General features: G+C 40.8%; 2 protein-coding genes and 2 long non-coding RNA genes across 15 annotated transcripts; 1 reads left to right on the top strand and 3 right to left on the bottom strand.

The window, feature by feature from the left end:
* Positions 1–15,990: 15,990 nt before the first annotated feature.
* On the bottom strand, positions 15,991–21,636 carry LOC136856569 (uncharacterized). Its single transcript, XR_010858405.1, has 2 exons — positions 21,318–21,636; positions 15,991–18,522 (listed from the first exon to the last, which is right to left on the bottom strand). It is a non-coding gene; the product is annotated as an uncharacterized lncRNA (long non-coding RNA).
* A 34,345-nt stretch (positions 21,637–55,981) lies between these two features.
* Positions 55,982–177,813, bottom strand: LOC136856568 (uncharacterized). The gene is made up of 5 exons (XM_067134435.1): positions 177,661–177,813; positions 149,703–150,159; positions 112,002–112,131; positions 84,277–84,464; positions 55,982–61,419 (listed from the first exon to the last, which is right to left on the bottom strand). Exons 2-5 carry the CDS (start codon positions 150,154–150,156, stop codon positions 58,643–58,645), a joined length of 3,549 nt encoding a protein of 1,182 aa, XP_066990536.1. The 5' UTR covers positions 150,157–150,159; positions 177,661–177,813; the 3' UTR covers positions 55,982–58,642.
* Positions 177,814–222,202: 44,389 nt separating this feature from the next.
* LOC136856566 (uncharacterized) lies at positions 222,203–266,362 on the top strand. 12 transcript variants are annotated; one of them, XM_067134426.1, is made up of 6 exons: positions 222,203–222,327; positions 222,495–222,941; positions 223,517–224,188; positions 237,539–237,770; positions 244,170–244,354; positions 263,499–266,362. In XM_067134426.1, the coding sequence occupies exon 6, from the start codon at positions 263,754–263,756 to the stop codon at positions 265,608–265,610; it is 1,857 nt and encodes a 618-aa protein (XP_066990527.1). In that variant the 5' UTR covers positions 222,203–222,327; positions 222,495–222,941; positions 223,517–224,188; positions 237,539–237,770; positions 244,170–244,354; positions 263,499–263,753; the 3' UTR covers positions 265,611–266,362. The 12 variants fall into 12 exon arrangements, with proteins under 12 accessions (XP_066990527.1, XP_066990533.1, XP_066990525.1 ...); XM_067134425.1 differs by having other exon boundaries at positions 222,239–222,354; XM_067134432.1 differs by lacking the exon at positions 223,517–224,188.
* On the bottom strand, positions 225,754–227,020 carry LOC136856567 (uncharacterized). Its single transcript, XR_010858404.1, has 2 exons — positions 226,890–227,020; positions 225,754–225,908 (listed from the first exon to the last, which is right to left on the bottom strand). It is a non-coding gene; the product is annotated as an uncharacterized lncRNA (long non-coding RNA).
* Positions 266,363–288,358: the final 21,996 nt, after the last annotated feature.

The following is a 288,358-nucleotide window of genomic DNA, read 5'->3' as shown; positions in this document are numbered from 1 at the left end:
GCATCCTGACGCCGAGCGAGCAAACAGATGTTCTGTTCAAGTTGGCACATGCGCGAACGTTTCCAGTGTCGTAACAATGAAAAATTCAAGCGTAGTTATTTAACAACCCTCCCAGCGTATATTCAGTAAAGTAAAGTAAAGATATTGCTGATGTTTAACGTTAAACCATTCACTTTTTCATTCAAAACCCACATTTAGTGAAGAACGAGTTTTTTTTTGTTTTCTCTCCCACACTTCCCATTCTCTGTTGGCGTGACAAAGCGAGTCGACCTGCTTAGCTGTTCTCACACACGTGACTCGATCCCACATCTTTCGTTCACGCTGAACGAAGTTTCATCACTTTTCAACCTTAACGTAAACCTTCATGAAGACTTGAATATCTTTGAAATAATCGAAATCTTACTTGCTATCACTTGTCATGGCAAGAGTGAATCAGTGAAATTACATAAATACAAGATTCCATTTTCGAAAATCACTTAGCGTAATTTTACAATTGTACTTTGTCTTAAAATAAAGGTAGAGTAACTTAATTCATAACAAGTACGTTCCCTTACACTACGCTCTCCAAGAGGGAGAGAGAGAGAGATTTTCCTTTGATGTTTTGTTTTCCTTCCTTTTAGCCTAACAAGGGGAATTACACAAATTTATCCACGAGTTGGAAAAACAACCCACGAATCATAACAGCCAATTACAAAGAATTTTCTTTAGTTTAACTAATCTTCGAACTTCGAAGATCCAACTCCATTATCACTTTATTATACCCAGTGCACGAAACTTCATAAGCGCTCTTACCCATGAATAATATCGCATACCTGCTCTCCCATTTCGTGCTTCAGCCAATATAAATTCTTGTACACCACCGAGCGCATGGACAACTAATTACTTACATGTTTATCAACTGCCGTGCACAAGTGGGTATGGGTACCTCATTCAAGACTTGCTTATGCCGCAAGCGCCAAATTGCATATTGACTGCAACCCCCATATCCTCCCTCTCTTCATGTCAGGGAGAAGGCTTCCTTTCCCCATGTCAGGAAGCGATCTCAAGTTCTTAGAACTAGCCACCCACAAGTGATACGCCCTAGGGTTCCCTTCCCACAATGCCACTAACCTGAGGCACTGCCAACCAAGCCAATTACTGAAACACTTATCTTTCTTCTTTCCCTTTCCTTTCTCACTTACTTTCTGCCAGAGTCTCTCCTTTCCCTCTTACTCCTTGATTACCTTCTGCCTCAGGCAGAGTGCCATTTCCTTCAGTGCCGTTCCATGCACTGACATTTTGTATTGCTCCACGGAGCGCACTGGCACCATAGTGCCACCAAACCCAAGTACTTAACCATAAGCCACTGCACCTGTACCTAAGAAACAGAGTGCCATACAACCAGTGTATCCACCCATAAGGACCGTAGTGCCTTCAGGATCACTCCCATTTCCTAAATGCTTCCGCCCATAAGGAATATTATACCTTCAGGAGCACCCCAGTCTACTAGCGTATCCGTTCATAAGGACTCAGACTTCCTTCAGGAACGCTCCTTCAGTGTGACCTACACACGGCACACTCAACCACAGTGCCACCTCATTGAAAAGGTGCCACCAGATTACGGGACACTTCCCATAATCGTCATAAACCTTTCCTCTAAGAATGCCCATTCAACCCACTTAGCCGACCTTCCCCACCAGCAACATGGCAACCGAGGAGTACAAAGCATTCATGGCTCTAGGGAAGGAGGCCGGTGTCCTGGGACCCACACTCACCAAGTGGCTCAAAGAACAGCCAGCTGAACGAAGGCAGCACAAAGAAGAACAGAGACAGCGAGACAAGGAAAGAGAAGAGAGGAAAAGACAGCGAGAAGCCGAGCAGAGGAGAGAAGAAGCCGAACAGAGGCGGCTGGAAGAAGAAAGAGAAGAGAGGAGGAGACAGCACAAAAGGGAAGAAGAAGAACACAGAAGACAGTACGAACTAGCCCTCAAGGACAAGGAGCTCAAGCTGGAGAGAGCAAGGAAAGAAAGCGCAGAAGCTCTAGCATCCCAACAAGCCTCTAGCCCCACACCAGCTGCCTCAAATGCTCCACTATCAAGCCTTAATGCTCTAGTCCCCAAGTGGACTGAGGACGAGCCGGAAGCATGGCTAGAAGAGGTCAAGGCGCTCTTTGATAATTTCAACACCACTGAGGCCAAGAGGGCCTTAGTGCTGACCAAACACCTGGAAGGTAAAGCGAAGGCAGCCCTCTGCTCGCTGAAGCAGAATCAACGAGGAGACATGGCCACAGTCTGTGAGGTAATAGCCAAGGCATACGAAATAACCCCTGAGAAGTGGAGACAACGGTTCTGAGGTCTGGCCAAGGAAGCCGACTGGTCCTGGACAGAATGGGCCTGTCACAAGACTCAAGCTGGAACCCACTGGGTGGACTCCTTGAAATATATATATATATATATATATATATATATATATATATATATATATATATATATATATATATATATATATATATATAATATTCTTATGATATTCTGGCCAGCTTATGATTTGACAACAAATCAACAAATACCAAATGACTTTTCAGTGTGTTTACCATCATTGTATTGATCTTCGTCCTGTTCACTATCGGTACGGTAGTTAAATTGCTGCCTCACACCATTCTGCTCAGCCTGTGATTGGCCGAGGCCTCACGCCATTCTGCTTGGCCTGTGATTGGCTGAGGCTTCTCGTCACGTCTAAATCGAAGGTTACATGGATCTTTAAAATGCACCTTATCATTAGTTCTGTCATTACTGTAATCAGACAAAGGACCCATTCCTTACCTTGTAAAACTTGAATACCCACAGCACCTGCTGCATGAGTATATTGTATTTATTTTATACATTTATTTTGAGTGTTGGGTTTATTTATGATTTTTGTATGTAATATTTCATTTGATGGGATTTACTTGCCTTCTTACTTTAATTGCTATTTGTTATGTCTTGTTATTTAAGTTGGGTATAAGTTTAGGTATTAGTTTTTATATTATTAGGATTGATTAGTACATTTTATTTCATTCCAGTTATATATAAATTGCTTATATATAATAAACCTTGTTCTTTGTTTATGAGTCTTTTGTTATTTCACTCCCTTATTACTGGATTTTGAGAATTTTTCTGTTGCACATTTTTGGGACTTCCCTTAATTCTAAGACACCAGGTCACATCAGTAACAAGGACTTGTAACATTTGTGGGGTTGACTGGGATCTGTAACTGTGCACCATATGTAGGTAGATTTGTCTTTCATTCGTGATATTGTAACTTAGATAACTTGTGCATAGAGTATGTACATATGAACACTCATTTGATGTCATCTGTGAACTTGCTACAGCCTGTTTGGTGTTGGCTTGCCTACATATGTAATTTGCATTTAAATATTTTTATGGTGATTAGATATGAAATATCAACAATGATAAAATATTCTCTTGTATACTGTTATATGTGAGATAATCATACTTAGATTCAACTAAACTTGTAATGAAATAAAATACAGTAAATCAAGCAAGGCAAAAAAAAAAAAAAAAAAAAAAAAAAATTGCAACACATACACAAGCCACATTCTGTGGTATGGGTGAACTTGCTACAGCCTGTTTGGGTTGTCTTGCCTACATATGAAATTCGCATGTTAAATGATAATTTTCATGATAAGATTAATTATTTGGATACTTACCTACTGTTACAGTTAGCTTACATCTTCGCGCCATCAGGTGCGATCGGCATTTTAAAAAATTCAAATTACGCTTGGCTAACCTATTAAGACTGTCTCTGCAGTCACCTGTTTTCCCAGCAGGTGGTCAGAATGTATACGTTCAGGTCAGAATTCATGGGGGAGGCTGGGTGGGTTTCCACTTTAACAGTAGGTAAGTATCCAAATAATTCTATCAAGAAAATTATCATTATATGGAATGAATCTTACCTACTGTTAAAGTTAGCACACTATCAACTGAATGAGGATGATGGGTTAGTGCAGCCAGAGAAACAACATTCAGCCAAGCAAACTAGAAGCTTTTAACAGGGAGGAAAAGCTTCTCAATGTTCCTGCCTGTTGTGTGATCCTTACTGGCAAGTACTGTAGCCAGACGTTGGAACCACAACAGGGTGTAAGGCTCTCATAGCGAGACTTGTCAGGGGATCCTTACTGGGGGGAAAAAAGGAATCTATCTTGTAGAGTATTAGTGACTCCTGTGCCTGAGTCGAAAGCCCATAACCGACAGTCCAAAACTGAAGACACTACTACCTTCACATATGAAGGTATGCTCCTACACCAGTGTGTACTTTCATGCTCCCAAAATTCAAAAACAGGATTTCCTAACAACTAACGATAAGGTAGAAAGCAAGGTTGCTGTCATATCTGGTTCAGGAGAAAGCGTCCCCGCCGCAACTAAAGGACTAAGGGCGTTGTACCCCATGTGCAAAACAGTTGTGAGCAAACTACACTGTTCGTGTTAAGAACCAAGCTATTAAGCACTAAACAGTTTCCTAGCCTGCCCTTACGAATGTTCATCGTTCCCAAAGGATTCTGTAATAATGCACCTTACCATAATCCGAGTTAACTTCTTATTCGTTTTAACAAAAGCCGAGGTAGAAGTAAACTAAAGAGTGCCGGTTAATGGATTGATCTTCTGCAAAAAGGAAGTGAAAACGGAACCACGTGAGCTATGCACCACTTAAATACTAAAGGGGAATTATCCAAAAACACTGCTGGAACTCAATATATTCTAAATGGAAGAACTGAGACGGAAGAGGTGACAACTCCGGAACAGCAGCATGATGCCAAGGAATGCCAGGAGACAGTACCAGATGGAGTGAACAGGTATTTGGGTGGAGAAGGAGAGGATTTTTGTATGATATCACCATGTAACCTTGACAGCAGTGGGTGTCATCTGCACGGATGGGGAATTTAGAGGTTTCTTGCATAACATCACCATGTAATAGTGATGACAGACGTTGTCATCTGCACAGCTCTTAAGAGGAAATTGCTGAGAAGCAAGAAATGTTCTATCTGCTGGCTAATTCCCTCTAGAAAGGAAGCAGTTGAAGAGGAAAAGCTGTCATTACGAAAAGGAATAATTGCTACACGATGACAAATATGAGATGATACAGAGGAAAACTGAGAAGGGGGGGATATCATCCGCACTGGGACAATATCGGGAAAGCAAATGAAAAATGGACTGACCGGCGACTCAGAACTACCGAGATAAACGTAATACACTCGAACCTCTTAAAACCGGCATTCTGTGGTCGAGGAACTCCCATGGTTCCGCTTGATACTGAACCAGCCGCCATTAGTTTGTTGGGCAGCCACAAGAACGGTGCCACATATTGTTAACAAATTCCCAACAGCAAAAATTATGCCATATCTCGTTTGATTTTATGAAAATAATTGTTAGTAATGAAAATATGTGACATCAAATATATTTTAGATATTAACTTGAAATGAATAAATATATTTTTAAAAAATTCCACTTGAGAAGGCTCTACTAAGTCAGAACTTATAATCAAAACAATGAGACACTTGGCACGCACGAATCCTTACTCTTAGAGTGCTTGAAAGACATGGGTTTTGATCAATTCTTTTATATAGCTGTATGTTTACCCACTCGATATGCCACCCATGAGATCAGATGATGCTAGAGGTAAGAAGAGCAAGTATAAATCTTTATCTATACAAGAAAATGTTTCTATCCTTCCCTTCCTGTTAGCAAATGTCTAGTGTTAATTTTCCTAGATAGCGGTGTGCTTTGTTTAGTTTTTGACAGCAAAGTGTCAAATGCGCTGAGCTATCGCCAAAATTCATTCTTTATTTTTGTCATTTTATTGCCCTCTACAATCAAAATAAATGTGGAAGATACTAATAGCAATAATTATGAAGATAGTAAATTTAGGAGATGAAAGTCACATAATATTCTGCAGATTCTGAGAAAGGTTAAGTAGGCGAACTACGGTTAGATTAACTTGGGGCTGTTGACTAAATATGTTAAATAAAGTACACTATTTTAAACAAAATTATACAGTATGAAGTCATAAAATGATAAGTGAAAATATATGGGTAATAAAATGATGAAAAGTGGTGTCAGAACTGAGCCATGTAGTAGGTTAAGTTGGCAACTAGGCTATTTGTGTGGGGAATTAACTAGGCCTGGCCCCAATGTTCCCAGACTTAAGAGGTTGGAATGTACTAGGTTAAGTGAGAACATTTTAAGAAATATCCTATTATTAGCCTAAGGGGTAGTTTAGACCAAATAACCTAAGGTTAGACATAAACAGTAACTTAGGCTAGATTAAATGTAACCTAGTTTTTACAGCTCAGTAGCCTATTTATAAAGCTACATATTAGTGGAGTCTTATGTAGCCTTTATCCTTAAAGGTGATATAAACCTAGACCAGGCAGTGGCCTAACTAGATGAACCCACAAGGTGCTGCACATCGCTATAATCGATCCTTTATATGTTGTGTTAGGACGATGACTATGTTATCGACACTTTAGTTTCAAATATCGCGGTAAATTTAGTCCCTCCCCATAGCTCTGTTTGAGTGACGTCAGCAGTCTCACAAGCCATTCAGCTCACTCTTGAACATAAAAGATGGCAGATTTCTCTTCATCATAGGTATCAAAATAGTAAAATTGTACACCTTTTGTCAGCCCGGGGGGGCGGGACCAGGGAGGCTTTTGTATCCTGAAGTTGAGCAACTGTCAAAGATTTTTGATAAATCTTTCTTTATTTTGTAAATTTTGGAGATAATGGCCTTTGATGATGATGCTTATTCATTTTCATCAAATAGTGATATCGAGATAGATAATTACAATGACAGTGATGATAATAATATTGGTTTTAAAGTTAGTCTGCATATGACAGTTAACATATGCACACATATACATCCATTCAACCAGTTAATAACTGTTGTATATTTTTGTACTTTTATAGGTGTTTCTTGAATATCTAAGGAGTAATATTGTCATGAAAAAATTTGAAACTGTCTCAGATATACTTAATGAAGCATTCCAAAAGTAAAAAGTGAGTTTTGAAATAATGTTTACTTTCCAAAAAATTTCTTTTTTAATATCAGTTTTTAAAAGTATCTTATATTTTATTTTTTACTATTAATCTGCAACACAAGGCAATTATAACCATGTATAACATTAGGTGATAAGTTACAAAATGAGCAAGAAAATATTGGTTCCATCACTGAAGTTGCAAATACATAATATTGCCGTCATCCTTAAGTAGCATCCCCCTAGCGTCTCTTGGGTTAAATAGGAATCCCTTTACGGAATATCCCATTATTAGCCTAAACCAAAGCCAATATATACAAGCCATGTCACTTCCAGGACGCCATGTTTGTTTACATTTAGGGCAAGGTGCACAGCGCTCCAAATGGCCTCGGGGCATAACTATCAGCTTGGTGGGTGATGGCAAAGCCTATAAATACTTTTTTGGTGAGGTAGGCTCTGACACAGCTTAATTTTCCCAAATTAGTGCAACTTGCTTGACAATGCCAGCTTACTATTCAGCCTATGGCTGTGACGAAAAGGTGTTTGAAAAGCAGGTCCCCAGTTTGTTTGTCAGCAGCAACATCCTGTCTCAACTGCTGGACAAAGTTGAGAAGCAGGTACAGTACCTTCCAGACAGGTTGTGTCCTGTCCAGCTCATCAAGATGGAAGTCTCCTGAATTCCATCACCAGCTCTATCTTCGCTGCAGGCTCTACTACTATTTCAAATTCGAGACCAGAAAAATGCTTACTCAAAGCAACAAAATGAACAGAAAAGCAAAGATACTTCAACATTTATAGTGTGCCCATGTACTTGTGACTGTTTATATTGTACATAATGTATTTTTTTTAATTACCATAGTTACGTGGGTTTATTTATGTATGATCATAATTTCAGTCAACACTGGATGTATACATTAATTAATTATAAATTTATTGAGATCTGTCCATTCTATTTCATAATCTCCAGGTAGCCTTCAGGTGTAAATTTCAACAGGCCTTCCTAATATGGTTCATAGTATGTCCTACATATTGCATTATATTTACATGTGTCATCAGTGTCTGTGTTATAGTAGATAATGCCATAGTGCATCTGCCTTGCAATAGACCTTTATTTTTTTAAATATTTGTATCTACTGGGCAAGTCATTGTATTATTTTCTATGTAATTGTAAATAATTGATTGTACAAAAATGGCAAAAGAATAACTATTGTATGTAATTATATGAAACAATGTTGGATGTGGTGTAAGTAATAGTGTACAGTATTCTACATTATTGTTGTATATATATAATATATAATTTAATGAAATACTGCAGTTTTTCAGTAATAGTTAAAAAAGCCAAGAATGCTGAATTTATCTTAGAAAGTAATGATATAAAATTGTATTTAAGTAAGGGTTGAAGGTCTGACCCATTTCTGTGGACATAATTTTGACAGGAGCAAGCTGTCAGCTGAGGAGGTTGACTGCCACAACATGATGTCATATGAACTGCCTACATAGCTGTTTAAATAAATGTCACTGATATTGCACACGTGCATATTTTCATTAATATTGCAGTGTGTGTGTGTTGAAAGAGCAACAGTACTTTGACTGTGAATGCTCTAGGCCAGGAAAATGCAGTACGGGTGATGGTGAGGCTGCCAAACTGTCCCTGTCATGCATTCAAGTATCGTCTGTTCCACACTAAAGTACAGTAAAGTAATGTATGGTTGTCCTTTCAGGCCATCTTAACATCAAAAATATGTATACTGTATCAGTTAACTCTGCTGTCCACAGTGCTCTAAGCAGAGCCTGTATATATTGGCTTTGTTCTAAGCTAATATTTGTGCCCCATGTTTGGAGCACTGTGCACCTTGCATTAAATGTAAACAAACATGGCATCCTATTATAATCCATTGGGAAGCCTAGAGGTGACGTGGCTCATATATAAAAGCTCTGCCTAAACAGTAGTTTAGATTAAATAAAGCAGTGGCCAAATATTAGATAAAAGTGTAATCTCGGCCAGATAAAACAGTAAACTAGATTATAACAGGATTTTTTCCAGTGTAGTTTTTATCCTTTTGCATGATTTAAATAAGCCTAAACTAAGCAGTGGCCTAGAATAGGTATAGCAAGAACCTTCTAAGAAATCCTCTATTCTTAGCCTAACGTAGATTATGCTAAAAACATTAACCTAAACCATATAAAACAATAGCCTGGGTTAGATAAACAAATTAGTTTATAGCAGCTAGTCTGAATGGCATGACATTCAAAAAATAAAATTTCACATAGCCCTTGCAAAAGGCCTAACAGTGTATAGTAATACTGGACAGCTATATATTGTGCCAAAATTAACCTAAATCTTAGTCTAATATAAATATTCAACACATATAACAATTTGGTACAGTATATAAAATATTACAGCTACACACTTGTAATCAAATGTACTATCTATATATGGATTACAGACAATTAGTACTAACTATAATAAAAACTTCTTTTATATCACTACAGGGCCACCATTATGCAGGACCCTCAGCTCAAGTGTTCCACAACAAACTGCTCAGTTCATTTTTTGCCAGTGGGCACAGCCCATACCACCTGCCATGAGCAAAGTCCTTGCAAAAACTAGGAAAATTTGGTTAGTCACCAGATGTGTGCAAAATTTGTAGTATGCTCTTGTCTTGATGGGTCCTAGGGTTCAGTAGGGGTGAGGAAGGGGAAGACTATATCTTTCCAGCAGATATTTAACCCTTTTTTCAGAACAAGATCTATGTTTGGGCCAAAACCCAGTAACATCAATCCCCAGTACCTCCCAGGTTAACCACGCGGAGGACGTAGAGGAATCTTTAGGTGGGGGGTGACATCCCTACTAATGAACATGAAGTGGACACAGACACTGAAATGGCCCTGCTTAACCCAGAAGGATCAGGGACACAAATTTCAGCTAATGATGGGAGAAACTTTCCTGAAGGAAACCCCATGCAGCTATCAGATGCTGAAGAGGACCTTTCCCCCAAAAAGGGAAACTACGATCCACCTAACTCCAACTGAAATGACCACATTCTCAGAGGGGGTATACTGTACAGGCAGTCCCCGCTTGCCAGCGGCATTGGTCAATGGCGATCCGATTTATGGCTGATCCCCGGTTAGCGGCACCAATCTCCACTTATCGGTGGCATCAATCTCCGGTTAGCGGCGCCGATATCCGATTAATGGTGCCGTTTAGCAGGTTATTAAGTGTTGTTATCGCCGATTTTTGGTTAGTGGCACTCAGCCGGGAACAGAACCCCCACCATTAACCGGGGACTGCCTGTAGTAGCTCACCCAGGACTTCTGCCCCTTGGTTGACAGGCAGTTACAGTTCAGTTGTTTTAGCTCAGTAAGATTGTGCAAGCTCCCCCAAAAAGGGTACACAGTTTGCGTCATTTGATCAATTCCGTAAGGAAATTATGAGTAACATCAAAGATGTCCTTGCCACAGAACAGCAATATATAAAGGACATGATTACATAATTCCAAAAAGAAAAGTAGGTCAGTCCTGTACTACCAAGGCTATCAGTACAGCATCCTGTAACCGAAAAGTGAGAGTGGATATAGACTCTGCCCAAACAAGGTCTGATGCTAGAATTCTGACTGGAAACAACAAAATGACCAGTTTGGACTTCAAAACTTCGGATCAAAAGATAATAGGAGCTCCAGTATTCACCCCTGATGATACTGATACTCCTTGGTGAGATGCCTTAATGTGCATTTTCTCTCCTGATGGTAAGTATCTAATTAATGAGAGAAAAAACAATATTTAAGTTGTACATGTAGAATTTAGAGACAGAGCAGCATTCCCTAATACAGAATGGCATCTGGTACCACCTTCAGCAGACACTGAGAAACCACTAAAAGAAAGACCCAAATTGCTCACCGAGTAGCCTCCCAGCCTTCTGTCCCTTCACTTTTAAAATAATTAATCATTTGAAGGGAGATTTTCAAAATTTTGTAGTGATTAGAAAATGAGAGGCAATGGCAGAATTAAAGCCATTTTCCACGGTCATCCCAGTTTCAAATAATTCCACCAAGAATGGGGAACGCTTCAACTCCCTTTTGAAAGGAAAAAGCTCCCTCTGGATATAGTTACTCAGCAGTTTGGGACCCCACTGAGAAGAATCTCAGAGGGGACAGAATTTCATGCTAGGATCCGCCTCCTTAGTATTATAACCTTTACCACCTTGCTGGAAGTTGCCACCAAAAGGTCTCCTAGGAGATTTCAGAATAATTTTTGCTGTTGTGGCCAAAACTCTTATGAGAACCCTGTGGGAAGCACTCTCAAGATTTTCCAGAATGGTACATAAAAGCACAAACGGAAACGTTGGAGGGCTCCAATAAGTTACTCCCCAATGTGACTTCAATTTGACATTCTAACCCTTTCTTTAAGGACCTGTTTGAGGAGTGTGTTGTGGCTCAATGAGCAAACCCGCCGTTTTCAGAATTGTAGTGTAGGCTCTCCTGAGAAAAGGGGAATTCTGGAAACAAACAATCTGAAACTTCCCTTTACCCAACCTAAAAATGGCTTGCTATGACCAAAAATCATATGAGCCTTCAGTCACCCCCAAAAGCTTTCCTTAAAAACAAGTAGGTCGTCAGAAGGGACAACTCCCTACAAAGGGACAACAGCAAGGACATCCTTCTCACAAGGTCCAAAGACACTCGAACAAGGGAAAGGGAAAAGCAAAGCCTGGAATACCTACCAAGGGCAAAGGCAGAATAAAAGCTGGATTCCAATAGGAATTGTATGGTCATGGGGTCAGCTTCAATGACACCACAGGCAATGGATGTCTTCCCCTTGAGGACATAGCATTATTTTCAACAGGTTGGGGTGGAAATGGTCTTATTCCCGCCTCCTTTAAAGGGGTTCCTCTGAAAACCAGATCCCTCTCTGGAAGATTACATGGAGAAAGCCCTGTTATAAAGGGAGCCACAGAGAACCATACGTATATTCACCACCAAGCACATCTCTTCATTGTCCCCAAAAAGGATTCTTCCGAACGACAAGTGGTCCTCGACCTATCAACAATGAACAAGCACATTGTTTGCCAAAAGTTTTGGATGACTACCATTGCCCAACTATACTCAATTGTTCCACAAAGGACCTGGACAGTTTCTATAGATCTGAAAGATGCATCTTGGCACGTCCCTATCACCGTTCCCTTCCGCCCCTTCCTAGGGTTCCAGATAGGGAAGGATACGCACAGGTTCAAAGTCATACCCTTTGGGCTAAACATTGCCTCAAGGATTTTTACAAAATTAGCAACAGTAGTTGTTCAAAAACTCAGACGAAGGAATACAACTAACAGCCTACCTAGACGATTGGTTAATCTGGGGACCCACAAGAAAATTGTTTGAGAATTCTAAGAGCAGTGGTCAACAGGCTCCGGTTGAAAAGTTTTCTAAAAAATTGGAAAAAATCCCGCCTCACACCCAGCAGATGTTTTCAGTGGCTGGGACTGAATACTCAAAACAGGATACGGAAAGACCTCAAAAGGTTCCTTGTACAGCCCAGTTTCCAGACGGCAATTAGAATGTAAGGTGGGCCTGCTGCAGTTCGCATCAGTAATAGATCCAATACTCACATTGCAACTAAAAAATGTGAACAAAGTCTGGCTATTGCATGCAATAAAAAAGATGAGAGACTGATCTCATCAAAAGAATAAGAAAGTTGAGAAGATACTTTGGCCTTGGACCCAGATGGAATCTCTGGCAAAACAGGTCACCCTGACTCCTCTGTGTGTACGGATGATGATATGTACAGATGCCTCGTTGATAGGTTGGGGAGGACATTGGGAGGATCATCAGGTGGCAGGGAGGTGGTCAGTTACTCTGTGGAATTGTCCTATCAATTCCTGGAGCTGATGGCTGTCTTTTTCTCTCAAAAAACTCAAACCTTCAAAAGACACATATTTTGTTGGTTCTAGACAACATGACTGTAATGTGTACAGAAATGGCCTGCATCAAGAGGTCAGGATCACGTTTACTCCTCTCAAGATGGTAATGTTATCCATCCTTTAGATGGCGCAAGCAAGGAAGTGGCACTTGTCTGCAATTCACCTCACAGGGTCTCTCAAAGTAACGGCAGACTCTCTATCAAGGAAAAAGACAGCCTCAACAGAGTGGATGTTGGACAACCACTTTTTCAGACAACAGCCAACATGCTTCCACTACTGGAAGTGGACCTGTTTGCCACATACAAGAATCACAAACTTCCAGTGTATGTGTCTCCAAACTTGGACAACCAAGCAACTGCAAGAGATGCCTTCCTCCATGACTAGAAGAAATGGGAGACAATACTGCATACCTTTTTCTTCCATTGTCCCAAATTTTGAAGATTTTTAGCAAGCTTCTAACCTTCAAAGGAACAGCTTATTTAATATCCCAAACTGGCCTAACAGGCATTGGTTACTATTACTCCCACAATGGTAGAAGAGATCAATTTCACTACTGTCAGCTGTTCTATCCCAGACAGTAGGAGGGAAAGTCGTCTACACATCCTCCTTTCTGAGCTGAGACCTCTATGGAAACACTTTTAAATTTTCTCATATACTTTTGTGAAGATAAAGTCTTGTTGTTACAACAGTCTTGGCATTCAAGGTAGCATTAATGGAACCCTTGCTTTACAGATTCAGTGTTGAATCTAGTACAGAAATTGTCACTTCCCTTCTCCGGTCTATTGCATTACAAAGACCCACTCCCAATTACTTGGTCCTTGAATAAGGTGCTTAGACTTCTGTCAACCCCTAAATTCAGCAGACCAATACAATCACAAATCACATGCTGCAAAAGGCAGTCTTCTTGATTGCTTTAGCATCAGGAGCTTGCATTAGTGAACTGGGCTTTCTTAGACAGGGACAATAATCATGCAAACAGCTGACCATCAGTTATTATTGTCCCCTGGCCCATCATTCCTGGCCAAGAATGAGAAGTCTTTAAGAAGGAAACCTCCTATTTTGATAAGAAAACTCAATTTAACAGACAAAACATTATTCCCGGTTGAAGCACTTAAGGTTTACCTAGAGGTCACAGCAAACATCCCAGAAGGTCCAATTTTCTTACACCCTAGCTCAAACAAACCACTCTCTCTACAAGGGCTGAGAATAATTTTAGTGTCCCTCACTAAAAAGGCAAATCCACACTTTCTTTCCTAGGTCACATGATATTAGTAAAGTAAGTACGTCATTGGGCTTCTTTAGAAATGTTTCCTTCGAGGAAGTCTCCAAATGTACAGAGTGGTCATCAGAGACAGTATTCTTAAAACGTCATTGGCATGAGCTCGAACAAATTCGACTACACTGTGTATCAGTAGGTGGTATGGTTCGTCCTGACCCCATAGGCGCTACATGGGAAAAGCAGGGGTCTTCCTAACTGTCGCTGGGGGAGGTGTGACAATACCGCAACCAAACCCAGCATGCTTGGGTAAGTCACTGTAGAACTATATCCTAAAACATAAGCTCATGTTTAGTTTTTGTTCTTTGTTACCAAAACCAAAGGGGTATTTGGAATAAATAATGGGGCTTGAAACTTGTGGTTTGACCTGGGATCAGAAAAATTTTTTCTTTGAGTTGTTGGGATTAAAATTTGAGAGCTTAAGCATTTTTGTCACATGTCAATTTCTTTTTAATGCTTCTTGAGGACGAAACAAGCAACTACACTATCAAAAAACAGCTTTTGACGTAGGAAAAACCTACTTTTGGTAGTCGCTGTTAGTCATCAAAACCCTCCCACTTCCCTGATGAAAAGGCATGGGATTTGGGTGAGGGATCATCCTGCATTGACTAACATAAAATAATGGTTTCTTGGTCTCCGTGCCAGTCTGTTGTCGACAATATGGTGGACTGCTCATGCACATTTATCACTTCCTCTTTTTGCAGGTTTGGCAAAGAAAGAACCTGGGTACAGCTTCGCTGTAAGGCAGCCCTGTAATGTTTCATTGGGGCCCTTTCTCCTAAAAATAAATAAGCTCTAGAGCCCTCAGCAGGAAAGATTTTATCTTTCAATAATTACAAGTAAAAAAGCTCAGATGTTGTATGTTAATGATCCCAGTTAACCAATAATAAGTAATTATTTATGTTTGTACATTATAATAATAAGACATTTGCATCTATACCTACTTTTGTTTTGAACCATTCTTATTTTGAGACCAATTTAAATAAAATCAGAATCTTTCTATCTTTATCAGATAATCTAGTATTGGTCACCATGAAATAGGTTAGGTGGCCCTCCACCAACATGGAAAATAGGTTGCACACCCCTAACTCCCTCTTATCTTTCAGTCCATTACATACTCACATGTTGTAGTGTTTATCATTACAACAATACCAAGACCAACTAAAAGAGAATCTTTGATATTAGTTTGGTCACCATGTCAAAAGCCTGTTTTTACCAAAGATTGGTTTTTCCTATGTCAAAGCCTGTTTTTTTCTTTTCCCTTAATGACAATGTGGAATACATTTTGCTATATTCATCACAGTACATTCCTGTCATGACTATGCACTCAAGATTCTTGATCCTTCTTTTGCTAAAACTCTTTCTACCTACCGTAAGAAATTTAATTCTTTTTAGGATCTTCATATCACTGTCAAAACAGTAACCCACCTTTCAACTCCCCCAGCGCAAATGCAAACTGTAGGTATTTATGATTTCTCAGCAAGCTGACATGCAAGTTTTGCTTCTTCTTAAGTTTTCCATGGGGAATAGTTGCTTTTGTGGTCAAAACCCAGACCTTGAAGCTTTCAATATAAACTGCGTCTTAATCTTGAATACTGAGGTATTTGTCCCTTCATATGTAACTTTTCAAACCACTAGTCTGACCACTCCTCCTCCTCTGGCATCTAGATATCATCTGCCATCTAGTCAATATCTACTGTCTCTCTGGTGTAACTCATATGTAAGGGACTACTATTTTCATTCACAAAAAACATATGTAACACTGAAAAGAGGACTTCAAAAATACTATTTTATGGTCAAAGGAGATTTATTAAAAATCTAACAAGTTTGTAAATCTGCAATAAAATCAGGATAAGGAAAAAATATAAAAATTATTTTCTCTACGACCAGAAGGAATAACTGGATATTACTGTATATAAAATATTAGGCATCCTTTAATACAATGTATCACATTTTCATCCAAGTATATCACTCCCTATTGTTTTCACCATTAAGATGTTTCCTAGATCAAGGGTTGGCTTTAGAGGAAGAACAACACAGTCACTACAATTGATACTTTAACAGCTAAAACACTTCAACATCAGCAGTGCTTTGAACCACCTAAAATTCACTGTACCATTTAAGTCTATCTCGCATGCACTCTGGTGCTGCTTGGATTAGGGCCCTTCCTGTCCATTACCTACTCTTTCATGCCAACTATCCAATACACTGTACTTATTAGGTCTTCCTTTCCTTCTCCCTCTTAACATTTTTGACTGATACACTTCACCAACCTATCATCCCCCATTCTTTCCACATGATCAAACTATCTCAAAACACTATGAAACACCCTGTCACAATTGCTAACCTTTTTACCATTTCTTCCATGTACCTTTCTCAGTCTTTCAAATCTTCTTACATTGCAGTTAATTAGCAAACAGATCATCTCAACAGAGTCAACATTTTTTTATATGCATTCAATATCCAGACTTCACTTCCATAAAAGGGGAGCTAGCCTAACAATCACTTCAAACATTTCCACCTAAGGCCTCAAAAACATATATACTGCCACCTTTCTTGTTTCATCTGCTTTATTTTTCTCTTTGTTTCATAATATGAGTGCAATGTACGAAGCAGCACCCATTCTCCCAACAATGATTTTCACACACTGCAGAATGACAAAGATGACAGAAGAGGTGAATCAATGAATAGATGAAGTAAGGAAGGCAGCAAGATGTATGCAAAAATTTACGAAAATACCTACAACATCTATGGAAGCCAAAATGGGAAAGTATGAAGGAATTGCTAAGCCAACTTTCCTTTACAGAGGTGAAAAGAGGCTGTTAAATGTAAAAAGCAAAAAAAAAAAAAGGTAAAAATTAACATGAGCAGTCCATGTAGTATATGTGACATAAGAAAAAATAAAGAAGATGAGGTACTGTGCATGGAGATTACATTTGAAAATGGTAAAAAAAAAAGTTTATGCATTTGAAACGATGGATCAGTTAACAGTATTCTGAGGTGGCTAGGTCCACAGAAATACATGGATTATGAGAGGCAGGAGATAACTGTGTACAGTTTTTCAGAAGTGTCAGGAAGGAAAAGGGAAAGAAAAAGGTACTGAAGAGGAAGAGCATTAATATTCAGGAAGTTCAACAATGTATACAAGACGAGGGGAATGGCAGTGTTGGATGGTTTGATGATCTGTTGAGCCTTCTGTGTAGGTGTATGAAATCGCTTATGTTGTGGGTTTTTAAACAGGCAGTTCATCCACAATTTAGCAGTTATGTATGTGACAGACATGTTTTTTTCTGGAGCCACCACTGTTAGTGAAAATGGTTTAATGCTAAAAAAAAAGAAAAAAATATATACAGTATATTTCACATTTTGAAAAATGTTTACAAACAAAGCCCTCTTGCTTTGATACTCCTTAATTATAGTAATATTAATCAATACAATACACCTGTACTATATATCACAAAGTAGGAGTCCAATACACAGTTCCCCACGAAAAACTTAGCAGACTATTCCTGTCACACAACACAGCTTATGATAACATTATGCACAGTATATATATTTACACAACAATACTCAAATAAAATGTACTGCAAGCTACATCTTATCTCAAAAATTTTTTGTGCGTAACTTAAATGAAAAAATAATATCCATGCTAAAAAAATAAATACATATCTTTTACAACAAATACTACTTATCTATTATAATACATTACAGGAGTTAAAACTATTTTCTGATACATCTTAGCTCTTTACCATGTTTTACAGTAATTTACATGACTAGGTAGTTGGATCAAGTTCTAAATTATAAAGATGTTCCTCTTCTTCTCAGATGTGCTTGTAAAACTCTTAGTCTTACAATGGTGGAACAGATAGAAATCTGCAGGATGGACAAGGTTCTCTCAACGATACACAAAGAAGTCTTGGTAGTCAAGTTAAACTGTCCAACAAAACCAAAAGAGCAGCCTTCATAAATGTCTGGGATTTCAGCTCATAAGCTTGAGCCTTCAGAGGATCAGACTTAGTTCAATGGTAGGATTTTAGTTGGTTATAAAAAGTAGTTTAACCAGTCAAGTGAACTGCAAATCTTAGCTTTTAAAGGGCAGGCATAAAGGGTATGTTCTTGAGTTCACTAATTAGAGCAGTGACAAAACAAGCTAAAAATGATGAATGGCAATGGCATGATGTCATGTTCTGTACATCTGGAGAAGATGGTAGAACGTTTTTTGGGTGAAAGTAGTAACAGTTAAATATAAAGAAACTTGATTATGGGCTGGTTATATTAAAATAGGTAAAGCTGATCAAATTCAAACTTATAAACTTAACCCTCCAGTGGTGAAATCCCCAGGTGATGTTTGTATATGTGTATCTTACGCCTGGCAGCAGTGATAGTGCTATCCATCCATGTAATTTCTCAGCACACTCCACTGAGCTAATGCACAACTCCACTCAGTTACTTGCTGACCAGTGAGGAGTGTAGACACATGTTATTTGTGTCTGGGGTACACCCCACCACACCATTCACTGTGCCATTTATTGCAGGTATATTATTCTTATTATTTTTATTTTACTTATTTATCAATATATCTGAAAGGTTGATTATTTCTCACATAAAACTGTATAATATTGTCAATTGATCAAACATTTTTTTTGTTAGTCTATGGTTTTGAGTGACATAAAAGTGAGAAAATTATGTTCTTTCATTTCAGATTCAAATGGACAGACAAATGGAAAAATTGAGAGAAATGGTTGAGAGAGCTAGATTTAGAAGATACAGGATTATTTCTTGATGAAGAACCAGATGAAGAGGAATCTGTAAAGGAAGAAGAGGGTGGCTCAGGAAGAAGCAGTAGATGAAGAAGAAATAACAGATGAAGAGGGAAGAGCTGAAGCAGATGATGTGTTGCAGATTTCACCTGATGAAGATACAGATGAGTCTAATGATGAAGATGAGCAGCAGCCAACCAGGTATACAGAAAAACAGTTTATTGGCAAAAACAAAACTCTCTGGAAAGAAGTTCCTCCACACCGTCAACGCGTACACGTGCACATAACATATACCAGGGTTCACCAGGACCGAAAACCAAGACATGCTGCTGTAAAGGACTGCTGGTCTTTGTTTGTCACACAAGAACTTCTGAATGAATTAGTAGCTTGCACTAATATATCCATTGACAGTAAACAAGGAAAATATAAAGATCAGTCAAAAGAGAAACGTACTGATGAAAGGGAGATCTGCAATAGGACTGATTTATCTGTTAGGAGTTTTTAGAGCTAACCGAATGAATATTGAAGATGCTTGGGCAAGATGGTACAGGAATTGAGATTTTTCCGACAACTATGTCTCTGCAGCGATTTCGTTTCCTGCTGAGGTCTATGAGGTTTGATGACATCATCACTCGGCTGAAAGAAGGCTAGAAGATAAGTTTGCAGCTTTAGGAAGTTCTTTGAGAAATTTGTTGATAATTGTATCTCCAATTATAATATCTCAGAGTATGATGAAATGTTGGCTGCCTTTAGAGGAAAGTGTCCATTTAGGGTGTACATGCCAAGCAAGCCAGCAAAATATGGCATAAAAATATTTATTTTGGCAGATGCTAAAACTTTCTATGTGTCACGTATGGAGGTCTACTTGGGGAAGCAACCAGAAGGCCCTTTTGTAATAGATAATTCAGGAGCAGCAGTGGTAAAACGGTTGGTGTCTCATATAAATGGGTCTGGAAGAAATATTACGATGGATAATTGGTTTACCAGTTACGGACTTGCAGTTGATCTCGTGAAGAATTATAGATTAACATTAGTTGGCACTCTGAGGAAGAATAAGGCAGAACTTCCCCCTCAGTTTATTGCCACAAGAGCTGAATACACAAGCTTGTTTGGTTTCCAGAAGGATGTTACACTGACCTCATATGTTCCCAAGAAAGGTAAAAATGTTGTCCTACTGAGCACAATGCATCATGATGCTGCAATTGATGAAAGCACAAAAGAAAAAAGGAAGCCAGAGATTATAACCTTTATAACAGTACTAAAGGAGGGTAGATACTGTGGATCAGTTGTGTTCCATCTACAATGTTTCCAGAAATACTTTCGAGTTGGCCAGTTACAGTTTTCTACACCATACTCAATGTTGCAGGAATAAATGCATACAATATATTCATGGCTAACTCTCAAACAGCTATCAGGCGCCGAAAGTTTCTGAAGGAATTGGGACTCAAGTTGGTGGAGGACCACATTCAGCATCGTAAGACAAACCCACATTTGAGGAAAGACTTGAAAAGGAAGATCCAACATTTCTCGGCATCTGGGAATTACCTCCAAAACGTCATCGTTAAGACTTCATTCAAAGATGCTCATTGTGCCCAAGGTCAAAAGATCGTAAGACAAGAAATTGCTGCCAGAAGTGTTATAAGCCTATCTGCTTGGAACATGCTATACACATTTGTGTTGACTGCTCTGCTCAGAGTGATGAGGATGATAGTGTAAACAATGAGGATGAGTAAACAGTAAATAGGAAACAAGCACTCCCCCCCCAAAAAAAAAGTTTTATTTTGTGTGACCTTCGTTTTCAAAGAATACTTGTTTGCTTTTGTTTTCATGGCAATGAATACATTAAAATATGTTGGTTTGTGTTATAAATGCATGGAAATACATTTATTAGAGCTGTAGAGTTACTGAATTATAACATGCTTCTCTGTGAGATTATCTTTAATTGTAATAAAAATTCATTACAATGTTATGTAACTAGCACTAATCATTATTGTGTTTATGACTGAATTTAATACCAAAGCAAAATGTATTAAATCATATTCACTTAATTTAAAACATTAAAAAGTTTAATCTGAAATACATTTATATTTGAGATGAGTAAATACATGGCAAAAGAAAATTGTAGGATAACTTTTATGCAAGCACATTTTCTACTTATGTTCTAATAAAATACATTGTACAAGGTGTTGTTCTTGAATAAATATATCAGAATATATTTTTTGTTAAATTTACTACCTCAGAACATACATAAAGTAATAAAAAGTAATAAAAATGGCTAAAACTTTGAGTGGGGTTCACCATACCCCACCGCACCAACCGTGAAAAATACTGAACCGCACTACTGGAGGGTTAAACTGAAATCATGCTGTCATGTTCACCACTGTTTCAAGCATATCTGTGTTCTATAAGCACTGGTACTGCATAGTTACTGACACTCTACCCATTGTACTTACTAATAACTACATTTTCCTGCCATATAAGACACACCTACAGTTTGTCAAGATTTCACAAAAATTACAAACCAACATTTTCCCTGAACGTCATAGACCTCCCCTCAATCAGACTTTGGCCGAAGACTGTACATATATACATATTGTAAATATGTATATATTTACAATATCCTCCTGGCAGGTTCATATAGTTGGTTTGATTGATAATAGCAGATTCCAGCATCTTCCTTTTGTATGGACAGCTACTTTTTAAAACCAGCTCTGCCGCACTCCAGTTTATGGTATGGCCTTTATCCCTAATATTTAGGAAAATTCCTGAACTCTCTGAAGCATATCACACTGATCTTTTGTGGTCTGTTAATTTTTAAGAGACAGACCTACCTGTTTCCCACACGTAAATCTCATTACAATTGGTGCATGGTATCTTGTAAATCCGGCTTCTGCCACTTTTTTATCTTGTAAACTCTGGCTTCTGCCACTCTTTTATTTAAGTATACATTAGTGAGCAAGCTCCCGATGGATTTGGAAAATAAAAAGTATTAGACCTGAAGGGTTCTGCGGCTTTTTGAAATATGCTCACTGGACTCGTCACCAAACGGGAGTTAATGAGACCCAAAACACCTGGGAATAGCTTAATTTCCATCTTTCCTAGGTCAGTGGTCATAGGCACACCAACAGCGACTTACTGCCCCACCTACAAATGCTTTTATATATATACTCCAGTGACACATCATCTGTCCATACTCTACCAGTAAACAAGGGCACAGAAGGAAGTGCCTAAAATATATGGTTGCAATCTTCAAATAGTGTTTTATGGGCCTTTTATCTTCATATATATATATATATATATATATATATATATATATATATATATATATATATATATATATATATATATATATATATATATATATATATATATATATATATATATAAATAAAATCACGAAGAAACGAAACATGGAGTGCTGCGAGGCCTTTCTCAACACTTCCTTTACTTTAGCAGACTAGTGTCGAAGGTCTCGCAGCACTCCAGTGTTTCCACCTTTATATATTATATTTTATCTTTATTTATATATTCATCACGTTCCATATTTTCATGATTCAGTTATACATATATATATATATATATATATATATATATATATATATAACATATATACATTATTTATATATATATATATATATATATATATATATATATATATATATATATATATATATATATATATATATATATATATATATATATATATATATATATAACTAAATTATTTACTTATTTATATATATATATATATATATATATATATATATATATATATATATATATATAGAGGGGTTTAAGTTATATATATATTCTCACGAGTTTAACTCACCACCTATTCGCAGATTCTCTGTGGAATGTATATACACATTACTCATGGAAAATTCACCCATTTTTCACTAAGAAATATTCACTAATTACTGTATTTTCATATAATTTTCATGACTAAATGCACTTTTTGTGATAAAACTATTAAAATACTCAGGTATAAGCATTTTTAGAGGGGTTTTAAGTATTTGCAGAGTTTAGCTATTCAGGGGGGGTATGCATCCCCTGTGAATACAGGGGTTTACTGTACATATAATTATATATATACATTATATATATATATATATATATATATATATATATATATATATATATATATATATATATATATATATATATATATACTGTATAATTATATATGTAATATATATATTATTACATTCTGAGGCCGGCTGGAAGAATGAAAATGGATTTTTAATTGAAGGACAACACCAAGCGCTCAGAATGTAAGTGATAAATGCAATGAATAAACTGACTTACCTTGATATCACATCTAGGTAAACAGATAAGGGGAGGTTGCCTTGGTAAATTATAATCAGTGAATGCTTTAAACTAAATTTATTTACAAATGAAGCAATCAGGAAATTAATATTTAAGGGCTTACTGAGTAGCAAGCAAGCACATACAAGGTGCAATAAAAGCTAGGCATTGCATAGCAAATCACTGAATCTGAAAAGGCTACTGCCCTGAAATGGTTCGATGCTCTAATGACTTTAATGTGGACTGGTTAAAAGAGTTTTGGTTGTTAACGCAACTGGATTCCTAAGGGGGGAACTGTCTAGTGACCCGGGACTGCGTAATCAGACAACTCTTGCACATGGCAGAATGGCAGTTAACGTCTCAGCTATTTTGGTTCACAAGGCAGGGGCAGACTACTCAAAGAGTAGATAACAGGATTCTGGAAGAGAATTCCAAGTTGGCATTCAAATCCAATGATTTTCTCTCACATGAAATTACTTATGCACGATGGAGGAATTGATCAATTAGATTTAACTAACACGTGGTAACACTATGGTGGGAATGATCTAATTATCACTGAACCAATTTAATTTGAGCTTGGGACAAGTCATGAGGGGCAAATGGGCTTGCTAGGTCTGATTGGACAAAGGGGCTTTGTTTAGGAGAATGAAAAGTTGGAAATACTGAAAATGGAGAGAAATCCATGAGGAGAGACAGATACTGGCATTAGACTGAGTGCTTCCAGACGTACCTTATTCCTTCTGTGAATTGAGATCATTGCAAAAGATGAATTTCAGCCGCAGGAGTCTCACGATCCATGCCAACTTAAAGAGAAGAAAGGCCGCACCAACTTGATGCTTTGGCGGTCTGTGACAGAGTGCGTGTCAGCAGACAGGGTGCCATGCGTCTCATTTGATTTCTTTTTGGGGTTGGGCACAGGACACAGGTTGATCTGAAAGCAGTCAACAGCCAGCCAAAGGTCGTAGGGAGATAGGTCTTATAGCTAAGTCTTGTAAGGGTCAGCATAGCAGCCCACTTTTGGCCCTAAATGGTCCTTTTGTCCCTAATGGCTTTCTAACCCCCCAAACGTCGTACGATGCTTGGGCTAAGAGGTTGGTATGTTTTTCCCCAAATGAGGTGATATGGCCTACATAAGTTCACCCCCCTTTAATGGCATTTCCTCCAGCCGCCATTAAATTTGATTGCCTAGCTAATGGGCTGAAGGAACGAATGGAATGGATATATATATATATATATATATATATATATATATATATATATATATATATATATATATATATATATATATATATATAATTTATATATAATATATATAATTATATATATAAATATATACAGTACACATGGAAAGTTAAGCCACACCCCTGAAAAAATGCAATTTTTAGGATTAGTCATTGAAAAAGTATGATTTGGAGCTCTTATCCCCTCACTAATACTTGTTTGTGTTGTCCTGGTGCTTGATGACTTCTCTAAGCTGCTTGGGAACACTGTCTGCAAGATTTTGGAGGGTCTCTGGCTCCAATGACTCCCAAACCTCCCTGATGGCTACTTCGAGCTTTGGGAGAGAAGAGGTATCCCGGGTCGGGAGTTGCCTCTTAATGATGCTCCAAAAGTTCTCAATGTGATTTAAATCAGGCGAGGACCCTGGCCAGTCACTAAAAAAGGCCATGTCACAGTCTTTTAACCAATTGACCACTAGTTTAGCGGTGTGGCACGGTGCTCCATCCTGCATGAAAAAACTGGTGCCACTGTTTTCAAAAGATTCCTCTAAGTGATCCCCAAAAGCTGGAAGTAGTTAAACCTGTTCATATACTCATTCTTGGGGAGGAACACTAACTTCCCAACACCATCATACCCAAAAGAAGCCCATACCATCAGGGTAGGTGGGTGCTTTACCGTCTTGGAGGTGTACTGGGGGAGGTGGGGATCGGAGCCATACGGATGGTATACCCTCTTAGCACCACTACCTGTCACACTGAACGTAGCTTCATCTGTCCACAACACCTCTCACCACTTAGTAGGCTCCCAGACCAAGTACTTTTTTGCAAAAGCAACCCTTCGTTGCTTTTGCTGAGCGGTCAGGAGCGTCTTCTTCATGAGCTTGTAGGACCGCAGCACGAGGTCGTCGTGGATACGTTCTTGCACCATCCTTATGGCCACATTTCCCAGCACGTGAGGGTTCTTATCCTTGATCTCAGGTGCTGTGAGAGAAGGATTCTTCTTTAGCTGACGGTGTATAAGCCTTAAGGTAGCAGGTTTGATCTTGTGGGGCCTCCCAGACCGGGATTTTGGGGTAGGAAGGGTGTTGGCGTCTCCCTCCTCGTACTGATGGATCCATTGATACACAGTACGCTTCGATAACCCCTTCTGCACATAAATTTCACGAACAGGGATACCTGATTTGTGAAGGTCAATGATTGAGGATATCTCTCTTCCGACAACCTTCCTGGACATCGGAGACAGACAACACAGCACAAAATGTGGAAAAAACCTTAAGGAACAGAGCGTGAAATAATGGCGGAAACAAAAAACAAATCAGTCACCAGCCACAGAACCACAGATGACTAATGGTTTTTTTATTGTTTGAAACGAGGGTTGCCAACTCATAGATTATCTCAAATGCAGTAGCTTAACTTTTAGCTGCCTTTCCTTTGGGGTTTATGGGTAAAAATGGCTGTCAAAATTATATATATAAAATTATAGCCACTCACTAAAAATGGCTTATTTTTCCATGTGTATATATATATATTATATATATATATATATATATATATATATATATATATATATATATATATATATATATATATATATATATATATATTCTTCTTTTTAACGTGCTTTTTTCCCATTAGTATGAGGTAAGCACGATGCCTTCTTTTGAAGGACTTTGATTTGGCTTTGGGGTAGACTGTAGTCTCGATCAGCTGCCCTGCCTGTCATCGCTTAGACCCCGGTAGCGTATGTACATGTATTGCACCAGTCACCAGCGCCCTTTCTCCCAGCAGCGAGTTGTTGCACAGTTAGGTCGACAGTCGAGACATGTGAGGTGTCTGTTATATTTTCAGGATATGTTGGAGTGGCTTTGTTTGTGTGTGTATTAGTCTGTAACACCCATTTGTTTTTTAAGCAAACCTATCCGTTGATTACATACATAATCCCAGGGTGTCTACACAGATAGCAAAGTGTCCGCCACGCTGACCGGTTGGCTGCGGATTTGAACCAGCGCCACAGACCTCTATGAAGTCCGAAGCTGCTGCTCTAGCTGACTTGGCCATCGAGGCTCTTAATTATATATATAGATATATATATAATTATATATAAATATATATAATTATATATATAAATATAATTATAAATACAGGCAGTCCCCGGTTATCAGCAGCCTCGGTTACTGGCGATCCGGTTTTACGGCGTTTGTCTAGCGACAATGATAACCAGGTTTTCGTCGCCGATAACCGGTTATCGGCGCTGACCACCTCTTATCGGCAGCGCTGATCACTGGTTATCGGCAACACTAACCAGTTATTGGCACCACTAACTGGTTATCGGCGCCACTAACCGGGGATCAGTGCTATTGTCGCCGATTTTCGGTTAGCGGCGATTATCGGTTGTCATCACGCCGTCGGGAATGGAACCCCGCCGATAACCAGGGACTGCCTGTACATATACAGTATATAATTATATATAATATATATACATACATACATATATATATATATATATATATATATATATATATATATATATATATATATATATATATATATATATATATATGTATATGTAGAATCTACTGGTCACTTTTCACCAGATACATATGTAATTGTATAGCCACAATGCCCTCTTAACTTTCTCGAATTCTTCGCAATTTTTTGGATATGCTTGTCACTACAAAGCCTTAAGACAAGTGCAAGAAATATGAAGAAATTCTGGTGTCTGGTAGTGGGAAACGAACCTGGGTCCCCTAATCAGAATGAGTACCATTGTTGACCATGGCCAATCTGCCACTGGTACCTCGTTCTGATTAGGGGACCCTGGTTCGTTTCCCTACTGACATCAGAATTTCTTCATATTTCTTGCATTTGGATTCAAGAGTTGCATTTGGATCTTAAGGTTTTGTAGTGACAAGAGTATCAAAAATCATATAAGAATTTGAGAATATATTAAGATATATATATTGTATATATATTATATATATATATATATATATATATATATATATATATATATATATATATATATATATATATATACAGTGAACCCCTGTGTTCGCGGGGATGGGTACCACACCCCCCCATGAATAGCTAAATTCTGCGAATACATAAAACCTATCTAAAAACACTTAGAACTGCCCATTTTGATAGTTTAAACACAAGAAAAACCCTGTACAAATGCTTATACCCGAGTATTTTAATAGTTTTATCACAAAAAGTGCATCTATTCATGAAAATGATCTGAAAATACAGTAATTAGTGAATATTTCTCAGTGAAAAATACCACAAATGGGCGAATTTTCCGCAAATAATGGGTAGATATGTTCCACAGAGAAACCACGCAGATGCATGAGTCCGTGAATCGTGGAGAACGCTGAATACGGGGGTTTACTGTATATATGTATATATATATATATATATATATATATATTATATATATATATATATATACACAGTGAACCCCCGTATTCGCGGGGGATGCGTCCCACACACCCCCGCGAATAGGTCAAATCTGCGAATGCTTAGAACCCCTCTAAAAACACTTAGAACTGCCCATTTTGATAGTTTAAACCAAGTAAACACATGTAAAAATGCTTATACCTGAGTATTTTAATAGTTTTATAACAAAAAGTGCATTTATTCATGAAAATTATATGAAAATACAGTAATTAGTGAATATTTCTCAGTGAAAAATACCGCGAATGGGCGAATTTTCCGCGAATGATGGCTAGAAATGTTCCACAGAGAAACCCGCGAATGCGCGAGTCCGCGAACCATGAGAACACGAATACGAGGGGTTTACTGTATAATATATATAATGTATATATGTATTTATACAGGCAGTCCCTGGGTAATGTTGGACTCCGCTTATGATGTTCCGACTTCACAATGCTCTTCAGATACATTCATGAAAAATTATTTCCCAGGTTACAACGCATGTTCCAGGTTGACGACGCTGACAACACCGATCCAACGTAAGAAATATGGCTCCAAAATGGTAGAATGATAAAAATTTGGAGGTTTTTTTATGAAAAACTCAATAAAAATGCAGATACGTTTTTTTCAAGACACCCAAAGGATTAAAAAGTAAGGTTTTCTCAAGATTTTTGACATTATTTTGGATGACGCCGATCCTAACGTAAGAAATATGCATCCAAAACAGCAGAATGGTCAAAATTTGGAATTTTTCATGAAAAACTCAATAAAAATGCAGGATACGTTGTTTTCAAGACACCCAAAGGAATAAAAGTAAGGTTTTCTTATGATTTTCAACGGTATTTCAGACAACACCAGTCCGACGCCAATCCAAACGGAAGACTATGGATCCAAAACGGCAGAATTGTCAAAATTTGGAGGTTTTTGATGAAAAACTCAATAAATAGGCAGGATACGTTGTTTTCAAGACATCCAAAGGATTAAAAGTATGTTTTCTTATGATTTTCGACGGTATTTTGGATGACGCCAGTCCGAATGGAAAAATATGGATCCAAAACAGCAGAATGGTAAAAATTTGAAGGTTTTTTGATGAAAAACTCAATAAATATCCAGGATACGTTGTTTTCAAGACAGTCAAAGGATTAAAAGTAAGGTTTCTTACAATTTTTGAGGGTATTTTGGACAAAGCCAGTCGAACACTGATCCGAACTAAAGAAATATGCATCCAAACCGGCATAATGGTTAAAATTTGGAGTTTTTTTTTTTTAAACTCAATAAAATTGCAGGATACGTTGTTTTCAAGACACCCAAAGGATTAAAAGTATGTTTTTCTTATGATTTTCGATGAAATTTCGGACGACGCAGATCTGAATGGAAGAAATAAAATTTACATTTCTAGAACTATATTCACTAATTACCGATTTTGATTTTATTGTCATGACTAAATAAATTATTTAGGTAAAAAAATTGACTTACTAATTTTAAAAAATTAATATTAAGGTAACCACAGCAAAGTATCAATAAATTTTATATTAAAATCCTGCAAAATCACACAACAGCTTACCAATGTGAACAATTCAGTTCAACCTCTCTCTCTCATGGAGCAATATTCACTAATTACTGATTTTTATTTTATTTCCATGACCAAATACATTTTTTCATAGTAAAAAAAATATTTAGTAATTTTCAAATATTAATATTAATGTATTCTCTCTTTCTCCGTAATAATTTATGAATATCACTCTTGATATTTAAGTAAGGCCAACTGCCCATATCTCTCTCTCTGTACTGTGCATCAAGGGCTTTGCATACACTACCAGGAGGGTGAGTAGTATTTGGTTTCTCTCTCTCTCTCAGATAAGGGAGAGAGAGAGGCAGTGGTGCAGCTTGCATTCCATCAGTAGGTGGGACCAAGATATTTTTTTGGGGGGGCCAAACAAAATTACACAAAACTAATGTACCCATTCTGTAATTAGCAAAATATACTTTTCTCAAATGTATATATCCATGTGAATGAAGGAAAATAATAGTATTAGTAATTAGTAAACCTATATTTGAAATTATAGAGCTCAATTTTCAACTCTTACTATATGCAAATGTATCAAATAGTGTAATGTAAATTTCCTCACAACCTTATATTCACCACTAGCCTAACTTCTATTATCAAGTTTTAATTTTTAACTATGGTATAATACCCTTGCCATGTAAATACAGTATATCAAAATAGTGCATATAATCAATAACACAAAAGACTAATGACCCTCCAAAATTTCTTCAAAATTTCAATCTACCACATTCCCTGTTCTTCATCTCGTCTGCCTGGAAATTAACTCTAAAGCAACAGTAGCAAATTGCACTCATTCAAAACTGTAACTATAGTTTCAATCACTTCATACATTAGTTGATAACATTAAGTTGGATCAAAATATCATGAACAAACATGTCATTTGTATTAAAAACCTCTGACTATATCCATTCATTTCTCAGCCCTATATAAGTTGTAAAGGTAACAAGAACCAAAATAATGTCATTAGAAATGTACACTACAATTTTGTTGGTGTGCTTGCTCGTTGAGTTGAGTTACAACAGAATCCTCAAACAGGTCCTTACAGAGGGGTTAGACTGTGATAAAGCAGTCACATTGGGAAGTGACTTGTTGGAGCCTTCAAATGTTTCCATTCACGCTTTTTGGCGCCAGTCTAAAAAGCCACAGAGTGCTTCCCATAGGGTTCTCATGAGACTTTCGGCTACAACAGCAAAAATTGTCCTGGAATCTTCTGGAAGCCTTTTGGTGGCAACTTCTAGCTAGGTGGAAGAGGTTAAGATACTAAGGGGATCAGTCCTAGCAAAGAATTCTGACGAAGCTGTCTCATCTGAGATTCTTCTCATAGGGATCCCAAATTGCTGAGTAGCCACATGTAAGGGGATTTTTCCTTTTAAAAGGGAGTTGAAGCATTGACCTATTCCTTGGTGGAATTTTTCTAAACCGGGAGGACTGTGGAAAATGGTTTTAGTTCTCCCACTGGCTCCCATTTTCTAGTTACTGCATAATTCTGAAAGTCTGCCTTCACATGGTTAATTATTTTAAAAGTGAAGGGACAGAAGGCTGGGGGTACACGGTAAACAAGTTGGGTTTTATTCATAATGGGAATATAGATCCACCTTCCACTGACCTGGTAAAGGGCATCATCTAAAGCTTTCAATGCTGTATTCCCACATATGAGAACTGTTTCTTCTGAGGTTTCTTCCCGTCTGGCAAAGGTGGTATCAGGTGCCATTCTGTACTAGGCAACGCTGTCCTATCTCTGGACTCCACATGTACAACTTCGATCATGGTTTTTCTCTCATTAATTAGATACTTACCGTCAGGAGAGAAAATCCACATTGAAGCACCTCGCCAAGAATTATCATTATCATCAAGGGAGAATACTGGAGGCCCTGTTATGTTCTGATCTGAAGTTTTGTAGTCCGAACTTGCCATTCGGTTGGTTCCAGTTGGAATTCTAACCTCGGACCTTGTTTGGTCAGAATTTGTTTCCATTCTCCCTTTTTGGTTGCAGGATGCAGTACTTTTAAACTTTGGAGTGTGCATCACTGACTTGATTTCTTTAATTCCATGTTTGGAATCATGCAATATGTCCATTATATATTGCTGTTTTGTGGCAAGGGCATCTTTGATGTTACTCATAATTTCCTTACAGAACTAATCAAACGCCACAAACAGTGTACTGTATCCCTTTTGGGGGAGCTTGCATAATCTGACTGAGCATCCACAGCTGAACTGTGACTGCCTGTTACCCAGGGGGCAGAGGTTCCAGGTGAATTACTATACCCTCTCTGAAAATGTAGTCACTTCAATTGGGGTTAAGTGGATCCTTGTACCCCTTTTGAGGGAAGGATCCTGGTCAGCTTCTGAAAGCTACATGGGGGATTGAATTCCTTCTGGAAATTTTCTCCCATGGTTAGCTGAAGGTTGTGTCCCTGATCCTTCTGGGTTCAGCAAGGTCATTTCGGTAGCAATATCAACTTCACTTGTAAGAAAACCACCTCCAAGTGGAACTTCCTCCATTTCCTCTGCAGGGTTAACCTGGGAGGTACTGGGGACTGATGTTAGGGGTTTTGGCATAAACATAGATCTTCTGAGAAGGGGTTTGATATCTACTGCTGGAGTTCTGCTGGAAAGATATAATCTCCCCCTTCCTCACCCTTGCTGAACTCTAGGACCCATTGTGACAGCTCAAAATGAGCTGTTTCATCCTTAAAACCTGCTGCCAAGGGCCCACTACAATTTTTGCACATATCTGGAGACCAAACAAATTTGTCTTGTTTTTTTAAAAGGACTACGCTCATGGCAGGTGGTATGGGCCGTACCCACTGGCAAAAAGTGAACCGAGCAATTTGCTAAGGAACACTTGAGCTGAGGGTCCTGCATAATGGTGGCCCTGTAGTGAAAAAAACAAATTTGTTATTAGAAACTAATTAGTATAAACTGCTTTTAATAAGGGACACTTTTGTTAATCCCTGTATCATTAGCATATTCCACCTTACAGGTCAACTTGATTACAAGTGTGCATTTATAGTACATTTTATAAAATATCTATGTTAACTTAAACCCTTTGGGGTTTTGGTTAGTTCTGAGACCTGTACATGACTGGATTACTTAAACTGTTAGTCCTTTTGCAATGGCTATGTGAAATTTTAATTCTAACTTGTCATGCCATTCAGACTAAACTTCTATAAACTAATTTAACTACATCAAGCTACTGTTTTATATGGCTGAGGTTAATGCTTTTAGTATAACCTGTGTTAAGCTAAGCATCGAGGATTTCTTAGAATGATCAATTCTTCAAATTTATTAGCTTTTCGCAATATCAAAGAGATCATGAGAGAGCACTGACCATGCGCTTGCATAACAAAAGTCAGGTTTACAACTTCCTTACACAAACTAAACAACTGTTCCATAGTTTACTCTAACAATTTTTAACTGGAGCTTATAAATAAACACTTAACTTTCAAGTTTAGATGTTTCCATGATCCTCGCTGATAAAAAAATTTAGAATGGAAGCGATTTTGTAAGGAGCACTGACTTGCTGTACGCACTTTGTTGGCTAGACGAGGGTAATAGATTCTGATCTTCTGCCTGTCCAGTTGAAAACAAGACGACAGAAGCACATGCGCAATAGTCACTTCTTACAGGTTTTGAGAGAAAACTGGGCTCAGCTTCGCTGAAGATAAGGAAAAATGCCCCCTTATCTTTGAGTCCAATATACTCTATCACGTATAGTGTTTTCATTATGACAAAATACCTGGCTACAAGACCAGGCTAAAAGATATTTCTTTGATATTAGTCTAGTCACCATGGAGTGTTGGCACACAATGGGGGTAAATCCCTGACGATGAAACAAGCGACAACGCTTATTAAAAAATATATATATATATATTATATATATATATATATATATATATATATATATATATATATATATATATATATATATATATATATATATATATATATATGTATATATAGGCAGTACGGTTATCGTATATATATGTTACCTGTGATCAGTTTTACAGTGCTTGTCTAGCAACAAAATTGGCAATTTTCAGTGCTGAAAATCGTCAATTTCCGCTTATTGGCGCTGATACTCACATAACAGAGGCGCCGATAACCGAAAATCGCCAAAGAGCGCCAAAAATCGCCGATTTTCGGTTATCATCATACCATCAGAACAGAATCCCCACTGATAACCGGGACTGCCTCTGTGTGTGTGTGTGTGTGTGTATATATATATGTATATATATATATATATATATATATATATATATATATATATATATATATATATATATATATATATATATATATATATATATATATATATATATATATATATATATATATATATATATATATATTTATATATATATATATATATATATATATATATATATATTTCTGAGCTCGGCCCCGTGTCACCCGGTGAAATTCCATACTAACACGAATTTCTAGGTATAAATATTGCTAAGTATACCAGAGAAAAAGCTTTGCCAGCTCAAGAGGACCCCCTGTACACGGAGGTTTCGGAGGACGTACTTATGTAGACTTAGACCTGGAGCGATGAACCGCGGGCCGGACTTGGGGGTAGGTAGAGAGGTAAGTGAGGCAGCGGGGCGTGCAGCCATACGATTCCCCATCATCCTCTGCTCTCTTTTTCAGTTTGGGAAGTCTTCTCTCTTGAGGGACAGGGCTCCATCTGCTGTCCCCAAGTTGAAATTGAAGACGTCGTGGAAGGCGAAGGGCTATAAGTCCTCGTCTTCTCGTAAGGCATCTCCCTTCCCCCCGTCGAAGGCCAAGGTTGTGGAACCTGTGGCCTCCGGGAGCAAACCGAGCACCTCGGGCAAAGGAGCGAGTAAGAGGGCGCCCAAACCCAGCCCTCCTCGCCAGCCTGCCTTTGACCCTGAGGCGTTGCAGGGATATTTTCAAGCATCTCTTCAGAGGTGGAAGCGGCTTTCCCAGATTACGGAAAGACTTCATAATCAGGAGACTCTGCTGGCGGATATGGCTCGCTCCGGCGGAGCCGCTCCGCAGTATGAGATCCCTGATACTGCTGACCTCCCTCCTTTCGATGTAGGGAACCCGTGGCGTTTTGCTCTTCGTGCTATTCGTCACGAAGACACCCTGACCATCGAGGGTCTGGGCACGAGGCATCTGTAGGAATTGGAGTTCTTCCCTCCTGATCTCTTGCCCCCCTACCCAGGCTTCGTTAGGCTGATGGAAGAAGCCTGGATACGCTCAGACAAGGTCCCTAAGGAAGCGGTCTTCCCTATAGGGAACAAAAGCAATCATCTGCTCTGTTAAGCACTCTTGCAGTGTGGGCAGAAAACACTAATTGACTCCTTCAAGGGCAACTACAGCATGTTTCTTTGGGTGATAAGTTGCCCTCCTGCCTGAACAAAGTTGCTGGCAACGGCTCAGAGACTTGCTTAAACAACCAAACCCTTGCCTCAGCTGAGGGAGACGGACTCCACATCTCTGGTATTCCCGGGAGGTGAGGAGTTCTGGAAGGATGCCCCGTCCACATTTACAGTGGGTAAATTGGACGCTGACTGCGCGTCCTCTCAATTCAGTGAGCAGCTTCCTAAGCTCCCGGAAGCTCTCCTGAAGGCGGAGTTTGAGGCACGGTGTAGGTTAAGCCGGTCTTTAAACTCCCTGTGCTTAACAAAAGCGACCGCCGTCTCCTGTGCAGAGGGCCTCTGTTTCGGAGTTCTGGCCTACAAATCCCTGTTGGCAGGGTTTCCAGTCGGACCTGCCTTGACTTTATGGTGCTTGAAAGTTAGGTGCCGCCAAATTCATCTTCGCGGATGCCACCATTAGTCTTGAGCCTAACAAGCTCATGAAGAGTTCCATCTGGGGGGTTAATCTCTTCCCAGAGGACGAAGTCTTCAGCGTCCTGAGCGAGGCTACCAGGGTCAACCAAAGCCTACGCTCCCGTTGGGGTATCTCTGCCTTCAAGCGGAAGACCCCCGAATCTGGCAGCTCCCAGAGTAAGTCTGGCAAGCGTTTTAGGCGGCACAGGAGGCCTCAACACCAGACGGTGGTTCAGGCTGTCCCAGTCTACGATTGGGCCAACCCTCCACCTCCAGGCTCAACCCCAGCAGTGCAGTGCTGGTTCAACCAGCCCAATCCCGCTGCTGCACCACTTCATCGTCTCCTCTCCGGTGTACAATCCTACCTATGAGGGCCGTGGGGTCTTTCACGGCCTTAATAGGAGCGCAAGGGGGGGTAGAGGTCGAGCCCCATACAGAGGCAAAGCTGGATCTGCCTCCCGGGGAAAATCAGGCCGTGGTAGAGGAAACAAACCCGCTTCCTCCCACTGAGACCAGTCAGGTAGGTGGTCGCCTTTACTGGTTCAGAGACCAGTGGTCCTTCAGTCCTTGGGCACACAGCATTGTGTCAGGGTCTGGAGTTGGAGCTGGATCAGGATCCCCCTCCCTGACCAGATTTACCAACCCCTCCAAAGCCCTACAGGACTTTGTGACGGAGCTTCTCAACAAGAGAGCAATAAAGTAAGGCACCTCAAATTTCAAGGCAGGTTGTTCACTGTTCCAAAGAAAGATTCCGATCAGCAAAGAGTGATTCTAGATCTGTCGCGTCTAAATCGTTACATAAGATGCGACAAGTTTCGCATGCTTACGGTGGCTCAAGTACGGACTCTACTGCCGCGTGGAGCCGTCACCGCCTCTATCGATCTTTCAGGCAACACTATCACTGCGTCGGTTCTTGTGAAACTTCTCTCCCTTCCTGGGTTTTCAGACTGAGAAACAAGCCTGCCTCCTTCAGGATCATGCCTTCCGGACTCAATATATGGCCCCAGGATTTTTGAGCGCTGGCGGAAACAGTCGTTCAGCAGCTACAGTCCCTGGGGATCTCCCTGGCGGCTTACCTGGACGATTGGATAATCTGGGCTCCAACAGTACAGGAGTGCCGGAAGGCTACAGCCATAGTGATCAGGTTCTGGGTCGTGAGGCTTTCGGTTGAACAGGGAGAGTCGCCTGACTCCGGAGTCGGTTTCAGTAGTTGGGTCTCCAGTGGGACCTGTCCTCGTGCAAACTATCCCTCCCACCGTCCAAGCAGAAGGGAGTGCTTGCGCTTCTCAGAAATTTTGAGACAGCAACGCATCGCCAGTCTCAAGAGAGAATTCTCGGAAGCCGCCCCGGTTAGCCTCGGTGGCGGAGGACGCCATCTTAGCGGCAAGAACCTCAGCGGAGGCGCGGCGAGCAGAGCCAATGTCTGAAACTGGGACGGAATATATTCGTCCGAATCTTGCGAGGGCGGCGCGAGAGCCCGACCGCGGATACAACCGAAGTGACGCAGCCGTCAGTCCCCCTCCAATTTCCCCCTCCGGCACAGTAATCCACACCACGCTTCATTAAAGCGGCTGGGGAGAATACTCACCAAACCAAAAGTTCAAGGGACGCATGGTCTACAATGTTTCAACAGTTTCATATAAACACCTTGGAAGCTATGGCAGTGTTTCTAACTCTCGAAACTCCGCCCGCCAGCCGAATTCACATCAGGCTGGTGTTGGACAACGCCGTGGTGGTTCATTGCATCAACAGGGTGGCTCAAATCAGGTCAAGTAAACCGGGTGATGGTGGCTATCTTCTCCCTGGCGAACAAACACGGCTGGCATCTGTCGGCCACCCACCTAAGCCGGTCTGCGGGCGTGGTGGCGGACTCCTGTCAGGATTACTCGTTGGAGGCGGAGTGGTCTCTGGACGAGGAATCGTTCAATTGGATTTGCCCGGGTTCCGGGACTCCAAGTGGATCTGTTGCATCTGGAGGCAATGCACAAGCTTCCCTGTTATGTGGCTCCCAACCTGGACCCCAGGCCTTTGCCCGCAGTCACGATGACCATAGACTGGAACAATTGGGAGAGGATCTACTTGTTTCCCCCCAATGACATGTTAGCCAGTACTGCACAAACTCAGGTCATTCAAGGGCCAACCGCTCTGGTAGCTCCTATTGGCCGAAGAGCAACTAGTTCCCTCTGCTCAGAACTCAAGTTGCCCATGTCATCAGATACCAAACCCAGACTGACCCAAGTGGTACAAACCAAGACTGTGTCAGCTTCCTTAAGAATTCAGAATGCCCTAGTTTTATGGACTTTATAAGGTTGCTGCAAAAGGGAGCAAACATTGACACGTCAACACTCTGTTTACAGAATCTGATAAGAGGATTCTGCTCTCCAGACAGTATGGATTCAGCAGTCAAAAAATTGCTATCCTTTTTGAGGCATCTGAAGCTCAAACTATGACTACTAACCTGAGTGGTTGCTCCTTTAGATCATTGTTTGAAAAGGCCTTGCCCGGCCACTATTACTACAGCTAAATCAGCCACTTAAAGAAGGTATTTTTGTATGGTTTCAAATTGACTACAGATTCATGCTATCCATCCCTAGAGCATCGCCCGTTTGAGGCGGTAACATACATTCTGTTGCACAGTTGCTCAATGATGTTCTAAAATTAGCCTCTGATACCGTAACTCACAAAGCTCTTATCTGGATCTGTTAAGAAAACCTTGTTTCTGATTAGCTTGGCTTCAGGTGCCAAATTTCAAGCTATGGAAACAAGCTGCGTGTGATGATCATGTTGATTTCCTCCCGTCCGGAGAAGTCCTCCTTTCCCCTGATCATAGGTTCCTAGCTAAATAGAAGACCCTCAGGACAGGTGGTCCCCTGGAAGTGGTGCCTCTCTTCCTCAGGACCAGTCCTTATGTCCAGTATATACCTTAAAAGTCTTATCTACAAAGACTCCACAGTGTAAAGTCGGGTCACTACTTTTTTATCAGGAAAAGGGTGGAATTCTTTAGTTGAAACCTCAAGACAGCAAATTCTGTATTTTATTAAACAAGCCAACCCGGATTCAGTCCCTAAGGTTCATGATATCCGTGCGGTAGCTACCTCTACTAATTATTTTCATAATATGGATTTTGCTGAACTTACCAAGTATACGGGATGGAAATCACCTCTAGTGTTTAAACGCCACTATTTAAAATCACTTGAAGCCCTGAAATTTTCTACAGTGGCTGTGGGGAGTGTCATTCCCCCACCTTAATTATCCTTAATCCTTTTCCTTCCCCCCCGCCTGCCTGCCTCATTTATTTCTCTGCCTGCTTTTCTGGATCAATCATGCCTCACTGCCTTGCTCCTCATGAATTGATGCTAGTATTGCCTAGTTATTGTTTGTCTTAGTGATTGGATTTTTGATATGCTGCGAACTGATTAACATAGAGTACTGGAGCGGTTTTATTTTTGCTTCATGTACCTCAATTCCTGTTTTGTATATCTCTCATTGTTCTTAGATTTAAGTTTGTATTTACCTGTTTATACCATTATATTGTGGGTGTGTTTTATTCCACCCGTAATTATATTGTATATCTGTCATTGTGCATTACTCTTAGACTTAAGTTTACATATTCTTCATTGTGTCTTTATATTGTTGGGTGTGTTTTGTTCCACCCGTACTTACCTGTTATTAAATCTATTTTTCCTTGATGAGATATCATAATTAAATCTATTTTTTCATAGCGTGTGTTTTTGTTCAAATCACCTTTTGTTTTCTTTTGTAGCTTTGCAGTCTTGGCATGATTCTCTGTCACTATTTCACCGGGTGACACGGGGCCGAGCTCAGAAAGGGACTTTGATAGGAAAATCTATTTCCTGAGGGGCCCGTGTCACTCGATGTTCCCTCAGAAGCTGCTTTCCCCTACTTGCATGCCAAGCCTGGGGGTGGTGCTAGTCTGGAATGAGTGTAGGTGGGCGCTGGAGTGCCGCGCTTAGGGTGAGTGTGGAGCTAAGTGAAACCGCTCTTTCGGTTTGACATAGAATGCTATCAGTGTAGCTCTGTGGTTGTGATTCTTCCTCACCCTTGAAGTATGCTGACGTCTTCCATATAGGAATGTTCGATCTGAATTAGTAACTCAGCATTCCTGAAAACTTTTCCTACTCAGGTATACTTACTTAAATATTGCCTAGAAATTACGTGTTAGTATATGGAATTTCACAGGCGACAGGGGCCTCCCTCAGAAATAGATTTTCCTTTGTCAAATCCCTTCTATATATACTGTATATATATATATATATATATATATATATATATATATATATATATATATATATATATATATTGCTCCTCCAACATCTGTTGTTTACTTGTATTTTATATATATATATATATATATATATATATATATATATATATATATATATATATATATATATATATATATATATATATATATATATATATATATATATATATATATATATATATGAGGATTTTGACAAAGGAAAGAATCTAACAGGAAGACCTGTGTCACGGTGAAATTACCATTTAGCACATATTTCTAGGTAAATTTATTGCTAAACATACCAGAAAGCTAAATGCAATGCTGGGGTTACTACCCCAGTGCGAGCTCCATAAATGGGTATAGGAAAAGAGTGAAGTGTTGCCCTACTACGGCCTCTGCCTATGAGATTTCCAATCTCCAAAAAATCCCCAAAAGCGATGCCGTTACAAAGCCGCACAGCTCCCGATTACTTAACAACTCAGCACTTCATATTGGCATTCAGTTAGCACCTCAAGCGGTATCATTGTTACTCCAGGAAGAATAGCGGTGGGTCACCCCGGGTGACACAGGTCTTCCCAAGTAGATTTTCCTTTGTCCAAGTACTTTCTGAACTTGACCTAATAATGCAGTCAAACTAACAGAAGAATTAAACATACCAACTTTGTGAAGCCCTTGAAAACTTCTGTGATGGAGAGAAATAAAACCATGAGTAAAACTGGTTTAATTACCCAAGTAGAAAAATCTCTATTAAAAAACATGAGAACAACAAGTCAGGATCCATACCCCAAAGCAGCATGTTATGATAATTTCCCAAGAGACATGATTAGAAATGACTTAATCACCCAGCAAAGGGACAACAGACAATATGTAACATGGTCAGGAGTCAGGCTGAAGCATACTGACCCAGAAAAAATGACAGGGGAGTGCAGGCTGGGTAGGCGAGAGAGGGAGAGTGACAGAATGAACAGAATGCATAGTCATGACCACCCAAGAGGAAGGGACAATGCTTCCTGCCTTACAGTGGAAAATTTTAGGGCCTCTAGAGATTTGAGGTAGTAGTTTGAACACTAAGTGATTTCAGCCGTATATTTTTTGAGATCGTCCAAATTCATATAATGGAAATAATTAGTGGAGAGTGGCCACTGCCCACAATCATGAACCTTTGAGACTGAATCTGGGTTGGCTGTTTGTAAATACAAGATTTGTTGTCTGATGGCCTTCAATGAAATAGTTCCTCCACCTTCCCCTAACAAAAGAGGGCCTGATGTTATATTAGAGTTCTGTCTAAATAAGCCTTAAAAGCAGTGACTGGGAAGCAATGACAGGTCTTGTGGAAGGGGATAACATTCATGAGGACCATCTATCTTGTGGATCTTCATTGGCAAAACTTGAGATCCAGGGCTAACAAGAACTTCTCCTGACGGGAGAAGCCGACATAGTTCAGTTCTCTAGAGAAGGCGGACAGCTCAGAAATTCTAGCACCTGAAGCTAAGCTAGTAAGAATAAAGTCTTCCTTATGACTTGAGGATCAGACATTTTGATTGTCATTATCTGATGCTAATTTAAGAACATCATTTAGGAACCAGGAAACCGTGTGTGGTAGGTTGCTGGTCTTAAATGACGCATCCTCTAGGAATTGATGAAAAATATGAGTCTGTTAGTTAATATGCAGCTTCATGCATAAAAATATCTTTCTTAAAGCTGATTTGGCTGTAGTAATAGTAGAGGCTAGACCTTTTTTCAAATAATGACCTTAAGAACAAATTTTACAAGGTTCGTGGTCATTTCTTTGCCTCAGATTCTTTTAGGAATAATGCTAATTTCTTGACTGCTAATTAAATTGTCACGAGGTAGATTCCTTCGTCTGATTCTAGAACAATTAATATTAACAGAGGTCAATATTAGCATCTTTCTGAGCTGCGAATTTCGTAAATCCATAAAACCAGACATTTGAATTCTTGAGAAGCTGACACCAGTCCGGTTGTACTATTTGTGTCAATTTGGCCTGGGAGTTTGTATGCAGTTTCAGCTCCAGAAGAGAGAGGAAACCAGTTGCTCTTCGGCCAGTTAGGTGCTACCAAGAGCCACCACACGACCTTTGAATGTCACCGACTTGTGTAAAACTTTCATCAACAAGTTTACTGGAGAAACAGGTAGGTCCTCTGCCACATGTTCCAATCTATTGACATGTCGCATCTGTGGAGTGAGCCAGAGGTCCAGGTTGAGGGCCACATAACATGAAGTTTGTGGTTGCTTTCTGTGGCAAACAGATCTACCTGGGAGCCACAGGACCTGACTGCAAATCCACTCGAATGATGTTTGTCAGGGACCATTCCGACTCAAGCGGAGTTGTTCTGGACAGAGAATCTGCAATGACATTCGGACTCCTGCCAGATGGGTGGCAGCAAATGCCACGGTGCTTGTTTGCTAGGAGAATATTGCTATCATTACTTGGTTGATCCGGCTCGACTTGGGCCTCCTCTGTTTATGCAATGCACCGCACTGCACTGTCCAAAACCAGCCTGATATGAATTAGTCTGGATTTGGACGCAGTTTCTTTAGAGTTAGAAAAGACACCCATTGCTTGAGAATATTGATATGGAACTGGCGGAACATAGTGGACCACATTCCCTGCACTTTTTTGCGTTGAGAATATCCTCCCCACCCGCTCAGAGAAGCATCCGTGTGAATCACCAATGACGGAGGGGGGAATTGGAGCGGTACTGATTTTGACAAGCACTTGACTGTTGTCCAGGGCCGGAGTCTCTTTCTCAACACTGGTGGAATTAGGGACACCTTGTCTCTGTGAATCTGTTGTTGGCATGTCTCCGCCACACTCTGTTTATGTCTTTGGTTGGCTCCAGGAGCAGATCTGTTGCAGAAGCAAACTGAAGGGAACCTAAGACCCTTTCTTGGAGTACGGCGGGAAGCTTTCTGTTCTTGAGAATTGCCTGGTTGCTTTGGCTATTTCTCTCCGTTTGAAAGCTAGCGGAAGAAGCAGTTTGTGTGAGTCCCGGTCCACTGGATTCCCAACCGCACTGAAAGCAGTCTCGGGAACTAGGCGGGATTTCTCCTGTTTATTTGGAAACCTAGAGATTCCGGCTCCACGTCCACTATGGCTGTTGCTTTCCGACGTGGCTGGCGTTGGATGCTTGGGTATCAATCGTCCAGGTATCGCGGCCAGCATGATCCTGTGACTGTAGTTGTTGGACTACTGTATCTGCCAAGTTTAGTGAAAATTCTGGTGGCTATATTGAGCCGAATGGCATGACTCTGAGCAGTAAAGCTTGCTTTCCTAGTCTGAACCCCGGAATGAGGGAAGATCTTCGCAACCGGAATACGTGATAATGGGTCTGAAAATATAGAGGTGGATTCTACGGCTCCTGCGGGGAAGTAAGGTCGAACCTGCGAGATTGTAAGCATCAAGAATTTGTACGCCATTGAATGTATAAATTGAGGCAGAGACAAGTCTAGGATTACTCTTGCTGACTGGAGCCTTTCTTTGGGCAGCTGAACAGTCTGCCCTGAAACTTCAGGTACCTCGCTTTCTTCCTGTAGCCCTCTTTTAGGTGGAGTCCTTCACAAAGTCCTGGAGGGGCTTTGGGCGGTGACTGATGGAATCTGACCTTCGCGGAGGAGGGCCCTGCTCCAGCTCCATCCCAGACCCTTGGAGACTGCCTGCTGTGTGGGCCCCTGAACTGAGGTCCATTGGTCCCGAAAGAGATACAACCTCCCGCCTACCTGAGGAGCCTTACTGGGCGGGGATGATCCCCTCCTCTGCTACCTGACCTCCCTCCCCTCGGGAGATGGAGCGAGACGCAGATTTGCCTCTAAAAGAGCCTCTGGCTCTACTTCCCCTGGCATTTCTGTTGAATGCCCGAAATGCCCCTTGGCTTTCAAATGAAGCGTTGAAAGCTGGAGATGTCACATAAGTAGGGGAAGCGAGCGTGTGTTGGGCTGGCTGTACCAGCACATACTGTTGCTGAGGCTGTGCTTTAGAGGTTGAAGGCTGGCCGGCTGGAGAGACCGGAACAGCCTGCAGCACAGTCTGGGTATGTGGTCTTTTAAACTTTTTGAACCTCTTCCCGGGTCTGGGATGAGGTCCGGAGGACTCCGTTGGCTTCCGCTTGTAAGGGAGACCCCAGCGGGAGCGGAGGCTTTGGTTTGCCCTGGTTGCCTCTGCCAGGACTGCGTTTACTTCTTCCTCGGGAAGATTAGCCCCAAACAGAGCTCTTCATGAGCCTATTGAGGCTCGCGATGCCCATACCAAGGTAGTTGCCGCAAAGATATGTTTTCGGCAATTCATACGAGCCACTATAAAGTCGTACAGGTCCTGTTGGAATCCCACCAATAGGGATTTGGTAAGGACCTGGAAGAGGGCTTCTTCATTGTAGACAACCGAAGTTGCCTCCGCCAAAGTCAGGGAATGCAGGGACCGACTCAACCTGCTCTTGGCTTCCGATTCGGCCTTCAGAAGAGCTTCCGGGATTTTGAAGCTGCTTTCGCTGAAGGAAGAAGCGCAGTCAGGGTCGAGCCTACCCACCGTGAAAGTGGCCGGAGCTCCCTTCCAAAAATCAGAATCTCCGGGGAAGACGAGAGAGGTGGGATCTGTCTCCTGGAGTTGTGGAAGGGGCTTACCCTCGATGCCTGCCTGATTGGTAAGCAAAGCTACCTTAGTCGTGCAGGGGGTGGGGATAGCATCCCTCACCGAGAACATCGTAAACGTCCCTTTGACAGGGGTGAGTTTAGTGTTCTCGGCCTCCCACTCTGTGAGCGTGCGCAACAGGGTGGATTGTGCCTGGTCCCTCGGAAAGATGACAGTCTCCTTCGGGACCTTATCCAGGCTTCCTCGGTAAGCCTGGCATAGCCTGGTGAGGAGGCACTAGGTCAGATGGGAAGAACTCAGCTCCTCAACCTGTGAGTACCCAGTCCTTCAATGGTGAATAAATACCAACACATCGGTGGCGACAAGTTGGGGTGTTGGCTAACGCAGTGGCATTGTGTAAATGAGCCCAGCTCTACGCACAATGCACGCTAACTTTCTGCTTCTGGCAAGACAACGTTTGCTTTTTAACGGACGGAGTCTACCCAAGTCGAAGACAATCTCAATTGGATGCCTTCAACAAACTCAAGCCAGCATTTTGCAGCGCTGCGCCAGTCGGGAGCCAAAATATCAAACAGGTTGGTCTGGTAGAGTTAAATAAAAGAGCTCTACAAGTAGGTCTATTATGCAAATATAGCCTACACCAGGTACCAAGTAGGAGTTGTAAAGAGTAAAACAACAAAATAAGGTGGTTTAGTCAGATACAAATTTAGTAGGAATTATAAACTAGGTTTGACATAGTCTAATATAGCCTAACCTAGGTTCAAACTATCAATTGTTAGCCTAAGTACAATAAAAATGCTTCCAGTTCCTAGCCTAACTAAAACTTTTTTTAAGTACCTAACAGCAAACATGCCGATAGATATCAGTCTAGACTGCTTTAGCACGAGATATCCCCAAATCAGTGGTACAGATGAAAACAGTGGATAGTGTGAAGTCGAAAATTCTACTCTAGAAGCATGTAGGAAACTTGATAAAAAAAGCAGCAGAAGGTTTTATTGCCTAGACACGGTATGGTGTCTGTAGGACGTGGCAAACTTGAATCTAACGAATGGTTCATTGGATATCACAATTGAAGGGGCTTACAAACCATTTTGCTCCTCAAGTCAATAAAATACTTTGATGCACTGCTTCAGCCTATAGCATCACAAGAATCAGGTGAGAAAATAGATACTTTTAGACAAGAAAGAAAAATTAGCTGCTACTTTCAGAATTTGTTGATATAGAAGAGAGGTTATAGAGAGAGAATTATAGAAGGAAGTAACTCACAAGAGCTAAAGCCAATTGCATAAGTAAAGAAACTAACTCTTTGCAAAAAGTTCTGAAATAGCAAGAGCATTAGGAAATGGGTTAATTATCAATCAAATGTCATTGCAGGTAAGACTCAAAATGACAGCAGGTGCAAACGTGTAGTTTATAAAAGAGTTAACAATATGCAAAAGAAAGGGCAAACACATCAATTTGTTAAGCCCAGCCTGTATATCTAAGTATAACAAGGTAAACTAACTGCAAACTCACATACACACAGAAAATCAGAGTCACAGAATACACAAACTTCAAAAGAAGCACATATGCTATGTGTGTGTAGTAGATGGCAAGATCATTAGTAATGATTGGGATAAGTGTCTGCATCAGGTCAGACATGCAATAACTGCAAGAGACGGGTCATTTACCTGGGTCAGTGTGTAAATTTGCTGCAAAGACCACAGCATATTAACAGAATCTGTGAATTCAAATGACAGCTCTACTTCAAATGAAGACACAGTGTACATAATACAACAGAAGTAGAAGAATTTGCATTACATAAATTCTGTGAACAAAGATGCACAAGAACGTTTTATGGCTCAAATAGAAGCAATGGAATCACACCCATGCAGATAGATACAGCAGCAGATTTGACAATACTTTCTGAAAGAGTTGCACAAACAATACTCTCCAACTGAGTGATAAGACTCAGACAAGGCTCAAAAGTTACAATGGTACAAACATAGAAGTAGTAGGTTCAACACATATGAAAAGTACAGTATAATAATCATGATAAAGGTTACCATTGACTGGTAGTCAAAGGTAAAGGACAAACCTTATTGGGTCTAGGGATTGCTAAGACATCAAACAGACTGGCCTAGTACTTAAGGATTACAGGTAACAAAACAAGAACCAACAGAAGAAATTTCAATAACTAATCTTCTAACAGATTATAAAGAAGTCTTTGAACACAGAGAGGTGGCTATAAAGAATGCACAAGCAGTCTTAGTTTGAAGGAGAATGCCACTCAAGATTTTTTGCTCCAAGACCAGTTCCATATGCATTGAAACAGCGAAACTGAAATTAGAAGGTTAGAAAACGAAGGTTGTTCATGTAGAAAAGGTTGATTATCCAGATTGGGCTACACTATTGAAGTTCCGATTGTTAAGCGACAATGGTCGTTAGATTATGAGATATAAGGTAACACTAAATCCACAATCGTAAGTAGCTCAACATCCATTGCCAAATCCCAAAGATATGTTCGCAACTTTGTTAGGATGCTCTGTACACGTGTCAATGCAGATCTAAGACAGGGCATTTCCTCTCAATACTTTCTATGGATGAAAATTCCCAAAAGTTATGTACTGTAAAAACACATTTAGGGCTGTATCATCACGTCCAAAAGACATCTTCCATGGAGCACAGTAGCAGTCCATCATATATGGCAAACAAACAATGGACAAAATATTTGCATATGTCGGGGAGTATTCATTTTCTCATTGATGACATACTAGTAGCTGGTAAAACAAGAAAGACATATAAAGGTTACGTAGCAGTCTTAAAGAAACTAAATAAATATATATCAAAGCTCAACAAGATAGCCTGTATTTAGAAGGACTTGTAGAATATTTGGGTTTTATTGTAAATGGTAAAGGTATTCACAAGACAAAAGATAAGTGTAAATGCAGTACAAAGTCATAGCTAAAATTAGAAATGTAAAGAATCTGCAGTCATTTTTAGGTTTAGTTAAATGTTTGCAGTGGAAATTTCATTCAGAACTTAGCAAATAAATTGCACACCCATTATATATAATAATATGTGCTGAATAAGGATGTGTTAAATGAATTGGACAAAGGAATGCCAAAAACTTTGAAAGAATCAAAACAGAAGTGACTTCACCCACATTCTAGTACATTATCAAATGGATTTGCCAGTAAGTTGGTTTGTGATGCCTCAAACATAGGTTAAGGTGCAGTACTAGCACGTGTAATGCCAGATATGGTACAGAAAAACCAATTGCTTTTGCCTCTAGAGTGATAAACAAGCAGAAAAACTACTCACAAATTGAAAGGAAGCATTAGCACTGAGTGCGTATGGAGTAAGAAGTTTCATATGTATCTCTATGGCGGAAAAAGTTCACGTTAGTTACAGACCACAAACCGTTGTTGATGATTTTGGGTCCAAAAAAGCAAGCTTACCTGCGTTAGTAGCTGCAAGACTACAGCGTTGGGCAATAATATTAGCTGCATATGAAGCTATAACATAGAGTATAGACCAACATCAAAGATGGGTAATGCAGGCCTTTGTCGAGATTGTCAGTGGACAAGGCACCAGAAGAACATGATGAAAGTATTCTTTTAATTTCTGCATATAATTTACCTGTTACAGCTAAGGAAATAGCACAAGGTACAAAAAGACCCAGTACTCGTGAAAGTAGTACAGAGTCTAACAACTGGCAGAGATATTTGTGCAGATGATGTCAGTGTAAACCATTCAAAGAGAGACTTGGAATGAATTGAGTGTCACACAAGATTGTATCCTGAGGGATCAAGAGTAGTGATTCCAAATGCACTAAGAAGTAGGTTTTTATCAGAAATACATGCTGACCACCAAGGTATGAGTGAGATCAGAAGTCAATTGCTAGAGCTTATGTTTGGTGGCCAGGTGTGGATAGGGACATTGAAAATTTGGTGAAAAAGTGCAATGAATTGTGCATTGCAACAAAATAACTTCTAAACAAACAAGAATGCATCCATGGAATTACCCTGATACCCTATGGCAACGTGTGCGTATAGATTTTGCAGGTCCATTTTTTAGGATACTCATTTGATATTAGTAGATGCATATAGTAAGTGGCCAAAGAAATACCAACAAACAACAACATCGGTAGTAAGTATAAAATCACTCATGCAAATCATATATATCACATACACACACACATATACAGGTTTGACCATCACTAATCCGGCATCATTGGGACCTAGAGGGTGCCAGATTAGCCATTTATTAGGCAAGAATACACAAAACACAGTAGCTAAGCACCTCATCCTAGAATTAAAATATCCTATAAATCAGTACAAGTTGTTAATAAAGAAAAGACAATTATCAAATACAGGTAGTGCTCGAGTTACGATAATTCGACTTATGATATTTTGAGTTTACGAAGGGGTTAGCAATTAATACCGATATGAAAATATTTAGGAAATATTTTTAGATTTCACGCAGGCACAGACAGCGAGAGAGACTAACTTACGATAGATCAACTTCTTTTCCTCCATCTCTTTATTCCATCTGCTAGTTAAAAAAGTAAAAGAGAATGATAAAAGTATTGTTAGTAACGTTATACTCTTAACGTAAATGCTGCATTTCATAAACAACGAACGGAAACTGTTGTTCTGCTAATAATCATATCGGATAACAACTGTTTTGCTTGTATTTCAATCATCGTACGGTAATACACAATTACTGTAGTTATGTTGCAAATGACGTTAAGTACTGTACAATAGGACTGATATATTTTTTACACTATACCCTTATTCGCTTTGGAGAAAAGATCGGCAGGGAAATATACTGCTACAGTAACTTTAAGCTGCAAGTTGTAGCTGAAGCTGAGAAAACAATGTTCAAGCTGCTAATTACTATAAATTATCGTGCATCGGCAACATGGATGAAACTCGACCATAAATAAAACTGGAGAGAATGTATTTTCATTAAAACTACTGGGCATGAAAGAATACACATTACTACTGTTTTCACGCCAATAAAAGATAAATACGTAAAGCTCGTATTATGATGAAATCAAGAGAAAATAGCGAACGGAATGTTTATTTTTTTTTACACAAAACAAACATGCCCCCAAAACGGCCAGCTGCGATTCCCGCGAACGTCATATATTAACGAAAAAATAGCTAAATTAATTTCACAACGAGACGTATTTAAGTTATATTTCGACTTAAAAACACTTTGTATAACAAAAAATATCTTTGTCCCAAATAAATAAAGTATCCATATTCATTTACGCTAACTAGATGCAAGAAAAGCGCTTTGAACTTAGTTAAATGCAACGAAATAAACACCGCGATATCGATTCCCAAAACAAAACATTGATCGCAATTTATAATACAAAAGCAATATGAGAATATATACAATTCGAAACAATGTAGTAAAGCATAACTTTTTAAAATATCCATGAAAAAGATGCATATTCGCTTTGTTGATGTTTGTATAATACTGTTAATATGTGAATAGAGTTCAGTATAATGTAGGCTAGGCTACGAGTCTGTTGATGCAGCACACTGCGCCACCAAATCGAAGCGGCCGGCGAGCAAGTTAGCGCAGCGACCTGGGAAATTTGAAAATTAGTGTGGAAACATTAGAAATTACTCTAGCCGAAATTTGTGCTGGATTACTGATTGTTCCGGACTACTGATTGCTGGATTAGTGATGGTCAACCTGTATAGATATATGTTATGTGGGTCCCTCGGCGGATGAGTTTAAATATTAATTACTGTGATTTATATAGCCTTGCTTTACCTAAGACCCACATAATCCCATCAATTAAGGCTAAAAGTTATCCAAAAAGACAGATAATTAACTTAATTAGATTTGGTTGCCAGTTGAAACTAGGTTACGGAATATTTTTATTTATTCTGAACAATGAATTAAATAAACCACCTTAAGGGGAGCATTTGAAAAAATAGTTTTTTATTAATAACTCTGGTTTTTTTTGCATGAATAAGTTTGAAATTTTGGGCATTGGTTAGTTTATGTACAGCGAAAAGGTCAGTATTCATATTTTCCTTCTCGCCGCCCACCCCCCATTCGCTGGTACCCCTGCCCCCCCAAAATTCTTTAAAAAAAACTCAACCATAACTATTGCAACCTAAGAGCTGAAATTTACGTGGTAGACAGGTATTATAGATTAGAATAAAGAAATAGAGCATTTTTTTTCAAATTTCTTTTTTTTACAAATGTTTTTCAATTTTTGAAAAATCTTGGATCGATTTCATGGAAAAATAAATCCCAAAAATATTTCTGGGACAAAATAAAAACAACTCTATAGTTTTGTAGACAATTTATTTAGCTTTCATTTGCCTTTAGTTTCATTGAGATAGGTGAATTTGTTACGTCTGAGTTTCCATTTGAACATTGATAACTTTAATTTCGAGATATTGGGCTCCAAAGTTTTATGATGACATTTTTTGCTTGTCTGTCCATTTATTTGCTTGTTGTCTCACACTTTGAGGTTTTTATGACAAATTTGATATGTTATATCATATTGGTGTTATCTGTGATTACTATTTTATGTATATTGAATTATAATTTATATATTTAGGCTCCTGGTCCCCCTCTTTCCTCTCTCTTGGATGCCTCCCTCTTCATGACGTCGTTTCTTCCTTTCTCTTATGGAACATAGATGTTTTTTAAATTTTCTTGGTCTCGGCATGGTTTCTTCTGAACAAAGAAGTATTGCAAAGCCAAGAGAAATACAAAAAATTGACTTGCAAAGTAATATAAGTGCGCTGAATGAAAAGCGTGTCAAAACACAGGCGAGGTTGGGCAGCGCGACGTCTTGCTTCGTTGAGAGCTGAGCTGCCACTGATAGCCAAAGTGGGTACACTCCTTCACCCAACAGAGCCTCTTCGCACTTGCGTAGGGTATAGTTGCCATATACCGCATTTAGATATTCTTCTTTTATAGCTAAATTGAAATTACTACTGATATACTGAAATTATCATTACATTATACGAAAAATATAATTTTCTAAGTGATAGAAGGGTTACAGTTTTGGCTTATAACTCCAAAACTATTAAGAATTTTTTAATAAAATTTTCTGAGAATATAGTCAAGAGGTGTAAGAGTCCGTATGTGAAATATCAGGAAAAATTTGGAGTCTTTGATTTTATCGTCAAACGCTCCCCTTAATCAACTATCTAGTTCAACAAAAGCAATGAATGAACTTAAGACAATCTTAAGGGAGCCAATAACAGGTCCAACTTCGTCCTCTTCAGACACAAGAATTCCCCCTCTGTTAGGGTATGACGCAACAGCCGAGTTGCTCTCGTGACGCTCTTATAAGCAGTTTTCAGGTATATTATGGCTATTCCTTCTCCAAACAAGGGCATGACCAGGTTCCAAGGCGTGCCTGATTCTTACGGAGATGTATCCAGATAACACTTGGGTTCCAGACCCTCTCACTTATCCTTAATTACTGCAGGGCCGTGTATCTTAATTCGAGAATATTATGTTAACACCATGGAGGATACTTTATGCAATCTCACACGGCAACACTAATTGGGCTTCATATAATTGATTTCATAAATTGGATATGGTTTCACTAGGATTCCTTAATCAGTGACTGATAAGAGAGAAACTTGAATCAGAAATTAAGTTGAAGATCTAAAGGGAGAACAGCAAGTAATTTTCATCTTCAGACTTACCTTATGTATGCCTGGTGTCTGTTGAATCATTCCTCGTCAGTTCCACAAAAGTTAGAAAGTCAAGGGGAAGGCTAAGAGAGAGAGAGAGAGAGAGAGAGAGAGAGAGAGAGAGAGAGAGAGAGAGAGAGAGAGAGAGAGAGAGAGAGAGAGAGAGAGACTACTTGTGCTCTCACTGCTCATGGCCGCTGGACTGCTTACCTGGGCTGAATGCGTGGGTGGTTGCTTGTAAACAGCTCCCCCTTTTGTAGCCTGCAGGCAGCCTGAAAGATAACAAAAACTCCCCGGTACAAAGTTTTTTGGGAAAAGGGAGCTTAAGGTATACCCTAACTAAAGGTGGCCCCGGTAAAACCTACCCTGTTGGATAGGTCCTTAAACTAAACATACAATCCTCTTAAGATGGTTGGCGTTTTTTGGAACACAACAGTGAACTCTCAGCTTCCCTCCTGCACAGTTGTACACTGAGGAAGCATTTTGGTGCTTCCCTTTCTTTGTTTTTCTTTTCTTCTTTTTCGGTTATACTTCTGCTAGATCAGAGAAGAGAGGTCAAACAGTATAATATTTGCAATAGCTCGCCCCCACCTTAAAAAGGCCTTCACTCCCTTTTGGGTGTGAAGGTCTGTACTCAGCAAGCTGTTCGCCTCGATTACTTCACTCTTTTCCCCTGAACAGATTTGTCCCTTGCAATCCAACTAGCTAAGGAACTACCTGACTCTAGAAAGGGATATGAGCTTTAATCACTTACTTCTACAGACTCCTAACACTACTTAAAGGTGCTTACGATTATTTACGTGCTACCTCAGATGATCGTGATATTCAGTCTTAGCCAAATGGTACAGTCAATGGTATCTCCTATGACATAACCTATAGAACACTGCCATAGCACCAATGTAAAGGACAATGAAATAGCTAAGTTACAATCTTACAAGTATACAATGTCTTACACTAGAATTTGCAATCACAGTAAACAAAAATATAACCTGCTTTCTGTACATAAGGTTTGCCTCAAATGATAAATGCTTGCCTCAACTGAGGTATTACGCCATGCGTGTCAAGAGCTCAGTGGCTCTTTTCACAATAGTTAAGATGACTGGCTTCGCAATTACAATATGCTTACGTGGTTACTGCTGCTCGTTGTAAGGTAAGTGACAAGGTTACTGCTACGATGTACTCAATCTGGTCTATGCTGTTAGTAAGACAGAGATCACGCTGGCTACCTCCTCTGGGCAGGAGTCAGGATCACTCTGAGGTGGAAATGCACTGTGCGAAGAGGGCACGAGTGCCAGGATGAGCCCATGGCTCTGGCAACTACTTGGCTCTCTTCTGCTCCTTCTTCTTCTTCGGGTTCCTCCAAGGCCTATCGATGTCAATCCTAGGAGGTGATGAGGGCACTGACTCTGGGGAAAGGCCAGAAGGGCTTGCGGGCGCAAAGTCAGGAGTAACCTTAGAGGCTACATGAGGGCTCCCTACTCCAGCTGCTGTGACAACTGGAGCAAGAGCAGTCTCAAACTCTGCGTCTGGGTAGGCCAGTTCCTGGTCACCCAGAGAAGGTGTAGCAGGTTGATCCACCAGGGGTTCATCATTTGGGGATGGATTTGGTGAGGAAGAAGTGTTGGGTGCCGGATGCTTACAGGTTGCTAGGGTTAGTGCCATGACGGATCCTAGATCTCCCGGAGGAGGATCCGCCTCATGATCTGGATCTGGCACAGGGTCCTCTTTGAGTGGTGGCTCAACGTCCGAGACGGACGGAGCGTGGCACCGCTCAGCGCTTGCAAGTGGCACTGGCAGCAATTGAGGGTCAGGCATGCCTGATGAGGGGTCCAGGGGTGCAATAACTCGTGGATGGCTTGAGTTGGGCTGAGACACATTTCTGTCCCAGCTGGAGGCCAGAGCCTCTTAAGAGAGTCTTGATTGGGTGCGTCTGCTGGGCATTGCTTATTTGAGCAGCCCTCCCAATTAGTGGAGTGGCCTGTCCTCTTGCATGTTCTACAGCGGTACTGCTTCTCTTGAATGTCCCTTCAGAGAGAGGGAGGGCCCCATTGCTGGCCGTCCTTTCGTGGAGAGAGAGAAGAATAGGCCGAGAACTGTTTTGTGTGTGCCCCTTCCGCTGACCACTTCGGTGGGCGGAAGGTGATTCTTATTCTTGGGGTGGCACACCAGTCAAAGTGGCTGTGCCTTGATATGGTGCTCTTACAGTCTGGGCCTCCGTGGAGGAGGTAGCGTGGCTGTGAAGTGGCGTTGGGGAAGGGCTTCCCCAGAGGAGGTCCCGACCCAGCAGGAAATACACTCCAGGCCAAATTCCACCCACCACGCCAAGGCGGTGAGGTAGCGTGCTCCAAGGTGTCATGACCTGGAGCTTGACTGTGGGAACAGTTGTGGTGCAGTCCTCTATCTGTTTCATCTCCCACAGATTTTGCTCGTCAACTGTGGCACTGGCTGGCACTTGGGCCTTGGAAATTAGGCTAACGTCTGCTGCGGTTGACGAACTTGGTGGCTGGGACATGATTTGGGCAGGCCAGATGCCTAGCAGTATAAACAGTAAACCCCCTTATTCGCAAGGGATGTGTACCACGCCCCCTGCGAATAGCTAAAACCCGCAAATACTTAGAACCTTTCTAAAAACACTCAGAACTGCCTATTTTGATAGTTCAAACACAAACAAAAGCTAAAAATGGTTATACAGGTATTATCCTGCTTATGATGGGGTTAGGTTCCAAAAAACCCATCATTTGTTGGAAAAAATGTATCTCGAATATAGCCTAGCCTACACTAGTGTATTCAGTACCATGGATACATATATGGTAGCCTAGCCTACACTTTGGTATACCGTATACATATACGGTAGCCTAGCTACATTATACTGTGCTCTATGTTCACATAATATCGTATTATACAAACATCAACATAACGAATGTGCATCTTTTCCATGGATCTTTTAAAATGCTATGCCTTAATTCATTGCATCCAATACTATTGTATATATTCTTATGTTGCTTTTGTATTATAAATTGCAATCATAGCAATCAATGTTTTGGTTTGGAAATCAATTATGCAGTAAGTTTATTTCACTGTATTTAACTCAGTTCAGAGAGCTTTTTTTGCTTCTGGTTAGTGTAAATGAATCTCTTGATACTTTATTTATATGGGGCAAGGTTATTTTTCATTATAAAAAGTGTTTTTAAGTCAAAATATAACTTAAATATGTCTCGTGAAGTTAATTTAACTACTTTTTTCATTAATAGATGACATTGGCCGTTTGGGGGTGTTTGTTTTCTATAAAAAATCAAGATTCCCTTTGCTATTTTCACTTGATTTCATCATAATACGAGCTTTACGTATTCATCGTTTATCGGCGTAAAAATAGCAGTAATGTGTTCTTTCATGCCCAGTAGTTTTGATTAAAATACTTTCTCTTCCATTTTAATTATGGCCAAGTTTCACCCATGTTGCCAATGAACGATAATTTATAGTCATTAGCAGCTTGAACATTGTTTTCTCAGCTTCAGCTACAACTTGCAGCATAAATTTAGCAGTATACTTCCTTGCCGGTCCTTTATCCATAATGAATAAAGGTATAATGTAAAAATACATCAGTCCTATTCTACTTACGTCATTTGCACTATAACTACGGTAATTATTTATTACCGTACCATGGTTGAAATACAAGCAAAGAGGCTGTTGTTATCCGATTCGGTGATAAGCAAAACAGCAGTTTCTCGTTCAGTTGTTTATGGCTGTATGCATTTATGCAAGAGTGCAACATTACTAACAATACTTTCATCATCTTTTTTACTTTTTTAACTAGAAGATGGGATAAAGAGATGGCTAGAAGATGGGATAAAGAGATGGAGAAAAAGAAGTTGGTCTATTGTAATTTGGTCTCTCTTGCTGCCTGATTGTAGGCTGCTGCCTGTGCCCATTCAAAATTTACAATTATTATTATAAATATTGTCGTATCGGTATTAATTGCTTACCTCATTGCAAAATTGACTTATCGTAAGGCGAATTATCATAACTCAAGCACTACCTGAGTATTTTAATAGTTTTATCACAAAAAGTGCATTTAATCATGAAAATGAGATGAAAATACAGTAATTAGTGAATATTTCTCAGTAAAAAATACTGCGAATGGGCGAATTTTCCATGAATAACTGGTAGATACGTTTCACAGAGAAATCCATGAATATGTGAGTCCGTGAATCGTGAGAATGCAAATCCGGGGGTTTACTGTACCACTGAATTTAAGCCGCAAGTTGTAGCTGCAGCTAAGAAATGAATAACATGCATGCTGTGAAACATTGTGGAATAGGTGAAATCAGTATCCAAAAATGGCGAAATCAAATCTTTATTTCATTTGAAATTTGCTGCATTTATGAATAAAGGTAAGTTGCATTTTGCAATCCAACTCTAATTTACAAAAAAAATGTGACAAGTGTGTCTTGTTTTATAACCTAACTCATAGAAAAAAGGAGAACTTAGGTAAGAAAGGATGACCAGCTTGAAGGGTAAAATACTAATGCAAAATCCAAGATACATTTGCTTCACCACCTGGCCCCCACCATTCAAGGGTTAGGAGTCACATCCACACACTAAGGAGCCAGAGACAGGAAGCTCTGCTGAGTAATTCATCTGCACTTGGCCCAATCAATGAGAACAGAGTTGTTGGCTGCTAGGAGGAAGGTGACAGAAGGAAGACAAGAGTATCAGTTATTCAACCTTTCATCACTGTACACCTGTGGCGAGATGCTGTTTTGACCAATGAAGCTGCCTTCAGCAACCTCCTTCCTTCCTGGCCAAAGGCTGGCTGGGAGTCTGAAAAGGCTGGGAAGACTCCTGACCTAGATGTTTGCGCAAGTCCAAAGGGATCAGTATGTATGAATCAATCATTTAAGATTCATGCCATGCCTCAAAGTTTATGCAAAGAGGGCCAAATAATTTACAACCTAAAACATGCAATTCAAATGCTTGATGATATACCTAGCAAGAACAGCTGATGAAAATATGTATGTATGACTTCTTTAGGTTACCATAAATTTGCTTGAAAATCTGACTTATTTATTATACAACACAATCAGTTTACCACATTCTTTGGGAGTCCAGCCATCTGATAATGGGAAAAATATTACAGGTTAACATACTGTATAGTACAACCTATACTTGAGCACTCCAGATATCACACAGCCAAAACTAAATCAATATAATTTCTAGCCTAAGCTATTAAGTACTTTACAGAGAGAGAGAGAGAGAGAGAGAGAGAGAGAGAGAGAGAGAGAGAGAGAGAGAGAGAGAGAGAGCAATCCATTGAATGCAACACTTCTATAAAGGTAACCTGGTATAATAATAGGGCTAGTAACAAATTCTGATAATCTAAGGTACTAAACTATTTGCTTCAGCTCAGACAAGACATTCCTGCATTGACTACAGCATCTATCACATTTTTTTTAGGGTCTGAAAACCTAAATGCTGGGAGAAGTTAAAAAAAAAGTAAATTCAAGCAATTTGTATAGAGAGTGCAATGGATACCTTTGTGAAATAAAGTCTTATAGCACCTCAAAAAAGTAAGAAATAACTAAAATAAATATATACAAAGAAATAACTGAAGTAAATATATACAAAAGCTTTCAAAATATATTCTCTAAAACCGAAGTAAGAAAAAGACCAGTTCAAGATCCCATACAATAATATACTGTAAAAAGATGAGTCCACAGGAAGAGGAGGATCTTCCAAATTAAGTGTGAGATCAACAGGAGACGACACAGGAACTAAATAATTATGAGTGAGAAAGCAATTGAAACCACAGTTGTCAAAGGTAATGAGGACTCATGAAGCATCACTGTAGCCACAGTATTCACTGGTTAAGGCATACAAACGGTAAGTGAAGTGTGGACACAGAAGGCATTCACCTGGCAGAAGAGGTTGAACTGAAGATGACAGGTCTCCAAATGACTTGTCTACGGATGAATCCACAATCACAGAAAGACTGAGGAGCCATTGCCTGACGTTTCAGTCCTAAACTTCACTGGGCAAAGCAAAACCACTGATTAAGAAACCAGTTCACAGACACTGCAAGTCTCTAGTGGAAGAAGACTGCTTACTCAGACATGACAATCTGTATGCAAAACCCATCCTTCCCCACACAAGGCTGTAGCAAAATTAAAAATGATGGTACTTATAAAAAAAAAAGCAGGAGAAATTATGAATGGCTACACACCATAAATTCAGTAAAAATAATTTACAGCATGAAAGCTGTTACAGACATAATAATGCAAAGAGACAAGTTTAGTGTGGGCATAAATGCTGAACACAGAAATGGAAGGCTGGAGGTAACCCATTACTGTGACACTGGCAAGCAAATGCAAAAACAAAGCTATTAGAGTTACTGAAAATTTACATTATAGAAGCAATTTCAAGACTGAGCTGAAAGAATAACAATCCCAAAAAGATATGTAAAGGCAACCTTCAAAACAATATGGCAACAAGTGATGCCACTAGCTATACTGTCAAAAAAAAATCCTTAAGCATGAAGACATCACAATAAAGTGAATGACATACAGAAATGAATGGCGCATCACAGGATACAAAAAGAAGATAGTGATCCTGGAAAAGCAGTTCAACAAGTTTGCATTCAAAGAGCTGCATGGAATAACATGGCCATGTGGGAGGATGGCGTGGGATGTGGGCATCAGCACAGTCTTTGCTTTTCAAATCTTTTCATTTTGATGGTACTGGAGAACTACTTTCAATGAAGAAGGCTATTTGTGAGACCTAGGTTTGCAATGAACAAACACATCTAAAAAGATTGCTCTAGTCAAAATTTTCTTCTGGTGATGATGGAATGGTAATATACTTGTATGTTTCAAATGTGTCTAATGGTTTTGCTCTTTTTGCTTTAGTTACATAATATGGAGCTCCAGTAATTTTTCTTTTACTTACACCAGCTGAATAATGAGATCCTACTTTGAGGGACCTCTTTTCAATTCTCGAAGAAAATGTACAACTTAGTTTATGTGGTTCTCTAGAAGAATCAAATGGTTTATGTTCAGTGAGTGAGGAGTTTGGCAATATAACTAGGTCAGGAACCTTCTGAGAGTCTTTACAATAAGAATCAGTCAAGTCTTTAACCTCACAGTCAGGAGAATCTAGTATATATATGGGACTGTTTTTTCTACTTTTAGACAGTTTATGTTCACCAATTTCCAGAGCTTCCCATTCCATACCTCGTAATCTATCATCTTCAGATATTTCAAGCTTTGATACTGAATTTGTTGAAAAATTAACCTGAGCTTTATCACCATATCTCATCTTACCTTTCTTTGTCTCTTTTTTAGACGAAGGAAAAAGAAGAGGTATATTTAAATCTGCCTGTAAATTTTCTACACAGTCATCTTTAAGACAGTTTTTTGATAAATCTTTCTTGTTAGATAATTCCATTTTGCCACTAGAACTACTAACATTTCTCCCCTTGTTGGTGTACTCCTGGTTACTGCCTGTAAAAGGGTCATTTTGTCCACAAGGAATTTCATTTTTCTGTTGTTTTATGTGCCTATTACAAACTTCTTGACAAATATAAAGGACTATTTTCCTATCAATATTTGAGTCTGTACGTTTAAAAAATTTTTCAATATAATCCACTACTTGTATATATGTTAAATCTGAAGTTAAAGTCACAAATCTATGAATTATCTTTTCTATAGAGTCTCCACAAATAGTGTAATTATTTACTGCCATTTTGATTTCTGAATTTGGAGCCGTTTTGTCATCATTTAAAAACACTAACTTATCTGCGTCACGGAACTTCAAGGTTGCAGAAGAAACACTTTCAACTGTTGGTTTACAAGACTGAGTGGTTGAAATATTTACCTTTTGCAATGTTTCAGGAAGCAAAGATAAAAGCACTCCTAAACCTGATTCTGGTGTTTGAACACTAATCGACTCTAAACAATTTGTTTCTATGCTTGACTCTGATGCACTAAGACTATGAAACTCTTCAAGCTCTTTACCTTGACCTGACTTCAAAGCAAGAGGACTCATCGGCTGAATATGATTTGCAACAGATTTTCCATACGCATATTCCAAATTATTTTCTTTACGTGGAAATGAACCTTGCCCTCCTGTAGATTTATTGTCAATTACAGAAATTATGACTTCATTTGTGTCAGGCACACCTGATACAGTTTGTTTTTTAGGGGTATTTTCAGAGGTTTCCAACACTGAGACCACTTTCTTCAACCCTACATATTTTCCATAGGATTTTTCTAGACAATGTTTTGATAATATCCTGTCACTTTCGTATGTTTGAAAGAAATTTTCTGATGGGGGGTTTGGAACAAAACTTCCTTCAGCATTGGTGTTTTGTTCACATGTTTTTGATAAAAGCCCTGGGGAATCCTTTTTACCAAATTCATCAGCTCCTACTACATTCGAAGAATATCCTTGAGAAACTTCTTGACAATGACCATCAGCCACCAAACAATTTCTGGATTTTTGTTTAGAGGGCAACAGTTCAGCAGTATTACTAACATATGTAACTAAGTTCACTGTACTGTTATTTCTACTATCCATGGATGGGTTATTACTTGATATATACTTTTTTGCTTTATGGTTGCAATCTGATAAAGACTTTCTTGGAAAACCTTTCACTGTCTCTTGTGATGTACAAAATATTTCCTCAGAAGAATTTTGATGTGTTTTGCACTGAGAAAGTTTCATTTTACTTTGCTTTTCTACAATTTTTTTGCATATATTTTCAATTGCAGCACTCTCAACCTTTCGCTTACCTGTAACATTCAAGATATTTCTTACATTTTTAAAAATGGTCTCATAGTTTTGACCTAAAGTTTGTTCTGCAAGAGAATTGATATCTAATCCTAAATACAATTTCCTGCTTTGTAAGTTATTAACTCTTCTATACAACCTTCTCACCAATTCTCGAGATTCTCTAATTTTCAAATTATCAATGCCTACTTCTGAGTTACTGAAAGATGATAAGAGTTTGTAAATCCTGTACAGAAAATACGAGTTTCCTTTAGTTGAAAGGTAATTTAACATGCAACCATTTCTCTCTCCCTTTGACTTAGCCTTGGAATAAAGATGTGAAACCCATTCACCTAATTCACATAAAAGGTCCTTGATAATCATCAGAGTTTCAAAACATCTGAAAAAGAGGTCATCTTCACAGCAGTCGCAAAGCTTTTCTCTATTACTGGAAATTTCACTGCACAAGGGTGACCTAGGAGAGTGAGTGTGCTTTTCATGAAGAGCAGTCACATTACTGTCAACTGATGATAAATTTTGACCAAGATATGATGACTCATCTGGTGTAGGATCTATAACATTACTTATGTTGAATGAAGTTTGGTTAAAGTCCAACTGCTGTACTCCTAACCTTACTGAAGATGTAGTTTCACCCCACATCCCTGGCATTTCTTGAAAAGGGTACCTTGTCTTACAGGTTTCTTTCCTTGATTGTGATTCAAAAGTGTTATGTAAGGGTACAGGAGATACAGCAGCCACAGTACCTATGCTTACTTTATCGCTTTTACTTTCAGTTTTCTCTGGTTCTAGCTGAAGTGGTTCTGCACCTAAAAGAAAAACAAATTAATCCTGTAAGTTACATCAAACAAGATTTATGTTACGGCTTGCACATGCATGCCACCTTAACAATAACAAATTTCTACCAATCAAAAACTTGATACAGTATACAGTGCAGTAAAACTGCCATGGAGTAGTAGGGTAATGAAATGGCACTCCTAATAATCAGACACTACTTACCAGAAGCCTTGTAGATAAACATTAATGTTTCCGAATTTAAAATGTTAACTTATTTACAAGAGAAATTAATGTAATACTGTAAAATGATAAAAATTTTACATGAATGAACACTGAACCACATTACTAACAACTTTTAGCAAAATCAATTTGGTAAAATTTTTAAAATCTTATATAAAAAATATAATTAAATTCAATATGATACATCCACTGACATGGACATATCTGTCAATCAGTAGGTCTGGTTGAAATCCAGAGCCACTTGGGATTGCATTATTAAAGCTTGTCAGGCACTTAATATTTCAGATGCTGTATTAGATCCTGATCCCAAGAAGTTAAATGAAATGCTGATGGCTATTTTAATAAGATATGTTCCTAGAAAGATCATCAAATTCAGGGCAAATGACCAGCCATGATACATGTAGATGAGCCTACCATGACAAACAGACCAAATTCAACATTTGGAGACAAAATTTTTGTTGAGTCTCACCATGCTGCGAATAGGACTTACCATACAGCCTAGACAAATTACAATAATTACTTGGAGAGGAAACTTGAAGGAATTACTCAGCCTCATCTGTGGTGGACCAAACAGGCATCATCTATCTTTTGGGTCATGCTTGTCTGCCCTTCCACCACTACTAACAGATGATGGTAGATTGGTTACTGGCCCTAGGGAAATGGTTTAACTGGTTCATCAAGCTTTTGAAGCTAAGCAATCAGCTGAGGATGTCCCTCTCCCTGATGCTTGTCATCCTTAATCTCTTCTTACAAAATCTGCACTTCGCTCCAGGGATGTTAAGAAAATTCTGGATAATCTTGATAGTTGAGGTGGAGGAGATCCTGATCGTTTCTTCCCTTTGTTTCTGAAAAAGTTTCTAGTGTGTTGTCTCCCAAGTTTAGTATATTCTATAGATTTTTATGTTGACATAGTATCTTTGCAGATGAGTGCAAGCTTAGTAATACAGTGCCCGTTCCAAAGAGTGGCATATCTGCAGACTGCAGTACCTACAGGCCAAACTCTATTCTCCCTGTACACCATACTCTCCAAAATTGCTGGACAACTTATTTTTAAGCCACTAAATTAGTAGGCTGAGTCTAAAGGATTGTTAGCTGATAGCCAATATACATATAGGAAGCAGCTAGGTACATGTGATGCTCTTTTAGACTTGACATGCCATTTGCAAGGGATCCTTGATAAGGGTTTTGAGTGCAGAGTAATTCAAATAGATTTTAGTGCTGCTCCCAATTTAGTAAATTGTGGTAGTGGTATGAAAAATGGGTTTGTATGATTGAATATTTGTTTTTTCTACTTTATGTTTTTGTTGTGAATATCTGATGTGTTTTCATTTTTGTTTTTTCTTTTTACTTGCAGTTTGCTTGAAAGTGGTAGGGAAGAGTGGACTCCCTGTCACCTGTATGCCAATAGTTTACAGCATTGGCTTCGACTGAAAGTATCTTAGTTGACGGAGCAGTGAAGGGAAACAAGGCCTTCATTCTCCTCTTGAATGTTTGCCCTGCTTCGAAGCAAGTATTATCCGCAAATTAGCAGTGTGAACTAAGAGCCTGATTTATTCAAGTTCCCAGTAGAAAAATGGCATTTTTATAATAAAGTAAAGTTTTATATATACTTACCAAATAATTACATAGCTATTAGTTCCTACTTGATGTGGCAGCTCAAAATTTACGAATTGTGGTCGTGCTCTTTTGTTTGGGTGTAGGTAGGCTGCCCCGCCCACTTTCGGGGAAGAATACGTACAACACAGTTAAACAGCTCAATTCATTTATGCCCTCTGTCCATGAGAAGGGAGGAAGGAGGGCTCTGATCATGTAATTATTTGGTAAGTATATATAAAACTTTATTTTACTACAAAAATGTCATTTTTATATAATACCTTACCAAATAATTACATAGCTGAATCCCACAATGAGAAGAGGTGGGATACATGGACATATACGCCCAAAACCCTCAGAGATGGAGGAGAATTTGAAATAGAAAATTTGGCTAGTATCCTGAAATGCTTGTTGTAACCTTACCTGGTGAGGGAGCTAGGGCAGGTAGATTCTGCCTCTGGTTGGAGCTCCTCTCGACCTGTAATGGCGTGAAGGTAGAGCCAAGGGTCTCCTTTACTCTAGTGGGGGCTTTGCAACATAGGAATGAATCACAGGTTGCCAAAGCTAACAATCCAATAAAACATATACACTGTACAGACAGTCCCCGGTTATCAGGGGTTCCGTTCTGACGGCGTGATGATAACCAAAAATCGCCAATAACTGAAAATCGCCAATTTTCGGTTATCGGCGCCTCTGTTAGGTACGTATACAGTAAACCCCCAGGATTCGCGTTCTCACGATTCGCGGACTCACGGATTTCTCTTTGGAATGTACCTACCCATTATTTGCGGAAAATTCGCCCATTTGCGGCATTTTTCACTGAGAAATATTCACTAAATACTGTATTTTCATGACTAAATGCACTTTTTTGATAAAAACTATTAAAATACTCAGGTAATGCTTGAGTTACGATAATTCACCTTACGATAATTCGATTTTGCAATTGGGTAAGCAATTAATACTGGTACCACAATATTATTTGTAAAATATTTTTTAAAAATTTCGCGCGGGTGCAGGCAGCAGCGTAATCAGGCAGTGAGTGAGAGAGACCAAATTACAATAGACAACTTTTCCTCTATCTCTTTACCCTATCTTCTAGTTAAAAAAGTAAAAGAGAATGATAAAAGTATTGTTAGTAATGTTATATTCTTGTGTAAATGGGTACAGCCATAAACAACACACCAAGAAACTGTTGTTTTGCTTATAACCGAATCAGATAACAACAGCCGTTTACTGGGTATTTCAACCATCGTATGGTAATAAACAATTACCGTAGGTTATGGCACAAATGACATTAAGTAGAATAGGATTGATAAATTTTTGCACTTTACCCTTATTCGGTATGGATAACAGATCTTCAAGGAAATATACTGCTAAATTTAAGCTGCAAGTTGTAACTGAAGCTGAGAAAACAATGTTCAAGCTGCTAATGACTGTACTGTAAATTATCGTGCATCGGCAACATGGATGAAGCTCGATCGTAATTAAAATGGAAGAGAAAGTATTTTAATCAAAATTACTGGGCATGAATGAACACATTACTGTTACTTTTACGCCGGTAAATGATAAATGAATACGTAAAGCTTGTATTATGATGAAATCAAGTGAAAATAGCGAACGGAATCTTGAACTTTTTTTTACCCAAACCAAACGCCTCCAAATGGCCATCGTCATCTACTAACGAAAATAATAGATAAATTAATTTCACAACGAGACGTATTTTAGCTATATTTCAACTTAAAAAACACTTCGTATAACAAAAAACAACCTTGCCCCATATAAATAAGGTATCTAGAGATACATATACGCTAACTACAAGCAAGAAAAGCACTCTGAACTGAGTTACATGCGGCGAAATAAACGCCACGTAAACATTTCCAAACCAAAACGTTGATCGCAATTTATAACACAAAAGCAATATAAGAATATATACAATATTATTGGATAAAGTGAACTAAGGCATAACATTTTAAAAGATCCATGGAAAAGATGCATATTCGTTATGTTGACGTTTGTATAATACGATATGTGAATATATAGGAGAGTATAATGTAGGCTATGCTACCGTGTATATAAACAATACAGTAAACCCCCCATATTCACATTCTCATGATTCGCGGACTCATACATACACGGGTTTCTCTGTGGAACATATCTAGCCATTATTCGCGGAAAATGCGCCCATTCGCGGTATTTTTCACTGAGAAATATTCACTAATTACTGTATTTTCACATAATTTTCATGAATAAATGCACTTTTTTTGTGATAAAACTATTAAAATACTCAGGTATAAGCATTTTTACAGGGTTTTTCTGTGTTTAAACTATAAAAATGGGCAGTTCTAAGTGTTTTCAGAGGGGTTTTAAGTATTCGCGGATTTTAGCTATTCACCGGGGGGTGTGTGGTACGCATCCCCCGCGAATACAGGGGTTCACTGCATACCATAGTGTAGGCTGAGCTAATTCTTGTTTGTTATTCAGTTTCTCTTTGTATTGAATTATCATAAGTCACTTTGCATGAACCTCCAGAATTAGCTGATATTAATAATCACTATACCGTGTATGTAAAGAGTATATTTTATAGTGTAGGCCAAGGCTACCATATATGTATACAGTACATGGCACCGAATACCCTAGTGTAGGCTAGGCTATGTTCAAGGATACATTTTGGTTTTTCTTACGTTTTTTCCAACAAATGATGGTTTTTTTTGGAACCTAACCCCATTGTAAGTAGGATAATACCTGTATAAGCACTTTTAGTTTATTTTGTGTGTTTGACTATCAAAATAGGCAGTTCTAAGTGTGTTTAGAAGGGTTCTAAGTATTCACGGGTTTTAGCTATTCACAAGGGGGGGTACGCATCCCCTGAAAGTACGGGGGGCTTACTGTAGTGCCAATACCCAAATACCGGTGCCAAAAGCACTATAAAACTGGATCGCGATAATTTCCCATAACTGCGCATATTGGCAATTTCGGCGACTGCGGCGCGATAATTTTCAGCAGTTTTTTCCAAAAATCACCAATTTCCGCTTATTGAAAAGATACACTATAAAACTGGATGCCGATCTCCAGTTATTGGCGCTGATATCTGGTTATCGGCACCAATAAGCACCGAAATTGCCGATTTTCAGTTATCGGCGATTTTTGGTAATCACAACTGCTGATAACATATACAGGCATGTCTGTATGTGTGTATATATATATAGGGGATGGCGACTGTCATTTTTATTCAGTTATTGTGAAAATCGATAATTTTCAGCAGTTTTTGGTGCAATTCAAAAACTCCAATTTTATGGCCGTCTTTTTCTTCTGAACCTCTTCAACGTCTGCATTTCCTTTGGCACCTTTCTTCATTCATTGGAATACTGGCAATTCTTACATACCTAACAGGCAGTGTTGGTGATTGTCGGTGCCACCACCCTCCACTTTGATCTGGTGCATTGTCGGTTATTTTGTTGGTGCATTGTCGTGATATCTGGTTATCGGCACACAATAAGCACCGAAGACAGTTTCTGACCAAGAATGGCGATTTTTACCCACCCTCCTATTATTCACCCAATCTTGCTTATTCTTTTTGTTCCCCAATGATTTTTTGAAGAGGTTCAGAAGAAAACGCGGAGTCATTAAACATAACGCTTGTTTCAACAGGGAACTCTGGATAAGCTGATAACCTGGGATAAGACTGTAAACATGTAACAATAACCTAAAATTCTATGTATGTATGTATGTATATATATATAATATAATGAAAAACATTTAGGATGTGTCATTTCGTTTTTTTTAGCTAAGCAGTCTCCTTGGAGATGTTCTGGGCAAAGTTACAGTGCCTACATATTCAGTGGGTCAGTGCTGACAAAGGCCTAGTGTCAGTATGGCTTCCCATGGAGACAAAGTTCATAACACTTCGTTGTTCTGTTCATATCGGAATGTGTTCACCAGCCAGAAATCATCAAGTTCCGGAGACTGTTTGTGCGTGAGTGCGCTTTGATGGGCGTGCCATATGAAGTGTGAATGTTCCATTTTGAAAGCAAGGTAAACATTGGGAGTCTTGATGGTTTGTGAAAGGACCTGCTTGGTTGGAGGACTTTGAGCACTGCCTGTGAGGTGAGCTGGAACTTTATTTTCAAGAAAACCTGAATGGGTTTAATTGACTTTGTTTAACATCTGCTGATTTATTTGTTTGTTTTTATCTGCTGTGTCTCTTTGATTTGATTTCAGTGATTTTGTGACTTTACCATGTATAATTATGTGCATTTCTTTTGGGGTTGGTAACGTGAGAAAACATCCCACATTCATTTTCCTCTGTGCCTATTTTTAAAGTTGTGTTTTTCCCTTTGTTTCCTCAGATGTATTAAATAGAGGCCAATATAAATGGAGGGGAATGTGACTTATCATGACTACAGTCGTGCTGACTTATTTTGATTCATCTGTTGTAAAGACTCAACTGGTGGATGTTGATAGCACTATGTTAAATTTCTTACTTGGTTAATTAGGCTAAAAATTCTGGGTTGTGGATATTCCCATTCCATTCCTATTTGGTTCCAATCTACTTGCTATGTTAGATTACTGAATAAATTATATTTTTGTAGTCATGTGTTTTTGTTGTTTCTTCAGTTAGTGACTTGGATAGTGACTTGGAGAGAGAGAGAGAGAGAGAGAGAGAGAGAGAGAGAGAGAGAGTGTGTGTGTGTGTGCTGATCCAGTATGCAGGCTAGCCATTGCTGCTGGGGGAATCTTTGATAAATAAGTTGATATGACAATGTTCTTAATACAGATGTGGAAGAATGTTATGACCTTATCTGACCTTGTATAATAGGGCATAACAGTTGGTGGCAGCTTGACCTTATGACCTTTAACAGCTTCTGAAGGGACTGGTAACGGGGACTTTAGGCCGGAATAGGGCATGACCCAGTCATCTTTGAGATGTTCGGTTTGTAGTACTTTGATGATCTACGTGTTTTTTCCTTTGGCTGAGATAGCAAGATGATTCAGTACCAGTAGCTAATAGCCTGTGCTAGTGTGAGTGGGTTTGTGTCATGGGAGGCGTCGGAGTGTTTTTTTTTTTTTTTCAGGTTGGGAAATTGGTTCCAGGTTTTTTGACAGCACAGAGGGTTCTGAAGATGAAGGGGGATATTAATAAATAAGTGTTCTCTTTTCAGTTGGTTGTAATAAGGGCTTAGTGGGGAATAAGCTGGATTAAGAGTGAGTTGTGTTTTCTGATGGCGTTGCAATTACCTCGGGCATTATTGCTAGTGACGTAGAAGCTGGGAGGAGATTTTTCCCTTCCTCCCACACCCTATACAGCCCGTTTTCTACATATGTGGGGGTACTGGGGTAGCTTTAGTGGGTGCGACTTGTATTTTTTTTCCGACAGGCAGTTCGCATCGGCGATTACGAAATAATTGGGATTATGGAATAATTTGTTTGTTTTAATATTTTAATTATTTTTGAGGAACTTGAATTATTGTGATGATAAGTGCTCGATGGTTGTTGGGTTATTGCAAAGAAATATTTCTTACACTATTGGGTAAGCTTTTCTTAGTGTTCTTTTTTTGCCTTTCTTTCTTTTTCTTTTTTTTTCTTCTCTCTCAGAGAATTTTCCATTTGTCTTCACGAAGATTTTCTTTTGGAATTTCTGTTAGTGTATGAAGTTGAGATCAGGTCATGTTGTTGGGACTTGGAGTTTTATTAATCCTGGCAATATAGCAGAGGGTGCCGTAGATAGGGTCAAGGTAACTCTCTCACAAGTTTACATTGGTTGCCTCTGGAGTTCAGCTATTCCCAGGGTTGGTTGATGGGGTTCTTCCAGTCCCTCTTGAAATTACCTGGTTGCCAAGAAAATTACAGATGGGGTACAGGCTTTGAATGAAGCAAAAGGATTCCTCACTTTAGATAAAGGGGACACAGGACAATGTTGTTGGAGTCGTCAATTTGGAAATTGTAAGACATGGGATGATCTCAAGAAGTTGCCGAGGACAGCATATGAGATGGCAGAAGCCGGAGATGCAGTTTGAGACCTTAGGTTGCTCTTTAAGATTCAAAAGGGCCAGGATTCTTTGGTTAGATTGCTTCAATTTGCATGGATGCTTACTGATGTTCCTGATGCCATAGTATATAGTTTTGGTGAAAGGATCGAAAAGAGGTCTGATGAAGCCTTGCTTTTCTTATAGGTTCACAAACATCTGTCGGAATGACCTGCTGTGGACAGCACTTTCATAAATGGGATGCCAAAGGCTTCCGGATCTATTCCAATGCACCTGCCACAGGGTGATTCTAGTTCCCCTTCTATGAGGCTGTGTGCCAAGACAGTGGATAGTAGGGGTTCTATGGGTTCAATGTCACAGGTCCGTTGCTTTAGCTGTAATAGGCAGGGTCACACCAAAAAGTTTTGCAAGGTGAGATATTGTGGTGTCTGCAAGACTTCAGAGCCACGGTTGGCGGTTTTGTCTGGTTCTTGAACTGGATGAATTTAAGAGTGTGCCTCAGGGTTCTGGCATTCCTAATAGAACTCCTCGAGGGGGTTTTTCCAGGCTTTCTAGGGACCGTAAAACAAAAGGGGAAAAGGCGATGGGTGTTTCTTGAGATATAGGACTTCTGGCTGAGCCCTTAGAGCCAAAGCCAATTGTGAAAGGGTCTGTGCATGATGTCGATGTCTCAGTATTTACCGATACTGGTGCATTTGTTAATCTGATGAAATATGATTTATATTGATTGATGTTTTCTGATCATTGTTTGAGGCCTACTAAAGAGACAGTATGTGATTTTCAAGCTAATAGGTTGAGTGTTTTGGGTTGCATGGACATTTGTTTGTCCTTGGGAAGTAAAGTTTTTAGAGAGCCATTTTTGGTTTTACGAGGGACTGCTTTGGGGAATAAATTGTTATTGGGTCATCCAGTGTGCCGGCGAAACAGAATCTCGGTTCATACAGGGGTAGGCGGTATAACTGTTGGGGTACCTGGGGTTTTTGTCCTGTATGAGGATATTGTTGAGATTAAAGGGGATCATGATAAGGGATCTGGTGTTGATAATGATTTATGGGTTGATACTGCATATGTTTCTGAGGGGGAGGAAGTGTTATAAAGGTATTTTATCAGAAGATGTGGTTTTGGGCCCAGGTATGGTTGTTCTGATGAAAGTTCCAGTGAAAGATGTGAAAAGGCCCTGACCAGTGTCAGTGAGTGAGGGTAGCGAGAAGCTGAAGGGCATATTGAGTACCGTTTCTATAAGCAGCAATGTGTCTGATACAGGGGTTACTTGGGTAGAATTACTAAACTGTAACGATTCAGTTCGAAGATATCAGCAAGATACATATGTGGTAGATTTTGAAGATTGGGTTGATGACAATAATTCAGTTGCTATTGTAGGGGATGACAATGAATTTTCAGAGGGAGAATTACAGGTTAGGAGACAGGTTTATAGGTATTGTTTAGCTAATGCTGATTATAAAGAGCATATAGAGGGGGTGGAAAATGTTTTGGCCAAGTTTGCAGATACTGTTGCTCTTAAAGGGGATAAGTTGGAATTAACTAATACATTAGAACACATGGTTTATTCGGAGGATGAGACTAAGCCTATTTTTGTCCCTTCATATAGGATTCCTTTTAAGATTAGGGAACAGGTAGAGCAAGAGGTCAATAAGTGGGAAGGGGAAGGTATAATTAGGCCCAGTTCCTCGCCCTTCAATTTTCCATTGTTAGCAGTGCCTAAGAAGGATGGCTCAGTACGTTTGTGTGAGGATTTTCTTAAGTTAAAAGATAAGTCGATCCCAGACCACTATCCTGTGGCATGTTTGGCAGATTTGTTTGTAGAAATTGGGGGTAAAAATATCTACTCTTCAATTGATCTGATGCAGGGGTTTTTGCAGGTTCCTCTTAGTGAGGAGTGTCGCAAGTATACTGCTTTTTCTTTGCCGAAGGGACATTATGAGTTTATGTGGAAGCTGTTTGGTTTGTTGAGTAGCCCTATGACTTTCACGAGATTGGTAAATACAGTTTTCCATGGTTTGTTAGGGAAGTGCAGTATGTTTATGTGTACATGGATGATATCTTGATTGCCACTGATTCTCTAGAGGAACATTTAGAGGTACTTAGGGAGGTTCTTAGAAGACTTAGGTTAGCGGGTTTGAAGATTAAATTGGCCAAGTGTGATTTTTGAGGAAGCAGATAGTATATTTGGATCATGCTATTTCTAAGGAAGGTGTCAGGGTAAATGGGGACAAGGTTAGGGTGATCATGGATTTTCCCACTCCTAAAAATAAGAAGCAGATTCATTCTTTCTTGGGCATGGCAGGATTTTTCTGGGGATTTGTGAAAGGTTTTTCCACACTATTGTCTCCGTTGGCAGACATGTTGAGGGATGATGTGCAGTTTGTGTGGGGTGAAAGGCCAACAGTTGGCCTTTCAGAAAATTAAAGAGGCTTTAATGAGTCACCCGGTGCTGAAGTTTCCAGATTTCGAGCAACCTTTTACATTGGTGACAGATGCCAGTCACGATGGCATAGGAGCTTGCCTTACGCAGAAATTTGAAGGTAAATTGCATCCTATCGCGTTCTACAGTAAGAAGTTTAAGATGCAAGGGAGTAATGAGATGTCTATGTACACAGCAGACAAAGAGGCGTTTGCAGTGGTGTCTAGTTTGGTTCATTTTAAGATGTTATTGTTGGGCAACAAAGTTGAGGTTCTTACAGATCATAAGCCATTGTTGGATCTTTTTAATAAACCGGATCTTTCTCCTAAGAGAGCTACGTGGTTTTTGGCAATTAGGGATTTTGATGCTAAGATTAGGTATACAGTAAACCCCCCATATTCGTAGTGTCGTGATTCGCAGACTCACCTATTCGCAGATTTCTCTTTGGAACATATATATGCATTATGCACTAAAAATTCGCTCATTCATGGTATTTTTCACTGGGAAATATTCACTAATTACTGTATTTTCATCTAATTTTCATGACTAAATGCACTTTTTGTGACGAAACTATTAAAATACTCAGGTACCCAGGGAGTGCTCGAGTTACGATAATTCACCTTATGATAATTCACTTTACGATAAAAGGATTTTGACAAAGGAAAAATCTATTTCTGGGGAGAGACCTGTGTCACCCGGTGAAATAACCTTTCAGCACTTATTTCTAGGTAAAGCTATTGCTAAATATACCAGAGAAAAGCTAAAAAGCTAACCCGGAGTTACTACCCCCAGTGCGGGCTCCATGAAATGGAGTTGTGTATGAGAAAGGGTGAGATTGTCACAATCACAGGCCTCCGCCCTGTAAACATTCCCAATATCAAAAGTCCCACCGAGTGAGGTGCCGTTACAAACCCCCGCACCACTCGCGGACTGTAAACAAATCGGCGTCACCCACACTCCACATTAGCACCCCATCCTGGAATGGTATTTTACAAGGGGGGGGAAAAGAAGGAATCATGGGAGGGTCACCGGGTGACACAGGTCTCTCCCCAGAAATAGACTAGTTGAGCAAGCGAGGCGTATGAAAGCGAGTGTTAAGTATAAGAGGAAGAATGAATTTGATGAGGCAAGAATGAAAGCTGGGGAAACCTTGTCACTGTATGCTTGTAGGCTGAGACGTTGGCAAGGAAGAAGTTTGGGGATGATGGGATAGATGAATGTAAGGAGTTAGTACGGAAGTTGTTAGGGACAGTGCCAGATGGAGTTAGAGAATTTGTGAACTTGAAGCGGAAGGAGAAGAAAAGATGGACGAATGAAAGGTTGACTTGGGGAGAAATTTTGGAAATTGTAGAAGATTATGAGCTTGACAGGGTTATAAAAGAGAGCAGAAGTGTAAGTGTAAGGGCTGGGGTAGATGAGAGAGTACCAGAGTTTGGAAGCTTTAGGGATGCAGTGTTGAGGGGCCCAATGAGAATGGCCGATAGTGTAATAGATAGGAGTGTAAGAGCAAGTAATGTGGAGGTGCCAGTGAGGATGAATGGTGGGTTTGTAAGGAACAACGGGTTGGACGGGTTAGGGATAGTAGTGTACAAAGGGAAGGTCGATGAGTGGAAGTCGAGCGAAGTGTTTTAGATGTGGAAAGGAAGGACATACAAAGAATGAGTGTAGGTGGGCTTTGGGAGCGTGTTTGGTGTGGGCAACCGGCATTTGGTAAGGGAGTGTCACGAAAGATAGGGGTTAAATGCTACAGGTGCGGACAGGTGGGTCATATTGCTAATGGTTGTAGGGGTACCCGAGTGAATGTAATATGTGGCAACTGTGGTAAGAATGGGCATTATGCGAGAATGTGTTCAGAACCGAGAGCGAAGTGTGTCGAATGTGGAATGGAAGGGCATGTATCAAGTGTATGCAGACGAAAGAGGGTGACTGCGACAGCGAATTCGGGAAACTGAGTGTGAAGGGGGTTCAAATGGGTGGATCCTCCAGGATGCAAGCGGTGCGTGTGATGCATGTACGTGAGGGGTTGTTGCATGAGGATCAGCAATTTGTTTTGATAGAGTATGGTAAAAAACGTAAGAAAGGGAAGAACGTAAGTAAACTGAATGGTCGTAAGTTGTGTGATAGGGGTGTGAGTGCCAAAGTGGAAATGAGTGATAAAGCGTGTAATACGGATGAATGGGATGGTATGGATAGAACGTATAGCATATGCGGGTTTGATATAACTGAGTTGACTGAACGTGTAGGGGTTAGTGAACGGTTGGAGGTGAGCGAAAGTGTAAGAGTAAGAGAGCGTAGCAGTAATATACGAGTGATTGAAAGCATGAATGAATCGTTGCAAGAATTGGAAAGGTCAATGAGCGAATGGGATGGGTTAGTTGAAGAATTGGGGGAGGTATTTGGGAACGAGTTAGAGGGTATAGATGAGATTGTGGATGAAATTGAGAGTGGTAATAGTGAAGAAGATAGCGTGAATCTGAGAGAGAATGGAGGAGATGTGAGTTTGAATGTTGCTAGAAGAGAGAATGATTCTGAGAGAATGATTGCGTGCCCTCAACGCGATCTAGAGGACCTGCTAGTGAGCATCCGTGGGTGTTGCGTAAAGAGGCGATTTGAAAGAGGTGTGAAAGGTGTTGGTTGGGAAATGCTAAAAGGGGGAGAAACATAGAGGGATGAATAAATTTGTTTTTATTTAGCATTTCCCAACGTTTTGTGAGAGAGAGAGAGAGAGAGAGAGAGAGAGAGAGAGAGAGAGAGAGAGAGAGAGAGAGAGAGAGAGAGAGAGAGAGAGAGAGAGAGAGAGAGAGAGTGCTTCGGTTGTTGGAAGAGGGATGAGGTCGTTAGTTTGTTTACGGTGCTGTCTGTCTGTGGAATATATGTGAGATTTTTTCATTTTGAAGGCAGTTTTGAGTCAGAGCTAGTGCCGGTCAGTCGTTTTTTTGGTCTAAAAACAGTTTGTTTGTGCGCTGATTCAGAGTTGTTGTTTTTCCTTGTTAGTGTGCTGTTCTTGTTGCTGTATGTTCGTGAGTTGTGTGTTTTTCTGTTTTGGTTGGGTTTGTGTTTTTTTGTGTGCTGTGTTGGTGACCGTGGACGCCTTACTCCATCTTCCAGCAACCGAGGACCAGGGTGAGTGTTGTGTACTGTTTTTTTTTGTGGTTTTGAATTCCGCCACAACGGGAGACTTCCACCCCGTGTATTTTGAAAGATCCTCGAAATTCATATAATGGAAATAGTTAGTGGAGGTGGCCACTGCTCTAATGTCATGTACTTTTGGGACTGAATCTGGGTTTGCATGTTTAATGAAATACAGGATCTGTTGCCTAATGGCTTTCAAAGAGATAGTTCCTCCCCTTCCCTTACAAACAGAGGCCCGGAAGTTATGTGAGGTCCTGTCTAAATAGGCTTTCAAGGTAAAGACTGGGCATAAAGACAGGTCCTGTGGGAGGGGGATGACCTTCCAGGAAGACCACCTATCTCGAGGATCTTCATTTTTAGCTAGGAACTTGGGGTGAGGAGCTAGCAACACTTCACCTGATGGAAGGAAATCAATATGATTGGGTTCTCTAGACAGGGCAGACAGTTCAGAAATTCTAGCACCTGAAGCTAAACTAATCAAAAATAAGGTCTTCCTCAATAAGTTAGTGAAAGAGCAATTATGATTATCTATTTCTGAGGCTAACTTAAGAACATCATTTAAGAACCAGGAAACCGAATGTGGGCGGGTTACTGGTCTTAAACGAGCACAGGCTTTAGGGATAGACGAAAAAGAAGAGTCTGTTAAGTTAATCTTAAACCCGTGTAAAATATCTTTTCAAAGCTGATTTTGCTGTAGTAATGGTACTTGAGGCCAGACCTTTCTCAAATAATGACCTAAAAATGAAATAGCTAAATTAGTGGTCATTACAGTAGCTTCAGATTCTTTTAAGAAGAGTGCTAATTTCTTAACTGCTGAGTCATATTGTCTAAGAGTGGATTCCTTTTATCTGATTCTAGGAACAAAGTGTTAATAGGATCAATATCAGCATCCTTCTGAGCTGCAAACTTCATGAAATCCACAAAGCCAGGGCATTCTGAATTCTTGAGGAAGCTGACACAGTCTGAGTTTGTACTATTTGCGTCAGTTTCGGGTTGGGAATTTGCAAACACTGAAGCTTCAGCTCTAGAAGAAGTGGAAACCAGTTGCTCTTCAGCCAGTTTGGAGCTACTAGGCTATCTGACCCTTGAATGTCCTGAGCTTGTGAAGGACTTTCAGTAACAGGTTTACTGGAGGAAAGAGGTAGATCCTTTTCCTTGTTGTTCCAATCTATGGACACTGCATCTGTGGAGTGAGCTAGAGGGTCCAGGTTGGGAGCAACATAACAAGGTAGTTTGTGGTTGCATTCTGTTGCAAAGAGATCTACTTCGAGACCCGGAACTTGATTGCAAATCCATTTGAATGAAGTTTTGTCCAGGGACCATTCAGACTCCAGCGGAGTTGTCCTGGATAGGGAGTCTGCAATGACATTCGGACCCCTGCAAGGTGGGTAGCAGACAGATGCCACCGGTGTTTGTTTGCTAGAGAGAATATTGCTATCATAACCTGGCTGATCCGGCTCAACTTGGAACCTCCCTGTTTAAACAGTGTACTACTACTGCGCTGTCCAGGACCAATCTTATATGAATCAGATTGTTCGGACGCAGTTTCTTCAGGGTTAGAAAGACTGCCATAGCTTCCAGGACATTGATATGAAACTGGCGGAACATGGTAGACCAAGTCCCCTTTACCTTCTTGTGTTGGGAGTATCCTCCCCACCCACTTAGGGAAGCGTCGGTGTGAATCACTAGTGATGGCGGAGGAAACTGAAGAGGCACTGACTTCGATAAGCTCTTGACAGTCGTCCAAGGCCGGAGTCTCTTTTTCAAAATCGGCGGAATCAGAGATATTTTGTCTCTGAACCTGACATTGGCTCGACTCCGCCATACCCTGTTTATGTCTTTCAGTTTGGATTTCAAAAGAAGATCCGTCACTGAAGCAAACTGAAGAGAACCTAAGACTCTTTCTTGGGTACGACGGGTAGCTTTCTTGTTCTTGAGGAACTGTCTGGTTGCTTTTGCTATTTCTCTCCGTTTGGCCGGCGGAAGAGATAGTCTGTGTGCACACAGGTCCCATTGGATTCCTAACCACTGAAAGCGACTCTCCGGCACTAGGCGGGATTTCTCCTTGTTTATCTGAAAGCCCAGTGATTCCAGAAAGCCGATTACTATGGCTGTTGCTTTCCAGCATTCGTTGACGCTGGATGCCCAAACAATCCAATCGTCTAGGTATGCGGCTAGCATGATCCCCTGAGACCGGAGTTGCTGAACTACCGTATCTGCCAGTTTGGTGAAGATTCTGGGAGCTATAATGAGACCGAATGGCATGACCCTGAATGAGTATGCCTGATTTCCTAGTCTGAACCCCAGATAAGGAGAGAACCTTCTCGCAATCGACGTGATAATAGGCGTCTGAAAGATCTATAGAGGTGGTTACGGTTCCACGGGCAGTAGGGTCCGAACCTGCGAGATTGTAAGCATTTGAAACTTGTCGCATTGAATGTAGGAATTTAGACGGGACAAGTCTAGAATTACTCTTCGCTGACTGGAACCTTTCTTTGGAACACTGAACAGTCTGCCTTGAAATTTCAGATGTCTCGCTTTCTTTATTGCCCTCTTTAATAATAGATCCTTCACAAAGTCCTTCAGAGCCTTGGAGGGTAATTGATGGAACCTGACTGGGGGGGGGGAGGACTTCTGTCCCAACTCCACCCCAGTCCCTTGGAGACTATGCTCTGGGCCCAAGGACTGAAGCTCCACTGGTCCCGAAATGGTATAACCTCCCGCCTACCTGAGATATCTCACTGGGCGGGAGAGGGTCTGCCTCCTCTGGAGCCTCTGCCTCCCCTTCCTCTGGAGGAGGAGCGGGATGTTCCTCTACCTCGGAAGTACCCCCCTAGCTCGTTCCTTTGCATTTTGGATAGACCGAAATGCACCCTGGCTTTCAAAAGAAGCATTGTAAGCTGGGGAGGAGACGTATGAAGGGGCAGCGAGAGGTTGATGGGCTGGTTGGACCAGCACATACTGAGGTTGAGGTTGAGGCTGGGAGGTTGAAGGATGACCAGGGACGGGGACCTGGACAGCCTGCAAGACAGTCTGAGTCGGGAGCCGTTTAAACTTTTTGAACTTTTTCCCTGGCTTGGGATGAGTTCCGGCGGGCTCAGACTGCTTCCTCTTAAAGGATAAACCCCATCGGGAGCGGAGACTCTGGTTGGCCCTAGTTGCCTCAGCTAGGACTGCATCAACCTCTTCCCCTCTTCCTGGGGGAAGAGGTTAGCTCCCCAGATGGAGCTTTATATGAGCCTGTTAGGCTCATGACGGATGGAGGCTGCTGAAAAGATGTGTTTCCGGCAGTTCAACCGGGCCTTGACGAAGTCATACAGGTCCTGCTGAAAACTCCCTAAGAGAGATTTCGTCAGTACCTGGAATAGCGCATCTTCGCTATATACTACTGATGTTGCCTTTGCCAAAGTCAGAGAGTTTAAGGACCTACTGAGTCTGTCCTTAGACTCAGCTTCAGCCTTCAGGAGCGACTCCGGGATCCTAGGGAGTTGCTCGCTGAAGAGGTTAGAAGTGCAGTCAGGGTCCAGCCGAGTCACCGTGAAGGTATCCAGAGCTCCTACCCAATACTGAGAATCTCCGGGTAAGACAAGAGAGGTGGGATCTGTCTCCCGGAGATGAGGAAGGGGCTTACCCTCTACACAAGCCTGGTTGGTGAGGGAGGCCACTTTAGAGGTGCAAGGGGTGGGGAGAACTTCTCCCAGAGAGAACATTGTAAAGGCACCTTTTGCGGAGTGAGTTTGGTGTTCTCCGCCTGCCACTCCGACAAAGTCCGTAGTAGGGCCGACTGGGCCTGGTCCCTCGGGAAGATTACAGTTTCCTTGGGGACCTTATCGGACCGAACCCATGCCTCCTCAGTAAGCCTGGCATAACCTGCCTAAGGTGATTTCAGGTTAGGAGGGAAGAATTCCAATTTCTCCAGCCTACGAGTGCCTAGGCCCTCGATAGTGAGGGTACCCTCATGCTGGGGGGCAAAGAGGGTCAGGCGCCAGGGGTTTCCTTTATCAAAAGGAGGTAGGCTAGAGGTGTCCGGGACGGAGAAGGGTTTGTTGGCCGCTCCGCCACTCATGAACCCGGAGATTAAAGTCCTTTGAGACTTAACCTCTTCTGACAACGAGAGCACGGAAGCATTTGACGAAGACAGCTGACTTGAGAGTTGCGACAGCTTGTCGTCAACCCTTTTGTCAAACTGCTTCATAAGAAGCTCTGCAAATGCTTCAGCATCAAAGGAAGGAGGGGTGGGAACCTCCTTACTTTGTTTAGCTCGTGCTCCCTTCCCAGAAGTAGAGGCCTTGCTCGTAGACGGCACGGGGCTAGGGGGCCGTGACGTCTTCGAGGGAACCCCGGAGCGGACTTTCTGGGACTTTAAGGTCTTTTTCTTTACAACTTTAACCTTAGGGACGGTAGACCTTGCACTGTCCATAAGGCAAGAGGATTTCACAAATCCTCGGAAGGAAGAAGCAGTGGAAGAAGGAGAACTAAAGAGGAGATCACCTGCCTCACTTACCCCCTTACCTGCCTGCAAGTCCAGGTCCACATTCATCGGCTCTAGGTCGAGATTAAGAGCCGCAACATCCTCGGCGACAACTCCGCATGCAGCGACTTCTTCCTGGGAGGGCTGCGTCATTTCCCGGATCCCAGCGATCAAGGGGGCGGCCAACTCGTCCGCAACCAAAGCTGAGATCCAGGCGCCGGGGAAGAGAACGTTGCAGACGTCCTTAGAGAAGATGTAAGGTTTTCCTGTCCCGACGTTCCTCCCGAAGCCGCTGACCCAGGTCTTGAGGGTCGACAACGAAGAGTCCTGAGAGCTGCGGTCAATCTGGAAGGGGGAGAAAGTCAGGTGACTGAGCCTCCTAAAGGGAGAATATGTAACAATTATCCATAAGAGACAAAACTGAAGGTGAACGTGAATTGGAAGTGGAAAATTAACTTACCGACTCATCCAGAACCTGTTCGTAGAGGGCGTAGCACACCTCACAACCATCAGGGTGCCAGACGATCAGGTCCACCACGTGGACAACACACCCGGAGTGGGACCTGCACACTTCATGCCCGCTGGCTTGATGTAGCACAGCGGTGCACCCCTGCTCCTGACAACGCACCATCTGTAAGTTGACCGGTATGTGAGTATGCTGATAGGGCTGCCGGAGTGGAATGCCGGAGCAGTGTCTTAGTATAATAGTTATCCAAGTAGGTCCCGCCGGAGCTGACCGGGAGTATAAGGGGGCCTACTGGAACATGCAAGATCAACTACCTAGAGGGACCACCGGAGTTAATCCGGAGCGACGGGAAGGTCCCAAAAGGCCAGTTAATCTACAAGGTAATAAATATAAATATATATATATATATATATATATATATATATATATATATATATATATATATATATATATATATATATATATATATATATATATATATATATATATATATATATATAATATAAACAATATCCAGATAGGTCCCGCCAGAGCGAACCGGGAGGTTAAGGGGCCTACTGGAACATGCAAGATAACCTAAAGGGACCGCCGGAGTTAATCCGGAGCGACAGAAAGGTCCCAAAAGGGTAGTATATAAACATAACATAATATATATATATAAAATGAATAAATATATATGTATCTAGGGAAAGGTCAACAGTAAAAGTGGATATTTCTGCTTGGAGCCGGGGGAGTCCTGTACTCCAATACGGTGACGGCGGAGGAGGTGTAGTGAGCACCGTCCGACCAAACACCGTACCCACCGGAGTGGAAGGCGACAAGAACGTCCGACTACCTAGCAGAGAAAACACAAAGATGGCTAGTCGGCGGAGAGTAGATACTGGGAACTATAGGTGTTCTAAGTGAATAGAACGAATATAAATGTCATAGCGTGTGAACAACGGAAGACAGTCAGGTGGGAAACTCTAACTGGCAACATGAACACAAATTCTCTCCCCCCGAGATATTGTTCTGAGAACGACACTTGGTTGGGAAAAAAGCGCGTACTGACACTAAGAGGGGGGGGGATGGTATAGGCCATGAGCGAGGGATCCAAGGTAGCAACCAGGGGTGGGTAAGCACTCTCCGGGCGCCGTGAGATCCATCCTTCTCCCTATGATCGGACGAACATGTACGAACGATACTGAGAGAGGAGAGGACGGGGAACTCTCAAGGCCAAAAGCAAAGAAAGGAATGGGAAACAGGGGTGTGGGAGCACCCCCGGTCCCCAACTGAGGTCTCGATGGGTGTGACCGGGTAAGGTCGGAACCCGTTAGCGAGAGAACAGACCAATCAATGCAGAGGAAGGGGATATAACGCTATGGCGAAAGGAACAGGATAAACTCTCGGGCCTTGGTAAGTTAACATAATATATGAAAGCGAACCAAGGGTGGGAGAGGGAAGGGGGGGGGGGGGGAGGAAGGAATAATGGGGTAGGAGAGAGGTAAACATAAAGATGGAGAATAACCCGAAGATGTGGTTCGGATGAAGGTAGGCTACGCGAGAAACCCTCGCTATTCCAGCTTAACCTTTTTTAGGACTCTAGAGCCTAAACGGAAAGGCCGAAACAGGGAGAGGGAGAAGCGCAAGCCCAACTTCTCTAACCAAACGCCACACAAAGGGAAGCTCCAACTATGAACCCTCCTACACACCAAACCTTCTCTCCTAGCAAAGGAAGAGATCGCCATAGCTACAACCTAGGCTAACCTAACACAGCCAGTGGCTGAGGGAGGAAGCCCAGGGGAAATAGTATCTACTCAACTAGCCTAAAGTTAACCTATCCTAGGCAAAAAATTAATAATGATCTAACTAATCATAAGAACATATGTAGAAGGGAAGACCAAGCCCAACGCGATATGAGCGCGGAGGGAAAATGGCCGACCTTCCAGATATAAAACTAAAGGATATAATCCGCAAATATCAAAGACATCCGTGCGCTAGGCTTAAAATAAGCTTGATAAGCATTACTGTACCATCTCAAATAATATATCCAAGCACTGGAGGAAGTGACGGTCCAAAACATAACGCGTATAATAATTGATAAATAGCGGATAGGCCCGAGGGGGAAAAAACTCGTAGCCTAAACGACAAGGACCAAAAATTCTCCAGAGAAGGATAAAAAACAATAATATGAAAAACCCAATTGAATATATATAATAAGCAAAAGGGTACAACATAAGAAAATGAAGGGGAACGAAGCCCCGACATAATTCCCTTTTGAGACTGAAGGTCACATGAGGTCGGGAGAAGGTGGATGAGACGGGCATATAAATCCCTCTAATTATTAAATTAGAGGGAATTAAGGAGCCTCAACTGCCTAAAATAAAAAACAGAGATGGTACTCAACTTAGGTGAAGAATCCAAGGAGGATGCCACAGTAAATCAATCAAGGGAAACGCACACATGATCAGAACAACAACAGCGGACGCGTGCTAAAAGTGGAATGTAGGTGACGCCGGTTTGTTTACAGTCCGCGAGTGGTGCGGGGGTTTGTAACGGCACCTCACTCGGTGGGACTTTTGACATTGGGAAGGTTTACAGGGCGGAGGCCTGTGATTGTGACAATCTCACCCTTTCTCATACACGACTCCATTTCATGGAGCTCGCACCGGGGGTAGTAACTCCGGCTTAGCTTTTTAGCTTTTCTCTGGTATATTTAGCAATAGCTTTTACCTAGAAATAAGTGCTGAAAGGTTATTTCACCGGGTGACACAGGTCGGAAAACCCAGAAAAAGGTCTTTTACATTTTTAATACGGATAAACTAACATGCAGCCCAAAACTGTAGCTACTTGCTCAGTATAAAATCAGTAGACAAGGGCATATACACACTCATATGCAATGCATATGGTACTTTTTTTATATTTTGCTATTCTTACCTGTACTCTTGCATTCACTGCTGCATTTAGAGCTTACAAGACCCTTTACAAAACTTACATTAAATTAATGCTACATACATGTATGGGAGGAAAGAAGATAGATTTTCACACAACTGCTATTATTATTATTCAGGACATGAACCATTCATATGGAACAAGTCCACAGGGGCCATTACATGAAATTTAAGCTTCCAAAGAATATGATGTTTGTTTGAAAGAAGTAACAGAAGGTAATAGGAGATAAAAAAAAAGGTGAGATCAGTTATTAGAAAAGAGAAAAAATGAATGAACAAATTAATGAATAAATATATAAAAATGTAAACTATTAAAATACAAGGGGAATTGTTTTAGGGTAGTAATGTGTTGTATTTTCACTCGAACTTTTGAGGTTGCAACTGCACAACATCCTCAAGGAGACTGTTCCACAGTCCAACTGTGTGAGAGATAAAGAACCTCTGGAACTCAGAAGTTTGACAACAAGGTACATTTACTGTATATTGGTGAAGCTGTTCAGCAAATCTGGTCTCTCTCAGCATGAAAAGAGGATCAGGAATCAATTGTGAATGTGAAAGATCTGTTAAAACACACTGGATCTTGGGTCTACTATTAGGTACATATGAATTTTTTTATTTTTTCCTTGCATTAGCATCAACTGAAATGTATAAATTAATTAAAAAGACAATAAAAATGTTATACTATTGAAAGACTTACTGTATTACATTAATGACATTATGAGGATGTTTATAGAGGTTTATAGGACGTTTAGGTAATTTTCAAAGGTTTTACTCAATTTGGGTAATTTTTCAGTTCAAGTCATATGGTGAGGTACGGCTATATATGGTACATGAATTTACTGTTGATTACACTGTACTAAAAACATCCAATATTTCACCAATCCTCACCACATGGTGGTCCTATGGGCACACGTGCGTGTGAGTCAGCCATTGGACAAAAGACAACAAAGCAACCCGCTCTCTCTCCCTCCCTCCCGTGCGTCAGCAGTGATCGCTCGAAGGAACGCAACTTCTACCATACAATAATCCTGTCTATTTCTCTTTAACCATTGTTGTCTCCATTCATGTACAATCACCACTACTTGCATTCCCATGCAAGCACTCCGATCATGTACTCATAATATTCCACCGAATCTTCTGTATCAAATTGTATGTATGTTTCTGTTTGTGAAGACGCCAAACGTCTCGCCATTTCCATATATTATGCTACTGCATTGTATTCATTAATCTGTCTCGAATCTCATGCAAATGTCCATATGTGGAATTTCTTGGCCTTTCCATTGACATATGTTTTATTATGTTTATTATGTCTCTCACGATCGCCGTCTGTCTGTCGACAAGCACAGATGTCTGAAAAAATCTCTGTTTTGTCTTGTTTGTGTGTAGAAACTACATTGCGGCTCACACCAGCCAATAACAACCATGAAGATTTTGTTCATTTTTCAGTAAGGAACCACCGATGAACTTTACTAGACAACACCCAGCCAGTATGTCACTCAGTACCTTCCTTACAACAGATATAACATACATTTTCCATCATGATTCTTCAAAAATGGGTTGTACTGAAATGGATCAGTTACAGTATGAGACCTGTTGAGGGATTTCTAATACACACAACTTACCTGATTTATGGATATTACACACAACTTACCTGGTTTATGGATATTTTCGCAGAACTCCCCTTTTTCACAGTAACCTTCCTTAAATGCTTTACAGTTATACATCTTGTAGATATTAGGGTGATACTGAACTTCAAAACTGCTATGACTCAATGGACAAGTATCACCTTTGGGGCATTTGGATGAGCTTCCATAACTAATGTCCTTACATAGAATTGGCCTGGAAAGAAACATTACTTTACTGTGAATACAGAACCCATAAATTCTAGAAAAGTACAATGTACAGTAATGCACATGGCAGAACAACCAAGAAATATGGGACAAAAAAATTTCAAAAGCTGAGCACATGTTACAATGGTAACTTTACTCTGAATCATTCAGCACCACGAAATTAACACTGGAAAGGACATAATGCTAATAATGTTTGGGTTATATATAATCATGATAAAAATTTTATGAAAATCAATAACAAAGTCACACTCAAACCCCTAACATGAAAACAAATCCACTAAAAATCAACTAAAATACCAGATCACCACTAAGTTGTTCTTACTAATAATGCCACAAAGAGAACAGAAACATCTCCAATCTAAAGGAACTATAAGGAGTTGGAAGCTATATAGTCTTCCCCTTTCTTATAAACCAATATCCATTACGGATCTGTTTATAAATATTCCAAACAGTAGGATGTGTCACAAGTCTGCCCATCAGAGTTAGCCGTGAAGTCATTCAAGTCAGAATGGATTTATTCGGCTTCAGTACAATATCTGGTAAGCTAAAAAAAATGAATACAAATATCTATGGGGCTGATGGGAACCTTCTTTTGTTTCTCTATGAGGTTGCAATTGTATTTTCCCAAGTATTTGTCCACTTTCTTCATTTTATTTGAATCGTTGATGCAGTACTTATATTATGATGTACTAGCTGACCAACCTGGCACTGCCCGGGAAAACTCTGAATGACAACTGATACACTCACTCTCTCTCTCTCTCTCCCCTCCCTCTCTCTCTCTCTCTCTCTCTCTTCCTCCCCCCCCCTCTCTCTCTCTCTCTCTCTCTCTCTCTCTCTCTCTCTCTCTCTCTCTCTCTCTCTCTCCCTAACACCCCCTCTACTCTCTCTCACTTCCTCTCCCTCCCACTCTCTCCCTTTCCTGTTAAGATAGTTGCTTCAATTACAGTGCCCAGCATTTTTGACATTTTATATTTCACCCCTTCTCACCACCCCTTCCTATCGGGGCTGAACTTGGACTTAAAGGGCATCAGGAGTGTCACCATTCATCTCAGCAACATCGAGAACTATGGATTAAGCACTAATATCTGTCGTTTTCTGTTATTTTTACATTACCCCCTTCCCACCCCCACCCCCTTTGGTGCCAGTGGTGTCTTAGTAACTAAATAACCTATACGAATTTATCATACCCAAGTTCGGTATACACATGACTTACTATCTTGAAAAGAATACTGGCACCCAAAGGGGGTGGGGGTGGGAAAGGGGTAATGTAAAAATAACAGAAAACAACAGATATTAGTGTCTAATCCATAGTTCTCGATGTTGCTGAGATGAATAGTGACACTCCTGATGCCCTTTAAGTCCAAGTTACTAAGTCTACAGGCAGAACCAGCCCTGTTTCAGGGAAACCCTTCATACCCCCAACCCCTCTGGTGCCCTTTGGTGCTAGTGATGTCTTACCCCAAAAGTATTCTTTTCCAGATAGTAAGTCATATACATACCAAGTTTGGTTGAAATTACTCCATACGCTTCAGTAATCCATTGAGTTTCTGCAGTAATAGAGTTAAGGTCCTCCTGGATTAGGCCAAAACCCAGATGTCAAAATAAATTCTACAGAATTAAATCGGCAACTCCATACCCTTACTCCCCCTACCTTGTCAAAACCGCATAACTGTAAACACTAAATATGGTTATAAACATCAACTAGCCCACTTTAAACTAAAAACTTGATGCAAATGGCAATTAGCTAGCTTGTTTTCCCATATCTTTAGCTAAATATACTGTATAATTACACTGTTAAAAAAAAAGGAAACCACTTTTATCTCTCGTATGCAACACACAATAGGTTGGTGTACTGTATGGACAGTACACTACCAAATAACACAAGTATCACTTTCTTTTTCCTATGTTGTCTTAACATAGAAAGCATTAAAACATTTAAAAATACATTGTACAAAATAAAGTGAGCCCCTTTTTTTCTCTTGTACACAACACAGTAAGGTAGGTGAACTGTATGAACAGTACACTACTGAATAACATGGGTATCACTTTCTTTTTGTTTTATCTAAACACAGTCAACATTAATACATTTCGCACACACAAAAAAAAAATTAAAACGAATAAACATTTGTTCTTTACATATGGAAAAAATACTAGAATACAACCAAACTTTTTGATAAGGTAGCGGCTGTTCGTCCTCAAAGGAGTTCCACTCCAATGGTTGCCCCAGGGCTCCACAAAACAAGTCAATCTCAAAGAATTCTCTTTTAGTTAGTCTCATAGAATATAAAGGACTCAGGACCAGAGGGCTCTATCTCCTGTCTTACAATGACTACCTCAGTTTTCCTTCATCCTGCTCACACAGATGAGACAACAGCACATATGTCAGCTATCCTCCTCATTACCCACTGGTCTGTCACAGAGTTCACATGTCCCCAATGTCTCCTCTGGAAATAGTGTTCACCACTGCATTTGTCGGTCGTCATATCACCAGTCAAGCTAAGTACAGTACTGCTCACCGAGATAACCTGATTAAAGTGCACGAGCCTACACCTCTACAAACGCAACTCCGATATATCATTGTATATATACATGAATGTGTGTTTTTGCCATAAGGTACAGTTATATTTATACCCTGTACCCCTTAAACTACTGTAAAATGCTTATAACTGCTTATTTTAACAGTTCACTGCCTAATTTAATAGTTTGAACAAAAATATACCTTAAACTATCATACTAAAACAATTTAATATCATTTCCAACAAAAATACACCCGAAACCATCATCCCAAAACACCCAAAGTCATCTTACACTACCCTCCTTATAACAATGATTTCCTATTTTTAAATTTTAATATTAATGTAAACACAGCAAAATATCTAACATATTTAACCCTTTCCTGCCCAATTGACGTCATATTACACAATAACCCCTACCCCCTTCTTGTCTGACTGACGTAATTGTACGTAAAATTTACCGACATTTTTCGCATGTGTGGTAGGGGTAAATTTTTTTATTTTCGGACAGTTGGTGGTTTCCATAGGCTAAAGCATACCTTGGACCGTGTAACTCAGGCATCGATTTAGGCAAGCAGTGCCTATACTGCGCATCGCAATTCCCTGGCATAGTAAATTTCCCACAATGAAATCAGCTGATCCTACCCACGTTTCTCTCTCGTATCTTACATTTTTTTATAAAATGTAGGATTACATTATTGGAAACACTCTGTTTGGTATCCTCTATTTTCTATAAATTTTTAGTTCCTCTACTGCGCATGCAAAATCCATGGCGTAGTAAAATTCTCACAATGACATCAGCTGATCGCACCCGCAGGCCTGACAGGCCACACTTCTGTCAGAGACCATGCGTACGAGAGGCTGGGTAAACACGTGTGGCTGTTTACATACAGCGGCGTCAATCGAGAACAGTTTCAACATGCTTTCGCAAAGTTTTTACGGTAAAACTAGCGGAAATTTGTTAGTGCATCACATAAGAGATGTCTGGATTTTAGGCAGGGCTCTGAATCTCATTTTTCATTATCATATATATCGATATTTAGAGAATTTTGTTGGCTTTCTCATAAAAAATAATTCATTTACCCAACTGTTATAGCTTTTGAGCTACTGACGATAATGTTGACAACGGTAACATTTTTTTTTTTGTTTCAACAGCTTATAACGTCAAAATGAAACTGTTGCTGTTACCAAAGCCATTTTCTTGACTCTCACTTTATTCCTCAACCTTTCCTCTACATTTTTGTATATTTACAAAGTAATTTCTATGAAAAAAATCCGAGGTAGGGCTCTTCAAAAAAAATGTCTAGCGATAATTCTCACCTTATGCCTGGCGCTCTGTTTCTTACCCACTTATCTATCAATTTTTCACCAACTGGACTTATTCGTTTTCATTTTTTTATATGTCGATATTTAGAGAATTTTCTTGGCTTTCTCATAAAAAATAATTCATTCGCCTAACTGTTATAGTTTTTGAGCTACGAACAATAATGTTGACAACGGTAACTTTTTTTTTTTTTTTTTTTTTAGATCAATTTATAACGTCAAAATGGAACTGTTGCCGTTACCAAAGCCATTTTCTTGACTTTCCCTTTATTCTTCAACTTTTCCTCTACTTTTTCGTATATTTACAAAGTAATTTCTGTGAAAAATAACCGAGATAGGGCTCTTAAAAAAAAAAATTTTCTTCATGATAATTCTCACCATACGCCATCTGTTTCTTGCTCTTTTTTCTATCAATTTTTTCACCAGCTGGACTTATTCAATTCTTTTATATGTCGATATTTAGAGAATTTTATTGGCTTTCTCATAAAAAATAATTCATTCGCCTGACATTCATATTTTTTGGGTTCTGAACGAAAATATGAAAATAAGTAAAGATTTTTTTTTTTTTTGAAATAACTCACATTTTTTTGTATTTAGAGGGCTGGGACTCTTATTCTGACTATTCCACCATAAAATATAAACATTTAGAAAAAAGGACAGCAAAATGAACGTTGTTGGCATAAAATTTCAATTTTTGCTGAATTTTCAAAATAATTATTTTTTCGCACTGTCGAAGCTCCCAGACACATCGGGGCTCATGTGCCCTCAGTGATGTGATAACTATGCAGATATGAAAGGGTTAATACAAATTAAATGAATCTTTAACACAAATTAAATAAACATCTTACAGAAGTGTGACAACTAATAAAGTTAGTAATTTTTTTTCTCATAGTATTGAAGTCGTTCCATTGTCCTTTTTGCTATAAAGTATATTTATATAAGCAAACAGTACCTGTAAAGTAAGAAAAAAGCCTTATTATTAACCCGTTAAGCATTACTGACGGCATATTTCCATCAGCCGCATCCCATATCACAACACCTCCAGCGGAGTAACACATCCTATCTTTTTCAAGGATGGTGCGCTACTGAATTCAGTCTGAAATGCTCTTCTCTCTTATACAAATTGTAGGGATGTCAGTTCGTAACACTATGAGCTAAATTAGTAAATGGCAACTTATTTTGTATGGGGAAAGTCAGCCTGACAAGAGGACAATGATCTCCACCTCCCGCTACACTTCTGGTCTAAAGAGATATTATCACTACTCGTTGCAGAGAATGATGATGACTACAATAAAAGGAAATACAGTAATGGCACCTTTTCCGTGATAAGCACAAAAATTACTCTCTTTCTCTCTCTGCTGCAGATTCCACAAATTTTCTGTTCAAGATAAGGGAAACCCATGGAGTTCCCTTTACTTTTTGTTAACCCAAAGGTATGAAATTTAGTGTTCAGGATAAGGGAAATCCTTTGGAGTTTTTATTAGAGGTGTTTTTGATGACAGTCACTGAGCATGTTTTAGCAGTAACGAACAGATTTTCCATCCAGTTTCTAGATGAACATATAGAAAGTTTGCCTACAACATCAAGTGCACTAAAATGGTATGACACAAATGAAAATGAAATGAAACAGCTCATTAATCTACTAGCTCTATGTTGCAGGGAATGGCATTCAAAAGAATGATTTTTTTCCCTTTTATGTTTCATGCCTATACTGTAATCTTTAGGATATAAAAATGCAAAATAAATTCTTTCATTTTTCCTAATGCAAAATAAATTCTTTCATCTCTTCTTATTCTACATTATTTATTATCCTAATATCTTTATACAAAAATCCATATCAATGTAAAAAAAGAACACACAAAAAACAAAAATTAGTATAGACTAAACAACCGCTCTAGGAACTAGAAAATATGATGATAAGAGAGCGCCAATGTCTCTCAAAAAGGATGCTTAACAGGTTAATATAAACTGCAGGACAGTGTACAGTACAATACTGTAAAGTGAGGCTGCAGTGTACTGTAAACATAAACATGTATTCATGCGTGGGTGATGTGCTTTCTCCCTCACTCAAACTCCCAGCATTCATTTTGGCACCTGATTTGAAAAAAACAGTTGGGTGCTCGATCTGGAGGTGAAAACCCTCAAATTGATACTTCCATTTCACAGCAATATATTCAGAAAGTACAATATACCCTGGTCTGTTATCTTGGTGCGTTACTGTACTTCGTTTTAAGACCCAGTGAAAAGTTTTAGATCTTTAAACGATTATTGGGTAGGCTTACATTTGTTAAAATTGGGAGCCAGTAGGTTTCCTGCAAGACGAGAATTTAGGAGTACAGGCAGTCTCCGGTTTACGACGGGGGTTCTGTTCTGACACCGTATCGTAAGCCGAAAATCGTCATGAACCGAAATAATCATAAAAAATCGTAAGAAAACCTTACTTTTGATCCTTTGAGTCTCCTTTGGGTATCTTGAAAATGATGTAACCTGCATTTTTATTGAGTCTTTCATAAAAAAAAACCCTCCAAAATTTTACCATTCTGCTGTTTTTGAGCCAGAGAGAGAGAGAGAGAGAGAGAGAGAGAGAGAGAGAGAGAGAGAGAGAGAGAGAGATTACCACTATGACTTACATTCAACCATTCTTGTGCTGGCACGCTGAGAGAGAGAGAGAGAGAGAGAGAGAGAGAGAGAGAGAGAGAGAGAGAGAGAGAGAGAGAGAGAGAGGGGTTTATCCCTTTAATCTCTCGAGGAATGTTAATACATTTCTCTTTACTACAACTGACAACAACAAAAAGGCTTTTTCTTTGTTTTCCAAAGATGTACTACTACCTTTACTACGCATTTTTAAAGCACTATGAACACACACACACACAAACAGTGTGCATATGTAAAGAGACTCAAATTAGCAGTATCTTTTCCTGAGAGAGAGAGAGAGAGAGAGAGAGAGAGAGAGAGAGAGAGAGAGAGAGAGAGAGAGAGAGAGAGAGAGAGAGAGGAAGGAAGGAAGGAAGGGAGAAATTGATCTTCTATCCTAGAAAAGGGATTTTGACAAAGGAAAAATCTATTTCTGGGGGAAGACCTGTGTCACCCAGTGAAATGGTTCCAATAGCACACATTTCTAGGTATAATATTGCTAAATATACCAGAGAAAAAAGCCATCCATAATGCCAGGGTTACTACCCCTGGATCGATCACCACAATGGTGTCGGTATGCACAAGGGGTGAGTGGTAACCACTATCACAGGTCTTCATCCTATAGATTTCTCTATTCTCAAAGCCCCAAAATTGGAGGAGCCGTACCAACGATTACCTCCCGCTCGCTGCTCACTACCACTCACGCCCGCCATCTTCATCCCAAGATTAGCACCCTCCAAGCTTGGTATGCTACCCAGGTGGGAAAGGAAGTATAGGGATGGGTCACTGGGTGACACAGGTCTTCCCCCAGAAATAGATTTTTCCTTTCTCAAAATCCCTTTTCTGGGCTCGACCTGTGTCACCCAGTGAAATAGTAACAGAGAATCAGCCATACAATAGCTTGGTGGTACCCTCCAAAGATTACCTTAATGGAGCTAAATAAAACTAAGAGAAAATTACTGTGTTTTAATAATCCCAAATATAAGTTCAAAAAACATAATTAAAAACTATAAGGCACACAGTCTAAAAATATAAAATAACCAACACCAAGACACTTAAGGCTAACAGATTATGATTTAAAAAACAGGATATCCATGATATGGGCAGGAGTCAGGCTGTGAAGCAGACCTGACCTAGACGTTAGAAAGCAGGGCAAGCAAGCGAGGCAGGTAGGCGAGAGAATATACCGATAGGTAATTACAAACAATAAGGAAAAACAAAAGTTACATAAACTAGTCTTGAGCTGGACCAGGAGGAACAATACTTCCTGCAGCTACCGTGGAATATTTAAGAGCCTCTAGGGACTTAAGATAGTGGCGTTTAAATACTGTTGGTGATTTCCAGCCCGTATACTTTTTAAGGTCATCAAAGTTCATATTGTGAAAATAGTTAGCTGAGGTGGCCACTGCCCGAATATCATGTACCTGGGGTACTGAATCCGGGTTTGCCTGTTTAATAAAATAAAGAATTTGTTGCCTGATGGCCTTTAAGGAAATGGTACCTCCATTTTCCCTAACAAAAAGAGGGCCTGAAATTCTCTCAGAAGTTCTATTTAAATAAGCTTTTAAAGTGTTAACTGGACATAAAGACAGATCCTGTGGAAGGGGAATAATCTTCCAAGGAGACCATCTATTTTGTGGATCCTCATTCTTTGCTAGAAAACTGAGATCCGGAGGCAACAGAACTTCTCCTGACGGGAGGAAATCAACATGATTCGGTTCTCTAGAAAGAGCAGACAGTTCAGAAATTCTAGCCCCTGAGGCTAGACTTACTAGGAATAACATTTTCCTTAACAGACTCAGGTATGTACATAATTCGTTATCAGTGTCTTGATGCCAATTTAAGTACATCATTTAAGAACCAGGAAACCGTGTGTGGACGGGTTGCTGGTCTAAGACGAGCGCATGCTTTAGGAATTGACGAAAAATATGAGTCTGTAAAGTTAATATTAAAGCCATGTAAAAATATTTTTCTTAAAGCAGATTTTGTTGTAGTAATAGTAAATGATCTGAAGAAAGAGATTGCTAGATTCGTGGTCATTTTCTGAGCTTCAGATTCCCTTAGAAATAATGCTAACTTTTTAACTGCTGAGTCATATTGTCTGAGAGTGTATTCCCTCTTACCTGACTCTATGAACAGTGCATTAAGAGGGTCAATGTTAGCGTCTTTCTGAGCTGCAAACTTCATGAAGTCCATAAAGCTAGGGCATTCAGAATTCTTGAGGAAGCTGACACAGTCCAAGTTTGCACTACTTGTGTCAATCTTGGATTGGGGATCTGTTTGTGCCGGAGCTTCAACTCTAGCAGTAAAGGAAACCAACTGGTCTTCGGCCAGTTGGGTGCCACAAGTGCTATTTGACCTTTGAATGATCTGAGTTTGTGTAAAACCTTCATCAACAGGTTTATAGGTGAAAACAGATAGATCCTTTGCCATCTGTTCCAGTCGATTGACATCGCATCTGTGGAATGAGCTAGAGGGTCTAGATTGGGAGCAATGTAACACGGAAGCTTGTGGTTGCTCTCTGTGGCAAACAGGTCTACCTGGAGACCCGGTACCTGAAGACAAATCCACTCGAACGATGTCCTGTCCAAGGACCATTCCGACTCCAGTGGGGTTGTCCTGGACAGTGAATCTGCAATGACATTCCGAACACCTGCCAGGTGGGTAGCTGACAGGTGCCAAAGATGTTTCCTTGCCAGAGAGAAAATTGCAATCATTACTTGATTGATATGGCTTGATTTGGAGGCCCCTCTGTTTAGGCAATGCACCACTACTGCACTGTCCAGCACCAGTCTGATGTGAATCTGTCTGGCTGGACGCAGTCTCTTTAATGTTAGAAATACTGCCATTGCCTCTAGAATGTTGATATGGAACTGACGGAATACTGTCAACCATGTTCCCTGAACTTTCTTGTGTTGGGAGTATCCTCCCCATCTGCTTAGGGAAGCATCCGTATGGAGCACTAGCGATGGAGGGGGAAATTGAAGAGGCACTGACCTTGCCAAACTCTTGATTGTCGACCATGGCCGAAGCCTCTTCCTCAATATCTGCGGAATCAGAGACAGCTTGTCTCTGTTTCTGCTGTTGGCTCGTTTCCACCATACCCTGTTTATATCCTTCAGTTTGGCTTTTAGTAGCAAGTCTGTTACTGAAGCGAACTGAAGAGAGCCTAGAACTCTTTCCTGGGTACGACGAGAGGCTCTTTTGTTTTTGAGGAACTGTCTGGTAGCTTTGGCTATTTCCCTCCTTTTGGCTGGCGGAAGTGACAGTTTGTGTGTGTTTAGGTCCCACTGGATTCCCAACCACTGAAACTGAGCCGCCGGAACTAGACGGGATTTCTTCCTGTTTATTTGGAAACCCAAGTATTCCAAGAAGTTAATTACTGTGAAAGTTGCTTTTCGACATTCCTTGATGTTGGATGCCCAAATTATCCAATCGTCCAGATATGCGGCCAGCATAATCCCTTGGGCCCGTAGCTCTTGGACTACTGTCTCTGCCAGTTTGGTAAAGATTCTGGGCGCTATGTTGAGCCCGAATGGCATGACTCTGAACAAGTATGCTTGTTTTCCTAGTCTGAACCCTAGGTAAGGGGAGAAGTTTCTCGCAATCGGGACGTGATAATAAGCGTCTGAAAGATCTATAGAGGTGGTGACGGCCCCACGGGGAAGTAGGGTCCGTACCTGCGAGATTGTAAGCATGCGAAACTTGTCGCATTGAATGTATAAGTTGAGACGAGACAGGTTCAGAATTACTCTTTGCTTGTCTGAGTCTTTCTTCGGGACACTGAACAGACAGCCTTGAAATTTCAAGCGTCTGACTTTCTTTATTGCCTTCTTTTGCAGAAGTTCTTTTGCAAAGTCCAGTAAGTCTTTGGATGGATGTTGATGGAATCTGACTGGCGGAGGAGGCCCCATGCTCCAGCTCCATCCCAGACCTTTGGAGATTATGCTGTGGGCCCATGGGCTGAAGGTCCAATGGTCCCTGAAGAGATATAATCTCCCGCCTACCTGTGGGGTCTCATTAATTGGGAGGCCTTACTTCCTCTGCTTCCACGGCCTCCTCTTCCACGTGAGAGAGGTCTGGATACTGCTCTACCTCTGTAGGCGGCTCTAGCCCTGCTTCCCCTCGCATGCCTATTGTAGCCCCGAAACGCCCCTTGGCTTTCAAACGAGGCGTTGAAAGCTGGGGACGTCACGAAAGCTGGCGGAGCAGAAGCTTGCTGAGCCAGCTTGCTGAACCTTTTCCTTTCCTTAGGTTGAGGTCCGGAGATCTCAGAGAACATCCTTTTGAAAGGAAGACCCCAGCGAGAGTGAAGGCTCTGGTTCGCTCTAGTTGCATCTGCCATAACATTACTGACCTCATCCTCTGGGAAGAGGTTAGGTCCCCAGATAGAGCTCTTCATGAGTCTATTGGGCTCATGCCTGATGGTGGCGTCTGCGAAGATGTGTTTCCGGCAGTTCTGTCTCGCAACCACAAGGTCATAAAGGTCCGATTGGAAGGACGCCAATAACGACTTCGTGAGGACCTGAAACAGAGGTTCGTCATTATAAGCTAATGCCGTTACCTCTGAGATGGTGACGGAATGCAGGGAGCGACTCAACCTGCACTTAGCCTCAAACTCCGCCTTGAGCAGAGCCTCCGGAATTCTGGGAAGATGCTCGCTGAACAGGGTGGAGGCACACTCGGGATCGAGTTTCCCAACCGTAAAAGTTGCCGGAGCTCCCAACCAACGCTCCGAATCTCCGGGAAGAGAAGGGAAGTAGGATCTGTCTCCGGAGTTGAGGCATAGGCTTGCCATCTATCCCAGCCTGGAGGGTCAGCTCTGCAATCTTAGTAGTGCAGGGGTAGGGATGGCGTCACCTACGGAGAATATCATGAAACTTCCCTTAAAGGGAGTAAGTTTCGTGTTCTCGCACTCCCAGTCGGTGAGAGCGCGCATTAGGGTGGATTGAGCTTGGTCTCTGGGAAAAATGACTGTTTCTTTAGGGACCTTATCAGACCTAATCCAGGCTTCCTCAGTTAACCTGGCAAAGCCTGGATAGGGAGGCACTAGGTCGGCTGGAAAGAACTCCAGTTCTTCCAGACGACGAGTGCCCAAACCTTCAATGGTCAGTGTGCCATTATGCAGGGGAGCATGCAGGGCCAGCCGCCACGGGTTTCCCTTATCAAAGGGGGGCAGTTTGGAGGCATCCGGGACAACATGTGATTGTTGTGCTGCTCCGGATCGAATGAATCCGGAGAGCAAGCTTTCCTGGGCCTGCACCTTTTGTGCCAATGACAGCACTGACTCTCCGGAGGTCTGCAAGCTTGTGACAAGCTGAGTCGAAAGATCTTGTAGCCTAGCTTCTACCTTGGAGTCGATCCTCTGCATCAGCAGTTCGACAAAGGCCTCGGAGTCAAAGCTAGGCTGTGGGGGCTTAGCCTTTGAATCTCTGGACCTCGACCCCTTAGAAGAGGGAGTAGCCTTACTTGAGGACGTCACCGGTTTGGGAGCCAGTGACGACCTAGAGGGAGCTGGCGGATTAGACCTTTGAGGTCTAGAGGACTTTGGTAAGTCCTTCTTTTCAGAGATTTCACCTTGGGCATAACAGACTGAGATCTGTCCCCAAGGTTAGCTGACTTCTGAAATCCCTGGAAGGAAGAGGAAGAAGAAGAAGGTGAACTAAATAGGGTTCTATTTAAACTAACCTCACCTGCCTCACTTACCACCCTACCTTCTACCTGTTGGTCATCCACGCTCATGGGTTCCAGGTGGATGTTAATAGCCGCCACCTCTTCCGCCACCTCTCCGCACAGGTTGTCGTCTTGGGAGGGTTGCGTCTCTTGCCTGATCTTCTCGATGAGTGGGGCGCCAACTCCCCGGCTGTCGCGGCGGAGATCCGGGCACCTGGATAGAGGAGATTACAGATCTCCTCCAACAGCACGTAGGGGTTGCCAGACGCAACGTGCCTCCCAAATCCGCCGACCCAGGTCTTCAGGGTCGACAGCGAAGAGGCACGGATTGCTGGGTTAGACTGGAAGAGAAGGTAGGACTTACAGAAAATATTCTCCCAATTTTCGTATATATACATATGAGCCATCAAAATCAAAAAGGAGACTAAAGGTTAGCAGTCTCCTATCACTTACTGACTCATCGGACACTAGCTCGTAAAGAGCGTAGCAAATTTCACAGCCATCCGGGTGCCAAACGGTCAGGTCCCCAACATGTACTGCACAGCTGGAGTGCGAGCGGCACACCTCGTGGCCGCAGGGTTGCTGGAGAACGGCCGAGCACCCTGGCTCCTGACAACGTACCATCTGTAAGTGGAATGATGGTACATGAGTATCATTAAGGCAAGACCCGCCGGACTAAGTCCGGCGGCCACAGTTTACCTTAACATAGATTATGGGTGATGATACATGTGAATCAACAAGGCAAAACCCGCCGGAACTGAGTCCAGCAACAAAAGTCTAAAAACATAGATTATACTACCGAATGGTTAACTACTATATACTGTATATGTTATAAACAGGTACTCTATGATACTCCGCCATGATTAGTCACTGAAATCTCATTGTGTCTCATGGGATCGGCGTAATAGGGGTGGAGTAGGGGGGTCGCATATAGCCCCTTCTCAAACGCCCAGGGCGGAAACCATATAATGGAAACCGCCAAACAACTGTGAACCATATCCACCGGAGTGGTTAAGTGGACAAAAAACAACGAAAGATCAGACTAGCCCAGCGGAGAAATGAATTCTAACATATTGTAACTGTTATTATGCATCCACGGGACAATGTTCGACGCTCCAGCTACTAACTACTAAAAGCAATTAGAAGCGAGCTAATGAAACACCGCCCGTAGGGGAAAGGTAGTTGAGTGGCGGAAACCCGGCGAATAGCGACCGGTCAGGTGGGTAGCACCCTCCGGAAGCCAACTATAACCTCCTTACGGGGGTGCCGAACGCAAGTGAACAGCTTTCCTCTTACGAGGGTGTCGCTCAGGCAACGCCGCCAAATTCTAATCGTTATGGTAAAAAAGGGGGGGACTCGGCTACATACACGAAAATACGGAGTTAACTGATCCTAGCCTACCCTCCAAAAAACAAAGCTTCTTGGCATGGTCAGGAAGGCCAGGATTAATGCCACTGGTGTGGGGAGAGAAGGACCTATGTCCTAACTCAGCCACACTCCCCAAAACCCAAAACCGAGACAGCTTGGTCAGGTGGCAAAATATGAAGTGAGGAGCCTTCTCACTAATCTAACCTTACCTTCCAAAAACCTAACGGCCTGGCCAGGTGGGCTAAATGTGAATGAGGAACTCGCTCACTAACCTAACCTCACCTTCCAAAAACCTAACGGCCTGGTCAGGTGGGCTAAGTGTGAACGGGAGAACTCCCTCACTAGCCTAACTCCCAAAACCGTAAGATGGCCTGGTCGGGAGAGCTAGGTAGCCTGAACATCGTGTAAGAGCACTGTCATGCCTAGCCTCTGTAGGTTAGGCTAAATAACTACCTTATATTAGAATTAAAACTACCTAGTATGAACAACAAAAATATATAAGTCAACCATTCGTGATGTGGGTTAGCCTAAAGATTAACATATATAAATACATATATAAATACATAATTGACTCGGCAGCAGAGAAGGTCCAGGAAACATGGGTTATATTGGTAACGTTAGGTACCAAAATGGCCTCCCCTGATGCCGAATCACATGCATAAATTAATCCAGGAATGGACATTACATCCATCCTTGTACATATCAGCTATCATCATGATCAAATAATTTACACCATCGAGAAGGTACCAGCTTGCTGGTGGAGGAAGGAGACCGATGAAAAGACTCAAATTCTATTATCAGAAAAGGGGGTAGCCTAGTTCTGTCATGATACCCGGATCCTCATCTCCTACCAGCGACATGGTAAATTCTCCAATTGAGCTCCAACTGAATGGAGTATAGATAAAAACTAGAATTCGTTCTTTTAATAGAAAAGTTGAGATTGAAGGTCGAAAACGGGAAAGAGGCACACATACAGCCCACGCTCAGCTGCGTAACAGAACTGTTTACACTGGTAAACAATATTTACGTACAATTCATAATTACAATGCCTTTGCGTTAAACAAACCAATCAGAAATAGTACTCAACTTAGATGGTGGGAAAATCTCGGTGGAAGACATGATGAGCTGCCAAAAAACAGAACACAATCACAAAGCAAAAAGTTTTACGTGTTCGCGTGGCTTGTGCTAAGATTGGAATGAAGATGGCGGCCGCGGAGGGCTCCCAGTGGGTGAGCGGGAGGCAATCCTTGGTATGGCACCCCCAAATTTGGGACTTTGAGAATAGAGAGATCTATAGGATGAAGACCTGTGATAGTGGTTTCCACTCACCCCTAGTGCATACTGACACCATTATGGTGCTCGATCCGGGGGTAGTAACCCCGGCATTATGGATAGCTTTTTTCTCTGGTATATTTAGCAATAGTTATACCTAGAAATGTGTGCTATTGGAACCATTTCACTGGGTGACACAGGTCGAGCCCAGAAATGCTTATACAGGTATTATCCTACTTATGAAGGGGTTAGGTTCCAAAAACCCATTGTTTGTTGGAAAAACGTATCTCGAATATAGCCTAGCCTACACTAGGGTATTCAGTACCATGTATACATACAGTATACAGTATGGTAGCCTAGCCTACACTTTAAAGTATACTCTATACATACACCGTATGGCAATTATTAATATCAGCTAATTCTGGAAGTTCATGCAGAGTGACTTATGATAATTCAATACAAAGAGAAATTGAATAACAAACAAGAATTAGCCTAGCCTACACTATGAATATCGTATACATATATGGTAGCCTAGCCTACATTATACTGTACTCTATATTCACATATTAATATTGTATTATACAACATCATCACAACAAATATGCATCTTTTACATGGATCTTTTAATATGTTATGCTTTAATTCATTGCATCGAATAATATTGTATATATTCTTATTTTGCTTTTGCATTATAAATTGCAATCATACTGATCAATGATTTGGTTTGGAAATCGATTATGCAGTAAGTTTATTTTGCTGCACTGAACTCAGTTCAGAGCGCTTTTCTTCCTTCTGGTTAGCGTAAATGAATCTCTAGATACTTTATTTATATGGGGCAAGGTTATTTTTCATTATACAAAGTGTTTTTAAGTTGAAATATAACTTAAATATGTCTCATTGTGAAATTAATTTAGCTATTTTTTCGTTAATAGATGATGTTGGCCAGTTGGGGGCATGTTTGTTTTGTGTAAAAAAAAATCAAGATTTCGTTCGCTATTTTCACTCGATATCATCATAATATGAGCTTTATGTATTTATCATTTATCGGCGTAAAAATAGCAGTAATATGTGTTCTTTCATGCCCAGTAGTTTTGATTAAAATACTTTCTCTCCAATTTATTTACAGTTGAGTTTCATCCATGTTGCTGATGCACGATAATTTATAGTCATTAGCAGATGAACATTGTTTTCTCAGCTTCGGCTACAACTTGCAGCTTAAATTTAGCAGTATATTTCCTTGCTGATCTTTTACCCATACCGAATAAAGGTATACTGTAATGTAAAAATATATCAGTCCTATTCTACTTAACGTCATTTGTACTATAACTATGGTAAATGTTTACTACCATACGATGGTTGAAGTGCAAGCAAAGAGGCTGTTGTTATCCAGTTCGGTTATATAAGCAAAACAACAGTTTCTCGTTCGGTTGTTTAAGGCTGTACGCATTTATGCAAGAGTATAACGTTACTAACAATACAGTACTTTTATCATTCTCTTTTACTTTTAACTAGAAGATGGGATCAGGAGATTGAGGAAAAGAAGTTGGTCTATCATAATTTGGTCTCTCTTGCTGCTTGATTGTAAGCTGCTGCCTGCACCCAAGCTAAATTTAAAAATTTTTCTAAATATTGTCATATCAATATTAACTGCTTACCCCCTCGTAAAATCGAATTATCGTAACTCAAGAGCACTATCTAGGTACCTGAGTATTTTAATAGTTTTATCAAAAAAAGTGTATTTAGTCGGGAAAATATGAAAATACAGTAATTAGTGAATAATTCTCACTGAAATATACCGTGAATGGGCGAATTTTCAGCGAATAATGCGTATATATGTTCCATACAGAAATTCCCGAATAGGTGAGTCCACAAATTGTGAGAACATGAATACGGGAGGTTTACTGTACTGTGACTGTGAATTAATATTTTAATATATTACTACTATTTTATGGATATGACCCATTGATCATGTTACCTTACATCATATTATGGACATGTACTTTTGGCCATGTCAGCGTGTTTTATTTCAATTGTTTGTTGCCTATACAGTGATATAGGTTTGTTGCCAATACAGTGATTTAGGTAGCTAACACTACCTAATTTTTAATAAATACTTATTCCTTTTACTACTACTGCGCTGCTAGTACTCAGGAACTACAGATTACCTGCACCACAGCGAATTTCTCAAACTGCTTTTTGCCTGTGGAAATGGCTCATAATTACCTGCCATGAGCCAGGAGAATTTGATTGGTTCCCAGACATGTGTGAAATATGCAACATGCAGCAAGTTTAAATGGTGAAAGAGCTCATTTTAAACTGTTTCTATGAGTTACAGGCCTCAGTAAAAGTATGGAAGGAGATTACATACAGTCGACCCCCAGTATTCTGGGAGGGGGGGGATAGGGACCACAACCACCCACGAACAGCTAAAATCCACGGATACTTGACACTCCCCTCTAGAAATGCGTATAGCTGCTTATTTTATCAGTTCAAACACCAAAGATCCCTCCTCTCAAAACGCTTATAACTACCTATTTTAATAGTTCAAACACTAAATACAGCCATACCCTGAACTTACGTGAGGTTAGATTCCAGAACCCCTCATGGAAGGTGAATTTTCAAGTAAGTTTGGCATGGTCTCTAAAAATGCTAATAAATGCTTATTTCTAAAGTTTAAACTAAATATGACCCTAACCATGCTCCCAAATTATTAAGTTAACTTTTACATGAAATTAAAATTACTATAATTTCATTACCATTAAAAAAAAAAAAGAAATAAATGGTTGGCATAAAAACAGAGAGTTGGAAGAGAATTTCTGTCTCTCTCCCCTTCTGACCGATCTATTTTTAGAAGCCTTCTCAACCTCTTTTTAATAACCTCTTTATTCTATGTCTCTTTCTCTTTGTTCTGAAATGCTTTTTCATGAACAAAGTGTTTTTTATTTTGACTAATACAACTCTTAGTTATTGTGTCTTTAAGTTTTAGAATGTATTTGCTACACTAGCACATTTACACTTTGTAGATGGTACGGGTAAAATTAGATCAATTTAAACTATCTACTGTACTGGTAAAGACGTACAGAGAAATAATTTGTAAAAATGTGTGAGCGCTAACTATGAACGAGAGAGAGAGAGAGAGAGAGAGAGAGAGAGAGAGAGAGAGAGAGAGAGAGAGAGAGAGAGAGAGAGAGAGAGATTGTCCTTTCTTGAAATATCAAGTTAAATTATTTATGAATTATTTAGAGAGAGAGAGAGAGAGAGAGAGAGAGAGAGAGAGAGAGAGAGAGAGAGAGAGAGAGAGAGAGAGAGAGAGAGAGAGAGAGAAGTTATTCTTACGTTAGATATCAAAAGATGGAAATTCAGAATTAAACCAACTTTTAAATGAAATTAAAGTTACTGTAATTTCATTTAAAAGTTAGCTTAATACATTACCCTTAAAAAAAGAAATAAATGGTTGATGTAAGAATATAGGGGAGTGTGAAGATTAGCCCTTAAACGCCGAGCCTCTATTTACAAAAGTGTCTGCTGTATGCCAGCGGGGTTTGAAACTTAGCGCCAAAGCAGAAAGAAAGTTTTTTTCAAAAAATCACAGCATGCTTAGTTTTTAAGATTAAGAGTTCATTTTTGGCTCCTTTTTTCTCATTGCCTGAAGTTTAGTATGCAACCATCAGAAATGAAAAAAAATATCATTATCATATTGGAATATATGATAGTGTGAAAAAAAATTTCATATATAATTGTATACAAATTGCGCTGTGAGCAAAACGGTTAAAGCTAATGAGTTATTTTTTGTTGTTGTATTGTACACTAAATTGCGATGATTTTGGTATATAACAAATTATAAAACGATCAAAGCAACACAGAGAAAATATTATCACAAAATGATGCATGAATTTGTAACATGCAGACATAAAAAAAAAGTATTTTCCAAAAATTGTGCTAGAGACTTCCCGTTTGTTGCCAAATGAAGTTAAATGATTGAATATTACTAGAATGTAACTAGTAATATAAGAGTTTTAGCTTACAATTGCATTTTTCTACCATTTCGGTCGAGTCAAATTTGACCGAAGGTTGAAATTTCGGCACTCATCGTGATTTATATGAAAATATTTCAAAACTGATAAAAGCTACAACCATGAGTTATTTTTTTTTTTTGTATTGTACATGAAATTGCACACATTTTCATATATAAAACTTTATGCAACGGCTAATATAAAATGGTGCAAACATTACGACAAACTGACTAAAGAAATTCTGAGATTTTCAGCGGAGTTAGCACGTGCGCACGTAAGGAAAAAGTTTTTTTCAAAAATTCACCATAAATCGAAATATTGTGCTAGAGACTTCTCGTTTGTTGCACAATGAAGGTAAATGATTGAATATTACTAGAATGTAAGAGTTTTAGCTTACAACTGCATTTTTCAACCATTTTGGTCGAGTCAAAGTTGACCGAAGGTTGAAATTTTGGCACTTACCGTGATTTATGTGAAAATATGTCAAACTTGATAAAAGCTACAACCATGAGTTATTTTTTGGTGTATTCTACATGAAATTGCACACATTTTCATATATAAAACTTTATGTAACGGCTAACAGAAAACTGTGCAAAAATTACGACAAAATGACTAAAGAATTTCTGAGATTGTAAGAGCCTGACGCCGTCTCTTCCAAACGTGCGTGTTCGTGTGTTCGTTGTCCATCGGAGTGGCGAGACATTTGGCGTCTTCACAAACAGAAACATACACACAGTTTGATACAGAAGATTCGTTGGAACATTATGAGTACATGATTAGAATGCTTGCATGGCAATGCAAGTAGTGGTGATTGTACATACATCACGACAACAATGGTTAAGGAGAAATAGATGGAAATATTGTATGGTTGAAATCGCGTTCCTTTAGAGAAAGAAAATGAGATGCTCTTGTTGTCTTGTCCACTCTGATGGATGATGAACACACACGTGTTTGGATGAGATGGCGTCATGCTCTTACAAGATTTTCAGCAGAGTTAGTGCGGATGTAAGGAAAAGTTTTTTCAAAAATTCACCATAAATCGAAATATTGTGCTAGAGACTTCACGTTTGTTGCACATTGAAGGTAAATGATTGAATATTACTAGAATGTAAGAGTTTTAGCTTACAATTGCATTTTTCGACCATTTCGGTCAAGTCAAAGTTGAGGAGCTTAAATCCCAAAGAGATTAATCTCAAGACTCATTGTCAATGGATCACCTGTAAAATCCTGCTCCATTCCGGAATTCTATTGTTCCGGACACCTCCACCTCTTTTCCCCTCCAGTCTGGGGAACCTTTGGCGCCTAACCCTTTATGCTTCCCAGCATGAAGGCTCCCTCCTATCGGGGGTGTGGGCACACGGAGGTTGGTGGAATTGCATTTCTTCCCTTCCAGCCTGGTATCCCCTTATCCGGGTTTTACCAGACTGTCAGGAGGAGCATGGCATCTATCTGGCAGGATCCCTAAGAGAGCCCTCATCTTCCCTAGGGGCTGGGCATATCGTCTCCGTTGAGAACTCTAACGGAGTGGCAGGCGGAGAATTCCAAGTTCACGCCAGCTATGAGGTCTTACCGTGCTCTCTTTGAGAGCCCTGCTTCCTACCCCTTGTGCTCGAATGTAGCCCCTCTTATCAACAGGCTTGTTTGAAAATAAACCGCTGAGGCATTTCCGGGAGACAGATATCACAGATACGTTCACAATGAATCTTCTAAGCCCGGACTACGCTTCTAATTTATTCAGCGTACAGCTCCTAAGCTTCGGAGTCAATTCCGGAAGCTGAAACAGGTGTAAGTCAGGCTTGCAGGCCCTGGAATTCTTTGACTTTAACAGAAAAATGTCTGTGGTATATAATGGCTGTTCGTTGTTTGGTCCTGATAAAATCTCTCTTGTCAGGTTTTCTGCAGGTCACGCTTTATTTCATCAGTCCTGTTGGACAGCTGAAAACACTTTTTAGCCAGCCACGTTCCGCCTTGAGCCGAAAAATCTTATGAACAGTTTCACCTGGAGAATTAATCTTTTCCCCCAGGTGGGCGTTATTCGGTCCGTCGGGGCTACTAATGTTACTCAGAGCCTCCGTTCTCGTGGGTGTCTACCCTACGAGCGGAAACAATCTGATCTTGCCGGCCCTATCCCAAGTCCGGCAAGAAGTTCATGTAGTTCAAGCGCCCCCCTGCTCAGGCGGTGGTGCAGGCTCTTCAGGTTTCTGCCCCTGGACAGCCGTCAGCCTCTCACTCCCAGCCTCCACCTCGATGTGTGCAGGTTCAGCCAACACATCAGCCCCTTGTAACACCCCCGTGTGTCTCTGCCTCCCCCATGTGCCTCCGCCGGAGTTTTCTTTGCTTCATACGAAAACCCAAAGAAAGAATTTTCACTAGACATTCTGCCAGAGGCTCTGACCCTCGGGGTTATCATAGGAGCAGGGAAGCATCCTGCTCCCCTCCGAGAAATTGGGAAGGCATACGCTTCAGGGGAGACAATCAAGCCTCCTCCCTGTAGTATTTCTCATATGGGTGGGAGGCTGTACCATTTTCGGGGCCACTGGAACTTCAGTCCCTGGGCCCAGAGTATAGTTATCAAGGCCCGGGGTGGAGCTGGACTGTTTGTCCCCCTCCCCCAATCAGGTTCAGTCAGCTTCCGGCCAGAGTTCTGGGGGTCTTTGTGAATGGCCTGTCAGGCTTTTTCAGTCTGCCAAGGAAGTTCCCTTCCACTGGAAAATTTTTCCGGGCGTGTCCCGTTTATTTTCCTCATTCAATGCGGCAAGTCTCGGTTGCTTACAGTCTTGTGGGTTCGGATCCTACTGCTCCGTGGAGCCATAACCACCTCTATAGACCGTTCCGACGCTTCCTTTCACATCTTGGTTGCAGAAAGGTTCTATCCCTTCTTGGGATTCAGACTCGGGGAGCAGGCTTACCCCTTCAGGTTCATGCCCTCCTCAATGCAGCCCCAGAGTCTTTGCCAGTTTGAACAATACCATAGTTCAACAGCTCCGGTATTAGAAGGTTATGCTAGCCGCATATCTAGTTGCCTGGCTCATTTGGGCACCCAGCGTCGGGAATTGCCTGAGGGTGCCGGTCATTATAATCGGTTTTCTAGAGTCTCTGGGCTTCTAAGTACACAGGAAGGAATCCCACCTGATTCCGGAGGGTAGCCTTCAGTAGTTGTGAATCCAGTGGAAGCGGAAAGAGATAGCAAGGACGACCTATCATTTCATCAACTCAAGCATACCTCTCGCCGTGCCCAAGAAAAGGTCTTGGGCTCTCTCCAGTTTGCTTCAGTGACGGTTCTCCTTCTGAAGTCAAAGCTGGAGTTTATAACTCGGGTATGGTGGAGTCAGGGACGTGTCTCCCTGATTCCTCCTGTTTGAATAGTGGCCTCCGGCCTTGCACAACTGTCAAGTGCTTATCGAAGTCAGTTCCTCTCCAGCTTTCCCCTCCGGCCTCAGTATTCCACACCGTCACCTCTCTGGGTGGGTGGGGTGGATACCCCGGCCCCATGAAGTACATGGAACTTAGTCGGTCACGTTCCGGCAGTTCCATATCAATGCTTTGGAGGGCTGTGGCAGTCTTCCTGTCCTTGGGAAACTTCTTCCTCCCAAGAGGTTTCATTTTAGGCTGGTTCTGAACAAAACAGCAATAGTGCGCTGCGTAAACAAGTGGGTTCGAACTCGAGTTGCTTCATTCAGGTTATGGTTCATTCTTCTCCATAACCAACAGACACAAGTGCCTCTGTCTGCCACCCTTCTCGTAGGGGTCCAAAAGGTCACTACTTTTTCCCTATCCAGGGCCTCCCCCCTGGTGTCGGAATAGTCCTTAGATGGAGCGCCATTCAGGTAGTCTTGTGACCTTTTCCTGGACCTGGAAGTAGGTCTGTTTGCAACCCAATTCAGCCACAAACTATCAAGCTGTCACGTCTGGTATAAACTCAGCCTGCGTCAGCCCCCTCAAAGTTCTGATGCCCTGGCTTTGTGGTCTTTGTGAATCTTACAGTTTAGGAGGAAACTGATATTGGTCCTGTTATTACTGTTTTCCTAAAATCAGTCAAGGGATCCTGCTCTACTGCAGTATGGTTCTGCAACTAAGTAACTAGCACTCTTCACAGTTTTCGAAGCTACAGTAATGATGCGACCGCATTGGCCCCGAGGAAAGTGTTTTGTTGGAACCAGACTCACAGGCTCTTAACTTTCACCCCTAAGGTCTGTGTTCGTCTAAGACCAGTACTCCGTCCACATTCGGTTTCCTGGTCTTTGAGTAATGTATCGGAGTTAGCTTCGGTAACCAACAATCATCTTGTTCTTACCTTTCCTTGTTGGGGAAGACCCAAAATTTTAATCAGCTTAGCTTCTAGTGTTAAGTTTTCCTGTACTGTCTGCCCTGCCTAGCGGAACCAATCATTTTGGTTTCCCCTCATCAGGGATAGTGTTGTGAATTCCTCACCCTAACTTTCTATCTACAGTTGAAGGTCCTCATTTTCGGTGGTCACCTTGGAAAGTACTCCCCCTTTTACAAGGTCTGTTTCTGTGCCCAGTTTTCTCCTTACAGGCTTTTTTAGACAGGACCTCGCAATTTTGTCAGATCCTCTCTTTTTAAAAAAATGGGGGGGGGGTACTGTCATTGTGTCTGCTATTAGGCAGAAAGTATTTTCTTAATACAAGCCTATTCAGGTTCAATTCTAAGCTCATGATCTTAGACGGTGACCACTTACATTATTTTCATTACATGAATTTAGAGGATCTTACTATTGTTCAGGGTAGAATTCTCCTAGTTTTCAACGTCTCTATTTAAGTCTTTAATAGCATAAGAATGATGTTTATTTCTCTGTTATTATTTCACCGGCCGACACGGGACCCCGATCCAGAAAAAGGATTTTGACAAAGGAAAAATCTATTTCTGGGGAGGGGCACGTGTCACCCGGTGACCCACCCCTGTTTTTCATTCTCTCCCTCCCATGGTAAACATCATTCTAGTGGGGTGGGTGCTAACATGGAATGCGACTAGTGTTGCCTTGTGTACAGTCCGCGAGTAGTGCATGGGCTTGTATCGGCACCTCTCTCGTTGGGACTTTTGACATTGGGAATCTTTATAGGGCAGGGTCCCGTGATTGTGACAATCTCACCCTTTACCATATACGACTCCATTTCTTGGAGCTCGCTCTGGGGGTAGTAACCCCAGCTTTACATTTAACTTTTCTCTGGTATCTAGCAACGGAATTACCTAGAAATAAGTGCTGAATGGATTATTTCACCGGGTGACACGGGCCCCTCCCCAGAAATAGATTTTTCCTTTGTCAAAATCCTTTTTTTATTAAATTAGATGAGCGAACTGGGGGTAGTAACCCAGGCATTCTAGATAGCTTTTTCTCTGGTATTTTTAGCAATTCTTATACCTAGAAATGTGCTTGATGGAACCAATTTCACCGGGTGACACAGGTCTTCCCCCAGAAATAGATTTTTCCTTTGTCAAAATCCCTTTTTTCTTTCTCTGATTTACTGAGTTGTATTTCATTACAATTTAGTTGCCTATATGATTATCACACATTATAACAGTGCACAAGAGAATATTTGATCACTGTTGATGTTTCATCTCTAACAAGTCTCGTCTGCAGCTACTGTTTTGAGACTTCATTTGTAAACACCAATTGTCTCTCTCTTTCTTAATGAAATATGAAGGACTGTATCATAAACGTTTATGTACATAATTAAAAATAATAATTCAATTAATACATTCATTTCTTTTAGCAACTAAAAAATTATTTTCCTAACTCTTTTGGTAGCAGGCTCAATCAGCTGATTCTCAGAATGTAAACATTATACATGTCAGACGATCAATTTTTATTACACATATTGCAATGATAACAGATCAATATAATACTGTACAGTACAAATGGATTCTGTAAGTGAAATAACATTTTATCGATATTTTGCTGTTTACATTAATATTAATATTTGAAAATTAGTAAATCAGTATAGCATGTACATACACAAGAGAATATTTTATCACTGTTGATTGCATTTATAATTTGTTTTTTTGATAGCGTAGTCACTTGTTTCACCCTCAAGGAGTTACCCCCATGGTGTGCCAGTGCTCCATGGTGACTAGACTAGTATCAAAGAAATATTCTTTAGCCTGGTCTTGTAGCCGGGTATTGTGTCTTAATGAAAATACTATGACACGTGGTAGAGTATAATGGACTCAAAGATAAGAGGGTTCCCTTCTCTTCAGCGAAGCTGAACCTAGTTTTTCATACGTCAAAAACTGCAAGAAGTGACTACTGCGCATGCGAGTCTGCCATCTTGTTTACAACCAGGGCAGGCAAAAGACCAGCCCCATTACCCTCTACTAGTCGAAATTGTGCGCATGACGTTTCAGTGCTCCTCACAAAATCACTTTGATTTCAAATTTTTTCATCAGTGAGGATCATGGAAATATCTAAACTTGAAAGTTACGTGCTTATTTTTAAGCTCCAGTTAAAAATTATTAACTTAAACTGTGGAACAAGTGTTTATTTTGTGTACAGAAGCCAGAAACCTGACTTTGTTTTGCAAGCACATGGTCAGCACTCTCTCACAATCTCTGTTATTTGCAAAAGGACCAAAAAATTTCAATTTTTTATCATTCTATTTAGAAGTTTTAACTAAAGAAATGTTCCACAATTTATTATTAATTTGGATAATCCTTTCAGATAATGATGCCTACAATAGCCTAGGTGGTAGCCTACACGAGATAGTAGCCTAACAAATTCAGTGTGATTCTATGATCACAAATGTATATTTCAAAAAGCAAGAACAAAAACGCATAAAAAGCAAACGGCAATTTAGCAGAGAGTACAGCAGACATCTTCACTTGACAGCGGCCAAAAGCAAAGTGGAATGTAGACCAACAAGTGGGCAGGGCTTCCCCCTACCATCGGTAGTTGATGACTTTGGCTGAAATTTAAATGGCTGTCCCAGCTCGTGTTTGCAAGCTAAATCCCAGTATAGAACAAAGGTTTGCATTTGTATAGGAGCGAGTAAGGGTAGCAAAAGTTACATAGCAACATCTGGGAACTTTCAGAGCATGCAGTGAACACTTGCATGTGCATAATGTTCCTGTCAGCTACTGGAGACAGTGAAAACTTACCCACATGCATAGTAACAGCTGTTTGCTGTTCTCTATCATTCTTTAAACATGGACTGAAGTAAGAAGGACTATTCATATCACAAAGAAGTGCTTAAATAAAAAATGTTCTTAGGGTTATTGGCCATCATCTTAGAAATACTGCCTTTGTTAAGAATATCCTGATGAGTGTTCTAGAGAAAAAACTTGTGATTGTGTCATAAACAGAGTGGATTATTGCAATTCTATATCTTATAATCTGCCTAAGATGCAAATTAGGAGGCTGCAAAATATATTAAATAGAGTGGCTAGATTAATAAAATGGTCCACTGCATGGCAGGATTACACTGCATTGTTTGCATTGCACTGTCTTCTTATCAAAGCTAGAATGTTTAAAATGTGTGTAATGACTCACCAGCTATCATGACTGGGTGTCCAAAATATTTTAATGACTTGCTGCATATAACACAGAAAATAGATGGAGTCAACACAAGAATGCATCATTAAATGTACTGCTCCACGACTACAATAAGCTCCCACTTGGTATCAGGAGGACTGAAAATACCAAGTTGTTCAAGAAAAAATGAAGGACTTTCCTATCTTTGAGCTAAGTGACAGCATGAATTTGACAACTAGTATGGAGTAGGCAATAAAAAAAGGTGAAAAAATGACAATTCTGCTTTCCAGCATTATGTATATGATGAGTTAAGTTTGCAGGTCTAGCAGAGTGCCTTTGGCAGAGTGGGGCCCTAGGGAAAAGGAATAAACAGTGAGCCATAATTATAAGTATTGGGTTTGTGGGGAAACAAAGATAACTGAGAGGAGATAATGAGAACTCTCATTTACCTTTCACTATGGAAGCACTCCCTAGTACAGTAATGTTTGTTCCAAAGAACATCGGATGATTGCTCTAATTTCTAACAATAAGCTTATAATCTTATTTCTATTACAGCTAAACTATAATACATTTATAATTGAAATTGCTCTAATTTCTAACAATAAACTTATAATCTTATTTCTATTACAGCTAAACTATAATACAATTATAATCTAGCACCTTTATTTCCCATAAACAGCAGTTTCAGTAATATGATGATCTCTATACTAATTTACTCAGCAACTTTGGGGAATCTTGGTCATTGTCTTTGGCATTTCTAGGGCTCTGGACAAGATATACCATAAGGCTTAATAAAAACAAAATCAGTTTAAAGATTCACTCATTTCTACAAATAAATGTCAGATTTCTTATCAGGTAAGTTTAGTTCTGTTGTCATTAACAATGTGCTATGTCTGTGACTCTACCTATCTGCTGCGGACTTCTGAAAGGATCTTCTCTCTAACCTACCATTTTTTTGTTCTTGCCATTTACATGCAGATGACTTAATTTAAACTTAACAACTCTTCCTCTTTTTAGTTTCAATCATCTTCAAAAGCTTGTTTGTTATGAAAGCTCACTGCACTACATAAGCCTTTACACATTTGCAATTCAGTGGACCAGTATTAATTTGTTGTGCTAATGCTGATCAACAGCATAAAAATTATATACAGTATAATGTTCAATTATGATGACAACCACAAACCAAAATATTCTTAGATTAAAAATGAAACTGAAGAATGCAAAAATCCTGCTGAGGAACTTACCTATACACATATGCTGTAGGATCCCGACGTCGATCAGAGGAGCTGTGGTAACCAATGCAAACCTCTTTAAACTTGCAGTTCTTGATTTTACATCTACTAACCTTGTAAGTCAGAATATTAAATTCAGAGCCTAAAAAGATAAAAGAAATGTTTAGACACAAAAGCAAACACAACATTATACAGGTAAAGCACTTGTAATGAAATATTGTACATATAGTTCACGATAAATAAAACATTACCATTTTTACCGAACACAGGTAAGACTTGAAACCACGAATTTTGTTTTACATGGACAATACATAATTAAGTGAATTACAACAGCCAAAATAACAGATTGCTAATAAAATTTGTAACCCAACCAATGCTTTTTACAAGTATACAGTATTGTACAGGTACTTAATCATTAATCAGGCTCCATTACTAATTTGGCACTCATTTCAGGTGCCGTAATTTTAAATTTCCGTTTGGTGGTGCTCACTTGCTGCACAAACAAACTTGGGTAAATTTGTAAAAGCAAGCAAACTATTACCACTTGTTTCTCTTCATTTATTACAACCTGCTAAGTTTTAGCCCAAGCCACAGATCCAATTCATAAAGGAAATACAAACTCCACGTGTAAAGCTCAACACTGTGCACTGTCTATTAAAGATAAGGTTCAACTTCCCGGAAAAAAATCTACAGCAGTGTTTTTGTGAGAAGGTTGTGTTAAGTATTCAGTCATAGCTCTTTGACTGTCTATGACATAAAGAAATGGAAAAAAGTGTTTTGCTAACAATGATTCAAAGAAACAATGGAAAACAATGAAGAATGGAAAAGTTCCTAACCAGATCTGGTTCTAGTGAAGAGTACAGTAGTATGTCACGTGTGAGTGAAGGTGTTCAGAGAAAGGTGTGCATAGTCTTGATAGCTTGACAGTGGTGAACAGTGAAATCACCTAACTGACAACAATGGAAATTAAAGGAAAAGAAAGAAAAAAACTATAAGGAAAAAGAACAAATTACCACCTGGTGATTGTTAAAATGCACTCAAAATCAATAACATAAAATGTAAAAACTATTTTGAAAATATTTTTCTGACTTCTAGACAATTTACAAGATAATGTATCTTCTGTCTAAATAACGGAGAGAGAGAGAGAGAGAGAGAGAGAGAGAGAGAGAGAGAGAGAGAGAGAGAGAGAGAGCAAACATATATATTCTTAATACTACTGGTAAACACTGAGATCAGCTGACATAAAACAATGGAACTAATAACAGATTCTTAGTTGTTGTTTGCTAAAATGCACCCAAAAAAGGTAAAAAATTAAAAGAACTCCTTTTTTTATCATTACAGCATACTAAAGCATTTTCTTCTGGACAACTTCCTGTACATACATAGATATTTTCAACACTGCCACTAAAGTGGCAAGAAAGTGTAATCTAACCTAACAACTCTGTGATTTGGCAAATCACTAATCTAGCATCCTCCTGGTCCCAGTGATGCAAGTTCAATGATTGCCTACCTGTACTTTTCACTGCTGATGCAGTGTAATTCAGTAATTTGAGTGGATATGTAATAAACATATCTGACTGTACAAATATGTGGAACATCAATGTTAATGTATTTGTAGGTGGACATTTAACCCATATGCTGGCCGTTGTTCTAATATATAAATAAATAATGAATATGTATATGTGAAGTTTAGTAAAACACTTCTTAGAAATGAAAAAGTTAAATAAAGAATTATGGTTTATGCATTATTCACAAAAATAGTTTAATCATACACTGTCTATGGATAAATCCAATTTCTGAATTTTTCCCCTCTCTCTTTGCCATGAGAAAGAGCCTCCCTCTGGAGGACAACTCCCCCTCTGAGCGAAAAGAAACTGCTGGAGAGGAACCGGGTTGGTCATCTTCCCCCCCTCGGTGGCTCTCTACTGATGAAGCAGCAGGAGTCAGCGAAGGGGAAACCAATACCTCAGGAGTGGTAACACAGGCAGGAGTTTAGCCGAGGGCAAGAAGGAACCAGAGAACCTTCGGTGTCACAGGCAGAGTATTGCACTCCAGTGACACCGGAGAAACCATCTTCTCTCACTTTTTTTTTCCCAGAAAACTTCAATCACTGTTCAGACAGCCAGACCTGGCACTTGGTACAAGGGGTAGATTAGTTCCAATCATGTCTATGGCATGAAACACAAAGGTAGAGGGTCAATCTCATAAGAGAAGAAGAACTGATTGTAAGGCCTGTCCCTCCCTGGGCAGCGCCTAAGGTTTACAGGTTTCCTCTCCACAGGCAGTTGTAAATTAGGAGTTTGCATGATGAAATAAAAAACCCAAACAATACAAACAACACATATTTCAATCAGTCGGACAGAGAGCAGAGAAGACGTCTGTACACAACAGCAGCTGAAAACAAAGTGGAGTGCAAATGAATGAGTGTGTGGGCTTAGACTGCTAGCATCAATAGTTAATGACCTTGCTTGAAAGTTAAACAGTCATTCCAGCTCGCATTCGCAAGCTAAATCCCTGTGTAAAGACCAAAGGTTTATATTTGTGTAGGAACAGATGACATATCATTCTAATGGTCTCCACATAAGCCTCTGCAACTCAGGGTTGTCCGAGTTCTGGGACAAAGAACCCTCAGGTCCCTCCAGGCCCGGTCCTCCTGGGTCACTCCCTCAGCAAGAGAGGGACACTCACCAGACACCCCTGGCGATCAATCAATCACTCAGGAGAACTGTATGTCCTGACTGGTCCAAGGACCGAACCAGGAATGTAGGCCTCCACGCACAGGCCGGGATGGGATCTGTCTGGTTCAGGAAAAACTCCATGGAGGAGGGGGGAAGAGTGAGGGATAGTGAGCACCCTTGCCCAGCCTGTCGAAGACTGAAGCCCAAGCAGGTGAGCAAGGCCATGGGCGGTCGTCAACCTGTGGTGATGAAGTCGCACAGGTTGGGGAGACAGTCCCACTCATGCGAATGTGGGCGGGGCCTGTCCCATGAGTATGCTCCAGTCTTCTTAGAAGCTGAGACTTCTACCAGGGAAGAAGACTGAGCAGGGGATCTTCTCTTGCCTTGCCTGGGTGACTGGGCCACTGTCCTGGGACCCCTAGGCTGCTATCCTGAACAGCAGGAGGGGGGTGAGGGAGCACCTGCATGCTCTCTGCTCACTTTCTCTTGCTGGGCTGCATTGACAGCTGGGACCTAGGTCTATAGACCAGGGACCCTTACTGACCCTCGTAGACAGGCTACAGGGGGCCAGTACCAGTGGCCCAAGCAGGCGGGCCACCAGGGTTGATACCAGTACACCAGGTACTACTACAGGCACACTGGGGGTCAGAAGAACAGGAGCAGTGGTACTATGGTACCACTAGCGAGAGACCAGGCCTGTTACCAGTAGCCAAGGTAGGGAGGTTACCAGGGACTGTACTGGTGGCCTGGGTAGGTGGGCTACCAGGGTTGGTATCAATACCTGGGGTTCTAGAGAACCCTGGGGTAGCAATTGCACCCGTCCACTAGGCAACAGGCATAGTGGTACTCATGCTAGAGAGAGAGACCCGTCAGCCCTCTCTGCATAAAGAGGGCTGGCTGCTGGAAGCTCTACGAGACTTATTACTATTATTATTCAGCAGATGGAACTTATTCATATGGAACAAGGCCACAGGGGCCAATGACTTGAAATTCAAGCTTCCCAAGAATATGGTGTTCATTTCGAAGAAGTAAAGGCAGTCCCCAGTTAACGACAGGAGTTCCACTCCACGCCAAGCGCCGATAACTGAAAACTGTTTTTAACCGGAACATCACAATAATTATGGTAATAAATGGTGTTTACAATGCCATACGCACTGATAGACCCCTTACAGACGCCTATAAACCCCTTGCGCAGAAAATCGCTTACCGACATCGATAAACCGCCTACTGACGCTGATAAACCACCTACCAATGCCGATAAACCACTTACTGGCACCTAAAATGAGGTTAATGACTTCATTAGCCAAGCATTGTAAAACCGAAACGCCATTGACCGATGCCGCTGATAAGCTGGGACTGCCTGTAAGAAGTAAAGGGAAATACAGAAAGAAGAGATATTCACTTGTTAAAAAATAATAAAAATAAATAAATAGATAAAAATGTATCAAAAAGCAAGAAGAGTAGTATTAGGGTAGTAATGCATTGCATTTTTGCTTGAACTTCTCAAGTTCCAATTGCATGACATCCTCTGAGGGATTGCTCCAGTCTAATGGTGTTAGGAATAAAGGACCTCTGGAACAGAGAAGTTCAACAGCAAGGCACATTTACTGCATACTGGTGCTGCTGCTCAGCAAATCTGGTTGCTCTCTGCAGACAAAGGGGATCAGGGATCAATTGTGAATGTGAAAGATCTCTGCTGAAATACAATTTATGAAAAAGTGACGAAGATGACCACCATCCGTCAATGGTCCAAGTCATAACTGCTAATCAATAGTGTTTTTGTTCTACTGGAGTTCGGCTCATGCCCCACTGACTACACCATTCCCTGATCCGGTCCATGTCCCGACTGAGGCTAAGGGCAGCTTCATTTCTGAACAATCTTGTTTTCCAGGCCAACAACCATATCGCTTGTGTACACTAAAAATAACAGTGGACAAAGAACACTGCCCTGTGGAACTCCAGACAAAATAGGTCTTGGTTCACTGAAGATCCCATCCACAGCAACTCTCTGCTGCCTACCTGTAACGAAATCTTCAAGTAATCTTAAAACATATCCACCCACTCCAAGACTCTGAAGTTGATAAATAAGTGCCTTATGATTTATTTAATCGAAAGCAGCACTAAAATCTATTTGAATTACTCTGCATTCAAAACCCTTATCAAAGTTCCCTTGCAAATGGCATGTCAAGTCTAAAAGAGCATTGCAGGTACTTAGCTGCTTCCTGTGCACATTGACTATCAGCTAACAATCCTTTAGGTTCCACATACTTATATAGTGGCTTAAATATAAGTTTTTCAGCAACTTTCAAGAGCACAGGGAGAATAGAGATTGGCCTGTAGTTACTGCAGTCTGCAAATATGCCACTCTTTGGAGGAGACACTGTGTTACTAAGCTTGCACTCATCCGCAAAGATACTACCGTATATTGACATAAAAATCTGTAGAAACTTTTTTAAAAAACAAAGGGAACAAACCATCAGGATCTTCTCCACCCCAGCCATCAAGATTATCCAGAATTTTTTTAACATCCCTGGAGCAAAATGCAAATTTTGTAAGAATAGGTTCAGGATGACAAGAATCAGGGAGATGGACATCCTCAGCTGACTGCTTAGCTTCAAAAGTTCAATGAAGCAGTTCAGCCTTTTCTCTAGGGCCAGTAACTAATTGACCACAATCTGTTAGTCGTGGTGGAATGGAAGACGAGCCTGACACAAAGATAGAAGATGCCCATTTGGTCCAACACAGATGAGGTTGAGTAATTCCTTCAAGTTTCCTCTTCAAGGAATTACTGTAATTTCTTTCAGTTGTATGGTAAGTTCTATTCGCAGCACAGCGAGACCCAACAAAAATGGTGTCATTTTCATTTGAACAATTTTGTCTCCATGTGATGAATTTGGTCTGTTTGTCATGGTTGGCTTGTCTACATGTAACATCAAACCATGGCTGGTCATTTGTCCTAAATTTGATGACCTTTCTAGGAACATGTCTTATTAAAATAGACATCAGCATTTCATTTAACTTCTTGGGATCAGGATCTAATATAGCAACTGAGATATTAATGCCTGACAAGCTTCAATAATGTGATCCCAACTGGCTTTGGATTTCAGCCTAGCAGTTTTTCCAATGGTAATTAGGAATATACTGATTGACAGATATGTCCACCTCAATGGCGGAATGACCAGAAGTGCCTATATATTCACAGTCATTGGACTTCACAATAGCTGGAACATCTGTGAATATGAGGCCTAATCTATTACTAGAAATGTGTGAGGTTTCCTCAATTAGCTGGATAAAATTGGAAGATACACAGAACTCAAGAGCAGGCTGGCCATGTTGATCTATGGAATTTGAATTTAGCCACTGCCTGTGCTTTGCATTAGTGTACAGTCTCCGTAAATAAATAATGAAGCTTTAGAATCCTCTGACAGAGCCATACCAATCCTTTCCAAACGACAGTCATACATGTATAGAATCACAGATATTTGGATTGCGGTAAACAGCAAATAGGTAAACACTGTTGAACTTTTTGAAAATTTTAAAACAAGGAACTTCATGGCAACTATACTCCAAATTTCTCTGACAATAAATAGGTAGCCTGGACTTAGTGTATACTGTACAGCCATACTTTGTGCATGTGGGATGTTACAACGATAAATAAAATAAAGGCCATCAAACCCAGGGACTAAAAACTCAACCTGAGAATTGTTACTACTTACAAGAATCTCAGGTAAAAACACCAAATCATAGTTACAAGCACAACTATGGGGATCAAGAAAATTTAACCTTAAGCCCCGAGTGTTTGAGTAAAGTACTTTACAATTTTTCTTACTGTAATGCGTAACAGGCCCAGGGTTCAGCTCAATGTCTCCCGAACAACAGTACTGTATTTGCATTATTTAAAAAATTCTGCTGAGAGCAGTAAACCCCCATATTTGCGTTCTCACGATTCATGGGATTTTCTGTGGAACATATGTATAAATTATTTGCGAAAAATTCGGCAATTCACAGACTTTTTCGTCAAGAAATATTCACTAATTAGTGTATTTTGATGTTATTTTCATGACTAAATACATTTTTTATGATAAAAAAATTATTTACTAATTTTCAAATATTAGGATATAATAATAATAATAATAATAATAATAATACTGTAAGGTTAAATAATACGTAACTCAAAGAGAGAGAGAAACTGATTTTCTCCCCTCCATTCAGGATGGACCCGATAAAAGTACAGTACTATTGCAATTATATTAAATGATATATAAATGTTTCAAGATGATAGTATAAGCATTTTTATAGGGTACATTTTATAATAAAAATGACATTTTTATAATAAAATAATGTTTTATATACACTTACCAAGTAATTACAGAGCTATAGTTTCTACTTTAAACAGCAGCTTAAGAACTGAAAATTCCAAGGTAGCGCTTTTTTAATGGTGCAAGTAAGTGCCCATTTACCACTTCGGGGAAGAATAGGTAAAACGTAGCTGAAGAGCTTAATTGTTTAAGCTCTATGTCCATGTCGAGGGAGGTGGGATGGGCTGTTCATGTAATTACTTGGTAAGTATATATACAACTTTATTTTATTATAAAAATATAATTTTTTTCTATGAAACTTACCAAGTAATACACAGCTGAATCCCACATTGGTAGGAGGTGGGAAGAATGGACATGCACTACTCAAAAAACATTATAAAGGAATGCATTTGAAATAATAAAAATGAAATTTTTATGATAAAATAACGTTTCACTTATACTTACCCGGTAGTTACATATAGCTGTCGTCTTTGTGTCACGGCAGTATTCAAATTTCCACGCTAGCGCTTATCGTTACAAAAGGTGATCCCTCTACCCCGCCCTCTATCGGGGTATCGGGAACCGTCCCAAAGAACACGTCATAAGTTTTTTGCCCAACTGCCCAGGTGAGGGGAGGAGGGAGGTTATGATTATGTAACTACCGGGTAAGTATAAGTGAAACGTTATTTTATCATAAAAATTTCATTTTCACTTATACAACTTAGCCGGTAGTTACATATAGCTGATTGGCACCTTTGAGGAGGTGGGGCACTGGCAGCTAATAAAATTCTTGGAATTATCTACTTGCAACAAGTTAGACATAGGTTCCTTACCTTTAAAGGTAGCTGACTCAGTGGTTACTGCCTCTGTAGTCTGCTGGCCTTTATATTGTGCCGAGAGGATATAAAGGGATCCGTGTGTCGGACACAATAAAAAACAGTACCTGCCGAGAGAACATGGCTGCGTGCGGACAAGTCTGATGCCCTTGATCAGGCGCAGTACAACGAACACAAAACGAGGGATCACCTAACATTACCATAAAACCAATACCAAAGATTAAAAACTGGAAGATACTAACACATCATGTATCTCCAGGCAACCTTCAAAAACAACAACCCCAACACCAAGGTGAAAATGTTAGTTAAGGAGCGGACTCCTTTTCACCTCCCCCAACACCGTGTCAGTCGCAATAAAGGGCCCCAGCGTACTGCACTCTTCGAAAACAGTTTGCACGTCCACTAAATAATGCGATGCAAACACTGACTTGCATCTCAAAAGGTGGACTTAACCAAGTCCTTCACAGATAAGTTTCTGCTAAAGGCTACAGAAGTCGAAACCGCTCTAATCTCGTGCGCGCTTTACCTTAAGAATACTCATCTCTGAGTCAGCACACTGCTCATGAGCTTCTTTTATCAGGCTTCTCAAAAGAAAGAAAGGGCATTCTTAGAGAGAGGCCTAGAAGGATCTCTAACCGAGCACCAGAGGTGGTCATTGGGACCTCTGAGCTTCTTCGTTCTCTGAACGTGAGAACTTGAGAGCTCTCACAGGGCAGAGGTACCTTTCAGGTTCTTCGGGACCGACCAATTGGGAAAGGTCCTTAATTTCGAACTCTCTTGGCCAAGGTCTAGACGGGTCTTCGTTCTTGGCTAAGAAACCAAGAGTAGACATACATACTGCCTTCCCCTTAGCAAAGCCTACTCTTTTGTCAATCGCATGTAGCTCACTTACTCTCCTGGCAGTAGCCAGAGCTACCAAAAAGAGTCTTTTTTTCGTGAGATCCTTCAAGGAGATGTTCGCCATCAGTTCAAAGGACTGAGACTGTAACCATCTCAGCACTACGTCAAGATTCCACGTCACTGGTCTCTTCTGGTCTCTCTTTGACGTATTAAATGATCTAATCAGATCTGAAAGGTCTTGACTCAAAGACACTTCAAGACCCCTATGTCGAAAGACCGAAGCTAACATGGCTCTATACCCTTTAATGGTAGGTACAGCAAGCTTTTTCTCTCTGTGGAGGAACAAGAGAAAATCGGCCATCTGGGCTATAGACGTCGAAGAAGAAGACACGCCTTCTCTTCTCAAACACCAGGACCTAAACTGTGTCCACTTCGCCTGGTAAACATTGTCAGAGGATTCTCTTCTTGGCTTCGCGATAGCTTCCAAGCCTCTCTGAAAAGCCTCTCTTTCTGATGAGTCTCCTGACAGTCTGCAGGCGACAAGATGAAGAGCGGACAAGTTTTGGTGGAACCTCTGAAAGTGCGGCTGTCTGAGTAAATCTGGTCTCTCTGGCAGAAGTCTTGGAAAGTCTGACAGTAGGTTTAGAAGGTCCGGGAACCACTCCTGGACGGCCAGAATGGAGCCACCAGAGTCATCCTTACGTTTCAATGGCTTGAGAACTTCGAGATGACTTGCCGCAGGATCTTGAACGGGGAAAGGCATACAGGTCCAGGTCCGACCAGTCCATGAACATTGCATCCACGAAAACCGCTTTGTTGTCTGGAACTGGAGAGCAGTAAAGGGCAGCCGAGTCGTTTTGTCGGTTGCAAAGAGATCTATGAGCGGACGTCCCCATATCTTCCAAAGCTCCTCGCAAACTAGGGGATGTAAAGTCCACTCGTTGGATAGGACCTGGTTCTTTCTGCTGAGAAGGTCCGCTGCTACATTTTTCTCCCCTTGAATGAATCTCGTTACTAGTCTGGTCCCGATCTCCTCTGTCCAAACTAGTAGCTCCTCGAGGTCTCAGAAGGGACCACGAGTGAGTGCCCCTGTTTCCGAATGTATGCCAGAGCGGTCGTGTTGTCCGCCTGGACCAAGACGATTTGCCTTCCACTTCTTTTTGAAAGGCTAACAGGGCTAAGTGAACCGCTTTTAGTTCCTTTCGATTGATATGCCAGTTTCTCTCTTCTCTTTGCCACTGGCCAGAAACTTCTTTTGTCCCCATAGTCGCTCCCCAGCCCTTGTCCGAGGTCGGAAAAAAAGAGTTAGGTCTGGGTTCGAAGCTGAAGAGGAAGTCCTTGTGACAGCCTTCTTCTGACTCTCCACCAACGGAGGCACTCCTTTATCTTTTCCAGAAATGGCGAATGTGAAGGAGTCCGGGAACTGTTTCCTGGGCCACTTCTCTTGCAGGTAAAACTGCAGTGGTCTCAGGTTCAAGCGCCCCTGTGGCGGAATTTCAAAACACAAAAAAAACAGTACACAACACTCACCCTGGTCCTCGGTTGCTGGAAGATGGAGTAAGGCGTCCACGGTCGCCAACACAGCACACAAAACCACACAAACCAAAAAAACAGAAAAACACACTGACTCAAAACATACAGCAACAAGAACAGCACACTAACAAGGAAAAACAACAACTTTGTATCAGCACAAAAAACTGTCCAAAACCAAACGACAGACCAGCACTAAGCTCTGACTCAAGACTCAAAAAAAAACCTCCAAAACCGAAAAAATCCTCACACATATTCCACAGACAGACAGCGCCTAATAAACAAACTAACGACCTCATCCTCTCTTCCAACAACTGAAGCACTCACACACAATTACACTCTCTCTCTCTCTCTCTCTCTCTCTCTCTCTCTCTCTCTCTCTCTCTCTCTCTCTCTCTCCTTGACGTTGGGAAATGCTAAATAAAAACAAATTTATTCATCCCTCTATATTTCTCCCCCTTTTAGCATTTCCCAACCAACACCTTTCACACCTCTTTTCAAATCGCCTTACGCAACACCCACGGATGCTCACTAGCAGGTCCTCTAGATCGCGTTCATGGGCACGCAAATCATTCTCTCAGAATCACTCTCTCTTCTAGCAACATTCAAACTCACATCATCTCCTCCATTCTCTCTCAGATTCACGCTATCTTCTTCACTATTACCACTCTCAATTTCATCCACAATCTCATCTATACCCTCTAACTCGTTCCCAAATACCTCCCCAATTCTTCAACTAACCCATCCCATTCGCTCATTGACCTTTCCAATTCTTGCAACGATTCATTCATGCTTTCAATCACTCGTATATCACTGCTACGCTCTCTTACTCTTACACTTTCGCTCACCTCCAACTGCTCACTAAAACCTACACGTTCAGTCAACTCAGTTATATCAAACCCGCATATGCTATACGTTCTATCCATACCATCCCATTCATCCGTATTACACGCTTTATCACTCATTTCCACTTTGGCACTCACACCCTATCACACAACTTACGACCATTCAGTTTACTTACGTTCTTCCTTTCTTACGTTTTCTACCATACTCTATCAAAACAAATTGCTGATCCTCCATGCAATGTACTTGGTCCACCCAGCATTCCTCAACCATTTATACACCCCATGCATTTCGGTACATCCATCACGCAACTGGTTGTGATGCTGCTTGCATCCTGGACACATCCACAACATTTGAACCCAACTTCCAACACCTCAGTTTCCTCAAATTTTTCACGCTTTATTTACATTCAACCGCCCTTTCTCTTACTAAACACTTTCTTCCCACCTTGTAACTTTCAAACCTTTCATGCGCCTCTTCATACACTTGATCATTCATGCCCAATCCATTCCACATCTTTCAAAATTTAACACATATTTACGCATCTCGGTTCTGAACACAACGCCGCCTTCTCAATCATTATCATGCCCATCATCTTACCAACAGTTGCCACATAATCCACATTCACTCGGGAGTACCCATGTTCTATGCAATCACCATTTGCAAACTCCCATCCAACAAATTCAGGCCCATTGTCACCAACCTGTCCGCACCTTGACCCACCATTTAACCCCAGTCTCATCTTTTTGTTCCGGACACTCCCTTGACTGCAAATGATCTACCATTACAACCATTGCCCACCTCTAGCAGTCAAACAATCGCTCCTAAAACTCCTTTCATCTGCACCTACACAGGTGGATTCTTTTGCACACTTTGTATGTCCTTCACTTTCCACATCTAAAACATTCCCATAATTTATTTTTCCCAGATGCCCAAACTTCCCAATAAACACACCTTCCCCTTTGTACACTAAACTATCCCTAACCAAATCGTCCAACCCGTTGTTCCCTTACAAACCCACACCCCTAACATTCATCCTCACTGATTTTGCACCTCCATTACTTGCTCTTACACTCCTATCTAGTAGACACATCCCCTTTTAACCATTCTCATTGGGCCCCTCAACACTGCATCCCTAAAGCTTCCAAAATCAACTCTGGTACTTCTCATCATCTACCCCAGCCCTACTACACTTACACTTGTCCCAAACCATGCCTCTCTTTTATAACCCTGTCAAGCTCATAATCTTCTACAATTTCCAAAATTTCTCCCCAATTTGTCAACCTTTCATTCGTCCATCTTTTCTTCTCCTTCCGCATCTCAAGTTCCTCAACCCTAAATCTCTTTTCCCACAATCTACTCCATCTGGCACTGTCCCCACAGTAACAAAAATCACATTCATACCATTTTCACTAACTCCTTATTCATTCATCTATCCCATCATCCCAACAAACTTCTTCCTTGCCAACGTCTCAGCCTACAAGCATACAGTGACAAGGTTTCCCCAGCTTTCATTCTTGCCTCATCAAATTCATTCTTCCTCTTATACTTAACACTCGCTTTCATACGCCTCGCTTGCTCAACTAATCTAGCTTTCACCTTGTCATACTCAACATCCCCCACACTCATAATAACCCTATACATATCAAGTAAAACCCAGTCAAATACTCTCCTAATTCTCGTGTCCACACTCTCTTACTTTCCCCATACTTATCCTGACAAAACCTTTCATACTCCCTAAAGAAATCATGCACATCCCTACTTCCATACTCATTATACTTTTCACACCGGGTACCTCCTCACATACATAGCCTTTCTCACTTCTTTCTCACTTTCACTCTCACTTTCGCTACTTTCACTCTGTCCTTTCATACCCTCTTCCGAATACAAAGAGTCCACTTCTGCACTTACATTCATCTTACTCATTACACTCTTCTTCCCCTCTTTTTATCCACTTTTATCCACTCACCTCCATCCACCTCACTATCACTACTGCCTTCACCCTCTCCCTTCTTTCCTGCCTTTCCCACTTCCTTACCCTTCTTACCAGTTTCCTTTCCTTTCCCTTCTTCCCTTTTTTTTCTTCCCCTGACTTATCCTTACTTTCCTCTGTTCCTTCCCTTGCTTTTCATTCCCTTTTCCTTACCCTGCCTCTCATTCCCTCGTTTCTTACTTCCTATTCCCATATCACTTTCATCACTTACGCTTCCATTCACTTCTTCCTCCTTTTCCCTCTCTCTTGCCCCTTCACACGTTCCAGAGAACCTGCCTCCAACAGCCCCTTCTCCAAAAACACCCTTGAACATACCTTTCACCATTTCTTCCACACCTTTCATCATTCCTCCAACTTTTTATCCATCCTCTCTTCCATCCTCTCTTCTTCTTCTCTTCTGACTCTTTCATCTCCCCTTTCATTTCTTCTTTTGCACTTCTTAGCATTCCTCCATCTCCTCCAACTGACTCCTCAACTCCTCATTCTCACCCCCTCAGCCTCCCATTCTCCTCCTCCAGCCTGCCCTGGAGTTCCTCTTCCACTCCTTCCTCTTCAGTCTCTATCTCACTCATCCTGACCTCTTACTCTCACTTGCCAGCTCTTAACGGCTATTTTACAACAGCCCCACGTTGGGCGCCAAACTTTATGTGGCGGAATTTCAAAACACAAAAAAAAGTACACAACACTCACCCTGGTCCTCGGTTGCTGGAAGATGGAGTAAGGCGTCCACGGTCGCCAACACAGCACACAAAACCACACAAACCAAACCAAAACAGAAAAACACACGACTCACGAACATACAGCAACAAGAACAGCACACTAACAAGGAAAAACAACAACTTTGTATCAGCAAAAAAAAACTGTCCAAAACCAAACGACAGACCAGCACTAGCTCTGACTCAAGACTCAAAAACTCCTCCAAAACCGAAAAATCCTCACACATATTCCACAGACAGACAGCGCCAGAAACAAACTAACAACCTCATCCTCTTCCAACAACCGAACCACTCACTTACGACAATTACACACTCTCTCTCTCTCTCTCTCTCTCTCTCTCTCACACACAAAACGTTGGGAAATGCTAAATAAAACAAATTTATTCATCCCTCTATACCCCAGTGACTTTACAAACTTCTCCACTGGGTTAAACATTGCAGATGCTGGCTCATCCATCTGCTTGGACGAACAAATCTTCCTCTGCAGAAAGTCGTCGATCTTCTGCAGGCATGAGGCTATCCGTTGGTTGGACAGAAAAGCCTGTCTGAGAGTCCAGACTCACTCCCAAATAGACAATCTGCTGACTGGGAGTAAGGCAAGACTTCTTGGGCTTGATAATGAGGCCTAGAGACTTTGGACTTGAAGAGTCTTTGATAGGTCCTCCAAACAGCTCTCCCACGGAGCAGCTTTGAGCAGCCAATCGCATTGAGGTACATGGAAACAGAATGATTCCAGGTGAAGATGTCTGGCTACTGACAACAGAACCCTTGTGAAAACAATCAAGGGGCTGTCGACAGACCAAGTTTTGGGAACGGAACTGATAAACCTGTCCCTCGAAGACGAACCTCAGGAACTTCCTTGAAGCTGGGTGAGATCGATTCGTGAAAATAAGCTGGATCTATCAAAACCATCCAATCCCCTGATGTAAAGACGCCAAGACCGACTGAGTTGTCTCCATGGAGAATTTTGTCTTCTGAACAAAGACATTCAACGACTCACGTCCAGGACGGGTCTCCATCCCCTGATGCTTTTAAACCAGGAACAGAAATTGTTAAACCTGGAGATAGAGGGGCATGAAGCAGTTCTATCGCAATTTATTTCCAGCATGGCTCGGACTTCTGAGCATAGGGCGTCTAGTTTATCATTTGGAGTTGTGCAGTAGTGACGCCTGTAAAGAAACTGGAGCCTCCACTAAAGGAGGTTTGAAAGGAAGGGGATGGCATATCCTTCCTTAAAACTTGATCGTCCAAGGGTCTGCTCATCTGTTGCCACTCTTGCCAGAACCTTGCAGTCTGGCTCCTACAGCTGAATGGAGGACAAATTTTCATTTACATGAAATCTGGGGCCAGTACTGTACTAGGCGTGGCTTTGCCTTTTCCTCTGGCCCTGCCAAAAACACGTCTAGAGGGTCTTCCTTTATACTGTGTCCATACAAGAAAGCAGATCTCTTTGGTAGTGTGACAGTCAGAAGTGGTAGAAAGCACAGGTCTTTTCGCTTTCTTGGCAGACTGGCAAAAGATCCTGGGTTGACTTCAGGCTAACGCCTGGGAAATTGCAGCAATGTTTTCTTGCGGAAACAGATGAGCCTTGTTTAAAGGAGAAAACAAGAGAGCCGACTTCTGGCTTGAAGAAACACCTTTGCTTGGAAGGAGCACCAAAGTTGCCTCTTTTTGAGAACTCCTGTCAGTAAATAAAGAGGCCAGTTCTACTGCACCGTCTCCCGATGCCCCTATCCATGCAACCTTACCCTACCACATCATCCAAGAGCTCGGAAGGAAGATTAAAATGACTTTTTCTTCCTGGCTAAGGCCTTTATAAAACTGTCCAGGAAGCTCACTATTTCAAGAGTCCAATACGCTCTGAAAACTTGATCCAGTTCCAGGAATGACAGAAGACCTTGCTCAGAATTAAATTCGGTCCTCCTACTGGCATCCATGAGACTGGAGAAGTCCCCAGGTAAGAGGCAGCCACACCCAGGGAAAACATTTCCCAGTCTCATACCAACTCCGTTTACGGAAGGAACGACAGGAGGGGGAAGACAGAAGACGTTCTTTCCAATTTCCTCTTCTCGGCCAGCCAAGCATCCATCTTCTTAAGGCCTTTCTTCGCCGAGACGGACAGGACAAGTTTGGTAAAGTCCAAGAAGAAACAGAAGCCTTGTCCCTCTTGTACTGGGACCCAGGAGACGGAGGAGCCGCAGGCGAGAACGAATCAGGAAGTTCTCAAAAGAACTTCAAGAGCTTCTTGTAGGAAGAGAGTTGGAGAGACTTCTCCTCCTTACACTGCTCCTCTAAGCCTGAGAGGAGTTCAGAAATTGGGGATAAGTCCAGCTGGACAACATCTTCATCCAAGTCTCCTTGAACTGAAACTTGAGTTACACGAGGCTGGGCTGGAAGGCTATGACATATTCTTGCTGTGTCACCGAAAGAGTTTGAGCCTGTTGAGGAGCCATCGGAGGCGCCAAAGGAGGCGCTTCAGTTGATACAGCAACTGCCCAGGCGCCAAAGGGAGCCGCTCCGGTACCACAACGACAGGAGGCGCCAATGAAGGCGCAGCGGCGCGCTACCGGAGCGTTCAGACAGAGTAGTTTGTACTGTTGCGGGCGCCGCTGGTATCACAGGAGGCGCCAAAGGAGGCGCAATCGGCACAGCAGCCAAAGGTGGCGCCAACGGAGGCGCAAGCGCACGCGCGCAGCAGGCGACAGAATGAGGAGTTGAGGTGGGGCCTGGCATCGTAGGAGGAGTCAAAGAAGACTTGATTTTTAGACAAAAGTTGTAAAATCGAGTCCAAAGGGGCGCATAATTTGCCAATCACAAGCTGTTGAGGTTCATCGAATGCTGGAGCAGGCGCCACAGGAACAGGAGTCACAGGAGTCGCTGGCGCAAAGGAGCAGGCCTCTCAGATGTAATCGTTATGATAGGGAGGATCAAATTTTAACGAATGAGACGAGTCCCCTGAAGAAAGCCTCTCCGTTCTGCCCAAAAGCTACAGGAAGGGGTAGGATCCTCCAGAAGAGCCTTCTTTATCTTAGGAATCTTCAATGGTGAAAGCAGACAGACCTCTTCAAAGGTCTAGAAGAGTCACCTGTTAACCTCTAGGCATGAGGAACTCCAACTGGATCCACTGACACTCTCCGCTCCTCACCTTTTCGGTGGTGAGGGCCAGCAGCCTGGGAAGCGGCAACAGGACTGCTTGAGGGGGCAACTACTGGAGCAGGTCCCACTCACCTCCTTTCAGCTTTTGGCATGCCTTCTCCCATGAACCTGGGAGCCTGACAGGAAACAGACCTGGGAGCGTGAATGGGCCGAGAAGCTAAAAGTCCACAACACTTACACAAGGCACAACACTTGCATTATCACTTTTCGGTCTACTAACCGCTGCAAATTGTCCCCATTTTCTGCATGGAAGACATAAACGCATTAAGGACTGACACGGTATCAGGATTGGGAGAAACGAAAACCTGGTAGGTAAAACTACAGGAACTACAGGGGGAGCAGGGATAATAGGGTTTTACAAAAACCTCTTGACTATCCTAAAAATGACCTTTTTAGACCTAAAAGAGGCCTTCCTAATCCTATCTCTTTCTAGCTTCTTCATGTACTTCCCCAAAGCACTCCAGTCAGACAAAGTTAGAAGTTCACACTCGTTACAAGTCAAATCAGCAGAACATTTTGCCCCTCATGAAAAAAGCAAAAGTGTGCGGATCTAAACTAAGCTTAACAAGCCTGGTTTTGCAGCCTTTGCTGCAAACCGGATACTACTAGAACCAGAATCAGACATAATAGTCTAACTAATAATAACTCTCAAGCAATAACTAGCGCCAGCAAAAACAACAAACCGAGTACTTCACCAAAAAAGGAATTAGAAGTTCGAATTGTTGAAAATACTACCAGCAGCAGAACCAGTCACCGGTTCGGCATGGCAAAACTAATGACGTGTTCTTGGGGCGGTTCCCGATACCCACATTGAGGGCGGGTGGGAGGCTCACCTTTGCGATTAGCGCGTAATTTGAATACTTGCCGATGACGTAAAGAAACCTTATGTAACCTGGGATAGAAAAGCAAGAATGCAGGGGAAGAGAGCACTAAGACTCTTGGTCGTTTCTCATCTTGACCCGTAGGGACATGACCAGTAGTGTCAGGATTGCCCCTACTTCAGTGGGAGCTTTGTGGTCAGGGAGTAGTTCTATGACTTGACAAAGCTTTAACAAAACAATTGTCCTTGCCCTGGGCAAAAAAAGACATCAACTAACGCATGACCATAAAACTATATTACCTGTACAACATCTAAAAAACATATACAATATTACCCATCCACTGAAAACGAAGATCAGAGGGTACTCCAGGTACTAAGTACCCCTGGCTTCTCAAAAAAACTCAACAACCTTAATCAAGGCTAGGAGACAGAGAATAGGTCACTCCTACCCCTCATTTCCTAGTGCCATGCCAGCCGTGGAGAATGGACCCAGCGTGCTGTAGTCCTCAAACATAGTTTCGACATCCCGTAGATAATCGCTGGCGAAGACCGAGCGACACTTCCAATAAATTGATTGGATTATGGTAGCTAGGGAGAGGTTGCGTTCAAAAGCCAATGAAGTGGCTACTGCCTGTACCTCGTGCGCTTTTACCTTTAACAACGGTAAATTATTCTCCTGAATTCCCAAGTGAGACCCTATAATAAAGTCTCTCAAAAAGAAAGATAGCATTCTTGGAGAGAGGACGTAAAGGGTTCTTGACGGACCACCAGAGATTACAAGAACCCCCTCTGATATTCTTGGTTCTCTCAATGTAGAATCTTAATGCTCTCACTGGGCACAATACTTTCTCTTGTTCCAAATGTCCCACCAGTTCTGCAAGACTCTGGATGGAAAAGAACAAGGCCAAGGGTTAAACAGGTTCTCGTTTTTGGCTAAGAAACCTAAAATATATGAGCAAATAGCTGTCTCTTGCAAAAAACCAACTTGTTTGTCCAGCAGAGCTTGCAACTCGCTGAATCTTTTCACTGTGGCTAAAGCGATTTAGAAAAGTGTCTTTCTAGACAGATCCATAAAGGAGGATGCCTGCATAGGTTCAAAAGGAGGGCCTGACAACCAATGCAGGACTATGTCTAGGTTCCAAGACACTGGCTGCTGAGACTTCTGTTTCCTGGTGTCAAAAGACTTGACTAAGTCTGAAATGTCCGGGTCTGAGGAAATGTTCACATCTCTATGCTTGAACACTGAGTCCAGCATGGAGCTGTAACCCTTTATCGTGGAGTTTTGTTCTCCCTCTTCTCCTTGATCTTAGATAAAGAAAAAATTTGGCTAGTTGGACTACAGAGGTAGAAGGAGAAGAGATGTTACGTTCTGTACACCAGCTAAAAACAGCCCACTTAGCCTGGTAGAGTCTTGAAGAAGACTCGCGTCTACATTTTGCGATAGCATTTGCAACTTCTCTCAAAAATCCTTTCGCTCCGACAAGCTTCCTGACACTTTGAAGCCCATCAGAGTGAGAGTGGACAAACCTTGATATCTGTCTCACTTGCTAGAGACTGGCCTAGATGAGGACTTCTTGCTGATAGGGCAAACTGATCTGGGATTCATGTGTGGGCGCAAGTTAGCTCTTTCTGTGTTACCTCGAATGGGCCGTGGCTGGAGAGGAGAGAAAGGCTGAGAATTAAATGAAACTGCAGGTTTTCAGTTAGAATCCTTCATTCACTTGGACGACTGAGCAAGCAAGTCATGAGTAGCCTTTTTTTTGCAATTCTGTAGCTACCTGCTCTAATGTTGCTCGAGGAAAAAGGCTGATACTGTCCAGAGGAGAGAAAAGAAGAGCAGGTCTCTGGGACGGTGTCACTCCTTTAGTGTTGAAAGAACACCACAAGTCTCTTTTCTTCAGCATACATGACAAAAAAATAGCAGCTAACTCCTGTGCCCCATCTCGAATCGCCTTGTCTGCACACGACAGAACTCTGAGCCAGTCTGCTGCAAAGTTCTCTTGGAGAGAAGAACAATCCTCAATTTTCTTGGTTAATGCACCCACTGTCCAGCCAAGGAAACTGAAGATCTAAAATACTTCTTGAGAGGAAGCAGAAACTCCCACCAGAGAAGTCCCAAGGGAAGAAACTCTGGAAGAGCTTCCCAGTTGCATAGAATACATACCTCCTTTTGGAATGCTTAGAAGGAGAACAAAATACAGCTTTGCCCAACTCCTATTCTCAGACAGCCAAGAGTCGATCCCTGACAACGCTTTCTTGGAAGAGATAGAGAGGGCCATCTTTGGGAGTCTAGTGGTACTCGAGGACTGACGTAACAAGAATGCTGATCCCAGGGAAGAAGGGGCCGTGGTGGAGAAATATGTTGGGAAAGCAGAACAGAAAATAGCTTAATAGTCCTGCCTTTGAGTTATCAATCTGATAACTCTCAGGTCCAAACATTATTGGGCAGTTGATGGTACTACCACAGTTCCCAGTATTTAGCTTCCGATATAAACCCAATCCCAGTTATGATATCTTTTCCTATAATTTTCCTATAATTTTAGCAAAGGTGGAAATTCCACAAAAACTAATCCAAATAAATACATAATCATATATGAAACTATTGGACTCAAACCCGGGAACAAATTCCTGAGGTTCAAGAGCCCCCTCACCACGTCAAGGTGATCCCACATCGAGGGAGGGAAGGGTTTGGAAGCATTCCTGGAGGAGTATTCCCCCTACAGAAGCCAACCAGTGCCATTTATCCTTCCTCCTCTTCCCTAACCTAATCCACGGTGGTGAATCCCAATAAATACATTTCTTGGAAGGAGGAGACCTAGAACAGGACTTCCCCCTGCATGAAGCACAAAGAGAATGAGGACCTGCCTTTACAGGTGACCTGAATCACCCTTAAGGGCAGCCACATCCCCCACAATGACGGTGTTCATGTTTTATCCATATAAGAAAAAAAACGAGAAGAAAGGCAACAAAAGAAACCAAAAGCACACAAAAGAAAGGCACTGAGCAAAATACTCGTAAACATATTCAGGACATAAGAGCGGAGCATGTCTGTTTACCACTACAGCCAAAATGAAAGCAAGAGTGATGGTGAGTGAGGGATGCTCCCCATCTCCACCTACTAATCACCTAGTTAATAACCTTGTCATCAAGTCACTAAGTTTTCAACTAGTCTCCAGCTCACGCTGAAAGATACTCCTATGAAAAGGTGACGGTTAGTATTCCCACAGGAACAAATACAGAATATGTTCATAATTTTTTGGATATATTTGTAACCACAAAACCTATCATCTAAATGAAGAAATTAAAAGAATTTGAGAAAATTCTGATGCCAGTGGTGGGATTCAAACTTACACCTGATATGTCTGTATGAGGTTAACACAAATTCATCTCTGTATGCTTTGAAGTAACATGTATTAAAAAATTTTAGGAAATGAAAATTAAAGAGATGATGAGGAATACTGTTTGTTCCTACACAAATTCAAACCTTCAATCTTTACATAGGATTTTGCTTGCGAATGCTTTGATCTGTAACGGCTGTTAACTTTCAAACAAGGTCGTTAGCTACCGATGGTATGGGGAAAGCCCCACCCACTCGTCGGTCTGCACTCCACTTTGCTTTCAGCCGCCATTGTGTAAAGACGTCTCTACGTTTCCCTGCCCAACTGCTGTTAGTTTTCCTTTTCTTGTTGTTTTGTGTACTGTATTTGAGTGTGTTTATTTGTTTGCTTTATATCTATACTAATGCAAACCCCTAACTTGCAACAGCCTGGGAAGAAGAAACCTTTTATCATAAGGTGTTGCCCGGGTAAATACAAACCTTGTAATCAGTTCCTCTCCTCGTTAGAGACAGATCCTCATACTTTCTGTGCGTCATGAAGGAAGCATGGTTGTAATCAAAATAGTCTGTGTAGTGACTGCCAAGTCTGGCCTTCCGAACAGTGGGTGAGGTTTGCTCAGAAAAAAGAAGAGAGAGAGAAGAAAGTTTCTCCGGTGACATCAGAGTGCAACACTCCACCAGTGACACTGAAGATCTCTCTAATTCCTTCTTGCCTCCAGCCAAGCTCCCACCTGATGTTGCTACTCTAAAGGAGCAGTTTCTCCTTCAGCATCTCCTACCACGTCGTCAGTAGAGAGCCAGTGTCCAATCTTCCAGAATTTGACAGACCAGTGGACCTTTGTTCAAACAATGACTAAACCCTGCAATGTCTTGCAGTGCTGTGGAGCCCAAGGGGCTTAGGGAGTTATGGCCATCCCTAGGCCTCCTGGGGAAGCTGAGTGCTGAGGCCTTCCAGTAACCGCTTCCGCCGTAACTGTCACTACTTCTAAGGTTATAGTGTTTACTGGCTTGAGGGCCACCACTATATCAGTGATACCTTCAAACATGCCTCCGATAGTGTGCACACCGGTGTTACCCTCTACATCGTCTTCCATTGGTGACGTCCTTCTCCACACCCTGCTGTCCAAGGCCTGCTGCGACCAGAAGTCGAAGAAGAGGAATCGGAAGCGGAAGTCATCATCATTGTCTTTGTCTTTATCTTCATCGTGTACTGTCACCTCCTCCCCTTCTTCCAAAGCTAGTAAGCGGAGAAAGATGAGGGCTGCCTCTCCAAGCCATAAGAAGTCCCGTAAGGCTTCTGACAGCCAGCCTTCTTCCACGGAGAAGGCTACGGGGTCTCTCACTAGCGGTACTACCAGTACTGCAGCTCCTGTTGCTACTGGCATGGGAGCAACCACTGCCCAGGGTTCCACGAACCTCTGCCACACCGGTACTGGTCCTGGGAAGTCACCTTCCCCGGGCCGGTAAGGGTACCCAGTCTACGGACCCTGGTCCGGCTGCCACCACAGCCCAGCGTCAGATAGTGAGTAGAGAGCGTGCAAGCACTCACTCACACCCTTCCTGTTCTCCTGAGGGAATGGTGTAAGGGTCCCAGAAAGGTGATGCCGGCCTACCAGCCCGCTTACCTGGGAAAGGCAAGAGGAGGTCCCCAACCCAGTCTTCTTCTACTGTAGAGGCTTCAGATTCTAAGAAGAGTGTGGCATGTCTTCAGGACAGCCCCCATTTACATTCCAGTGAATGGGACCACTCTCCCTGACTATATGATGAAAAGTCACCGCAGTTTGACAATCGCCCAGAAAGGTGATGCCGGCCTACCAGCCCGCTTACCTGGGAAAGGCAAGAGGAGGTCCCCTCCACCCAGTCTTCTTCACTGTAGAGGCTTCAGATTCTAAGAAGAGTGTGGCATGTCTTCAGGACAGCCCCATTTACATTTTTTGATAAAATGGGACCACTATCCTCACTGTAAAAGCTTTTATCTCCTTTTCACCACAGTTTGACAATAATTTTTACTGTTTGTTTGGGGCCTGATCACCTGCCGGGCCCAAAGTCCAGGCAGGTCCAGTAAGGGTTCTAGGTATCTCTTACCTGTCCCCTCCACCTCCTCAGGGTTTTCCGGGAATCAGTGACAGCCGAGCAGGCCTTTGGTTTTTGAGGAGACTTGATTTTACAGTGTTATTAAAGGTGGTACTAAACAAAAATGTCATTTTCATTATAATGTCTTACCAAAACACTGTAAAAGCTGATTCCACATTTAAGGTGGAAGGGCAGGGGATGAGGTATCAGTTATCGAAAGGGTACACATTATAAAAAAGGGACAAACTCTAAACATGGGCATCCTATGGATCCCTACCAACAAAAAGGCAGGAGTCTCCTTACCTGGTAGATGGGCTTCTGCAGGGAGGTACTGCTGCTGGTTGAAGCTCCACTACCTGCAGAGGCATTGGGCGTAAGCACTGCTAGCTACTCTGCTCCATAACACCCCAAGCAGTCAGGGAAGTACACCGCTGACTAAGACAAGGGGTGACTTTCCTTTGCTCTTGCCCTGAGCAATTGGAAAGCAATCAGACTGAAAACGGGCCTCACCACCTAACCTAAAACTAATTAAATACAACCCCCTTCTCTATACCCTCAGCAGCTAAAACTAGAATGGAGGGTACTCCAGGTGAACTGAGCACCCCCAGCTTCCCTTTAACTCAGAAACCATAAAACTACAAGGGGAAGGTAAGATAAAGAACCTACCCCCCTAGTGTGTTCCCCCTAAGACCAAGCCAGCTACAGATACGGGACCTAACGCAAACAGGTCCTGATACGCAACTTCGACCTCCCTAAGGTAGTGAGAAGCAAACACTGACTTCGATCTCCAGAAGGTGCTCTGTGTGATCTGCGAAAGTGACTTATTATGACGGAAAGCCACTGAAGTTGCTATTGAGCGCACTTCATGAATGTGAGACTTGACTAGGCGTGCAAACTCTTCGTTGATGTGTCTGTGCGCCTCTAAAATGAGTTCCTTGACGAAGAAAGCAAGGGCATTTTTGGATAAAGGTCTGGTTGGGTCTTTCACTAAACACCAAAGGTTAGAAGAACCTCCTCTGATGTTGGCCATTCTGGCTAAGTAAGCGTTGATAGCTCTAACAGGGCACAAAGAAGCCTCTAATTCTTGAGGGCCAGCCACTTCCGGAGAGGTTCTGAATGGTAAAGGACTGAGGCCAAGGATTGGAAGGAGACTCGTTCTTGGCCAAAAAATTCAAGGTGAAAGAACAAACAGCATTACCTTGTGAAAAACCCACTTTCTTGTCAATGGCCTGTATTTCACTAACTCTCTTTGCCGTCGCTAAGGTAACCAGAAAAAGAGATTTCTTAGTGAGGTCTCTAAGAGAAAGTTCTTCTAAAGGTTCATACCTTGGAGACATCAACCATCTCAAAACTACATCTAAATTCCAGGCAAGGGAAGGTTTTGGGGTCTTAGCTGTGTCTAAGGACTTGAGGAGGTCTGACAAGTCTGTTATTCGACAGGTCTAACCCTCTATGGTAGAAGACGGAGGACAGCATGGCTCTGTAACCTTTGATGGTTGATGGCATCAACTTTCTTGAATCTCTTAAGTAAATGGAAAAATCGGCAAGTTGAGTTATAGACATCGAAGAAGAGGAGATGCTATGTTTTCTACACCAATTCCTGAAGACTGTCCACTTGGATTGGTATAATTTGCTAGAGGAGTCCCTTCTGCACCTCGCAATAGCCTCTGCAGCCTTGCTTGAAAAACCTCGCGCCCTGATGAGCTTCCTGACAGTCTGAAGCCTGTCAGAGCGAGAGTGGACAACCCTGGTGAAACTTCATTAGGTGGGGTTGTCTGAGAAGAGACTTCCTTTGAGGAAGAAGCCTTGGGAAGTCTATCAGGAGATCTAGCAGGTCCGGGAACCACTCCTACCTTGGCCAGAACGGGGCAATAAGGACTAGTTCGACGTTCTGATGGAATTTCATCTTGTTTATCACTTGCCTGATGAGCCCGAAAGGAGGAAAGGCATAGGCAAACAGGTTCGTCCAGTCTAGGAGCATGGCGTCCACCAAGTGAGTCAGGGGGTCTGGAATTGGCGAGCAGAACACTGGGAGACGATGGTTCTTGGAGGTAGCGAAGAGGTCTATCATGGGAGTGCCCCACAAATTCCACAGATCTAGGCACACTTGTGGGTGCGGGGTAGGGAGAGTCTGGTTCCGACGGCTGAGTTGGTTCGCCAGAATGTTCAGCTTTCCCTGCACAAACCGAGGGAACAGAGCCACCCTGTTGCTGTCTGCCCACAGAAGAAGGTCCCTCGCAGTTTTGAACAGGGAGAAGGAATGGATACCTCCCTGCTTCCGAATGTAAGCTAGAGCCGTAGAGTTGTTAGCGTGAACAGCGACTGCTTGGCCTGAGACGTGGGTCGAAAAATCCTGGAGAGGTGAATGGCCAATAGTTCCTTGGCGTTGTTTTGGAGCTTCTTCTGTTCGGTCGACCAAACTCCTGACGTCCTGAGGTTGCCTAGATGTGCTCCCCACCCAACATTGGATGCGTCTGAGAACATCTGCAGAGATGGTCATCTTGGGAGGAGATCTAGACCCTCCAAAAGTCTTTCCGGTGATTTCCACCAAAGAAGATGTCTCTTGACGTGAGGGGGAATGTTGAAGATTGTGGAGTCCATTTGAGTTCTTCTGTCCCAAGAGCTCTTCAGGAAAAACTGTTAGGGTCTCATGTGTAGACGACCTAACCTGACGAAATGCTCCACTGACGACAGAGTTCCCAGGAGAGCCATCCACTGACGGGCAGAGCAACTGTCCAGGAGGAGAAACTTCTCCACCTTCAGAAGGCAGGAGGAAACCCTTTTGGGGGACAGAAAAGCCCAAAAAGCTAGACTATCCAGAGTCATCCCCAAATAAAGAATCCTCTGCGAAGGAATTAAGCTCGACTTTTCCGTGTTTATCAGAATCCCTAAGTCTCGAGCTAACCTTAAGGTTCTGTGAATGTCCTCCATGCAGCGATCCCTTGATGATGAACGGAGTAGCCAGTCGTCGAGGTACAAGGAGATCCGAACTCCCTCCAGGTGGAGCCAATGACCTATCGGGGCGAGAATCCTGGTGAATACCTGCAGGGCTGTCGACAGGCCAAGCAGAGGGCCCGAACTGGTAAACTTTGTCCTTGAAAACGAACCAAAGATACCTCCTGGAGTCTTGATGTACTGGAATGTGGAAGTAGGCATCTTCCATGTCGAGGGTCACCATCCAATCCCCTCGAGTTAGAGCCTGGAGAACGGAGCGGTTCGTTTCCATGGAAAACTTGGTTTTCACTAAGTACAGATTGAGAGCGCTGTTTAAATTATCGAGAACTGGCCTCCAACCCCTGATGACTTGGGGACTACAAACAGGCGGTTGTAGAAACCTGGGGTTGACACGTCCTGTACTTCTTCGATGACCGTTTTCCCTAAGAGAGACTGGACTTCTGTCTCTAGGGCCAAAAACTTGACTGAGCCTCCTGAGTATGCTGTCAAGGAAATGGGAGAAGTGGAGAGAGGAGGAGGTTGGACGAACGGAAGGCGGTAGCCTAGCTGGAGCACTTGCACCACCCACTGATCTGCACCTTTGTCTCTCCATTCCTCCCAAAAGAGACTGAGTCTGGCCCCCACCGGTGCATGGAGGACAGGGTTCCTACTTACTGGCAGGACGACCTTGGGGCTTCGAGGAGAACTTGTGACCCCTGGAGTTGGAGCGGGGCCTTGAGTAAGGTTTGGGTCTGGAGTTACGAAACGGATGTTTGTTAAGAGGAGATACCATCTTGGTCAAAGGAGGGGGGGGCAGGCCTGAGTTTGGTGGAAGACATAGACAGGATGTGTGATGTCGCCCTCTTATCCATGGCTGAAAGGACGTCTTCCACTACCGCTTCTGGGAAAAGGCCTTCCTTGTCTAAAGGTGCGAACATCAAAGCTGTCTTCTGCAAAGAAGTCACAGCCTTAGATAAGAAAGAGCACCAAGTCTCCCTCTTCTTCAGAGTGGCCATGGCGAAGAGGGAGGAAAGTTCAATGCCGCATCATGGATAGCAATGTCGGTGCAGGAAAGGAACCCTGATTCTCTCCAAGACGTCTTCTGCGACATTAGCCTGCTCAACCTGTTTAAAAATAGCTCCCATTGACCAATCGAGAAAACTGACAATCTCTAGGAGCTTGTAGAGGTTCTTGGAAAAATGTTCAACATCCAGGGCAGAAAAGGTCTTGGCCGCTTCAAAGGAAATGCGTCTTGAAGGGTCCACAAGGGAGCCAAAGTCCCCTTGTGCTGAGACTGCAGAGCCCAGTGAAAGAGAAGTTCCTGTGCTGTAATAATTTTGCCTCCTTTTCGACAGTTTTGAAGGAGGGTATGCAAACGACGATTTACCCGAGGATCTCTCAGCTTCCAACCAAGCCTCTACCTCCTTTAAGGCTTTCTTGGAGGTGGTGGAGAGTACTAATTTGGGAAGGGAAGTGTCAGGACATTGCTTTCCCAGGACGCAACGTGGAAGTCGGGGAAGAGGGGGCTGTCGGCTGAAAATGTTGAGGGTACGACTGCAGCAGAAAGTTGAGTAGAGAAGCATAATGAGAAGAAGGCACTGAGTCAACGGGACCTTCCTCTTCACCAGAAAGAATCGGTTCCGTGCCAAGATCGTCCAGGAGTTGAGGAGGAACAACTTCTTGGTCCCCAGGAATACCAAGGACTTTGCAGACTATCTTTTCTAGCTTCTCTTCCAGCAGACTAGATTCCTGGGAAGGTGAGGATGAAGCCAAAGGAGCAGACACTTCCTGTGTAGGAGGAGGAGGAAGAGGCACGGGCACTTGAGGCAGACCTTTCTGGAGAGGGCTAGGCATCTTGACTGCCTTAGGTGACCTGGGAGGGAGCGTCTGAAATGTATCTTCTTGATTGGAACCCCACGCTGAGTAACCAGGTGTAGGGCTAGCTGTCCTTTTCTTAAAGAGTTTAGGGTCCCTAGGGCAGGAATTATCAGACTGCCTCTTTAAGGGTCGAGAGGCATGATCCCACTTGCGATGACGAGGAGGGGGAGGATCTGAAGAGCTGGAAGATGAAGAGACTGAAGATGAACTGCTGCTACTCTCATCTGAAGAACTTAACCTTAGGGAGTGATGTTTCGACAACGACCGTCTTGACAAAGATTCTGGGGACACGATCCTGTGATGTCGGCGATGGCGAGAAGATGACGTGTCGATGGAGAAACACTACGCGAACTTGCGTGTCTACGACTCTCCGGGGCCTTGCGAGATTCACTTTTGCAACTCCTCGAAGCTTTTCGACGCTTCGACGACGAGTCAAGCTTACTACTTTCACCACCAGGACTAAGGCTTTCCTGTGCCTTAGAGGAGGAGCCTGCTCGTGGGCAAGAATTTCTGACCTTTTCGCCAGCGCCGGACTGTCTTCTAGCCTCAGAAGGCGAGCGGGACAGCTGCCTTTGCTCAAAAGAGTCAGAAAAACGAGCAGACTCGCCTGAAACACGATCACGAACAACCACATTGTTATCACCAACACTGACGTCATCACCAACGCTAACTCCCGGACTATGGCGCGAACGCACTAAACTTAAGACAGACTCCATGAAAACGTTCATTTGCGCTTCCATTTGAGTTCTGAAAAGAACAAATTCTGATTTATCAGCCTCGAGGCTGGGCTTGGCTTTAGGGAAAACATACTGGGAAGCTGGTGAAGAAGAGGGAGGAATATGAGGAGGGGAAAGAGCAGCGGTAGAGGAGGGGGTAGGAGAGGAGGAAGGAACAGCCGGTAAAGGAGATGACGCCGATGCCACCCGCAGAGAAGTTAGCCTAGCTTCCTTACGCTTAAAAGCTTTCCTATCCCTATCCTTAACCAGCTTTACCTGATGGAAACTGTACGTTTGCCAAAACTCCTGACTCCATTCCATACACTCACTGCATATGTTCTCCTGGGAACACTCCTGACCCCTACATGCCATACACAAAGAATGGCGATCGTACTTAAGTTTGACCAGTTTGGAAGAGCACAAATTCCCTGCGCAAACTCTAGATCCAGAGAAACTGTAATCCGACATAGCTACCAAATTCACAGAGCTACGCTAGCTAGATTAACAAACAGGATATTGAGTACTTCACCAAAAAGAGACGCCAGAAAGAAGTGCAACGAGATGAAGTAAACCAAACAGTTTGAGACGAACGGATGCGCGAGATGTGTTCACTATATGCCCGAGATTGAAACTGGTGATGTTTACTGGGCATGTCTCCTTCCACTCCATCCCCACCGGCATCCGGTGGGGTTGGGTCTCCTGCCAATTATATCAGCGTTCTAAACAAAGTTTGAAAAATTATATCTCGGACGTGTCGAATTTAAGAGATAAAAGCTTTTACAGTGTTTTGGTAAGACATTATAATGAAATTAGGTTTTTGAGAAGAGGCTTGTGTTTTTGAAACTATTGTGTTTTTTTGTTTTTTATTATATTTATTTTTTGTGTGTGTGTTGGTGTATGATTATTTGATAATTCATGTTTGTTTTTCTTTTTTACTTGCAGTTTGTTTGAGCAAGATAGTGTTAAGGTTTGGCTCCGCTCCCCTTCACCTGTAGTACAGTAATAAATTTTCATTGGCTTTGACAGTGAACGAAGCCCTTCTTTTGTCTTCTGAATGCTTACCCTGCTTCGCAGCAAGTATTATCTGTAAATTGCTGATGACAGTGCACATGATGAAAACTGGTGTTTCTCGAACATTCCTATTGGAAACATTGTGAACTTAGCAATCAAATCAGTAGTGTGGACCTAGAGTCTTGATTTACTCAAGTTTCCAGTAGGAAATGATAATGTAAAACACTGTCAAGTGATTGCTGTACAGTAGATGTGTTTCAAAGGAAATTAAAACCAGTGTGGGAGGAATCAGAATGTGAAGCATGCTGACAGTGACGCTGTATACAGAATTCCATGTAAAGAAAAATATATTGGTTTGTAAATAATCAATGCTGGTAAATTCCATGTAGACTTGATAGAGTTACTTTTCAAAGGTGCATCACCTACCCTGCCTGGAATAGTCACTTCAGGAAATAGTAACATATAGAAGAAACTTAATGGAAGAGCTCATTGTAGCTTAGTTAAAAAATAGATGGAATAACCATCTGAAAAAGCACTGGATGTATTTACTTAACATAGTATTAAGACTGATAAAGTAGGTTAAGGTTCTTTTGATAGTTGGGGGAACACCATAGTATTAAGACTGATAAAGTAGGTTAAGGTTCTTTTGATAGTTGGGGGAACACTATAGTATTAAGATTGATGAGTTAGACTAATGTACTTTTTGATTTTTGATGGTTGATGTAGTATTAAGATTAACAAATTAGGTTAAGGTTCTTAAGAGTTTTCTTTATAACCTCTAAATCTGTAAGTGGGATAGGCTGACAAGCATCATGATCAGCCTGCAAGACAGGTTGGAGGAAGCCATGAAAAGAGAAGATAAATTAGCTGTAAGGATGGAGACGATGGATAAGAAAATATATGGGTTGGCCAAGAAAGTGAACAAAGCAACTAAGAGTGGGCCTGGTGTTAGGAAGGGAAATGAGAACGATGAGGTAAAAGGTGCAAGGGAAAGGATCCCTAAGAAAGGAAAGGAAGCACCCGCCATGGATGAGGATGGCATGAGTGAGGTGAGTGAAAATGATGAGGAAGAGAAAGGTAAGAAAAGAGAGGGAAAGAAGCTGCAGGAGAACTGCCTCTGGTTGGTGCTCATCTTAACCTGTAGTGGTGTGGCAATAAAGCCGAGGAGTGCCTCTACTTAAGTGGGAGCTTTGTAGCAAAGGAGTAATCCGATTGCTAACAAAGCATCAGTGGAAGTTATGCAGCTCAAGAAGTTATCCGATGGCTAGCAGAACTTTAAAAGGTGCCCTTGCCATGGGTGCACCAAAATAAACACAGCCAGGCAATGTTGTCACCTACACTGAGGAAAAACCACAAACCATCCACCAAGAGTGGCGGGTGCTCCTCGTACCTAGTAATCCTGCCCCCCTCCTCAAAATCGACACTTCACTACAAGGTGAAGAGACAGCAGGAGAAAATCCTATACTTCCTTCCATGATACTATGCCAGTTACTAATACTTCACAAGGTACTGCAAAAAATTTTAAATTTTAACAATGTTACTTACTAGACTTGATAACGCCTGAGTGGACGATACCTCATACAGACCGAGACATGTGACACTGTACGTGGCAGAAATAATAGCTGGCATGCTTTATAAAAGACTTGAAAAGTCCAGAGGAGAAAAACAAGACCTGGAATAACAGTGACCTCGTCCAAAGCCAGTAGCAACAAATTCTTCTGCAGATAGACAAAATCCTCTAAACAGAAAATATGTTTGAGTGGGAGCTAGGCATTTAGCCGGAAGCTTATTACTGGCTGGATAGTGCTGAGCGCTCTGGGTCAAGTATCAGAAGTTTGGTCATCGACGCCAGGCACCAGGAAGTTGACGCCAGTTCACAAAATGATTCCAGACGCTCAAGAATTGGCGCCAGTAAAAAGTACTGGTTCAAGAGAGAGTATGGTGCTTACTCTTCTGCTTGGAGCTCTAAAAAGTCTTTCAACAAGGGATGTTCATGAGAGATATCGTCATTCCAAGGAGGATGAGACAGATGGAAGCACAGTGAAATTGCAGGAAGGCTGTGAGATGAAGTAAACCTCTTGACCACTTGAAAAGTTACGGAGTTACAGTCTGAAACTTCGGAACTTTACTTTGAAGACGAGATCTCCAATAAGGTCTAGTTCCGTCAAAGTACCAGAAGGCAATTCAAAAGATATTTGTTTAGCTCCTTATCAATGAAAGTCCAACACTCAACTCCTGGAGACTTTAGGGGAAGACGAAAACCCTAGAGGTGGGAGCTTTCTCTGTAAGCTCACAAAAAATGGACATACAGCCTGTCCACAAAGGACAGGATTCCAAGACATTAAAGTCGTTAAAGGAGAGCAATGTCAGCTCGCCTTGAACTTGAAACGAAGTTGGAACAGAATGAAGAGAGCCAAAAATGCTTGTAAGATGGCTGTCTGGTCTGGTGCTGGAGAACTGGCATCCAGTGCTCAGGGAAAGTCACCGGCCACTTGAGAGTCAGGGTTGTCTTGATCCCTATTTAAACGGAACTAGCGTCCAAGAAAGAACAAGAGTATGTTCTTAAAAAAGAAACAGGTGCCGAACCAAGGAGGAACTGGCACCAGTCACTTGTAGGCTGGGCCGGATGACTGGCAGCTGGCGCCAAACGGACAGGAGATGGCACTCGGACACTGCTGGGCGCTTGGACATTGCTGGGTGCTTCGACAAAACTGTACGCTCAGAAAATTGTTGAGCTTGGCGCCAAATACTTGTGCTCCATAACTGGAAGCCAAGGAGACCAGCACTGAGAACTGTCCCAGAGGCTACAAGAAGTCTGTGGACTTCGCTCCTGCTCCCCCAGTCGCTTATAGGAGAGCGGCGAAGTGCAATTAGCAACTGAAAAGTGCCTCTTCAATGGCCGATATTCAGCAGAAAACACACCATCAGCTCTTCTATTCCTCACTGGAGATCATATCACTTAGACGACAATAAGAGCACATCTTTATGGTTGTCTTTCCAATGGCTGTCCGTCGATGCCTGAGGACAACATGCTTGACCAAGGAGTAACTAACCTGGGCAAAGCCCTCTGGACTCCCATGGACTTCAGTATGCCTCCTCCCTGGTGCATGGGAGTCTGACAGGGACTGGGTTTAGGAGATCTGAGGGGCTGGATAGCTACCCCTTCACTGCACATCCAGTAAGACGCCTTTCCAATGGCTGTCTGTTGATGCCTGGGACCGGCAACATGCTCGACTGAGGGGGCAACTACCTATGTGTAACCCCTCGACCTCCCTTGGACTTCCAGTATGCTTCCTCCCTGGTGCATGGGAGGCTGACAGTGACCTTTGTCTGTGAGCATCGAGGGACGAGTAGCCACCTCCTCCACTGCACAACACTTCACTCTTACAAGGTTAACTTCTGTTAACCCAGACACAAGACTGGCAATGGCATGGGAAGGAAGCGAGGAAGTCAAGCGTGGGAGCAAGTGAATAAAAATAAGAGGGCTAGTTGCACGGGAGAAAAATAGGATGCGAGGAGAGCTGGTGCCAGACGATCGGGAGTAGGCGCCAGGCGCTGGGTGCTCCCAGGATGCAGATGGTGCCAGGCTAGCCGTTATAGTTGAAACTATAGCTAAGTAATTACTCGGTAAGTTATTTATATAAAAAATGTATTTAGGTTCAGTAGTCATGAAAATATACTGTATAGTATAATGAAAATACTCCACACCAGACATATCCTAGACGTAGTACGTAAGTCCCAGACATATCCTAGACGTACTACGTATCATCCTGAAACACTTTGACATTTCAAAATCATCTTACAGCACAACAAAATACTATCTATAAAATGTGCAGAATGTGCAGAATATCAATGCTGTTATACGCAATACCCTGTATGTATGTATGTACAGTACATCGTAGCACAAATGACCCAGCATCTCTGGCCAGCGTCTTAGTTCACAGCATATGCCTCTGAGCTCATGTTGTATACGTATGTATTGGTGCGGATTTGCATATCTTTTTGATCTGTGCCCTAAGTTCTTCCTAAATGCCCTGCTTCTTCTAAGGCTTCTGGCAAAGAGCCTATGCACCAGAGGAAGATCACGATACTCAAGGAGAAGGCAGATGTGATTGTTATGTTAAAGAGAGGGCAAAATCACAAAGAAATAGCAGCCCATTATGGCACGACATTAAGTGACATCACCGTCATCGAGAAGGAATATGAAGAGGGTAGAATGCTTGGGAAGGCCTGTGCTGGAAAAGTCGCCACCTTCGTTCATGTACTCTCTATCCCACCAATGGACCAGGATTTTGAAGAATTTCTCGGTCTGTACAAAATTCTTAAGAAAGTCAGGCAGCTGCAGATAATGACAGAGGCATGGGATAATTTTGAGGAAAGAGCCAGAAATTTTTCCAATGGCCTTAATGAACTGATGCAGCCCTATCGGAACACCTTTGTTCAATTACCTCAACAAGGTGGAGCCTCCCGAAACCCCTGACGAAGCACCTCCTGAAGAAGGGGAAGAGGCGCCGTGCCTCAGAGGAGATGTAACTCCCCAACTTTGCTGTGCAGTCATATCTTCATTGTCATTCATCGGACTGCACAGCTAATTCATCATCATCATCTTAAATCAACATTCATCACCAGTGAGTACCCGTATGATTTAATCTTATTATTACTATGTATTATTATTACAGGTACCCAGTGTATTACAGGCAGTCCCGGTTATCGGCGGGGTTCTGTTTCTGAGGGTGTGATGATAACCGAAAATTGCCGCTAACTGAAAATCGGCGATTTTGGCAAATTTTGGGGGTTATCGGCGCCAAGAAGTGCCGATTTTCAGTTATTGGCGCCTCTGTTAGGTATGTGTCGGCGCCAATACCCAATTATCGGCGCCGATAAGTGGAAATCGGCGATTTTTGGCACCGAAAATTGCCGATTTTCGTCACTAGACAAGCGCCATAAAACTGAATCACTGTTAACCGAGCCTGCCATTAACCGGGGGACTGCCTGTACGTATTATTATTATTTAATCTTATTATATTATGTACTGTAGTATTATTATTACTGTACATTATTATTTAATGTTATCAGTAAATAACGTGAAAATACAGAATATTGCTCTATGAAAAAACGAAAAAATCCGCGAATAGCGAGTTTCCTGCGAATAATTTACAGATATGTTCTACAGAAAAATCTGCAAATGGGTGAGTTTCCAGCGAATAATTTATAGATAGATTCCACAGAAAAATTCTGCGAGTCGCTGAGTCCATGAATTGTGAGTCTGCAAATAGTGGTGGTTGACTGTACACAGCCTGTCCTTCCCTAGACAGTGCCTGGACCCTGTGGTTTAGTCTCCAAAAAAAAAGCTAAAGTGATTGAGAAGTTTGCATATATAAAAATAAAAAATAATCACATAAATATATTTCAAGCAAAAAACATAAAACAGACAGCAAATGGCAGTCAGACAGAGAAGTGCAGCGACGTCTTCACACGACAGCGGCCGAAAGCAAAGTGGAGTGCAGGCTGACAAGTGGGCAGGGCTTCCCCTCCTACCATCAGTAGTTAACCCTTAAACGCCTACTGGACGTATCATACGTCGACTAAAATTGTCTGTTGGGTGTCAAGTGGATGTACCGTACGTCGACTACAAAAAATTTCAACCTTCGGTCAAATTTGACTTGACCGAAATGGTCGAAAAACGCAATTGTAAGCTAAAACTCTTACATTCTAGTAATATTCAATCATGTACCTTCATTTTGCAACAAATTGGAAGTCTCTAGCACAATATTTCGATTTATGGTGAATTTTTGAAAAAAAACTTTTTCTTACGCCCGCGCAGTAACTCGGCCGAAAATTTCAGAAATTCTTTCTTCATTTTGTCGTAATTTTTGCACTGTTCTATATTAGCCGTTACAAAAAGTTTTATACATGAAAATGTGTGCAATTTCATGTAAAATACAGCAAAATACAACCCATGGTTGTAGCTTTTATCAGTTTGGAAATATTTTCATATAAACCATGATAACTGCCAAAACTTCAACCTTCGGTCAACTTTGACTCGACCGAAATGGTAAAAAAATGCAATTGTAAGCTAAAACTCTTACATTCTAGTAATATTCAATCATTTACCTTCATTTTGCAACCAATTGGAAGTCTCTAGCACAATATTTCGATTTATGGTGAATTTTTGAAAAAAAAACTTTTTCCTTACGTCCGCGTCAGAAATTCTTTCGTCACGTTGTCGTAATGTTTGCACCGTTTTATATTAGTCGTTACGTAAAGTTTCATATATGGAAATGTGCGCAATTTCATGTAGAATACAACAGAAATAGAATACAACAGAAAATAACTCATGGTTGTAGCTTTTATCAGTTTTGAAATATTTTCATATAAATCACGATAACTGCCAAAATTTCAACCTTCAGTCAACTTTAACTTGACCGAAATGGTCAAAAAATGCAATTATAAGCTAAAACTCTTACATTCTAGTAATATTCAATCATGTAACTTCATTTTGCAACAAACTGGAAGTCTCTAGCACAATATTTCGATTTATGGTGAATTTCTGAAAAAAAAAAACTTTTTCCTTACGCTCATGCCGTAACTCGGCCGAACATCTCAGAAATTCTTTCACACGTTGTCGTAATGTTTGCATCGTTTTACATTAGTCATTACATAAACTTTTATATATGAAAATGTGCGCAATTTCATGTAGAATACAACAGAAAATAGCTCATGGTTGTAGCTTTTATCAGTTTTGAAATATTTTCATATAAATCACAATAAATAGAAAAAAATTGACTTTCGGTCAACTTTAACTCGACCGAAATGGTCGAAAACTGCAATTGTAAGCTAAAACTCTTACATTCTAGTAATATTCAATCATTTACCTTCATTTTGCAATAAATTGGAAGTCTCTAGCACAATATTTCGATTTATGGTGAATTTTTGAAAAAAACATTTTCCTTACGTCTGCGCGGTAACTCGGGAAAACATCTCAGAAATTCCTTCGTCACGTTGTCGTAATATTTGCACCATTTTATATTAGTCGTTACATAAAGTTTTATATATGAAAATGTGCACAATTTCATGTACAATACAACAGAAAATAACTCATGGTTGTAGCTTTATCAGTTTTGAAATATTTTCATATAAATCACGATAAATAGAAAAAATTCGACTTTCGGTCAACTTTGACTCGACTGAAATGGTCGAAAACTGCAATTGTAAGCTAAAACACTTACCGTCTAGAAATATTCAATCAATTAGCTTCATTTTTCAACAAACGGGAAGTCTCTAGCACAATATTTCGATTTATGGTGAATTTTTGAAAAAAACATTTTTTTACGTCCGCTGCATTACAAATTCATGCATCATTTTGTGATAATATTCTCTCTGTGTTGCTTTGATCGTTTTACAATTTTTTATATACCAAAATCATTGCAATTTAGTGTACAATACAAAGAAAAACAAAATAACCCGTTAGCTTTTACCTTTTTGCTCACAGCGTGATTTGTATAAAATTATATATGAAAAAATTTTTTTGTGCTGTCATATATTTCAATATTTATATATGATAATGATATTTTTTTCATTTCTGATGGTTGCATACTAAACTTCAGGCAATGACAAAAAGGAGCCAAAATGAACTCTTAACCTTAAAAACTAAGCGTGCTGTGATTTTTGAAAAAAACTTTTTTTCCGCTTCGGCGCTAACTCACTGAACGCCGCCGGCATACGGGAGACATTTTTGTAAATAGAGGCTCGGCGTTTAAGGGTTAATGACCTTGTCTGAAAGTTAAATGGCTGTTCCAGCTCGTGTTCATAAGCTACAGGCTAACTCCCAATGTAAAGAACGAAGGTTTATATTTGTGAAGGAACAAAATGGCATTAATGACTGTGTGCGTTTAAAAAAAAATTAGGACAGATATATTACTGTTCAACATTTCCTCTCTCTCTCTCTCTCTCTCTCTCTCTCTCTCTCTCTCTCTCTGTCTCTTCTCTCTCTCTCTCTCTCTCTCTCTCAAACAGACAGTCACCTGCGTGACATCAGTTATAACTTTACATACCAGAAAATTTGTTCTTCCTAGATAATTCAGAAGAGTTATGATATCCTGATGGTTTATCCTTCTTGACATCACACCTTGATTTTTCCTTACGCACTGACTTGTGCTCTGATCTTGCCTCTCTTCTGTTAAATGATGATTCATGTCTACTGCCCTTAAGTTTGCTCTCAGTTTCCACAACAGATTTTTTTAACTTTACAAGTTTCTCATATTCTCTAAGCATTTTTCTTAAATTATACACTCCACACTTTCGTAATTCATTTTCGGGCATTGCCTTCAAATTGCGGAGATAAACTCTGCACTCCTTTATTTTAATTTGAGACCGCTGTACGACATTTTTAAGATAAAGCTCTGGAGACCCTGCAGATACAATGGATTCCTTTTCATTTGCAGCAAAATCAATACAAAGCTGCTCATCCTCCAAAAATATTTGGAATAACTTCTCCAAATCATCCATATCCTGAAATATAAATCATCAGAAATATTATCTATTCATAATACAGTAAATAAAAGGGATATTGAAATTTAATTAAATATAAATCATCATAATACAATGACTTTTATACTAAAATAATGATATTTAGATAAAATACATTTTTTAGGTACTTACCCTCCATCATTAGCTTAATCTGCAGCTACTTGGCACAGGTTCAACAAGTGTTAAAACTGAAACAAACGTTAACAAGCAAAACACTCCCAATAGTTACTCCCCCACGTTTTAGAGGGAGGGGTTAAGACAGCAAGTGTTTTGGTTCATCAGTCGTTTCTTAATCTCTTAAGAGGGGAGGAGGGAGGGATCTCAATGATGGAGGGTAAGTGCCTAAAAAAATGACATGGGTAGTTTATCCTTTATCCGGGTAACAGCGCAACAGCCACTCCGCACAGGTAAGTAGTTTGACCCCGACTCAGCGACCTGACCCAGCGACGACCCGACACAGTGACCCAACCCAGCGCGACCATTCTAGCACAGAATTCAAAGTGATAACATGGAGTCTGCTCATCCCTTGCAAACCTGGTGACTATTATTAATTTGGTGAAATTATGTGACAATGAAAATGAATTGCGTTTGTTTCTGATGAAAAGTGGCCTTTTAGGCAGTTTTAGTGGTCTGTGTGAACAGTGTAAGGAAGGAACAATTAGTCTTGTGAAAGATGAAAACACATGGCGATGCAGTTTAAGAAAATGCAGAAAAGTATTTCAATTAGGAATGGCTCATTCTTCTCTTGGTCACATCTTGACTTCAGTACTATACTGTATCTTATTCACAGATGGATTCATGAACTATCACAGAAATATAAGCAAATGACCTAGAAAATTGGGTCTCCAAACACAATAGTCGATTGGTACAGTCTTTGCCGTGAAGTGTGCAACGACATTTTGGTGAAAGATAACTGCAAAATCGGGGGACCAGACACGTAGTTGAGATTGACCAGTCCAAATTTGGCAAGAGAAAATTTCATAAGGGCAAGTGAGTTGAGGGTTGTTGGGTTTTAGGCGGGATTGGTCATGAAACAAAGGACACGTTTTTTGAAGTTGTTCCCGACAGATCTGCTGAAACACTACTTCCAATATTGATAAAAAATATTCATCCAGACTCAACTGTGATTTCAGATTGCTAGAAATCATACCACACTGAGCCCGCATTTTAAAGACCACCTGAACATTAATCATTCCTTGAATTTTGTTGATACAAAAGACAAAAGCATCCACACAAACACTATCGAATCCACGTGGCGTGTGTTGAAACGAAATGTTTTACCAAGAAGCGGTACAGTGAAACACCTGTGCAACTTGTATTTTTCGAAGTATTGCATCAAAAAAGGTATCTATCTAATGTTGAGTGTCCGTTTAAAGCTTTTTCTAGAGCTTATTAAACGGACATATCCATTAGCTAAAGTGGAGTTAACGCCGAAGAAAATGCGTTCTGATTCCGGCGACACCCAAAAAACGCGGGACGCCGCTGTACAAACAGAACAGCCCGTGGACCAAAACAAAAGAAGAAGAATCAACTTGCCAGACTGGTCCGACAATTCCGATTTCAAATAAGGTACATGTGCTTTTTATTTATATCATATAAGGAGATTCTCTTGGTTAAGATAGTAAATCGTTGATAAATAGAGGTTAGGGGTACAATTTCCCCCCCGTAACACCTGTGGTTAGTGCTTGCAGTGCGACATTACTGCTTGCCAGAATATATGTGCTTGCCAGGAATCAATCAAAATGCGGATAAGGCGCGTAGCGCCATTCCGCTACACTGAAACTGAAAGCAGAAATGTGTAAAAATGACTGCTAACAAGCACAGGTTCCACAGTTTTTGTCTGTCCGCCATTTTTGTTGTGTATTGTTCCGCCCGTTTTCTTGTCAGAGCTTACCTCCATCTAGTGGTAGGTTCTGACCATAAAACTGGCCAAACGTAGGGTTGCCTGGGTAAACCATAGCTGCTCCAATGACATTTTTATAATAAAATAAAGTTTTATATATACTTACCCCATAATTACATAGCTATTAGTTTCTTTGAATTGGCAGCTTAAAATTTTGAAATTGCGGGTCAAGCTAGTTTGTTTTGGTTATGGCGGTGTGCCCCCCCCACTTTCGGGGGAAGAAGAGGTACAACATAGCAAAGAGCTTCAATTTGTTTATGCCCTTATGTCCAAGTGAGGGGAGGCGGGGGGCTCCGATCATGTAATTACTGGGTAAGTATATATAAAACTTTACTTTATTAAAAAAAATGTCATTTTCATGTAAGTAACTTACCCAGTAATTACACAGCTGATTCCCACATTGAATGGAGGTGGGAATGTTGAACATATCTACCCCAAAACATTATTAATAGTAATGAGTTTGAGAATAGAAATTTGCTAACATTGCATCAATGTTGTTGAACCTTACCTGATAAGAGAGCTACTACGGGTAGATACTGCCTCTGGTTGGTGCTCATCTTATCCAGTAGAGGTGAGGCAGTAAAGCCTTGAGGGCCTACTTTTACAGTGGGTGTTTTGTAGTGATGGACTAATTTCTGAGGGCTAGCAAACTACAACAAGATAATCCTGTCCAGGGTGCAGTACCACACAAAATAACCAGAGTAAATAGTCACTATAACCACCAAAAACTAAATTAAAAACACTAATACCCAACCATTAAAACCAAAAGACTGGAGGGTACTCCAAGTACATAGTACTCCCAGGCTCCCCAAAAAACTCAACACCCTAAGCAAGGACATTGCTTTCTAAGTTTCCTCCCCCAACACCACGCCAGCCACATAAAATGGACCCAAGGTACGGCACTGATCGTAAGTAGTCTCAATATCCCTTAAGTAATGCGATGCAGACACCGACTTGCACTTCAAAAACGTCGCTTGCACAATTGACACGAGGGATAAATTGTGTTTGAACGCCAAAGACGTAGCGACTGCTCTTATCTCATGGGGTTTTACCTTGTAAGAGGAGAGGGAGTCTTCGCTCACCATGGAATGTGCTTCCGAAATCAAGTTCCTGAGAAAAAATGCCAGGGCATTCTTAGACAAGGGTCGAGAGGGATATTTTACAGAACACCAAAGGTTCCTTGAAGTACCACGAATGTCTTTCGTTCTGTGAAGATAAAACTTAAGGGCACATACTGAACAGAGTTCTTTCTTCTTCAGAGGGCCCTACTATCTCAGACAAGCTCTTGATCGTTGAGGCCATGGATTCGATGGCGATTTGTTCTTAGCTAAAAAGTCTAAGGAAAAGGAGCAAACTGCTACCCCGAGAAAATCCGATATTTCTGTCCAAAGCATGGATTTCGCTGAATCTTTTGGCAGTGGCCAAGGCGACCAGAAAAAGTTTTCCTGGTTAGATCCCTTAAAGAGGTAGATTGCATGGGCTCAAAACGTGAACTGGACAGCCACTTAAGTACCACGTCTAAGTTCCAGGAAGCAAAGGTTTTTCTTTAAGCTTTGTGGTATCAAAAGACTTAATAAGGTCGGACAAATCCTGTTTAGATGATAAGTCCATTCCTTTATGGCGGAAAACCAAGCTAAGCATAGCTCTGTAGCCTTTAATGGTAGAGGTGGAAAGTCCTTTAGTGGAGGGTAGGAACAGGAGAAAAGTCCCCTATTTCTGCTACAGCGGTATTAGAAGAGGACACGTTATTTCGTCTGCACCAAGACCTGAAGATGGACCATTTAGCCTGGTAGACATTATCTGATGACTGTCTTCTACATTCGCAATCGCGTCTCCAGCCGCTCTTGAAAGGTCCTTCTTTTGGAGCAGTCACCTAACAGTTTGAATACTGTTAGGGCCAGAGAAGACACATTTTGGTGGAACCATCAGAAGTGAGGTTGCCTGGGAAGTTGTTGTTTCTGTGGCAGCAGTCTCGGGAAGTCCGTAAGAAGTTCTAGCAGATCCGGGAACCATTCTTTTGCTGGCCAGAAGGGGGCTATCAAGATCATGGACAGGTTCTGATGAGACTGGAATTTGTTGATGACTTGTCTCACTAAACTGAATGGGGGAAAGGCATACAGAGCTTTGTCTGACCAGTCCTGCAACATTGCATCGGTCACCCATGCCAAGGGATCTGGTACTGGTGAGCAGATGAGAGGAAGCCCATGATTCCTGGAGGATGCGAACACATCTATCATGAGTTTCCCCCAGAGCTTCCATAGATCGAGACAAACTAACGGGTCTAATGTCCATTCTGTTGGAAGGACCTGTCTCTGACGGCTCAATTCATCCACCAGAACGTTGAGTCTCTCCTGGATAAAACGCGTTGTCACTTGAGTGTCGTTCTGGTGTAACCAAAGAAGAAGACCCCTTGCAGCCTCGTACAGGGAGAAAGAGTGGGTTCCCCCTTGTATCTTGATGTACACTAGTGCCCTCGTGCTGTCCAAATGCACTGTTACTGTCCTCCCCCGAATTTTTGAAGCGAAGCACTGTAGGCCCAGAAATATCACCTGTAACTCTTTTATGTTGATGTGCCAGTTTTGGTGTTCCTGAGATCAGGTACCTGACACTTCTCTTCACCGCAAAAGAACTCCCCAACCTAGGTTCGAAGCCTCTGAAAAGAACTCTAAGCTGGGGTTCAGAGGTTGAAGAGATTCCCCTCCTGATAGTCTATTCCTGGAATTCCACCAACGAAGGTCCTCCTTGATTTCCTGCGTTATTAGGAACACAAACAAGTCCGGAAACTTTTTCCCATTCCAGCTGGCTCTGAGGAAGAATTGGAGAGGTCTCAGGTGAAGTCTTCCCAGAGTGACAAATTGTCCATGGACGAGAGGGTGCCTAGAAGACTCATCCATTGATTGGCCGAGCAAAAGTTATAGTTCCAGAAATTCTTCCACTGTCTAGAGACACTTTTCTATTCTCTTCAGGACTGGAAAAACCCAAAAATGCAGAGAGTTGATTGTCATTCCTAAATAAGGAATCTCCTGAGAAGGAGTCGGGAGAGGCTTGTCCCGATTGATAAGAAGACCCAATTCTTGGGTCACGAGAAGAGTTATGTGAATGTCCTCCGTACACTGAGCTTTCGAGCAGGAACGTAGTAACCAGTTGTCTAGATATAGGGAGATCTTTATCCCCATCAAATGAAGCCATTTTGCTAGGGGAGCCAATACCCTGGTGAACACTTGCAGCGACATTGAGAGACCGGAGCACAGAGCCCAAAATTGGAACACCTTGCCCTGAAAGACAAACCTGAGGTAATTTCTCAAAGTCGGATGCACTGGAATGTGAAAGTACGCATCCTGCATGTCGATGGACGCCATCCAATCTCCCTGGTGAATGGACGCAACGACCAACTGGTTTGTTTCCATCTTGAATGTTGTCTTTTTGACAAAGACAATTAGAGCACTTATGTCCAAAACAGGTCTCCAGCCCCCCGATGACTTAGACACTACAAAGAGACGGTTGTAGAATCCTGGAGAACGAATGTCCTCTACTACCTCTATAGCCTCTTCCTGAACAAGAGACTCGACCTCTAGCAAGAGAGCAGCAAATCTCTCTGAGCCTGGAGAGTAAGCTGTCAATTCGACAGGCTTGCAGATTGCAGGAGGTTTGTTCAAAAAGGGGATGTGTAGGCCTCTGTGGTAGGCTAAGTTTGGGTTTGTATGATGAAAGATGATTTGTGTGAATTAAGTGTTTCGTTTTTGTTGTTGTGATGTTTTTTATTATGTTTATTTTGGGTTTTTGTTATGAATCTGTGATGTATGTTTTCATGTTTTTTTTTTTTTTTATTTGCAGTTTGCTTGAATGTGATAGGGTAGAGTAATTGGCTTCCCTTCACCTGAACCGGAAGAGGCTTTACCTGCAAGAGGAAATTGACACTGGCAACTACCAAAGCAGTCGAACAGCTGGAAAGACCGAACCATTTTCAAGTGCCTTAGTGTCAAGTTTTCATGTCAGTTACTTAAAACAGTGACTGTCCTAAATGGGATCAGGGTTAGGGAAAGTGCTTAAATATCTGTAGGCTGATTTTATTGTGAATGAGATCTCAGATTCTTGTTTGGAAGGAAAGAAGGGCTTTGGTGTAGAAAAAGACTGCATGAAGAAATTCCAAAGTAATTTCTGCCTCAGCTTGGATGTCATAGCTGAAATAAACTCCGTAAGTGATCCCCAAAATTGTGCGTTGACTTCCGTGGTTATCTTGAATTATTCTGAGATGAAGTGCCGAGAAAGATAAGGAACTTAAATTGGATATATGCCAGAGTTGGATATTTGTTGATAATATTTTGACTATTGATAGTATTAAGTTAGGCTAAGTTAAGTACAGTATAGGAGGATTGTTTTGGTAAACTTTAGTGGTAAGTAGGAAATAAGTTAGGTTAAGTATTGAAAGATGATAATTGCTAAACAGTGGCAAATGTAAATAAAATTAGGATAAGGTTCTGTTTGAAGGTCTTCAGCCCACTGTAATATTAAGGTTAATAATAAATTAGGATAGGTGAAAAAGAGTTCTCTTTAACCTCTGAATCTGTTCCCATCATCCTGCACCAATTGTGTTAAATAAAAAAAAGCCCCTACACCCCCTTCAGGACAGACACTGTCCAGGATTCCGCTCCCTTTTGTTCCCACCATTCCCGAAAGCGGAGGAGCCGCGCTCCTGCCTGAGTACGGAGGACTATGACTTTATTTCTTGGAGGAAGACTTGGAGGAGGACTTTTTGATGAACGCTGTGGGAAACGGGTATATGTTCTTGTTCTAGTATGTGTTCTAGAATGGTAGTTCCGAAAGGGCGTAGTTTGCAGCGGAGACGAAGATCTGGGAGGAAGAGTTGAAGAATCCTTGGGACGTCTCGCAGATTGGGAGAGCAGGTCCTAAGTGTTCTTTTTCTGCAGGTCAGAGGCAATGTCCAGTACTATAGACTGGGGAAAAAGGTGTGTCTTGTCCAAGGGGGAGAAGAGGAGGGCTGATCTCTGAGGAGTGACGCCTTTCGAAGTAAAAGAACACCAAAGCTCTCTTTTCTTAAGCACACCCATGGTGTACAGACTAGCTAACTCCTGCGTACTATCGCGAATGCCCTTGTCAATACAGGAAGGAACTCCTAAGAGATCCAAAGAGATTTCTTGAGATGGCCGACAATACCGACTGACTCGTCTCCATTTTGAACTTTGTTGTTTGAACAAAGAGGTTCAGGGCACTGATGTCCAGGACAGGTCTCCATCCTCCCGATGACTTGAGAACCAAGAAGAGGTGGTTGTAAAACCCCTCCGTGTTGGCATCCTTGACTCCTTCCCCGGCTTTCTTCTCTAGTAGGGCTGACACTTCCCAAGATAGGGCCAAAAACCTCTCTGAGCCTGCTGATTAGGCTGTTAAGCTGATGGGAGAGGTTACTAAGGGTGGTTTCTCCCTGAAAGGGATTGCATAGCCCCCTTTCAGTACTTTCAGCACACACGGCTCCACATTCTTGTTCTTCCATTCTGTCCAGAAATGGGAAAGTCTTGCTCCCACTGGAAAACAGAAGATGGACGACTCATTTTTGAGGTGCTGGCTTGTTAACGGGTTTCTTGGCTGGTCTGGAAGTTTGGAGGTTGGCTCTAGGTCTGGACTGGAAACGACCTCTAGAACTTTGAAAGGGCTGTTGCTGCAAGGGCAACGACATTCTAGCAGCTGTGGTAGTTGTAGTGGCTCGTGCAGGGAACTTAGTCCTTCTGGTGGACTGAGCGACAAGGTCCTGCATTGATTTCTTCTGTAGCTCTACTGAAACCCATTCCAGAGTGTCTTGCAGGAATAGAATACAGTGAACCCCCCGTATTCGCGGGGGATGCGTCCCACACCCCCCGGCGAATAGGTCAAATCTGTTAATGCTTAAAACCCCCCTAAAAACACTTAGAACTGCCCATTTTGATAGCTTAAACCAAGAAAAACCCTGTAAAAATGCTTATAACTAAGTATTTTAATAGTTTTATCACAAAAAGTGCATTTATTCATGAAAATTGTATGAAAATACAGTAATTAGTGAATATTTCTCAGTGAAAAATACTGCGAATGGGTGAATTTTCCGCGAATGATGGCTAGATATGTTCCACAGAGAAACCTGCAAATGCGTCAGTCCGCGAACCATGAGAACGCGAATACAGGGGGTTTACTGTATTCTTGTCCAGGGGGGCAAAAAGAAGAGAAGAAAGCTGAGATGGGGTGACTCTCTTTGCCGTAAATGAGCACCACAAATCCCTTTTTTTAAGGACTCCCATTATGAAGATGGTCGCCAGCTCTAGTGGCCCATCTCTCATGGCTCTATCAGTGCACACCAGAACTTCTAGCCAATCCGGTGTGAAGTTCTCTTGAAGAGACATACAGTCTTCTATTTTCTTAGCTAGAGCCCCCACCATCCAATCCAGAAAACTGAAGACCTCGAAGACTTTAAAGATGTCTTTAAGTAGATGGTCCAACTCCTTGGTGGTGAAGAGAATTCTGGCTGAAGAGTAAGCAGAACAACAAGAAGCATCTATGAAACTCAAGAAGCCCCCTTGAGAGGAAGCAGAAACTCCCAAGGACGGAGCTTCTCCAGTTGCATACGACAGATACTTCTGCCTTATCAATCAAGTCGGCAGCGAACAGAACACCGCTTTTCCGACATCTCTCTTTTCTGCTAACCAGGCGTCAATGCGGGCGAATGCTTTCTTCGAAGACGAAGATAAAACTATACGTGGAAGTCTGGCAGTACCTGGAGGTTGTCGCATCAAGAAAGCCGACCCCAAAGACGAAGGGACAGCTGGAGAGAAGAATGAAGGGTAGCAGATCAGGAAAAATTTGAGCAGCGCCAAATAGTTTGATGGAGGTTGCTCCTCTTCTACTGGTTCCTCGACGGAGGAAGCGGGTCATCCTGGAAGGTACATGGTTTCTTGCACTACCAGAGCTGGCTTTTGAAGAAGGCTCAGAACTTTGTCAAGCCGGAGTTGAAGCGGAGCCAACAAAGGATCTTGAGCAACTGAAGGAAATTCACCTGAAGAAGTTGGGTGAACTTCGAGGGAAACACCCACAGACACTGGACGCATGGACGTTAGGCACCCACTCGCTGTCGGAACAGACACTGAATCTTTCAAGGTGACTGCACTCCTAGAGGACACTTGGAGCCTAAAGGATGGACACTCAGCGATTTGACATTCAAACACAGATCGATCATACGCAGGATCTTCCAATTTGGAATGATCAGAAACTGGGGGCCCATGAACTGGAAAAACGGACACTGAATGCTCATGCGATAGGCGCTCAGATGAAGTGTGCTCATACGATGGGAGCTCGAGAGATGATAGCTCGGACACTGAAAGATCTTCAAGTTGGCACGTACACACAACACTATCAGACACTGGGCACTCGGACACTTTGCGGCGATTAACTGGACTGGCATACACTCTTTTGGGGTCGGAATGCAATTTTGCAACTGAATGGGCATGAGAATCTCTCACTGGCGACTCCCAAAACCTACATGAAGGGAGAGGGCTACGTTCCCTCTCTACAGCTCGCTTACGAGATGGGGGCGAATCTGTTTCCAAGGAAGCGCCCAGCCTTTTCAATGGCCTAGAAACTTTCGCAAAACAACCACTGTGCTTCTTGGTTGCGAAAATCTGAATCACTTGATGATAGGGCATGCACGTCCATTCGGACGCCTTTTCAATGGCGTCCCTCTGCAGCCTGGGATTGGCAGACAACAGGCTTGGATGAGGCAACAGTTGCTTGTGGGCAAACCCCACCAACCTCCCTTGGACTGCCAGTTTGCTTTCTGCCAGGTGAGCAAGGGGAGTTTAACAGGGATCTTAGTCTAGGAGCATCAGTGGGACAAACAGCTGCCCCCTCCACTGACACTGCACTCGACACTACACTATTAAATTTGTCCATCAGGACCTTCACAGAATTCCCAATCTGGGAAACAGTATTCACAAGTAAATTAAATTTTTTATCTACCTGTGCTTCTAAGCTGGCAATGGCACTGAGTTCAGCAGAATGAGAGCTATGTAATGGAGTGACAGGAAAGGCTGGAGGACTGGAAATGGGAGAAAAGGCTGTCACAGGTGTTGAAGGGATAGGCAGAACAGCAATATCAACTCCTGGAAAATGAACTGTACTAGCAGAAGCCTTAGCTTCAGCCCTAGCTGTAGATTTCCTCAGTTGGTCAAGCTGTAATTTATCTAGCTGTGTCTGTAAAGTCTTCCACTTTCCCTTATCCCAGTCCTTACATTCCTCACAATTAAGCTCAGGAGAGCAAATTTGCTCCCTGCAAGAACTACATGTGGTATGGGAGTCATATTTTGCAGAAGTGAGTCTAGTTTTGCAGCCTTTGCTGCAATACCTAATGCTAGACAAACTAGAGTCAGACATAATAAGTCTAAAGCCCAATTAGGAAAGTCACAATTGAAAATATATTTCAGAATTCTAGCTAAGCTAAATACCTACGCTACTAAAAGCAAAGAATACTTCACCACAAGACGATTTCAGACCATCTGGTGAAAATGAATCAAGAGCTGCTAATAACCAGTGTAGAGTCATTAGCCGGCAGAAACGAATTGAGCTCTTTAGCTACGTTGTACCTATTCTTCTTATATAAAATTGGAATGTTTACATCCGGGCATGCAGGTACAGTAAACCCCTCGTATTCGCGGAGGATGCGTACCACATACCCCGGCTAATATTACTTAGAACCCTTCTAAAAACACTTAGAACTGCCTATTTTGATAGTTCAAACAGACACAAAACAAACTAAAAATGTTTATACAGGTATTATCCTACTTACAATGGGGCTAGGTTCCAAAAAAAACCAACGTTTGTTGGAAGAAACGTAAGAAATACCAAATCGTATCTCAAACATAGCCTAGCCAACACTAGGGTATTCGGTACCATGTATACATATAAGGTAGCCTAGTCTACACTATAAAGTATACTCTACACATACACAGTATAGTAATTATTACTATCAGCTAATTTTGGAGGTTCATGAAAAGTGAAATTGAATAACAAACAAGAATTAGCTTAGCCTACATTATGGTATATTGTATACATAAACGGCAGCATAGCCTACATTATACTGTACTTGATATTCACATATCGTATTATACAAACATCAACATAACGAATATGCATCTTTTCCATGGATCTTTTCAAATGTATCCAATAATACTGTATATATTCTTATATTGCTTTTGTAGTATAAATTGCAGTCATAGCGATCAATGTTTTGGTTTGGAAATCGTTTATGTAGTGTTTATTTTGCCGTATTTAATTCAGTTCAGAGCGCTTTTCTTGCTTCTAGTTAGCATAAATGAACCTCTAGATACTTTACTGTATTTATATGGGGCAAGGTTATTTTTCGTTATACAGTGTTTTCAAGTCAAAATATAACTAAAATACGTCTCGTTGTGAAATTAATTTATCTATTATTCTCGTCAATAGATGACGGATGATGATGGCCGTTGGGGGCGTTTGTTTTGTGTAAAAAAATTCAAGATTCCGTTCGCTATTTTCACTTGATTTCATCATAATAGCACCTTTACGTATTTATCGTTTATTGGTGTAAAAATAAGAGTAATATGTGTTCTTTCATGCCCAGTAGTTTTGATTAAAATACTTTCTCTTCAATTTTAATTACAATTGAGTTTCATTCATGTTGCCGATGCACGATAATTTACATTATAGTCATTAGCAGCTTGAACATTGTTTTCTCAGCATCAGCTACAACTTGCAGCCTAAATTTAGCAGTATATTTCCTTGATGATCTTTTATCCATACTGAATAAGGGTATAATGTAAAAATATATCAGTCCTATTCCACGTAACGTCATTTGTGCTATAACCCACAGAAATTGTTTATTACCGTACGATGGTTGAAATACCCAGTAAACGGCTGTTGTTATCTGATTCGGTTATAAGCAAAACAACAATTTCTCGATCGGTTGTTTAAGGCTGTACGCATTTACGCAAGAATATAACATTTTAACAATACTTTTATCATTCTCTTTTACTTTTTTAACTAGAAGATGGGATAAAGAGATGGAGGAAAAGTTGTCTATTGTAATTTGGTCTCTCTCACTGCCTGATTACGCTGCTGCCTGTGCTCACGCGAAATTTTAAAATATTTTAAAAATAATATTGTTGTATCGGTATTAATTGCTTACCCCACTGCAAAATCGAATTATCGTAACTCGAGCATTACCTGAGTATTTTATCACAAAAAGTGCATTTAGTCATGAAAATGAGATGAAAATACAGTAACTAGTGAATATTTCTCAGTGAAAAATACCGCAAATGGGAAAATTTTCCGCAAATAATTGGTAGATACGTTCCACAGAGAAACCTGTGAATACGTGAGTCTGCAAATCATGAGAACGTGAATACGGGGTTTTACTGTATTCCTGCCTACCTGTCGGTGGTTACTGGCTAACCACTTTGTTCAAGAGTTAAGCGGCTGTTTCCATCTTAGCCATAAGTAATTCCTAATGTAAAGGACTGATGGTTTGTATATCGTGTAGGAACAATTGATTTTTCCTATACTTTTAGTGTAGCTGTTAATGGAGATGACGTTTTATTCATTGTTGATCTGTTATTCTCTCTACCTCTACTCATTGCCTGACGATCTTTCCTCTTTTCCTAATGAATTCCTACCTACCCACCCACCCCTACTTTTTCATCACCTTCCCTCACTTGATGTCTGTTAGAACAAATGTCTCCCTAACGGTTTGCGCACGTGTGTAACCCTCTACCTATCCCCGTTTTCATTCCTTACCTTCCCTTGCATTTTGTGGATGCAAGAGGCTCTGTCCTACCCCAGCCTTCAGCCTTGTTACTCCCCTTCCCTAACGGTTTAAGCATTCGTTGAACATTTCCATGGTTTAGGCATTCGTCGTACAGTTCCATAACAAATACATGTCCACTTTGTTTGTGAGTGTTCTCCCCCACCTAAAACCCCAAATTCACAGTCCCCAACCATGTTGGTTAGAGGTGAGAGGTGAATAGTAGTTGACCAACAAAATAAAGCAACTTCATCACAGCAGCACTAAAAATATAGGAAAAATCAGTTTCCAAGGTAAAAGTACATGCAGAGTTAACACTTAGAAATATCAAACCTATTATTAAAGGAGCTAAGTATTTCCAAGTATTAGCTCCGCATGGACTGTATGGAACAGTTCCCCGAATATGAGAGACATTAGGGAGCCATATGTTCACGAAGGGATTGGCTAAGGAAATCTATTATAAAAGGAACCATACTAACCTAACGTACCCTAACCTAACCCGACCTAGTGGGCCGTGTTACCCCCTGGTGAAGGAAACTCAACTCTTTACCAAAGTTCCCCTATAACACTGTGCAGTTCTGCGGTTAATTACAAGTTAATTACAGTAAATTTTTGATAAGCAACCAAAATACTAAAGAAAAAGTCAATTTCCAAGGTAATACCCGACGTGGAGCTAATACTTTAGTTCTACCAGGAACTATACTAACCTAACGTACCTAAACCTAACCTAACCTAGCAGGGCATGTTACTTAGTTGGGGAGCTCCGCCCTCTGAACCACCCCGGGTGAAGGAATCTCCACTTTCTACCAAAAGCTCCCCTAAAACACTGCACATGCATAATAGCATTCCAGGATGCCCAACGTAAAACTTCTGAGGTTAATTACAGATTAACTTGATTACAATGGACCAACAAAAAAATAACGGTAAATTCTTAATAAGCAACCAGAATACGGTTATTTTTTGGAAGATTCCAGCCACCTCCCACTTTATAATTTATATTTTTCTTGGGTAAAACACATCAAAACAAAAAAATTCTTCTCAATACACAACCTTTGCAAATGCTTAATAACAGAGAAAAATAATTAATCAAGTTACGTCTTAAAAGGTATGATAATACCGGCCCCCCATCCCCCTCTATAGCTAATACAGCAAAAACGAAACCAGCAAACACCCCTAGGTTACGATAGGTTGGCATTACAGTATTACGTTCTTTTAGTGCCCTATCATTTCCTAGCCATTTTTGCATGTAAAACCCAAAATGGTTTTTCATGCAAAAATGGATAACTGGCATCTTTTGAAATGGGAGGCTGGAGTCTTCTGAAAAATTACCCAAAATAGTATAGGAAAAATCAATGGCAGAACTAAGTAGTAGATCCGCGGCGGCGACGGCCTGCTAACTTGACTTTTTCTACATTTTTGTGCTGCCAATTATGGACTTATCTTTAATTTTTGTCGGATGAATGTAATTAACCTGTAATTAACCCCTAAAGTTCATCCAGCAAGGTAGGGGACCCAATGGGAAAGTGGGGTTATGGATGGGAAATACCCTGGGGACGTGTCCCCAGGGTATTTCCCTCTCAACCAACAAGCTAGGGGACCCGATGGGAATGCGGGGTTATGGGTGGGGTATAACCCCAGGACAGTGTTATTTGGCTATGTAACGGCTCACCTGCTCGTTTCTACCCTACAATTTAGGGGACCCCTAGGGAAAGTGGGGTTATGGGTGGGGTAGGCGATGAGGCATGAGAACCTGGAAGTAGGTCTGTTTGCAACCCAATTCAGCCACAAACTATCAAGCTGTCACGTCTGGTATAAACTCAGCCTGCGTCAACCCCCTCAAAGTTCTGTTGCCCTGGCTTTGTGGTCTTTGTGAATCTTACAGTTTAGAAGGAAACTGATATTGGTCCTGTTATTACTGTTTTCCTAAAATCAGTCAAGGGATCCTACTCTACTGCAGTATGGTGCTGCAGTTAAGTAACTAGCACTCTTCACATAGTTTTCGAAGCTACAGTAATGATGCGGCTGCATTGGCCCCGAGGAAAGAGTTTTGTTGGAACCAGACTCACAGGCTCTTAACTTTCATCCCTAAGGTCTGTGTTCGTCTAAGACCAGTACTCCGTCCACATTCGGTTTCCTGGTCTTTGAGTAATGTATCGAGTTAGCTTCGGTAACCAACAATCATCTTGTTCTTACCTTTCCTTGTTGGGGAAGACCCAAAATTTTTAATCAGCTTAGCTTCTGGTGTTAGTTTTCCTGTACTGTCTGCCCTGTCTAGCGGAACCAATCATTTTGGTTTCCCCTCATCAGGGGTAGTGTTGCAATTCCTCACCCTAACTTTCTATCTACAATTGAAGGTCCTCATTTTCGGTGGTCACCTTGGAAAGTACTCCCTTTTACAAGGTCTGTTTCTGTGCCCAGTTTTCTCCTTACAGGCTTTTTTAGACAGGACCTCGCAATTTTGTCAGATCCTCTCTTTTAAAAAAGGGGGGGGGGGTACTGTCATTGGGTCTGCTACTAGGCAGAAAGTATTTTCTTAATACAAGCCTATTCAGGTTCAATTCTAAGCTCATGATCTTAGACGGTGACCACTTACATTATTTTCATTACATGAATTTAGAGGACCTTACTAATGTTCAGGGTAGAATTCTCCTAGTTGTCAACGTCTCTATTTAAGTCTTTAATAGCATAAGAATGATGTTTATTTCTCTGTTATTTTTCACCGGCTGACACGGGACCCCGATCCAGAAAAAGGATTTTGACAAAGGAAAAATCTATTTCTGGAGAGGGGCCTGTGTCACCCGTGACCCACCCTGTTTTTCATTCTCTCCCTCCCATGGTAAACATCATTCTAGTGGGGGTGGGTGCTAACATGGAATGCGACTAGTGTTGCCTTGTATACAGTCCGCGAGTAGTGCATGGGCTTGTGATCGGCACCTCTCTCATTGGGACTTTTGACATTGGGAATCTCTATAGGATAAGGTTCCGTGTTTTTGTAGTTCACCCTTTTCCATACACGACTCCATCTGGTGGAGCTCGCTCTGGGGGTAGTAACTCCAGCATTTCATTTAGCTTTCTCTGGTATCTAGCAACGGAATTACCTAGAAATAAGTGCTGAATGGACTTTTTCACCGGCTGACATGGGCCCCTCTCCAGAAATAGATTTTTCCTTTGTCAAAATCCATTTTTTATGGCACCGCAGATATGAGAAACCGCTAAATAAACAGAGAAAAAACAAGAACATTAAATGAGCCGACACAAAGGCAACCTCTTCCATTACTACTGTCTTCCCAAACATTTATTGGGGAGCCATTGGTTCATCCCTCACTCCCTTACTGAGGAAACTCGGAGAATGGAAGGCTAAACCCCCCAGACACTTATCTAACCAATCACTTTGCGCTGTTATCCCCCCGCTGAGAAGAACCTGCTAAACGTTAACTCCCAAAGTTGCTAATATGCCCCCCTACTTGGGGGGGCTGTGTCCGGTTTCCGGGGTTCACATACGCGTCCTGCACATGACAGGGCACAGGTACGCCTGTTTTGAACAGTTCATATCCAGTCTGGCAAATGTAATAACTTGTTAACGTGTGTTCCCTATACATGAAACTAACACACCCTGCATGCAATCCTCCCAAACTATAAGTTAACACAGCAAAGAAGAAAACACATATACATTTTTGAGTTTATTCTTGAAAGTTTCAACGTTCTTGGTTGCACTTACTCGCACTTGTTGCAACACAGGTGCCCGCCCGGACCAGTACTGAACACGGCGCAGGGAGATTATATCCCCCTAGCCTACTACTAAACATGGCAAAATGCATTTGCCCCGCCAGCCTAGTAATAAAAACTCAGTGAAAGTGTATCTGTACCCCAAAAAAATAACAGTTTTTAAAAGTAAATTGTATTTTTCCTAACTATACAAACCCGAGGTCCTTTACATTAGGGAAACAGCCGTTGAACTTCAAACAAGGTGGTTAGGCAGTTAACTACTGTCCGGGAGGCGGGAGTACTGCCTGCCCGGATGTAAACATTCCAATTTGCCTTTCGGCCCAGGTATCAGATTGAGGGGTGGCATGAGGTGGGCATAAAGTGTAAAGGACCTCGGGTTTGTATAGTTAGGAAAAATACAATTTACTTTTAAAATTTGTTATTTGTTCCAACACAATATACAAACCTTCGGTCCTTTACATTAGGAGACTTACTGATTGGAGGGAGGAATCTGATAAAGTCTCTCTGAACTGACTGGAGTTCACCACCTTGTCTTCCCTTTCTGGTCGTGAGAGCGAGGAAGGGAAAAACTGCCTCTGACAAAAGATCGGGTTGTAAGAAACGCAGGATCAGTCAGACTTCTGGGTCCCTTTGCATGAAAGAAGAGACATCAGTTCATGCAAAGTAGGCTAGGAAGAATTTGATGTCGGATGACAATGAGGCAAATACAAGCATTGGGTTTGTCTTACAGTCATGGTCTTCTTCCTCCCCTTGCAAGAGGAAGGAGTGGGGTTGCTTCTATTAACCTGAATGGAAATAGAACGGGAGCTGCCGTTATGTGCTTACCTGCCTCGATCGCCAGATCCAGCTTGTAACGGCACGTCCGCTCCCTGCCCGTGGGAAGAGAGCCAGGATGGGGAGAAAGAAGAGAGGCCAGTCACTCAACATTCAATCTCCCAATCACAACCGTACAACTTAGGCGAGTTGCAACCTGTCCTGTTAGAGGAGCTGGATAAGCTACACAACTTGTTGAGCAGCCACCACAGGACCCAAGGAAAAAGTGTCCAAGGACTTGTGTGCAACATCCCGGAGGTAGAAGGAGGTGAAGGTAGTCTGCTGGGACCACACCCCCGCCTTCAGCACCTGTGACACCGACATATTCTTCCAGAATGCGAGGGACGGACCAGTGCTGCAGACCTCGTGAGCTCTTGGATGAAGCGTACCGGTGTCGTCTTCTCCTGCAGCAGAGTACGCTCTCCGTATCATCTCACAAAGCCAAAAAGAGATAGTGTTCTTGGACACTTCTTTCTTGGTCGAGCCAGTGCTAACGAAGAGTCGTCGACACTCAGGCCTGAGGCGCCGAGTTCTCTTCAGATAGCGCTGCAGCACTCTAACAGGACACAGTAGCATCTCGTCTGGTTCATTACCTACAAAGTCCTCTAGGGAGGGGATCGTGAAGGACTCGAACCGTGCGTCCGGGACCGAAGGGTTCTGAGTCTTCGCTATGAAATCTGGGACAAAATCGAGCGTAACTGATTCCCATCCCCTTGAGTGTTTAACATCAAAGGAAAGTCCGTGAAGCTCGCCAACTCTCTTCGCCGATGCCAAGGCTAGCAAGAAGACGGTCTTGAGGGTCAGATCCCTGTCTGACGACTCTCGTAAAGGCTCGTACGGTGCACGAGTCAGGCTCCTTAGGACGAGAGTCACATCCCAAGCAGGGGACCTGAGATCCCTGGGTGGGCAAGACTGTTCGAAGCTTCTCATGAGTAGGGAAATCTCGAAGGAGGAGGAGATGTCTACTCCTTTCAGCCATAAGACTAGGCCAAGTGTGGTGCGGTAGCCTTTCACAGCTGAAACGGAGAGAAGCTTCTCTCAGCGAAGGAAGACGAGGAAGTCCGCGACCTGCTGAACAGTAGCTCCGACCAGCGAGATACCCCTTCAACGACACCAGCCACAGAAGACGGACCACTTTCCCTGGTATACCGCTGCGGAGGATCTTCTGAGGTATCCTGCCATCTCTGTTGCAGCGCGGCGCGAAAAGCCTCTCGCTTGCAAGAGATGGTGGATAACCTCCAGCCGTGAAGACACAGGGAATGCACTGCCAGGTGGAACCACTCTGCGTGAGGTTGACGCAGGAGGTTGGGCCAGGGGGGAAATCTCTCTTGGGGCCTCGGAGAGGAGAGCTAGCAGGTCTGGGTACCAAACGGCCTGGGGCCATTTGGGTGCCACCAGAGTCATTCTGAGATTCGGGGTGATCATCACTCGGCTGATCACTCGGCGAATCAGACAGAACGGGGGAAAGGCGTATGCGTCGAGATTGTCCCACAGGTGTTGGAACGCGTCCTCCGCAGCGGCCCATGGGTCCGGCATGACAGAACAGAAGACCTGGAGCTTTCTGTTGTGCCGGGTGGCGAACAGATCGATGGCTGGATGCCCCCATAGGTCGAACAGCCTTTCCGCTACTTCCTGATGGAGGGACCATTCGGTCCCTACCACCTGGCTCTGGCAGCTGAGCTTGTTTGCCATGACATTCCTCTTGCCTGGAATGTACCTGGCTGACAGCTCTACCGAGTGAGCCACAGCCCACTCGTGCACCTGCATCGTCAATTGATGAAGCTGTTGGGACACCAGTCTCCCCTGCTTGTTGACGATATGCCACTACCATGGTATTGTCGCTCATCAGTACCACGGAGTGTCCCATCACTCGATCCCGGAACTCTTGGAGGGCCAGGAAGGCTGCCTTGAGTTCCAGGATGTTGATGTGAAGGTGCTCGTCGTCTCGGTGCCACACTCCCGAAGTCAGCAACTCCTCCAGGTGTGTGCCCCATCCCTCGGTCGATGTGTCTGAAAACAGAAGCATGTCCGGAGGGGGAGTATGCAGGGATACTCCTATCAAGAGGTTCCTGTCGTCTGACCACCAGCGAAGGTCCTTCCTCACCTCCTCGGAAAGAGGGATGAGGAAGGACTGGAGGTCTTGGGACTGGGACCAATGCTCCTTTAGTCTCCACTGGAGAGACCGCAGGTGAAGACGCCCATGAGGTACTAGCTTCTCCAAAGACGACAGGTGACCGATGACGACTTGCCATTGCCGAGCTGGCTGCTCCTGCCGTGACAGGAACAGCTGTGCTGCCTGCCTGAACTTGCTGATACGAGAGTCCGAGGGAAAGACTTTCGCTGCCACCATACCTATCAGCATGCCCAGGTACTTTATCCTCTGCTTGGGGGTGAGATCTGACTTCTCCAGATTTACCACGATCTCTAGATCCTGGCAAAACTTGAAGAGCCGATCCCTGTCCTGTAGCAACTGCGAGCGAGAGCTCGCCAGGACTAGCCAGTCGTCGAGATACCTCAGAAGACATATCCCGTGCGAGTGGGCCCAAGCTGACACGAGGGAGAAGACTCTTGTGAACACCTGGGGAGTGGTCGAGAGCCCGAAACAAAGTGCCCTGAATTGGAAGACCGACTCCCCGAGGACAAAGCGAAGGTACTTGCGAGAGGACGGATGAATGGGTATTTGGAAATACGCATCCTTCAGGTCCACCGTAAGCATGAAGTCGTTCTCCCTGATGGAGGCCAGCACGGTTTGCGCTATTTCCATTGTGAACTGAGTCTGGCGAACGAAATGGTTCAAGGGAGAGAGGTCTATGACCAGTCTCCATCCCCCTGAGGCTGTCTCTACGAGAAATACACGGCTGTAAAAGCCTGGAGACTGGTCCGACATGACTTCTACAGCACCCTTGCTCAGCATCGCTTGCACTTCTTGCTGTAGTGCAGTGTCCTTCGATGATCCCGGAACATAAGTCTGGAGATGGACCGGAGAGTAGGTGAGGGGAGGCCGAGACTCAAAGAGTAGTAGATATCCCTCCTGAAGGACATCCACTATCCAGGTCTCGGCTCCAAGTCGCTGCCAAGTTGCCCAATGGCTCGACAGGCAACCCCCCCCCCTTGGGCAGCTGTTGGGCGGGAACGCCGCCCCTAGCGTTTCCCCTTCTTCATCTTACCCTTGCCCCCTTTACCGGCTTGGAAAGTGGGCTGAAAAGGGCGGGAGGGACCCCCACTTCTCGAGGAAGAAGAAGGCTGGGTGTTTCCTTGGGACCCCTTCGAAGACTGGGACTTCTTAGGGGCCGAGGAAGTGCCAGCCTGGCCCGAAGACCTGGCTGCAGTGGAATGCGAAGACCCGGAGGTCTTGTCCACTGCCTGGTGGACAAGCTGGTCGCTGTCATCGGCACGGCACTTGTCTACTGCGGCATCCACCAGCTCTCTGGGGAAGAGAGAGGAGGAACCCAGCAAAGGTCCATTCCGCAGGGCAATAGCTGACTCGGGACCTACAGACCTGGCGAAGCGAGAGAGAACGGCATCCCTTCGCTTTAGCACCAGGTTCGCCCACAGGTTCACAGTCTGGTGGGCGAGGTAGGAGATAGCCCTACCCCCAGACTGGCACAGTCTCCCAAAGGCGGAGTCCTCCCCAGGTACAATAGCGCCTGAGGAAGCAGCTACCTTCGATACTGTGAAGGACCACAGATCGAGCCAGGAAACTGCTTGGAAGGCCGCCATGGCGGTGGCTTCCAGGGTTGCAGCTTCTTGCTGAGAGAGGGAGATACTCTCTGCAGTCAATTGCTGCAACGTCAGACCCGGATCCAGACGAGTCAGGTCTGGGTCAACCTGCCTAGTCAGTAACGCCCCTTCAACTGGGGTGTAGAAGCGCTTCTGTCGAGGCAGAGGAGGAGGAAGAAGCTTGTCTGAGCAGCTCGAACGAAGTGAACTGTCTTGCCCAGACACAAGACCATTCACCTGGTCAAGTACCCCCTTGGCAAGAGTGGACCATGGCAGCCCCACCGAAGCCTTGGGTTCCTTCTTGGGTCCCCAGAAGGATTCGAGGCGCGACGGACGATCCACAGACAAGGCCGTGGTCCCTTCCCCGAGGTCATTGTGCTGACGAATCAGCGCGATAACCTCCGCAAAAGTCCTCTGTATTTCGGGGGTGTCCGCATCCCGGGGCAGAGGACCCTTGAGTCCCCCCTGAGTGCGGTCCTCCTGTACTACTCTCCCCGCAGGAGGGAGAACCTCAGCAGACCCGCGTGAACCTTCCTGAGCCACGCGGACGTAAGACCTGGTCGAGCCGAGGACCGAGCCAGGTTCGTACCCCCACGCAGTAGAACTCTGAGGAGAACACTCCCCAGAGTTCATCCTCTCCGACTCGCACCCCCTGGAAGAAACCGAAGGGGCGGAGGGGACAGGCGAGGAAGATCGAGTGCTCTCACTGGCTTTACTGCCAGAACCAGCAGAGGCAGTGGGCCGAGAGCGGTCACCAACCCGCGGTGATGACGAGCTCCCGGGTCGAGGAGACTGCTTTAGCCCAGGTGAAGCAAGGAAGAGCCGGAGCACCTGCATGCCCGGGCTCTTTCTCTCGCCCCACGCCCTGGTCTGTACAGCGAGAAGTTTCTCCCGTATCAGACTGGGGTACCCGGGTCTCCTTGGGGACCCAGGTACTCGGAGCAACTCGTGAACGAGTGTCCGACGCGGGCTCGCTGGCCTTCAAAGCAGGAAGTTTCTTAGGCACAGCGGGGGGAGTACAGGACTTGGTCTGCACGCCCTTGGCTCCCGATGCCACTGACCCGGAGGCCAGGGCAGCGGTTCCCTGATCCGAGGATCAGGAAGAGCCGACGAGAGATCCCACTGCCTCCCCTGTGGAAGGAAGCAGACCCTTAGAAGCCTCGGTGCGAGGTTTCTTGGGGGGGGGGGAGAGGCAGGCTTCTTCTTCTTTGGTTGCGAAGCCTCGGAAGGAGAAGCAGGAGAGGCAGCAGACGAAGACGACGATGATAATGAAGACAAAGATGAAGATGACGACACCTTCCTAGACCTCCTCTTCTTCTTCTTCTTCACCATCTGCTTCAGGAACGCTGTCAGATCCCCAAGCCAGGAGGGCGTGGACGAAGACTCAGGAACAGCAGGAGGGGCTGCAGCAGAAGGTACATTCCGGGCAGAGACCACGGAGCTTGAGCCACCATTTGCCTGGGTGGAAGCAACCGCGTGTCAGCCAGGAACAAAAAAGGGGGCAGGGCCGGGAATGCAGGCACCGCCCCTCCCGCATGGATAGTCATGTCAGGCCGCACCAGGGTCGATGGGATGGGGAAAGGAACAGATGAAGGGCCGGGCTGGAACGTAAGGTGAGGAACTGTGGTTGTAGACAAGCCAGGGTCAGCAACGGGGGCAACGACAGTCACATACGGGTAGGATGACGTCACCATGTAGGAGGGACCAGCTCGCGTGAACGGGGCCAGGAAGCCAGGCGACAGCGGTACAGCATGTTGCAACGCAGGGGAAGCCGAAACCTGGGTGTCGAGGTGTGAGGCTACCGACACCGGGAGCTGCACAAACCTGGACATGGTGACAGTCGTAGTAGTGGCTGTCGTTGCCGAGTGAGTGGTAAATGGAGCGGAGGACAGTGGAGCCAATCCCTCCAGTGACGTACCCAGTAGGCCCAGGTGTAGCCAGGTTGGGGTTGGGTTCGAAGCCTGGCTATCCAGCCCGAGACCTGAAGCAAGAGTCGGGTTAGTATGGGAAGCCTCCACCCGCTCTGGAGGAAAAAACTCCCCTCCAGAACGGGAAGAGACCTCTGAGAGGATGTCCCGGTCCAACTCTCCCCCGCGCCATTCCACAAACGATGAAACAAAAGAGGAAGGGGAGGGGGAATCCTCACCTGAGGGAGAGGTAGCAAGCAGGGGAAGCTTGCCGGGAGGGAGAAATGAGCCCGACACATTCGCCACCACTGGAGTCGTCGGGGCGTTTCCCTCGGATGACTCCTTGGTAGGCTTACGACGGTAACGTCTCCTCCCCTCGAACTTCCTCCATTGCTCGGGGGACCAAGAGCAACACTCACTACAAGGGTCGTTGTGTGAACACACACGTCCCCTGCAAGATGCACAGAGGGCGTGTGGGTCCACGTCAACTCTAGACTGAAAAGAGTTACATTTTTTCCCTCCCACCCCAGGACATACAGGCTGGGGATAGGAAGGCTTGGTTGATTTATCCATAACAAAAAAGGTAAGATTTCCCACCAAATTATGAAGAAAGAAAGCTGTCTGGCAGAGAGTGGCGAAGAACAACGTCCGTGCGCTACAACGGCCGAAAGCAAATTGGAATGTTTACATCCGGGCAGGCAGTACTCCCGCCTCCCGGACAGTAGTTAACTGCATAACCACCTTGTTTGAAGTTCAACAGCCGTTTGCAGCCTACGCCTGAAAGTAATCCTAATGTAAAGGACCGAGGGTTTGTATATTGTGTCGGAACAAACACTTTCCCTACACACATTTTTCACACGGCAGTATCATTTCCCTGCTTCATTCTCATAACCACCGGGATTCCATTTCCCCGAACCCATTACTAAACACGGCGAAATGAATTTAACCCGCCAGCCCAGTACTAAACACGGCGAAAGCGTATCTGTACCCAAAAAAAAAAAAATTTTGCCCAGCCACATTTTTCTCACCCAGTTTTGGTTTCTTTGCTTACTGTCATAACCAACGCGAAGCTTTTCAATGAAACCATTCCTGTTACTGCCGCGTAAGTTTCCCCCTTCCCCCCCAAGCCCCTCACGTAAACCCTTCCCCCAAACACCCAATTGTGTCAAAACCCCCCACATCCCACCTCCCCTTCACCCACCACAACCCTTATCTGCTACCCAGGCCTACGCCTTAAAACATACACATTTTGCGCTTCCTTGTTCAGTACAGTGGCTGAATCCCTTCCGTCCACGTCGCATTCGTCTGAGCCAATAACCTGGCACACTCTCCCAGTGTCTTACGCTAACTGCTATCTCAGTTACCGCAACTTTTCTGCCTATTACTTGTGCAATTACGAATGCTTAACAGGCTTTGCCAAGATCACAGCCTGCTAAAAACACTGCTTTTGTCCGCACTGCAGGATGGAGTGCCGTCACGACCTGCAGAAGAGGGCATTTAGGTGCGGCAGGACCTACGGTACAGCACAGAAGAAGGGCCAGAAGAGGTGTAGTTTTTACCAACTGTTGTTCTGGAAATCCTGGTTTTCTCACGCACTTTTGAAAGCAGCGGCTGATCTCTACCCTCTTGGTCCCTAAGGTAAGGCCAGCTATTTCTGATGGTGTCAACTTTTTTTTTGTCTGCAAATTATTTTTTCCTGCCAGGTTGCTCCTTTCAGCCAGCGCTAAGTGCCTTCCTGCTCTTGTTTTTACCTTGGGAACTGGTTTTTTCTCCACTTTTACCGCTTCTGGTAAAGTTGATGAAGTTTGTTTTTTGTCAGCCATAATCTTTGTCCCCGTCTCTGTTAGCAGGCAGTGTTCCCTCCCCTCCCCACCCCCAGTTGATGACCCGCTTTTCGTTCCCACACGTTTTTGTCAGCCACCTTCCTCTCACCCCTTCTTTGTCCCCTCCCCACTTAACCCCGCTTTTGGGGTACATGAGGAAATTTCTCCCTCCCTGCCTCATTACCCCCCACCCTTTCAGCCGCTCCCTCCCTTTTGCGTATGGCTCCCTCTCGTTTTCCCCTCCTGCCAGCGCCCCATAACGTAAACATGTCCGCTCCACTTCTCTGTTTTCCCCCACCCAGAACCCGGATTCCCAGTCCCCCTTTACTGTTATGTAGAGTTAGGGGGTAGTTTACAGTTTCGTTTGCCAGGCCGCGTAACACCTTCTGCCCGGGCTACAATAACTCCGCCAAGGTAAGTAGTTCTGCGACCCGACCCCGCAACCTGCGTGCCCCAAGATATGACCCAGTCTCTTGCCAGTTTACCAAGATGTCGTCCGTCCAGTCTGCGCATCCCTCCCACGTGCAATTTGCTGCCACAAACCCAGTGACTATCCTAGACTTAGCAGTGCTGTGCAATGACAAATGCTCTTTACTCGTATTTTTAATGAAAAGTGGCCAGATCAGTGATTTCAGTGGTGTTTGTGGCCACTGCAAAGAAGGAACAGTTGGACTGATCAAACGTGGCGACAGTTTTCAGTGGTGTTGTAACGCACGCCACTGCAGTGGCCACAAACACCACTGAAATCACTGATCTGGCCACTTTTCATTAAAAATACGAGTAAAGAGCATTTGTCATTGCACAGCACTGCTAAGTCTAGGAGTGGCTCGTTCTTCTCCGGTTCGCACCTTTCATTTAGGACCATTTTAATTCTCATTCACGGCTGGATTCACGAACTTCCCCAGAAATATACGCAGATGACTCTGAAAATCGGGTCACCTAACACCATAGTGGACTGGTACAATTTCTGCCGGGAAGTTTGTATAGACATTTTATTGCAGGACAACCGGAAAATCGGCGGGCCAGGACACGTCGTGGAAATTGACGGATCCAAATTTGGTAAGCGAAAACTTCACAAGGGTAGACGTGTCGACAGTTGTTGGGTACTTGGCGGGACTGACTGGGAAACAAAGGACGCATTTTTTCAAGTTGTTGCCGACAGAACTGCAGAAACACTCATCCCAATTTTAATTGAAAACATCCACCCTGACTCCATTGTAATTTCAGACTCTTGAAATCATACCACACTTTAAGCCAACATTTCAAAACACACCGTAACATTAACCACTCATTACACTTTGTTGATCCAGCAGACAGAAGCATACACACAAACACAATAGAATCTACTTGGCGGGTGTTGAAGGGTAATGTTTTGCCTAAAAGCGGTACAGTAAAAAATTTGTATGATTCGTATTTCTCTATGTATTGTATTAAGAAATGCTACCTATCAAATGTTGATTGCCCGTTTAAAGCCTTTTTGGAATTAATTAAACGTACATATCCTTTAAGTCGAGCCGACTCAACACCCACCAAGATGCGGCCTAATTTCACTGAAACCCAACAATCCCGAGACGTCGCCGTACAAACGGATTCGTCAATTACACCCGTCCCTGTTCCGCTTGTTCCAGTCGTCCAGATCATGCTAAAACCAGAAGTCCCAGCCCAAAAGTGAAGAAGAATCGAGCCACCGTCCGAATTTTCCGATGATTCCGACTTCTACTAAGGTAAGGCAGTTTATTATTAATTTATGGTTACACATTTTAGTGGCTTTTTTTGGGGGGAGGCCTCCCCCCCCCGACCAGGTCAGGGCACACCGTCTTGTTTAAGGTTAGGTCGGTTCGTTCTGGTTAGCTCACAATCTTGCATTTTGCACGAATTGTGTTAGCTGGCTTTACTGGGGGGGGTCCAGGGGGGGCAAAGCCCCCCTGGCCAGGTTAGGGCACGCTGTCCTGTGTTAGGTTAGGTTATGTGACTTCTGGTTAGGTCAGGACCTGGCACTATGGGAAAGGTTAGGTCTGTTTGTTATGAAAATGCTGGTATATATACAATGGCTTCCGAGCCGCTGCCATCTTGTTTGTATTTGTCTGCCAGTTTCCTAGTCGGAACCTGGGTCCCGACTAGAAAACTGGCAGACGACAGCCTTGCCGACCTAAACTGTAGGCGCTCCAAGTTAGGGGACAAATGACACTTGGCCGCCAACAAACAAACTCGCCTCCGTTATCAGAAGCCGTAAAAGTGGGGAAAAAACCAGTTTCCAAGGTAAAAACAGGCGCGGAGCTAATACTCAGAATTACCAAATCAATTTCCAAAGTAATGCCCGATGTGGAGCTCTTGCTTAGTTCTACCCCCTGCCCAAGTAATTCGTGAGCCCCCACTCCGTATGCCTATATTTAACTAGGGTAAAACTATTTTAGTTGTGCGGCCTGATTCTCGCCAGACGCCGACCGGGACGGGTTACAGCCTTTTTGGGGGTTCCAGGGGGGGCTTCCCGGGAAGGTCAGGGCACGTTGCCCCAAGTTAGTCTAGGTTTGGTAGATAAAATCTGGTTAGGTCAGGACCTGGCATTATGGGGAAGGTTTGTCTATGTATGAGGAACCTGTCCCAGTCGACGACTGGTGGGAATCAGGCAGCGTGGCAACTGAAGTAAAGCAAAGTTCTGCCTTATCGAGTTTTTGTCCGGCCTAGGCCTATGACTCATGTAAATGGTTAACACCCAATTCGTTCATCCCATATCATATTTAGCCTACCATAAGATAAAATTATGTTTTACATACGTACCTGTAAGTCTTTTTACAAGTAAGCGTTACAGAACAACACTAAAACGTCAAAACGTATCATCAATAAACTACCTCTATCGCAGTGGTAGTAGTAGTAGTAGGTGAAATTTTCCTTTGAAACTGCTCCCTTGCTCGTTTTGTTCTTCATTTGTTTGTGTTGTTTAATTTTTTTGCCTCTGTACTGCCGTAAATCTTTTATAAATTCTTTCCTATTTTCATTTTCCACCTTCAACAGATCTGGAGATAAAAGTATATTAGTTATCAATTCCTCTTTATTTTCCTGATATGGCTGCTGCACAAAACTATATCTATTTCTAATCTCATTATATGCTGGGCAGTAGAGTAAGAAATGTTCTAACCTTTCGTTTTTTCCTCACAACACAAACATTTTGTATCTCCCCCTTTTAGCCTATTCCTATAATTTAATCCTAGTGTGCCTAGTCTAGCCCTGCTAATTAGCACTGTTTTTCAGTGTTATCATACCAGATTTCTTCACCTTTGTTTTCATTATATTTTCTGTAGATTCTTAAGGTTGACTTGTTATTCATTTCTTTCTGCCATGCTTTTTTGTCCGAGCTATGTATCATTTCTTTTAACTGCTTACCTTTAAGGGATTCAATTTTACTGAAGTTTATGTTTAATTTTTCATATACCCTTTTATTTGCATAATCCAAACGGTGTTATTTTCATATTGATCCATGGTTATCTCGTATAGAAGCCAATTTCCACCACTCTCAAGTGCATGTTTCAGATAGAATAGTTTATTCTTCATATCTCTTGAGTGGCAGGAAGAGGCCCCTATTTCGAATCTTAGAACACAATTTGTTGAGTAACTTGGGGCTTTCAGAATTGCTTTATGGGCTATACTTGATTGTCTACTTTTGTTGTAGTTCATTTATGGTTTTCTTGTCGAGTTTCATGACTTCCATGAAGGATGGCATCGCTAATCCTTTCCAATACAGTTTTCCTATTTTCATCCTGCTACAGCTTTTACTGATGACTGCACAAGCCATATTTGCCTTTAATTTGTGCCATTTTTATCTGCTTTCTGAAGCTTCTCTCTTTCACGTTGCTGATCGTTACACCCAAGTATTTTATCTGCTTAACTATTTTTATTCCTTCTATGTGATGCATATTTTCTATCATACTATACCAGTCGTTGAATATTAATATATATTGCTTTTGTCTTTGTTTATATTTAGGCCACGTTCACTTGCTATTTCCCTAAGGGTTTCTGTTGCCTTTGTTATTTCTTCAAGGGTGTCCTAGGATTAATCCATCGTCTGCTTATAATAATAGTGCCACTATCCTTATAATTTCACTTCTGAAACCTTTCGTTGTACTTTCTAATTTTTCGATTATCAAGTAAGTTATTAGCAGAAAGAATATGGTGGAGCCATTGCATCACTACCTTATTCCATTTGTTACACTCAGCTCTTTTTGTCCTACATTATTGAGGCATAGACAGACTTGTTATGTCATTTGCATATATCTTTGCTACTGCACTCATTACCTCTGCATGTAGCCCATATTTCACCATGACCTCTATGAGCTTTTTTCTGTTAACTGAGTCAAATGCTTTTTGGAAGTCTATTGATACCACAAATAACGAGTCTTTTCTTCTGTACATTTCTTGTATGCAATATTATAAGATTTACAAATCATCAATTCCTCTTCTTTGAGTAGTAAAGCCTGATTGCTGTTCATGCGTTTCCCTTATATTTTTAATATGCTTTCCTATTTTGGTTTTCAGGATCTCCATGGAAATTCTATATGACATTAGTTAATGCAATTGGTCTGAGATCTTTGACTGTGGGGTGTTGTTTCTTGGGTGTAGTGTCGTTTTTTACTTAAAACCAGGTGTTCTGTGTTTTCCTGCTTTTCAGTATGTTGTTTAAACATTCCGCCAATCTCTGTTAAGGTTAGTGCTTTGTAAAAACAGTTTGAACAGAACTGGCTTCATCCCGTCTGGCCCTGGTGCTCTGTTTGATTTCATTTTCTCAAGTTGAATTTTCACATCCTCTTCAGTTATATTGGCTTTCCATGGGTTTAATTTGTCACTGTTAGGTCGTACACTACATCCATGTATTATCTTAACGATGTATGGTATATATTATGCTGTTCTAATCTTGCCTATTCATTATCTCTTCCATGTCGTGTTTGTACTGTTCTTTTTTGCTTTCATTCCACATCTTTCTTATTTTGTTTTCCTCTTTTTGTTATGTTGTCTTCCAGAATTTTACAGGCTCTTTCGCTAGGGTTTCTTCCTCAATCTCTTGCTTATTTTCGTCGTATATCCTGATCCATTCTTTTTCTGAGGTGATCTTACCTCTCAGTATGTCTTTGTGGAGCTTTTGTGCGGGTAGGACGTGTCTGTGAGGTGCTCTGTGTAAAAGTGCCTGACTTGCGCGATGTTCAAAGTGAATACGAAGAAGAGGAAGGAAAAAGAGAAAACAAATACTGTAGAGATTAAATCGAGTATAGGTAAGATCAAACTATCATACGAACATTATCTCATAATTATCGAAGCAGCACGTAAAGATGGAACATAAAGAAAATACTGGAGAAGGACAATGTCAACAAATCGAGAAAGTGTTGTAAAGTCAAAACATCGGCGCCAGGATAGTGTTTCGGCGGCGCCATTGAGCTTGAAGTCTCCGCTGACTGGTGACTTCCCATTTTCTTCAAGCTCAATTAATCACGCCTAAAACTATGCCAGGTCGCATTTTAATCATTTTTGACTTTATGCGTATTTATACAAATGTCACACAATTGTGTATGGCAAGTTTCTTCATTCACAGGCATCAAGACTGTATCCATATTGTAGCTCTGTATGTTTTGTATTTTTTGTACTCGTGCTGCATATTATTGTTTATTGTTTCGACCTCAGGTCATGAGTTTTCCATTGTCTCTCGGGCCCGGCGTCAGTCGAGCACTATAAGCTGCCTGGATCTGTAATAAAGTAGCCGCGTAACTTTTACCTGCTCGTTTCTTTGACAGCCACAGATGGTGACCCCAGGTATCCCGGAGCCATTAGCGGACTGAGGGCGGGCGACTTAGTCTTGGCCCAGCCGTTGTTTCTCCAAAAGCTCTGAGCGGCCTAAACACGGCGCTGTAACCAGCGTTTGAGGGGAGTGCTGACTCTCGTCGGCGTACCCCACCAGCGTCACTAGCGGAACCAGGCGCACGATATGCGTACATGACGCTCCTACCCCACTGGAGTAAGGGGTCAAAGGAGCGAGCATGGACGCGGATATCCTCCTTCATGCAGTTAAACGTGGACCACGCGGACTCTGGTGGTTTACGCCGACGAAAGTCAGCACGCTCAAACGCTGGTTACAGCGAAACATGTGATTAGGCAATAAGAGACATTTGTATAAATCCTGCATAAAGTAAAAACTGATTAAAATGCGTGACCTGGCACGTTTTAGGCGTCACCACTGTGAGCTGTCAAAGAAAGGAGGGGTAAAAGTCACCTACTTTAACAGATCCAGGCAGCGGAGACTTAGAGACAATGGAACTGACTGTGACCTGAGGCCAATAAACAATAATATGCAGATGAACGAGTGACAAATTACAATACAAAACAAGACGAGGACGCGGATCAGTCTTGATGCCTGTGAATGAAGAAAATGTCACCACATCGGCGCCAGGATAAATGTTTCGGCGGCGCCAAAAATGATTAAAATGTCTCCGCTGGCTTGTTTTAGGCGTGACTAATTTTCTTCAAGAAAATGGGAGTCACGCAAAAAACAAGCTCAGCGGAGTCACTTATTTTAATGGCGCCGCCGAAACACTTTATGCGTATTTATGACAAATGTCTCACATTGGTATCACATGTTTCTTCATTCACAGGCATCAAGACTGTATCCATATTGTGCTCTGTATGTTTTGACTTGCGCGATGTTCGTTCACTGAATATTAAGAAGTTTAAGGTTTCGACAAACACTGGTCAAGATTCAAATCCATTGTCTAGGTAAGCCCAAACTATCATCGAACATTATCTCAATAATTATCGAAGCCTGGATCTGTAATAAATGTAGCAGTAACTTTTACCTGCTCTTTCTTTGACACCAACAAATCAGCGACCTGCAACCTGCGGACACTGCTCTGGGGAAGTTGATGATGAAGGAACTCGCTGTGAAATGTGTGATGCATGGTTCCACTATGAATCTTCAGGTATCGAGGTCAGATACACACCCATACTTCGGAGTGACACTATATTGTACATATGTAATAATTGCAAGAGGCCTGAACAAAGAACACAAACTCATTGAAGATGAACTTGAAGAAATAAAAGAAAACACAAAGATATTTACAAAGTTGACTCAGGATTCGGCTCAGAAAACTAGTGACGTAATGATCAACATAGATGAAATCCAAAACAAAATTGACAATGTTGATAAAGACAAACATGGACAAAACTTATGCTGAATCAATAAAGACAAAAAAGTGCTTCTGATCAAATCTACACACGAAGAGAGCACAGCAGCAAATGAAAAGTGACAAATTATGAGTAAGATAACGGCGCTAGTTGAACAGGTTAAAACAACAAGAGATGGACGCTTACTTGTAAGATTTCCAGACAGGAAACACATAGAAAAGGCAAAAATGAAGATTCAGGAAATCAGCAATATATCAGTAAATGAGAAGGGTAAACTTAAACCAAAAATGAAAGTAGTCTATGTCCCGAAGGATGAAGATGACATTGTCAATAACGTTGTAAAGAAAAATCCATGGATAGGTAACCTCATATCTGATAATGACAAACTGAAAATTGTAAAGGAAATGATAGCCAAAGATGACAAATATAAACACTGTATCATCAAATGCACGCCACAAATACGAAAGGCTACCTATGACAGAGGTAACAGATTGTGTACACTATACAGCCGTTGCAAAGTATACGACTGTTACATGCCCAATCAGTGTTATAAATACCGGGAATTTGGTCATAGCGCAACAAATTGTCGAAATGACCAAGCTTTCCCTAGATGTGGTGAAAATCACAAATCAAATGAATGTCCTAGCAACATCTTCAAGTGTAAAAATTGTGTAAAGGAAGGCCAAAGTGACACTAAACATAAAACATATGATGGCAATAAGTGCACAGCGTATAAAGAACATGTGTCAAAGGTGAAAAATAATAAAAATACAGTCCGTAGCAAATAAAACTAACACTATATAAATCTTATAAATTATCATAATCTAGATATATGCATGGTAACGGAGGCTTGGCTAATCAATAATGTAAGTGATTATTCTAAGATAAACGATAAGTGATTATTCTAAGATAAACGATATGACGTCAGGGTCTCACTACTTTTACCATGTACCGAGAGAAAAAAAAACTGTGGTGGAGTGGCAATCTTTGTTAAAAAAGTGTACAAGGTATCTATGATGAACTAAAATATGTTCAGTACATTTTAATACATCAACACTAAAATTACACACATAACAAACACATACAAATCATAATAATTTATAAACCATCAAGCACAAGTAAGAGATCGTTCCTAGCAGGATTAATAGAGTACTCTATTAATCCTGGTTCCTAGGTGAATTCAGTGACTTCCTCGACTTGTTAACTGATAAAAATATACTGATTTGTGGTGACTTCAACCTACATCTGGATGATAACGAAGACAAATATGTCAAGGAATTTATAGTGTTACTTGAAAGCCACGACCTCGTAAATGTTGTGAAAAAACCAACACCATTTTTGAACCATACCATTGACCTAGTGATACAAAACAAACAACGAGGTTGTGAGTGGCATACAAGTTGAGCCTGAATGCGTGATATCTCCAATACATAAACTAGTTACATTTAGTATAACTATTTGGAAATGCTATACACTGAAAAAAACTATCACTTACAGAAACAAAACCAACTTTAAAGCTGACGAATTTATTGTTGAGAGCATAAAAAAATAAGAGAAACAGCAAGCCAGGAGTGCAGGTGTCATTTGAGGAATACCTTCACAGGCGACCAAATATGTGTAAGCTGTCTTACATTCTATAGTAAAAGTTTATTGGAGTCAAGCTACAATGATAAATGTCCAGAAGTAATAGGGCAAATAATAGTTAAAGAAAATGCCAAATGGTTTAACAGTGAATTACGTGAAGCTAAGAAAAGGAAAAGAAAAATGGAAGATCTATGGAAAAAATCGGAAGAATTAAGTAGTGAAAATTGAAACAGCTAGAAAACAGCAAAACGACTTTATTATGAAAACCAAGAAAATATATTACAATAAAATGTTTAGTGTAGAGAAAAATCCCCCCAAAATCCATGACAATGTAGCCGGAATATTGGGACTCAAGAAAGAAAAAGTTCTACCTGCTGTAACTAGAGACTACAAAAACCTGGCCGATAACTTTGTGAACTACTTTGAAGTAAAATTTGAAAGAATCTGTCATAGTTTAGATAAGCAGGTCCCTCCTGATCTCCCAGTGATCGCAATGAGAAATGGCAAATTCAGGGAACTGAACATGAATGGCTTTGAAAAAACGACGAGAAAAGTAAAATACACCTATTGTGAAAATGACCCGTTTCCCATGAGCGATATAAAAGGGGCAAAAAACTTTGATCAGTTGCCGGAGCTATATTTTAATATTGTCAACATGACTCTAGCACAGGCATCCTTCCCAAATAGTGAAAAGCTTGCTTGTATAAAGCCGGCCTATAAAGGAAAAGGCGATAAAGAAAACCTAAGCTTCCATAGACCAATATCGAACCTATCATACTTATCAAAACTTATAGAAACGGAAGTTCACAAACAAACACGGAAACACTTGAAACAACTCAACATTATACCTGATGATCAGTCAGCATACAGAAAAAACCACTCATCACAGACTACATTGTGTAATTATAAATTATATGGTAGAAATTATGGCAAATGGAAAATGGGGCACCCTGGTTATGCTTTGACACAGTTGACCACTGCTTGAAGACCTGAGGGCAGTAGGCATCGAAGATGATGTACACAAGTGGCACAAAAGCTACTTAGAAAACAGGAAGGTTACAGTGGTTATATAAAATTTTGAAATCAGAAAAGAAAGGCCTAACAAAAGGAGTGCCCCAAGGCAGCGTTTTGGGTCCACTGCTATTTGACCTTTACACAATGGAACTATCTAGAATTCTAAATGAGCACATGGTTAAGTATAAACTGTATGCTGATGATACTCAGTTCTATTTTCCTGTCGAAACGGTAGAAGACGCTGTCGCGAATTTTCCCCCACGACTGGGAAGGCTGTAAGTCCCTGATGGCATGGGACTCGGATGGTCAGGCCTGAAGGGCACTACCAGTGTAAGGACGTTAAATTGCCTCTCCATTCTTGTGTTTCACTCCTCATATGTACATTAATCACGTCAAATATGTTACTTGTTATTATTTCAGATTCTTCATGTATCTCATTGTATGCAACATTGTGCGGCCTTTCTGCTGATATATATATCTGCCTTTTACATGTTCTGTAACACATTGTATACGTCTTATGCCTGTTAACAAACACAATTTCCGTATGGATGCAGCGGGGGGCCACAGGTCGCCTGCTGCCTTTCTGTCCATTTTCCGCATTATAAACACCTGTCGAGAATAATAAAGAATTAGTTTTTCACTTCTGACATTTCTTGAACCTCACACTGGTGACCCCGGAGTGACAGGTAGCGCGGTTTTGGCCCAACCATTAACAGACTAAAAATGGCCACAGCCAGAGAGCCTTTAGCGGACTAATTACGTCGTCAAAGTTTAGGCCTCTGATAGCTCCCTCCCTGGTGGAAACCGTGCCATTAACAGACTAAATATGGTGTACCCAAAAAGGGCACATTTTGGCACTTCGTTCGACCACTCAAACAGTCAGCACCATTAACGGACTCAAAATGGCACATTTGCCCGCGTTTTGGTGTGCGAGTAGTAAATATGTCGGAAGCTGAACTTCAATGCGAACCCGCGAGCATCGTCTGTACGCCCCTCACGCCAACAAAGCCAGAAGTGGTCAAACTTCCTCTGTTTATGCGGCAAAACATGGCATCATGGTTCCTGCATGCAGACGTGCACTTTCGTGTGGTGCGCATCTTAGACGATGCTATCAAATCCGATGTCACCATGACGGCACTCTCAGAAGAGGTGTTCAACAGAATCTCCCCCTGGTTTGATGCACAGCTGGACAAGGTCACATACGCGGCCTTGAAGGATAAACTCATCCAAACTTACTCCATGTCCGTGACCGAGACAGCACAGTGTGAACTCGACCTATTATCCCAGCCCCTCAGAGAAGCATCACCCAGGGAAGCCTGGGACAAACTAAGGGGGTTGGTAACACTGCCAGGCCGCGACGAAAACGGGAGGACGAGGAAGGTAGACTTAATGAGAGTGATCTTCCTTTGGCACCTCATACAGGAAGTTAGGGGCCAGATAAAAGATGCGGACGCCCTTGACATGGATGCCTTAGTCGACGTCGCCCAGAAAATACACGAGGCCACCAAGACCTCGAAACGCACCGCTGTCCTCGCAGCCACCGCCCTGGGAGTCTGCAGCCTGACAGAGGAGGACGACGACAGCGAGGGAGACATCAGCGCCGTTTACAGGAAGAAGACACCATTCAAGGAACACAGGACATGGTCAAACCCAGCGTGGTGCTTCTTCCATAGAAAATTCGTCACCAACGCCAGGAACCTGCCACTCCTGTCAGCTCTCCACCGGATCTGGAATGCCCGCCATCTGCTCCACAGCCCCCAACGGCTACACATCCCTCCTACAGGAGCTCCCGGACATATTCAAACCAGAGCTATGCTAGTCACCAGGGGCTTCAGCAAAGCACAGCATCTTCCATCATATCACCATCACGGGGCCACCGACCCATGCCAAGTTCCGATGACTGTCCCCCCAAAAGTTACAAGACGCCAAACGGGCCTTCGCAGAGATGGAACATAATGGGCAGCTGTAAAAAGAGCATCAAGTCCATGGGCATCTCCCCTCCACATGGTAAAGAAGTCTGATGGTTCATGGAGGCCCTGCAGAGACTATTGGCATTTGAATTTACTGACAACACCAGGCCACTACCCACTCCCTAACATGCAAGACCAGACAGGCGCTCTCCATGGTGCGAAGATTTTCTCCAAGACGGATCTGCTGAAGTCATACTTACAAGTCCCTGTGCATCCTGACGACGTCCCAAAGACTGCCATCATCATGCGCTTCGGGACTTATACATTTTCCTATTCCACCTTCGGTCTCAGGAACGAAGGTGCCACATTCCAGCGCCTGATGGACACCATCTTGGGGATCTGCCTTTCTGCATCTGCTACATCAGCGACATTCTTGTAAGAGGTGCAAAAGAAATGAGCAGGTAAAAGTTACTGCTGGTTTATTACAGATTCAGGCAGTTTATATAGCGGCTGATTGGCCCCGAACCACGGAAGACAATGACATTGAGCGTGACCTGAGGTCAAAAACAATTAACAATAATATACGGCGAACAAGTACAATTTACAATACAAAAACATACAGAACTCCAATATGGATATAGTCTTGATTCCTGCGAATAAAGAAACATACGATACATGATTTATGACAGTTGGACAAATACATATAAAGTTGAAATGGTAGAAAATGCGTGACCTGGCACGTTAGGCGTGACGAATTGAGTGCGAAGAAAGTGGGAAGTCACCAAAGAAAACTTGCTCAGAGGAGACTTAATTAATGATGCCTTCGAAGCACTCCGCTGACGTCGATGTGGTGACTTTACAAATACTCCCCCCCAAGACGTGGGACACGTCTGACCAATCTGTGTATCTGCTGGGACGCTGAAGGGTATCACGGCTCCTTGAGGACAATGGAGGGGCCTCCCGCGTGTGAGGGTGCTGGGCTGCTGGTGCGGGCGGGCCCTTCCTGGGACGGCCGCGCGCCTGCTGTTTGCGGGGGCCTGGGCGTGGCGAAGGGCGGCTGGGCGGGGAAGGTGCTGCGGTGACGTCGGTGCTCTCCTCCAGGAAGGCGGGCTTTAATTGGTCTACTAAAACCCAGTTGTTCCTCCCGGGGAGTGCCAGCAGGAACGCCTTGCTGTTCCGCTCCAGCACGGAAGTGGCCCCTGTAGGGCCTGGTCAGTGGTGGGTGGACGGCGTCAACCCTGATGAAGACGTGGGTAGCGGATGACAGTTCTGGCTGTGTGAAGGTGGCCGACCTGCCGGTGTACGTGCGCTTGCAAGGGGCGAACTTGCTGGCCACGTCGCGGAGCCTCTGCAGTGATGGGATGTGGCGATCTTCTGTCACAAGTTCGCCCGGGACCACGAGGGGCTCTCCGTAGGTTTTTTCGGTTGCGGACGGGGTGCCGTCGGCTCTGGGGGTGGTTCTCAAACCGAGGAGGACCCACGGCAGCTGATGTTTCCAATCCTCGGTGGTGCAGCGGGCCATGAGGGACGCCTTCAGGGATCTGTGGAACCGCTCAACCAGGCCGTTGGCCGCCGGGTTGTACGCCGTGGTGGTGTGATGTGTGGTCCCCAGCAGCTGAGCCAGGGCAGACCATAATTCGGACAAGAATTATGGTTGTGATGTGGTCCAGGACGCCGAAGCGGCTAACCCAACTGGAAAGCAGGGCCTCGGCACACGCACTGGTGGTGGCTTCTTGCATAGGTGTGGCTTCGGGCTAGCTTGTCGAGCGGTCTACCACCGTCAGGAGGTATCTGGACCCGCCTGATGGGGGAAGGGGCCCGACGACGTCGACATGAATGTGGCCGAAGCGGCGCTCTGGCTGCGGGAACTTGCCTACCCTGGACTGCGTGTGATGACCCACCTTGCTGGTTTGGCACTGCAGGCACTGTTTCGCCCAGAACGTGACGTCCTTCTGCACCCCGTGCCAGACGAACTTTTTTGAGAGCAGCTTGGCCGTAGTTCTGCCAGAGGGATGTGAGAGGCCGTGAATTATGTCGAATACCTGGCGGCGGCGTGAGGCTGGAACCAAGGGGCGGGGCTGACCCGTACTGATGTCGCACAGGAGACTTGGGCCTCCGGGGGCGAGGGTCACGTCCCGCCACTTAAGGGATGTGATGGCGGTGCGGTAGGCTGGGGTTTCTGGGTCAGCGGCCTGTTCTCTGGCGAGGTCTTGGTAGTTTACTCCGAGCTGCACTGCGTTCAACTCAACTCTGGAGAGGGCGTCTGCTACAAGATTTTTCCTGCCGGAGAGGTACCTGACGGAGCAGGTGAATTCGGCTATGGCTGAGAGGTGGCGTTGCTGCCTGGAAGACCATGCGTCCCCTTGCTTAGTGAAGGCGTGAACCAATGGCTGGTGGTCCGTGAAAATTGTGAAGGGCGTCCCCTCCAGGAGGAACTTGAAGTGCCGGACTGCGCGTACATCGCGCAGAGTTCCCTGTCAAAGATGCTGTAGCTGATCTTTGTGGGACTGAATTTCTTGCTGAAGAAGGCGATGGGCTGGGGGCGCCGCTGATGACCTGCTCCAGGACAGCACCACAGGCAACGTTACTGGCATCTGTTGTTAGCTGGAGAGGGGCCTTGGGATCCTGGTGTGCCAAGGCGGTTGCCTCGGCGAGGGCGGCCTTCGTCAGGGAGAAGGCCTGCTGCTGGCTGGGTCCCCAAGACAGGAACTTTGGTTAGCCTTTGAGAACTTTCGTCAGTTGTAAAGTCACCACATCGACGTCAGCGGAGTGCTTCGAAGGCGTCATTAATTAAGTCTCCACTGAGCAAGTTTCCTTTGGTGATTTCCCACTTTCTTCGCACTCAATTCGTCACGCCTAACGTGCCAGGTCACGCATTTTCTACCATTTCAACTTTATATGTATTTGTCCAACTGTCATAAATCATGTATCGCATGTTTCTTTATTCGCAGGCATCAAGACTGTATCCATATTGGAGTTCTGTATGTTTTTGTATTGTAAATTGTACTTGTTCGCCGTATATTATTGTTAATTGTTTTTGACCTCAGGTCATGCTCAATGTCATTGTCTTCCGCGGTTCGGCGCCCGTCGGATTCAGGCAGTTTATATAGCGGCCGACTAGCACCGAACCGCGGAAGACAATGACATTGAGCATGACCTGAGGTCAAAAACAATTAACAATAATATACGGCGAACAAGTACAATTTACAATACAAAAACATACAGAACTCCAATATGGATACAGTCTTGATGCCTGCGAATAAAGAAACATACTATACATGATTTATGACAGTTCGACAAATACATATAAAGTTGAAATGGTAGAAAATGCGTGACCTGGCACGTTAGGCGTGATGAACTGAGTGCGAAGAAAGTGGGAAGTCACCAAAGAAAACTTGCTCAGTGGAGACTTAATTAATGACGTCTTCGAAGCACTCCGCTGACGTCGATGTGGTGACTTTACATTTTCATCTTCTCCAGGTCCCCAGAGGAACACCTTTGCCACGTCCGTGCCGTCCTGAAACGTCTGCAGGACAGCAGACTAGTTGCCAGGTTCGACAAATGCATTTTTAGGACAGAAAAAGTAGTCTTCCTCAGCCACAAGATTTCTCCAGCAGGACTGCACCCCATGGCCTCTAAAGTAAAAGCTATAGAGAATTTCTTGAAACCACAAACCTTCAAGGCCCTTCAGGAGTTTCTCGGGATGATAAACTACTACTGATGTTTCATCCCAGACATCGCCCGCACTATGTAGGCTACCCCCTGATATCAATCCTGAAGGGCAAACCAAAAACACTGATCAGGGAGGCTCCGCAGCAGCAGGCATTCATAAAAACAAAGACAGCCCTCGCCAATGCCACTACCTTGACTCACCACAACCCCGCAGCCATGCTTCATGACTGACAAGTTCGCCTGGCATGGCATCAACAAGGACGTCCGACAGTGGGCAAGGAGCTGCATCCCATGCCAGGCGAGCAAAACATCCCGGCACACAAAATCAGGGGTTGGCGACTTCCCCCAGCCTCGTTGGTGCTTCGGCCACATCCACATCGGCGTCGTCGGGCCTCTTCCGCAGTCGGGAGCAACCAGATACCTCCTGACGATCATAGACCGCTCCACCCGCTGGCCCAAGCAACCCCCATGGAGGCAGTCGCGGACTAGCAGTACTTGGGGCCCGAGGCTACTTCAGGTCAGGGGGATTTTTAACAGACACGTACACATTTATGATATTTTGTTTTAGTACATGTTTCGATATGAACAGTGGTAGTTAGTGTCATGTTTCGGCAGGATCTGCGTTTAATTTATATTGAAACGATTGATCTATTATGCTGTATCATACTGTATTAAAAAAGAGGCAATTCCATTACAAAGTTGAGTAACAGAAAATATAATTAAAATATGTACCTTAGTGAACGAAATAGAAAAAATATGGTGAAATTGGTACACAAGAATATGAATTTAGTCAAACTTTCTGTGGGCTCTAGTTGGTAACTCTCTCTCTCTCTCTCTCTGAAGACCACACTATATATAGCTTATATATTTTTAGGAGAAAGGGCCGCAATGAAAGCCTTTGAGGGCCGCATGCGGCCCTTGGGCCGAAGGTTGCACAGGGTTGCCTTACACCATGCATCATACTACATTACACCACACCACTACCTCAAGGCTCAATGGCGCCTACCCTGTCGCTGCACCCAGCCGACATGAATTGAACGCGTACACAGACCAGGGTTGCCAAGTATCGTGAATGTACTATTGCCAGTTATTTTATTGATTTATTTTTTTAATCATCGCCTCATCGGGGCCCCCTTCAGTACCCGGGGCCTGAGGCTGCAGCCTCATTAGCCTCAATGTAAATCCGCACCTGCATGGAGGAGGCATTAACAGCGTCATGCGCAGAGGCCCTCCTCTCCAGTTGGATCAGCCGTTTCGGAGTGCCAGACAGCATCACTACAGACAGGGGTCCAGCCTTCCTGTCAGAGCTCTGGGTCTCCTTGGCATGCCTGATGGATACAACACTACACAGCACAATGGCCTACAACCCCGCAGCGAATGGCATGGTCGAGAGGGCGCACCTCTCTCTTAAGGCACGTTGCACCCATGAGAGGCGGAAGGAACAGCTCCCCTGGGCCCTGCTGGGTCTCCGCACTGCACCGAAAGCAAATGGCGACACCTCCCCTGCTGAGAAAGTCTACAGGGAGACACTGGCTGTTCTTGGAGAATTCTTCCCGCCGTCGGCCGATGGCGCCGACACCCACTCCCAAGGTTGAGGGAACTAGCACAGAAGTTCGTGCCCTGCCATAAGACCTTCACCGACAGAACCTCCACCTACAGCCCACCCGCCTTAGACTGCTGCGCTTACGTCTTTGTCAGGGTGGATGCCTGTTGACCGCCCTTAACCAGGCCCTACAGGGTGCCCCACCAAGTCATCAGGCGGGCCACCAAGGCATACCTCCTTGACATCCATGGGCATGAAGACTAGGTCACCATCAACAGACTGAAGCCGGCATTCCTGTTGGACAGCGAAGTTCACGAGGAGGCAGGCAGGCGCCCCACAGTTCCCTCTCAGTACCTCCCTGCAGACACACCCGCCCCCAACCAAAGCGGGGTCTGGGGTGGCCCAGGGGACACATCGAGCCAACCCAGATGTTGGTTCCACCCCATGCCCACAGTTCTCCAGGAGTAGGGGCCCACTCCAACTACCTCAGTGATTGCGTGATTAATGTTGTTTCATCCAATAATTGCTCCTCTAATTATTATTTTGGGCGGGTAGTATTTGTAAGGGCATCAAATCGCCTCTCCATTCTTGTGTTTCGCTCCTCATATGTACATTAATCACGTCATACATGTTACTTGTTATTATTTCAGATTCTTTATGTATCTCATTGTATGCATCATTGTACGGCCTTTCCGCCGATATATATATCTGCCTTTTACATGTTCTGTAACGCATTATATATGTCTTCTTATGCCTGTTAACAAACAATTTCTGTATGGACGCAGCGGGGGCCTCAGGTAGCCGCTACCTTTCCATCCACTTTTCGCATTATAAACACCTGTCGAGAATAATAAAGAATCAGTGTTTCACTTCTGACATTTCTTGAACCTCACACCAGCAAACATAGGAGCGAAGGTCCATCAAGATCAGGCAGGGTTTTAAAATTTTATTTAAAAAAACAGACTAATTAAATTTAACATACATTAACATACAAGGACCACGCAGTCCGGTACAAGACACAATGCTGAAAGCTATACAAAACTCGGAAATACATGCCTCTAAAAGCTATAATTTTGCACAAAACTTATTTCCGAACAGTCAGGCTACACTTTAAATGAACATTAACTGTATCAAGCCCCGGATGGCAAAAATGTGAAGGGATTAATTTAGCATACTAAAGGAACCGGCTCTTGACTTTAAAATGAACGATTTTGGCTGGGAAGGTGACGATCTGGAGAGTGTTTAGCTTACCTCAATGGTATGCCCTCGAGAAAGACGCATACCGCCCTTCTGCATGCCTCGTCGTCACCTCTGTTCCTTTTCAAAATTTATACGTAGGTTATTTTACTAAAGGAGGTACTTGAATTATATAAAAAAGAGCCTTTCTGACATTCCCGACACAGACAACACAGGCAATTTGTCGGACACAAATATTAATCAAACATATTTACAGAAAAAAGTGAACCACGAACTCAGCCGCCTGCTGACCACTCCCCCTCGCTTATCCTGAACGTTGTGAAGAATTGTCGAGAAAAAAACAGATCCAATTTTTTTCACGACAGACGCTATTAGTAAAATTGATGCAATAATGAAAGATATAAAAAGAAATGGATGTCGGCGAAGAAATTGAAAATTAATGAAGACAAAACTGAGTGATATGCTATTTGGATCTGACAGTGCACCACGGAAATATGAACACTTCAAAAGAATAACCCTTGGTTCGTCAACAATAAATATTGTAGCAGCAGTGAGGAACTTAGGAGTATTTATTGATAATAAATTATCGATTAAGAACCATATATCGCATATTACAAAAACCTGTAACTATTATATTAGAAACATTGCATTTATTAGAAAATATCTAAACGAAGATACTCTGAAAACAGCAATTTGCAACCAAATACTTTCGAGGCTTGACCACTGCAACGTTATATGGTCTCCCTAACTACCTACTAAGAAAATTGCAAGGTGTACAAAATAGAGCCGCCAGGTTAATAAGAGGACCATGTTCCCGTGACAGAATAACCCCAGCACTAATTGAGCTACATTGGCTCACAGTAAAAGCTAGAACAGGATTTAAAATACTACTTACAGTCTTTAAAGCACTAAAATATGATGAACCAACATATTTGAGAAACTGCTTAAGCTTCTTTAGACCTGAAATGAATATTGTAATCAGACATGCACGTGAAGCATATAGGCTATTGGAACCTAGAACAAATTGTAAGTCAGGCGAGAGAGCATTTGTACACTGTGCACCAAGAGTTTACAACAAAGTACCGCCTGAAGTGAAGAGCATACAAGAAGAATCTCTTTTGCTTGTGTCAAGAGCATCATACAGTTCAGTTACTGATTAAGCAATAAGTTGACAACTTGAGGATAGACTCCATCCTCGCAACAAGTTTCTTGTTCACTAAGTTAAGCACTATCCCTTCCCCGCCTAACATGGGACTAAGTTTGTAAATTTGCTCCAACACAATATCAAGTTCGATTCGGGACTTTTGAGGTCTTCGTGCTCAAAGGTAGGGGTAGGCAAATCCCCTAGGCGATTGAATAATGGGCTAAGGTCTGTTGTGAGTTACCATACAACTTGTTTGAAAACGGATTGCTACATTGTAGTTCTCCACGGTGAGGCTCAATGACTTTATCAATTTTAAGCGGGTCATCTTCTAGCATGCCAAGTAGGCGTGTGAACTTGGTGATCGGATTTAGCCCTGGACGGTTGCGCACATAGATTTCGAGAAGCTGTTTGAATGTTGCGTACTCACTCATATCCCCTTTAAAGATAGGCAATTTAATCTCCTTTAATTTCCCTTGAGATGGTTGATAAGTCTGAGAAACCTGTGAGACTGTCGCCTCTAGCAGCTCCTGCCTTGCTGAGTGCATTGCACACGTCTTCATTTGAGACATCCTCTAACTTAACACCAGACCTAAAAATGTTTGTAAGTTCGTCATGATCTCGGTCGATCTTTTTGATGAGACTCCGGTACGTCTCTACAGGCTGAGTCTGTAACAGTTCTCGGTTGGACTTTTTGACATGATGACCAAGGAGAGTTAAGAGCTGTTGCTTTAGCCGCCATCTTGACTCAAAATACTAAGAAAAAAGGTTAAATGCTGTCGTGAAAAATTGGATCCGTTTTTTCTCGACAATCTTTCACAACGTTTAGGATAAGCGAGGCAGGGTGGGGGGGGGTGGGGTGGGAAGTAGGCGGCCGAGTTCTTGGTCCTCATTTTTCTGTAAATATGTTCGAGTATTATTCATGTCAGGCAGACTGCCTGTGTGTTATTAGAATATACAATACTTTTTGTCCCTTCCCAATTGATAGCCTGATTGTTCTCACTAACATGTACAAAAATACCACTGTTCCCCTGCGCATATCTCATACTTTTTTTTCTGTTCTTTTCTCTTTTCCAGTGCTTTGCCCGTTTGGCCAACATAAAAGGTGTCACAAGATTTACACGGAATTTTACAGTATATACACACCCTTTAGTATTGTCGGGGGAGTTCTTGATAAGTACATGTTTCATTGTTTTATTGTTCTGAAATGCGACATTAACACCCAGTCAGCACCATCCAGCAGGAGGGCGCAGAGCAGGAGGTCAACGTCGTCACCAGGAGGCGCCCAGCGCCTCACGGCAGGTGTGAGGAAATCTGTAGTCATACACTGGTGAATATACAGTATATATATATATATATATATATATATATATATATATATATATATATATATATATATATATATATATATATATATATATATATATATATATATATATATATATATATATATATATATATATATATATATATATATATATATATATATATATATATATATATATATATATAAAAGCATGCCTACTTATCATGTTTGTGATTCACTTTTAAGTATATAGACGAGAATTGTAATCTGCCTCATTTGGGTATTTGTATATGACAAATAATATATTTCTACAGCATCTCGTATAAATGTAACAATAAACACTTTTCATCATATTGTACGTCTTTTTCTTATTGATCAATAGATTATATAAATTATATCCGCTTTTTCTTTACCATTTGTCGAGAATTTTCTCGACAGCTAAGGCGAGTGATACTGATACTTTGCCCGATGTTCTGGACCTGATACAAGTCTACAAAAGACACCGACACTGAACTAGCACGGACAGGTGGCAGTCGTATAAACACGAAGAAATTTTTAGATTATTACAAAAATAAAACTCTAGCAAGACAAATCTGCCCGAGCTATGCACATTTACTTTTACTTCAAAAATGACACAACCAACTTACACATGCATTAATTCGACACTGGCTATAGCTGGGTTAACAACATGAGGATCATGTGCTCCTCGAGAACATATGAACTGAACTTACAGAAAAAAGGGATTGCACTGAGATACTCAGTGTTTAACTTTACACTTCACAAGATAAACTTTGCTACCAATGACTACTAAAGCAACTTTACTCACAAGGGAAAAATTCTCGACCGTGCATGGGTCGCTTGACATTACAGAAAAAACCGACTAAATTCAACAACTTACTTGAACCAAGACTCATACAAGTGATCGTATACTGCTCTATCTTTGTGCATGCTACATGTCCTTGCAAAAGAGCGGATGGCCTAGATCAGAATCGTTCTACATTGATTCGGCTTACAAAATATGGGGTAGACTATTAAATCTAACAATAACAATACCCGTCTTGCAAACAGTGAATACTTTCTATCTCTCAACCATCTCAACCAGAGATATAAACTGCAACGTTTAATCAGTAATAAGGTCCTAATAACGTTACCAAGCTAAACACTTATGTAAGAGTGATCTTAAATTCAGTTAAGATCTAGTCACTCCTCATTAGGGGTACAATCACTTATGATCATTTTTCTCACAACACTTGCTTACATCGTCATGCAGGTTCATTCACTCAACAACCATAAGCAGGAACAACTTTCCTTTGAAGATAATATACCTCTTAAAGCATCCTAATGACTAACTAACACATCAGTCACATAACTTGAACAACTCAACCAGAGTTTGTAAAGCTTTTGGGCGGGTTACTCTTCATACAAAACTCAACTGAGTACAAGTTCCCTATGCACAAAACAAGCAGTGTCATTATCAGATCTATGATCTACGAATACAATATACAAGAATACATTTGGAAATTAATATAATGGTTATATATAAAAAATCGTCTAAAGTATGCAAATACAAAAATACTCCTCACAGAAAACACAAAAATACACAATGCATTATACAAAAAAAATTCAATGATTTCACATTTCTTCGATTAACCTAGAGGGAGAACAATACTACTAGCACCTCTGGTTTGCACTCTTTCATTCATTACATCAGGAGTGATATCGTCCATTTCCTGCATTTTTACTAACCACTGTTCTTGTCCTATAAAGGGTTTCACCTTGTCAGCAGCACGTTCAATGATGGTTTGGTCAAACATGTTTTTCAACTCATATTTCGCACCATCTCTAAACACTTTGGTTACTACATATGGACCACACCACCTGGGGTTTAGTTTCTTACTAGTGCTAGGAATCACATTTTCATTTTTAACCCATACAAGAGTGTTTTCATCCACTTTCTCATTTTTCCTCCTCTGATTGGCTATTTTACGATACTTGCTGGCCATCTCTCTATGAGTTTTCTGCATTATTTCATGAGCCTTTGCAATGGCAGAGTCTTCTACATCATCAGCAATTGTGGGTAACACTCTAGTCACTTGTCTGGGTGCTCTTCGAGAGAAAAATACATAGTGAGGTTGTTCACCAAGAGTGGTATGAACAACAGAATTGAGCACACTCTGCGTTTCACCTAAGTACTTAGGCCATTGATAAGGATGTCCTTTACACATTACATTTAGTACTGTTTTCATGGTTCTATGCATCCTTTCACTTACACTGTTTCCTTGTGGATGATACGGGGTAATATAACCAGTATTTATCTTATGTTCTTGGCATAATTGTCTAAATTGGTTTGAGGTGAATTTAGCACCGTTATCAAGAATGACTGTCATAGGTACACCAAAGTCATTCAAATAGACAAGGAAGTTTTTGCTTACTTCCTCTGTAGACTTACTTCGCAATGGATAGAACTTCACATACCTGCTGTAATGATCAATAACAGTCAATACATATCTATAACCATTTGCACCAGATAACATATCAGTTAAATCAAGACTGATTCGCTCTAAAGGCTTAGTTACAGGAGGCAATTCTTGGAACTGCTGTTGTAACGAACTACTGGCTTTATGTTTTTGGCACATAACACACTCACTTACATATTTGGTAACATCAGTTCGCAATGAAGGCCAATAGAACAGGTTTTCAATAGCATCAATTGTTTTACGTATACCTAGGTGACCTGACACTGATTCATGACCATACTTCAAAGCTGCCTTTGTTAAATCCTTAGAACTACTAATCTCAACTGAATTGAGTTATCAATTTTATCTGCGCTGAGATACAACAATCCTTCATACAACAGGAATTGATTAATCAAAGCTCTAGGAAACTTCTTACGTGGTAGATTACCACCTTCTAGAAAAATTATTAGTTCAGCCCACCTTGGTTCCTCTAACTGTTTTCCTTTGAACTCATCTTTGCTCAGACCAAGATAATTGTCCCTACTCTGATGAAAGACTGCTCTGACTGGTCTACTTAGTTGATCTGCCACCTGATTATTTTTACCTGGCCTATACTCTACTGTAATCCTGCATCTCAATTACCCATCTGCTCATTCTAGGTGACTTTGTCTTTCTCTTGAAGACCGAAACTAGAGGCTGATGATCTGTGTGAATGGTAAATGGAACACCCCAAAGGAAATGATGGAATCTGCGGCATGCTAAGACAATAGCAAGTGCTTCTCTGTCCGTGGTACTGTAGCGTTGTTCAACTGGCTTCAGTTTCTTAGAGAAATATCCAATGGGTTTTAACTGATCATCTTGTCTCTGCATCAAAACCGCACCTACGTGATCTAAACTAGCATCAGTGAATAATTCAAAAGGTTTAGCCATCTGAGCCTTTACTAGTACTGGAGCAGTGATTAATGCTTGTTTCATCTGCTCAAAGCTGGATTGACAACCTTTTGTCCACAGAAAGGGGAAAGGGTTCTTTCTCCTTTAAGAGATTAGTCAAGGGAACAGCAATTTTAGCAAGGATTTCCATCATTACAGAGTTAGCACGGACCACAGCGCAGCAGCTTGTATACGTCCAGTTCCAAATTGTTCCGAGATTCTAGATTTACAAGGACAACTCATCTGAGCTTCTCTAGTGCAAACCTCTTGTAAAATAAAAGTACAACCTACTGTGCTCTTTACAGAAATCAAGAACATGTTACAAATGAAATGACATTAATTTTCGAGTCAGAACCTCCACGCCAGCTCTATCCGACGTGTCTTCCGCATGAACGATTGCAACTTTTACAAGCATATTAAAACTGTAATATTTGTTTAATAATAATTTGGTTATTACTACTTGTGGCTTGATATAGCCTATCAATTGTCCTGAGGCTACCATTCATTTTATGACAATTAACTCAGACTAACCTACACATAACAATTCAATCCTGGGCATAGGCTAATACAAGTGTGATACACCGGCCTAGGTTAATAAACCCAGGCCTACTCTTAGCTTGAACTGGTACTTGACGTCGTAGAAGGACGAATCTTCATTTCTGGTTTAGGTTGAGGGAAAGGCTGACTCCCGCGGTTTGTTTAATGTTTCTTAGTAGGAGGATACATGGTGTAAACAACTTATTCCTAGTGTTCCTTCCATAACTGTTAGAACTGGTTCCTATACAGGTTCTTACACTGGATCTTATACTTATTCCTATACTGGTTCCCTGTAATACGAAAAGTTCATTTATGACAGCAATCTTGTGCCAGACAGCATGCAGTCCTTAGCCTAGGATATACTGTACTCATGTCTAGCTTAATTATTGCATTACACAGTTAGCCTAGCTTTACATGCATAACAGGTGGAATTTAACTCAAGAATTGACATACTGTATTCATAAATTTATGGAAGAATATCGCACATCTTAGCCTACGGTTGGTGGCATTGCAACCACATGCAAGCTCATCTTAACAAGGTGCAACTTACGTAACATTACCATGACAACTCTTGGTAATTTGCTGATACATTAAGGTAAAAATACAAAAGAACACTATTGAGTGTTATGGTAACGTGTACAATATAAACTAAGATAAGTGCATACCTTTTACAAGGGAGAAATATGGCATTTCAAATGAAAATACGGGGAGCTACATTACTTTTCCTTCTCAAGTGGTCGTACAAGTCTTGAACAGTGCGATTTGATTTGCGCAACTTAGTCGAACTTACGCACTTACGCACGCACACTCGATCATAGACTATCTCAATTTCGAGTGGTTACTTCAACGTCTTGATAAGATGAAAACCAATTCTTTTTTCCAGTCCACCAATTACGAAGGGTATTGTCATTAATTCAAGAGAAGAATTTCCATCATTACAAAACGGTTATTAAAACGACTAAATGGGAGTTTTATGTTGGCAAAAATCCTGCAGTAAATTTTTGTCGATATCCTCCTAGCCAGGCGGAGCTGACAAACAAGACAGCAAGATTAAAGAATGACGTCTGAATTGGATAACGTTTGGTTCTGATTTACAGCCCAGATGCAGACTGGAGGCCTCACAATTGCAGCTGGCTCGCATGTAAGGGCGACAAATCGCGCCTCTCCTTCCTTGTGGTTTTTCTTTCAGATGTATATTAATCACGTCATGTATTTTACCTGTCTTTATTTCATATTCTTTGTGTACCTCATCTTATGTATCATTGCCCGGCCTTCCTGCCGACATGTATATCTACCTTTTATATGCCATGTAACGAATGTTGTACGTATTTTTATGCTTGCCAGAAAACACAAATCTTGTATGGACGCAGCGGGGGTCCTTGGGTCGCCCGCTACCTCTCCGTCCGCTTTTTGTCTTATAAACACCTGTCGAGAATAATAAAGAATCAGTCTCTCTTTTGACATTTCTCTTGAACCTCACACGCAATACAATCAGTATTGGACACTATTCCTTGCCTTACAATCTTTCAACACATTACATAAGAACAACAGGAACGAATGAATCGCACAACGGTGCTCCTGTCTCTCGGTAGCACGCAAACTATAAAATTTTCTAACTATAATGGTCCCTGGACCTTTTCAGAGTTCCATTTCGTTCCTCCTCAAGGAACAATGTTTATACACAACGCTCAAAACTTCTATAGTTTACCCTCTCGGAGCCAATATTTCATTTTCTCTCATTGTGCGAGAGCAGTTTTCCTTTAGGGTCTACCCCTAACTCTGTCAACATTCACATCATTCTGTTTATGGCTACTTTCACCACCTATTGCCTCTAACTCATGATCAATTAGTTCACGATTGTCAATATTCACCACTACATATTACGGTAGATCTAAGAAGTAGCTTCACGGGGGCGATTTCCTTCTTACTTGACCTTTTCTACATTTTTTTGGTTGCTAATTATGGATTTATTTTCAGTTTTTTGTCGCACGAATGTAATTAACCTGTAATTAACCCCTGAAGTCCATCCAACAAGGGGTTTCCATACGCGATCTTCACAAGACAGAGCACGGCTACGTCTGTTTGGAACTGTTCTTATCCCGTCCGGCAAGTGCAATGACTTGTTAACGTATGGGTAACCGCCCCGCCCCTGGGCCAGTACTAAACATGGCGAAGGGACATTCCATTTGGCCGACAACAAACAAATGCACCGCTAGTAACAGAAGCCCTAAAAGTGTAGAAAAACCAGTTTCCAAGGTAAAAACAGGCGCGGAGCTAATACTTAGAATTACCCATATTACTATCGTTCACAGTACGATCGATATTTCTTTCAACATTTATGAGTTCGTCCTCGATAGTCACTTAACTTGACACATCACAGTTACTCTCTTCATGTTGGTCATTCACCTCTAACATGATAATGTGTTCGATCGGCACGAGACATTTTTTACCTTCACACAAAACCTTTGCTGAACTAACGACATCATCCTCTCTGGGGCAGAGTTGTATAATTCTTCCAAGAGGCAAGAATTTACGACGTCGATCGATCTTTTTTACTAAGACGACGTCATCGTTTCCGATTGGATTCGGCGTACGAGGCGTAGAGCCTGTAAATACTCGGTGCTCCAACGTAACATAAAGGCACACAGAGCGTCAACCAATTTGAAGTATTCAGCTCGAATCTTCTTGGTGGTGGAAGTATCAAGCATACTCTCGTTCGGTGCGGCAAATGGATAGTCCTACCTCGTAGGAGATGTGACTGACTGAGGACTTAATCCTCTCGGGCATCACTGCAATAAGAGAACGGTTGTTAACGACACACTCCGCCTCTTTAACTAGTGTTCTTGATTGTTCCTCATTAAATAAGGCTCTATTGAGTGGACTACCAGGGCACGTTTCGTCACCCCTATTAGTCGTTCATACATTCCGCCCTTCCAAGGCAAACGTGGAGTCTGGAAGTTCCAGCGTATTCCTCTTCCTCTTAAACACGACTGAGTCACATCCTTGTCCCATAGATCAGCTAACAAATTGCTTGCAGACTTGAAGGTTGCATGATTACCAGAATAAGTAACTGCTGGGGCACCGTGACAGGCAGCAAATCTACGAAGGCACAGGATGAAGGTGTCAGCACTGAGGTTCGTTACCAGATCCAGGTAAACGGCACGAGTGCTGAGACATGTAATTAGGAGGATGTAGCCTACGCATGGCCCTCCTAAAGGTTGATCAGACCTTTGTGATCAAGTCCTACGTGGAGAAATGCTATCGTCAGTCACTCGAGGGCTCGGTAGCTGGGGTTGAGAAGGTCGCGACAATAGAGCCCTGAGCGTCCTTTTACAGTCTAAACAGCTACTGACATCTCTTTTGGCTAGCACTCTCACCGCTGGTGTCCAACACTCTTGCCTGTATTGACGCCACAGTGCTGAATTGTGTTGTGAATATGTTTAAGGTATAGCACTACAAGCTTTCCCTTAGGGGGAAACAATATCAAGTCATTCTTCTTGGTACTAGAGTGTTTCAATCTATATCTGGAATATATTACATTATCAATTAATACTAAATTTAATTGTCTTGCAAAATTGACTATTTCATGAAAAGCTTCTCCACCTTTCTCTAAATATCTACACAAAGTGGCCCGATGATGGCGTTGTTCAACTTAAACTAGCTTGGCCAATGGATTATCTCTAATCTTCAAGAAGTTACAAACATGATGCATGATGCTGTAAAGGGAGCTGTAGTTGGATATGCTTTCTCAAAAGTGAAGTAACGGAGCAGGAGGTGCTGCTTGAAGTTCTCTGCAACTCTCGTAGCGCAGACATTACTACTGACGAGGATGCATCGTCTCGTGGGTCTTCAGTTGCTGCTAGGGGTCCTGGGGTGTGTAACATGGCTGGACCTCTTGCCCACAAGGATTTCTCATGCGATTGTTTGAGACCTGCCCCACGGGATTCTCCTTGGTTGAGACATACTACAACTCGAATCCGCACTCCTGTAGGATAAAGGATAGGCTACCTCCCTCCCCCTATTGGCTACGAAAGTACTTTTGTTTTCAAACTTGCTACCAACCCATGCAATTGCCACTTTACTATCTCCCCAGATTGTTAGTTTACTGAATTTAAAGGTTTGACTGAGATACTTGGCTAGTCTGGCCCCGACGAGTAAAGCTATCAGCTCTAGTCGTGGGATTTAGTGTGTGTTTCTTATGAGGGACAATTCTCAATTTGGCAGTTAAAAGATAGGTCTTCCCAATGACTTTTCTAGCATAAACTGCTGCGTCATAGGCTTTCATGGAAGCATCGGAAAACACATGTAACTCTGAATTTTCTGAAACTACTCCCCTTTTGAATTTTACGTTATCTATCTCTTGAAAATCAGCGCGTATTTCTCTCGCTTCTGCTGCTCTCTCAGGGGTAGCACATCGTCCCAACCCACTTTCTCGTTCCACAGAACTTGCAAAAAAGTTTTACTTATAACAACAATTGGGGAAACAAGACCTAAAGGGTCAAAGTTGCAGACAACTAAGGACATGATCTTTGTTTTGGTGGGCACCCCCTTTCTCTTGAATGGTTAAATGATAAAGCGTCGGATTCGCGATTCCAGATCATTCCAACAATTGGAATTCCTACTGGTTCTTCTACATGAGCTTTATTATCATATTGCACATTGTTACTAACCCATCCCCTGAACGGCATGTGAGAGTGCTTCAAAATTCTTTGACTTTCATGTTTTCTACATAATCATATGTTTTGAGAAAATTATCAACGTAAAAACGCTTTCAGAGCTCTTCTCTACCCTCCCTCTGCAGATGAGTCTGTAATACTTGCTGTAAGAGGTAGGGGCTCGAGGTTACACCAAATACTACTACCTTAAACTTGTAGGTACTATAGTCAAACCAAAATGTCAAGGCGGGTGACGGAAGGTTTCTCCCGGACTATATCGTTCGCAGGTGAGAACATTTTGGTCATTTTACCCATAAGGAAACCGCCATACTTAAACCTAAAACCTCAGCGGTAAAGGCAGATTATGCACTCAGATGGAGTGTCCGCCCCGTATTTTCTGTTTTCATTTCTTCTAATTACGACACAGTGTAATCTTTTGCATATAGACCGAAAGGGAATTATTTGTGTGTGTGTGTATATATATAGACCGAATATATAATTATTTGTGTATATATATTATATATATATATATATATATATATATATATATATATATATATATATATATATATATATATATATATATATATATATATATATATATATATATATATTGTCACGAAGTGTACCAAGTACCTGGTTATCACACAACTAATCACAAAATCCAAAAATTTACCTCACTTCAGCCAGATACCTGAACCCTCATAACAATAAAATTATGACTGAACAATCTAATGGCAACAGTGATCCCTTTAAAACTTACTTATCACTTGAAAAATCAAACTAACTTTATCAAGTTATGTGTGAGGTATTAAAATATACTAGATAAAAAGGGCATCACTCCATCAAACAACTATAATTGTTTCCCTGGTCTTAATTCACTTCAGTAAAACTAAGGGAGAACAAAACATGTTTATCACTTTGCCTTATGCACACATATATAACCCTATTCACTGGTGGTCACCAAATGAAACACTGTGTTTAATAATTCTGAAAACAAAAATTTATTTTTAACTTCAAAATTTATAATTAGAATTCACAATCTGAAAATAATTACCATTGCTTGAAACACAACACAAGATTTAATTAATTCTTAAACAAAATTAATTCACAAAACTTTAATTTATCAAGAAATTACGTTAACTATGCAAAATTTAAACTATTAAGAATTGCTCAAGATTTGAAAAGGAAATCTTAACAAATGAAAATTAAATCAAGTATGCAATGTTACAGTATCAAAAATGTGTAGAATGTTAACTAACAAATTTGTGACAATCATTCATGGAATGCCCTTTGCTACAAAAGGGGGCAGGATTTGATGAGAGCATCACTGCTGGCTGTTCAGTCTTAGGCTTTGCTGAGTCAGAGGACGGTTTCATTATCGCAACATCGCTCAAAGTACGAATGTGAGTCTAGAGCATCACACAACTCAGTTATGGAATAATCTGACTTACACAAAAAAGTTGACAACTTGCAGATAGACTCGCCCTCCAGCAAGTTTCTTGTTTACTAAGTCAAGTACGATCCCTTCCCCGCCTGATACGGGACTAAGTCTGTCAGTTTGATCTAACACAATATTAAGTTCGGTGCGAACTTCTTGAGGCTTTCATACTCAAAGGTAGGGATAGGCAAATCCCCTAGGCAATTGAATAACAGAGTTAACGTCTGTTGCGAAATACCATGTAACTTGTCTAGCAGTTGGAACGCTACTTCATAGTTCTTTGCTGTGACTCTCAATGACTTTACCAACTTTAGTGGCTCTTCTCCTAGCAAGCTAAGCAGGTGTGTGAATTTTGCAGTTGGGTTCAGTCCCGAACGGTTGTGCACATAAACACTGAAAAGGTGTTTGAATGTTGCATATTCTCTCATATCCCCTTTAAAAACAGGCAATTTAATCTCCTTTAATTTACCTTGAGGCAGTTGATAAGTCTGGGAAAGTTGTGAGACTTTCGCCTGAAGGGTGATTTTAGTAGCTCCAGCATCACTGAGTGTATTGCACAAGTCACCCTTAGTGACTACTCCTAACTTGACCCCAGACCTAAAAATATCGGTTTGTTCGTCAAGATCTCATGTTGCAGTTCTTGGTTGGCTTCTTTCTGGTAATGAGAAGGAGAGTAATAATGGCTTTTACTTTAGCCTCCATCTATACGTTAATTTACGTTAAGTTAACAATTAACTTACTGTGCACGTTTAATAGTTACACGCCTGGGCGTCGCAAATCTGTTACAAGTAAACAAGATACACAGGAATCTTGTGGGTTTCTCTTTCCATTAACGCAATAGCTGGGGACCAAGCAACTCGTACTGGAGGTCACCAGTAAACAGAAGGTGGTATTGGGGTTATTAATGTGTTTTATAAAGCAGCAGCTATTTTAACAAGTACGTTCTTGAATATTATGTTATGTGACAGTTATGGACGAGAGTTAGCCTTATATTACACGTGTATTAGAATAAATTTGTTGTGGGTTGTAGAGGATTGCCCTAATGTGTCTTATGTTGCTACTCCCTATTATAATATAATTATTGGTAATATAAGGAAATTATTGAGAATGCCTAAATTTCCACATATCAAAAGTAAGAATATTTATCAGTATTTGATGCCAACCCATAAGCCCATTGTAATTGAGAGGTACCCTTTGCATAATTGGGGTGATATATGGAGTAACCTTTCGTGCAAATTTGTTGACTCTATCAAAGAAGTATTATGTATAGATTTTTGTATGAATCCTTGGCTACTAAGGAAAGACTAAAGATATTGAATATTGCTGATAATAATTTCTGCAATAAATGTACGGAAAATGAAAATCATCTACATGTTGTTTATTTTTGTAAATATGTTAAAAAATTTGGAAGTGGTTCCAGAATTTGATTGAAGAGGTATGTGATATAAAAGTTCAGTATCCAATAAAAAGTATTGATGTTGGATTTCGATTATAAAGAAAAGAAGAAGAAAAATACATTAAGTATACTTATTATTGAGTATGTAAATTGTATGTGGTATAGTAGAAACGAGGTGTTACCAAGTCAAATAATTTCAATATTAAAATGTAAAATAAAGTGCACAAAATGGGTATTATCAAATGCATATGAACTTGAAAAACATTTCACAAGTAAATACGTGAATAATATTTGAATTCATGAAATTAATGCACTTCCATTCCAAAATTTTCCTATTATATTATATTGTTGAATTTTTATGAAAATTTGTGCATATTAAATTAAGGTTATTTGTAATAATATTTGAAATTACGAAATATAGTCCATTTCAAAAATCTTTCTTATTATGTTATATTGTCGATATAATTGTTATGAAAATTTTGTAAAAAAATTAACTGATATTTGTAATGAAATTTTAGTAAAAAAGAAAAAAAAAATGTTCAGTTAGGGATTGAGCTTAATCACTGCCAAATCATTGCGGCAACAAAATCATTCGTAAGCTACGTGTCCAGAATTCTGCAATTAACGTTACTGTGAATGGCATAGCCTAACCATGTGTGTCCTGGCTTGGTGTCTTTGTATCCGCCGTCGAAGGACCAAAATGTCGAGAATTTTCTCGACAGTTAAGGCAAGTAATACTGATACTTTGCCCGATGTTCTGGGCCTGATACAAGTCTACAAAAGACACTGACACTGAACCAGCACGAACAGGTGGCAGCCGTGTAAGCACGAGGAAATTTTTAAATTCTATTACAAAAAAATAAACTCCAGCAAGACAAATCTATCCGAGCTATGCACGTCAAAAATGACACAACCAACTTGCACTTACACTGGCTATAGCTGGGTTAACAACGTTGAGGACCACATGATCCTCAAGAGCACATGAACTGAACTTACAGAAAAAAGGGATTGCACTGAGGTACTCAGTGTTTAACTTTACACTTCACAAGGTAAGCTTTGCTACCAATGACTACTAAAGTAACTTTACTCACTAGGGAAGAATTCTGGACCATGCATGGGTTGCTTGACAATACAGAAAAAACTGACTAAAATTCAACAAACTTACTTGAACCGAGACTCATACAAGTGATTGTATACTGCTGTATCTTTGGACATGCTACATGTCCTTGCAAAATAGCAGATGGCCTCGATCAGAAACGATAGAATTGACTGTGCTGGACTCAGTCATTCTACACAGATTCGGCCATCAACCGGCTTTCTGGGTCGGACACACACCTGCTGCAGTTCTTGCTCGTTTGGATTTTTGGAGAAAAGTAAGCACGGACCGCTGCGCAGCAGTTTCTATACGCCCAGTTCCAAAATGTTCCAAGATTCTAGATTTACAAAGAAAACTCCTCATTTGAGTTTCTCTAGTGCAAACCTCTTGTAAATAAAAGCACAACCTACTGTGCACTTTACAGAAATCAAGAACATGTTACAAATGAAATGACATCAGTAATTTTCGAGTCAGAACCTCCATGCACCTCCACATCAGCTTGACCCGACGTGTCTTCAGCACGTGCGATTGCAACTTTCATGAACACATATTGGAACGATTGTTAAAACGGCTAGATGGGAGTTTCATGTTGGCAAAAATCCTGCAGTGGATTTTTGTCGACACCATTTTCCTATAACCCATGTTAAATTTCACAGAAAGTTTTATTCTCTCAGTGACAAACTCACTAACAGCTATGGCAGCACTATTTATGTATATACATCTCAACTGTGTTTGCAATTTAGTCCAAAAAATAAAAAAATTTTGAGTCTAAGGATAGGCTACCTGCTGACACAACAGTCCGTTCTAACGTCACAATTTATCCTCACCAACAGGCGTGGCTCACCCCCAATTTACCTGCCGTGGGTTGACCTTCCTTTTCTTTAGACCTTGAGCTGAAGAAGCAGGGAATGAGTGACAATTTGGTTAAGCACTGAAGGCCGTAACAAAATACGAGTGATCCTCTGGCCCCCATAGAAGGCCTTGTAAATTCTCTAACCCTCTTAGGAAGGTGTTATGCAGCCTGATATTCATTAGCTTGTTCTCCGCCTCTGCATTCATTGTGAACTAATAACAGAGCCTATACATACGAGCCGCATCACTTCAAGGCTTCCCATTGGATTATAACAGGACGCCATGTTTGTTTACATTTAAGGGAAGGTGCACAGTGCTCTAAACGGCCATGGCGCCTAACTATTAGCTTAGAGCAAAGCTAATATATACAGGCTCTGCTTAGAGCACTGTAGACAGCAGAGTCAATTGATACAGTATACATATTTTTGATGTTAAGATGGGTTGAAAGGACAAACATGCATTACTTTACTGTACTTGAGTATGGAATAGACAATATTTGAATGCATGACAGGGCCAGTCTGGCAGCCTCGCCATCATTCATACTGCATTTTCCTGGCCTAAAGAGCATTCACAGCCGAAATACTGTTGCTCTCTTTCAACACACGCTGCAGTATTAATGAAAATATGCACGTGTGCAATATCAGTGACATTTATTTAAACAGCTACGTAGGCATTTCATATGACACCATGTTGTGGCAGTCAACCTCCTCGGCTGACAGCTTAATCCTGTCACAATTATGTCTACAAAAATGGGTCAAACCTTCAACTCTTACTTAAATGCAATTTATTTTATATCACTACTTTCTGAGATGCATTCAGCATTCTTGGCTTTTTTAACTATTATTGAAAAACTGCAATATTTCATTAAAATTATATATTATATATATACAACAGTAATGTAGAACGTTGTACACTATTATTTACACCACATCCAACATTGTTTAATATAATTATGGTACGATAGTTATTCTTTTGCCATTTTTTTTACAATCACAGCTATTTACAATTATATAGAAAATAATACAATAACTATCCCAGTAGATATAGATATTTCAGCAATAAAGCTTTACTGCTGGGCAGATGCACTATGGCATTATCTACTATAACAAAGACACTGATGACAATATGTACAGTCACATTCAAAAGTCTCGAAACTCTCAATCTAGATTTTCGGGTAAATTGTTTACCTAGAAAGCAACATCTGGCAACTACAGCATGGGGAGGGTGCCGTAGGCAGCAGAGTTGCTGAGAAGTGACTGATTTAAAGGGACACATTATCTTTCAAATCATTGTAGTGGTTTACTTGTAATTTCGGGCTCTGATATGTTTTTACTTGAGAGAAAGTTAAAAGGTAAAAATTATAAAATAAAAAGCAAAGCCTTTGCTTTATCATTTATGTATGGTTTCAATTTTCAAGCTCTCATTAAGAATTAAATCTCATTACTAGGTCTATTGGTCAGAAACATCTGTTTGTATGAAGTTGTTCATTGTTAGACTTAATGCCTACTTATCTTGCATATAATAAGTATTGATGCAAGTCTCTTGTTTTTTAACTGAATCATAAAGGATAAAAGGAATAAAAACACAATAATTCACTTGAAAATTTTATTGAAATATGAAACGTGAAATGTCCTAAGAAAGTAATATAAATTATAATAATCAGTTCACTCATGTAAGACGAAAATGGAAATATGAAGCATAAAAAATAGTCTCTCTCACAGTTAACAACAGTTCATTGAATAATTTTATTTTCCTTCTGTGTTTCACACATTATGGAAGTGAATAAAAAGTAATAGTAAATATATATTTCTTTGTATAATATAAAATAATATTCCTTTGGTATAACAGTAAATAAATTTCCTTTTTTATAAAGATGCACTATGCATTATCTGAATAATGAGTTAAGTTGTAGCCTATAACATAAATATAAATAAGAAAAACTAAGGCTAATGTTTAGTATGACCTCCATCATTCAGTCATAGCTTTTAGCCTATTTGGCATTGAATCTACCAGAGTTTGACAATAATTACTCACCCATCTTTTCGGTGGTCTTAATGACTCCCACACTGTCAGGCAGTGTTTGATCAGCGCAGGTTTGGTTTTTATTGCCCCAGTATCCCATTCCCTTACAATTTGTCCCCAAAGATTTTCAATCGGATTGAGGTCAGGAGATTTCGCAGACCAGTCTGTATATATGATATTGTTCTGTTCAGCATACCATTTACTGACCACTTTTGAGTTATGAACAGAAGAGTTGACCATTACAAAGTAAACTGGCAAATGATCTGGTAGTAGAAGTTTCCTCACCGATGGGATCAGGATTTCATCAAGAATTTCTACAAATTGCTGTCCAGTTAAAAGCTCATCGATGGGAATCAGCTCCCCTGGGCCACATGCAGCCATCCATCCCTATAACCCTGCTGAAATTCTTCCACTTCGCCGCGACAGTTGAATATTTTCTTTATTGAACCTAGAAGGCCAAGAGAGAAAGTGGTGCCTGCACCTAGCAACTGACCATGTGCTTGGCGCCATCTTGAACACCTGGCCAAATGACCCGCATGCTCTGCATGCAGACCGTATAGAAAATGGGACTCCAAGCGAATGACACTAGTGCCGCCTGGAATGAACAATGACGTAATCCTTACGAGGGCTTAAAAGGACGAGTGAAGAAGACCTGACCACCCTCAGAAGACGTTGGAACTATTCCAGGACACTTGGTCCTCCACTTTGCTCCTTGAGCTGCCCTTTGCAATCCCATGTGGCCGTTCCTGAGCCTACGGTTTTCTTTTGCAGTGAGGTCCCTTAACTTTACCCTCCACTGCGCACTTATGTACCATGTGTATTCCCGATTACAGATAGGAGTTACCTGCTGTGGATCTGACCATCATCTTGTGTGCACAGTGGTATAACCCCTGCTCCCTCACCTCTGCGGTGCTGTTTGAAGTGGGCCTTATGAGTCTCGTCAGTGAAAATACTCCAGTCGTTTGTTATTCCTCTGGAATGACAGGATTCTGTTTATCTGTCCTAGTTTATGCTTCATTCTTCTTTTGATACACTGCAAGGGCGACAAATCGCCTCTCCTTTCTTGTGTTTCTCCCTTCAGATGTACATTAATCACATCATGTATATTACCTGTCTTTATTTCAGATTCTTTATGTACCTCATCTAATGCATCATTGTACGGCCTTGCTGCCGATATGTATATCTATCTTTATATGCCATGTAACGAATATTGTACATATTTTTATGCTTGTCAGAAAACAAAAATTCTGTATGGACGCAGCAGGGGGCCTCAGGTCGCCTGCTACCTTTCTGACCACTTTTGTTTTATAAACACCTGTCGAGAATAATAAAGAATCAGTCTCTCATTTGACATTTCTCTTGAACCTCATAATGCATTTAATGTAAATATACTCATGTCAGTGAAACCTTAAGTGTTTATCTGAAATTCCCCCCTTGGAAGTAGCCCTTCAGCCAACACCTTTGCGCATGTTTTACTGAACTCGGCCTAAGAGTCAGATATAGTCAGTTTTTTATGTAAGTCTCCATTGCATTCAGCCTAAAACATATCAATATATATGAGCGAGACAGACAAAATAATGAATCTTGGCTATCTATAATACGTTAAAATGTTGAATGCAGGGTGGAGCAGCTTGATTGTTGCGGCTACGCAGAGGCTGTCCTTGTCCGAGCAACCTCTTCTTATATCAACCTTTTGTTCCTACACAAATACAAGCCTTCTGTCTTTCCGTAGGATTTAGCTTGTGAACACAAGCTGGAATAACCTTTAACTTTCAGGCAAGGTTGTTAATTACCGACGGTAGGGGGGAAGCCTGCACCCCACTTTGCTTTTGGCCTCTGTCGAGTGAAAACATCTGCGCTCTCTGCCCGACTGCTGTTTGCTTTCATGCTTTTTTTCTGTTTGCTTGCTTTTTTATTATTTTGTGTTTGAATTAATAAAGAATGCAAACCCCTCATTCACAAAAGCCACCTTTGGAGAGGAAACTACTAACCCCTAGGTGCTGCCTAAGGAAGGACAGGCCCTGTAAACAGTCCCTCTCCTATGCTGAGGTGGATCCTCATTCCTTGTATTTGTCATGCCATATTATTGTAATCAATCAAGCCCTTGTTAAGAGTGCCGAGTTTGGCCTTCTAAACAGTGGGTGAAGTTTGCTGGGAAGAAGAAGAGAGAGAAGAAAGTTTCTCCAGTGTCATCGAAATGCAATACTCCACCAGTGACACCAAAAATTCTTTTTAGTTTCTTCCTGACCCCAGCCAAACTTCCACTTGCTGTTACCACTTCTAAGGTAGTGGTTTTCCGTTTGCCGACTCCTACTGCTGTCGGTAGAGAGCTGCCAGAGGGGAGGGGGAAGACAAGCAGCCCTGTTCCTCTCCAGCAGTTTCGCTTCACTTGGAGTTGTCCTCGGGTTGACATGCATTGTGGGAGCATGGGAAAACTGCCTCACCTAACCCGACCTTTGCAGGTGCTGTGGGACCCGAGGGACTTGGGGAGCTCTAGCCCTCTTTAGGACGCTCGGGGGTGCCAAGTGTGATTTGTCTCACTGATCACTTTAAGTCTGTGCAAGGGCTTCCTGTTATTGCTTCAACCATAACAGTGACAACTTCTATTGTTGCGGTATCCACTGGCTCAAGGGTGACCACCTCATTCTTGGTAACTCCACATATTCCTTAGGTGATGTGCCCCCAAGTGCTGCCATCAACTTTGTCATTGGGTGATGTCTTCTTCCACATGTTGCTGTCTAAAGCCACATTTAGCAAGAAGAGGAAGTCGAAGAAGAGGGGAAGGAAGTCATTGTCGTCGAGTGCTGTCAATTAGCAAATGGAGGAAGTCTTGTAGAGCATATGGTGGCCTGCCCTCTATCGCACAACGGGCTATGTGTCTCTTGCTAGCAGTACTATGAGTACTGCTGCTCCCGCTGCCAAGTGCAGCAACCAATGTCTGGTGCACTGGTACTGGTCCTCGTTTCTGGCAAGGGAGCTCTCTTTATTCCAGCCACTCTAGCAGAACACTTCCTCCACCTCTAGCTTGACAGAAGAAATACTACATTCCCTCGGAGAGGCTACTGCTGACCAAACAGGTTGACCCAGACCTGACTTGTCTGTGTCCCGGTCTGTCACTGGAGTGACTCTGTGCAGAGGGGCTCTCTCACTCGCATTGCTTTCGGTGGACTTGAACGATGTGTATTTTCAAATACTCATCCATCTGTCTCCTCGCAAGTACCTCCACTTTACCCTCGGGGGGATGGTGTTCCAGTTCAGGGCATTGTTTCAGGGTCTCAATTAAACCCCAAGTGTTCACATGCATGTTCACACTGATCTCAGCTTTGGTCCATTTGCATGGGATATGTCTTTTGAGGTACCTGGACAAATGGCTGGTCCTGGCGAGGTCACTGCCGCAGTTGCCTCAGGGCAGAGATCATCTCGAGTTTTGTCATGACCTGGGAGTGGTGGTCAGCTTCGAGAAGTCAGATCTCAAGCCCAAGCAGAGGGTAGCATCTGGGCATGCTGATAGATACGGCAGCAGTAAGAGCCTTTCCCTCTGACTCGCTTATCAGCAGGTTGAGAGAGGCAGCACGGAAGTTCCTGTCTCAACAGGAACAACTGGCTTGGCAGTGGCAGGTCATTCTGGGTCACCTGTTGTCTTTGGGGAAGTTGGTACCTCATGGGCAGCTTTACCTATGTCCCCTTCAGTGGGGGATGAATGAGTTCTGGTCCCCAGCGATGGACCCTTGTTTCATTCCTATTCCTCTCTCTGAAAAGGTGAGGAAAAATCTAGCTTGGTGGTTAGACAACAGGAATCTCTTAATTGGAGTGCTGTTGGGCGCTTCTCCTCATGAGGTGCCTCTGTTTTCATATGCATTGATTGAGGGATGGGGTGCACATCTGGAAGAGTTGTTAGTTTGGGTGTGTGGGACCAGAATGATAAACACCTCCACATGTGTCCTGGAACTCAAGGCAGCTTTTTTAGCTCATCAAGAGTTTCAGGACCAAGTGATGGGGTACCCTGTGGTGCTGATGAGCGACTACACCACAGTGGTGACATACGTCAACAAGCTGGGAGGGGTAGTTTTCTTCCAGCTACATGAGTTGGCAGTGCAGGTGCACAAGTGGGTGATAGTGCACTCGGTAGAGCTGTCAGCCAGGTACATTTCAGGGGCCCAGAATGTAGTGGGATACGAGCTCAGTCGCCAGAGTCAGGTGATAGGGGCGGAATGGTCCCTACACCAAGACATTGTGGAAAGGTTACTCAATCTTTGGGGTCTTCTGATCACAGATCTGTTTGCAACCTGGTACAACAGAAAGTTACCAGTGTTTTGCTCAATTGTACTGGACTCATAGCAGTGATGGAGGATGCATTCCAGTACCCATGGGACAACCTAGAGGCATACATCCTCCCTCTGTTCTGTCTTAATTTGTCAGGTAATCAACAGGGTCATGATTCATGATCACCCTGAATCTCAGGCTGATGGATCCTGAGTGGCCACATGCCGAGAGGTACCCAGACCTGCTAGCTCTGCTATCCTGTGGCACAACCTGCTGTGCTAACCACACGTCTAGAGGTATCACCAGGAAGTGGAAGTGCTGGCACTTCAAGCCTGGAGACTATCCAGTGTCTCCGGCGAGCGAGAGGGTTTTCTCGACGCACAGTGAAGGAGATGTCGTCAATAGGATATCTCTCCAGTCAGTGCTTCTCTTCAGCAGGTAGCAGACTTTCTCGTCTTTCTTTGCCGAGAGAAGCCTCTCTTAGTTTTGGCCATTAAGGGCTGTAGAGCTGCCCATACCCAAGTCCTTCGGTTGAAGGGGGGGTAGGTCTCTCGTCCTCGTGGGAAATCTCCATGCTTTTGAGAAGCTTCGAACAGTCTTGACCACGACAGTGGACTCTGTCTTTCATCTTTTAGTATATTGTTTAGATGCATGTCCCCCCTTCTCTCTAGACAATGGGAGAGAGGGAGTGACAATAGAACAAACCCATTGGTTTTGTTAGCAAGTTGTATTGTCTCCAACACTTTGGGTTCATCCAAACCTTTATTGAGATAATGACAAACTCATCACTTGAAGCCCAGTAGTCTAGTGGTTGCAACATCCCATATGTTCAACAAGCAAAAGGTGTGGGATTCCTTCCTCAGTTCTACCAGACCAGGAAGGTACTCCTGGATGGGAAGAAATACCAGTCAGTTCAAAGTTTTACCCAGTTTCCCTCCACCAATGGGTAAGTTTCCTATGTAAAGAAAGAGGGTTTGTATTTTTAAAGTAATTTGTAATTCTCCTAACATACAAACTCATTCTGGTACCTGGGCCGAAAGGCAGAGTGGAGTGCAGACTGACGAGAAAGCTGGGCTTCCTCCCTACCATCGGTAGTTAACGACCTTGTGTGAAAGTTAAACAGCCGTTCCAGCTTGCGTTAGCAAGCTAAATCCTATGTAAAGAACTCAAGGTTGTATGTTAGGAAAAATACAAATTACTTAAAAAATTTACTATGTTTTGGCCCTTGAGCCGCCCCAGGACGAAAAACTCGCAACAGACGAAAGTCAGCTTCCACTTGCACCGACGCCGTTAAGCACATCTATTGTTTTCCTTTTGAGAGTTTAGGTCCCACAATGTACCTATTTCCCTGCGATAGATAGGGACGCTGGATTGACAGGCCTTTCAGCTTTTGCATAAAGATTATTTAATGGTTTTATGTAGGACTAAGACAGAGAATTTGCTCGAATGCAAGGAGCTTCTTTGTTAATAAAGTAACACAGAAATGACAGTTCTACAGGTAATAAAAGTTACTCTTTAGAAGATGTTAACAGTTGATAGTGCGGTACTGGGACATACGATGAAATTGAAATTAGTTCTTCCAGATTAGTGGGAACAGAAGCAGTTTACGCAAAGAAGGGGATGAGACCGGAAAACATTTAGATAAAACTTTCTAAATGCAGTAACAGAAACTCGAGTTTATACAAGTTGGAAACATTGTTAGTTTGGTGGGAATAGCTTTGATTATACAGCCTAAGGAAGATGAACAAACATTACTACGCTTAACGAAAACTTCAGGTAATCACAGTGGAGATGAATTAACAGAGGCTAATTGTCATGGCTATTTTTCCTAACTCAGATACCAGAAATATCACTGACCAACTAAAGGAAAATTTGGACTTATGGTAGTAGTGGAATGAACAATAGTTAACTTCCAAGCGAGTCTTCTTGATATTTCTCACTTTTGGGCTTCACCCTTGAAGAAGTGATTTTGGCAAATTTTTTTTTTTTTTTTTTTGCTAAAAGTCTTCCTTTGGCCTAGCAGAATGCCGTGGTACATGTGGAATTCGTCTCCCGCCCCTATACTGGCCCCATGATCGTCAACGCCCCCAACACTCAGTTACTGGCTATCGGAAAATAGTGATTTTTTTATGCTCAAATGGTTATTTACCATGTTACTAACTCACAATAGTAATAATATCTCTTAGTAAATCATAATACATGTGGAATTCGTCTTCCGCCTCTATAAAGGCCACCCCTCCCCATGGCCGTCAACCACAACCCCCCTCATACTTGGTTGCTGGCTATCGGAGAATTATGCGATTGGTTATGCTCAAATGGTTATTTAGCATATTTAGAAAAGGAAAAAAAGAAAAAAAAGTCACCCAACTCGCCCCAACACCCGCCCCCCACAAGCAATAATAGGGAAAAAAGAAGAAAAACGCAAGAAAACAAGAGAGTTGTATGGTCTACCTCGCAAAAATAAGTCGAAGTCGTTTTCTATGATTACTCTCATAAGAAAGAATGAGTTTTGGGGGTACTATGATATAAAAATTTTTCTTTTTCCATTTTCAGAGGAAAGTCTCTATTTCTCCGATTTTTTTTTTTTTTTTTTTTAAATGGGTGTCATTTATTTGCGTGTTAAGCTTTTATGCCTTATATAATATGATTTTTAGAGGTATTAGGCTGTCAAGTGACATAATATCCACAAACTGTCAGAAGGATTTCTTTCTAAACAGAAGGATCGAATTTAGGTAAATTTTTCTATCTGCCTAACCATCGATTCGTCAGCAGAGTTTTCGCTAAAGGTGGTGCTCCTTTTTTTTCGTGTTATGTACTTATTTCCTGTTCGATTTTGATAATTTTTTGTATGCACGTTCCAGGTGGATATACAAGCATGCTCACATACCGAATTCTCTCTAAGAACAATGGTTTTTTGCCAGCACCAAAAAAAAATCTTGATTTCTCGGGGTGCTGAATTTCACGTTTTTCTTTATAAAATCATATATTTTCACTGTAGAATCATAAAAATCACAGAGAATATGCGTCATTATAGTAGTAATAACGCCTGAAAATTTCATGAGCCTGTCTTGATTAAATAATTTTTGGCAAATTTTTTTACGATTATCAGGGTTCAAGGGTGGAGGGGAACCTTAAAAGGCAGACACACTTTACGCCTCTTAGCGTATTTTGCACATGGGTACTCTTGGAGGGTATTTAAAACGAAAAAAAAAAAAAATCAGGTCGGAGATACCGATAACGATGGACATTTCCGATATTCACAAGAACAAGAACGTGAAGATTATCAGGAGCATTTTCGTCATTAACTACCAAGTATTCCTCTTACAATTACAAAAATACTCGTCCACGCTCGTAAAACATTCCTACTTATTTCTATCTTCCTTACTTTACTCATTCTTTGACGAATTCCTGTTTTCTATATTTCCTCTCCCGTCGGAAGCGTTTAGCATGCAATTTTGTTAATCAATGGAGGTGTGTCGTGTTAACTTCACGACCTTCCAATGTCAGATGCTGCGCCTGCGAAATTCTAAGTTCATAACTTTCAAATCATGGAAAAAATACTTAATTTTGAACGTTGCAAGAATCTAAATTTTATTGTCTTATTTTTACCTTTCTAACATCCGAAGTAATTGTTTATAATATTGCACAATTTAAAAATACAGTCAACTAGTGTAATCTATGACTGCGAGTTAACTCAGGAATGTAAACATGACATATTTCAAAGTTTTATAACTTCCTAAGCTTGAATAATTTTTCAACAAAAATTGTGGACTACATGTTATTTTATACAGAACTGAAAAAAATGCTTAATATTTTTACATAGATAAAAAAAAATAAACTGAAAAGGAAGGAGTTAATGATGGAAATTTTGCATTGTTATTACATCTAAATATTTTACTGCTGAAACGTATATAAGCATACGAAGTCGCAGCTACTGAGGTTTCGGAAATGATTTTCATCGTACGTCAATGGTCTTTGTTTCCATTTTGAGTTTCAGGTCAGTATTTTTTTTTTCGTGCCACTTAGGCGCATTAAATGTAAAAAAAAATCTTTCACTTCATTACCCTTAAGACGATCATGTTCTTAACACGTAAAAACATGAAAGCAAGGAACTCGATCAGGAAAAGAATGACGAAGGCAGATAAAGGAACAAGAGTAGACAGTGCGCGAACAAGGTGCAACAAGGGAGAACAACGGAGAGTAAATGAACTGTTTGTTAAACGAGTTGGACCCAATCTCGCCGCACGGTAAATATTTTAATTTTTTATCCTTTAAATCTCAGTAATTTTTCTTAATAATAGCATTTCAAATCCTTAAGCGTACTCAGCATACTATACTTCCAGGCATTCACATCATGACTCATATTTTGTACTTCAGTGAAATCATCTCATCATAACTAATTGATATGTATTTCCATCAGTGATGCATTTAATTCAAGATTTACCTCAACCTGGCTTGTAAAATATAATATATATATATATATATATATATATATATATCTATAATATATATATATATATATATATATATATATATATATATATATATATATATATATATATATATATATATCAGGATCACTGCAGCAAAACAAGTGTTTGAAGCACATCCGATTTAAAATTTCTGGAATAAATGTTTGTGGCCATTGGACCGAGCCAGCACAGGTGCTTGCATCATTAAGCAACCGCTTTTGTAATGGTTTGCCCTCGGAATTTAGAAAGCTAGTTATTGACATCTAATGAATACTTTTGAAAATTAGTTCCTTCTACTATAGTCTGACAGGTCGAACAAGAAACAAAAATAGCTACTGTGAAAAAAAGCCATAAGACTAAAAAATGTAATACTACGACATTCCTGAAGGTCTCATTTCCCGAAACTAATGACTAGGAGCGAGAGGAAGCAATTGACAGCCAGTTTCTTGCGCTTTAATGCGGGGTTATTGGAATAAACGGGGTTTTTAGTTCCTTTGAGTAGCTGCAGCTGTTGACTACCTATTTAAGGCGTCGGCTCACTTCCACATGCACCTGGAGAGCAATAGTCATCACGCCCTAGATGTCGCAGACGTCGGAAGAAGAAATGCGGTTTTTTCATTGCTTAAACCTGTCAACTCTAGCTTTCTCTTACAGCTGTTTATAATTATAAGCATTCAAGCTCGAAAATGCTGTTCTGAGTCCATGTGAAGGATTGACGAATCTCAAATGCTTATTTTTTACTGAACAAACCTTGTGCCAGCGATGTCATTTGCACCTTGGGCAGCTCATAGGATTTTCAATGAAAGCCAGATCTAATAGTGGCCGGTGACGCATGACTATTCTTGTCACTGAGAGACAAAGAAAACCTTCGTCTTGTCCAAAGAACCCAACACAATTCCATTCCCAGTCACAGCCCTTCAGACGCACAATCATGTTTCTGACCTCTTGGTCCTGGCATACAGACCTATACTGGCACAAGATTTCCATATCGCAACTTCTGCAAAGGGGAAAAAATAAGGGCAAATTATTCCCGTTTGATATTGCTTTATCTAAAACTCGATTTATGCAAGATGAAATCTGAGGGAAGTAATGGCTTTGACTCATCTACGAACTTCATGAAACATGGGTGCGGATACAACCGATATACTGAACGGCATGGGACGGCATTTAGGGGGCAAGACAAAAAAAAAAAAAAAAAAAAAAATGCCTTCTTCCCCAGTAGCTTGAGAGGACCAGCCGAAAAACGAAGAATAACCATGATGGAATGGAATACTGGTGAAAATAAGGCATTAATCACTTATACGCTGAAGTAAGTAAATCAATAAGTTGTTTATGGTGAAAGTATAAATAGGACAATGGCTGACTTAGTTAAGCCAGGTCACAATCAGTAAACCGTTCAGGATTCGTTTTAAGTAACATCAACCTTACCGTTTGACAGAGCAAGACTGAATGATCTAAGAAATGAAGTGGAAGCTGGGTAATTCATATATATATATATATATATATATATATATATATATATATATATATATAGTCTAAGATCCAAATCCATCCGAATCTATTTGGTCAGGAGGTCATATGGATCAATATGACCTCGTTCTGATATACCGAATGCAGGTTCGAATCCTGCTTTGGTCGTAAAAATTCTACATCTCGTTCTTTCTTAGAACACACACACACATACATTTATATATATATATATATATATATATATATATATATATATATATATATATATATATATATATATATATATATATATAAGAGAGAGAGATAAAAAAACAAATTGGTCATCCCAGCCACCGTGCTAGACTCCACAAAAATTCAGAAGAGTTCTTCATAATCGGTTTTGCGGGCTGTATCTTCTCTTCTTCTTTTAACGTGCTTTTATTCCCATTTTTGTATGGGGTACACGATGTTCTTTGAAGGACTTTGATTTGGCTTTGGGGTAGACCTGTGGTCTAGCCGGTTCCTTGAAACCCATGAAACTTTTAATCCGTAGGATAGTTTGTCAGTAGTCATAATAAATTCTTCATTGGGATTTCGATAATGATATGAATGTTGGGAAAATCTTGCTCTCTCTCTCATAGAGAGAGAGAGAGAGAGAGAGAGAGAGAGAGAGAGAGAGAGAGTGGCGGGACGGCGGGCTTACCAGATAGTTCATGAGATTAGTGGAATCCTGGTATATGTTGACATCAACAATAAATACGCTGAAATAAATACGCTCAAGTGGGAGAGCATTCCATGCATCGTTCCACAGCACTAGACCCAAGAGTGAGGATGTGGGCATCATACCCAGCGTTCAGGTTTACATGCATGTTAATGTTTATCTGCGAAAACGAATACTTTGAATTTACCTAACCTATGTATGCAATTTCTAGCCGGACAGTGAGCCTGATTCCATTACGTGAGGATGAATGGGTGTGATTTTGTCCTCTCGTGACGTCACTGAATTAAAAGATGTTTGGCGTAAGCAACACCGCCATCGCCCGCTACCCGGCATTTTATTTTTTGCAAGCCCAATTGAAGCATTGCGGTCACCAACAAATGTTAAGCATAATTGAGGGAATAGTTTGACCTAATATTTTGAAAAAGTGAAAGCGGCGATTCATGCAAATAATGTACATCATATACCTGTCGTAATTCAAAATAAAACAACTTGGTTTGAAGGTGACGGCAGTCGCAGCAAAGAATACTTCGGCTGGCAACGTAGAGCGAGCGATTGCGGGAGCTCTCCTATTCACATCACTTGTTGTCTGGCCAGTTGTAGTTGAGGTGCTGAGGCTAGAGGATATCAGTCTGCATCCGTATTTATTTTTAAGTCGTTAGTGATCAAAGTGGCATATTTGCGTTCTTCCAAATGATGTGGTGTAACGACAATATTAATAACAGCGCCGGGCTGTGTTTTTACCGACAAATTTTTCTTGCTGCTTTCTTAAATTTTATTTTATATATTTATTTCAGGTGGTGCCTTTTGTTGTAAATATGATAGCAGAAAAGATCTCTTGTGTTACTGAGAAGGATAACGAATACGAATGACAAAAGAGATAAACGGTTAAATGAACCACGGAAGAAATTACACGTGTTCTGAGTGAAGCAATGCAGCCCAAAAATTGATGTCCCAACAGGACCATAAACGACAAGACCTATCGCAGTCCAAGTCATGACTTAATATAATGTCGAGGAGATCCATTACGGCGATGCTAGTACTTGGCACTGCTGCCTTTGTGGGCACAGAGGAATGAATGCTGGTGATCCACACCGGATATGATGGCGCACAGGATGTCATAACCTCGAGTACCAGCAGCCACAGAATTATAGCGAAGTGGCGCCCTCGGTCTCGGGTTGTCCCGACGAAGCGGCACTGCCAGTGCCACGACTTCGTGTGTCTCAGCGCATGCGCATCTGCCAGTAATTATCACAGGGTGTTGATGGGATTTCAAGAGCCAGTGGGGGAAATTCAACTGTAGTGATTCTTATTTGTCTAGTTTAGTGATAAATGACTTTATACTCAATTTTAGTTATTCTTTATTCGTAATAGAAAGTGTCTATTTATTCAGTTTTAGTTGGGACTTTTTAAATATTTATGTGGCGAGGTGTAAAGATATGGGAAATCCTTATATTTCTTTATTTAGGTATTTCTACTTGTGATTCTTAAACAGAAGTTTCAGTTGTTTACAACACGCTTAAATAGCTATGCAGTGTAACATTTTAAAAAAGTACAGTTTACGGAAATATAATTATTTGCATTTTTTAGAAGTCCCTGTAAACATAAGAATTAATTTACCATTATGTAATAAAAAAGAAACCGAATAAGCAACATAATACCGATAACAAAAGGCAACTCATGACCAAATTTAATAACAACCCCACAGCTCCTCCTCTTCTTCTCCTCCCACTGAAGGCGGAAAGTGGTGCCTTTGGGTAAGTAAGTCCCTCAGGCCCTTAAGGGAGATTAATTCCTACCTCTGCTTCCCTTCTTAAAGGTGAACAGAGGAACTTATGATCCCGCTAACGAACTGCCGACCTACCGACGAGGAAGCAAATCATGAATGAAAAGGCTGAGAGAATTAGAGCAATGGAAGGGAACCCATAGAGAGAAGGCTGCTGTTGCGGAATGACAAATTAAATCAGTTTAAAAGATAAAGAAGAGAAACAAAGCTTGTCAAACAGACGAAATGTTCATTGATTTTAAGTAAGATAAAAGGGAAAAAATAGTGAATAAAGCAAAGAAGCCAGGCGCCTGTGAAATCAATAATGAAAGCAGTGAGAATATATGGCTGAATATTTAACGAAAGAGAAGCCACCTGCTCGTTTAATAAATCGATCAAGAGAACTAACTTCACGAAATTGAAATGCAAGCAATAACAGAAGGAAGAGTAACACTGGTGAAACTGAAAAACCAAAAAACTAAAAATTCAAAGAATGAATATTGAAAATATAAAAACAAGGCAGTAGTAGTCGTTTGTGAACTTGAGGAATATTTAACCTTAGGGAAAAAAGAGACCGACGACGCGTGTGGCATCAAAACGACGTAGCGTCTCCCGGAACAGGAAGCTAAAATATCTCGGAATATGAAACACACTTCCTGTAGTATGTTTCTACTAGGCGGTAGCCTTCATAAGCCTTCTTTAGTTTGAATCTTGACTGACAATTGTGTAAGTTGAAACATTTCTGTTATTACAGTTGACTGCATTTGGTCATTATCTTTTCAGAATGAATGTTATTTTGATTTTGCTAGTGCTTCCTTTTGGATCTCGATATTCACTTTTTCCATGAAAGAGTGCTCTTTGCTCTTGCGCCTACTGGATCTAAGCGTTTTATTTATTCCATGAAATGATAAACTTTGTTATGGCATCTGTTTGGATCTGTCTAATTTTTTCTTTGAAATGATAAACTGTGTTATTGCATCTGTTTAGATCTAAGTGTTTAATTTTTTCCTTGAAATGATAAACTTCGCTATTCCTCGGTATATAAATATTTAATCTTTTTCTTTCCACTGCAAGCTAGTTAAAAGTAGTTAACATTCATGATAGCAATATGTTGTCCTTGCAGTCATTATTTCATGTTGATTGGTATTTCTGCTATTGCTTCTACTAACACTGAACCCATTTTAATTTACTGTACTGTGTAATGGTACAGATATACTGCATGATGTTACATTGTAAGGAAATTGATCTTTAAAATCTAAGGAGAGAAGAGTTACATTCAGCATTAACAGGCGAATTGACATTTGTTGACTCAACTCAGAGAAAGTGTGCGAGGGAGGCAATCGAGCGGCTGCAGTTTGGTTTAGGTCTTCTCAGAGTCATCCGGGTAATTCAAAGACTGACGATCCCCGTTGCTGCCCAATTGCGCATCACGTCATTGCGGTTTTCGTTTGTGTTAGTTTTTCCACGTGCTCACTGGAAAATACGAGTGAATGGCTGATGTAAAGCTGATTAAATTCTTTTGTTCTTAGAGTAATAATGTTAATTTACAATACTGGAAATACATCAAATCTAAAACTTATGCTATAAAGTTATTAGTGTTGGATTTGCGTTGGTATTCAACACTAACAACACTAACTCTGTGAGAGAAAAACTGAACCCTTATATATATATATATATATATATATATATATATATATATATATATATATATATATATATATATATATATATATATATATATATATATATATATATATATATTGTACATATGTATATATGTATATATATACTGTGTATATATATATATATATATATATATATATATATATATATATATATATAATGTATATATATATATATATATATATATATATATATATATATATATATATATATATATATATATATATATATATCTCGCATTCACTATACCTTGGAGATAACTTTGTCACAGGAGAATTCTTCCCCCACCAAGACATTAAGATATATGAGATAAGAGAGAATAATAATACTACTATCTAGATGCACTGCTGTCAGTCTTCTTGCCTGGAGACAGGGGTCGGAGAATGGTACTGTGTCATAGTTGACACGGTGGGTATGAAGACTACTGACGTTTACGCTGCCTGGGAATTAGGGTAGGCCTGCCCTACCTGCTATTACATGATATTCCTTGGGTGTACGGGTCTTATTACTGATGAGGCCAGGTGATGTCTTCCCACTGGGAGGCAATTGAAGTGCTGATTTCCATTTTTAGTGGTAAGGTACGATGGTATTGAAGAAAATCCCTGGTACTCAGTTCGTTTCTTTATTACTCATTACATCGTGCCAAATTTCTCCCAGGTCTAGTCTCCCGGACTTGGTTAATTTACATAGTCTTCAGAACTCCTGGACTAGATCCAATTTACATATTCTTCAGGACTCCTGAACTAGGTCCCTGGAAATATTCCTTTTATTTAATTTTATTTCAAGAAAACAATACAAGTGAGTAGTTTAAAACAACAAAAATAACTCTCTATATTGAGAGATCTCAAAAAAAAAAAATATGAACTACATACTATGGGAATTGCTTTTCCTTCACAACGGAATAAGTATAAAAAATGGAGCAGCCCTGGAATCAATTAATTTACAGTAAGGTGTAAATCATTTGATACCCTACTCCACACAGTACTAAATGTTTTATACACAAAATATGTCAACGGATAAGACTACCTGAAAGATTTCTGAGAAACACTTAAACTAAAACGAGGTAAAACTAGGCTAAGGTGCCTTTTAACAGGATATAGTCTAGGCTAGGCCTCTTCAGAAATCGTTAAGGATAGCCTATGCAAAGTTTACATGGCTGATTTTTACTAGGTTACAATAGGCCACAAGTTAGGTTAGTTTAATGAGGGTATAGGCTAAGTCCTATGTAATTAAGTTTTCATGAACTTTTATATATATAGCCTAAGCTATTTGTAACAAAAATTGTCATAATTCCTCATTCAAACAGAATTAGTCTAGGGTAGGCCTTCTTAAATTACTGTATAGCCTAGTCTAAAATCGTAATTGGCAGTGGAAACTTCCATGAGGGAGGTAGGGGTAAACCCAAGATACCCTGTCGGACGGCCATTTTGTGGCACCCTTTTGGCACTGGTATCTACAAAAACCTTACATAAACAAAATACTTACAACTATCTTTTTCTAACGTTCTACAACCCTATCAAACGCTAAGTTACAACTCAAACTAACACAGCAAAATATCATGACAACTAATGAATGTGAAGAATATTTCACGACTACGAAAATTTTCACATTAAGGCGTTGCAATCACGTTTGACTGGGCATGCAACAACGCTGCACTTTAATCTTCGTCTGCTGCTGTTCTTTCATGATACTGATCTGTTCCAACTAATGAACTAACGGTAATATTATGACTTTAAAAGCTTACCTTGCAAGGGATAGATAATAACTTGTATTAATAATTTGGTAAAATAGCCAAAATGAAGGGTGGACCGCTTGACGTCCTTTTCACACCAACAGCGTTCTCGTCCCTTACATGTTTCTTTAGTGTTACCAATATGCAGACGAAAGATTCAGGACAGCGCTCCCACATTCAGAGCGAAAGAAAAACAAAACAAGGGACTGGCTACACTTCTATGCATTCGATGTCCACAACGAAAACGAAAACATTTTACAGTCCCAATCACTCTCACAACAGCAGTATAAAGATATTAGAGGAGGATGATGAATCAATTCCTAAACAAATCAATAATATTTAAAGGAATAATTTTCCCATTACAACTTACACCCAAGGAGTATTATAATTGACAAGTGCCTCTGCGCTGGACAAGATTGGAGCCACGGCCTGGCTTAGAACAACGATACGAGTATACAGCGAATTTGTGGCTTATTTGGGACTATGAAGAAAGTCACGCGTGTATAAGTGGCACATATATATACACATATATATAAGCATTTTTACCATTTATAGTTTCAGTAATTAAATTTCTATAATGTTCATACTATAAAAATTCGTATTATTTTTCAGTAGCGTATCCAGTTTTAACATAAGTTTCCCCAAGTGATGATTTTAGCAAAACAACTATGTTCAAAGATGAAATTAATAAGTTTAGCGTATTCGCATGTATCCTGACCTAAGACAGGCTCATTGAAAAATTTGACACTAATAAATCTATGAAAAAAAAATTTTTTATGTCAATAATTATTTTGTAGAAACTATATCTAACATGAGAAAAAAGTAACTCGCCGTTTTTTCAAACGGTAACCTCGGATGTACAGTACCTGCTGACGAGAATCATCTAAAATGATACGTTGTTTTTGATAAAGGGTGACCTGTCTTCAGGTATCCCTGGCCTAATTTTGACGTCTTTTTGAAGGAAAATCCTTCTTATGAAGGATTATTGTTCTCACCAGAAGCTCGCTTTCACACCTATAATTTATAGGGAAGAAAAATCATCTTCACGATAATCATGTGGAGGGCAAACAAATGACTGTCTTTTGACCTCTCGTTTTCGTCTCGTCCATCATTTGAGGGATTCAGGGTTCAGGATCAGGCAGTTCTCTGTTTTTATCGACGGCCGCTTTTCCACTCACACTGCCTGCCAGTTTCACTTTTTTCCTTTATTGAAGTCAGATATCGTAAAACAACCAACTTCAAGAAAATGAGTGAGTCTCTGTCTCATAAGTATAAGTTATAGTATACCGATATTAATATGAATAAATTTCTACCTCACTTTGGAATCGAACCCGGGACAATTACACCCAGGTCATAAAACTGTAACCTATAAGTATGTCGATCGCACTTGGTCAAAAGAGTGTAGGGAGGGTGAAGCGGAGATGCCAAACGTGATTCTTTAAAAGACGACTATATGAAACATATTTTTCTAACAATAATTGAGGGCAATTTTGTGACTAAATATTGCTAGAAATAGCCTATAAAAATATTAATCAAGACAAGGCAACACGATTCCTCAGGCATTATCAAATCTGCGTTTACCCTAAGGGGAAGATTATGATGAGGAGAAAAACAATTATAGCTTTGGGTCAGTAGTCCCGGGTTAGTCCTTTGCATTAAAGGACATCCGTATTTTACTGTCGAGACAAAGTTTGGCAATTTGATAAATATAAGAAAAAAATCCGTCCAAAACGAAAAAACTGGAAAACAACGACCATTACAAATAAAGGAAAAGATATAGATTACGTGAGGAAACATTCCAAAATTATGAATTACATGCCACAGTATTGTTATTCCTTATAGGAAAGAGAATGTTAATTGGTAGTTAATATTTAAATTTGATTTAATTTTTGCTCATATACAGTATCTTCATGTCTGATAATAACTTACCGTTTTCAAAAGCAGTGCGAGCTCTAGACTCTGCTGTTTATAAGAAAAAGAAAACGAGGAAATACAACATAATGCCCAGTTTATTTGGCAAAGAAAGACCAGTTGACAATTCTGTTCGCTGTTTTGTATCCTCTCTGATCTTCTCATATAGTAGGGGCTTCATTGTTACCTCTTGCTCTTGTTCATCCTCTTCATCAACGTTACCTTTAGTTTCACTATCATCATGTTTGCTAAAATCAAATCAGAACCTAGATAAAACTTCTTCCGTATCAGGCATTTCTAAGTCACTGTCATCCATATCTGCTGTTTCCAAGTGATTATTCTTTTCTGTGTCCAAATCACCAATATTTCTTCCCCCTCAGTCCCTTCTGCCACGACTAACGGTTTATGTTCCTTCGAATTAGAGGAATTTGTTTCTGGTGATACAAATTCATTTCTAGGTATAATGTGGTTCGGATTCCACAATAAGCTGTAGGTCCTGTTGCTAGGTAACCAATTGGTTCTTAGCCAAGTAAAATAAGTCTAATCCTTCGGGCCAGCCCTCTCTAGGAGAGCTGTTCATCAGCTCAGTGGTCTGGTTAAACTAAGGTATATATCCTTAACTTGACGGTAGATAACCTGAGCATCACTTCCTTCCGGCCTCAGTCTATACAAACCACAGTTCTTGTTCAGCACTTCTTCAATTACCCATTTCTTTTATCAAATTTGTCACCTAGTTTCGCTCTTCCAAATTCTTTTATTTTCTCGTAATAAAACCTTTTGTCTTACCTTCAAATCACTTTCTCTGGACTTTGCTAACACTGGCTTTGCTTTTGATACCCAGTTCTTTTGTGTTCCTTCTAACCAAATCCCAAAATTCATTTTTACAAACAATTGTCAGAGGGAAATGTGTCTGACCGAGCCAGGTGGAGGAAAGCTGTCAGAAACATCGACCCCATAAATTAGTGGGAAAAGATGCAGAGAAAGAAGTAGTTTTGCATTTGCATTCTTACTTAACCAGTCTCCGTCTTGAAATTTGCGTTTATCTTCTAGATACATGCAACTCTAGATCGAAATAGATGGTTCTCTTCCTAAAAACAAGAAATACGGAGAAAATTCTGTCACCGAATGAGGTGTTACGTAATACGCAAATACTAAACTCTGCAAATATAACGGCCATTTATTCCTCTTCTCCTCCCCCAGAATTCCAAATAGTCCGCACAGTTCTTTTCATTCTTTCCACTTGATCATTTCCTTCAGGGTGAAATGGAGAAGTGCGTGATTCGTTACATTAAATCTTTTGCAGACATCCTGAATGAGAGCACTTCGTTGGATATACCCACACGTATTTGCTAAACAGGTTACTGAAAACCAAAGTGTGCTCCTTTCCAGAGGTTGGTCTTTCCACCGAACAAAAATCTATCGTCATAATTTCCAAAGGCTGAGAAGTTACCACATGAACAGGAATGGTATTTTTATAAAGCATTTCATCTTTTGTCCTCAAACAAGTTTCACAATTTCTATTGAAATCCGTTACAAATCCCTCCATGTTGGGCCAATAAACCTTAGATGTAGCAATTTGTAAGTTCTATCTATTGTTTGTACCCTGATGCCCCAGTTTATCATGAGTTTCGACTAAACACCATCTTAAATGAACAGGAACGGCTACTCTATATTTCACGCCACATGACTGATCCATATGAGTCTTATAAAGAATGCCATTTCTTATCACAAGACTCTCTCTTTTTTCCACTTAAGTAAGTCAGGTTAAAAAATGTTTTCTGACTCAGTATTTTCTCCTTCTATCCATTTCCTTATAAACTATAAAACTGGACCAGCTTCCTTTTTATTTACAACATCCTCCCACTCTAAAATCTCATATTTACTTATGTCACAGGTCGGAGCAATATCCAGGCTGTATGAAGATACTATGAGATATCTGAAAGGTTTTCCATCTCTAAGGCCAAAACAGGACTTGAGCTAAGACGTGGAATATTAAATAGGTTTATGTCATGGGTGTTGGCACCTTGCAAATGCAGAATCATAATTATGTTCAATCAAAATGGGGAAGAGACACTAGTGAGTAGAAGGCAGAAAACCCTATCAGCCTAAGCCATTTACACCTAATTAATTGTTTTCCTTGCATAATGTATTAAGCCGCAGATTTGTAATACCTAAGTATCGCTTTATGCGTAATAATTACAACAATAAGACATCCAGATCCATTGCCATCACCTCGGAGCATGTATTCATTGATCCAGCAATCAATAAACATGGGATTAAATGAGCTCCTTACCGGATCTAGGAAAGAATCAAGCCTTGTAACGCCCCACTTTGAAGACGACCTGCGAGGCAGCAGCAGAAGGAACTGAAGAGTCCACAGCAGAAAACAGTAATAATCACTGCAGCAGTCGGATGCATAGATATACTGCCAGTCCGTGATGTCGACAACTATACAGCCTCAAGCATAAACTAATTGCAGTCACTAATGCTGAACAAAAAGCTCAAGCTAGAGTCGTGAAAATAAAATGTGAAGCGCACCACTTCACTCTACTATACGAGAGTAGTAGTTGGCTTTCCCTGTCACTGTCAACAACCAGAAATTCACTGCATACAATCCTTTGCGTCGAAATTCTTTCTTGCTCTGCGCAGGAAACAACAGCAGCATGTAACCTCCGGAAGATCAGCGTGAAGTCTCCTCAAAAGTCTTGGAGGACAGCCTTCTGTAGAATTCACTGTGGAGTACTTTCAAGAGTTCCGAGTGAAATCCCGTCAGGGGTCCCCTGCACTGCCTTAGAACCGCCTCGAGACAGACTCTTCTTGTGACAGCCAAACACCAAACCACCATGCATGAAAATAAAAACTAAACAACCTCATGGGTGTGGTACCTTAACTACTTAACAGTCATACGTGGAAAGAAAGCATAAAGTATTCTTCATTTCTAGAACAATAACAGACAAAGATTTCTTTACGTTAACTTTACTGTAAAAAAGAATTTAATTATATCTTCATTACAAATCATTACAAGATTTAAGAGTACTAATCCCTTTTTGAGTAAAACTATCAACAGCTGTTTGTGAAGTTTCTGATTCCCTTAGACTACTGGTTATTTCACTTTCAACACTGGGATAATAAGCAAAAATTATAATGTTTTCTGGCAATCACTGCTCTTGGAATGTTATACTTATATTGCAAAGCAAACAGTCCATTTACTGGACTAGGAAGCTTCCATAGAATTGAATACTCAGGTGTGTTTCAAATTGAAAGAGCGAAGAAAATGAGAGTAAAATTGCATCTTATTTTATAAGCAAGGAAGTAAACAATTGGCACTAATCTTTCCACAGTTCCCTCGGGCCACTCCATGAGCAAGAACCAGGATCACATATGGCCCACTGATGATAATAACAAAATCAACACATTGCAGTAGTAATAAATTAGGCAATGCATTCATCCTTTGGTCGAGTGTAGGCCTGAAATCCCATAGTATGGGAGCTTAAAATACTAAAACTGGTTGATAGTCAAGGCCCCAATACATTGTCAGTCATGATTGTACTGTACAATTTTGGCGATGAGCCCAGTGTCCTGCGTGAATGGGTATGATAGATGATATACGGAAATGACTAAATTCAAACATGGATTTTTTTTTTAACTCAGTCATAGTGGTTACACAATCCAGAATGATAGTTTCTTTGTGAGGCAAAGAAAGCTCTTTTCGGAAAATGGATAAATGTTTCCTTGTCCATACGCAATAAGTTCTGGTAGTGTGCGGCGTAGAGATACCCAGTTTCTGTAGAAAGTTTTCATGTGTGAATTTATTTCTTTTTCTCTATCACTCCTTCATCTACACCTTTCTTTTCTTCCTTTCGGCATCATCTGAAGCCAGAATAGCAGCTATTCATGCAGCCACTTTGCTCATCTTTACTGCGGAAACCACAACAGACAACTTATGGTTGTGCAATCTTACTGAGAGCGTGTGAATAAAACAATGAATGGGCACTTCCAATGTTGTATAGATCCTTAAGAAAGATAAGGGCGCTATTTGTCATCCTAAATTAGTGGAAGTTTGAAAGATGAAAACGCTGATGACGAAAGGGACACTGCAGTTATCAGTAAGAAACAAGAGTATGAGGCGGTTTTATATGTTGATTTTGCACATTTTTTTTCTAATTCTTTAGTGGATGATAAATTGCCACCATGGCATAATCTCAAACAGAAAAACTTATATTATATTGTGGATTTAATGCTCAGTATTTGCGGACATTTTTCATCCAACAAAATTGATTAAATTTGCTCATTTTTCATAATTATTTTTTATCGGGTAATTCTGTCACTTGGCATTCAGAGATCATGAACTTGTGTATTCCAGAAACCAGATTGAAGGATTTTTCTTTTCCGTTTGATGAGACGTAGGTTAAACCATCTCGATTTGCTGCTCATTGCAACATTTAGGCCTATCCTACAAGTGAATATTTGTCAAATCAATATTTTAAAACCATCCCCAGATTCAATTTTGTGGCAAAACATCTGCCTCGTCCATTCCACAGGCTCTGCTTTGTGCCTGTCGTTCACTTGCTCCCTCTCATTTACGACAAATCTGTTAACTCATTTAAAGAATTTGTTTGCAAAGTGGAGATTCAGCATAATCTGATGAGGTTTACGTAAAATATGGTCTTCATATTCAAATGTATCTGTTCCATGCAATATTATAAACTCTAGCTTTATAGTGAGGAATCTAAGTTGAGCATTTTTGATATTTATCTTTCTCAGAGTTGAGGGTTATCATTTCTATGACAAAATTTTAGGTACAAAATATACCACTTAGTAATTTAATTCATCAAAGAAACGCAGTGGCGTCTTCCTAAATTTTTCAAATTTTAATTCCATGAAAAAAATAAATTTAGATTTTGATATGCACACCGCTCTAGAAAAATCTGAGACAAATAAATTTTGCTGGGAAATCTAGCTAACGCCTGTTCAATGAACTTGTGCGGAACTTCGTTTCAGAGCTTGCTTCCGGAGCTGATCTGAAAAATGGTTCAGTAATTAGCAGGCCGAACATTTAATTGTTGAAACTATCACAAATGCAGAAACCGAAATAAAATGCTCTTTCAACTTATTTATTTTGGCTTTCAAACTGAAATATGGTTCTATCTCTGCAGAAAGATAAGTCAAAGTATTTCATAATTGTTTATTATTTCAAACAACACTTCTTCTTATCGGCAAAGGTGTTCACTCCTTAGCAAGAAATCTGTCTGCACAAAATCGTACTACAGTACATATCAGTTAATTTATTTAGTCTTTATCTATTTCCTTCATTCTTTTTATGTTATCGCAAAACTTACTAACAATGACATAACCTAAGCTATAGTTTTAAACAGTGCATAGGCTCCCCTCCCCTCCTTCGCTCTCTGTGCAACACATACAGAAGTCTAAGGAAAAGTTCACTAAAACTAAACACAGACGGTATGTTTTGAAGCCCTTTTTTTCGGTGGCGAGAGGACTAATATTCCGGATCTTGAGACGGCCCTCCACAAATTCGTGAGATCGTTGAAGCTGATCGCGCGTGACCTCCGGAGGCTGGTGTTCAGCACCCACCACCAGTTGCGAACCTGTCGGCTGAGGATAATTATTGATCGTTCGTCACCTCTCAAGAAAAAAATGACATTCAATTTATTTCCATGAATGATGCATTTATTTTATTCTAAGGTCAAACGAAAGCCACAAGTTATCCTTATCACTTTCTCATGATGTCATCATTCTACATCACTGTTATTTATCGGCTATAAACTATTTTGCGGATTCACTACATGTCTCAGTTATACAGAACGAGCACCCATTCACATCGAACGGGTCAAAAGACCATCAGCTGATGGATCAAGCTTTCACGGGGTAGAGAGAGAGAGAGAGAGAGAGAGAGAGAGAGAGAGGGAGGGGAGGGGGCAAATGGAAGGTCGTATAGTGGGAATCCGATGCAATTAACAAGTAAATTTATTACATCAGTGCGAGAGCTATAACTATTTATTTTAGAAGGCTCGCTAGCAATTTAATCAGCATTTCCTTAACTGAGCTTAATCATGCCTTCTTGCAGAATACACCAGTGAACAGCTCAACACTAAATAATTCTTAAGAATCTACTAAAAGTTCGATGGGGGTCTAGGCCATACAAGGAGAGAGAGAGAGAGAGAGAGAGAGAGAGAGAGAGAGAGAGAATAATCTCTCTTAGAACTGGTGTATTAGGCCATTACAGTAAACGGTTGCCCTTTCATTATTCAAATTCCGTCTTTCAAACCAAAGATTTAAACACTGGCTAAACTCACCAGTGGCAAGTTCATTACAACATCTGTCGACATTAATAGTTCGAAATAGACATAGTATTAAAAAGATGAATAAGGAAGAGGGAAGACTTCGAGTACCCGATGCTATCGAAGAGAAGAAGAAAAAGAAGCAAAAGCTATGCAAGGACTGTTACAAACATCCCAGACCAACCAGTCCACGTGGGTGATACCATCAGCTCACTCCCGCTCCTGAACTCAAATTAGCTGGGCTACACAACCTTCTTAGCTTCATTAATACCAAATATAAGAAAACTTTGGCATGCCGGGTAAACACGACAACCCAAATTCTACTCTAAGACGTAACGTAAAGTGTAATCACGCTTAGCCCCAGATTAAGCTTGATCCAACTACCAGCCTACTTAGTTGTATAGACAAATAGGCCTATATGAGGTAAACGTGGCATGCTGCACACATTCATTTATTTGAAAAATCAGTTAGCAAGAGGCACGACCGGTCCGGCAAATTTAGCTACGAGAGAATGGTATCAAACAACTAGCGATCTACTGGCTATAGCAGCCGACGGGTACGGCAATGGCAAGGCCACATGACTACAAACTATAATATGTGGCTGTTGGTTCCCACGACCATGTAACAAGCTCTCATCCATGGGCTCACCTATGACGATATACCACAGACATCGAGGCCTCTCCTCTTGTCTTGTTAGGCTGCGCTAAAATCAAAGTTGACCCGTTTGCAAAAGTGAACGAATTTCTGAGAGCCACTTCACTCGTTTTGTAATGCTACCCAAGTTATCACTTACAGTGTCTGTTTTGATTTGCACTAACTCCCTTGCGTTGGCGTTATCTTGGTGTAAGTGTTTTAGTCCATTATTGTTTTTATATTTTATTTTTAATTCTTTAATTTTTGGTCGTAGACCACTGGCTTGCCTTATCACTGAACATAAAACAAAGTCTAAAAATGATCCATCAACCAAAATTTCTTTGAAGGGAAACATTTTAACCTCCTCCATAACCACTGAGAAATGCGTTCTGGAAAACGGCAACATACAGATTTAGGTCTCAAAGGTGTCACTGTTAAGATTTCCTAATGGTTTCAAGTTTAGAGCGGTTTTAATATCATTATCGGTTAAAGGAAGCAGTTATATGGAAGTAAAAATATAATTGATATTTATATAATTTAGCAATCACATGACTTTAAAACGATAAGAAATCATGATAGATATTCCAAGGTCACTGCAGTGGCGTAGTTGGCATTCCATCAGTGGGGGTGGGACGCCCTAAGTGAGGCCGAGATATTTTTTGGGGGTCAAAGAAAATGACACAAAACGAATGTACCAAATCTGTAATTAGCAAAATATACTATTCTCAAATGTATTTATCCATATGAGTGAAGGAAAATAATAGTATTAGTAATTAGTAAACCTGCATTTGAAATTATAGTGCTCAATTTTCAATTATTTTTCAACTCTCACCATATGCAAATGCATCAAATACTGTAATGTAAATTTCCTCACAACCTTATATTCAGCACTAGCCTCATTCCTACTATCAAGTTTTAATTTTCAACTATAGTATAATATCCTTGTCATGTAAATATATCAAAATAGTGCACATCATTAATAACACGAGAGACTTATGACCCTCCAAATCTCTTCAAAATGTCAACCTATCCCATTCCCTCTTCTTCATCTCCTCTCCCTGGAAATTAACTCTAAGCAGCTTCGGCAAATTGCATTGCACTCATTCAAAACTGAAACTATAGTTTCAATCACTTCATACATAAGTTGATAACATTAAGTTGGATCAAAATATCATGAACAAACATGTCGTTTGTGTTCAAAACCTATACCTATAATTCTGCTTTTGACCGCCAAAGGGTTAAAGTTTAGCTACAAAGGGAATTTCAACTGGGGGGCCAGTGGGGAGGGGCCAAGCGTCTGACTGGGGGGGTGCAAGGCCCCTCCCCCATAACGATGCCACTAGGATTTTGCTGAAGACTGTGAAATTTATTTTCTCTAATTTGGACAGTCACTAGATCTCTATTTGATACCTTCAATTCTGCTCTTGTTATTCATACATGTAGGGAAATGATTGTTCAATATCTTCAACATGCTAATACTGGCCTCTGGAAACGTGGACGTTAAAAATTAACAGGTCGGTAATACTTCAGCTGTACGCACGAGAGAGAGAGAGAGAGAGAGAGAGAGAGAGAGAGAGAGAGAGAGAGAGAGAGAGAGACCATGTGCCTCAAATTATCTGATTAAGTAACGTAACCAGGCGTTAAAGATATTTTAATAAGTGCTTAATTAATCCCTTCGTAAGGAGATGCTGAGCGAGAACCACGCTCGCTTTCGCTTTTAAAGCTGCAGAGTAATTCCCAAGCAGAAGCTCGCAGCCTTCAGTCCCCACAGGCATCTGCTTTACCGATTCATCTAACCTCGCGTTGCTTTTTCCTCAGAATAAACACGCCAGCTTTAGTCGCGCCTCGTCGCAAGATGAACGTCAGAAAGAAAAACCGCAGGTAAAACCAAACAAGGAGGCGCCTTAATGAACAGTAATATAGCGACTCAACAAGAAGGAGGAAGGAAGACAGAACAGAGAGAGCGAAGAAAAAAGATAAGACAAACCGCTGACGCGACAAACCTAAAAGAGAAAGAAAGCCGCACGACATTGCTGAGAGCATGGCAAGGGTAAGTGCAGTTCTTTCTTCGATCCTGAGAATGTTGTAGGACTTGCGTGTATGGCATCGTCACGGGTTATTCTCTTTCTCTCTCTTTAGAGGTCAACACCCACATTCGCTACTGTCACACCCGCCAACGCTGTAGCAAGTTTCTTTCATAATGCTCGCCACCTGCGAAGCATCAACGTTCGCGCGCACCTGTTCTTGTTGCCCGTTTGTCTCTTGACGTTTAGAAAGGCATCGGATTTTTCTCCTTTTTGACAGCGCACTCGCGATTTGTTTCCACCTTTGTCCGTTGACTGAAGTGCTTTAGTAACAAATTAATATCCTTCCTTTCCCGATCACACACACGCACACATATTATATATATATATATATATATATATATATATATATATATATATATATATATATATATATATATATAATCTCGAAGGCGAAGGAAAAGGCACCGTTATTACTACTGTAATAGTTATACAGTAGTTCATTATGGCCACGTTTCACGACAGCCTCTGTCCAACTGTTTATCGATTAACCTTTGTTTATGTTTTCCTTCTCTTGCCCATTCTTGCTCTTGCTGGGTTCTTGTGAAAACTTATGTTTTAGTTTTATTACTTCTGCGCTTTAGGTGTGTCTTGTGCCTATTCCCCGTGCTTTTAGTTGCCTTATAATAAGTTTGTATTTGTCTCGTAATATATGTGCATATATCGATGTTTTAATGTGATTTTTGTAAGAAAGGTTTTTAATGATTGTAACCTTGAAAGTGCGACGATAGCAATTGTCGTGAAACGCTGGCATAATAAACTATTTATAATAGCATCAATGGTGCCTTTTCCCTTCGCCTTCGAGATTGTATCCGAAGTCGAAACACACACACACATATATATGTCTATATATATTTATATATATATATATATATATATATATATATATATATATATATATATATATATATATATATATATATATGATTTTTTGTAACATTCACCCGTGACTTTCGACGACTTGGTTTACTGTTATCTGTGAAGTGAAATGGTTACGAGGACAAAGAAAACGGGCAACCCCTCAAAGAAAAAGTCTCGGCGAACTCGTCCAAACGTCCCTGTATCGTTATCTCCTAATTATCAGCGCAGAATAATGAGCAGCTGCGTGGATTCTGACTGTTATTATGACAAGATTCAACGTATTCATTTATCGCTTGCCTGACGGCTTGGCCGTCACTCTGCATTTTGTGTTAGCAAGGGTATTTCTTACAATCTGTGATGACAGATGTGAGGTTACCAAACATAATATATATTTTTATGACATTATATAAATGTAATGATACAGTGATATAATTATCAGTTAATTTCATACGTTGCAAAAATATTAGATTTGAACATACATACACATGTATATGTATATATATATATATATATATATATATATATATATATATATATATATATATATATATATATAAGTGAATGTTTGTACATTAGTTTGGCTTCTACAGAAATTCAAGCCGCTTGACAGACCCAGACAAAATTTTGTACACGGACTTTATGTCACTCCAGAAAGGTTTTTAACTCAAAATCAAACCTGTACCCCATGACAGATACACAAACACAGACAAAACAAATTAAATTTTCGTTTTTACGTCACCTTTTCCTTCAGCGTTACTGACTCTCCATACGCTGTCAGACGTATGATTTTATTGAACTCCTCCCACTGCAGACCCTATAATCAGTTTAGTATATCCAAAAAAAGTAAACGGTTGTTTCGCCGTATTAGAATTACTTTCATTCAGTTATAAGGCAATGTAATTCAAAATGCACGAGGCCATCATTTGACCCAACTTAATTTATGACAGTTATTAATATAATTGTTTATTGCCTCAATAAATTCAACATTGTAAACCTATACCGGTTTAAATGAGGTTTAGAATTCATTATCGGCAACAGAGTGGTGAGCTGCAAGATACAGCGGACGAACGATTGCCAGTTAACCATGTATACAGGCCTTCCCGAGCCCATCTCTGCACAATATAAATTTGATCGAAGAACTAAGTAACGTTTTTCTTACAATCACAAATACGCATGAAAAAACGAAGCATCAACTTAAATACGGTGATTCACACACTTTTCTTTGAAATAGACATCTGGCAACTACATCAACCCTTGAACTGCCAGACTTGGAAGAGTAACTGCCAGTCAACTCGCGCCTATTGCTGCGTTCCCGTCATTTAGGAAAATAAAATGTTTTTGGTTATTTATTAGAATGCTATATATTCATTTCTATCTTTTATCAACGTTTAGGCTACTTATTCAAAACAATAAATAACCGTTTCCCTTACATTCCTCCGCGAGGGGAATGCTTTTGTTTTTGATACCTTATACGACATTACCATAGGTACGGATTTGACCGTTAGTGCTCAACAACCTTGCTTTGCACGGGTTCATATACTGCCGTACGGACATGCTTCTTCTTCTTCTTCTTCTTCTTCTTTAAACGTGCTTTTTCCCATTTTTTGTATGGGGTAAGCACGATGCCTTCTTTCGAAGGACTTTGATTTGGCTTTGGGGTAGACCATAGTCTCGATCGGCTGCCCTGCCTGACATCGCTTAGACCCCGGTACATAGCGGTAATTTTTTGCTATCGTTCGGTGTAACCTTATACTAAATGTTACGTTCATAAATCTGATGTCATTGTAAAGTTAATGAGTTGTAATTTATTATGCTATGTTAAAAAGTCTCTAAAACCAATATAAAGTATACTTATCACGAGTTGAAGTTAGCCTTCGTGGAAAATGTTTTGCAACTTTTTTCTTAATTCACCAAAAATCGCCGGAGATACCGTATTTTTTTTTTTTATTCAGCACAAAAGCAAAGTAATTACCTTTCTTTTGATATGTAGCCTAGTTCATTACCATTTGTGTTAGGTGTGATATGACAAAGGGCAGTGAAACAAAGGCAAAATGTGTGAACGAGTTGTAGGCTATAGGTGACACCTGTTGGTTACTATTTTTAAAAAATTCACAAAAAATAGGTACATTGAAATATCTAATTTTTATTTACACGATGAGAAAATTCAATACTTTTCGTTTCCAATAAATTCCGCTGACTGTTGAGGAGGTAGAAGACTACGTGCTGCGACAATTCACTTAATAATGGGAAAGAAGCAAAAAGGCGTAAAAAATAGTCTAAATATTTCTGATTAAAAAAAGACGTATATTCTTATGCACTATTAATGTATGAATATAAATTAGAACCTGAGAGAGAGAGAGAGAGACAGTTTATAGGTTGTTATTCAGAGTTTTCCTGGACAGTGCCGGGTTGGTCAGCTATATATACATATATATACATATATATATATATATATATATATATATATATATATATATATATATATATATACTGTATGTATGCAGATGTATCACAAAAAAAAAAAGAAACTGTGTGAAAATCGTGACTGATTTCATCATTATGTCTTAGACAGGGGACTGAGGACTGATACATAGTAGTAGAAATTTACAAACGAACATTTAGCTGGAAAGCAAATATTCACACCCGGGAGGTGGGAAGAAAAGAGGAAGGAGCAATGAACTGGTTAAAGTCTTTTCACAAATATGTTTTCTATGGGGCCTCACACCTTTTGCCCTCGTCCTGTGTCAACCACCTTTCTCAAGGTCTTTATATTTTAAATCCTTCTCTTAAAATGAATGGACTGAATTCATTCATGCCTTAACTGATTTCTTAAAAGCTTTCTTTTTAAAAACTGGCCTCGATAATGTTCCATTTTACTGGAATAGTCTTTTTTTTTTTTTGCCCCTGTCCAGTTGATTATGATTTTTTTTCACTAATATTTATGAAAATTCCTGTTTATATCTTATGCAACTTTTATCTCTTCTATTCTCTTTTCCCGTGATTTTCCAGTTTGACCAGTATAAAAGTTGTGACAGGACTTTCATGAGATTTATGTACACGTCCGTTAGTATTGTCGGGAGAGTTCGTTAAAAATGTTTGTTCATCGTTTTCTTGTTCTAAATGCTGCATTAACTTCAAAGTTAAGTGGTCGGGGAAATTATTTTGTGTGGTAAGTTTCTTTGCCGCTGATAGTCGAATACAAAATCAAGATATTTTAATTTCGTGTCTGTATTCCTAATTATATCTATTTCATCATCGGTGTATTCAAGGACACATATAAATTATATTCTTACAGATATGGATCTGAAAACTGATTTCTTTTTTGCTGATAGGTTTCCAGTACATAATATAATAATGTATTAAAATCCTTATTACTTCTACATATTAGACAGTCCTAATGGTGTAGGCTACCGTCATTTTGCATTTCCTTAGTGACTTGTTTATGGGACTAGTTCATTCAGTTTACCAGAGAAAGTACTGGTCAAATGCATAGTACTTCGACCTGAACCATATTACATTGTGTGGAATGATTTCGTCTAATATTCCGCTTTCATGAAATTTCATATACAAATGACTTCAAACTGGAGACCAAGGGTCACTCATAACCACACCAAAATTTTGAAATAAAAATGTCCCGGTGAATTCACATTCAGTTCTTTCACACAGATTTTTATCAGTCCTAGCACTGTTCTTGCTTTCAAAGGTATCTGATAAAAGTTTCATCATAGCTACCTTTGTAGATAATGATACCACATCAAAACTCAAAAGCCTATATTCTCAGTTAATCTCTACATTTTAAATTCACTTATTAAGTCAACACTTTTTTTCTGTTAGCAGTAGAAATGGTGTCAAGCAATGGGTTAAGACTAGCAAGCAGGTATGCTGCTAAATTGTATGAAGCGGAACCAACAAGCGGGAAATTGGTTTTTACGATTTTCAATGGTTACGTCACCTTGGCTCACACACACTTTTTTATGAGATTTCATTTCCTTTTAAAAGTTCTGTAACTTTTTTTTTATTAATATTTTTCATTGAAATTACTGTTCACATTGCTTACAGATTTTTTTTGAGTTCATTGTATGTATTTGCCTCACTCAAAAGAGTATTCCTGTCTTCTACATCGCCACTATCATTAAAAATTTCTAGCGCTCATGATTTCTCAACTTTCGTCTTGTGTATATTTTCATTTTTCATTTAACTGATGGTTACCATGAATCCTTTTTGGAAATTTGGAGTGTCTGGCTTTTTCATATTTGCGTTAACAATTCCCGTAGTTATGTTTACATTTTCACTGGCATTGTCACTGTACTTTTCCAAAGTCCTTTAGTTGTTCCCACGCTGTTCATTGCACTGTCAAGGTGTTTGTTTCCACAGGTTGACGAAACTTTCAAGATTAGTTTTGAATAAGCAACTGAGTTTTATTTGCATGTTTTCGTTGAGATCCTGCCACTCTTTCTTCTCATTTTTTTCGTACCAATAATCTCGTAGACGATCTTTCCATCCAAGGGGTACTGTGAGGTCGAAATTCCTTCTTTTTCTAGCAATTTGTTCAAATGAATTTTAATTTCCCTTGTATTGATGCTGATATGTTTTTCTTATATAGTTCGCTGAACATCACCGAAACGTCGCTCTTCCAATTTCAACAGATTTTGTTATCACTGAACTTCGAATCACTTGTTCTTTCCGACATTCACGAGGGAACCGCAGGTGTTCTTTCGCTAGGGTGAGGCCCTTTGTAAAATCTTTAACGACTTATTCCAAGATGGCAAAGAGAAAAGTTTAAGATCGACGGCGACGCGTGGTATCCACTGATGCTTAAAATCATACTTACATGGCGTGCATATGTACATGTATCGCAGGGAAATTGAAACCCTGGGTTTAAATCCTGACCAGTTTTGTCTTAAAATCAAAGACAGAGGACCGATACATAGTGGTAGAAATTTACAATATATATAGGCCTACTAGAGGGACAGGACAAGCATCTGCTTACATACAGACAGTTTCAGTGTGATTTTAAGCATATATATATATATATATATATATATATATATATATATATATATATATATATATATATATATATATATATATATAAAGAGAGAGAGAGAGAGAGAGAGAGAGAGAGAGAGAGAGAGAGAGAGAGAGAGAGAGAGAGAGAGAGAGAGCTTTATCCAGTAAATGTTTTCTTAGTTAGAAAGAGACTGCTTAAACTTCTGTTGACTTGAAACAATCCCAAGCATGGCTTACACACTAACTTTCTTCAGGCGCCATTTCAGGACACCTGACATTTGAGTTTACTAACCTCCTTCGTTCATTACTGATGAAAAACCAACTGATGATTGCTGTTAATTTTCTATAATAAACTGTTGTGTTTCACTTGTTTACTCACAAAGGTTTCCTGGTCTTTGGAAGTATGCTCAGCAAGCTTTTAATCACTCTGGGTAGTTCCAAGTTAATGTGTGCACATTTTTAATAATGATATTAATAATCCATGTCTTTTACAGCTCGCTGTCTAGATGAAAGGCACCACAGAACTTCATGTAATAACGAAAGGCAAAGAGAGTGAGAGGGAGAGAGAGAGAGCGAGAGAGAGAGAGAGAGAGAACACAGATGTAAGAAAAGTCAAGGGTATATGACGTCATCCGGCACCCGAAGGAGACGATGATCTAATGGCAACAAGTGTTAGCAGGTAAAGTCATTTGTTGTGGCTCCTTCTGGCGAGCAGAAGTTGTATGGGTTTTGCTCTTCTTTGATTTTGTGGTGCTTTTAGACTTCTGAAGTGTTGCAGGTTTTCTTTTCAGTTCTTGGGGCTTTAGGTAAAATTTTCTTGATCTCTTGAGTTGTGCCCATAACTATTCTTTGAGAAATTTTCTGAGACACATGTAAGTATTAACAAGTCAGAGGTTAAGTTTTTATTCCCAGGGTTTAACGGCCCTGACTTTATTTATCGTCATAATATCCCACATACGCAAGGTATGGCTGTATACACTAAGCCTGGACGACCTGTTTGTCGTCAGAAAAACTTAAAGCAAAGTTGCCATGAAGTTCTTAGTTTTAAGATTTTCGGTAAGTTCTACAGTGTTTATGTATTTGCTGTTTACTGCCGTCCAAATATTGACAGTTCTATATATGACAGTCTTTTGGAGAGGATTAGTATGGCTCAGTCACTGGATTCAAAAGCTTCATTTGTTATTTGTGGAGACTGCAGTGCAAAGCACAGTGAGTGGCTTAAATCAAATTCCAGAGATCAACATGACTGGTCTGCTTTTGAGTTTTGTGTATCCTCTGATTTTGTTCAGCAAATTGAGGAACCTACACATACATCTGGTAATAGATTAGACCTCATTTTCATAGATGTTCCAACTATTGTCAAGACCAAGTTCTGCAAGTATATAGGCACTTCCAATCACTGCGCCATTGAGATGGACATATCTGCCAATTAGTATAGTCCTAATGCCACCATTTGGAAAAACGGTCAGCCTGAAATTTAGAGCCAACTGGGATCGCATTACTGAAGCTGGTCAGGCAATCAATATTTCAGATGCTGTATCAGATCCAGATCCCCCCCAAAAGTTAAATGAAATGCTGATGGCTATTTTAGTAAGGTATGCCCCTAGAAAGGTCATCAAATTCAGGACAAATGACCAGCCATGATTTGCCGATACGTGTTGACGAACTTACCATAACAAACAGACCAATTTCAACAAAAGAAGAAAAAATCGTTCAAATGAAAATTACACCATTTTTGTTAAGTCTTGTCGAGCTGCGAATAGAATTTACCATATGGCTGAGAGGAATTGCAGTAATTCCTTAAAGAGGAAACTTGAAGAAATTACTCAGCCTCATCTGTGGTGGACCAAATTGGCATCATCTATCTTTGGGTTAGGCTCGTCTTCCGTTCCACCACTACTAACAAATGATGGTAGATTGGTTACTGGCCCTAGGGAAAAGGCTGAACTGCTTCATCAAGCTTTTGAAGCTAAGCAATCAGCTGAGGATGTCCTCTCCCTGATACTTGTCATCCTGAACCTACTCTTACAAAGTTTGCATTTCGCTTTAGGGATGTTAAGAAATTTCTGGATAATCTTGGTAGCTGGGATGGAGAAGGTCCTGATGGTTTCTTCCCTTTGTTTTTTAAAAAGGTTTCTAGTGTGTTGTCTCCCAAGATTAGCAGATTCTTTAGTTTTTAGTTCCACGTAGTATCTTTGCTGATGAACACAAACTTATATATATATATATATATATATATATATATATATATATATATATATATATATATATATATATATATATATATATATATATATATATATATATATATATATTATATATATATATATATATATTTTGGAACAGGCACTGTATTAACAGTGCCTGTTCCAAAAATGGCATTTCTGCAGGTTGCAGTATACAGGCCAATTTCTTTTCTCCCTGTGCTCTCCAAAGTTGCCGAAAAACTTACTTTTAAGCTACTGTATAAGTATGTGGAATCTAAAGGATTGTTAGCTGATAGTCAATATGCATACAGGAAGTAGTTAGGTACTTGCGGTGCTCGTGTATATTTGACATGCCACTTGCAAGAGAACTTTGACAAGGGTTTTGAATGTAGAGTAATTCAAATAGATTTTAGTGTTGCTTTCGATTTATTAAATCACAAGGCACTTATTTATAAACTTCAGAATCTTGGAGTGAGGGGATATATTTAAGGTTTACTTCAAGATTTCCTTACAGGCAGGCAGTAGCGAGTTGCTCTTGATTGGATCTTTAGAGAACTTAGCCTTATTGTGTCTGGGGTTCCACAGGGTAGCGTTCTTGGTTCACTGTTATTCTTAGTGTATACAAAGGATTAGTTGTTGGCCTGGAAAATAAGATTGTTCAGTATGCCGATGATGCAACACTTGTGGTTTTAGTTAAGCCTCCACTTATGAAAAATATACCTTCCCTTAGTCTCAATCGTGACATGGAGCGGATTAGTGAACAGTGTAGTCAGTGGGGTATGAGGCTGAACTCAGTAAAACGGAAACGCTGTTGATTAGTAGATCTCGTGCAGATTTTCCACCCCATCCTCCCCTTCAGGTGGATGGGACTCTGCTGAATGAGTCTGAAGCTTTAACTATTCTAGGAGAAGTTTTTGATTCACATCTTACTTTTGAGAAACATCCAGTGTCAGCCAATGCTGCACGAAAGTTATGCAATCTGTTTTACGTCATTTGTGCTCCGGTGTGGATATCTGCTTCTGCCAGAGATTTATCTCTTTTAGACAGAGTGGTTCGTGGTGGTCCCTTGTTTGTCAGTTTTTCATAAGTTGCATTTCAACAAAGATCTTTTACATTCACAATTGATCCCTGATCTTTTCCTGCCGAGAGAGACCAACCAGATTTGCTGAAGAGCATCACCAATATGCAGTAAATATGCGTCGCAGTTGAACTTCTCAGTCCCAGAGGTCGTTTACTCCTGACACCGTTGGACTGTAGAACAGTTTCCCTGGGAATGTCGTGCAACTGGAACTTCAAAAGTTCAAGCGAAGATGTGATACATCACTACCCTAATGCGATTCTCCTTGCAGTTTAATAATTCACTCACATCTTTATCCGTTTATTAATTCGTTAATTTATTTTTTTTCTTAATAAGTGAGATCTCTTCTTTTTATATTCCCGTTTATCTCCTCTAACTTCTTTCTAATGAATACCATATTCTTTGGAAGTCTGAATTTCAAGACAATGGTCTCTTTGGGCTTATTCCATATGGATAAGGTTCATCTTCTGAATAATAATAACAATAATAATACTGAAATTGCACATTGGGGGATGGGTATAATGATATATCTGGTTACGTTCTTTTGCTAATTTTCACATACCAAGAAATAATTCATTATTATTATTATTATTATTATTATTATTATTATTATTATTATTATTATTATTATTATTATTATTATTATTATTATTAAGGGCCATAAGATATATAAGCAGGAGGTCGCGTAAGCTAAGAACAGTATTGTATAAATAGCTCATGTGTTAAAATGAGTGAATAACAGAAAGAAAATAGAAGCACAAATATCACTCAATGGGTCTTTTTCTCTCACTATTGGTATTGTTAACACTCATGTAGATGACCCATTTACAAGAGACTTACTGATTTCCTGCCAGGTTATCTTGCTGAAACTATCTGAATTCAGTGGTGTTCATGTGTAATAATAATAATAATAATAATAATAATAATAATAATAATAATAATAATAATAATGATACGATACGACGACGACGACGACGACGACGAAGAAGAAGAAGAAGAAGAAGAAGAAGAAGAAGAAGAAGAAGAAGAAGAAGAAGAAGAAGAAATATGAATTACAGCATGTTGTTTTTCGTGTTCGGCGATATCGTACCGATTCCAGGATTTTGAATACATATCATACAATGATATGGATGTAAATATGTGATAATTATATTCATTTGCATGCAAAGACTAACTCATGGGGGTGGGGGTGGGGGTGGGGGAAGGACTTGTACCCACTATCAACATTACACGTTTTTGTAATGTTGTTCTGAGAGAAGCCATCCCAACTCTGAGTTCTGATGTCAGTGCTTTATTGGCGAGAGAAGATCATTTGAAGAAGAATTAAAGGAAAACTGAATCTGTGTTTACCGAAAGTCAGTGGTACGACTACAAGACTTATTTATATTCCATGATAAGTAGATGGCACATGCCATTTTCCCTTGAAAGTGGTGTTGCAAAAGGACTAACTTTCTGAGTCTGAGCAAATATTTTGGGGTGTTCTGCACACAGATGATCTAAGACGTATGTGCCAGCATGTTGTTGCATTTATTGGCGGTCACCCATTCTGCAAAGGCTTCCGGATCGAAAACGTTAAGATTTGAACTGAGGCACAAACACATGCAACCTTCCCTTGCATGTAAAGTTCAGCCTGTCAGAGTGAAGGAACCTGGTTGCTGTAGAAAATAACCTCAGGCTTTACATTTCCTAAAAGAGCAGATATGGGGACAATACAGTTCTTTGAACTGTAATTAGACAATTCTTGAACACAACTGGAGCAGCTGCTCGGAAGAAAAGCACAACCGCTACATTATTTACCTTTCTAGGAATCCTGTTCTTACAGTGATTTCCACAACAATTCTCCTCCCTTGCATCTCCACGTATATAACAATTCGTTTGTGTACTTATACCAAACTGTTCATAACCTCATTTCCTCGTAATATGGAAAATAATGGAGACAGCAGATAATTAGAAACCTCTGGATGTGCTATGCAGACTTATCTATGAGATTCAGATTTTCTTCTTTCATGCACACCTCAAGCCGGCACTTCAATCCCTCGCAGCAAACTTTTATCAGTAACCGTCATTGACAATTCTTTGTCCTTCACACGGTTTCTTTGAGGCTTTAAATAATTTTCACATTTTGCAGATTACATTTTGATTTACCTTCACATACATTTTATTTTACCCTTGAATACTTTAATGCGACAGCAACACCTATCACATAGAGGTTGGTACCACCTGGCTTGCTTACTTCCTTTAGTACCCCATACGGACATTGCATCGTTTGCCTGCAGTGACACTTCCTAGTATAATGTTCATCTTCCTTCTCCTTTCTGGATTTAGCAAATGTAGTATGCTTTCCCTTCAACTTATCTCTTCATTCCAGCTATACATTATGGGAAAAAAAAGAGGGTATAAAAATCATCCTTTCCACAAACCTGGTCTTGTAACATTCACTCTTTTTGTACAGAAAGAATGGGTGCATTGCAAAGAATTTTCATATGGTAGTCATATTTTCATATGCCGACCAACTGATGGTAAGAGGTTTTGTAACCTTTACGGGCACATAATGTAGTCTGTCAGTTCTCAAGCCCAAGATCATCTTCTTCACATTTTAACCATGAATTTTCTCTCAGCTTTGGTGGTTTACAATCCTGTGATTTTGGTATTTTATATAACTCTAATAGCACTGCCTTTACGGCCAAATGGGCATTTATTTTCTATTTGTGACCTCTGTAACTCAGTGTATCTGTTTTGTCAATCGTATCTGCTCATAGATTTCACACACCGTGAAAAGAGTAAATCTAGTTTTTGTATCTTCTGGCAGTGTAGTCAATAATCTAAAGAAGTAACCAGTATTTGAAGGTAAATAAAATTAAAAGTAAAATAAATAAATAAGTAAATTTCCTTTTAATAATGGTAAAGAAATTAACTATACATACAGGAAATTTGCAAATCTAGTTTATGCCTGGAAAGACTTTTGATTGTATTTTTCCTGCAGGTAAAACCAGAAGATTTTCTCAAGTATTTCTCCATAATGAAAGAGATGAGGGTTGGTCGTTTAAAAATGTGAAAATAGTTACTGTTCCATCCTTAGTCCAAACTGAGTAGACTATTTCCCATGATAATATAAACTTTTGCTTTTCTATCCTGAGAATGGACTTTGTTATATTCACGCAGTCTGAGTGTTCCAGCAGCCTTGCTATTCAGATAACTAGGAACCTCTAAAATATTAGCATTAACTTCACGTATTTATCACTCATGGCTAAAACCTGTTAGCGGTTGGATAAGGAAACTGACTATCTTAAGTCAATCTTGTTCCAGTATAAAAAAAAAAAAAGTCAAAGAATCTTCATGACCACAAATAGTCTACATCCCATTCAAACACCAAATTTGCTCATACTGGATATAATATATACAGTATACTTAACACTAATCTTCTCTCATGTATTATTTGAACACTTGTTGGGCAAAACCTTGTCGGTACCATGGATTTTTCGTTCATGTTTGCATACATGAAGTTATTCTCTCTCTCTCTCTCTCTCTCTCTCTCTCTCTCTCTCTCTCTCTCTCTCTCTCTCTCTCTCTCTCTCTCATAAATATTCGGAGGAGGTTTTCCCAATGCACACCGGGATTTTCGACCGACTGTGTGGGTAATTTGATTTTGCCATTTTCCTTCAAATTTAGAGCAATTCATCTTTAGAGTACTGAAAATCGGTCTTGGAATACTGTAAGATGATGGCATACACATAAAGGTGGAACAAATAAGTGAGGACTATAATCAGAGAGAGAGAGAGAGAGAGAGAGAGAGAGAGAGAGAGAGAGAGAGAGAGAGAGAGAGAGAGAGACCTATTCAATTATGTTGTATTTAATCACAACGCATAATCTACAGCGCATTATAAGGCGAGGAACCAGGACTTGTTTATAAAGATGGTTCCATGGTACCAGTCACCTGAATTGCTACTGTATTTGAATTGATTGATTTATAGATTCTAGGAGAGATATACATGATAAATATACTGTGGCCTCGAAATGCACACGTCGTATGTACTGTGCACGTGTGCTGGGTTACTTGAGCATACTATCGACAACTTGGTGTGTCAAAATATCCGTTTCCTGTAGACGAGTATCAAACTGCGTCATATCAGTTTCCTGTTGACACATATGTCACTCTGCACGATTCCATCTTTTGTCTCTTTAGAGCAATACTGTTTTATTTCAGCATTAGATAAAAAACAAGGGCATATGGCTAAGTTTCATTTTACCTTGAACTTTCATTAGATAAGAATCAGTCCTCTGAAGACAGTACACACACACATACACAAAAACATATATATATATATATATATATATATATATATATATATATATATATATATATATATATATATATATATATATATATATATATATGTCCACCTGTGACCCGTTGGGTCACTTAATGTTGAAAATTTATAATAACAGATGAATAGTTTAATTCATTATATGAATATATTTAAAATCCCGTGATTTTTTTACATAACATTAACAAAAACAATATTTTATCACGGAAGAACATTTTTACTTACTGCATTTTCACAAAAGGTCCACTTTTAACGAAAACGTTGACATTTTCTTTTCTTCTCCCTAGGCTGAGTGCTGAAATACAGGCCTCTTGACGTCAATCAAAACATATTCCATCGTTTGACCTTCTGCTTTATGAATATAGTCATATATATAGTCATATGCATAATATATAGTCATGTATATACCCATATGCATAACAACGCAATGCAGTCAGTTTTTTGTTATTTTTCATTTGCATTTGTTGATTATTGAACCTCCTCTCATGTTCTTGAGCTGGCCTCTTGTCAGGTGCGATTTCAATTCTTGCTTCAGGAAAGTTTCTTACTTCTTCCTTAGCATGCTGAAGGGTCATAAAGTATTGGTTGTCTTGTCTTAGAACATCTAAATAATTCAACAATGTTGCATTGAATACCATCATTTTGTAAAATTATAATAATTCTAATTTCAGTGCTTTCTTGTGAATCCAAAAAATGTAGCTGGATATATTTAGCTTGTTCATCGGGTTCAGGAATTTGTGATTTAGTATAATGATAAACCTGCCTTTGGATTAAGACAGAAGGATTCCAACCATTTCTAGAAGTTATTTCCTTTGCTCCCAAAGACATAATTTGGAAAAGACTGTTATACTATCTTAGGTTCTTCCTAAATTCATTTGCAATGGGCTGATCGCTGCTGAATAAATGATGAATTTCAGGGGGCAAAGCTTGGAGATTTTATAATCTAACTTTTCCATTCATGCAACAAAAATTGGCAGTTTCTCCGAGAAACAGATGAGCTCTGCAGTGAGGACAAATCCTATTCATACGCCAAACAACTGCAGAGAGATTTTGGCCCCTCCTCAAATGATTTCGTCTGTGCTGTTGAATGAGTCGCTCCTCTCTCTCCGCTTCTGTCTCTCTGTCTCTATTTTATCTTTGGCTTTCTCTCTGACTGTTAAGTCCCCATCTCTCTCATCTTTAGTCTCTCTATCTCTATTATGTCTTTGTTAAGTTCCTCGTTGGGGGAGTCGGTAGAGTTGTGGGTTAGCACTCGCTAGGCCCTAGTTCGAGTCTCCGGCCGGCTAATGAAGAATTAGAGTGGTGATAGAAATTCATTTCTTGCTATAATGTGGTTCGGATTCCACAATAAGGCCCGTTGAAGAAACCAATTGTTCTTAGCCACGTAAAATAAGTCTAATCCTTCGGCCAGCCCTCAATCTGGAAAACTAAGAATTTTTTTATCCTTCTCTCTGACTGTTAATTTATCTTCTGTCTCTCTATTTCTATTATGTCTGTGTCATTCTCTCTGACTGTTAAGTCCCCATCTCTCTCATCTTTTGTCTCTCTATCTCTATTATGCCTTTGTCCTTCTCTCTGACTGTTAAGTCCCCATCTCTCTCATCTTTGTCTCTCTACCTCTATTATGTCTGTGTCCTTCTCTCTGACTGTTAAGTTCTCTCTCATCTTTTGTCTCTCTATCTCTGTTAAATAAGTCCCCATCTCTCTCATCTTTTGTCTCTCTATCTCTATTATATCTGTGTCCTTCTCTCTGACTGTTAAGTCCCCATCTCTCTCATCTTTTGTCTCTCTATCTCTATTATGTCTGTGTCCTTCTCTCTCTGACTGTTAAGTCCCCATCTCTCTCATCTTTTGTCTCTCTATCTCTATTATGTCTTTGTCCTTCTCTCTGACTGTTAAGTCCCCATCTCTCTCATCTTCTGTCTCTCTATTTCTATTATGTGGTCCTTCTCTCTGACTGTTAAGTCCCCATCTAATCTCTATTATGTCTGTGTCCTTCTCTCTGACTGTTAAGTCCCCATCTCTCTCATCTTCTGTCTCTCTATTTCTATTATGTCTGAGTCCTTCTCTCTGACTGTTAAGTCCCCATCTCTCTCATCTTTTGTCTCTCTATCTCTGTTATGTCTGTGTCCTTCTCTCTGACTGTTAAGTCCCCATCTCTCTCATCTTTTGTCTCTCTATCTGTATTATGTCTGTGTCCTTCTCCTGTTAAGTCCCCATCTCTCTCATCTTTTGTCTCTCTATCTCTAATATGTCTGTGTCCTTCTCTCTGACTGTTAAGTCCCCATCTCTCTCATCTTTTGTGTCTCTATCTCTATTATGTCTGTGTCCTTCTCTCTGACTGTTAAGTCCCTATCTCTCTCATCTTTTGTCTCTCTATCTCTGTTATGTCTGTGTCCTTCTCTCTGACTGTTAAGTCCCCATCTCTCTCATCTTTTGTCTCTCTATCTCTATTATGTCTGTGTCCTTCTCTCTGACTGTTAAGTCCCCATCTCTCTCATCTTTTGTCTCTCTATCTCTGTTATGTCTGTGTCCTTCTCTCTGACTGTTAAGTCCCCATCTCTCTCATCTTTTGTCTCCCTATCTGTATTATGTCTGTGTCCTTCTCTCTGACTGTTAAGTCCCCATCTCTCTCATCTTTTGTCTCTCTATCTCTAATATGTCTGTGTCCTTCTCTCTGACTGTTAAGTCCCCATCTCTCTCATCTTTTGTCTCTCTATCTCTATTATGTCTGTGTCCTTCTCTCTGACAGAAACTATCTCAAACTGAAGGATCTCAAGAATCTCTATTATGTCCGCCTTCTCAAACCTCTCTCATCTTTTGTCTCTCTATCTCTATTATGTCTGTGTCCTTCTTTCTAGTCCCCATCTCTCTCATCTTTTGTCTCTCTAGCTCTGTTAACAAACCCCATCTCTCTCATCTTTTGTCTCTCTATCTCTATTATATCTGTTTCTAGACTATTATTTATCTCTCTCATCTTTTGTCTCTCTATCTCTATTATGTCTTTGTCCTTCTCTCTGACTGTTATCTCTCTCATCTTCTGTCTCTATCTATGTTATTTCTGTGTCCTTCTCTCTGACTGTTAAGTCCCCATCTCTCTCATCTTTTGTCTCTCTATCTCTATTATATCTGTGTCCTTCTCTCTGACTGTTAAGTCCCCATCTCTCTCATTTTCTGTCTCTCTATCTATGTTATTTCTGTGTCCTTTTCTCTGACTGTTAAGTCCCCACCTCTCTCATCTTTTGTCTCTCTATCTCTGTTATGTCTGTGTCCTTCTCTCTGACTATTATATCTGTGGCCTTCTCTCTGACTGTTAAGTCCCCATCTCTCTCATCTTTTGTCTCTCTATCTCTGTTATGTCTGTGTCCTTCTCTCTGACTGTTAAGTCCCCATCTCTCTCATCTTTTGTCTCTCTATCTCTATTATATCTGTGGCCTTCTCTCTGACTGTTAAGTCCCCATCTCTCTCATCTTTTGTCTCTCTATATTATATCTGTATGATGTTAAGTCCCCATCTCTCTATCTTCTGTCTCTCTATCTATATTTCTGTGTCCTTCTCTCTGACTGTTAAGTCCCCATCTCTCTCATCTTTTGTCTCTCTATCTCTGTTATGTCTGTGTCCTTCTCTCTGACTGTTAAGTCCCCATCTCTCTCATCTTTTGTCTCTCTATCTCTGTTATGTCTGTGTCCTTCTCTCTGACTGTTAAGTCCCCATCTCTCTCATCTTTTGTCTCTCTATCTCTATTATATCTGTGGCCTTCTCTCTGACTGTTAAGTCCCCATCTCTCTCATTTTTGTCTCTCTATCTCTATTATATCTGTGTCCTTCTCTCTGACTGTTAAGTCCCCATCTCTCTCATCTTCTGTCTCTCTATCTATTATTTCTGTGTCCTTCTCTCTGACTGTTAAGTCCCCATCTCTCTCATCTTTTGTCTCTCTATCTCTATTATATCTGTGGCCTTCTCTCTGACTGTTAAGTCCCCATCTCTCTCATCTTTTGTCTCTCTATCTCTGTTATGTCTGTGTCCTTCTCTCTGACTGTTAATTCCCCATTCTCTCATCTTTTGTCTCTCTATCTCTATTATATCTGTGGCCTTCTCTGACTGTTAAGTCCCGTCTCTCATCTTTTGTCTCTCTGTCTCTATTATATCTGTGTCCTTCTCTCTGACTGTTGAGTCCCCATCTGTTGGTTCTGTCTCTCTATCTATGGATTTCTGTGTCCTTCTCTCTGACTGTTAAGTCCCCATCTCTCTCGTCTTTTGTCTCTCTATCTCTATTTATCTGTGTCCTTCTCTCTGATAAACTCTCTCATCTTCTGTCTCTCTATTAATATCTGAAAGTCCCCATCTGAATGTCTCTCTATTAAAATGAAAGTCAATCTCTCTCGTCTTTTGTCTCTCAGCATTATATCTGTGTCCTTCTCTCTGACTGTTAAGTCCCCATCTCTCTCATCTTTTGTCTCTCTATCTCTATTATATCTGTGTCCTTCTCTCTGACTGTTAAGTCCCCATCTCTCTCATCTTTTGTCTCTCTAGATTATATCTGATCCTTCTCTCTGACTGTTAAGTCCCCATCTCTCTCATCTTTTGTCTCATAATATCTGTGTCCTTTCTGACTGCCCCATCTCTCTCATCTTTTGTCTCTCTATCTCTTTATATCTGTGTCCTTCTCTCTGACTGTTAAGTCCCCATCTCTCTCTTTTGTCTCTCTATCTCTGTTTTCTGTGTCCTTCTCTCTGACTGCGTTTCTCTCATCTTTTGTCTCTCTATCTCTGTTATGTCTGTTCCTTCTCTCTGACTGTTAAGTCCCCATCTCTCTCATCTTCTGTCTCTCTATCTCTATTATATCTGTGGCCTTCTCTCTGACTGTTAAGTCCCCATCTCTCTCATCTTTTGTCTCTCTATCTATATTATTTCTTTGTCCTTCTCTCTCTGACTGCTAAGTCCCCATCTCTCTCATCTTTTGTCTCTCTATCTCTATTATATCTGTGTCCTTCTCTTTGACTGTAAGTCCCCATCTCTCATCTTCTGTCTCTATCCTGTGTCCTTCTCTCTGACTCCCCAGTTGTGTCTGTGTCCTTCTCTCTGACTGTTAAGTCTCCGTTTTCATCTTTTGTCTCTCTATGGGTCCTTCCCCTAAAATCTCTCTCATCTTTTGTCTTTGAGATCTTCTCTCTGACTGTTAAGTCCCCATGTCTTACAAATATGTCTGTGTCCTTCTCTGTTAAGTCCCCATCACTTTTGTCTGATGTCTCTCTCTGACTGTTAAGTCCCCAACTTTTCTTTTGTCTCTCTATCTCTATTATGTCTTTGTCCTTCCTTTGACTCTTAAGTCTCCGTCCTCCATCTTCTATCTCTCTAATTATGTCTTTGTCTTTCTCCAGTTATTCAAAGAAGGATCCAGGAATTTCTCTTGATCGGCTCCAGTGCAAACGGAATGGTATATATATATTTATATATATTTATATATATATATATATATATATATATATATATATATATATATATATATATATAACAACACGTAAATCCATAGGTTTTGAATGCAGTGTATAGTTCTGCCACTGTTGGTTCCATATGGAGCCTAAGGAGGTATTATTTTGTGATAAACTGCATTAGGAATATTGAATGATTAAAAATGAAAGTCAACTGGGCTCACAGCATCAGTTGGGATATGTTAAAGTTTATAGTACATGCTGCACCTTTACATCAGATGCTTTTCCTTTTATGGGGTTAGGCGCTAAATAAGTTTTGTCGGCGTTTTCTGTCCTGTGTACGTTCCGCCTGAACTTCCTTCAGGTCAAGGTCTTCATCCAGCCCCTTTTCCGTGATTTCTTGAGACTTCCAGAACTTCCATATCCACTGCTTCTCTGTCCAGTTGTTCCTATTCCCTTTTCATCATGGGTCAAAACTTCCCCGGTCTTTGAGATCTCAGTATTTTTACAACTTCTGGACACCAGATCTCTCGGCCAATTTTCCGCATCTTCTCCCCTCCCAAAGGGTTAGCCAGGAATTTTCTTTGGAGGCCGGAGGCAAATATCCGGGACTGACGTATACTAGGGAAGTGATGAAGTGCTCAGTAAATGTAAAAATAATAATACCAGCAGATGCTCGCTACCATTTGTACCCATATCCCCATACCCATACCCACCCATCTGAATCATACCCATACCCATACCCATAACCATACCATATCTGTACCATACCAACACCATACATATATCCATACCCATACCTATTTCCGTACCCATGCCTATACCTATACCCATACCCATACCCATACCATACCCATACTGATACCCATACCCATACCTATACCCATACTCATATCTGTACCATACCTATATCTGTACCATACTCATACCTATACCCATACCCATACCAGTACTCATATCCATATCCTTACCAGACCCATACCTATACCCATACCCATACCCATATCCATTCCATACCCATACCCATATCCATACCCATACCACACCATTCCATACCCATGCCCATACCCATACCCATAAGTGTACCATGCCCATGTGCATACCAGACCCATACCATACCATTCCCATACCCATGCCCATACCCATATGCATACCATACCCATACCCATACCCATACCCATACCCACAGCTAAATTAACCCAACTAATAACAGACAGCAAAAGTCTATAGGCAGCACCAGCCCCATTTACCTTCCAGTCATATACAGACAACTAACCATATCTTGGTTCAGGTGCAGGAGCAACTGCTGATGGGTTTCAAACCAATGCTGATGCCATTGGCAGTTCCTGACCATCACCAGTAGTGCCTGCTGTTGTTCTAGAATGACCTGCTGAGTCCATTTCGAAACGAAAATAACAAAGCTCAGCCAAAAATCCTTTGTTATACTGTATACTGTTGGGTCACTTAATGTTGAAAATTTCTGGACAGGGATGGGAAAGGTGGAGGGGAGGGGCAGGGGAAAGGGATGGGAGAGGGAGAAGGGGAAGGAGAGGGGAATGGGGATGGGATGGGAGGTGGGGAGGGGAAGGGAGAGGGGAAGGGGAGGGGGGGAATGGAAGGGGAAGGGGGAAGGAAGGGAATGGAGGGGAAGGGAAGGGGAAGGGGAGGGGAAGGGAAGAGGATGGGAAGGGGGGAGGGTAGGGGAAGGGGGGGAGGGGGAAGGAGGAGGGAGAGATGTGGGTAAGGGGAAGGGGAGGAGGGGAGATTGGGTAAAGAGAAGGGAGGAGGAGGAGAGGTGGGATGGGGAGGGGAGTTGGAGGGGAGAGGGATGGGGAGGAGATAGATGCAGGTAAGGGGAAGGGGAGGGGAGATGGGGGAAGGGGAAGAGTGAGGGGAATGATATACACACAACACACCCAGAAAGGCAGCGAAGGAAATTCTAATATAATAAACAACAAGTGTAATAATTTAATAGAAGAAACAAAAGCTGTGTAGATAATGAATCGTAACATAAATGTACTAAGGTATTGTTGAGGGGTCAGAATTTCCTGCACTTCGTGCCAGTAATTATCCAAAATGCAAAAATATCAGCCTTATGGTACAACAATATAATTTGGTATAAAAATATGTAACCTTGAGATATAAAATTGTACATAGTGTGGCATAACCAAGAATGTAATTTATGTCACTGCATTATCGAACCATGCAACTTTTTTCTCCCAGTTTTTCTGTAAGCAAACGTCCTGAACAGATCATCATAACCTGGAGACCTCAACTGTTGGTTTACAGAAATGACTCCAAAAGTAAAGGGTGTATTTAGCTCCTTTTGGGACACGCTGCACCCGCTTTTAAACCTTGTACTTTATCCCCATTCCTGCTTCTCTTTTTTCAGTGTTGCTGTCCAACCTCTCTAAATATTAATGCTTTGTGCAATTCTTGGATACTTCTGAATTATGTTTTTAGCTTGTGGAATTGGTCATCAGCTACAAATGATAACAATGAAGTTCAAAATTACCATTCTCTTTTAAATGTGTTATAAGACATCAGATCTAAATATATATATATATATATATATATATATATATATATATATATATATATATATATATATATATATATATATATATAATATATATATATATATATATATATATATATATATATATATATATATATATATATATATATATATATATAATCATGAAGTACAAATGTATATATAATATCATAAATATATGGAGAATTAGCGCATGGGTACGTCTACTGGAGTTGAAAATTCGTGTCCCGACGATACCAATTCATTTATCACTTACATAAATTCCTTTCGACAATTCTCCATCGGAGATATTCAGGTAGCGTGAATTTGATATTAAGCGACATTTGTAGCTTCATGATTGTATATAAATCACGGTGTGATAAAAAATTTCATATATATATATATATATATATATATATATATATATATATATATATATATATATATATATATATATATGCTATTTCCAGTCTGCTGGAATTTCTTTCAGCACTTGCGACTGTCACACGATTAATCAACAGAACTTTCATGGAAATGCTCCAACAGGTACATGTTGGAAAATCTGCAGGAAGCAAAATATTTTTATGATTATTCAAGCCTATTGCTGAACGATTGAGCTCAATTTCCAGTGTTCAAACATTGCTATCACCCATCATTTGTTCAGCCTTTCTGCTCTGACCACTTAGTCTAGTGACACAGAAACCCAAACAATCCATGGCATTCCAACTGTTGACTGACTCGTGAACTAACGGACGATGATGATAATCTCTTCCTAAACTTTTTTCCTCTGATATAGCGTATTAATGGCGACGTTCATATTTAATTATTGTTGCCTTTTCAGTTAACATGTTCGCTGAAAAAGATTCGGGTGCTGTTTAGACTTAAGGTTCTTTAAATGCAGTGATGACGGCTGAATTGCAACTTGCACTGAGGCATTCCTACAAAAATTGGGAGTTGAGCTAATTGCTATTTCTAGAACATATGTCCTCACATCTGGTGACTAAATGAGTTTCCTTTTTTTGCTGATATTAAAAAGGGTATCATACTATGTACACACTACTGTTGTAAATAACTGTTTGAACAGAATGACTAGAATTGCACCAGCATCTATGTAGCTGCCATGCTACCATCGTCCTGAGTGAAGTCGCGATAAACTCAATTCATGCCTCCCTTCTAGCATCTAATGGTCATTTGATTGTCAGAGGCATACATTCTTTCTAAAATTGTCCAACAAGATGGTGAGTCACAGTATGTGATTTATAGGTTGTGGTGGAACGTGGCCCTGCGTCTTTATAAAGTGGTGTAGTTAAAATACTTGCTAAAGGTAAAATATGAAATTCATTCACCGCATCCTTCACGATGTGCTTTCACTCCCAACTGGACCTACTTATTCTCTTTCTCTCTCTCTTGGAACGGCTTCCTCTGTTAGCAGCAGCTATTTCGAATCTCTCCATGTGGAGTTCTAGGTCTCTTGAATGAGCAGTCAAGATCGCAGAAGTGCCTAAGAGGTGCAACTTTCAAGAAACTTGTTTGTTAAATTGTATATAGTTAACAGCTGTTTATATAACAGACATTCACTTACGGTAGTTAACTGTACAATTTCTTTAAGAAACAGCACTTGACTTTTATACAGTTAGCCTTGGTCACATCTTGGGTGGAACGGAAATGTTTTGCGAAGATTCGTTTTACTGACAGTTTCCTAAATAGCTGGAGCTGTGATTTACCAACATTACGGAAATAGACTGGACGATCTGTAAACAGCTGAAGGTAAGCCAAAGAAAATGTAATGCAACAAGTGCTTTGTCAATTCATCCGGCTTACTGAGTGATTGCATAAAAACGAAATGAAATTTTACAAATATTTGTATGAATTGTTAATTTATGTAAATATCTATTCTCAGGGTTGTGTTCTTAGGCTGAATAAAAGCATATGGAAAAGAGATTGTTCATTGCCACACACACAGACACACACACACACACACACACACACACACACATATATATATATATATATATATATATATATATATATATATATATATATATATATATATATATATATATATATATATATATATATATATATATATATGGTGTCTTCAGCCCTCACTCGAACTTTCGATCCTTTTCTCTGTAGTGTCACTTGGCAGACATTACGTACTTCTGACCAACTCGAACAGTCTGGAAATATCTTGATAAATAATTACATAAAACCTCTGAGAAAATTGTTGTTAACATACTTTTAATGGCAATCACAGATCAGAAAAACTGCACTGATGCTTTATCGATAAACACATCTGAAAACTAAACTTTTTTATAAAATTGATATTAACTTTATGAATCTTGAAGGTAAGAGAAATTTAGTTTTAATTTTATTTATTTGGCACTGTAACAGAAACGGTGACAGAGGGAGCAATGGCAAAGAAAATGATAATCTCATAAATTATGGCTTGGCCAGATGATATGAGAATATGACGAAGATTGTTTGCAGCTCCAAAGAAATTAAGCACATACGATGATGATTGTGCTGATTCAGCAAATACCATTTTCACAGTATGTGAACAGAAGAAACATACAAAGCATTCTGTCTCCGGTAGACGACCCTGAGTTCCTTTATTTCCTCCTTTCATGCTGGCACCATGATCAATGACTGTCATCTCATATATTGCATAGCATTTCATTCGTAGTCAAAACTTTAGAGAAATAAAAAATAATAAATAGTAAAATGTGGATACGCAATGGTAGTTTTGGAGGGCTGGCAAAATATGACATAACTGTTCCATTGATGGCATTTTTATCTTTACAACACAAAACACGCTGAAATCAAGTTCTTCCAAAACTAAAATTACTTTCTCCAATATATGTAGGGTTTCAGCGTTCATGCATTTAGTGGAATAATGTTTACAACGTCTTTGAATTCGGAATGTATGTTCAACTTTTGAGGGTTTTTATAACTGCCTCTGCAGTTGGGAACAACATAGTGATACAACATTTCGATAAAATTACAGTCGAAAACAAACAGCTCCCTTGACATTCCTCTGTTTGCAAACAAGGCACGTTTTCTGCCTGCCCAAAGAGACAGAGAAAGAGAGAAACAGCCATGCACACTTAAGCTGATTGTAGGATCGTTGTAATATGAAATTCCGAGTAAGAATATTGTTTACTTCTTGATAGCCAAGTCATCACTGAATTATTTTGAATTATAGTAATTGCTCATACAAGTAATTCCTAATGAAATAATCTTCCGGACTGTGAGAAGTGATTTTATACTAATGAAATAATCTTTAACAGCTCTCCTAGGGCGGAACTGTGAGAACGGGACCTACAGATTTTATTATAGCAGAAATGAATTTCTATCACCAGAAATAAATTCCTCTAACTCTTCATCAGCCGGCGGCGGAATCGAACTTCATCGAATGACGGTCTGAGTGAGAGCAATTTCTCCCAAAGAGAGAATAACTTGCACTGAAATATGCATTGTCTCACGAAAAGTAATGCATGATAATTCCAGCCAGAAACAATACAATTAATTGATGTCAGCGGAGGCTTGGCAATGTCCCCGCTATACCGGCGTCCATCCCACTGTGCTCTGGCCATGGATGTTGGTATGCTATGGGCACAACTCTTCAAAATCCCTCCATTTCTTGTCCGTGACCGTGTTTCTGCTGTGTATGGTATTCAGACGTTGTGTACCAAGCTTGTCTTTGCTCTCTCTATCCAATGGACTTTTTCTTTACCATTGGTCTGTCTGTCTATCTGTTTTTTCCCTTGCTGCAACAGGGACTTTCTTACCGCTCTCTCAACTACGGCTTCAGTGCAATATCTCCCCAAAGTAATTGAAATGCTGTAAACACTGTTTATATTAACCTAATGAATGAATCAAACTCTGTCTTTGGAGAAATGAAATTTGTATATGTTGCGGGAGATCTGTGCCAAAATAATTGAAATATACTATCAGTTTAGTCAGCAGAGTGCTAATAACAAGAATCAGAATAATTTCATGTATCTCTCTAACATCAGCAGAACAATTGCAATTAAAAGATCTAGATATACCTATTCATGCTCTGGAAACGCCAAAAACAAAGGGCGTAAAGACTCGGTTGAACTTTACTCTTATAAGCTGTAAAAATATCTAATTTTAATATTATAATAATTTGTATTGCATTTAGCAATGATCTTTGCTGAACCAACAGTGTACAAAATGTTTAAGGGAAAATTCTGATGACTTTCATTACTGTACTTGCAGGAAGAACTGATGAGACAACTGCTACTTGCTGTATAGGATCCCAAGTATGCTGCGGTGCCTGTAAAACCAAAAATATACTGAACAACAGCAAAAAGGTTATTTTTTTCTTTTTAATAAGGAGAATTCTGAGGTAATGTTAGTAAAGTCTTCGTTGCCTGCTTTATGATGTCTGAATATACCAATAAAGTGTCCTATTTGCTGCCTTAGTAATATACACATCTTTAAGACATTAGACTGATAAGTGAATTACTAGCTATGTTGGCCATGGCTGTAGTCAACCACAAAGGTGGTGGCGGAGGACTTGGAAGCAAGAGGGTGGAAGAAGAAGACGACATATTAACGACCTTGCGCCGTCTGCGACAAACACTCCAGGAATGCCACGGGAGAGTGGGACTGATGGACCAAAGAGTGAATGCCCTCCAACCTCATTACAAAAAAGAAGGCGGGGAAAATAACATGAATTTTAGATGGAGTAATTTTCATGCACATTCCCTCGAAAATTATGTGAAAGAGGATCAGTGCCATACGCAGATCTCTGAGATTCCCCTAAATCATATGGTGACTGGTATGACAGATAGATCTTATAATGATATAGAAGCACTGGAACCTACAAGTCTTGAAGAGCTGCACAATTATCCTGAAATAACGAACAAGACAAATCTGTACATGAATGGCCTGGTCCAGCCGTTGCCACAGAAATACCCTTGTGCTTTGGAACTAGATTTAGTGAGTTTAGCAGAGAAGCATGCAAAGGAACTTTGTGATATGTACCATTCAAAGTCAAATGCAATGAATGGACGAAATTGTGAAAAGTCGGAGCAAAGGACTGTTATGGTGGATGTTAAAAGTGAAAGGAATAATGATTCTGAAATTTCAAGAGACAATGGGGAAAACAAGAGTGACATGCATTTAAAAGGGGTTTGCTTCCAGATCCTCGAATCTAATGGCGATCCACTTTCTCGAATAAACGGAGTGAAGTTGCCGGAAGAAAAAAAGGTTAGGAAATTTTCCAAGTGCAAAGAATGGTGGGCTGAAAGACTCAGCAGCACCAAAACACACGCTAAGGATTTGTATGAAAATGGAATAGAGGAGGTGAGTGAAAAAGAGGAAAATTCTCATTTGCAATCACTCGAAGAGATGACCCACTTGACAGTTAACGAAGATTTTTACAAACAGGAATCTTTAGAAAGTTACACTGTCTCAAAACGGGAAACCCCTAGGGTGAGCAGGAGGAAAGAACGTGTCCTAATTCGAAAAAGAAATATTGATTTGGAGGATTTGCCAGAGGAATGTGAATATACAGACTTCTTACTGACTGAAAACACAGAAAGTAGGACTAAAGAATGTCATGAAGATTCACCACCTGTTGTACATGAAATGGGGGAGGAATCATCCACAGACAATGAAGCAAAACTGTTAGTGGAAGCCAGAATTTCAGCAGAAATCGATGCTGAAGGAGAAACTAGAGGTACAGAAGATTCCAAAGAGACCAAGGGTACAGCATCGGTAGATGTACCTGTGTATAAAATTCAGAGTAGTCTGGACGTGGTAGAGAAATCCTTGGATGATTTCAGGAAGAGTATCTCAGAACTTTCTGACAATTTGAAACATATGAACAGTTCTCAAGAGTTGAATCTAAACTCTTTCACTGTGACGAGTCTTACAGACGCAAACGAGGATTCTGAAAGTATATCAGATCAAAGAGTAAACCGTTTCAAGTCTTCAGATGTGCCATGGTCCATACATAACTCAAAAATATGTTTGATGAATAGAAAATGGAATTACAGTAATAAAGCCAAAGAACACAATTGCTCATCTATGTTGAATATGCATGGAGTAAGTGAAGATTCTCGAAGAAGTCATAAAATCAGAAAAAGAAATAATTTCGCGGTGAAATTAATCAAGTGCAGAGGTTCAGGGACAATGCTGTTTTCTACAGATAAAGAGAAACTTATAAACCACAGACAATACAAGGACAAACAAAGCTGGCTCCATAAATTCCTTATATTTCTGGTGTTTATGATGCTTTCATTCTTTGTTTTTTACATTGTAATAACAGTTCCTATTATTACTTTATCTGTTAAACACAATGGAAGACCTGTTGCCTTTTAACACACTTCAGGGAATGAATATGTTGCGGAAACTATATTAAAAAAAAGTTCTTTTGAACGACCATTAGTGGACTGATAGTTGTTCTGTTACAAATAAAGATTTCTTATCTTCTTATGTGATACCGATATTTTCTTTAGGACACTTCTCAAAAAGTGATTTCTTCCTGTGAACGATCATTCACTTCCTGAATACTGTGAATGCAAGTATGTAAATAAAGGAATAGTCAAGCCTTCTTATAGATGTTCGATAAGGGGAACATCATTTCCTAAAACCAAGGTTGGTGCTAGATGGTTCTGATAATAGTAACATTCATTTTTATATTAAATATTCTTGTTTTTTCTATTAATGTATTTTAATGATATGCTTCTATTTTTCATAAGTAATAGTATTGTGTACAATTTTATTTTGAAACAGAAGTGCTGTAGGGTATGATAAATCAAATTGCATACAATAATCCTTTTGAGAAACTTTTAGGTGTTTAGACTTTATTTAATGATGAAAGTACTGTAAGTTAAGCTGTCACTTTGAACTTGAACTGGCAAGTCAGTATTTTAGACAACGGTCCTTTGTAAATAACCTAATTACTGTAATAGTATAGTATTGCATCTATTTACAAGATACTGCACAAAATTTTAATTAGGTGTTTGCTTCTTCTATGAAAGTCTTATGCACTTGGTAAAAATGATTGCTTTTGAAAATCACTAGATCAAAAAATGGAACTGGAATTTAAATATTTCTGCAAAGTAAAGAAACTGTCTTATTAGAGCCTATTGCATTGTTACTCAACACAACAGCTAAGAATTTATCAAAGCCCCCCTTCTTCCAGGGGGAAGGACAACCTTCAAGTGGGTTGTACCACCATTCCTTCCATCCTTCCATCCTTCCTTCCTTCCTGTCCTTCTCGTGAAGTTTTAGTTAAATCACTGCATCAACTTATGCCTGTTGTCCGTAATTTTACCTCACTTTATCAGTACTGCGAGTGCATATCTTCATTCACTTCTTTTGAGTAGATCTGAATTATCTCCACACATCGCCATCAGTCATTGTCTTGATAGTCTCACTGTCTACTTTTTTTTTTTTTTTGCCTAGACCATCTGTCAATTTTTATTTGGCGCTACGGTGTAAGTAGCTTACTTGTATTCTACAGAGGAAAGTTGCTTAAAATTTGCCTATCACATAATGTTTAAGTCTGTTTATTTATAATTGGGGTCTGATGCAACAAAACTGAGCCGAGTGTTCAAAATTTGTCCGTGTACATATTATCTTTTCATGCTTTAAATAAAATGAAATAATGCTCATCTCCCCATTGCTGACATTCTCAAGTCTCAGCAGTGAAATCCCAAAGCTCAGGTTGACGCCAGTGTGTCAGTTTAATATTGTCCCCATGAAGAGTGTCCTCTGTGTAAGGGTCACAAATGTTGTTGAATATCTCCATATCATGGGGGTAAATCCTAAAAAAAATGGCCAGTGAGTTCATTTGACAGCAGATTTCTTGAGAACCTGACAGTTTCCTTATTTCTGCCCCTACTTCCCATCCTCACAGTTAAGTGACTTTCTCGCTTTTGCCTTTGTAAAATGGCTTGAAGTTTTAATGCTACTGATAATACTGAGTGGTGTTTTCATCTGGAGAAGCTCTTAAAGGCCATTTTTTGATAGAGTTAAATTATATGGCAGGCTTTGTAACAAATGGTCCAAATTTTCTTCTAACTTTGATACTTCATCTTTTTACATGGTTTCCACCCTTAGTGATTGTTCTTTCGATTTTACATTACTTTAGTAATTGCTTTTACACTGTGATTGCATGGCACCTCCACACACTGCTATATTTTACACATAAAGTCTTGAAATCTATAGATACTGAGTTTAAGTCCTGAACTTGAAGATCAATTTCCAAAATATGGAATTCTCTGGCTGTCTTGGTTCATACTAACTACGCCGGTGTTTGGGTTTCGAAGTGTGTTGACCACAAACCAAATTAGTAACATGAAGGTTTACTCCTGGAAGATGCCCCTGCACAGTGAGGGAACCCTAGTGTTATGACCATGGTTTGTACGTATGAAACTAGAATTTGTTTCAAGAAATTTTCACGAGTTCAAATCATAAGAGTCACAGCTTTTCACAGCCAAATAGTTATTTTGGCGGGAAGGCAACTGAAGTATTGCAGATATAAGCTCTCTAACTGGGATGGTATATCAGGTAGGAAGCAGCAGTCAAGGATGAAAGACTACTCTGAATCAAATTAAGGCTGTTGTTCTTACCTAATCCAGGAGCTGTCATATAGTGTGAGTATGGCCTCACTGATGGTTATCTAAGGACACTGGTAAGATGTACCTAATGTCTAGAAACCTCTCTTGGAGGGATAAAAAGTAAGGGTTATTGTCAGATGGTGAGGAGAGACAGGAATAGAGAAGAGGTAGAATGTAAGGTACCAAACCATAGTACTTGAAATACATTTTGTGAAGACTTTGAATATACCTACATGAGAGTCGTATAAAGAAGACTGGTCTTCCAACTCATTGCACGTAGTAGTTTGAACAACACAAGGAAAGTGTTGGAGATAACTGAGGTTGCTGGGATTCAACCCTCTTCCCCTCAGGTTAGTGACAGATAAATCCTTGCTATTTTAGTGAAAGGCAAGTCTTCCTCTGCACAAGAGAGAGAGAGAGTATTTAAAAACAATAGTATTCTATACCTTTGGTTAAGTAGTTCCCCAGTTTAGGATGTTGAATGATTGGAGGAGTCACAGAATTATGATACAGGGGTCAAATGAACTTGGTGTCAGGGATGTTGTTTACTAAGTTTTGAAAGGAGAAGCGGTGAATCATTAGCTTGAATTTTCACATGTAACCGAGAAGGGATTTGGGAAGAATTCATGACTAGTTCTCTTGACAAATTAGTTTTAGAGAGAAGACTGCCTAAATACTCTAAGGTAGTCTTCCTAGACTTGAGGTCAGAATACTGTACTTCCACTCGTTTGTAGGTGAGGAAGGAGTGGGAGAAAACTAAATATCATCAACCTTGCTTATCTACAGAAAGAGTTGAGAGTAATTATCTAAGAAAGGCCGTGAAATGTGGTACTGTATACTACCAAGCATTTCTTAATGCCTCTCTTCCAGAAACCCTTGATGGAAGTCTGCTATTAAAGAGTCAATTATAACTCCAGCCAAGATCTGCATACAATACACATTGTCTATCTGTTGCAATATTTCCCATGATGATTCATTTGTATCTGAATCAAAATTTCCTGTACTGTTGTCTAAAGAGTTCAGTTCATCTAACCACAGCTGAGATGTAACTGAAAAGAGTGAAGTGCAAAGTATGTGATATAGGATTATTATTATGTGGAATGTACTGTGAATCATGGACGTGTCAGGAGTCTGCATCATTCGTTGCAATTTTTTGAAAAAGCTCATAAAGATATGTAAATTCACAGTGAATACTGCATAAAAATGTCGAAAGTACTTTTTCAAAAATTCAAAATTGAACATATTGTAGGAACACTATGGAATGGTGTTATGATACTATATTTGTGAGTGGAAATTTAAGCCACAAAATAATGATGACATGGTAATAGTCTAGCTTTCCACATAAAATTCTCCAATTCTACATAAAATGTTATTTTCTATAAGGGTCATGGCATACCTGGAATACAGGACACAAGAGGCAGAAACCCAAATGCATTTGTTTTCTCAAGAGATGAAACTGCACGAAGCAGTAAACGATTATTTATTGACACCATTTGTCTGGATCCTTGTTTCCTTCCTATCCGACTTAATTCTTATCCTTTGATTTGTCTTATGGCTCATAAGCTTGTAGCACATTCGATCAAGTAAGACACTTATATCTCTCTCCCTTGTTGCTTCATGGAAAAGTCTGTTAATATTTTTCACTAACTTTCCTTTGGAACTTCAGTGATATGGCACAGAAATAACTGCTGCCTAGTCACATTTCATTGTTGTGGCCGTTGTCAAATTATAATGGAATATAGAGCTCCCAATGCCATGAACTTTTGGGTAAGGACCAATGATAACAAGGAAGTCAAATCTTTCAATCCATCTGTCTTCTCCAGTACTCTGGGGAAAGTTGTGTTGAGGAAGAATATCCCGAGATCTTTATTGGGGCGTGTTACCCAACAGTGGTGATACAGTACATTCTATTCTTATGTACGCTGTTATCTCTCAACAATTTTCAGCTCTATGAATTCCATTGACTGCCTGTGACATTTCCTTATATCCCTTCAGATAAGATGTTAACCTCCTGTCCCTTGAATAGGTCCTTGTCTATTAATGACTGTCTCTTATGGATTCAGTGGTATTTATTATCTCCTCTCTAACGTTAACAATGAATGGGATTTAACATGGCTCCAGAAAGCCTTACGTGGACTTTCTGGTTGCCAGAAGTGAGGTAGTTGGAAAATTTCCCCACACAATGCTGTTTACAGTCAGCAGTTCAACCAACTCTGTCAAGTTGTCATTATTTATACACGCATTGTTTGTGTATGTATGCATGTGTGTGTGTTGGTTCCCATGTTTCCTGGATTCTTTATTATAATTTTTATATTATTATCATTATTATTATTGGTTGTCAAAGCTGAAGGGGGGTGGGGGGTTGGCAGGTGGCTTCTCCTATTGGGTGGGAGCAGAATAACTCATCCGGGAGAGTCTGGTTGACTGGTGTAATTTCTGATTGGCTGGCGCCAGGTCCAGGTCCCGGTAGTTCTGTTCGTAGGGCGTGCTGTATAAAGGAGCGGGTGGCTGATTTGTTATCCCAGGGACATGCCTTGCTGTTCTCCTGACGGTAGTGGCGAGAGGAAGAGTCTCATGGGATATGTTCAGCGACAGTTTCCATTGGAGGATGGCGTGATTATTATTATTATTATTATTATTATTATTATTATTATTGATGATAATATGCCAACAACTTCCATTACAGACAGCACCAAAGCTAGTAGTAATAGTAAATAAATCCAAGCAATCAAACACCTTTCAGTTGGCTGATGACATGTTCAGCTTGGGTGTAGTACTAACCTAACTTAATGGTGGCATCCCAGTTTGCGAATTCATCCATGCCCCTGTTGACTGCCTTCCACTACAGATATTTGCCCCAGTTGTAGTTCAATATGGAAATGATTAGAAATTTTGTAAAAATACGTGGCATTAAAAAAATTGTTTTATTGATACTGTCTATTTTTTCATATGCTGAGGTTCCTCCTTCCACCCTTCAGATGGGAGCCAGAGCAAAGCTTCCAGTTGAGGAAATAAGGGAATGTGAGTAACACCTACTCTTAGGGCACCTCTCACATCCTAGAATGGCATAATATTGAACGATTCTTGGTCTGCTATTCATTACCAAAAGTAATAGGCTCTTGTGGTAATGGTTTATATCAACAAAACTGCCTTGGCTCATGTTTTGATTTATATGTTGTTTTTCTGAGAACGATGGAATGTCCTGTGAAGAACAAAGGCATTTGTTTTGATTCATGTACCTGTTAATTTTTAAACAGAATACTCTGTCATAGGGCTCTGAAGCAGTCCTGTTCTGTTTGTTTTCCTCTCGTGCTTCTTCCATTTCAAACTGTTTTGATGAGATGTACTGTTATGATTCTATTCTGTTTCTATGAATGTTAATTTCTCATTACTTATTCTAACAGACATTGAGTTTAATAGTTATGTTTCTGAGGGTATTTAGTTTTTATCCGTACCTACTGTAATATGAAAGGCGTTCAACCTACATACTGTATTTTAATGTCCTGTGAAATATTCAGGGTAGAATATGCACAGGTAGTTGTTATGATTTAATACTGTGATTTACTAGAGTTAGTTTTGAATTAGCATAGTACAATAAGTTCACCAATGATATAAGTAGCCAAAGTAATATTAACATGGCTGTGATGATCAGATCAACTCATATGTCAGTAAGGAACTTGAAAGTATATTTTTTTACTTAAAATATTTTCAGTGGGAAAACGCTTCAAAAGACACTTTTCAAGCACCTACTGTATTTTAATGAAATTTTAAAATTGTTTGTACAGTATGTATGAACCCGTACCAAGAATTATCAAAGGAAGTTTCAAATGGGAGAGTCAACAGTTACATCTCCCCTGCCCTGCAAAACTTCTGATAGGTATGTTACTGCATGGCCTGTCCACTGCTGAGCCTATCAGTGCCCTCGCTTCATCATTCTCGTATGACCAATATGCATACCACTTTTTTCAAGTCTTCAGCTCTCATCGGGCTCTAGTCTACAAGCTGACCTCCTCATTCAAAGTAGTTGTGAATTTCTAGTATTCTGGTCAGTCTTCTTGGTGATGAGTAATAGACACTTTTTGACATCAGACGACAAGTGTTTTGATGGTTACCATCCACGAAGAAATCAGTGCAGAACTTTAGTCACTGCTGAGGATAACTAAAGGGGCATTAAAATAGTACAAAGTAAGCGTAATAGTCTGACTACATGAGAGAAAGAATCAAGGTGTCAGTTTATGAGGATTCATCTCTCTTTTCTAGGAGTTACACAACCATGATTTCATTGTAATGGTGAAATTGATTTCTAATTTTTCATAGTTTTATACTGTACTAAAATGTCAATGTTATATACTTAAAAGTTCTTAATGTAATAAACTCTATTTAAGGTGAGCTGACTATTATTAACCAAAAAACTGTACAGTTTATGTAAAGAAATAAAACAAATGATATAATTCGTATATTTCATGAATACAAACCTTTCACTTTTATTTATGGTAAAATGCCGTAGGGTTTTGGGCAAGAGTCGAGAAGAAGAAGCTGCCAGTAAGGTGAGTCTCTCAAGCGGAAATTCCTTTCTCACTACACTGCAATTGTTGATGCTGTTTCAGCATGCTAAAGCATGTCCAGAAAGTCAGACCTGGAGGTGAAGCCTTCCCAATTAAATAAAGGATTTGTACTTACTGAAGTTAGAAGATGATCTGTTTTGACAATTAATCAGAGACTCGCATTTTACTTCTGAATAATCTCGTTGGTGGAGACAATGTTGTAGCTTTTCGATATTCTTATCCGATATCAGGATAACATCGTGGCAAATAAACATCAATACTTTTCCTATAAATTGTGTATCTTTAGTGTCTCTATCAGCCTGAATGAGGTCCACCAAAAACATAATGCTGTTATTGTGGATTGAAGAGCTAAAACATGATAAGGAAAGTGAAGTGTTCATTGATGAAGGAAGGCGACGAAAGAGCTCATTAATTTTTTATCTTCTTGCAAGTACTACTTTTTTATAACAACTGGTGTAATGAACAAAAGCATATCGGAAGTAAAGCATGACAATGGTTTGAAAACTATTTCCTACATAAGCATAGACATCCAAGAATCAAAGACAGTCTAGTCTGTGGATAATATCCTGAAGAAAAACGTCCTGACCTGTTAAACACTGATCTTTGGTCTTTACGTGACGCTAATTTACATATTCTTAAAAGCAGGTCTTTCCAGGGTTAATCTTTCACAATCTTCCTTAAGATGACTTCAGGGATTTTTAAGAACAAAAGAAGCCTCTTTAATGAAGATGGAATGGCAAGAGGGTTGGAAGTGACTTCATTCAACTCAAAAGTGAACCAGTTTGTCATTGAAGTCCAGCATGGAATGACTAACAGAGGTCAATCCTTTTGAAATATTGACAAAGTCTTGAAGTTCCTAGGAATTGTTTATGGTATGTTTCTTCATACTCTCGATTGCTGGAAAAACAGTTATAATTATAAACTTGAATGTTAAATGTGAGCATTATGCTTACAAAGTATGGAATGAATGCATCGTGTGAGCTACTGGTGTAGCATGCATGAATCATTAGAAATTTCCAGGTGTGTAGTATCAGTACAGGAAGATTATCACAGAATCTCCTCAAGATGTGGCCATAATAATAATAGCTCCTTGAGTCCTTATAATAAGATAATGAATACCGGTCTAGTTTCAGTAAGGACAATGGGATGATGAAAGTCATTACAAGGGTTTTGAGCAATCATCTCTCATTGAGCACAGGCGAAGTAAACAATATGTTACCTTGAAGTGGACGTTAGTTTGGTCTTTCCACTTGAAGACTGGCAAAAGTAGCACTGTGCAAGTGATTAGGGCTTTTAATTTAACTGAATGACATCCCGGCTCCAGCACTGGGCCATATGTCATACATCATTCCTTCCAGGGTAAACGTGGAGGAAGTAGCTGTCTGCTCTTTTCCTCTACCTGGCAGTGTTCCTATGCAATGTACCATCTTTCAAGTTGTTTGTCCAGAAGACTTAGTTAAGAAGGGGTCACCATGAATTCATAACATTTTCCTTTACAGCTTTCTGACAATGTTTCTGAGCAAGGAGAAGGCTGAAGATGCCATCCTTACATATGTTTTTGATTCGAATTTGTTGATGTGTTGTTGAGAGACCGACCATCTGATTCTGCAACAGATAGATTGAAGTTCAAAGTGCATTTCCTTTATGTGATGAGTAAATCTAGTAAAGTGATGATGAAACTGACCATCACTGGTTGCACCTAGAACTCTAAGATGGACAAGTGCAAGAAACTGTTTATTCTTACATGATGACTAAACTCACATCTGCCTTTGTATCTTCAGGTGTACCGTGTACTGCAAACATCATGGATGTTTTTCACTGGTAGTCCTGACTGATAGACCCATGTTCACTGAAGTATCCAGTACTGGTCTTCTTTGAGAATATCCATCTGGCATGAGCTTTACCTTCATAGTCAGGTTGCTCTAGGAGCTGTGTTAAGTCCTGTGTGCACTTATATGTCGCCTCATTTTGACTTTTGATACTGTAAATATGTTGTTTCTGGAGCATTTATTAAGAGGTGGCATGTCGGGGTTCATGGTCGTTTGTCCACCATATTGAATCAAAGATGGCGGCCATTTTGGAGCCTGGTGCTAAATAGAGCAGTTGTATAGTTCTACAATCATGGGCATGTTATGTGTTGTTCAAAAGGAAATTTGATGCTGAATAAAATTCTAATAGAATTTAAGGCCTAACATGAATCTACCAGAAAATATTTAAAGTGTTTGACACATATATTGAGTTATAAGTGGCTGCCATTTTGGGTCCTGGCTTATGATATCATAGAAATAGAGTTCTGCAAATACAGTAATGCTCACTTTGTAATAAATTTGATGATAATAGTATTTTAGAGATGAAGGGCTAAAATGGATTTTTAAAGACAAATTGTAAATTTTATGCTTCGTGTTCCTATGATCTGATAGTTTTTGACTAAACACCAAAATAAAGCATTTTCACAAAAATAACATGTAACTCTATATGTATACTTCATCACTAATAGTAATACAAATAGAAAACTGAACACCATTTGATGTGCATACAAGGTACTTGCTGGTGTTATTGATGTTGTTCTCATTTCCTTCATGGTTGTTCTGTATTCAGCGGATTTTTGCATAATAGAATTGGCTTCACATTTGCAAAAACGGCAACATACAATTTCCCCTGTGTCGACATGAGCAAATTTTTGGTCGGACACTTTAAACAGTTACAAGGAGTTAGGAACCCATCTGGAATGGGTGCTTCTGCCATGATTACTGGTAACAAATGTTCGTCATCAGCAAGCATGTATCCATAGTCAAGAGGATTCAGCTGAATATCTTCAATGAATGGAGCATGAAGCCACATGTAGCACTGCGGGCAGGCCCTTAGAATATGCTGCTTGATACAGGCGGATGTAGGAGGAAATCACTCTATACCAAAATGATGGTGTTTTTTATGATAAATGATGAGGCGAAGCTCATCAAAACTCTCAACATCACATGACGTTATGCATTTGAGAAGGAACTTCTCAGCATTAGTAATGATCTCATCATTAATATCTTCTTTTCCAAAGACGCACAAGAAGTTGTAAGCACCTTTTCTCCCTTCGATGAAAGCCTTTGTTTTCGTACCTACTTTGCTAGTGGTGTTGCACGCAATGAGTGCATGGATTGCAGGCAATATATCTACGAGATCTGAGTCCATGGTTCTAACCGAGTCGTGAATGGGAACTACACTTCTAGATTGACTGTGGCCAGGTATGAACCAGAGTTCCTCCAAGTTAAAGTTCCTCAGTTTACTACAGTGGCGTATTGCAGACAAATGCATCACTGTCTGGAGATGCAATGACAATGCTATTAAATCTCCCAACTTTGACAGCAGCATGGTTAACGTGAAACATTACATGATCGTCTGTTTCCTCATGAGAGCATGTAAGTGGTCGCTCGGCTTTGACTGATCCATTTATGATACTGAAACACATTGTTTCACTGTCTTTATGTGATCCACCCAAGAGGAGACATTTATCAGTAACGTTTTCCTTGACCCACTGAATGAAAACACGTTGAAATGCAACCTTGTTCTCCGAGAGGGCCCAAAACTTTTCCATCTCAACGGGTAAAGGCTGACCCAAGTTAGATATGTACGTTATTACACCTTCTGCTTTCTTTCTTCGATTACGCTCACTGCACTGCCTTTAATACTCTAACCCTCGTACAAATCAAATACAATGTCAGTGCGACTGTATGTACTTGAATGAAATTGAAACGAATTCCACAGATTCTGTGCAGTCTCTGTATGTTTTCAACTTCATCTGTTTCGTCGAAACTTTCCTGGCATGCCCCATGAAGTCTATGATAATGCTGAGACGATACACAGTTGATGAGAGTGATGGTGGTGTCTTAGGAAGTGATTTCATTAGCTCAGTAGTAAAATCTGACTTTTTTAATTTACGTATGAATCCTTCCTTTGTTAAGTAGAAGGAGGTTGGCGTTATTTTAGATCTTAGCAAAGTTTGAAGATCAAATTTTCTTAAGCGAGCATAGTCAATGATTCGCAAGAACTTAATAGTCTCTTTATTTAAGTCATAATTAATCTGGGTTGGTGGAGGTTTGATGTGTTATCTCAATGGTGTTCATCAGTTCCTTGAACACCCTTTTCATCTGTGGACTTTCATCTTACTCTTCAAATGCCATCAGAGATTCCACATCTCGCTGAAATTGTTTGATGTATTTGTTCAAGCAATTCTTGTGATGCATAACATCTGTAGTAAAAACATCGCCAGCAGTCTTCAGGAAGATTGTTCTAGTGTGGACACTGTTCTTTTTGAAAGTAGTAGCTTTGAATAAGTTTTTTTGCCAGTATTTCATCGCAAATGCGATATCTTTTAGTACCGCCCTGACATTTCATTTAGTTATAGATAATGCTTGGTTTTTTCATGGGATTCGAAGCAACTGCTGTTTTGACTCTTTTTTTGGCAGTTCTCAGGACTTAATGAAAATGATTCGTAAATGGTTCAGGAGTTAGTTTGCATGTTGATGGTTTTTGTGAATGTTTCTCACCTCTTCTCTTGTATGCAGCATAGCGTGTCTTGACATGCTATTGGATTTTTGACAGGTCATTCTCAGATATATTGTTCAACAGGCCATCCTGCAGTGTTTTTGAAGTCTGTGTTATAATATTTCTACTGTCATGGGTGTTAGTGAGTTTGCTGTTTGCTTGACTATCTTTTACATGCTGACAAATGACGTAAAATAAAATTTCTGATCTTCTCATCATGAATGAGCTGTATTGTAAACGATGGGCTAGATAATTGTCAGACATTCTTTTTACATTAGTATCAGGAAGTAGAGGATAAAAGCATTTTTTTATGAGGAAGGCATTGCTCAGTCACTTTTGATGTAATCATAGAAATGTATCTACATTTTTACCACATAAGCTGAGTCAGGTACCACATGCACTTTCATGACCTTCAGTTTGACTTTTGATATTGATATTTGGTACATCTTTGCTTACTGTTTGTTAAATATTAGCAAATTAGTCTGGTAAAATTAGTTTACAGTGCCAAAGTCTATCATTATTTAAGATTTTTGCAAAGATTTGTTGTTGGCCCACCTGGAGACAGAGTCCAAAATGACCGCCATCTTTGATTCACTATGGCGGACAAACAACCATGGGATTAAACTTGCCACCTCATTTTATATCATCCTGAGACATCATATTTTCTTAATCTTACTCTAGGCGTCCAAACTGTACTTAATATTAACATTCAGTTTCTTTTATTGCTGCAGCGCAGTTACTTCCCATTTCTTAGACATTCTCGACATTCTACAAATATTAATTTCTTGCAGCCAGGTGCTTATGAGATCCTCTTTTAACTCTTCACCTGATGCAATATCTATCGTGATTTTGGGAGAGACTTTCTTTATAACTGTTAAAGTTTCGTTATCAGCTTTCTATCCATCTGCCTGAAAATTGGTAACTATTTTCTTAAAAATTCTGCTGTTGTCAACTTGTATTTCTCCCAAACCTCAACTACATTTTTTAAAACATTTACTAAAAGAAGAAGACTCTTCGTGTTCAGACTCAACGCCTGGGAGATACTTCTTAGCACTTTTCCTCTTTTTCATGACATCACCATCTGACGAACTCGATGTTTCAGCGTTGAATACCGCTGCAATCTTACCGATGACCTCATGTTTTGTTTTATATACAATTACAATAATAAGATCAGCCATCAGCAACATTTGCCTTAAATTAATTATTGAATGATTTCACTAAATATTTTTAGAATATCTTTCTTCTTTCAGTACATTCCTCTCCACAACACCCGTAAAAGATCCAGTTTCCTTCTTTTACACGCTTTTATTTAACTTGACTTCTGTGTCTGTCTGTCTGTTTCGGTCAAATCTTTTAACTCAATTCTCGACAGTGACCTCTAGTGACCTTACAACCAGTGACCTTTCCCTCTAGTATCTAAGTGACCTTTGTATCTAAGGATTTGTATGAAACTCTTCGGATTTTTCAAGGTCCAGAGACCTTGGGATTTTTATATCCTCTTTGACTCGGTAGAGTCTATCTTATATATAACTCCTCCCCTCCCTCTTCCATCCCCCTCCCACTTCACCCTCCATTCCCCCTCCCCAGCACATGATCAAGTGTTAATTTAGCTGTCCTCCCCCTCCCCTTCCCTCTTCCATCCCCTTCCCTACCCTCCCCTTCCGGAGCATACGATCAAGTGTTAATTTAGCTGTGTCCTCCCCTCCCCTTCCTCTTCCATCCCCCTCCCCCTCCCCTCCTATTTCCCCTTCCCCACCTTCCCTTCCCCCCTTTCCTCTCCCCCGTAAATGGATATCAATTTTGTTAAATTCTGTCAAAACTAAAAAGTATAAAATAAAAATGTAAAAAAAATGTTTTAAACTTGCTTTTATTAAAATGCACTAAAAAGTACAAAATAATATTTTGAGACACCAGGATTTTTACAATTAATCATGTCTACAAAAATAAAATCGTGGGCCCCAAACATGGAAGGAAATGCTACAAGAAAAGAAATATATGTTTTTTTTATCTTGTAGCATTTCCTTCCATGTTTGGGGCCCACGGTTTTATTTTTGTAGACATGATTAATTGTAAGAAAATCCTGGAGTGTCTCAAAAAATTATTTTTTACTTTTGAGTGCATTTTAATAAAAGCATGTTTTAACATTAAAAAATCTTATTTAGGTTTTCACTTCTCACTCCGTCAAGATCAGCACATTTCTTATGCAGACACTGTCCTTCCCTTTGCTGGTGGCACGAATAGCAAACACTGATCATGAAATGGTATCTATAATCTATAATCTATAATCTACAAAAGCACTGTTGGTTGAGCAAAAAAAAGAGGGCGGGGGAGAAAAAAGATACGTCTGGCCGTAATCACTATCACAGGTTGTTCAGTGGGAACAAGAAAAATAAGAACTGTTTCTCTCCTATGAACCATCCCTCCTGCCCTGGACAAATGTGGTACCATTGGCGCGAGAGGGGCAGCAGAGCCACTCAATGGAGAACATTTTGAAGAAAGAAACCAAATTTCTAGAGTGAGGTAAATAACACACCATGAAATAGTGTCAGTCTCAGAAGAATTTCGAGGTATTTGGCACTACATAGTGGAGTCTAGCTTTAGTTGTTCTAATGTTACAGTGAACACAAACCTTGCCTTGAAAACGGAAACAAAAGTAAAGTTTGAAATAAGAGATTCACAAATGGTCAGGTGAACTATCCTTGGACAACAGGTTATCAGAGAGATTTGGAGGCACTGAGGCTAAATGGTGTTGAAACATAAAGCAGATTTGACGTTAGACTTGAATCTTAAAAACGTGCGAATTAAAAAGGACACAGGTCTTTTGAGTGAAACTAACCATCGCAGGCTGTAAGCAAGTACCTGTCGACGTATCAGTCGAAATTTGGAGGTGGAAATGGTCGGTCTGTACGAAGGTTTTCTTCTTGTTAATTTATACCTGGCATCGTAAATTAATATTCATACAATTTTATCATCGAAAAAGATCAAAGTTTGGGTTTTGTAACATTTTTGAAATGATTAAAATTGGTTTGAAATCCATACATTCAATAATGATAACAATAATTATACTATTGATGTACGGCACATAAGCATACGTTAAAAGCCTGAAGTTAACCTTTAACGTCCATAGATAATTTGATGCAAAACGACATCATCACGACAATTATCCAAATCACCCAGGTTTTGGACACCTGTATGTAAATCTAAGCCTTAACACATTCAGTTCATTTGATTGAACCTATGGCAAAGTACTCTTCGACAAACTTGCTTATCTGCCAGAGGAGACAACTAAATGTGGAATGTTTGAAATGATAAATTTCCATAGTTTACCGAGGTCGAAAGATTCCATTTTGATAAAAAATGTCCTATTAGATACGAGCAAACTGCTATTTTAAAACACCACCCCCCCGCGGAGGGGTAGTGTCGTCAGTGCACCTAATGCCGTGCACTGTAGGCATTACTTAAGGTTCTTGGCACCATCCCTTCGGCCCCTGACTACAACCCCTTTCATTCCTTTTACTGTACCTCCGCCCAATACTCTCTTTCTCCCGTCATACTTTCCACCCTCTCCTAACAGTTGTTTCATAGCGCAAGTGCGAGGTTTTCCTCCTGTTACACCTTTCAAACCTTCTTACTTTCAATTTCCCTTTCAGCGTTGAATGACCTTGTAGGTCCCAGCGCTTGGTCTTTGGTCTAAATTCTATATTCCAATCCAATCCTAAAGCACCACTGACATGTAGAGCAAGAGACTAGTGACAGAGGAACTGTACCAAAATAGTGAGATATCTAAATAGGTCAAAATTACTTCGACATCCAGGGCTATATAGAGAAGCAAATTTGAACATATGTTTTATGTAAAAATGAATCCTGGCTGCACGTGTGAGATCAAGTGGAATGTTAAACGCGCATGTCTTCAGAAAAACCTTTTCCTTTTGATTATGGTCTGACTCTATTGGCGTTGCAGAAACTCAGCATTCCAGTGAACATGGAAGATGGCTAAAATATTTAAAGCGTTGAGTACCAGTGTATACATTTTTTTTTGCATCTGCTTACTGCTGTTCTTGCACTTTTAGATCTGTTTGTTGGTTGGTTTATTAGTTATTGTCATCAGTATCTTATTTTTTCTCTTCTCACGCCTTTATTTTCCAATTTCCATATATGAGCTTTCTATCAGTGGAAATTTCCTTATCAGGTTGCAAACCCATTGCGTTTCCAGATAATTAAATATTTTAGGGAAACTTTACAACCTGAAAACTTTTATAACAGAATATGTTTGCCGGTTATTATGTGGATGACAGTTTTTCCTAGAAAATAAATTTCTTCTGAACCTGCAATATTCATTACCAAATTATTTCATATGAAAATGACAGCTTTTATTTTCATATTTTTTATTCACATCTTTCATCTCTGATATTTGTTGATTAAATAATCTGTGGGTTTGTTTCACCTTCCCTTTTATTCTTTTGTTTTTGTCTTTCCCTCCCCCCTCTCATTGAGATGGGCAACTAGCTCTTTCGACCACACCCGACTCTCCAGGGAAATTCCGAAGCATATCACCACTGAATTTGGGACATTTATTAGGTTATAGTATTTCTCAGCCATTATAAGAAGCATTTGCCATAGTGCACGAGATCTGACAAATGGCAGCATGGTTATACTTCCTTATATGTGTGAGTCGGGTGCATGCCTTTGCAAGTTTGATACTTAACTAGTATATATGGCCACATATGGCTAATTTAAAATGGCACTTTTTCTTAAGCATAAACATTTTGGCCTGACATAAAGCATTATGAAATGTCCACATTCATTATACATGAACACATTGGTCTGACAAGGATCTACAGTACATGCTCACATAGATTTGAATCATGGACTTTATATATACTGTATATGACTCAGTTATACAGAACCATAGTATTCAAGAATAAAATTACAAATTTAGGGTTTACTGATTACGAATTTGAAGAGTGTTGTGGTTTATCCATAGCATACTTTTCCAGTGATCTAATTTGGCTACCAGGAAACCTGTAAAAATGAAGTAAATGATAACCTGTAAAATTTCTGGAATGCACTGATTTAGGGAGAGAGAGAGAGAGAGAGAGAGAGAGAGAGAGAGAGAGAGAGAAGATACTTTTTTTTTATGTGGTATGTGGAGTTATGTCATCCTATGGAATTATCGGTTGAAATTATTAGTATCTTGGATAATTTTCAGGGGCTGAATTCAAAATCCATAATGATGCAAATTTTTTTGTGCACTAAAGAATTTGACGCAGTTTTTGGATCCCTTTCTGAACCTGATGAACAAATGTCGTATGTAACAAGATTCATATACAAAAATGTTTTTCAAATTGCTGACTTTGGCCACCGTGCTATTTACTTTTAGGCTTCAGAACACATTTTTCTTAGTCTCTCAACTCGATAGTATTATCAACAGACATAACGTATACTTAAAAGAGAATATAGGCTTAATAGGTAAGATTTCATTAGAATCACCAATGATATCTGGACATGTTACATTCAGTCATTTATTGTTTAGTTGCCAACAACTTTTGAGGTATGGTGGTTTTCACCTGTTTTTATCAACATGTAGCTGTGTTCTGAACATTTTTTCTTAATGCATGGGGCCTTTAGAGGAAGCTTGTGGGCACCGCTTTGTAGGATTTTGTAGGAAAATGAATTTGCAAGTACAAAGATGACTTAGGAGGTATTCTTTCTTTGTATCCTTGTACATTTGTATGCATGGGCAATGGTTGCTAACAATTTATCGGAGTCTTGAGAGTCCCTCTCTTGGACAATCAGTACTGTCAGCAGGGAATAATTGCCTGGAATGCAAATGATTTCCTCGAATACCATTTCCAAGCGGCAGACAGATATTTTGTCTTTGGGGGCGGTACATAATCCGGGGAGAACTTGGAGCAATTGTGACTTCCATTTGAGTCCTTTGTATCTGGCGATGAGGTTGGCCTTGAGGGATTGGTGGGTTCTTTCTTTCAAGCCACTGGCTGCTTGTTATAGGCTGTGGTGTAGTGGATTTTCTAAACCCATTAATTTGGGTAGGGGGGGCCAATACCTTAGAGTCGAATGGCTGAAACAGCTGGCCCCGCCATCAAAGAGTGGTTTGATGCAAATGAATGCAGTTGCTCCAACATAGGTATCGCCTCTATCCACATTGTAGATAGTTCTGTTGCTATGAAGATGTGTCTGCTTTATTTGAATGTGGGAAGGGGTCCCACAGTGTTGATATGCGAGTAACCAAATTGTTATTTGGGTTGAGGGAAGTCACAGATGCTGGAATATGTTAAGTTATTTTAATTTTTGACACTTTAGGCACTCTTTGGTCTATGATTTCACATATCTTTATTCACCTTGTCAGATATATTTTTATATCACCAACTTAACAGTTTTTCTCCCAGAGGAGTGAAAGTCTGTGGAATAACATGAATACCTTCTTCCAGCAGGCTGTTGGTAGAAGAGGACGAGGACTGCCAGTGATGGTCTTGCAGAAGTTGGCACATCCTGTGTTGCCAAAAGGAAGTTTATTGTGAACATGCAATAGTCTTTTATTTCAGTCTCTCACAGTTAGTTGTACATCGGGGAACTTGTCATGATTAATCCGTGGTTGGATTTTGTTGATTTCTTTCATGGGTAGTGCATCTGCCCCTGAGTTTTCTTGCCAGGTACATAGTGTACTGCACATGTGACTTTGACAACCACCTAAAGGTGATGCTGTTGCTTTTTGTAAAGGATGATGAAAGGTGTAATTTTGAGTAGATGTCTGAAGGGTTGTGTACTCAGGTGTATGGCAGAAGTTCTCTGTAGAAGGTGCTGCTCCTCTTCTTGGCTGGAGTTAGTTTCTTCTGGATAAACCTAGGGGCTGAGTTGTCCCATTAATTGACTTTCCTAACACAGCACCCAAGGCACTCCTTTTAAGTTTCCAGTAAGCTTCTAAGCTTTAGCCACCAGGTTCAGCAGCCAATCACAGAGCACTCTCACAGTCATGTGCCCATATGTCACCTACATAACCTGCCACACGGTTCTGACCATACCTGTGAATGATGAACTGTAATTACTATGCTGTCTGCATGTTGTATCAAAATGGGTCAGAGCCAGCTAATTAAGTTACTTGTTTCCTAGAATGCTGTGTTTGACTTTTCTTAGTCTGGTGATTTTGGATTGACTGGCATGCCAGCGTGGTTCTTGTACCTAACCTTTGGAAACTAACAGACAAAATACAGCAATGCACTACCAACATAGAAGCAGCTAATGGACCAAATGTGGTGTCTCAACTCTGGCTTTGCTATCTCTTGGTAGGACAGGGGTGACTGCCACTAAAACAGTAGACCCAGCATAATTTTTATGTCAACCATGGGAATTCAAAGCCTAACTAATGCCATATCTTTTAATAAAAAAACCCATTAAATGGACTAGATACAGCATTCAAGTTCAACCTTCATTCTTTTAAGAGAGTTAAAGATCATCTCAAAAGCACAATTTTTGCACTCAGTTTCTGGTTACTAATGGACTAACTATGACTATGCCTACCACTATAAGATGATCTAGTAAGGAAAGCATCATGAGATGTCCATTGATGAACAAACAAATATGAATGCCATAAAACTCTTAATGTCTTCTCTTCTAAGTTAAGTATACCTTAGTTTTACCAGACCACTTCTCTTCTAAATCACCAGTCTAGTTCAAGGGGCAGATAAACAGTTCCACCTTTCAAATGATGAAGAAGGCAGATTATGTCAATTACGTGGTCCCAGATGCCCTGTTTCCCTAGATCTCATGTTTTCTTGATGTCCAAAATGAGAGGATCACATACAATGACCTGTACCAGTTCCTGATGTCTAAGTTCCCCTTGCTACTGCTGACCTGCACCCAATGGAACCCTTGACCTGCTGAGCACACTGATGGGAAATACAACAGCTGCAGTCTCTTGACACTGATGGAAAACCCAAGAAGATCCACTTAGACAGGGAAATATGGCTCTGCTGGCTACTTGTCAACATCTGGGCTGCTAAAGGTACATTGATGCTGGACCACTTTAAGAAGGTGGACAAGCTGTTGGAGGCCTCTAAGGCATCATAACGTGGCCCCCACACTCTCTGCAAAGCAAGAAGACCAGGCCAAGACCAGGGCTAGGATTGTGATAGCAAGACCCAGGCTAACACTGTGCAAAAGTGCCCTTACAAGCAACAACAAGCCACTAATCCTTTGCACATACTGCCACAACTTTGGGACAGTGGCAAGGAACTGTACCCTTGGATGCAGCTGGAGAAAAATGAGCCGGGTGTCTGCCCAAGATACTTATTGTAGCTGCCACAACCCCAATGGATGCCTGCTCCATTAGATTCTACATCACTGACCAAGCCTCAGGCATGAATTCTGTTGGACATGGGCACCTTCCACTCTATTTTTTTGCATCAACAACAGACTGATGAATAAAAAATACTGACACCTCTGCTCAGCACTGGCTGTTGGACACTTAGATCAGGCATTGGCCGTCACTGAGTTCTGGATCCTGCCATATTTCTGACTCAAGCAGCTGTCTGCCACTTCGTTAGGCCCCACAGATTTGCACACCCTCCTACAGGAGTTCCCTGATGTCTTTAAGCCTAAACTCAAACAGACTCCTAGGATACAGCATGCCCACCATCTTAAAATAACAGGACCACTGGTTCCATCTTAATTCTGCTGCTTAACCCCAAAGAAACTCTGTCACGAAAAAGGCCTTCAAGGAAATTAGGAACTAGCCTAAAAGTTCTCTTATTTGCATGGCAATTTTTCCTAATAAGAAGGCTAATATTTGAAAAATAGAAAACGATTAGAAAAAAACTGAAGAATGATTACTGACACTGGTCCATCATTCACATAAATTAAAAAACGAAACAGAAACAATTAGTAAAGTTCCATGGCGGCTTAGAGTCGTGTAAACATCATTTTAACTCTTGCGATCATCAACTAAGATTTAAATCACTGATTACACAGTCACAATTTATTCTATATGGTAATGTTATCGTTGAAGAAACTGTTACAGAAAAATTTAGAGAATTTAACAAATAACAATAATAATCGTATCTCCCATGCACCATCTCTTTTCATTTGCTGCCAAATATCAAGAAGTGTTCGATCATTCAAAATGATTGCCAAAAGTTTTGTGAATAACTGCAAAGATGGATCACCTGCCAAATAATTATTCCAGCAAACACGAGAAAAATAATCCAAACTTTTGAGGAGGAGTGACCCATCTATCTGAATGTCTAACTATCTATTTATCATACAGCACCGTGTGTCTCGAGGGTTTCAATAGCAGCAGGTGTCGCTGAGTGGCAGGACCAGAGGTCATCCAAGCGTCCAGGGCGACGGACACTGAGCGAAAGAAAGGAAATTTGTTGCGACATTCCGTGATTCCTTTGGTGCTGTGAAATCACAAGAAGTGTCACAAGTACGAACAGTTCGTCTGAAGTGCATAGCAAAGTTCATAAGGTCACTCATTTTTCATTTTATGTCTGAGAGTACGTGACTTGAAAAACTGTAGTGATGTGTGGATTTATAAAAAATTGTATTCAAAATGCGATTTAAGTGGCTTAATATCTTTTAGGTAAAGCTATTTCAAGTCAAAGTGATGTGTTCCAAGTAAAACTAAGTGTATATTTAAATAAAAAAAAAGGGTCGGTCACTATATCTGTGGTTTTTCACACGAGGTGGAGACATTGCGGAAGAGCTGGTCAAGTTTATGAGAGGAAAAAGAAACGAGAACCGAAGTCGGTTTAATTCCCTCCCTCCAAGTAGTAACGCCTGCCACTTATAAAATGAAGATCTGCATATGTGTACATACATGTGATATCTATTCATAAAGTGTTATAGGGCATCAAATATGCAAACATTAATATTAAAATTAAAATTTCAACTTATAACCCAACTAACAACCTTTCAGAGACAGAGGACCCTGACCCTTAGAAAAAAATGTGTGATGGGCCTGCCAGACAGGCATAACGTGGCGGTGAGAAGATTGAGGATAAAGTAATCCGCCATGGTTCAGTTCCATCCAGGTTTACTGAATGAAAGTTCAGGTGTTTTTTATTTGCATCTTCAAGAAGATAAAGTTCAGACCAAAAGTTTTCGGTGGGTTTTAGAACTGTTTCAACTTAGATTTGTGAATTAACACTCAGTAAATGAAAATATTTGTCTGCAAATGCTAGTGTAATGCAACTCCACTTTAGGATAAAAGAAGTTAGGAACTCTTGGATGAGGTTACACCTAAATATCACACAAAAAAAACTGAATTTTCAGCTATACAATCTCTCGTTGACACGGGTTGGCTGCAGAGGTTGTTCACTATTCAGTTCCCATCAAGTCTTTTGGGATGAGGTTTCTAGCCTCATGTGCTTACAGCCTGGCTGCAAGCCACCGCATTCGACTAACTACCACAAATAATTCACTGGTTAGGTCAACAGAAATCCAATGGGTTTTTCAGGGACTTCCTAAATCCACGTTGTGCGTGTATGTTTCCAGCTGTGGATATATATATATATATATATATATATATATATATATATATATATATATATATATATATATATATATATATATATATATATATATATATATATATATATATATATATATATATATATATATATATACATATATGTATATATATCTATCCACAGATGGAAACATACACTTACTACATGCACTTAAGTTTATGAATAAAGGTCTGTGCAACTATCCAATGCTGTGGCTTTGTCAGTGAATTACCTGTCAGAGAACCATTTGAAAAGGTCGATAAGCTAATTTTACGCTAATTTGAAAAGGCTACAACTAGCTTAAGCAGAGCTTACATCTATTGCAGGTAATGAAAAGATCATTAGAGAATATAATTAACGAGAAAGTGCTTCAGTTTTACTAAGGATAGAAGCTTCATCCGAAGCAAAAGCTTTAAAGAAAAATACAGACAGTGAAAAAGTGATAATTTGCATTTCATGACTTAGGCTGCGTAACTTTGATTTGCCTCTCATTTAGTGACACCAGGAAAGAGTTTTCGTCTGCAGCAAAATTCAGACTCACAGTACGGTATACATCAAACAGCTGCTGTCTGCATTATAATGCTACAAATAACAAATCTGAGATGCACGGTAGAGTTTGTGAACAAAGTTTGAAGAAATTGCTATTGATGACAGAAGGATAGAGGTTTTTGTGACTCAACTGTAAAATTTAGGGGTTGTTGGCGAATTCAGTATCCCATCCTTTCGATTATTTCTTGTTTCGTCGTATTAGGCTGCTCTTTTCCCTGCCACTCGTTGTGCATTCAGTTGTACTCTACAACTTCGTTTTCTTCACATTTTCGAATGGGCTTTTCTTAAAGGAGCGTCTTTGTCACAGAGTTCTAGCCTTTTGGTTG

This window comes from Macrobrachium rosenbergii, chromosome 36, assembly GCF_040412425.1.
Source record: "Macrobrachium rosenbergii isolate ZJJX-2024 chromosome 36, ASM4041242v1, whole genome shotgun sequence".
Classification (NCBI taxonomy): Eukaryota; Metazoa; Arthropoda; class Malacostraca; order Decapoda; family Palaemonidae; genus Macrobrachium; species Macrobrachium rosenbergii.
The sequence above is the reverse complement of the archived record's forward strand: the minus strand, read 5'-3'. Positions and strand labels throughout refer to the sequence as shown.

What these genes read in the sequence shown, in the direction of transcription:
- LOC136856568 (XM_067134435.1), bottom strand. Translation starts at nt 150,156, where the DNA reads ATGGATGATTTGGAGAAGTTATTCCAAATATTTTTGGAGGATGAGCAG. An exon ending in CCTACAGCATATGTGTATAG is followed by an intron (nt 84,465 to 112,001) that starts GTAAGTTCCTCA and finishes GTTTCTTTCCAG; the next exon opens with GCCAATTCTATGTAAGGACA. An exon ending in CGAAAATATCCATAAACCAG is followed by an intron (nt 61,420 to 84,276) that starts GTAAGTTGTGTG and finishes TTTTTCTTTTAG; the next exon opens with GTGCAGAACCACTTCAGCTA.
- LOC136856566 (XM_067134432.1), top strand. Translation starts at nt 263,754, where the DNA reads ATGTTGGCCATGGCTGTAGTCAACCACAAAGGTGGTGGCGGAGGACTT.